The 272,622-nt window shown below is 43.5% G+C and overlaps 1 protein-coding gene across 5 annotated transcripts; it reads right to left on the bottom strand.

Moving 5' to 3' along the window:
- Positions 1-55,053: 55,053 nt before the first annotated feature.
- On the bottom strand, positions 55,054-253,429 carry UNC13B (unc-13 homolog B). 5 transcript variants are annotated; one of them, XM_086629933.1, is made up of 37 exons: positions 253,410-253,429; positions 248,882-248,999; positions 247,566-247,689; positions 239,853-239,923; positions 236,331-236,388; positions 214,071-214,293; positions 198,882-199,205; positions 196,891-196,981; positions 147,616-147,662; positions 140,047-140,125; positions 138,261-138,335; positions 137,542-137,761; positions 128,639-128,866; positions 128,187-128,328; positions 117,974-118,143; positions 116,966-117,081; positions 114,845-115,008; positions 112,538-112,688; positions 111,490-111,558; positions 108,018-108,107; positions 106,416-106,550; positions 105,463-105,596; positions 104,427-104,512; positions 96,030-96,156; positions 90,504-90,600; positions 89,567-89,710; positions 89,352-89,429; positions 88,284-88,361; positions 81,016-81,104; positions 77,653-77,805; positions 75,661-75,784; positions 68,475-68,531; positions 63,765-63,845; positions 63,224-63,371; positions 57,792-57,884; positions 56,536-56,695; positions 55,054-55,339 (listed from the first exon to the last, which is right to left on the bottom strand). In XM_086629933.1, the coding sequence occupies exons 1-37, from the start codon at positions 253,412-253,414 to the stop codon at positions 55,054-55,056; spliced, it is 4,635 nt and encodes a 1,544-aa protein (XP_086486059.1). In that variant the 5' UTR covers positions 253,415-253,429. The 5 variants fall into 5 exon arrangements, with proteins under 5 accessions (XP_086486059.1, XP_086486060.1, XP_086486056.1 ...); XM_086629934.1 differs by having other exon boundaries at positions 105,463-105,584; XM_086629930.1 differs by lacking the exons at positions 196,891-196,981; positions 198,882-199,205; positions 214,071-214,293; ... (3 more) ...; positions 248,882-248,999; positions 253,410-253,429 and adding exons at positions 60,430-60,486; positions 87,663-87,698; positions 154,985-155,007; positions 161,381-163,829 and having other exon boundaries at positions 140,014-140,125.
- Between the last annotated feature and the right edge of the window lie 19,193 nt (positions 253,430-272,622).

Below are 272,622 nucleotides of genomic sequence, written 5' to 3'. Positions count from 1 at the left end.
TTTTCATAGGCAGGGCAGCCCTCGAGAGGATTGCACACAGAAACAGATATCCAAGTGCTGCTGGCAGTAGCTGGACATTCCGCAAACTCCTTTGCTCTTCCCAGGGCTGGCTGGGGAAGTGAGGAGCCATCGTTCTTCCTCAGCCTGCCCAAGGGTCTGCGCAGCCAAGGAAGAGGCACTTGACACGTGCATTTGGATTCCAGGATCGCAAATGCTCCTAGAAAGAAACCATGAGTGTATCTGCTCCAGCAAGGGAAGGAGTCTGGCTTCTCACCATGGTGAGAGATGTGCTCTACAAGAGGAATGGTTTTTATGGGAGACACGCAAATAGCTGCAAACAGCTTAGGGATGGCACAGAAACACGAAGCAGTGGAACACGGAACAGAGCAGTAAATGAAACTCACTCAAGGCATTGCCTTCCTGTGCCTGGTCATATGGTACCTCAGGGCAGGTTTTCTCAGACAACCCTCAGCACTGGAATGCACCCTCAGCAAGTCTGCTGACAACACCAAGCTGGGTGGTATGGTGGACACACTGGAGGGAAGGAAGGCCATCCAGAGGGACCTTGACAGGCTGGAGAGGTGGGCCTGTGAGAACCTCATGAAGTTCAACAAGGCCGAGTGCTAAGATCCTGCACATGGGATGGGGCAATCCCAAGCCCAAGCACAGGCTGGGCAGAGAATGGATTGAGAGCAGCCCTGAGGAAAAGGACTTGGGAGTGCTGGTCAATGAGAAGCTCAACATGAGCCGGCAATGTGCGCTGGCAGCCCAGAAAGCCAACTGTAACCTGGGCTGCATCAAAAGAAGCGTGGCCAGCAGGTTGAGGGAGGGCATTCTGCCCCTCTACTCTGCTCTCGTTAGACCCCACCTGGAATACTGCGTTCAGCTCTGGAGTCTCCAACACAAGGAGGACATGGAGCTGCTGGAGCGAGTCCAGAGAAGGGCCACGAAATGAGAGGGCTGGAGCACCTCTCCTATGAAGACAAGCTGAGAGAGTTGGGGTTGCTCAGCATGAAGAAGGCTCTTGGGAGACCTTCTAGCAGCTTTCCAGTACCTAAAGGGGGCCTACAAGAAAGCTGGAAAGGGACTTTTGACAAAGGCGTGTAGTGATAGGACAAGGGGCAATGGCTTTAAACGGAAAGAGCTAAGGAAGAAACTCTTCACTCTGAGTGTGGTGACGCACTGGAACAGGTTGCCCAGAGATGTTGTGGATGCCCCATCCCTGGAAGTGTTCAAGGCCAGGTTGGATGAGGCTTTGAACCACCTAATATAGTGAAAGATGTCCCTGCCCATGGCAGAGGGATTGGAACTAGATGATCTTGAAGGTTCATTTCAACCCGAACCGTTCTATGATTCTGTGATTCTATGAACCTATTTCTGAAGGCCCCAGATAGCTATGAACCTGGTTCAAAACTGAACAAAAAGTCTCTGGCCTGCTGTAGCCATCCATCCCTCTCAGAGGCTGTATCCTAAAGACCAAAATACGAGGCTAATTTCTAGTGGCAAGATTTTCATTTTCCTTACTGGATAACAGCCAATACCTTTCTTTAAATCAAGAACAATTACAACGAATTGCAAAGAGTGTCTCATCCAACAACCTCATCAAGCAGAACTTTCTGTTCTCTGGCTACACCAAAGGAGAACCACAACTGACCACATGCACAGGGCAATGCTACCTCAGTGGTTTTATTTTTACCAACAGAGGATCATGAATTCCTACTGCTATGCCTCCTAAACCCAACTATCACAGACCAGACAACTCTTACTTGTTTCTGCAACTGTTTGAACAGAAACAAAGCCTCTTGGATGATCGCAATAAACAAAAAGTTAGGGAAAGTCAAGCACTACACCAGCTTCTCCGGGAAATCTTAGCTCAGAGTATTTTGGCTCTAGATCCAAGCACGCATGTCTTATCATGCCCTGTTTATTCTGAAAGCATTGAGAAAAAAGGGAGGGGAAACCTGAAGGGCTATGAGATGAGAAGTTTTTCATTTCTTGAAACTTTTTTATATCTTTAAGCAACTCAAACTTTCTGCTTCTGCAAACTGCAGTCACAAATCACTGGAAAGAAGGAATGGGACTTGTGCTCCAGGTTATCATTTCACTGCCACTGAAAACTATTTTAAATTATTCATCAGTGGAAACTCAGCATACATAAATATGGCTCATTGCCCAGTTCTCGATCTAACCACCGAGACCAAGTCACTGGGAAAGTGGCTGTTTTCTCAGGCGTACAGATTTAGGAGCTAAACCACAGAATAACATCTGTGTGTAATAAAATTAAACCGATGCCAAAAATCAGCTATAAATGCAACTGGCCAGCCCACCAGTCTTCTCAATTTAGGACAGTTGCATGGAAAAGTCCTGCAAAAGGTTAGATTCAAGATCTGGTCAGACAGCCTGGAAATTTGTTTCTGGGTTGTGCTAAGGAGCATGTGCCAAGAACAATGCTTTCAACAGGCCATTGGAAAAAATTTGTAGATACTAAGTCTTGCGGCTCCAATAAATAGGAGGTTAAGGGCTGCTTGGTTTTGCCAAGTCATATACAAACGAAGGCCTGATACCTCATGCATGCAACAAACACAGCCCAATTAGGGGAGTGCCAGAGTAACTAAGCCTGACAATAGAACAGAGACAACATAAACTCTGTAAAAATAATGATCTCTACTCTACCCTTTAAACAAGTGACCTCAAGAGCACAAATGCTCTCCCGGGCCAGCTGCAAAGAGCGGCATCCAGGAGCTGGGCTCCTCTCCCCAGCTTCCCTTGCAGAGTGGCTCTTAGCAAAGCTATTAACCTTACCAATACCAAGTTGCAACCTTACCAATACCAGGTTGTGAAAACTGTAACACAGTTATTCTGCACCCCAGGGCACATATCTGACCTTCCTGAGACTGTAAGTCAAGCCTCTCGCGCCACAGGCTATGAGCAGTCCCAGAAGACCTCCACCCGTGGCAGCACATTTGTTTCAAATCTCATGATGTGTCTCCTTCCATCTCCTTCTGTCCCATCTTGCTTCTGCTTTCGTTGACCCTACTTTTGGGCACCTCACTGTCACTGTGTGACCCAGCTTTTGGTATCACCTCTCAGCAATGGCAGAAGTGCCACCTGGCATCCAGCACCCAGGAGATCACCCATCTCTTCACAGGCAGAGACATCCCAGCCCTAATTTCTGGTCTTTGCTGGACTGTTATTCTGCGTGCACACGTAACTGAAACCCGCCATGAATCGTCAGTACCTCTATCCTCCCCTCAAAAAAGAGAATTAGCGTCCATTGAAAGGCAGCTCCATGGGAGAGGGCAAGTCATTGTATACTGTACTAAGGAACTAAAATCGCTGCTCCTAGGGAGGTTATTATACAAGATAATAGCCAAAAATCTCCTTGCACCTCAAAGCAATAATTGCCTCTTTTTGCAACCATGAGAGATGAAGGGACCATGCAACAAATTTCTCTATTTGCAGGTATTGTAGCTGGGTACAGTCCCTACTGTTGGGCTAAAGAGAACAGGATTATTTTTTTATAGCCACAATATGGCAGGATTTCACATTCATAATACAGCAGTGTCTTGCTGGGATCAGAGCTGCCCTGAGCAAACTCTACCCAAAACCAAAGCCAGGGATCTTAACCCTACTAGCTCAATATTTAACATGGGTGAGAGGACACACAGGTGAAGAGAAGAACCGTACGTCTGAGGCTCACGCTGGTTAAATATCTGCATTTCACAGCCAGTCTGGGACACAGACAAAAGCTGAACCATCATTACCCGAGTGTCAGCCTAACTCTGCAGCCTGCCCAGTGCCGGCGTGCTTGCTGCTCTGCGGCACAAAATCGAAGTCCATCCCTGCCCTGAACCACAGCCAGAGCCTGGCAGGGTGAAGTGAGAATGTCTAGGGCAGGAGGAGCGCTGAGAACTCAGTAGGATGGAAACAGGGAAGCGGAAGGTTACAGCCAAGCCCTGTTCAGAGCAGGAACATGCCCAGCTGCCTGGCAAACAAACATATTTTTTATTATTGACTTAAATGGGAGGCTCTGCAGGGCTCCACGTTACAAAACTGGACATTATCGTTGTGTAGATGCCCCCTCCTCTATAGAGCCTCTCTGGCTGCTGAGGCTGGAAAGGATTTGTGCTGCCAATCACATGCATTTTCATCTCTGAAATGGAGTAGCTTGTACTGCGTGTGAGGGATTTAATTTCAAAAAATCTGCGGCAAGACCATTCAGAAACACCGCCATAAATGGATTTAGCTCTATTGCCTCCTGCCTGTTCCTCCGTTATTAAATAAAGATCTCCTTTATTACGTCTTTTAGCCTCAAAAGAACAAGAATCCTCTCTCCTCCTGAAGAAATGAAATGCAAGAAATACAGTTTTGTGGTTGTGGATTGTGTCTCTGGTGCTTGATACTGAGCTCAGCCTCCTGCTAACATTAAAAAATCACTACGTGGAAACTAGAATTTCCCACACAGGTAAAAATTTCATATATCCCTGACATGAAAGCAAAATGATTTTTTTTCTGGCATCACTAACAGGGTGCCCACTTAGGAGATGTACTGATATATCTCCATTTTCATACAGCAGATGCAAGGTATGAAATAAAAAATCTTGAGGGTGAACTGGAAATACTTCTGCCTCAGGTCCAGTAAATTTTTAATATGAAGATAAAGTTCAATATTAGATCCTGCCCTTTTCTAAAAGCACTCTCACCATATGAGAGAGAAAACAAGAAAAGAGAGTTCCAAAGGGATGCCTCGGATTTGCTCAGCATGTACAACACTTGTGGTCAAACAGCACTCTCGGGACACAGGCCTGGAAGAAGGGCCAGATAACCTTAAAACAGAAAATGTTCCCCTTTAGGTTATTCTGGGAAGGAACAGAGGCTGCCTCACCTGTCCCTTTCCCTGTCTCCTGCAATAATACCAGTTCTGGTTTTCCTTCGCTTCCTCCTCCAGGAGATGTCTCACCCACCTGCCTTGGCTCTGGGCAATGGGTGGGGACTCACCACATCTCAGAAACACCTTTCAACAGATTGTTTCTCAAGAAACATCTACATCTTTTCATGTTTGTTTTCAGTCCACTTCAGAATGGAAGTATGTATTTTTCAGATATACAAGCAGTAGAAATCGTCTCTTCTTCATTTTGGAAAAAATTAATATTTTTTTTTTTTTCAAATTTGGTTTAGAATTTTATATCACTTTGTATCCTGTTTTTTTGTAAAAGTAGTTCACAATATGTTGACCAATATCGGCACGCCAAATAAAGCGGCTGAAATAGTAATTTGTTTTTATTTTAAAAACTAGTCCGATGGTGACTAGTTGGCACATATAATTTCCTTTACTAGAAAACAGTATCTGCTAGACACGCTGGTAATGCCACAGCTTGATGCAATTGCACATGTTGTTAATAACAGCGATACACAGTCAGAGGAAGTGATGTGCAAATCACAAAAATAAATACAGCTCTGAAACTAACTTTGAGAAGTTTTTCAATTCACAGTTATTTCCCTCAGGGGAAATTATGTAAAAATAAATATATTTTTCATACTCAATGTCTGTTGTAGTAAGACATTTCCTACCAGATCTGAATCGGAGTCCCAGAAGGCAGAGGAGCGTTGTGTCTGTACAGCCAGTCTTGGGCTGCCTTCTCCATAGGGAGCTGCCACCCCTGCCAAGCTCTACCCAGAGCCTGGCTGCTCAAAACCCAGCTGCCCCAGACAGCAGGCTGTCCCAAGCAGCGAGAAGAAGAACCCAGTGGAGCTTTCCAAAAGCACTAGCTCAAATTATACCCTTCCTCTGCCTCTCACGGTGCCCCTAGGCTGGGCTTATGGAGACAAAGCTGCAGCAATGGCTACTCTTGCCATCAACTGGAAGCACACACCTTGGGATATGGTTATTTGTGTAGATGAGTTCTGCCTATTGCTGTTTGTTTCGTAGATAGTACTTGGCCACCCCCATCCTCGAGGTACAAAGCTGCAGGGCTGAGTTGAGCTGCCATGGGATCAAGCCAGTCAGCAGATACTCCACATTTACCAGCCACCACCACAGCATGATCTTCATTTTGTCCCACATACTCCGTGAACCAAAAGTGTCCCCATTCCTGTTTTGTCAGTGTTCATTGTAGGTTAAACCTCAGTGTAAAAGATCTCAGGCTCTTTTCCGCAGAAACACCACTGCTGCTTATCTAAAAGACGTACTTCCCCACTTTGGCTTGAAGAACTTCACTAAGGTTTGGACATCTATGAACCAGTTTCTTCCAACAGTCTTTGTGTGTCTGACATGACTCTACACGTCACTGCTCTGTGAAACTGAGTTTTAGTTACATTCCTGGTTCCTTGTATAAAGAATGTAAATCTATAAAAACCTGACTCTTATCTCCAAGACATTTAGAGCATGTAACCTGCCTTGTTAAACTGTATCCGTCCTGAAAAAACGCTCCTAATTTTGCCTGCATCTCAGCTCATGTGGAAACAGCCATGTCTTGCTGGGAAGAAACTGCTTCTCATGGGAGCAATCCTGATCCCAGTTTCAGCAGCTGATGCCTGAGGTGTTCCATTCCCTGCCATGACTGCCATACCAAGATCATGGCTCTTCACTAAGGTTAACTGTCATCCAGCTTTGGTTTTGGAACAGAAATTTGGTCTTTCCATGAGCAGTACTGTCCCTCCAAGATGAGTGCGTGGGATGCTCCCGCCAGAAGAGCCTTGCCTGCTCTCAGGCAGCACAGTCCTACGGACTTCGCCAAATACAGAGGCTTATAAACTGTTGGATTAAAATAGCACTTCAGCTGTGGCATTTACTCCAGTGAAATGTTTTGAAGGAGGCATCACAGCCCTTTCAGCTTCTGGGCTTCAAGGCAGAAGAATTAAAAATAAAAGGGAAGGAAAAAATGTTCTTTTAGCTTCCTGTTAAGGAAGCTCCTCATTCCCTGATCACCCTAGCTTCCCTTATCCTTATTTGAACCTCCTCCAGTTTGAATTCATTGGTTTTGAACTGGTGATCAAAAATGCATAAAATGTGAAATTATATTATTTTTCCCTAAAAAGTGTGGTTTCTATATGTAGGAAGATCTGAATTTTTTTAGACACTTAGTTGAAGAGGTTGGGGCTGAACACTTCTCTGCTAAAACCCAGATACAGGGCCAGGCAAAACACAAAATCTTCCTAATATAGCAACATAATGTTTTTGCTAATCAGAACAGCTATGGCTTTACAAGTAGGGATGCCCCGGGTGGGCGGCAGCTCACAGACAAGTCTGTCCTCTCTCATTTCCAAAGCCAAAATGGAGAAAGAGTCTGGGGGCTGGCAGAAATCCTTCCCGAGGAGCAATCACAACCTCCTCTCCTGGGACTATCAGAGCCGCAAACGGATGTCCTCGTCTTAAAACCTGGGCTCACGGTCTGTCCCATGCCGGGAAGGGGAAACAGCAGCCCAATGGCAAAAATAAACCTTTGGGAAAAAGCTATTCAGTCTTTTTAGCTCAGAGAGATTGGGAAAAAAATAATTTCATGTCAAAACACGAATAGGGCACTAATCTCTGCGTTCATCAAATACAGGGAGGAACACTCTGGAAAGGAAAAACTAGAAACTTTCCCTCTTCACAGAGTCTGCAGACTTAGATCCCTGAGCAGCAATCACACCCTGGGCTGGAGGTGAAGTGATAAAACACGAGACTTGGTTCAAGTGGATCCTGCAGCACTGCAAAGCCTGATGAAGGTGCACCCTAAGAGGCTGTAGGAATCTGGCCCACTTTAAGGATATGCTAGTAGCCATCTGGCTGGACTTCTTCCCAGCACTCATCTCTTCAGGGATTTCTGCTGCAAGGTCTGGTGAGGACGGTGCTGCAGAGGATAACTGCTCCCTGTCTCCACATCCATTTATTTGGGTGTCCTGTGGAGCTCACAGGGCAGGAGCTATGTAGGCTCGGGTTTCTCCTCCAGAGTTAGTGTTCCCCTCAGTAGCTTTTAGGGTGCTCTCAGGGTGCATCTCTGTACTTTGTTCTTCTCCTTGTCTCTCATTGAAGGGAATATCCAGGCCGTTGCCATCAACGCATTCCATCATCAAAGGACTGCATCAGACCTTCAGACTAACTTGCTTCTAGCACATTTTGTAAACTGCTTGAGAGAGGGCACTCTGCATTGCTCCTCCACCCACTCCCCCAAAATATCCTTGCAGAAAAACCACTGAAACTCTACTTCCCCATGCCAGTCATGTGCCATGACAGAGCGCAAACTTCACAGCCTGTTCTGCTGCAGATGTTCCCTGGTTCACTGGCACACCATCTTCAGCACTCCTCCAAGATAGCACGAAATGCAGGAAAAGTAAAGAGAGTCTTCCCTCGCCTGCTCTGCATGTGTAAGACACGTTCTCAAACACGATCTCAAGGGCTCGCACGTGTGCTCTATTTACATTCCTCAGTTTGTCACCCGCGACAGTGGCATTACCAGACCACACTCACCTTTCAATTTCTTCTTTCCAAATGTGAAGCCAAACAGAGACATCCCCAAGCTTTATTTTAGTCCAACTCCATGGAACTTCTGCAAGAGAAAAGAGAAGGTATTTCACAATGGGGGTTTCTAGTCCCACTGCATGACATGATGCAGCACATACATGTAATTCTGTGCCCATAAAATGGGAGAACAAAACTCCTGAGCACCGTGGCCAACAGCTACAGTTTATCGCACAGCGTGTTTTAAAATGCAAAACCATCTCAAGTTTGCAAGTTGCACATCATGAGTGTGGTGGGCAGCCTTACCTTGGACATTTTGATCTGTTCATCTCCTGACACAGCACAAAGAAGGGGCCGGCAGAGGAGAGATTAAAAAAGGACATTCCTACTACTTTGGCCCTATAGGAAAAGGAGAAATACACACGCAGGGCTTGTACTTAAGGCACAGAGGAACTGTGTGACCACCCAGAGCAAGACCAGCCTCCCTGAAGAGGAGGAAGCAGCAGGAAATGCTGGTTTCCTGTACATCTGCCTGGGCTCAACGTGTGCTCGCTCACACTGTTGTCCATCTGCTGGTCACCTTCCATGTCTGGGCTGGACTAGCCTGTATGGCTCTGAGTAAAACTTCTCTCCTCCTGGCTGCAAACTTCCCGGCCCAGAAGCCAAAAGCCAGGCACCAGAAATGCATTAAGGCACTGGATATATCCTGATACGCCGAAGAGTTGAGCATGAAACAGAATCACATCAAAACCTGCCTGTAACGAAACTTTCAGTGTTTCGAGCATTGGACACTTTATTTAAAGGACTTAATGATGATGTTGGTGCTGACAGTCTGTGAAGATCCACGAGCACGGCAAAGGCGGCACTGCCTGGCATACCTGGCTGACCAGGAGCCTGAATTGACAGGAACGTTGCACCAGTTGCTTAACTGGAGCCAAGCTGAGACGTTTGAGGGAATTGTAATCTATTTAGAACAAGCTTTCTAGGTGACAGAATGAAGTTTTTACACTTTATCCTGTGCTATTTATGCAGAACACAGACTGAAGAGACAAGTACAGCAAATATATTGTATTTTGGAAACACATAAATGCAAATACAGTCTATGCCTCTGCCCAAATGCAAGCCTGATACATCATAGAATCATAGAATTCTTTGGGTTGGAAGAGACCTTAAAGATCATCTAGTTCCAACCCCCCTGCCACAGGCAGGGACACCTTCCACTACACCAGGTTGCTCAAAGCTTCATCCAACCTGGCCTTGAACATCTCCAGGGACGGGGCATCCACAATTTCTCTGGGCAACCTGTTCCAGTGCCTCACCACATTCGTTGTAAAACATTTCTTCCTTATATCTAATCTAAATCTCCCCTCTCTCAGTTTAAAGCCATTGCCCCTTGTCCTGTTACTACACGCCCTTGTCAGAAGTCCCTCTCCAGCTTTCCTGTAGGCCCTCTTTAGGTACTGGAAGGCTGCTAGAAGGTGTCCCTGGAACGTTCCCTTCTCCAGGTTGAACAATCTCACCTGTCTCAGCCTGTCTTCAGAGCGGAGGTGCTCCAGCCCTCAGATCACTTTTGTGGCCCTCCTCTGGACCCACTCCACAGCTCCATGTCCTTCTTATCATCACTGGACCATGTCTAGTGCAAGCTTGGGCTTCATGTCTTTTCAGAGAACAAAAGTAAACCTTAAGGAAAACTCTACAATCATTGCATAGGTTGAACATTTCTGTGCAGATGTCTATTCCAGATGACAAAGCAAGGCTATATTTAGCAGCTGCTGTTCAATGAGCCAGAGATAAGGCAAACAGCAGCAAGTTGACGCCAGACAGCCAGCTAAGTGCTGCACACCCTGAGCACGGCGCAAGCCCAGGCACGGTGCTCCCTGCCACTCACTGCCAGGTTCAGGAACCTCTCTGTCCACTGTGCTTGAGTGTGATCCTTTTTCTATTCACTTGTGTAGATCCAATTGTTTCTACTCACGGGAACAAATGCTTGGGCAACACCTCTCCTCAAAATTTCCTCTCTCCATGGAGCTGAACGATTTAAAGTTACAATATCCAATGTCACAACCTAAAGCTTTCTCAACCCTACTGACCAGCCTTACTTTCCATCTCTGACTGACCTCAGTCTATCATTATCAACATAATTTCTTCCACGTTTTAGAATTACTATTATGTCTTACGGAACCCTCCTAACTAGGACGGAGAGCTCCCCATAAACTGGTAGGAGGAGTGAGACACGCTACCCACACACCCAGAGGTAAAAACCTAAGATTTCCTAGAGCACCCAGAGCCACAGGTCTTATAATCACTGTCCACTGGCAGCATAAGGATGCAAAAGGTTGGCTGGCTGTTATCATCATATGGCTATACTGCTGAACTCTGGATTTTGCTATATTTGCCAAATGTTTTAGAAAGACTATCCACAACTACCAAACCTCTCCCAGCTGTGTACTCAATTGACAAGGCATGTAATTTCAGCAGAGGAGAAAAAAGGATGTTTATATTTGTGGGGAAGCAGAGAAAAGAGGGCCGTTCAGCAGTAATAACATGAAACAAACAATAGAGTTAAGATTAGTGTCTTACAAACAAAAACCCGAAACTTCCTTCTGCTCTGACACATGGCTTTTGTTAATTACAGTGATTCTTTAATCACTGTTTTCTGGCATGACTGCAGCATGACAACAAGACCGCAACAATACAGTATTTTGGCATGGAGGGTATCTTTAATTCCTTTGGCTTCTCAGTGCATTCATTTCACTGATTAGGATTGCATTAATTGAATATCTTCTCTCAGAAGCAAATCCAAGATACCATCGTGGCCTTACAGGTCCCCAGAAAACCTTGTCATTTAGGGTAGATGTGGGTGATATAATTTTGCCATATCCATTTGTAGCAATTACCTCTCTGGTACATCATTTCCATCACACAGATTTAGCATAGCTGCTCACTTAGTTAAAGCCCAGGAGTTACAAATCCTTCCCAAGCTGACCTGATTCTTTATGCAAAAGAATCCTGGCTTGCCCAAACCACAACGTCATTTGGGAATGTGTCAGTATTCAATGGACACACACGATGGCATTAAGGGCTTGACACACTCCTATTGCACTAAGATGTACTTTTTATTTTCATAATATTGCAAATATCTTCCTTTGCTGCTTTTTTATTGACTCACACATCTAATTCTCATACTCTTTTACCTAGCAAGCCACTCTCACACTGGCTATAGCTTCCACGTCTGCCTGCCTGCTCACAGCCCAGTTTGTGCCAGTACATCTTCATGCTTACAGGCGTCTGTTTTCAGTCTGAGAGCTCATTGACCATCAGCTGCAAGTGTGAAAACATGAAAACAAGCCTAAGCAAACGATGGTAGAGATGTCCCTTTTGGTGGTGCTCCAGGTACCGCTCCCATTTGCGTTAACTATCACAACTTCCACAGACAGATGTGGTCTCTTGAAGGACCTTAGCTCTGTCTGCCTTTCAGTCCCAGGTCTTTTTCTTGGGGTATTTTGTAATCTCAGTCTTACCTGCAGGATCCAACATATTTGCACCTGTATCTATCAACAATTCCCCTCAGGGTATTTTTTTTCCCATGTTCCACTTGCAATCAAAATTCATGTCCCTTTTGAGTTTTCTTTACGTATCTCTCTATTTTTTAAATCTGAGATTCAGTTTCCCTTCAAAAATTGCAATGATGGGTCTTCAGCCTCATAGCACTCAAATACACTGCTGTGGTTTTAATTTCCCTTTGTGCTTTCTGGAAAAAAATTACTTCTCTCTTGTTTCATTTTCATGTGGCATGAAGTACTTCTCAAATTCTGGTAAGACACTTTCCCAGCCTCCTGTTCTAAGATTAGTTGAAAACCCATAAAACACATGAAAACTTTCTATAGTCAGAAAAAAGGCAATGTCCTGTTGGTCTTTGTTTTCCCTGGCACCAGCGATTTTCAGACGCAAAGTGAAGAACTGCTTAAATCTCCTAGAGTTGCCTCCACAGTCTGTGTCAGTCCTTCTGGACTTTTTTTGCTGTTCCTTTTCCACTCAATTATTTCGTGGTTCGTTTTTGTTTTTTTTTTTTTAATTTCTGTTTACTGCAGGTACCCTGCACTGTTCAGTAATCAGCTGAGGCTCATAGTATTTGAGTAACCATGCAAATTCAACTCCTTGGCTTAACAGGACAGGTGTTACTTCCCCATGTTTCCAGAGCCTATAGCAAAAATTATTTAAAGCTCAAATTTCCAGTTCCTCATTTATGGAGATTTGAGGGTATAAGCTATGAATAAATTATCCCTTCTCACTATAGAAGGCCTTTGTGCCTACAGTGCTCTACAAACCATCTCGCTACGGCTGACACTTCTGCAAAGACAATCCACCTGCTTTATGGCTACTGACAGTTGAATCATGGGCTCTGAGCACTTTCATATTTGATGGGTCTTGAACAGGGAAGGGATGCTTTCTCGGAAACCAAGAGCCTTATTCTCAGCCTATTTAAGAGAGACGAGAGCCAGATTTGGCTTGAGAAAGCTCCTCCTGCATGAGGGGCGGGTTGCAACGAGCTGTGGCACGTGGAATTTGCCAAGGCTACAGCCTAATCCAAACTCGTGGCTCGCTAAGGGCTGTACTGCAAACAGGAGGTGGAGGGAGGCACTTCCCACCACCACAGCAATGAGCAGCAAAATGAGAAAAGACATGGCACAACTTGGATGAACGGAGAGCAGATGTTGCAGATGGAAAACAGGGCTACTTTCCTGGCCCTGTTCCTTTGGGTGTAGCTAGATGATACATCAGGCTCAATGATAAATACAGATTAGAAAATGATGCTTCTGCTCCCACCACCTTGTTCCCAGACTCTGTGAAATGATCCATGTTAAATACAATAATTTTTGGAAGGGTTATTTTAATCCAGATCATGGGGTGTAGTTCAATACACACCAAAATTCCTGCCCAAGCAGTGGTTTTAGCAGATCTGAGGGGGTAGAGAATTGTGTTGTAATACTAGAAACAAGCACACAGACTCCAGGGGAATTAGACAGGAGAACAAGATTTCTCCAGTCATTTTGACACCAAACATAGTGTGATATGTATACATCCTAAAAGCTAAAATATTCCTGTCCAGGTAAAAATTCAGAAAGCATACCATGCCTTCGCTCACCAGCTCTCCACATCAGGTCAGCTTTTGCATGTGAGCAGGATATATATGATAATTTTTTTCAATCTATGTTTCAGCTGATATAACACTCACAAATACCCACAGGTCTCAGAGCTTTTTTTTTTCCATGCTAAAGTACTAAATATCCAACCAATAGCTCAATATATGAGAAAGTAGATCCCAAGCACTGGACATCCTGACAAACAAGGTTCAAAACTTCCTGTGCTGCCTAGTGCTCTTGGTCAAGTAATGCTGTTAAATACCACAAGATGAATGAAATCTAAGTCCCCAGATTTTGAACATGTATTACTTTAAACTGGTTTTGGAGGCAAAATATTAAAGGTTTAAAATACATTAAGTTGCCAAACTCCCTGTTTTCCTCCATGTCTTAGTTGCATGCCTCTAAGGGGGTGTACGATGTCAGGCGTTAAAGCAGGAGAGTCCTGTGGACCCCCAGGTATCGCAGAGACAGATGTCTCAGCTGGGGCAATGTTTACTAATGCCTTGGCAAGAGCAATGTAAAGGCCTGGCACACCTGGTGTGGACTGACCTTGTAATGTGTCACGCAAAGAAAACGTTTGCAAAGGGACCCTTTTAAACTTCTGGTGTATTAACCGTTTCAGCCAAATTGTTCAAATTTTGTTTCCAAAGCATATGATGCATTTGCTTTCCCCGATATAAAGCAAACACAAAAATTTCAGCCATTAGAAATAACTAGTACTAATCATCCTTTAACATTGAAACATATTAACATTTCTCTACATTAGTATTTCTCCACCTGTCCCTACATCCTCTTGTGTTTGAACACCTCAAGAGCAAATCAGTGAGTAGCATGTGTTGTACCACTCCCTGCTTTGCAAGTGGGAAACACAGAAAGCGAGCTGCAGGTCAGACCACTGAAACGTGTGTTTCCAGATCCAGAAAAACACCCTTTCAGGGCTGAAATACGATTTGCCTGAATTCAACCTGGAATAAGTTTAAGAAGCTGTAAGCGGTCACTGTTGGCATCAGGGTTGACAAAAGGAGCGGTGACTCTGGATTAAATCACTAGCTCCGTGCAAAGAGTTTGAAAGTGTCCCTGAAAACTCCCCAGCTTTTTTAATACCTGAAGAGGTATCCTGAATGAGGTGAGCTAGCCCTCCAGCTATTTTTTTGGTGCTGTTCCAAGCTATTCATACAGAAACCCAGGAAACTGTGTGCTCCTACCCCCTACACTCAAATGTGCCAATGCAATTAGCTATAATTGCTGGGAAACAGACTCAGTCTGTTATCTGCCGTGTTTTAAAGTAATGATCCCATATCCTCCATCTGTCTTCATTAAAACACTCTTTAAACTGACACCAGAATGGCAGTCAGAAATTTGCATTCAGCTCCTTCGGGTAAGTTAGTTGCAACGCTCAAGTTACGGATCAGCAGCTGAGGCAGAGCGCTCCCAAACAGAAAGGCAGGCTGCAGTCTGCTCCCTCCGAAACAAGGCAAACAATAGCAGCTTCCCCGGGCGGCTGCTGCTGCCTGAAATCATGCACAGCTCAGCTCACTCCACCCAGAAGTCTATCAGCTCCCTCGCCAAAAAAGCTCTACCCCAAGCGCTTCGATCAAGCTTCGCAAAGCTCTCGGATCTGAAAAAAGGAATAAAATACAAGTTTTCTGCCCTCCAAAAACGGAGAGAGAAAACAAAACAAGCGGAAGGAAAGCACTAAATCTTACCCTTGAAGGCTTGTACAAGTCAGAGTAACAAAGTTGCTGCCCTCCATAGCACTCCGGTACACTCCTCTCTTCTCATTTACACGCAGCTTTATCCCCTCCCAAGACCGACAGCTCTGCTCGGAGTCACGGCACCAGGACCTTCATCTAAGAAAGCAAAGCTCCTTCGCGCTGTGAAATGGGCATCGCGTGCTTCTCTCCGAGCCCCTGAAAATCCACCGCGGACCCGCTCTGACATGCAATGTCCTGGTAACTAAACTTACTCCAAGTTCTCTACTTCTTACTTCAGTGACAGGGCTTGGCTCCTTGCCAAAATCTTCCTTTTTTTTTTTTTTTTTTTTTTTTGTTGTTTTAATTCTGTTTCCTGTAGATAGGGAGAGTGTAATAACTCCCTTAAAAATAAAATGCTTCAACACAACAAGCTGAGAAAGAGTAAAGCAGAAAAGCAGAGCACCTAGGCTTGGGGCACCCCAATTAATTCCAGAGGCAACTGCTGCTCGCCTTACCTACCTCCTGCTGACGTGGAAGCTTTCGAAAGGAAACCAAGCGAGTAAAAGCGTCCAACATATCAAATTGCCTTAAAAAAGGATGAACTTGGTAAGGGATCCATTTCCCAGCAGCAGCCCCTCTCTCTGCATCCGTAATGCTGGAGTCGGTGAGGACTCCTTAAACCCAGAGACACTGTCCTACAAGCTAATCCCGAAGCTCCACCTCACCCACTTTCCAATAGTCATGAGTAGCAAAAACTATGCAGAGAAAAACCTCGTAGAGCACAATTGCATAACTCAACCACAGAGCTTCCTCCAGCCAGCCAGACGATGGCTTCGGCACTGAAATGTCAGAGCTTGCTCATCCCTGAGAGCATGACCTCCCCTTGGCCTCCGGGACACCCTCCTGGCCTCACCACTGTCCGGGGGTTCCTCCTCACCAAAACCCCTCAGTCTTCTCATAAGCCTCCTGACCTTCCCACTTGCTCTCCCACCTCCAATAAACCAAACGTTCTTTTTTTTTTTTTCAGGTTGTGGGACTCAATATTCAGTGCCCTCCTATACAACAGTGTCCTGGCATTTTATCTGCCAGGTACAAGGTAAAAGGTTCAAGGCTAAAACTGTGCCAACTACGACTGTAATCCACTTCCTGCTTCCCTATACCTGTGAATTGCAATTATTCTAAGATAGCCATATGCTTTTCCTAAGTTGTGTTGACAGTAATGCCTGCCAGGAACATGCCAATTTATTGCAGACAGCAAAAGAAAGTTTAACATGAAAGATTTCTATATGTATTTATCTCTGTTTCCCCTTTCATCTTCTGTGTTTTCCCTCTGGATTTATGCGAACACTGTTAGAATTGATTTCAAACCTACCTGCCAACACTTGAACACATTAATCAGTTGATTAATAATAGTAACATGAGAGTCAAGGCTTTGCCAAAGAGTATTTTCTGAAAGGTGAAATTCTCTGAAGTCCTGCCAAGAGTAAATCTATGGAGGACCCTGGATGCTGCAATGGTGGTACTCCAGCAGTCATGAAGGTTGAAGTGCAGAGTGGCAATGGAGAGGACTCTATAGCACCATAAGCAATTTCTGAAGAAAGCACAAGAGTCTATGCCCCTTTGTGATAGCTCCAGGGTTGTTTTGCTAAGCTACACCTATTTGAGACAATGTTCACTGAATTGGCTTCCTAATTCCAACACAAAGTGTCTATACAAATAGCCAACATGGGATGTAGTATGTAGGACTAGTTTCCTCAAGAGCCAGATGATTTTGAACTGAAAAGCATCTAACTCTAGAGAAGGAATTTCCCCTACACTTGCTCTTTCTCCTGTTCTTGCCACCCACACCCCATTTCAACAGCAACAGCCACAATTTTCACGTTTTTTCCTGCAACCAAAAGTACAAGGATCTGGATTAATTTTGGGCTTTCTACATATTTGGACAACCCCTTGTTCTTGTTTCATGCTGGAGTTTTCCTCCCTCTTATAACTTTTTTCTGCTTTTTTCCTCCTCATTTTAATATGTTAGCTGAAGACAATTCATTCCATGCTACTCCCACTTTCTTTGCTGCTGTCTTTATACTTGCTTGTTACCACTTTGACCTCAGCCACAGTCATTTCTTCCTTCCTAGAGTTAGGTTCATCTCCTTCCTTTCACACGAGAGTGGACCCAATTATAAAATCAGCTGGCCTTGGGACTTGTTTAGACTTTAAAATAGCTAAAAATTAGGTAGGCTCTTTTGTTAATGATTTTTCTTGGTACTGAATACATTGGCAATGACTTTTTCCCTCAGCTATGCTTTCTCCATGGACTTCAGTGAACCTGCTCATGTAGGGAAGCTCAGTACATATGGAAGCACTCGGAAAAGCAGAAGTGACCTAATGTTACGAACTCAGCTCTGAGGTCTGTTGTCCTTGCCTTACACTTTGGTCCCTGCGTAGCATCTTCCCAATACAATGTTGGCATCCTCCTTTGCAAATTTCTGAATCCATCAGGAGAGGCTGCAGCCTGCCATGCCAGCTGTCTAAATTTCAGTGCCTGCATAAAGGGTGTACATGTGTGCTGGGTGTCCAAGCTCCCACTGTAGCCATCATTGTTTGGGCAGAGATTCAGCTGACCAGCTGCAGCAAGGCAGCAGTGAGTCTCCTGGGACCCATAGTTGTGGGAAGAAGTAGTTCAATCTATTGCCTTTCCAGTAAATGAGTTGTTTTCTTGGGCAGGCAGCCACCTCCAAACCATGGTGCTTCACCTTCGAATCCTCCACTTCCCAACTGCCCGTTAGTTACTGAGGGCTAGCTTAGAGAGGAATGAATTTAAACTCGTGCCATTAAGACCTTATCCTAGGACTGTATCTGGGAGAAAAACTTCCAGTCATTCAGCCTGTGCTGCATTTCAGCTATGATCAAGACGCAAAATTGAAAACTTGCTGACACTGATGCACTCAGCCCACCCTCTGGACCAGGTGTGTTCTCCCTCTAAATGGCAAAGCTGAGAGATTAGAGGACCCTCTCTGGAGCACACAGGACCCAAACGTGCCTGGTGACCTAGAAAGGCTTTGAATGGCTTAATATGCCCATGAGTAACCAGAGAGGATAACTGGAGGGTAGGAGAGAAACAGGAGAGAAACACACCCTGGAGCATCTCACAGTGTAGACTTATACTAAATACCAGTTCTTGCAAGAAGCTCTCTCTATGTCGATGCTATTTTAAAAATTACTGTCAACCTAGATGCTTTCCCAACTATCCTATATAGTTTGAAGGAAGCACTGATGATCTTTGCTTTCCCTTACTGTCTTGTAACCGCAGTCTGGAACTCCTGAACTGCAAGGTTTGAAGCTTGACCTGATCTACCATGGCTGGTACCTCTCACTGCAGAGAAGTGGCTGTGGCCGATTAAGCAAAGCTGAGTTTCCCCCACCCCACAAACCAGTGCAATGTCCAGAGATCATTTCCACTCAAACACCCTCATCGCCAGCTCCCAAAACAACACAAGCGCATTGCTCCTACTGACTGTGGGAGCCACAGCTCCAGAAAAGCCTTTCTACATGGTGCTGAAAAGTTTCCTCACAAACACCCAAAGGGTCAGCCTTAGATGACTGAAATCCTGCCACAGCCTACGTTTTTCTCATCCCAACTCTTCTCCTCCTTCCTAACTGGTCCTGGCCAGTGAGGAGCTCCTTGTGTAGGGGAAGGATAAAGAGCATACTTCACTAAGGGGACCACTCACACATCTGTTGTTATGAGCACCTGCAATGGCTACAGGGGGTCAGATTGGCATCTTGTCCCACCTGCTCCTGCTATCAGAGACTTTCTGCATCCTTTTGCTGCCAAAAGTCAGTGTAGCATGCATAAGAAATACAGCACTGAAAGGAAAAAATTGGGGCATTGATGCCCACATCTTGAATGTCAGACAGCTGTTTAAAAAATATAGTGTAGGAGAAACATCCAATTTGCAGATTGCCATAGCCCAGAAAACACCAGCACAATCATAAAGTCAATAATGAAAGACCAAAGGTCTCAAAATATATGGTATCACAGATGAGGAAAGAGAAAGTGTACTGGCCGGGTCCTTGATCCCTGCGGAGGATGTGGCAGGTGAAACTATCCAACAAGCAGCAGAAAGCACACCACAATGCTGCAGAGGAAGGAAAAAGAAATCCTACATGTTTCTGTTATCAGAACTAGACTGTGGGAGGAAAATGAAACGGACTCAGGAAGGCCATGTCATGCAGTGATCGGTTGCTCTAGGGCTGTCCTTGCCTGTTGGGAGCCACTCAGCTAAATTCATGTAACTGCTCCTCCAAGGAACTGATAAACTGGTAGAAATCCGAAGTAACTCAATTTGAAGGGATGTTCTGGATTCCTACCCATGTGCATCCATCTCCCTGGGTGTGATGTGAACTAAAGTGTACAGCTTCAGCACTGCGGGTTCATACAGAAATATTCCCATACCTCCAGCAGCTGGCAGCCGGCGCAGCGCTGTAAAGTACATGCCAAATGGAAATGGTCAGAAAATAGTTTCAGGGTGCGTGCAGAATAATGTGATTCATACTGATCAGGATTCAGTGGAGTGCCATTTACCTGCAGTGAGGAAGGAAGGATGCCTGGCTAGCAATTGCCTTTCTCTATCAGAGCCCCTTGCCCAGTACTCCAGGCCCTTTACAAACAATGATCAGCTGGGGAAAATCGTAAGAAATACACATAGGTGCAGCCTCTTGCCTTTAGAAAGAAAGCCACAACTTGCTCTGGTGACTACTGATCTCATCTTCCTGGCACCAACACCTGCAAACGTGATACCTCCTGATGTTTTAAAACAGAAATTACAAGACTCTCTCAATTGTCCGCTTTGCAGCCCATAGGAGACGAGGCAGAGCCGAAAACCTTTTAGTCAAAGAGCTTTCATCTGGGTTCAGCTGCTCAGTTACACTGAAGGGAAGTTAAAGCTGAGCTCAATTCTGCAGGGAACGAGGCCCAGGTTCATCTTGTCTCTGAGGTCCTGTTCCCACCAGATTTGAGATCTTGCGTTTATGAACTCCCTCCTGGCCAAAAATTTCATTGCTCTGGTAGGGAAGGGGCTTGTTGCAAAGGGGGAATGTCTCCCCACTACCTGAAATGTTTGCTGTGATGCTGTGAGAAATTGGATGTTTTGATGGACACAGAAATCAGTGGGAGCTGAGGGAGATCCACCTGTCTCAGGATTACGTTTTTGAACTATAAGCCTGTGTTTCTTCATTTGCCTATGACACTGCATGTGCCCAACTTCATAGGGGAAGCACAGGGATTAATCAGCTGCTGCAGCAAACCCCAGATGTGTCCACGCTGCTTTTAGCACGTATTTCCTAATCATCGCCGCTGAACAGAGTGGAATCTCAGGGGGATGCTTGGGAGGGCTCGTTAAAAACTAATCATGCCTATGTGAACAGAAAAATCAATAGCCGAGGGCAAAGCAACAGCCCAGCTTGTTAGAGCCTGGAACTACAGTGCCTTTTGTAACACGGTATTGCACAAGACCTCCTGCTGTTATTTGCAAGACAGTAGCTGCCACAAACACTTGTGCTGTATCTGGTGACAATTCAAACACTGTCACATGCACGCTCCTTGGATCCACATCAAAAAGCCCAGCTCATACCACTGAGGAATTAGGATACCCCTTAGTGGGACCCTGTGATTGAACACACAGAGGAAATCCAACCCATGCAGAGCCAACAAAAAGCCTCAGCGTTTCACAGCGTCTTCCCATGAGCTGTGCACATGGGAAAAATGAGCTGCACTGATGGGAGAAACGGCACTTTTGGCATTGTGTAACATCATGCAAAGGGTTGTATAATGGCTATATGATGTTTGATCTCCTGTAGCCTCCTAGAGATGCTTTAGTCCTGGTTGTGCTTAGCCCATGTGCTCTCTCTGTAAACTCCATTGCCATGGCAGAACAAGCACCGGAGTCTAACAGATGTGCTAGGAGAGCTCAGCAAGTAAAGGAGGACAGGGCTGCAATGGATCTGTCCTTTAGTTCTCTAGACGGAGATCACGAGGGACACTGAGGAGCAGTGTCCACCATGCTGGACAGGCTGGTTCATACTGTGACAATGCAGCCTCGTTCCCTGTTGCCACTTCCACAATTTTCTGCACTAAGCTTGTGTGGAGAGGATGGGAGATCCTTGGATAGGCAGGGAGCAGATTGCTTCTGCGTTCCCTACAGCATCACCCAAGAGATTTGGGATTGATTTCTTTAAGCCCCTCATGGTTTGCATTATGTATCTGACAGTCAGTTACCCTTCACATGAAAAACTCAATGGCGTTCTGAGAGGATTCCTTTAAATATCATGTCATATCTGACATGGTCATGAACACTTTAAATCCAAATTAAATACACCATATGCACATATATTTGTATTGTCTCTTTTCCAGGTTGCAATCACATCTACCCTGCCAGGAAAAATATGGAGGCAACCTGCTGCCTTCCATGAAATTCTCCCTAGTATCAATGATCTTTTGTACATTTTATAGTAGTATTTTCTGCTTTAGGTCCGTGTTATATTATTAGAGCTTTTGAGGGCTAGATGGTGATAAGATGTGTACCTGACATCAGAGAGGTCAGATAGAGCTCAGGGGTGACAGATTGATGTTTGCTTTAGGGGTGTCCAGCAGCACCAGCGTTCTGTAGGAGCACGGTCCCAAAAGTGGACAGGAGCATGTAGGAGTATATTATTCTAGCACTGATGTCTGGGACTGGGCAATTTCTTGACCTGTCGTAACTCAAGTTCTGAGATCTCTGAAAAGAACAAGGAAAAGTTTGCCTGGTGGCAAAGGAGCATGGTCAGGATGGAGTCAGAAAGAAAAACAGCCATCTTACAAAACAAGGCCCAGGGAGCCCAATGTATCAAGAAGAGAGAATTTGGCTCCCCTCTGAAACATCAAATTTTAGCTAATTGACCAAAGTTCAAAAATATCTACACTTATACAGCCTGGCATAAATAGGCACAAACCCACTTATTTCCCTGGAGATTTCCCCAAGGAAACTGCATGACATTTTTATCAACAGTTTGCACTTCAGTTGCAGCATCACCTTGGCGGTAAATAAGTCGTAAATAACCACGGCCACAGCACAGGCATGCCAGCTCCTGGCACTGTCAGCCTTTGCTTTTATGCAAGTTTATTTTATGTTAGATTGTTCTCTAGGTGTTTAACAGAAATGCACGTTCCTCTGCACTTAGTGGCTGATAACAAAGACCTGTGTAACTCTCATCTCTGCGCACACGGACAGTTGGTGTTTAAGCAGTGAACTCCCATTAACCCCAATGGAAGTTATGCACATAAATCTCTCTGCAGCCATGTGAAAGAAAGCAATAACCTGATGGGTACGCAGGGCCTTCAGGATGTGAAGGTGGAGTTAAGAGGGGCATGCTCTTCCCCCAACAATTTAGGAGAACCTGGAGAAGGGCAAGGCGGTGGCAGCTAAGTCAGTGAGAAATGCACACAGCAGTGCACACAGCCACGAGGATGCTGGGGGTACAGCACTTATTTGGAGTTAATCACTGCCATTTCTCTGGTCGGGGTGTGGTGCAGTATCACAGAGGATCGATTTAAAATCAAGGAGACGTGGTAAGGGAGGCAGGTATTTAAATTAAACACCCTATTTGCAGCGTTACCGTCTGTCATACCATGTCTGGTTTTCACGTGCTGCTTGCATGGCAAAATTAGTTGTGGGCCCCATATGAAGAGATGGCATTTGCTGTTTCTGATAGAGTGATCAAGGTTTTACCGACATATCTCCAGAAGGCAATGACACACAGCCTGAAGCGAGGAATGTGCTAATGAAGGCAAGCAACAGAAAACTTAATCAAAGACTGTGAGAGATAAAAAGAGAATTAAGTGAGGTTTCAGCAGTACTGTGTGGCACCAAATGCCTTGTCAGGAGAAATTAAAAAAAAGTTTCTTCACAAGGAAAAGAAAAGAAAAGAAAAGAAAAGAAAAAAGAAAAGAAAAGAAAAGAAAAAAGAAAGAAAAGAAAAGAAAAGAAAAGAAAAGAAAAGAAAAGAAAAGAAAAGAAAAGAAAGAAAAGAAAAGAAAAGAAAAGAAAAGAAAAGAAAAGAAAAGAAAAGAAAAGAAAAGAAAAGAGAAGAGAAGAGAGAGAAGAGAAGAGAAGAGAAGAGAAGAGAAGAGAAGAGAAGAGAAGAGAAAAGAAAAGAAAAGAAAAGAAAAAAAGAAAAGAAAAGAAAAGAAAAGAAAAGAAAAGAAAGAAAAGAAAAGAAAAGAAAAGAAAAGAAAAGAAAAGAAAAGAAAAGAAAAGAAAAGAAAAGAAAAGAAAAGAAAAGAAAAGAAAAGAAAAGAAAAGAGAAAAGAAAAGAGAAAAGAAAAGAGAAAAAAAGAAAAGAAAAGAAAAAGAAAAACCCCATAGTCCTCTGGCCTGGTGTGGCACAGAAACAAAAATTCAACCTTTTTTTGATGCCTCCTCCCCCAAAGGAGATAGATAATCTTCAGATACTGACAGGACATCCCATCTTAAAATAATAGAAACAGAGGTGGAAGCTACATGAGGCCAGGTACACCTGATGAGAAACTGTACGATTAAGCATAATCTTCAGGGTGTGTTTTGTTATTGTAACTTCTTTTTTGTGCAGTGTTCCATTATTTCCAGATCTGCATTTTAAACTTTCTTACAGCCTTCAACCTTGGCGAGAGACAAAGTGGTCCTCAGCCAAGATGTGGCACATCTCAAAAGCAGAACTCTTCAATGCTCCACCTATTGACCAACTCCAAGTTGGGCTACTGGTATCCAAGTGTACAGCTGCCCATGTCACTGCCTAGGCCAGTTTGACAGTTAATACTTGCAGCACTGGGGTGAGAAAGAAATGTCTTCTAAGGACAGTTAGTATTTGGTCAAGTTTGCTGGAATGAAGCAAAGCACTAGAAAACACATGTTTTCCCTAAAGACCTTTGCGGTGATGGCATAGTCAGAAGAGAATAAATGCCTTGTGTCAGTAAACAAAAGTCATAATTTCTCTTAGAAAAAGCAAGATTTGATTAGCTTTAGGGGAGAGTGTAGCACAAAAATGTAAACATCTCAGACAGAGGTCTGAGTGTTTCTTTGGATGCCATCTGCTGAACAGGTTGTGTCTGTCCAGAAAGGCAAAGACATGAATTTTTTTTTCCTACAGTCAAATTGCTATTTGGCCATGGGAGAAAAAGTAGTATAAAGCACAAAGCAGTTCAGCAAAGGCAGTTTCCCAAGTGAGTTTGTGGAGCAAATTTGGGAAGAGTATATTTACTCCAGGAAAAATGCTGAGAAGACATGTTGTTTGTAAACCAAATAAAGAACAACACAGGTTATCCTGGCCAGCCCACCTGCAGCACAGCTTTCCAGCAAGGGCTGGCCAGAAGAGAAACTGTGGTGACAATCCAAAGAATGATGATTTCTGGCACACAGAGAGAGCTGGAGTGGTGTCTGGTGGCCAGCTGTAGCTGGGAAACCTCTCTGGCACATGGTAAAGTTGTGGGTCACGCATCTATACCTTGAGACTCCCCAAAACGTTCATGACATGAGGCAACCATGCCAGCGAGGCAAGAAATTTAAATAGATGAGAGTGTGTATTTCTTCATTAATCAATGTCTGATGTGGTGGAAAGTTTTGAATGAAAGATTTCTTGGAAGCTGGTTTCAGTCTGCAGCTCATCTTGCAAATATCCTATGATTTTGATCAGCTTTTTGGTTTGCTAAAGAAACAAGACAGGGCCTCCCCATAGGCTCTCGCAGCACTTGATGGAGAAGACTCCAAGGAAGAAGGACGGCACTTAGGAAACTGTGAAGGCCAGGCAGCAGATGCAAAGGATTCACGTGTGCAAAAAAGAAACTTTAGGAGCATACTAGAATGAAGTGAAACAGCCCTACAGTCAGACTTAGACTGAAAGACAAACTCACTGCTTGATGGATATCATGATAACGAAAAGCACTGGACAGTGAGTTTAGTGTGCTTACAGGTAGATGGCTGTGTTTGCTATGAGTGGAGCCTGGGGGATTCCTGGGAAGTGTAACATAGGCAGCTAGAAGCATTGGTTCATCTTGCAGCAGATAGGGCTGCAGAGAATGTTAATCAGAGTAGTCACGGTTTACAGCCCCACAAATAAACATAAATCACCACCAATTTCAGTTTATGCTCACATGACAGTTCCTACCAACTACAGCAACTCAGGAGGAGGTACACATCAGTTAGATGGATTTGTTATGGAGGAGCAGCTTTCAAGAGATGTGCGAAGTAGTTGCCACTCCAGCCATCCCACCCTGGTGCAGAGCCAGAGCCTTTAGAAAGAAACACTCTGAAATAGACACCATTTCCCCAGAACCTACAAGGACACTGCACCAGGGGTGAAGGGGTCTAGAAGGAATAGCAGTGAGCACAATCTTATCTGGGATGCAAGACAGCAGTCTGTTTCCAACCAAGCATAAATTAAGCAAAACCATTGTGCTCACTCCCCTCGCAGCTGTATCAATATCTTTTGTAGTGCTGTAAAGCCAAAGCTGTAGATTTAAGGTGAAAAGTAAACTAAATCTTGTTTGTCCAAGAAGTGAAACGGCAGGTGGGGAAATCATTGGCAACACTCCTGATGACAGTGACAGTATAAATTGCACACAACAGCTCTTACCAAAGGGCAGGGGAAAGAAAGCGAAGATTTTAACATTAAACTAATAGGTAATCCAGAAGGCCACTGGAATTGCAAGCTGCAGTTGCTGCAAAACCCAATAAACTCAGGATCACATGAAGAACAGAGTAGGAAGCAAGAAATGGATGAAAGCATAACACGGAATAATCCAAGGCGGCAGGCAGGGTTGCTGCACAAGCCCCTGGAGTGAGTCAGGAAAGGGAAAAAGAGTCTTGTTTACCTACAGATCATGGTTATCAGCCCTGTCTACAGAGCCTGCAACCAGTTTTGACCTTGGATCCACCATAGTATTGCCCAACCCTCAGTCTAAGTATCTCATACTGCTTTCCATCACTGGAGCATATATGGCGAAAAGTGAAGTCTTTAATGGACTATGATCTACTTGCATTTCCTCCTTTCAGTGCTCCTGCTTGGGGTATGGCTTTGGAAGCACTGCTAAAATCACATAATTCAACTTTTGAGATGGGAAACTCAGTTTTAAACATATATAAATATATTTAAATATATGCAGTAACTACAGACAGTAGAGCAGAACTCACCTGTTTGAGCTTTCTTGCCGTATGAGTCTCCAGGATTCAGGTGCCTTTTCACCATCATCTTTACATCAGTTTATACACATGCAAGAACCTAATCCTACTCCTCCTGGAGCCAATGCTGAGCACATGCAAACATTTACATGTCTTAGATTGGACCCAGGAGTGTAAGGGACTGGACGGCTATCCAGACTAAATATGGAAGGTGGGTCAGCAGCGAGCACAGAGCACTCTCTAATGCAGACAGCCAACTGGCTGGTCTTGCCCTGGGGATTTATCTTGTCCGATGGTCATGAACTATTCCCCATGACACTGGAAGCAGGTTTCCAGGCTGATTTGAAGAGATTCATACTCTCAGCAAAGAGTATGATTTACTTTGATATTGGCAAATTAGCCTTCTTCACTGTTCCCTTCCTTCCAGTTATTTTTTCTTAAGCCTGGAATGGTGACTTCCAGTAATGCTAAACTATGTGTAGGTCATGAGTAAGATAAGAACTAGAATGAAGGCTGAAGTGCAGTAAGTCACACATTTGACTAAAGAGAGATCCACAGAGAGTTTTTATCACTAAGGAAAATAAGCCATTCACTTGAAAGGAAGTAAACTGTTACTTCTGTAACATGAACCGCAAGTTATTTTGCTCTGATGGTTTGCAAGCAAGTAATGCCAAGAGATAAGGAAGGAGCCTCTATCACCAACAGTATGGCCTTAACCTTTCCTTTCAGTACTATTTTTGAACTAATTTATCATTTGCAGAAGTATACATTAAAGTTAGTGCAGCAAGATATCTTTAGCTAAAACAAAAATGTTTCTTCCCCTTGCAGCGTCTCTTGGCAAATCTCCTGCTGGCATCTGTGGGACTTTTGCTTGTGTCAGAATACTTGAATAGTCAGATGCATGGGCAAAGAAAGAAGAGCAACTGTGTGGTGAAAATCCTCCTTCAATACATGCTAGAGTGCCTTAGTCCTGGGTTGAGAGTCAAAACAGTACCGCCTATGGAGGAAAGATGGAAGATTTCCCATATCAGTTACGCAAGGATTTGGGAGGGAAGGAAGTATTTTTCTTTGTAGTACAGAAGATACTTTGGATGCATTTCATCTAACCAGTTCTCCACGTTCATGAAGTCTTTGGGCATCCATGAGTTGGCTTCATGTCTTTGCACAGTGTGGCACATATTAGTTAACCAAAACAAAAATAGCCATGCTAAGTGAAAGCATATCCAGGGGAAATCTAATGACCTGTGATATCTATATAAGGGTCTCAAGCAAGTGCTGAGTGGAAATGCTTCATCCCAGTCTTGCAGTCTCCAGTTTTAAGGGCAGTGAGACCTTTTGTTACTAAGTACACACCAGGCCAGAAGGCAACACTCATTAACTCACTCATTTACCAGTTTGAGCACATCTCCTCTAGAGGCAGCCAGTTACAGTGCAAACCCTTCTATGATGGAGGCAAGGTGTTCCCATGTCTCATGCCTTTATTGTTAAATTAAAATGCAATCAACAGGGAGAGCTCTGAGCACCTTTTAGTTTTAAGCACACAGAGAAGGAGGAACTTCGGTCTCTCTTCAGAAATTTTAAACAAGGAGAGATGAAGGGCCTAGATCCAAAGCCAGTAAAATGGACGTGTGCTTTGGAGAGCTTTGCTAAAGCCTCAGTGCAGCGGTCTCAACCCACGCTACCCGTGTGTGCTGCTGGCACTGCGTAAGGAAAACTGAGACACAAGATCTGTTATCGACAACCAACGTTTACAGATGCAGAATAACCCAGTGTGCGAAAGAAAAAAAATATACAGGAAAAAGTAGCTGAAATCAGGGCTCCTATACAAGTTTTTACACTTTTCTTCTAGAAGAAGAAAATGAAGAAATTGTCCTACCTGGCTCTTCTGTATCTTCTTTTCTACCTGAAGCTGTTTGTTCAGACAAGCAGAAGGGGTTGTTTTCAGCACCATACAAAAAGCTGCAGCTTCTTTTAAAATCCCTAGACAGTTTCTCAGCAGAGCACACCGGGCTTCTCCCCAGCTCTGCCGTGATGCTCGCTAGGGAATACCAGGCTTTCCAGGATCCGGAGGTAAACCTGTGCCGGGACGCGCTGAACACGATCCAGAAGTTACAGGATGTCTTGGTGTGCTTCTTGTACTCGATAAGGACTACAAGAGGAAAGGCAAAGTTCCCGAAGCTGTGGGTGGAACATGGCACTGTGTAGCACTGAGTAAATAAAAAGCAATTGATCGTTGGACTCGGGTATGACATCAGGTATTACAAAGGTTTATATACCATAGGTAGGACTCTGTATTTCATCCAAGAGAAATGCAGCCTTAAGAACCTGCCGGTGCACACCGCCCCAGCTAAAGCAGGAGTGAGAGACGCGAACGAGACGTTGTGCTCAACTTCTGGCAGTCAACAGATTTATTTTATTGGATAGCACTTGGAGGATTACAAACACAAAACATATTCTTTTTCAAAGGTCAAACATTTGTTACCTCTCATAAGGACTTACAAAATGTATTTGACTTTTGTGGGATAATCGATTATTTGGGGGGTTTATGGAGCAAAGTACAAGAGGATCCTGATTCAGTCTTAGAATCATAGAATCATAGAATCGTTAGGGCTGGAAGGGACCTTCAAAGGTCATCTAGTCCAACCCCCCTGCAAGGAACAGGGATATCTCCAACTAGATCAGGTTGCTCAGGGCCTTCATGGGAGCAGCTTCTGAAGATGGGAAAGGAATCATCCAAAGCTGCTGAGGTGACCACCAGACAGGGATTTGTGCAGTGGGACATATCCTTCTCTGCTGGATGCTGCAGATGGGTTTTGCTATGGGCCCTTGGCTTGGACTACCTAATGCTGCAGGTTGGAGACATCACAGAATCATAGAATCATAGAACGGTTTGGGTTGGAAGGGACCTCAAAGATCATCTAGTTCCAAGCCCCCTGCCATGGGTAGGGAAACTCTCCACTACACCAGGTTGCTCAAAGCATCATCCAACCTGGCCTTGAACACTTCCAGCGATGGGGCATCCACAACTTCTCTGGACAGCCTGTTCCAGTGCCTCACCACTCTCAGAGGGAAGAATTTCTTCCTTATATCTAATCTAAATCTTCCCTCTTTCAGTTTAAAGCCGTTGCCGCTTGTCCTATCACTACATGCCCTTGTCAAAAGTCCCTCTCCAGATTTCCTATAGGCCCCCTTTAGGTACTGGAAGGCTGCAATAAGATCACCCTGGAGCCTTCTCTTCTCCAGGCTGAACAGCCCCAACTCTCTCAGCCTGTCTTCATAGCAGAGGTGCTCCAGCCCTCTCATCATCTTTGTAGCCCTTCTCTGGACTCACTCCAGCAGCTCCGCATCCTTCTTGTGCTGGGGACTCCAGAGCTGAATGCAGTATTCCAGGTGGGGTCTCACGAGAGCAGAGTAGAGGGGCAGAATAACCTCCTTCGACCTGCTGGCCTCGTTTCTTTGGATGCAGCCCAGGATACAGTTGGCTTTCTGGGCTGCCAGCGCACGTTGCTGGCTCATGTTGAGCTTCTCATTGACCAACACTCCCAAGTCTTTCTCCTCCATGCTGCTCTCAACCCATTCTCCACTCGCCCAGCCTGTACTTGTGCTTGGGATTGCCCCATCCCATGTGCAGGACCCTGCACTTGGCCTTGTTGAACTTCATGAGGTTCTCACAGGCCCACCTCTCCAGCCTGTCAAGGTCCCTCTGGATGGCATCCCTTCCCTCCAGCGTGTCTGACCACACCACCCAGCTTGGTGTTGTCAGCAAACTTGCTGAAGGTGCACTCGATCCCACTGTCCATGTCACCAGCAAAGATGTTAAACAGCACAGGCCTTAATACCGACCCCTGAGGAACGTCATTTGTCACTGGTCTCCACTTTGACATCGAGCCATTGATCACAACTCTTTGAGTGTGATCATCCAGCCGATTCCTTATTGACGGATTCATTTGTCCATCAAATCTATGTCTCTCCAACTTAGAGACACGGATGTCATGTGGGACAGTGTCAAATGCTTTGGACAAGTCCAGGTAGATGATGTCAGTTGCTCTTCCCTTATCCACCAATGCTGTAACCCTGCTGTAGAAGGCCACCAGTTTTGTTAGGCAGGATTTGCCCTTAGTGAAGCCATGTTGGCTGTCACCAAACATCTCCTTTTTTCCCGTATGTCTTAGCATAATTTCCAAGAGGATCTGCTCCACAATCTTACAAGGCACAGAGGCAAGGCTGACTGGCTGGGTCTTCCTTTTTTCGTTTTTTTTTTTTTTAAATGGGGCTTATGTTTCCCCTTTTGCAGTCATTGGGAACTTCATTGGACTGCCATGACTTCTCAAATATGATGGTTAGTGGATCACCTAACTATGACTGTGATAGAGTGTAATATGAAAGCTTAAGTTTAAAAAAAATTATCTAAATAATGGAATTTATCTAGTCACACTAGCATTGGATATTTTCATACAATTCAAGGATAATGCAAACCTCCAGTGCTAATTCATAAGCTTTGGTTTGCTCTTGTAGGACTTGTTGCCACCTACTTTTAGGGTTGATGACATCTTCTGCCTGAAATACTCAGAATTACTCTCCGGTTCAATTAAATATGGATTTTTTTTCAAAGAAATAAAACTAATTTTTTTACATTCCTTGCAGTATGCTAAATTATCAAAGTGGAAGGCTTTTTAAAAGGTTATTCACATCTCCTTAACCATCTTGTCTGTTGTGGTTTTTTTTTGTGCTGTTTGTTCTCAGCTAATGAAAAGAGATTCGTCAGTACCACTGTTCTCTGCAGCCTTTTTCAAATCAAACCTATTCTTTGGTTTTCGGTGCTGCAGATTGGATTGCAAACACAGCAGCGAAAGCTTACCGTGTTATTTAAAGTTCTCGCTGTAGATAATGGGCCATGGTTATGACTCATAGGGTCATGTGGACACCTAAAGAAGAAAGGACAGCAGAATGAACAACACTGAAATAAGTCTGAAATCCCTCCTCCTATCTGTGACAGACTCTGGGTGAGTCAGTTAATGCTGCTGTACTTCTGTTTTCTTATTCATAAAAGGCAATTATAATTCTTCACTTCCTCAAGAGATCTCAAGAGACTTGGTCAAAACACCAAGTAGGAGGCATGAGGGACTACAAGGTGTTTAGAAACACACCAGTGACATCTCAGTACATGAGAACTGCCAAGTCTCTCACATGTAAGAAAGGAACAGGTTACAGGAAACTCCTGATAAAAACTTTTCTTTTAAAAATGGCAATACTCACCTTTCTGGGGGGTAAAAATGAATAAGTTTTTTTCTGCTCACTTTCCAGTTTTTGTATTAGTTCATCATACTATTATTGAAACAGAAGAGTGTCTTCTTAAGGAAAAAGGTGTAACATAGTGCAGATTTCAGGTTTAATATCAATAGTAATATGACATCCTTTCCTCCTCCTAGTGTTTCACCTCCAAGCACTACAGCTATGAGTCAGCAAGCAGGTAGGAAAACTTTTACACAGTATTTGGGATTGGTCTTGGAGGATATGCACAATTACTATTCTTTCCTGTCTTTGCTGTGTTGGTCCCTAAAGTAAAAATAACTTCAAACTAACAATGGCTAACTAAGACTACAGCTTGAGATTAAAGCTTTTGTACCATCAGAACTGCCTTTGTTTGGAGTTAAAAAGCTACTGTTTAAGAATGATGCAATATTTAAGGGGAAAAGAAAGACATGCTGCTGCCTAATAAAAAATCATTTTGCAAGAACTGCTTACTGCTTGCAATTAGAGACCAGGGCAACAAAGGGAACCTTGCGGTTGATGTCTACCATAGGAGACCTGATCAAGGGGAACCTATTGAGGAAGCTTTCTTACTCCAGCTACAGAAGGCACTGTACTTGCAGGCTCTCATCCTGCTGGTAGATGCAGGTGAGCTGCAGGCAGTCCAGGAGACTCCTTAAATGCATTGAGGATAACTTCTTCAGCCAGGTAATAGACAGTCTTACCAGAGGGGATGTGATACTGGACATGATAGTCACCAGTGCAAGTGATCTAATCCGTGGCATCAAGATTGGAGGCAGCCTGTGCTGCAGTGATCACGCACTGGTGGAGCTCACGGTCCTGAGGAAAATGGGTCAGGCAAAGAGTGAAGTCAGGACCCTGAATTTTAGGAAGCAAAATTCCAGCTGTTCAAGGAATTAGTCAATACGACTCCTTAGGAAACTGCCCTCAGGAACAAGGGAGCAGAACAGAGCTGGCAGATCTTTAAGGATGCTTGCTGTAGAGTGCAAGAGCTCTTGATCTCCAGGTGTAAGAAATCAGGAGAGCAAGGCAGGAGAGTGGCATGGCTGAGTCAAGATCTGCTGGTCTAAGGGACAAGAAGGAAATGCACAGGCGGTGGGAGCAGGGACAGGTAACCTGGGAAGAGTATAGGGACACTGCCCAGCTATGTAGGGATGGGGTCAGGAAGGACAAGTCACAGCTGGAGCTGAACTTGGCAAGGGATGCAAAGAAGCATAAGAAGGGCTTCTACAGGTATGTCAGACAGAAAAGGAAGGTCAAAGTAAGTGTATCCCCCTATGAACTTGACTGGCAAACTGGTAACAATGGACAAGGAGAAGGCTGAGATACTCAACAACTTTTTTGCCTCAATCTTCACTAGCAACCTCTCTTCCCACACCTCTTCAGTGGATGGTCCACAAGGCAGAGAGTGGGGGAGCAAAGTCCCTCCAACTGTAAGAGAAGATCAAGTTTGTGACTACCTGAGGAACCTGAATATACATAACTTTATGGGACCTGATGAGATGCATCCCAGAGTCCTGAGGGAATTGGGTGATGTAGTTGACAAGCCACTCTCCATGATACTTGAAAAGTCATGACAGTTTGGTGAAGTTCTAGTGCTTGGAGAAAAGGAAACATTGCACCCATTTTTAAAAAGGTAAAAAGGAGGACCCTGGGAACTATCAACCCATCAGCCTCACGTATGTGCCTGGATCATGGAACTATTCTATGATTTGCTCTTCCTCTAACATCCCTCAGCTCTTTCTCAGAAGATTTCTTCCAGAGGAGTTCTTTCAAAAGCTGCTGTGTCCTTAAAAAATAAAATGTTTTGAGGAGTGTTTCCCATCTCTCCCATCTTCTACTTGTCTTCAGCTTCTACACTATGGGTGGAACCATTAACCTATTTACCTCGTCCTCTATCAATTCAGAGTCTGTTTGTACAGAGCTACTAAGAGCGTTTCTTTATTCCCAGTTTCTGCTTTAGAAATATCCTGCTATGTTGTGGCTTCCTCCTGTAGCTGAAATGTGCTGGGAAAGAGGCATGTCAATGGACAGATCTCTCATGATTTCTTGTGGAGACTCATCCCACCAGCAATCAGCACACCAGCCATCCTGACATAAGAAAGTTCATCATGACACTGATGGATGAAGCAGAAGATGTTGAGGTTTAGCCCTCCAAAGAGAAGGACAAAACCCCTCTAACTGAAGACTTGGACTAAAGCAGAAATGCATCCATCAGCCAACAATTAGCCCTTCATTTTTTAGGACCTGCCATGCAGGACACAGAGACCATACAGGTTATCAGCCATACACAAGTGAGTGTCTAAGAACATGTACTAGTTGAGTGCAAAGAGAAATAGTCACTCTAAGTCAGCTCAGACCAGTTTGGTACAAATCTTCCTGTAAACAGAGTGGTTACACCGCAAATCATCAGTGCAGTTTGATGAGACATGGGCTTCACAGAAAATCCACTTCCAGAAGCTCCTGTTTGCCCCATCCTCAGACTGGGAGCTGATTCAGGAAAAAAAAAAAAAAAAAGTGTATTTTTTTGCATTTTTATTGGATCAATTCCCTTATCTGACGCTGGCACAAAAGCACATCAGCGCAATACAGTCACAACAAGCTGGTGGGGGTCTGGTTATGTCCACTTGAAGTATTGCCACACAGCCCAGAGCCATAGGCTTTTTGTCTGTTTGTTTGTTTGGTTTTGTTCGTTTGTTTGTTTTTAATAAATCTTTTTAGCAACTGAGTTCAAAACAGGGTCTCACGAAGACTTCATAGAATCATAGAATGGTTAGGGTTGGAAGGGACCTTAAAGATCATCTAGTTCCAAACCCCCTGCCATGGGCTGAGAAATCCTCCACTACACCAGGTTGCCCAAAGCCTCATCCAACCTGGCCTTGAGCACTTCCAGGGATGGGGCATCCACAACTTCTCTGGACTTGTGTTGTCATAACCCATGGACAATGAACTGTGATGCTAGAGTCAGGCAGAGGTTCACTTCGTAAGCCAGTTTTATGGTTAAAACCAGTGTCTCATGGAAGCATGCCTTCATACACGGCAAAAATATCAGCAAAAGAAGTCTCCTAGTGGTGCCGATGATATGGGCCAGAGAGTGGATGTTTCTGATGTGAGGGAAGATGAGAACCCTCACTGGTGAATATTCAGCTTAACTGTTTACAGAGAATCCTATTTTATGAAGCTTATTTGCAACAAGGCAGCTTTAACTTGCCTTCAAAGACACAATTCAAATCTCTGGAGGAAACTCCCATGTATATTCACGACAGCTACCCAAACTCACTTGCAGAATTTAGAATTCTCCTACTGAGAAATGTGCCAGCAGATGCTTCCTGACATTTAATGCTAAACACCGTATAATGATGCTATAAACAGCCTTTCAGTCCAAAACACGTGTAGGAATAGCGCAAGACCCCCAGGGAGAGACAGGTCTGTAGAAATGGGGTTGCTGTTCTTGATTAGGATTCAGACAGCCCACCCTGGGGTTCTTAGACAGCCCACCCTGGGGTTCTTAGTTCTGGTGCGATTTGTCCTAAGGCATGTCAGATGTTCGTTGCACAAACAGACTCTTTGGTGCTTGTACCACGATAGGAAATAAAAAAATGAGATGTCTAAGTAAAGAAAGGGTGTCACAATCACCATCTAAAAGCAGCACATGGTCATTATAGCCCACTGCCGTCATGAGAGCTCCTGACCAAAGCTTCCATTTTAACTTTTGCAATAGTGTAGTTGTCATCTTCCAGTGAATTTCAGGAAGATTCATGCACCTACTTCCCTTTGGCTGCTGTGAAAAGTCTCATTTTCCCAGCAGTTTGTTAGAATACCAGTGACGTAACCTTCAAAGCTACTATTTCTGAGGCTTCTGGTGAAAAGGAGAAGTTTCAGTCGTGGCTGACTACCCAAAAAGAAACCTTTCAGCTCTCTGAACTACCTTATTAGCAGTTAAATGTAGAGAACATTACAGGAAAAGAACATTAAAAGGCAGGAGAGATGTCTTTATAAAATACCAGCTAAAGAACAGTAACAGAATAAAAACTGATCCCAATGAAGGTGAAACTCATCCTCAGGTAGTCACGAATGGCTTGTTCAGAGCTCATGTCATTAGAGGTACATCAAGGCTTGTGCAAGCTTTCTGCTCGGGCTCAGTTCATATTTTTCCTATAATTGAAGTTAACATCATTAACATGATCCACAGTTAACACCCTTACTGTTACAGGACTTTGAACTTAAAACAGGACCATAAATTAGAATTTGACGCCACGCACCCAACTGTGCAAACAAATGAAAGATCACAAAATATGTATTAAACTTACAGTTGTTTGACGCACACAAACTCCCACAACTGGAAATGTTTAAAACATTCTTGCAAGTGATCACTGACCTCTGTCTAGCATCGTCCACCCTGAATTAGTCAACGAGCTCTAAAATGTTACAAAACACTTTTATTGAACATATCACATTAATTACAACAAGGTTCTTTAAGAGCAACGTTGTGCATAAAGGAGTTCAAATTCCCTATAAAAGCAGACTTAGACACACCAGTACCCATTCTAGCAGAGGAGAAATTTTGGGAAAGGATTTCCAGAAACATAATGATTGACATGTTTTTAGTAAAGGATTAACATTAAAATACTCACATTTCATGGCAGGCAAAGCAGAGTACATGAGACTCAGTTTCCTCCTGTTGAAGAAGATATTAAGGGCTATTTTATGGCCCAGCATAAGTCAGAAACGGAGCTACAATACTACATGCTAGCCAAGGGTTGGCCTGGGTTTTTGAATTTTCCAGGCCAGGTGGATCTGGGACACAGGTTATCTTTTGTTCTATCCTTCCAGTTGCAAGCTGCGACACTGGAAGAAGCAGATGCATCCAATCAATTAATATGTGGCTCCACGGCTGGTTTCATTGCCACAATTTCGGCTTTTTCAACAATGGGATGGGCCACATGGCACCAAGCTTACTGGCACCAGATGGGAATTGCCTTTCTCAGAGGGGAATGAGGGTCTTAGCACAACAGCTAGCAGGGCTCATTGACAGGGCTTTAAACTAGATTTGAAGGGGGAGGAGGGTAATACCAAGATTGGTAAAGATGTGCTGGAAGCACCTGAAGAGCAGCAGAAAGGAATTCCAGCCACTCCAGCCAGGAAGTCAGATTAATCTGGGGTCCAACTTAAATACCTCTATGGTAATGCATGCAGCATGGGTAACAAGCAAGAGGAGTTAGAGGTGTGTGCGTGCCTGTTGGAATATGATCTTATTGGCATCACAGAGACATGGTGGGATGAATCCTATGACTGGAGTGTCAGAATGGAAGGATACAGGCTGTTTAGGAAGGACAGGCAGGGGAGAAGAGGAGGAGGTGTTGCCCTCTATGTCAAAGACCAGCTGGAGTGCAAGGAGCTGCATCTGGGGACGGATGAGGAGCCAACTGAGAGCTTATGGGTCGGGTTTCAGGGGAGGGCAGGGACAGGGGACATAGTAGTGGGGGTCTGCTACAGACCGCCTGACCAGGAGGACCGGGTGGATGAGGCCCTCTACAGACAGATAGGAGCGGCCTCACATTCACGAGCCCTGGTCCTCATGGGGGACTTCAACCACCCCAATATCTGTTGGAGGGACAACACAGCAGGGCATAAGCAATCCAGGAGGTTTCTGGAATGCATGGATGATAACTTCCTTCTCCAAGTGGTAGAGGAACCAACGAGGAGAGGTGCTCTGCTGGACCTTGTTCTCACCAACAAGGAGGGGTTGGTGGGGAATGTGATGCTCAAGGGCAGCCTTGTCTATAGTGATCATGAAATGATGGAGTTTAAGATTCTTAGGGCAGCAAGGAGGGTGCTCAGCAAGCTCACTACCCTGGATTTCAGGAGAGCAGACTTGAGCATCTTCAGGGATCTCCTCACTAGAGTACCATGGGATGAAGCCCTAGAGGGAAGAGGGGCACAAGAAAGCTGGTTAATATTCAAGGATCACCTCCTCCAAGCTCAGGAGCGGTGCATCCCAGCAAAGAGGAGGTCAGGTAGGAACACCAGGAGGGCTACTTGGATGAACAAGGAGCTCCTGGACCAACTCGGACACAAAAAGAAGGCCTATAGGGGGTGGAAGCAAGGACAGGTAGCCTGAGAAGAATACAGAGCGATTCTCCGAGCAACTAGAGACCAGGTCAGGAAAGCTAAAGCCCTGATAGAGTTAAATCTGGCCAAGGACATCAAGGGCACCAAGAAAAACTTCTATAGATATGTCAGCAATAAAAAGAGATCTAGGGAAAACATAGGCCCTCTCCGGAAGGAAACGGGGGACCTGGCTACCCGGGATACGGAGGAGGCTGAGGTTCTCAGTGGTTTCCTTGTCTCAGTCTTCACTGGCAAGAGCTCCAGCTGCACAGGCCAAATCACAGAAGGCAAAGGCAGGGACTGGGAGAATGAAGAACTGCCCACTGTAGGAGAAGATCAGGCTCGAGACCATCTAAAGAACCTGAAGATGCACGAGTCCATGGGACCTGATGAGATGCATCCACAGGTCCTGAGGGAACTGGCGGATGAAGTTGCTAAGCCACTATCCATCATATTTCAGAAGTCGTGACAGTCTGGTGAAGTTTCCACTGACTGGAAGAGGGGAAACATAGCCCCCATCTTTAAAAAGGGGAAAAAAAGAAGACCCAGGGAACTACAGGCCAGTCAGTCTCACCTCTGTGCCTGGCAAGATCATGGAGCAGATCCTCCTGGCAACTATGCTAAGGCACATGGAAAATAAGGCGGTGTTTGGTGACAGCCAACATGGCTTCACTAAGGGCAAATCCTGCCTAACAAATCTGGTGGCCTTCTACAACAGGGTTACAGCACTGGTGGATCGGGGAAGAGCAACTGACATCATCTACCTGGACTTGTCCAAAGCATTTGACACTGTCCTACATGACATCCTTGTCTCTAAACTGGAGAGACATGGTTTTGATGGATGGACCACTCAGTGGATAAGGAATTAGGGTAGGGAGGCTCTTCAGAGGGATTTGAACAGACTGGATCACTGGGCTGAGGCCAATGGCATGAGCTTTAATAAGGCCAAGTGCAGAGTCCTTCACTTGGGGTATAAAAACCCCAAGCATCGCTATAGGCTCGGGGAGGAGTGGCTGGAGAGCTGCCTGGCGGAGAAGGACCTGGGGGTGTTGGTTGACTACCGGCTTGATATGAGCCAGCAGTGTGCCCAGGTGGCCAAAAAGGCCAATGGGATACTGGCGTGTATCAAGAATAGTGTGACCAGCAGGAACAGGGAAGTGATCCTGCCCCTGTACTCGGCACTGGTGAGGCCGCACCGGGAATATTGTGTCCAGTTTTGGGCCCCTCGCTTTAAGAGAGATATTGAGCTCCTGGAGCGAGTCCAAAGAAGGGCGACTAAACTGGTCAAGGGGCTGGAAAATAAAACTTATGAGGAGCGGCTGAGGGAGTTGGGGCTGTTTAGCCTGGAGAAGAGGAGGCTGAGGGGAGACCTGATTACGGCCTATAAATACTTGAGAAAAGATGGTGGGGAGGTGGGGGAAGGGCTCTTTACATTAGTGATGGGTGATAGAACAAGAGGAAATGGGCATAAGCTTAGTCAGGGGAGATTCAGGTTGGATGTTAGGAAGTATTTCTTCTCGGAAAGGGTTGTCAGCCACTGGAATAAGCTGCCCAGGGAGGTGGTTGAGTCCCCATCCCTGGATGTGTTTAAGAATAGGGTGGATGAGCTACTTGAGGATATGGTTTAATGGGGATTAGGGATGGTTGGACTCGATGATCTCTAAGGTCTTTTCCAACCTAGAAATCTATGAATCTATGAATCTATGAATTGGCTGGATAGTCGCACTCAAAGAGTTGAGGTCAAGGGTTCAATGTCCAAGTAGAGACCAGTGACGAGCGGTGTTCCTCGGGAGTCAGTACTGGGGCCGGTGATATTTAACATCTTTGTTGGTGACATGGACAGTGGGATCGAGTGCACCCTCAGCAAGTTTGCAGATGACACCAAGCTGGGTGGTGTTGTGGACATGCTGGAGGGAAGGGATGCCATCCAGAGGGACCTTGACAGGCTGGAGAGGTGGGCCTGTGAGAACCTCATGAAGTTCAACAAGGCCAAGTGCAGGGTCCTGCACATGGGATGGGGCAATCCCAAGCACAAGTACAGGCTGGGCGGAGAATGGGTTGAGAGCAGCATGGAGGAGAAAGACTTGGGAGTGTTGGTCAATGAGAAGCTCAACATGAGCCAGCAACGTGCGCTGGCAGCCCAGAAAAGCCAACTGTATCCTGGGCTGCATCCAAAGAAACGAGGCCAGCAGGTCGAAGGAGGTTATTCTGCCCCTCTACTCTGCTCTCGTGAGACCCCACCTGGAATACTGCATTCAGCTCTGGAGTCCCCAGCACAAGAAGGATGCGGAGCTGCTGGAGTGAGTCCAGAGAAGGGCTACAAAGATGATGAGAGGGCTGGAGCACCTCTGCTATGAAGACAGGCTGAGAGAGTTGGGGCTGTTCAGCCTGGAGAAGAGAAGGCTCCAGGGTGATCTTATTGCAGCCTTCCAGTACCTAAAGGGGGCCTATAGGAAATCTGGAGAGGGACTTTTGACAAGGGCATGTAGTGATAGGACAAGCGGCAACGGCTTTAAACTGAAAGAGGGAAGATTTAGATTAGATATAAGGAAGAAATTCTTCCCTCTGAGAGTGGTGAGGCACTGGAACAGGCTGTCCAGAGAAGTTGTGGATGCCCCATCGCTGGAAGTGTTCAAGGCCAGGTTGGATGATGCTTTGAGCAACCTGGTGTAGTGGAGAGTTTCCCTACCCATGGCAGGGGGCTTGGAACTAGACGATCTTTGAGGTCCCTTCCAACCCAAACCGTTCTATGATTCTATGATTCTGTGATGTCTCCAACCTGCAGCATTAGGTAGTCCAAGCCAAGGGCCCATAGCAAAACCCATCTGCAGCATCCAGCAGAGAAGGATATGTCCCATTGCACAAATCCCTGTCTGGTGGTCACCTCAGCAGCTTTGGATGATTCCTTTCCCATCTTCAGAAGCTGCTCCCATGAAGGACCCTGCCATGGCACATCAGCTTCTCACAACATGACTCTCACTGGAGTCAATTTACAAAGGAGCCATTAATTAATTTTCTTATGCCTTAGCGAAGAAGCAGCGGCATGGGCACCCAGGTCACACATGGCCGACTCAAATTCACCTTTTTGCCCTAGGAATGGTGGGACATTATCCAGATTTGCAACACCGCAAATCTTATCCAGATTTTTGTTCATTATTTGAGGTGTCCAAGAGGTGCCAGAAGAGACATCTGACAAATAAGAACAAGAGAAATAATTTCAACAATGACACCCCCAAGTACAGTCTAAATTCACAGGAGAATAAGTTAAACAAGGATGATATCTTGTTAGTGTTGTTTCCCCTTTCCTCAATATTTCGAAGTGCCTGAGTATGTTCCTTGCACGCTGGGGACATCAGATCTTGAAAGATGCAAAATCAAAACTGCTGTGAAGATATCCCCCAGCTACCAAAACAAACTTTTGGTTGAGCTTTGCAAAATCATCAAACTTTCTGCTATTTCCTATCTCCTCTCAAGAAAAGATAAAGACTCACTATAATAGGTGCCCTACTTACCTAAGGCTTTGATCTCTCACAACTCTCTGCTCACAGAAGTTAGAAATTATTTTTGAAGAAGCCCCAACATACTTCAATTTGCAGCCCAGAGAGCCGCTTTGCCTTCCAAGAGGGCTGGCTTCTGCGCCACATCTGCGAGACTTCAAAGGAGGTAGGAAAGGTATTTTCTATTTACTGCTCCAGTTTCCTTCTCTGCTGGCTCTGGACGCTGTCAGCCTAGAAGATGTGATGTTTCTCAAGACAGGCTCTATGCTGAAGTTCTGTGAACCATATCCAAGGATAAATACGCTCGTGAGAGGCTTTGGTTTTCCTTGCAGGAATCAGAGTGTGAAATACAACCCATCAGATATATTTGCCTTTGCTTCAAACACACACACACACATTTATGCACTTCACTTCGAAACAACTACCCGAACCAGTAGGCAAGCCCATGACTAAGCCAGTGCTCACCTGCAACCCCATGGACAGGATACTTTAGACCTTGGGCAGAGCACGGACCATATTTTGAGGGCTTCGATTCCCTCCCACCCACTCAATTGAACTCCAGTGGCCAGTTCACCAAGGTTACACCTAAACTGGTCACCTGGGAGCCTTTCCAAGTCTCCAAGCACTAACTATGGCTGCGAACCAAATCCTACTCTGCTGGTTCTTGTCCTCATATGTAATCTCTCACTGCTGGGTGTCATGTTCTGTGTTATACTGCAAGAAAAATTGAGTAAATAGTGTTTCTCCTTGGGGACATGCCAGGTGGCTGCACGGCACACTTGGGTCAAGTCATTGATCTGGGCAATGAGAGGAAGATGGGGTCTTCCACGCATACCAGTGTCCACACTCAGGAGGGACAGCAGGGACTCTGCTGTGCTGACAGAGCTGCTCTTCCAGTTGTGCCTTCCGTTGGGGTGGTTGATTTAATGCCAAACAGTCAATGCAGTGATACACGCTGCGATTGCACAGCCTGTGCCACCATTGCATGAAAAGGCAGAAAAGTCAGCTCGTCCGAAAGCATGAAAATTAACCAAAGTTTGAGTCATTCTTCAACCTTAATACTATTTTTTCAGTGATCTTGTATATGTAGTAAGGGTCTACAATCCCATTTAAAATATTTTTCCCAGATGACTGATTTCTCATGATTTTTGTCATGTCTCCCGAGCCTTTGCTCCAAGTTCTCTATAATGGACTCATTGTGCTGTATTGGAGCAATATCCCTGCCAGACCTAGCTCCAAAGAAAAACAATATGATTAACCTGGCAGAGAAAACCTCATGCTTGGTTGGAATGGCACTAGGCCAGCAAAAACACAACACTTGCAGGTTCTCATCCCTCTATTTCTGCACAGCACCGGATTGTGCAGTATCACCCTACCAAAGGTAGGATCCTAATGGAAGTAGGACCTTACATGAGTGGTGAAGGATGGGTTACTCCTGGCTAAAGTGCCACATGTGGAGCCGGACTCAAGCACGTTGGTGTAGTGGGTATGTGGGAAATGGGCTTGTGCCACCATGCTGCAGAGAAAAGGAGATTTGCTTTCACACCATTTGACAAGAGAATTATTTTAATCTCACCAAATACCCCATGTCAGTATTCGATGTTCATAGTTCTGCAAAACGGTCCATTACGTAGTTGTAAAACACCCACTTTATGCAAATGGCAAACGTGAGGGGGCTACAGAGCCATAGGGGCCGCTGGAGACCTGTGTAGTCTGGCTAAGAAATCTGTCCAAAACCAATACAAGACTTCCAGCATTGTTTCTGCTGCAGAGATAAACTAACTATGTTCTTTTCTTGATTGTGCTAGAACTAGATGCTACATTTTTTTCATTATTTGCAATGTCTGTCACACAGAAAAAATCTCTGAAGATCCAGAAGGCTTGTTTTTAATAGGGAAAAATATTTCTGCCTAGGATTCATATTCTATAGAGTTATATGGTCAGATTAGATAATCTGTAGGCGTAGAAGAGAAGGTGGTAAGAACTCAAACCACTAACTGACAAAAATATCTCAGTCCTCGGAGGGCTGACCTGCTATTTACTACAAGCAGGTAACAAGATTAATTGGGACGCCTCCAAGAGGCAAGGCCCTTTCATTGAAAAAGCTTTACTTGGGACAGACATGTCAAAGGACCTTGGAAAGTTATTTGAACCTGTGAAGAAGAGCTGGGTTGAAACCCTTTGCAGCACAAGTCAACATTACCTGAAGTAATGCTTCTGCTTCATCCTAAATCTATTAACCATTATGACCTTGAGCTATTGAGCAAGATCTACCAACGAGATATTTAAGAAAAGTGAAGCTTCGTGCTACCCATAACCCATGGAGGAGAGACTAGATCAATCTCTGGTGCTTCATGGGAGAGATGGGAGAAGGAAAGAGATACATTTAGTTTTTGTTTATTTCTAATGCTTTTCTGGTAAACAGGCAGCTAGATAATCTCAGTCAAACCTCTTATCTTCTCTTGCTCTGAACGCCTGACCTCCTGTCATGAGTGTATAAGAGAGTAAGAACCAGTGGCTGGAAGCCTCAAACCAAACAGATGAGTGTTAGGAAGCTAAACACTTCCAAGCCATGAACCAGTAGAGCGAAACACTGACAACTGATCTCCATTTCTTAGTGTTTTGGCAGCAAGATGAAGAGTATCTTTCTGGGAGAGATGAGAGACGCATCCAAAGCCTCTGAGCTCAATGCAGAGTTAACCGAGTGAAGCACTGCAGCCTGGGCAGATGAGGTGAAATGATCTACTGGTCCTTTCCTGGCTCTAATTCTATAGATGTTACACATGCTGCAGCCACTGTTGCTTTGGTGGAATATAGGAAAAGGCCGAGATGGTCTGTAGTGAATTGGGCAGATGGTTGGGTGGTAAGCTATGAGAGAACTGGTGGGCTCTTCTGCTATAGAACTTGATGGCTTTTAATTGCTTGAGAGGATTGCCTTTAGAAATCACGCTAGTGATGCCTTCTGCCAAGTCACGCTTTTCTGTCAATCCTTTAAAACCACATTGCATGACTCATATGAAACCCACAGTATGTACAAAATTGGCTACAGCATTAGCATTTGGTTTACTGATGTTCATGATGTCGCAAGAACGGTGTTCGGCAGAACAGACGTGAGCTATGACTGAGGGTGAGCTATTACTGGTTTGGGGACCGCACCAGACAGACACTGGGGACTAAACAGTGTCAATGTCATGGGGCAAAACGTGTTTCTTTATCTCCCATCTCATCATCACACACCGTGCAGAGGAAATTACAAGTGGGATATCTTTGAGCCACATTCCCTTCTTGTCCCCGTCTTCTATCTCCCTTTGGTGCACATTAGTTAACAATTTTCAGTTTTCAGCAAAATGCCTGGTTGCTGCAGTTATTCCAGGGGGCACATGTGAATCCTGCAGATTTTCCCAGTGACAGAAACAAAAGATTGAACACCGACAGAGGCACGACTCACCTTGACTGTCTGGACAAAAGATGTTATCAAACACAAGAGAAAGTCAGTAAACGACTTGTCAAGACAGAAAGGAAAAAAAATTCCCATGCAAAATATATCAGCCTCCATTTTGTCAGTTGTTATTTTCAGTGGAGAAAGGCATTTGCTGGCATCACTACATCTATGAAGTTTGAAGGTCAGGCATTGCTTACAGAGGGTGTTTTTATTGTAAGAGAGCCCAAAGCAGATTGAGGGGGAGGGGGTGATCACTGATCGTGCCAATTATGGGTAACTCCTGGGAAGCACAGCTTGTACCTGCTGGCTCATGACCACGGAAATCCTTGCTTCTGCTGGCACAGAAATGTAGATACGGGGTTTAATGTGTGAGCTTGTGAGTAGTCCAGTGGAAGAGGTTTGGTCTGTCACCCTCATATTTCTCCTTTTCCAAGAGTGCTCTCAAAGAAAAAAAAAAATCACTGCCCTACAAACCTGTGAAGTGAAACTTCCTCCAGTGGAGGTTTTGCTTTCATTTCCTTCATATCTTGTCACTTTCAGAGAATGTATTTGACAGCATGCAGCACTTGCCAGTGACCGAAGCCTTTGCAACTCTTTCGTTTGGGGTGTAATGGCAGGAGTTTAGCTACTCTGGACTCCAGCTGAAAGAACCAGACGTTCTCCAGTGGTTTTTTTTCGTTCCAATGACTAGACTGGACTACAAGCTCCGCCTGCAGAAAAAAAAAAGCGTGCAAGTATTGCTCATGCAGTGTTGGTCAGATTAAATAAAGGGTGGTTTGGAGAAACCGACTGTAGTACTATAGTTTTACATCCAGTGCTGACCATGGTCTCCAACTTCTGCTGACGGCCGTTTTGCTACTTCCAATGGGGAGAAGAGGAGCAAGGAAGGAAACGCCTCAAAGACTTCACATATGCAGCATGTGGGGGTTGAGGGTATCTGTGAGAGGGTGGGTGGTTTTGTTGAAAACTGTTTCACAACTGAACAATAAACTTCCCTGAAAAACTGAGAGTGTTTGTGTCTTCAGACTCCCCCCCACCCCCCCGCCCCTGGAATAAGCTATTGCTGCTGCCAAGCTTTGAGAGAAAACTTTGGTCGCTATTGTGTGGGTTTACTGCATCCGTGATGGTCATCCTCAGAAACTTCCTCCTTCGATGAAACAGATGACCTGACCTAGGCTTGACTCCTGGCGCACAAAAATAATTCCAAATAAGGATCTGCCTGCTGCGCTCCAGAGAAGAATAAACTGACCATGTTTAGTAGCAACTTGAATTAAAGGACGCTTTTTGACTTAATCACCTCTCACAGCTGCCAAAGTGATACACCTCTCTGCACCTCTAGCTGTGATTAGGAAGGAGGTAAATCACAGTAAATTATATTTTCTGCTTCTAAACGTGCTGACAGACAAGGTTTATGTTCCTCAGTTTGCCAAACACCAGTGGGTAGCAAGAGGGAGTCTTGGGAAAGAGCATTTCAAGGCAGGGGCAGGGGTCGGAAGAAAAGAAAAAAGATGCCCAGCAGGCACTGTGAGTCCTTTCTTTGCAAAATTCACGTAACTCATATGTACCTCCCCCATAGGTTGGTTCACAGGGTTGATATTCTCACATTATCTGAACTATAGCCAATAGATGGAAATCCTTTTGGCTGACAGTTGTCATTACAGGAAACTCGCGTCTGAGCAATTGGTGAATAGCTGCTATTAATAATGGCACTACCAGATGTGACAACTGACAGGTTTTGTCACCACATAGTCACAAAGACGTTAAAATGGGGTGTTATTCCAGGTTTGCTTCCAATAAACAGTGAAATTCTAAGAAGAGCAACTCATAAAAGCACTATTATCCAGTGAATAGTTATTTGTGGTTTAAATGCAAGGATAACTAAAAGGTCTTTTAATTTCTGAAACAACAAAAACCCCACATGTATTGAAAGCCAAGCAAAGATAGGTAAGAACTGGTTAAAGTTCATCTGAGTTAGCCTTGCCAAGGGAACAGAAACAATATAACAGTCCTTTGATTGAGAGCACTACCTACTTTGTCGTGGCAGAACTCGAACCTAATGCCTTGGTGTCCAAGTTACATCATTACGGGGCTGGAAGAAGTCTTTGACACAGTTTGTGGTAAGCACTGCTAGCCTGCTGTCATCCTCAGTGCTGGAGGGTGAGATCAGTATCTCCAATAAAAGCGTCAGTCTCCAAGTATTCTGAATCTTATCTGATATTCCTTGGACTTTCAATATGTTTACATTATCTATCACGCAGTATTGCATTGTACTGAAATAACTAATGCTACACTTCCCAGACTTCTGCTTGTCATCTGTAGGCTGCCAGAAACTATGGCTCTTCTTTCCCAGTGTGTGACTGCTCTAATCTTCAGTGTACTTTGCAATGCACAAAAGGTGCTAAGAAAGCAGCTTGAGCATCTCACAATCTTGCTTTTCGTCAGTGTTAAGCAGGACTGTGGGTATGGAGGTCCCCAGGTCAGACTGACAGATGTCACCGGAGTCTGGGATCAGAGGGACACAGTTCACCTGCCAGCTCTTCTGACCATATTTGACTTGGACATGTTTAGGAGTGAGGAATTTGCTAAGGTGGTTGCAAAGCTGCGGTTCTGGCTTGCTCTCTCCTCGTAGGTCATCACAGTTCCTTGAGATTTTGATGTTGGTGGTATGATGCTGGAGGATTTCCTTGGTGTCCTGGTCCAAAGGGGAGCTAAGCAGATGCTCCTGGGGACTCTTCTGAGTCTAAAGCCTGTTTCGTGGTCACGGGTGACTGAAGAACAGACTTCAAAGGGACCCTGGAGTCCCTTTGTGTCATACATTCTTTTTCAGGAAGAAGGTGGTCAAGGACAGGCAAATGAAAAAAATTCCACAGAGGAAGAACTTGGGCTCAGAGGAACTGCCCATAGAGAAAGAAATGGCCTGAAACAGAAAACGAGAAAACAGAAAATACTGCACTAGGATCACTAAAAGTTCAGAGGGCTCAGACCCCTCTGATCCCCTGGGGAAGGACCACTTCTGCACTACACTTCTGATAACACCAAAAGGTGGAACTGGAAGTTTGGCAGCAAGGGTCAGTTCATCTGCGAAGGTGGAGGTTATGTGACTGGGTATGATGGGTTGGTGTAAAGGGGTTGTGGTGGCAGGAGAGGGGCTTTGCTCCCTGTGACTTCCCTGGTTTCGGAACTGGGTCAGACCCGGTTCTGGCCACCAGAGTGGACTCCCATCCCCCTCGGGGTTGAGCCAATCGGCGCCTCTGCGAATTGCCCTATATAAGTTGGGAAAAGCAACCGGAAAAGGTGCTTTGCCTGGGAGTGAGGAGGGCGCTGCCCTCACTCGTTGGCTCCCAACCAGGCGGCTGCCCGTGTTGGGCCAGTGCCACCCGCTGAGGATGGCAGTGGCAGAGTTGCCAGAGAAACTCAGGGAGCGCCCGAGTAGTACTCGGGGAGTAGATCCGGGAAGAAAGGAAATGCGGGAAGGGGGGAGGTGTTGCTTTTAAGATCTGGCTTTGTTTCTTTTTATCCTCTGAAGTAACTGGTTTTGTTTCTCTTTATCCTCTCAAGTAACTGTTAATAAATTGTTTTGCTTCATTCCCAAACCAAGTCTGTTTTGCCCGGGACCATGGTCGGTGGGTGCTCCCTCTGTTCTTGTCTCGACCCGCAGCCCTTTTATTACATTTTTCTCCTCTCCACTTCACTGGGGAAGGAGTGAGAGAGTGGCTGAGTGGAGTTTAGTTGCCGGATCGGTCTAAACCATGACACTGGGGAATAACGTGCAAAATACATCAAGTATCCAAGCAACTTCCAACTTGCTAGCCTGACCTGAACAGTGTACACGGTTTCAGAAGAAGTCTTGAAGGAAAGAATAATAAAAGGAAGGATGGAAAGTGAGACAAAAGGCAACGTGGGTTTGGCAAAGATAGAAGGTGCAGGACCAACTTGACCATGGCTCTGCTAAATGACTTCCCAGCTCTAACCTGTCAAAGGCGTGCACATTCCCGCAGGCTGGCTCCATTGCTCTGAGATGACTTTGGAGCCGTAGCTGCTTGCAGAGCTAAATGCATGATTGTAAGAGGCATTCGGTGTCATTCAGGAACCAACTGAATCTTACTACAGGCTGCAGCTGGGCAAACCTAATTCCAGGGAGAAATCTGGCAGCTCAAATCTAGGCGGACTCAAAAAACCACGTTGCATACAAGGCCAGATGGGAACTCTTGGTGTAGCTGGAGGAGACCAGGGCTAGTGAAAGGACTATGAGGTGACATAACAGAAATGGGCTGAGACATATGAGAAGCCCACAAAGGCAGGGACTGATAAAGAGCTCTTCTTAAAGCTGCAGAAAAGTGATGCTAAAAGGGCTGCTCGTTAGAGCAGATCCAAAGAAACCATGCACAGATGACTGGAAACGGAGAGCACTTGTTATGAGCAGAAATCTAGCTCTTGTCCAGTTTAGCAGAACAAAGTTTACTGGAGATGGCAATGTTCTCCAAGCATCAGGAGCTACTAAAGAGGCTTCATCATGATAAACAACACTCTGGTGCAAGAACAAGTATTTCTAAATTAGCCATAAATCACAGGTAGCAACTGTATAAAGTATAAGAGAACAGAGGTCCTGATAAAAATCATCTGATGCCCATATTCCTGGCTTAAAAGAGGAGTTTGGAGGATTATCCCACATGCCTCAAGGAGGGCTCAGACCCACAATGTATGTTCCACCAAGCACAAGGGAATATCACCCGATTCATGAGCCGTATTGCCCATGTTCACAGGCCTACATCCAGAGTTTTCTCTAGAAGGGAGGAAACGAGAGTGTTAAGAGCAGAAAAGGAAGATGATGACATATCTGGAGGAAATCCCATGAGCAGCCTGACCTCCTCTGCTGCCACTATGCTGTCTCGTCCCTCCCTGCTGCTGCCCAGAAACAGGGAAACTGAACCCCATGCCTGAACTGCCGGCTGCCTTGTCAGGCTGTCCAAGTCACTCCCCAAACCTTCCTACTCTCCTGCCCACCTTGTCTCCATCCATTTGCTAATCTCTTCCAGGAAGATGGACAAACCTCCCTCTCCACCTCTGCCCTTGGATCTCTGCTGTCTCCCATCTCACACCTCGAAACACAACGTTCTTTCCTGTAAGTCCCTTTTATCCCCACCACGTGCTCCTGAGCACGTATCATCCCTTTGAGTTCTGCTATATCAGTCCCTCAACTCATTTTTCTGACGGCCACAGCCCTGAGTTGGCCACAGCTTTAGAAGGGAATTTCCCAAAGATCACAAAATCTGTTAACTCCAAAAGCCAGGCTTTCTTTCTTTCTTTTTATTCTTAGAAAATTATCTCATCTTTCCAAATAAAGGCTAGAAATAAAAGGATTGTTAACAGCTCTCTACCATCCACCGAATCTCAGCAAGGCGGCTTCATTCTCTCTCGGGCTTGCTCTGAGTAACACTGAGTTCCCAAGCTGCAGCAACCTCTTGAACTTCCCTTTCTGGGTTCCTGAAAAAGGTCTGTCACCTGGGAGGTCTGGCAGCACACCTGCTCCCTGCTCCTCCCAGCATCTTCTGCTGACAGCCTGGAAGCTGTTTTGAACTACTATTGCTCTTAAATTTAATGAAATACAACAAGGGCAAGTGTAGAGTCTTGCATCTGGGTAAGAATAACCCCATGTACCAGTACAAGTTGGGGACTGAACTGTTGGGGAACAGCACAGAGGAAAGGGACCTGGGGGCCCTGGTGGACAGCAGGATGACCATGAGCCAGCAATGTGCCCTTGTGGCCAAGAAGGCCAATGGCATCCTGGGGTGTATTAGAAGGGGTGTGGTTAGTAGGTCGAGGGAGGTTCTCCTCCCCCTCTACTCTGCCCTGGTGAGGCCACATCTGGAATATTGTGTCCAGTTCTGGGCCCCTCAGTTCAAGAAGGAGAAGGAACTGCTTGAGAGAGTCCAGCGCAGGGCCACAAAGATGATTAAGGGAGTGGAGCGTCTCCCTTATGAGGAAAGGCTGAGGGAGCTGGGTTTATCTTGGAGGAGACTGAGGGGAGACCTCATTAATGTTTATAAATATGTAAAGGGTGACTGTCATGAGGATGGAGCCAGGCTCTTCTCCGTGGCATTCAATGAGAGGACAAGGGGAAATGGATATAAGCTGGAACATAGGAGGTTCCACTTAAACATGAGGAAGAACTTCTTCCCAGTAAGGGTAACAGAACACTGGAACAGGCTGCCCAGAGAGGTTGTGGAGTCTCCTTCTCTGGAGATGTTCAAAATCCGCCTGGACGCGTTCTTGTGTGATCTGATCTAGGTGGTCCTGCTCTGGCAGAGGGATTGGACTAGATGATCCTTTGAGGTCCCTTCCAATCCCTAACATTCTGTGATTAAGATTAGGAGCAAAATTCTGTCTTCAGAAGGCTACTGCCAGGAAGCTGGTCCGGGCTTTGAATGCCAGATGCTGTTCTGGTCCTCATAGATCAGAAACAATCCATGGAAAAGGTTCAAAGGATGGCAAAAACTATTTAAGGTTTGGGATAATTGAATGAACTGGGACACTGCAGTCTCAAAAAAGCAATGATTAGGGTGGGATATGATAGAAGACTATAGTATCTCTGTTGCTCAGGTAACGGCAGGTAGGATCAGTACTTTCTGAGGCATCTTTCTGAACAGAAGAGTGGAGGGCACCAGACTAAATTAGTCAGAACCAGGTTCAAAACAAAAAATAGGAGGTCTTCATCCAACAACTTGTAAATCCATGGAACTCCTTTTCAGAGGCTCAAGGGAGGACAGGAGAAGGATAGCTTAGGATTTGCTAAAGGGCAATCATTGAGTCAGGAAGATCACCAAGTTAAAAATTACCAGCACCATGAGGTGCATCAGAAGGAAGCATCATTGCTTTACCTTGCTCTTACTCTTTCCTGGACAGCTGCTTGTAACCACTCTTGGAGGTAGGATTTGTGTGAGATGGACTCTTGGACTGAAACCACTTTGCTGTTCCCACTGACCCAGCAGAAAGCCCCCAAGAAAGAACAGTCAGACCCACCTGCCTCCAGCACCCAGCTCATCTCTCACCTCTCTCCTGTCCCACCTGTGACTCTGCTCTGCAGATGACTCCTGGGTGGGACAGCAGGCAACTTGCCGCTCCCTGCTCCTTGTCATCTTTGCCACTATGTTCTTGGAACAGCCTTTTCCAACTCAGTATAGTTGTTTCCATCCCAGGTACAACAATATCTATGTATTTATAAAATAGGTATTCTATTTATTCATTTAATATATTTATTATTATATATGTATATATACTTGATACACACCGTGTCTATCCCATATCCAGCTGTCATTCTGAGGAGCGTTCACATAGAGTGAAGAGAGCCATGTGCACAACACGGTATTGTTGTTGGCACAGGTACCAGAAAAAGTCTGCGTGATTTTTCAGGCAGGAAAGAAAACTGGAAAGAGTCACAGTGAGTGTAAACCCAAGAAACAAGGAAAGATGGGCAGATGGTTTTAGACAAACACGTTACAAAGCGATGCTCATGGAAACTGCTTCTGTGATTAAAAAGTTCACAAACTTGGTTGGCAGGAGAAGCACTGGACTGGTGCAAAAGCAATACATTCAGGAGCCGTGAGTTCCTGGCCCTGTTAATAACAGCCAAACCTCATGCCCTGTCCAGGCCTCTTCCCCATGGTTACAGACAGCTTTTCCTTGGAATAGCCTGAACTGCAGTGCTCACTGAAGCGATGACAAGCCAACATACTGACGAGTTACAAATCTGTGTATCACCTAACTTGGTACTGAAGTGGGGCTTTAAAGTCATGCTTTAAACAACACATCACATGGGATACACCATCAAACTCAGTAGCTTCCCTGTGATGAAGCCAGAAACAGAAATACTGGTATAAGCCGGACTGTGAGTTAGCTGAGTTACTGGCACTGCTGAGCATGTGTTACCTAAGGAAAAAATGGCATCTCAGATCACAGAAACTCAGAGACCCGCATTATCATGAAATACGAGTCTCTGAGTTATCTGAGCTTGTCTGCCGGCAGCTGGCAGCATTCCCAAAAAATGAGGAGGGGGAGTAGCTTACTTGACATCAAGAAGGTTTATCCTCTCATCTCTTGTCAATACCATCTACAGAGTATTAATGTTCATATCAGACTGAAGGCTATGAATCAAGTTTAGTATATAATTATTTTTCTTCACGTGTTATCTCTAAAGTATCCCATGCTACCTGCCTGAGTCTTTCTGTTCAGCACCTTCAGCAGGCTACCAGAGCACAAAGGAAACTTGACTTAAAGGCCAGACGGGAGAAGAAAAGGAATTAAGTTATTCTTTAGGCTTTTCTGTGATGTCTCAGTGTGTTATCAGAAGCTAAGAACTTCAGGAAAAGATGTCAGAGATGAAGGCATGACGGTGGAAGGGGGAATTGTCTGACTCATACCCTTTCCTAGGCATCTACGGCACCAAAGAAACATCTACATATTAAACGAGGTTAATTTCCAAAGATGCAGCAGTGATTCCGCCCTATGTGATTTAGGAAACCCAAATACAGTTACACTTCAACAGACGACTCCAAATGCTGCTAAAAGAGTTTATTAAAGACCGTACTAACAGTTCTCATAACAATGGCACATACAATGATTCAAAATTGTGACAAAGAGCGTGGAGGTTTGAAGAGCAATATTATAATACACCATGGACAAGAACAAAGCAGAAGTGCCGTCTCAGAACTCTACAAGCAGGCCCATGAAATACAGGAGTTGTATCATACAGCTGTACAAGTGTCAGAGAAAATAGAAAAAAAAAAAGTCACTCAATATGCAGTCCTTGAATTTATTGACAGTATTACAGTACTTTATGGGCAAGGACTGGCTTGTTCCAGCTGTGCTTTCCAGAGCACAAGGGCAGCTGGAAATAGCAAAAAAATCCCCAAAGCAATAGAAGCCCTCCAACAAACATATCTCAGGTGCAATCACTACTCCAGACCTTCCTGCTTAAGAATTTTCAGTCAGAAACTCTGACCTCCCTGCAATCACTTTGCTCAGGACAGGGTTTTGCTTTGCAAGAAAACAAAACCAGGACGCTTCTTTAAGACAGTGCAAAAATATTTTCAATGGTGTCGCTAAATCACAGATTAATGACAATCAGCATGGATCAACTGCAGCATGGCCACTGCTACTTCAAGATCAGAACCGAATGGACCTGCTGCCCCTTGGCCAGGACTCCAGACTGAGCGCTTGCAGAGGGGAGGAGTGTTGCTCTCTCCCAAGCGAGCCATCATTTCTGGGTTCATAGTGAGGAATGGTCTCAGCTACACCAGGGTAACAACACGCTACAGAAAGCCTGCAAGTCTTAAATTATCCAGTCCTAAGACAAGAAACTAACAAGAGAATATTGAAGAGGAAAAAGTATATAGCAGCCACGTCACTTGTCATGGCTCCGACGTTACTCCCTTCCTTACCGTGTCCGTCACGGTAGCCAAAGTGTGACTTGCAGAGTTCAGCAGCTTACAGCTCCCCCACAGCCATGCAGGATTCTCAGCAGCACGTGGGGATTTATATTCTCTGAGACACACCACCTAACTACAATGGCAGGGCAGCTGCAGCCTGCTCCTGATGTCTTGCCTTTGCAGCTTTTGGCTATGAGATCTTAGGGCCTCCTCTGCACTTGTCCCACCGGTCTCACCCATGCTCGCAGCAGCACATCCATGGTCATACATTCATTCATTGTGCACCTTCAGAGCAATTTGCAACTTCTGTTTTAAGCAGACGTTGAGGTGTCTGCATATCACGTTGGGACGCTCATATAATCTGTGCCAGAACATCCCCTGGCAGCTCCACAGTACATGAATTCAACGAGAGATAACTGAGCTTTGCCAAAACCCCAAATCACCTTTCTTATCCCCATTTCCACACAGTTGTGTGTTTGTATCGTAGTGTGATTATGTAGAACCTTTTTAATGGCTGCCAACTTCAGAAGATAAAATCACAGTGCTGCATATCAACAAAACCCAGCATACCCAGCCTCCAATATAAAATAATTTATTATACACTAAGCAGAATTTGCATCTTAAATAAGAAGAGATTGTCTCATTCTCTATGATGTCTTACCCAGCTACTAAAAAATAAATAATTCACATCAGACTGATGGATTTGTTTCCTGTACAGCACACGTGCGCTATTGGAGTTGACAAAGACAACATGAAAAAACCTTTTGTAATTAATAAAAGAGAATTGTTGAACACTTGCACATATTGGCACAAGGCAGAAGAGAAAAGGGAACATTACACAGCTCAGGTGCCCTCCTCCGTGGAGCGGGACTCAGATTTCAACTTCACAAATTCCCTGGCAACTTCATCATTGGTTCTTTGCGAGAGAATCCTCAGGACTGTAAGTCCTGTCTCATCCATGTGAATCCTGCGCCCCAGGGGGCACCAGCAAGCACAGCTTCCTTTGTCTGCTATGTCTCTCAGCTGCATCACTGCTATCCCCAGTACTCGGTCCTCCCGAGCAAAGCAGTAGTCCTTCACACAGACTTGGAGCTCGTAGGCATCAGGGCCATCTTCATTCCCCAGTATGCTGAAAAACACACACAGGTTTACTTACAGTTTCTCAGAATGCAGAAATTCCTCTGAAAAATAAAGGTGTCAGCAGCCAACTAGAGAGCTTAGATGAGCAGAAAACCCCTTTTTACAGAAAACCCTGGGGTATGGACATTTTTTGTTGAATTACAGCTGATACAGACAACCTGCTACTTAATAAGAAAAAACGAACATCCTCTATCAAGGGGTGTGTGTGTGTGTGTGTGAAACTGTGAAAGGAGAGGAGCTGAGAACACTAAACCCATGCTTATAGATTTTCAACTCAGATGACTTTAAAAGTTTATGTTTCTGTTCAGGGTTGCTTCATTTCAGTAATTAATATTTTAATTAGATGAAGTCTTTATGTTAAAGATTCTGAACCCTCCATTAAAGCACATGCTAATAAAAATACAGCCCCAACATTTCTCATGTTTCTAAAATGAAAAGAATTTTTTTTAAAAAAGGGACAAAATCTCTTCACTTTGAGGAAGCCTGCCTTTCCACATGGCAAAGAAAAATGATATGGACCGTCCCTCTTCCCCAGTATGTTTACAGTCTTTTGCTGCTCATCTCTTCTCTCATTCTGACCATACAGCTGGGTGAGCACTAGCCTGCAGCTCCCTTTGTCGAGCCTTCCAAGAAGGATGATGCCTTTGTAATAATAAAAGCCAAATAAGAAGAGGTCAATACTCTGTGTTGAGAAAGACGGCAATTTCAGCAGTGCAACTTCCTACCAGTTCCAAGGGCTGTATCCTTGGAAACAAGTTCAGAAAGCATGTCCCACAGGTCAAATTGGGATAAAAACACACATTAAGATTAAAAGAACTAAAAATGCATAATGAACTTTTAGCCTCAACTCTATCAATAAAAGACACAAAGTTCACTAAAATGATGAAGGCACAGTAAAATATGTTGATAAGACAAAAAACACATTTCAGAAGGTAGCCAAAGGACATTGCTGATATAGAACAGACCTCAGCATCCCACCCACAGCAAAAACTTCCATAAACTAGCTTTTCCTGCCAAGACACTCAACACTTGGCCAAGCTACTGGTTCAAGTACTCCTTTGGGGCCTGAGCAGGCTGTCCGTGGACACTGAAAAACCCTATCTGTCCTCTGCATCTGCACTTGCAAAAATCAGATCTGTTGCACTTGCAACAGTCAGATCCCCAGGCTATTTGTGTCACACTTACAAGTGAAAAGTTTCATTGTATTTGGGAGCCCAGTTGTTGCTCTTTGACTTAGTTGTGAACTTCCTCTTCTTGTCACTCTGATGGGGCCCAATCATGGTGATTTCGACAAACGGACGGAACATGCCGGAGGTTTGCCACTTCAGGTCGTTGGCTGCCACGACTGGAAAAGAGAGAGAGTCAAAACCTGTTTTACAGTAAATACTCATTTGTTCCTGTTGCTCTGGACACCTCTCTGCTCTGCTTTCAATTTCTAGTTTCAGAGGACAAAGTCCAACTCAAAACATGCCAGTGTCCTGACACAAACAGGCAGGACTGGGCTTTTTTGCTCTAGTTGAAGTTCTGTGAAGGGAATTTAACGCTTGGAACAGCACTTAGCTTTTGCCATATGCATAGTCAAGAAATTAGTCCAAAAAACCACCAGGCATTCCTGCAGCTCCGGGCAGGCTGCCCTGCCAGTTCACTGCTTACATCTACATTACATGTGGGATGAGAAAAAAACAAGGGGCGTTTTGGGTGCCAATATTAAGGTCTCTGTTGAAAAGGAAAATGAGACTGCAGGTAAGACAAACAAAGCCCACGAGCTGTGGGTGGTTCCAGAACCCAGAATTATTAGCTCTTTAATTCTCATTCTCTCTCAGGTCACTGTGGGGAACAGACTGAAGCACAGGAAATAGCTCTGAAAATCAGTTTTTGCATTGCAGCGTAGATTTAGCCAGAGAGAGGCCTGAAGAGCTGTTTATATAAATTTTTAGAGGATATTGAAGTCATTAAATATGCTGTATTCAAGCGAAGGAGACGAAGGAGGAAGAGGAAGCCTGGGATGAATCACTGCTTTGGTTATTTTCAGAGCAGCTCTTCAGGGACGACCATGGCCTTCAGGACGGGGGAGAGGAGCCCCTGAACTCTTTCTGGCTCTGCCATATCTCAGTTTACACAGCAGTTTCGCAACATCACCCCGTCATGCTGCCCTGTTCTCCGCAGCACAGCCTGAACTGCGGCGCCTGGTGAAAGCCATCATCTGATTTTTGTTTACTTGGTGTATCGTTGCCAATAAACAACAGGACTGTACACTGCCATGTCACTCGCTGACCCCGACAACTCCATTAGCTGTGTGTCTCCACGTTCCTGATGTGAAACAGAGAAACCAATTTTGGATTCCCACCACATGAGCTAACACAGAAATGTAACGACTGCCAACTGGAGATCTGCCTCGACACAGTCACAGGGCCCGAGCAGTAAGACGTGCTTTGCTGTACCTTTCACCGTGACCTTGTGTTCACCAGTCCCTGGGTGGGTATACAGGTCGATCTGTATGGACACTTCACCCACAGGATCATCCACACCCGAGCCTGTTGGAAAAAAATTGACACCCCTTCAATGTGCACACATGGGTTGCTGTTTATTGGCACCCATCCTTGGTTTTCGGCCTCAGCAAGACAACAGCGTTTCCACAGAACGCCTGCCATAGCCAGATTTTCAGTCAACATCGATAACGTAACATTAATGCAAAATAACATCAGGCTCGCATGCCCAACACACGTAAACACCAACACTTTTTGCACTCCACCATAAAGATCTCTTCCTAGTTGGGAATACTAGTAAAAATTTTAAAGGAATTTTAAGAGACCTGAAGTTTGACAACAGACCCTCCCTCAGAGAGAGCAAGGATTTTTCAGAGTCCTGCCAAGCTGTTGTGTGCACATGCAGGCATTCCAGTGGTGGGCATCAGCATTCCTGTCTGCTCAGGGAAGAAGGGAGGACAAAAACAACCGAACAAAACAAACAAACACACCAGAGAGGAAGTTTAGGGAAAAAAAAAGACAAAGATGTCAGTGATTTGCACTGAGCTGTAGTGCAGTCTCACCCTCCAAGGAGCTTTTTCCATGTTGCACATCCGATAAATTTATCATCCTGACTGCCTATCTGCTTCCCTTCGGAGGATAACGAGAACCCTTTCACTCTTGCGCATCAAAAATGATGAGAGAGAAGCACTCACAACTGCATACTTATTTCCCTTCACCAATTAGCCATGGAGAAAACAACACGTAGCTTCACAGAGGAACAGATAACATGTTGTCACAGAGAGAGAAGATCTCATGAACCTTACAATTCGTGTTCTATGATGTTTTCAACTTTTTAACTTTTAATCGTAACTATCATGCAATATGTGGAAATGACATTTTTCTGGGTAGGAAAGTCAAGATGTCGTGTAGATTACAGAAAAAGACTGCTTTGCAAAATGAAAATGAAGTCTTTGATAAGATAATGAGATTGATTTTACTTTCTCTTTGATAACTGTCTGATCTCAGGTTGACAATTAGCAATGCTGTTGTAATTGGGATACCTACAGGGTAATCGGTTACCTATGAACAGCGGTGTTATTTCGTCAATTGTGAGGCTAACACGTTACTAAGTGAAAGAACTGGTGTGTTTGAAAGTCAAGATAAAGGCCTTGAAGGACATCATTAAACAAACATTTTGATTAGGCAGATCTAACATGTCAACTTTCATAAGAACAGTCTGCAGGCAGCAAAAACACTCATTTAAAAACCAAGAGGTTGAGAGCTAATCTGTGCAATTCTCTGAAGAGAATTACATGGCACAGAACTGTAGGCAGTGAAAGTCACATTCATATACAAGTAGAAGTATCTGAGCAAACATAACAAAGCCTCAAATGATTATCTTAGGGTAGGTTCTCATTCTTGACCTCAGTACAATAAACAACCTCTAGGCTGTAACATTATACATGATCTTGGACATAATGTTTTCTCCCCACTTAGAAGGGCAGTGTTCCTTCTCTTCTGTATAAGCACACAGCTTTAAAATTGGTAGGCTTATTTATTGACCTGACCCATCTGATGGTGTGGGTCTGTCACATCATCGGCATTCTCCATGGGAACAGGTGAGATTGCCAACAGTATATAACAACTTTATCAAGCCACATCTGCAGAAACATCAAACACCAAACACTGAGCTCTTCGTTTTACTACCTTCAGTGTAATTAATAGGTTATAAAGGAGACACTCATGCTTCAGAGGAATGACAGAAGAATCATCTCATTACCTTGGAGGGAGACAAAATTTAGATTTTTTTTTTTCTACCTTCATTCTTGTCTTTTCATACAAAAATCTTGTTCTATTAACTGAAATGTTCAGAGACAAAAAAACACTTTGTAGATGGCCAGGGAAAAAAAAAAAAATCTGATCACACACCACTGTGTATATACACATACTTGCAAACTCAGTGACAAGCAGATTTAAATCTTGACATGAAAGTCTCATTGGTATTGTGATACTGGAAGGTGAAACTGCAGAACTGAGCTCGTGCAATGTGTTACAGATGTATTTCACCTAAGATAACGAAAAGACTTTGGACAGCAGAAAATAAATTGAGAGATGTAACAGAACAAGACTTAATTTTTTAGGGCTCTCCTGATCACCCAGACTTTTAGCTACCCCCCCTTCAAGACAGGTGTTTCAAGCTCGGCCATAACCTGGAGTGCATACCAGACATCACCATGTGTTACAGTAGCCCGTCCCAGCAGACCATACGCATGCAAGTCCAGGACTTGGAACAGCAATACATAGCCCATGGTAAACGGTAAGGGAACAAGTCCGTAGCATCTCTCAAAAACCAGTCAATTTTTGAGACAGCTTTCACACCCCGTGAACAAATCTCAAGCTTGGGGGACAGGCTCTCAGGCAGGGTACGAACTTCTACACCACACAACCCGTGGCTCCGTTTGTGGGATGCAAGCATTCGGTGAAAGTTCACGTCTACAGGGAGCTATGGGGAACGGGTGTCTGGAAAAGTTTCTGAGCATGGGCAAGACGACTTCAAAAGCAAGGCAGCTGGCTAATGTTGTTATGGTAACAACATTAGTCTTGAACATACCCTTATCAGGAAGAACATCCTCATTAGCGGTAAACCTAATACCTTTCCCATCATGCACTGAGACATGAATTCAAAAGGTAAGAAGCAAGCAGGATAAAGAGAGAAGAGTGTGAATTACAATTAGCGGTGTCACTTAAACAAATACAAGACAAATATTCGAGCTCTTAATAGAGAAAACATCCTCTTAGATCTTCTGCACCAACCCAGGCTTTGGAGAGCAATGCTGTCTGCCAAGTACGGGATTGTCTGGGTTAAAACACGAACAGAATTTGTGCTGGTGTAACTAAACTGCAAGCCCTGATCCAACTCTGCAGAGCAAACATGTAACAGCACAGCGCTACGGAAGCCTGCTCAGGAAGAAAATGAGGGCAATAGATACCTCACAAACTGGAAGATGCAACCATTGAGCAGTGAAGTAAGAGAGGCAAACATTTAAATAGTTCTGCATGCAGCCATTTCCTCCCATAGGCTTGTGGGAAGCACGACTTAGGCACAGGGAAACATCAGAGAGCTCTGGTAAGCAGATGTCAGCTGTACATACTAGTGCTGTCCCTTCTGTCCCTCCAACACATGCTCAGATCTCTAAATCAATTTACCAAAGGGGGTTACAGAGAAGTTTATGCAAGTGATATCCTCTTCTAGTCCCAGTCTCAGAAGCAACTCATGCCTTTCTCAGAGAGATTCCATCATTGATCCTACAGATATTACATGGTGTAGCTCCAATCTTTTGTTCCTCAAACAGCATTCAAAACTCTCAAGCCTACTAATATAGAAGATGCAGATTTGGATCAGCTCAGTGGCCTATCACGCCCAGCACCTGTCTCCTACAGTTGCTCTGGTGAGCCACCAAGAAATGTCATCAGTCAGCTACGAGATATGATCTATGACCTCGTAATGAGTGCATCTTATGTCCTAAAACTAGAACTTAATTCTTACTAAGCTTCTTAAAAAAAAAAAATACCCAACACACATACACACACTTCTGTAGCAACTCTGCATATTCCTGCTGCTCTCAGGTTATGCTAAATTCTCTTTGTGTATCTGCTAAACACTCATCCTCTTTGGAGTTTTACAGTCAAATCATGCACCGCATGAAGTTGCTTCCTCAAATCAGCTTTGAGTTTGCCATTTTGCAACTTCAACAGAGCATCTTCTTCCTCTAATTTTAAACACTGCTGACTGTAGCATGGAGCGTAGAAGAGCAGTGCTGCAAGCATCCTTAAATCTTGGCTCATCTCTCGACAACATAATAGTATCCACATAAAAAACTAGCTTCAATTCATGGTCTGGATACATAATGGGAAACATTTGCCATAGAACAGCAAAGATTGAAAACACACTGTGCACACAAGTTCCCAGTTAAAAAGTGTTTATGCAACTCTAAAGGCAACAGCCAGGCTCCCGGAGCCCCTCGGGGATGCAGCCGTCTTTGACCTGTCTGGCCACTGGATGTCATCGTTGCTCTGTGGGGACACAGCTATGGGACCATTCTCTCAAATACGGGTACTGACTCTTTAGTTTAATGCAGTATATTTCAACCTAAGCAAGAATATATCGTGCCACTAAAGGCAGGGATGATTCAGTCCCCCAAAACTACATTCAACTTTTCACTTTAAAACTTAGTAATAAACCTCGCTCTGCTCACGAATTCTCAGGACTTTCTCTACTGGTTGGAGAATGCCATCATCAGTCTCATTTGCACACAAGGAAAAAGGGTGTTGGCTAGCGCATGCTCTTCCCTTGAGATCAGGGCTCGGTGTGATGGTATGCTGATGGAGTCAGTACAGTCTGAGGGGTCGCCAGCTCTTATAGGCTTGGAAGGATTAAAGGAAAAAAGACCCCAAGCAAAAAAGTGGCAGAAAGACACTCCCATGGAGTTGTATGACTTTTGCTGATGAGATGTAGTAGCCCACTGCCAAGGCTTGCATTTAAACAGTCTGAAAACTTAGAACATTAGTTTCAGTTTTGACCTAAATTCTATTAGCATCTGTCCCCTCTTGCTGAGGTCAGTGAGATTCATAGCCAGCCACTGAAGGTCCCTGACTACAGACCAAATTATTCTGTACAACAACCTGGAGATGCTTACATGAAAGCAATGAAAGATAGTGACAATTAACTGTTCACCCCTTCCAAATCAATGCAACAGCACCACTATCGTGCCTTCCCGGAGAGCTACCAAAGAACTCCAGTGACACATCCCAGCAGCTTACTAATGTGTTGTGGTGATTTGTAATCATCTAGCTCACACACATCCTGTACTGGCTGCAGAGAAAACAGTGCTTTTCTTACTCTCCTAAGAGACTTCTCCCTCTAACAGGCAGCAGGTAGCTCTGTGACTCATCACACAGCTGTCCATCAGTCTCAGACAGACCTACACAGGCTGCTGGCAGCTGGCCTGTGACACCGGCACCGACCAGTTTCTGCGTGGTGTCTTGCTGAAATGGTCTCTCTCAGCACTGGGTAACTCTCAGTACAATAACTTCAAATTTCACTTCTTTTAAGACGCCCACCCACTTTAATTCATGAAACATGACTGTTAAATGAAGACTGCAGGAAAAAAGACCACAAGCACCCCAGGACTTATGTTTCACATATTTCTGCTCTCTCAAAATGTAGTTGTTGAGTGGGAAATATGCCCCTTTCCCTCCTTCCCACTTTCAAAAGCTCTGAACTGTCACGTTTCCAGAAACGTTACTGCCAAAAGCACTCTACAAACCAGCAGTACAAGACAGAGCAATTATGAACAGAGCAGACAGCTCCATTCAACTTTGCAAACAACACAAGAGAGTCTTACCCTGAGCTGTCTGAGTCTGGACAAAGGTTTTTATGAGAGTGTCTGTGGTCTGAGTGTAGAGAGAGAGAGCATATCGAAGTGACTGCAGGTCCGGACTCTTCTCTAAGAAGGTTTTTTTCAGACCATTCCCACCAGCATGGAAATATTGCTAGGAGTAAAAAGAAAGAGGAAAAATACTGAGGAAGAATTGCAACCAGCACCCAACTTTTACAGGCTTTTGTGCATGTGAATGGGAAAGAGCAGGAAAAATTCACAAAACAGCTTCTGTACTGGATATCCAGCTCTTAAACCAACTGATACCAACTGCTCACGGTTTTCTTCTTGCAAAGCACTTAAATATAAACATGCTGTCTTCCAGCACACACCAGCCACCTGAGCCTATTCAGGTTTATGCAAACATGGCGATATCACTCACTCAGTGTCTTTATCACTGTAACAGACAGACTCCTGCCATCTCCTGAACAGGGACAGGCTCTATCGTCCCAAATAGTATTTGAGGATAGAGCAAGAGGATGACAGAGACAGAAATGGAATCACTTACTTTGATAGTATCCAGTGCCAGATCCAAAACCGCACACTGCTTTGGAGTGAGACTCCTAGTTTCTTCTCTCACCATATGATCCTGCAAACAATCATTATATTTGACATGAGTATGCTATCAGAGACTAAAGGAAAAGGAGTCCCCAGTATCATCTCTTTCTCTGCGTTCATGCTGTGGCTACATGGACACAGCATTAATTCAGCTGTTTAAGGAACGCTTAATGGAGGCTCTCAGAGTCATTTATAACAGCTTAACTTGAAAATAAACCCACTTTCTCTGTTTCTTGCAGGCACACAGGAGAGGAATAAGGACAGAAACGGGAAAGAAGTTAAATGACAATTTAAAATCACAGTTGGTCTCTCAGAAAACTCAATCAGGAATCTGCTTGCTACCCCTGTCATTCTAGAGTAGTCAGAACAAAACTCTCAAACCACCACGTAAATCAAGGAATTCTAAGAACCAGATATTGGGCAAAGTTATTAGATGCTGGTTGTGGATTTATTCAAACTCTTCCATCTACGAAGGTCACTAATTCATCATTACGTTGGTGTAGAGGAAGAAAAACAAACAAGCAAGCAACATGTTCTACAAAATACTTTTGCTAAAAGAAGTAGTTGTTTCCATTAAGACCCAGCATCTCAAAGAGCAAAGAAGGGATTATTGGGAAGGGATTCCCTTTCCTGCAGTGGGAGCCTATCCCCATTAAGACTCCTGCCTGACTACAAGGATGTGGCATTCTTTAGTATTTCACTCAACTCTTTCTCTCCAACGCTCAGTCTAGGTCTCAGGGAAAACCAGCACATTTTAGGAAGTGAAAGCTTTGCACAAACCCAAATTCTAACTGTCTGAGCTGCTGGAAGGTCAGACCAGCTGGCTGCAGCCTGTGTGCTGAAGAATTCAGGAAACAGATGCAGGCGAATCAGGCAAAGGCTACTTATCCCTACCTTGAACACGTCACAGCCCCTGATAAGAGACCGTTTCCAAGAGACGCATCTACTAAAGTGTCTTTGCGTAAAGCATGCCTAGTGTCTGGCATCACGTGTGCACTTCATGCCGATGAGCCTGCTGGCTATCTTGCAGCCTGGTGATTCTTCACACTGCCTGGTGCTATTCCGATTCATTATCGACCACGATCCATCTCCTGCCTGATGGAGACGGGGCTCACAGCAGCCTAGGTGCAGTGACAGGCACTCACCATGCTTCTCACAGACATCTATCTAGCACCATGGCACAGTCCTGCATTAAACCATACAGAAGATGCCTCTCAAGTCAGCTGTACAAGACAAGCTTGTACCTTGCCTTGTAGAGCTGACCTCTCAGACAAGACCTTGCCTTGTACCTCTCAGACAAGCTTGCACCACGCCTTCTTGAGTACTAGAGACGTGCCTCAACTTGCCTCTTTTCCCCATACAGGCTGCTCCTGGTCTGCATAGGTATATGCAGTGGCACAGCACTCTGTAAGCTGCAAAGTATCCTCTGTTGCAACAAGCTGTCCTTAGAGAGAATAGCTCTCCTTCCTTTTCTTCATGAGCTGGGAGTAATTCAATTGAAGATGATGTGGCTTCACACTTCAGTACACAGAGGGTAAAACACTTTCTCTGTCTGACAGTCGGATTAAGTGCACAATCAGCCAGAGCCCCAAGCCACATTCATGGAAGAGGCCAGTTTAGTCAGGGTAGCTGTGTCCCCAAGGCAGAGTGACATCCATGTCTGTTGATACGACTTTCTAGGTCTGTCTGCCAGAATCCCCACACTGTGACAGAAGCCAGGTGGTCAGCATGTTTCTCTTAAACCTAAAGAGCTCATTCAGCCCCACTCTGAGCGGTCACCCCACCAGTGTTCATGCTGTCACTGCACAGCAACATGTCACTGCTTTCTAAGACAGCTTCCCAGGGCCACTTCCTTCAACACATTATGTAAAAATAACCCAGAGACTGGACTGGTAATGCTCGCACCTACACACAGAGGAGCCCATGACTGTCATTCCCCTGCACACCTGCCCTCTGCAAATCCCACACTGTTCCTATAAAGGACTGCACAGAGTGCTACCCTGCACTTCCCAGATTGCCAAGCCAGGAGCAAGCCACAAATATTTACATCAAGTAATTACGCAACTTAAAGCAGAAGAAGGAAAGAAAAAATTTCCTGGTCTCTCATACTCATCCTTGTTCTCTCCACAGGTGCTCTCAGAAGAACCTTGCTGTCAGAGCTGGCTCAGCTGCTTACCCTGGGGGCAGTGCAAGGGACAGGAGGCTGCTGCTCCCTGCTCCAGCTGTCAGCTATGAAGCAAACCGAGCAGAGTTTGATAACAAATGGGAGGCAGATATGTGGCACCAAGGTGCCAGTGCCGGTTTTATGGTTGGTTTTCTGAGCATTTTAAAACACACTGTGAAATTGATTTGTCATCAGGACGAGAGCCTGTGCTTGTCAGGTCTGTCAGTCTCAGTTTTCAGCTGAGTTATTTGATTCACCAGGGCTCTGTTCCCCCTGTTCTGTTTAAGACAAATAAAGCTTAAAATCCATCCCACAATTTTCCCAGGCTTTTAGTGGAACTGCAAAATGCACAGAGAGGGCCTCTAATGAGCCATTTACTTGTGCCTTCCCTGTTAGCTTGTATGTGCCCGCAAAAACAAAAGGACCCCCCAAAAATTAAAACATCCACGATGCTTACACAGACCCAAATGATTTACACTGTTCTAACACCTCAACTTTTCTGGAAACTTTTGGACACAGTGTTGGTTCACACCACCCGTCTGAACCAAAGGTCATGAGAATTCAGGTAGCAGAGTGCTTTCACACTTGTGTACAGCTCTCTTGCCATCTGTGAAATCTTGTGTGCCTGTGCTGCTGTAGTCCTGTATGTGCATATGCAAATAAAGGCTTGAACACACACTCGGGCTTGCCGGATTTGCATGATTACATGCATTTCTAAAAATGCAGTCCAGAGTTACCAAAGTTAAGCTTTACAGCAACTGAACTGAAGACAGGCTGTTGCTGAGGGATGGCCTTCATCTCATCAGTGCCAATGGAAACCAAGCCAATGGGCAAAGCTTCCAACCCATCCCTGGCAAAAGACACCTTGTATATATTAAGAAATTCCAGTAAAGAGAAAATATGAAGGAAGTAGAAGGTAACAGTGAATGTCACTGACTACGCTTGAAAATGCAAGCGAGCCACAGGAACTCCCAGTCGTTTGTGCACAAACTTGTCCTTGTGATCTGGGAGGAGAAACAGAGCAAATTCAGAGCTCTCCCCCTTTGACACCAGGAGTGCCTGTAGAGGGCAGGGACGGCTTCTCTTCCTCCAGATGCTGGGTACTTGCTGCTGTTTTTGAAAGGGTAAGGATTACTGAGAGGAAAAGGAAGTCACACTTGGAGGCTGTGGTCCAGTTCCCACTCTCCCAGGCTGGCTACAAAGCTCCTCTCTCTCCATTTCTTCCATGGAAGCGACAAGGAGTTTTGTAAGCACAGGAAACAGTGGAGGTAGTGAAATCCTCAGGAGCCATCAGGTCACCAGGGAGAACAGCCTGGCTCTGGGAGTGCACAAGGCTGTTCCTCAGCACAAGTGACAGCTATTTCCCCTGGGGAATCACACTTGAGGGTTCATATTATGTCACTGTTAACTGCTATACAACAGCCTCAAAATGCAGCTGGAGAAAAGCATGTGCATCTAATGACACACCTGCATGTCCAGATCACTTACTAGGACTGCTAATAAGCACTGCCTTAAATGAATTGTGTACTGACCTGGCTCATAAGCTCGTGTATGTTAAATGTGTCTGCTGGGCAAGGGAAATAGACAGTCGTCTAAAGACAGCTGTAATAAGTGTGCAAGACAAAAAAAAAGATATGGGAAAAGATGAATTTTGAAATGGCACTAATCACTTAGGAGAATGCCCTTTGCAGTGGGAATATTTCCCTGATCATGCTTCGAGACAGAGTTCACATTCAGCTCCGTCTTCCCTGCAGCACAACTGGTGCACTGGGACACTTCAGATCCAGGCTCCCTCTTGCACAATACCTGTTTTCTGGCACAAGTCAAACCACAACACAGCACGATCTGCTTGTTGTACGGCATCACTATTTTCATACCATTCCTGTCGTGACCAGTGAATTGATGCTTGATTGGCTTATGATGAGGTGGTGTGCACTTAGTAATGCTCATGTCATGCACTGTCACGTCATGCACTGTCAAAACACATCAACACAGCCTTCACACTAAATGCCAGCTTGCCTGTAAAGAGAGCCCACGCAGAAGAAATTTACAGACGCAGGCTTTCTTCCATAAGCAACAGTTATTTTTGGAACAGTTCATACAATTCATCAAAAGCTAGCGCAATCATCTTTCCTACCCATATCTCGTTATGAGGATCACATAAGGGACTCCCTTTTATACATGGGGATACAGAGGAACCAGTCAGATATTGAGATCTCTATTTTTTCACTGTAAACTGATATACCAAAGTGATCACTGTATCTACAGAAGAGAGAAACTACTTTGATGATTAAATGCAGAATAAAATTTAACAGTTAATGTAAACACAACACTAACGTTACCGGAATGCATTTAAAAGCGCATTTAATGCCTTTAAAAGCATTTCTCTACAATTGCATTCAGCAACAAACCACTGGAAGCACAAGACATGCTATGTGCTACTACACTTTCATGCTTACACACACGGACATTAACACAAGCCATGCAGAACAATACCTTCAACTTTGACAAGTGTCCCAGTTCCTTAGCAGCACTGAAAATCAACTGTGTCCCCTATGATTACAAGAAGTTAGAAAGAAAGGAGGGGAAAAAAAAGATTAAAAACAAGATTTGCAGTTTTTCCTTTGAGCAAGTCAAGTCAGCTCACAGCTAGAACTTTACATAACCACGTCAAGGCCAGCCACAATAACTTGCCTCTGTGTCAGTTTATTACCTAGTATAAAACCTGGCATTTCCGTGGATACCACACCAAGAGCTATTTCAGAGCACAATACTCTGCTAACTGGTTCACTCTTGCTTACAGCAGCTACCCATCTAAACAGGATGTGCCTCCAAATGGACTGCAGAGGCTGGGGTGAAGGCAGTGCACTGGCTTCATTTCCAAGTTCTCCTTTAGCTTTCCAGTCTAAATACACATGAAGACACCATAAGACTGGCCAAGGCACAAGATCATACAACTGACGACAAGCTCTCTATAGAAGTAGAGTTCAAGCAGTGGGGTGGGGGTAAGCATACATCAGATCAGAAACAAAACTGGATCTGAGCAGTTTTTTGGGCGAGAGATCAGCAAACAAAGTGCAGTGAACACTACAGCATCGCCTTTACATGTCAAAAGGTTGGCCAATGGCTCTTCTTCCCCAGCTGTGGCTTACTGATGCTGTGTGACCAATGAAGAAACAAAAAAGGAAGATAAATCCCAACAATGGGAAATCTTGCTTCAAGTCACTTGCAGTCTAGTATAAGGAATTGTTACATACTTTTGTTGCAACAGTTACAACAAAGATATTTTTCCTTTGCCCAACCACAGCATTTCTCTGTTGTGTAATATTCCTTTTGCCTGGGGAGTTAAGTTCAAAACTTAATGAGAAAGCCAAAAGCAACCAAGACAATTCTCCAGTCTCTTCTCCCAGAGATGCTTTACGAGGTGTGCTGGAATTTATTTTCTTCTACTTCACTCCTTTTCATTCATCTAATCTTGCCTTTTTCTTTAAAAAACTCACAATTGCCTATTACTCCATGCAGAATAAAACCTCAGCCTACTGTAATTCTGGCTATGAATTGTTCATCTATCACATCATGAAACTTTGCCCTCCACTTGAGCCCTCTTAAGCTAGTTAGATTTGGGCTTTAGGACCAAGCCAAAGCTATGGGTGACCCCTCTTCCCTAATTAAACCTTCCTTGTATTATCTCTCCCAGGAATGCCTTAGGTATGTCAGAAGGGCTGCCCTCTCAAAGGTGATCTTTGGCTCTCCTCGATTGTAACTGGTCATTAGGGGCTAGCATTAAAAGTAAATGTCACCACAGATATCAGTTGAGAAGTGCCTGCGGGATGTCCCAGTTACATGTCTGAAACAAGATTCCAGGGACAGACACTGGTGGGTGGCACTTTCCAGCCTGATTTTTTTGCTCAGGAGAACACTTGGGAGAAGATGAAGCTCATCTCAGTTGGAGCCTGCTGGCTCCAGGAGGACAACATTTCCCCAGAGGTCTCCAGTACATCCAATTCTCCTTTCCACAACCCTCCTTCCCTCTCCTTTACTACTCTTTCTCATCTCAACAGTCTTTCACCCTCCCACTCAACCACAACTGTCATGACCACTCCCCACCCTGAAGTCCCTCGAACTGTGACACAGCAAGACGCAAAACCAGAACTTTTTATCAAATTGCTTTGCCCCTGCCTGCGCCACTCCGTTTGTTTTCTTTGCTGCCTCCCTTGGTATTTGTTTATTCGTTGCCTTTTAAGCCAGTGCTCTGTGAAGCAAGAACTACCTCATACACGCACTTGCAGAGAAGACTCTGGGAACTGGGTTCTACTGCAAAGATCATTGCTGAAATAATTTTTTCTAGGATTAAAGTTAACATCAGTCTCACGGATGGGTTCCCCTCAGCAAAAAAGTGTCTTTATACCTGTTGCTAGAGGTAGCAGGTACCTTCTTACAGAAGGAAAACAGGAAACAGTTTACAGTTGTAACACTGGAACTGGGACCCGCCCTACGGACACCGGACACCCTCTGTCCATTACAAGAGCAGCCCAGAAGTGAATTTTCAGATGAGACACTTCTTCTCTAGTTTCGCCACCTTCAGAAATTTCTTCAAGCTGAAAGACTCTGTGACCTGGAATCACAGACAACCACTTGATTTGCTCTATCTGTAACCACTACCTAACCCTCGCTGTTCCTTAGCCTTTCATGTTTGTTGAATACAAATCAATACAGGATGAACATTACTGACTTTGTAGCTAAACAGAAGCCCTTGGTAATTGATTAAATTCACAACTCTTGGCTGGGAAAAAGTGCAGGCAAGGACGATGTACCCATAAAGGAAAGCTTCTGAAATAAGATTAGGAGCTTCACTTGCTGCTGTTATCCAATTGGTAGTGTTAGAGTACAACTCTGTAAATTGAAAGAGTATCAAATTCTCTGTCCTTCCAGTGAGCGAGGTTGAACGTGACTGCTCAACAGGAGCAACAAAGAGATTTCACTGCAGGCCACACCAAATAGTTCAAGGGACACAGCTTCAGCAACCCTCTGGTACCCACCAGATGCGCCTCCTGTTCTATACGACTGGTCACAAAGTTTGTTTGATTTACGGGTCTTGAAAATTAAAGTTTTCATGTCTCTTGACCAAGCAGAAAAAACCCTAACATTTTTATAACTTGAACTTTGAAAAAGTTAAGTGAGTAATCTCAAAATGCACTAACATTATCATTTCTTGGTCAACTGTTTTCCAACTTCATTGGACACTTTTTAAAAAATATACATTTGAACAACATTAACTAGCCTAGGCACGTAGTCTCCCTTCTGCAGGCTTCTAAGAAGGGCAGGTCAGTAACGCTGAGTGATACCAAGTGACTCGATATGCTCCAAGGAACAAAGCTGCTCAGATAACTACTCCTCAGTCCTCGCCCACTAAGAAAATCCTCATTAATCAGTGCCAATCTCTGTCAAGGTGTCTGCAAGGAGAAGTTATTTTACTGTTACACTGAGTTTGTCATCAATGGTGGTAAACATCTAATGAAAATCCAGACAGCTCCTTCCTCTGCCAAATGGGATTCTTGTAAACAAGATGCTACACCTCCTGAAACATTTATTCATGGAGAACACATCACAAAGCTCTACATATAGCACTTACTTCAGGTGCACCTCTAGGGAATAAAACCAACCAAACTCAAATATCAGGAAGTTTTGAGAAAATCAAGGATGGAAGATGAGGAAAAATCAAGCCCTTTTTATAAACTGTTTCTGCCTAGCTCTGTGGCAAACATAGCTGGAACGGGGACAGTCCTTAGTGCTGGTTTTCCTGTTTCTTCCCACGAAAGCAGTTTTACCTTCCTAAACTTTTTGAAAACATGAAAGACATCTATAGTTCACAAAACAAAGATTTTAAGTTTCTGTTAACGGTCTGACTCTTTTTTTCCCCTCAGCTGAAAGCGTTCAGAGAAGGATCATAAGCTGACTCAAGTCTCATTGCTAGAAACCAACAGAACTGCACTGATTTATATCCCAAGAGGCTCAAACTCTCACAGCTTAACTGTCCTACTACTCAGATGACAAAGTCAGGAAACAAAAGCCTACTGCTTTTGAATTCCAGTCCTTTTTTGGAAAATGCATTATTACTCAGGCATATTTTTCTGAGATATACCAGTGCAAGGAAGTTTTATCTGGTATTGTACATTCCTTTGCCAGATTTTTTTTTTTTAATTCTTACGTTCAACAACAATGAGATCTGATCATTTATTAGCAGCATTTAAGTTCATTTAAAAACTCTATCATCAGGCAATGTTTGCTACCACCTATTGAAAATTAGACTATTTTTTAGTTGCTATGGTGTATTAAACACTGAGAAAATCAGCTTACAAGTGGGGATGAAAAAGAGAAAATAATTTCCTGGCGGCACAGAAATCTGAGTGCCTGTGCAGTTCCGAGACCATCATTTTATTCAAGGCTAAGAAAGTTTTGTCTCCATCACAGAGGTGGTCTTGGACTTTTTCGCTCCTACCTAGCACAAGGGAGAGGATTCATTTAAACTAACACAAGTTAAGATAGGTTTCAGAAAACCTCTTAAAACCACGTGCTCCTTCACTACAGAATAGCTCTGGAGTGGTGTTGCTTGCAGAGGAGCCTGAAGAACAGCCAGTTTGCAAATCAAGTGTAAAATCTGTCTGCAGCTTAAAGAAAGTTTTTTTTTCTTATTCTGGGCCTTGTTCTCACATAGTGAAAAGAAGTCTGATGAGTAGAAAAAAGCACAGCAGGAGGAAGCACAAATGGTGCCTCACGTGAACGGCTGCATCGCACCGTGTGAAAGAAAGGAGAGGTTCCAAAGGAATCATCTGTGTTTAAATCAAGCAACTCTTCATTGACCTGACTAGTCACTGATGGCATGCTGTAGCTTCATCCTACACAGTGAGGGAGAAAGAAATGTATAACTAATCCACTAATATCCCCAAGCGTTGTGCACTGAACCCCAAAATAAGGATTCTCAGAGAGCTGTGTTTTGCACAGCCACTCATCCAAGATAGAGAGTGTTTAATTAAATGTTGATCTTTACTTAAACCAGTGAGGTGTGAACTGCTCGGTGAGTTACTGGAGATTACGTTGCTACTAATGGCACAACCTACAAGCAGTCTCTACTCAGAGAGACAGAAGCCAGTCACCTGAAAGTCATTAAGGCACCAGCAGCTCAGGTGTCAGAGTGAGAGGCTGTAAAACTGCCCCGTCCCCATGACATCCTTCACCGGCAGGAGCTGACTGCTTTCTCACCTCAGCCCCACCCTAAACAAAATCTTCCAGAAGCAGCAGAGAATTGAAGAGCAGAGCTTAGATTTTCCTCCCTGTGTAATACAGGCTGAGCTAATTTAATTGGAATAGATCAGTCCGGAGAATAACAGGTGTCAAAAGCACTGTGCAGTGACATGGTCACGCAAGCGACAAGTGAGACACATTGCAGTGTGTCGAGAACCTTCTACCTGAGTATGCTTTCCATGACCATCATCAAAAACACTTTTGTACCTCTAGTTTACAGAAAGGAGAGAAAATACTCCATGAAAGGGACTGTTTTCAGCTATGCATAACTCCTACTTCTTAAGAGCTGTAGAGGAGTTTTAGGAGGAAAACCTTCATCCAGCGGTCCTTCAAATGCGCAGAGGCAGCAGTAGAGCTTTTGGTTGCTGAGGACAGTGAGTTGCAGGGCCTGGGGCTATTTCTGAATCTGATGTGCCTTCTTTTAAGAGAAAGCAAAATTAGGTAAGTGGTGCATGGCAGAGAAGCAGAACAGCAAAGAGAAAGTACTGCTTCAGCCCACACTGCCAGCCTGGAGTTTTGCCCTGCCTTGCCCTGCCAGCCTTCACTACTAGGATGATGAAAATCTGGTGGTGATAGAATAAAACACTATGTCCCAGGGGACAGCGGAAGCAGCAATTTGCCCCTGCAGCCCCTCTAGCCTCACCACAGGTTCCCTGCTCAAGGACTGCAGACAAGGTCATTTCAATCATTGCATTGTTCACAACCGCCTTTCTGAAACAGCAACTCTTTTCCAGTTTGGACTAGTTCAGCCTACTCACTACAACACAATTGATTAGACAGCTAAAAATCCAGCTATGAACGTTTTGCATTATCTCTGAAAACTGAGGATGTGCTTCATTACACAAAAAGAGCTTCTCAATTTGAAACCGAAGCGACAGCAACAAGAAATTCTTTGTAAAAAATCCTCAAAGTGGCTTACAGCAACATCCCACAGGTTGGAAGAATTGGCTGATCACAGTTATTGCCTTCTTCATGATACAAGCACTGATTCACTCTCCTACTCCGCCTTTAAAATTCAAAACTAGCAAGTATAAAGCACAAGCAGCTCCTCCCTGGTTCTCTCCAAAGCCCTTGATCTCACTGCTTCCATTCTGAAGGAGTCATGTTAATGCTGTTCTTACATGATGATTTTAGCACCTGTCCCCAAAGACTCCTTTTTAAAGCAATTCAACCAAGATAAAGAAATTTCATCCTCTTAAATTTAGATTTTTTTCTCCTTTATAAATTAAAAAGGCAAGTAGAAATCATTACTCCAAATCCGAGCAAGCAGTCTTTACCAAATTTACACCTCGTGCTAATTTTACGCTTAGTAGGTACGACAGCACATTGCATCTCAGCAGTTTTGTTTAAAGTTGTCATCATTGAGGCCAGAAGCAAAGGCCTTCCCTCTTAGAGCAAGAAACACCTAGTGCAAGATGCAGGTTTGCAGCACTTCTCTAGACACTGCAACTCAAGAAGTCCACTCAAAATATGTAGGCAACTGCTGAATAGTGAAAACCACTATTGTTCTACCCATTACCGGGGAAAAAAAAAATCAGCATAAATTAGCCACAGACCACAAGTGTACTCCAACACGGAGATGAAAAGAAGTTCTGGATTATCTCCAAATAATGAGTTTACAGCCCAAACTTCACACTGCCTCCGACGGAGTGTCATCCCCCAGAGCAGCTGGACATGCGTGACCGACATTTAATCAGTTTCTGTTGTTTCTCAAAACTGGGGAAGAGATTGATCTCCCATTGTTAAAAACATCACTACATTTGTGACACACATTCATCCAGCATGTCCACACAGCTGAACAATTATATAAAAGACTGCCTTTGAAGGCAAACTATCTGGACATGCTTCCAACTCCTCAACTTCAGAGACACGGAAATCATGCCAGCTCATACTGTTGTTAAAGCCTTCTGGAGGGGTAAAACAGGGGGGTGGTGTCATTAAAAAGCAAGCCCAAATCAACCACATCCCTACAGAGAGACATCTGACTAATAGATAACAACAATCAGGCAAAAGTGTTTACAGATGTTGATCTAATGCCATGAAGACAACACTAACCGTCCAATAATCCCCCATACACAGCTCTCTTTAAAGAATTGAGAATCTCTCATCAATGTGATTTGATACACTTGATGATAACTCCTTTCGGATCATGGATTTTGAATTGTTTTTTTTTTTCTAGAGTGTGCTCTGTATCTTGCAACTCTACTATAAATAGAGCTGCTCTCTTACTTTACTAGGTTTCAGGCATATTTTTCCATCCTCGAGCAGGCTACATGCAGGCAAATTTACCTGGACAGATGACTCATTAGGTCAAGAAGATGAGTTACACAAGCAATGGCAACACTTTCTGCTGTGAGTCAGGAAGGAGAAAATGCTTTACCGTATGGTCTGTAAGAGGAGGCAGCACAATCAGCTTCTCCATGGTATTCATTACCACCCTCCAGAGCTCTTTCAGCACCCGTTTCAACACCGTCTTTTCACACACAGTTGCAAACAGTGTCAGGCTGCAGGGAGAGAGCAAGAACTGCATTAAGTTCAAAGAATGCAATTTACAAGGAAAAAAGAGATGTGTACGGGAGAATCAGTGCCCCATCCAAAACAGTTTGTCATAATGATTGCTTTAAGGGTAAAAATTTTCCCTTTTCATAAAGTACAGCCTGTCTTCACTCTTGGAGTTCTAGCACTAAAGACGTTTGGTCAAAATGGATTATGGACATTTCTGATCTCAATCATTTCTGTTTATTGACCTGAGGATTACAGAAGGTATCACTAAGTTATGGTGGTTGGGAAGAGTCCAAACAAAAGCAGGTACCATTGAACCGGTTCCCTTTAAGAAAATACTTCCTGATGTATCGGGTTTACAGAGAGTATAGGAAAAAGTGACGAACAAATACTGAATAATAGGTTTAAAACTTCAGGAGGTTATTATAATGATTTTTGTTGAATACCCAAATTAATACTTCCCAGACTGTTATGCAGAAGTTCTTGCACAGCTTCTGATAGCTGCTGAAGCCTCTAAATCATCTACCTTTATAACCTCCTCAAAGCATTTCTTGGAGTACTCTGCCTTTTGTTGCAATTGCATTCACTACCAATTACCTGCCAAATGATTATTCCCTTTCACATAAAGAAGTTCTGCTTTATCTCCCTATTTATTGCTCCTTTATTATTGTACAGGCTACCAAAACGGATAAGAAATGTTATGATTCTTCTTCAAAACCGTTGCTGGACTTTGGCATTTACTGATCACACAGGGAGAGCTGCAAAACAGGAACTCTGCAGCCAGCAGCAGTGCACAGGCAATAGCTGACTCTTCTACATTGTGTAACGTCATCTCCCACATCCCTCTTCTTCTCATCGCTGGTTAGACAGTAAATGAACGAAACTGAGCAGGGACAAGACTGATGTGGGTAGGATGCAGGAAGCATCGAAACGACTCTCCTTCTGTAAAGGAGGAAAGAAAATAATCGAGGTTTGGGTAATCATAATCAAACCGACTTGCTCCACAGCTGGACGAAAAGCCACGAAGGAAGGTGGCTTCTCAGGATTCATGAAGGCATCCGTGGAAAATACCTAGATTGGTGGGTAGTGATTGCTGAATAGTCAGTTACTACACAATGAGCCAAAAGACAGATGGGACAGTCAATACAAAGGGCAACAGAAGAAATTGTATTTTCAACTTGTAAAGCTTCACATCTCTTGCAGCATCTATTGTGAAAATAGCTGGCCACCCCTTTCAAAATAAAGAACTGCAAGAGTGTCAGCAAGAATTTTAACTTCTACAATGATTAGAAACTATTTCTCCTTGTAGATCAAGGCTTAGCTGACAAGAATTATGTGCAGTTAGCCACAAAAAGTCCCTGTACAGCTGAATCATGCTGCATGGTGTTAATGGCAACAGTTAATTAAAGCAATGGATCAGGCTTATGTACGTCACATAGTTCAGAAGCTTATTTTCTAGTCAGACCAGCACCAGGTATGACTGGGATACTGAGTAGTATATGTATCAAGTATGTAAGTACAGTTTGCAATACATTCGTTAATTGGCTACAGTACAATTTGTATAGGAAAAAAAACCCCATAGCTAGTAGATTTAGAATTTCAGTCTACAGGAGTGTGTTTTGCTAATGGTTATAATTGCCAGAGGGAGAAAGGAGAACCGACAGTATGCTCTGGCACTGAATGAAGGCTGAAGAGGTGATCCACGGCTTCAGAGAGGGGGAGATGTGGGAAGAAAAGCCATTAATTCTTCCTGAGATTTCGGAGGCTGGATATCTCAAGAACAATCCAAGAACATGGAGCTATTTTCCTTCCGCAATCCTGTTCCCAATATGATGCTCTGTATGTGTAACATACTTGAAGACTCGCTTACTTTCCATCCAGGAAATCCATCAATGGCCTCAGGACATTATCTGCATCTTGTGCAACTGTGTTTCTGGCATTAGCAGCAACATTTCCTGTCCCTTTCACTTGACAGAGGATATCAGACATTTGCTTGACACACTCATCAATACGAGTCTGAAAGCTGAACAGATAGGAGAGAGGCAAACCAAGATTATCAGTGGCAGAGATCTCAGCTCTAGTACATAAGAGAAAACATTTTAAGTCAATAAACCATGCACTCAATTCTCCCCAAGATCTGCTGCTCATTTCCTTATTGTCTTTGTTACCAAGGGTCATGCTATCCAGTTCCTTATGCCCACCATCCACAGACAGCCTACCACCCCTGAACACAAGAGACAATCACATTTGAGAAGAGTTTGCTCATTCAGCTTGCAAAAAGAAATGATCCTTTCGTGATTTCAATGAACATTGTTATTCTTAGCTCAAAGCACCCCGCTGTACCTTTGCCTTCTACGCAGGGTACTATATCACAGAGATGGGGATACTGCACGGCGCAATGGCACAATGCATGCACAACTCTGAGCACCCAGCAGTCCACCAGCAGTAATGCGGTTACGACCCACCATAGGCTAAGTCTTTAAAATAATAGAGACAGCCTGAAGGCAGGCAGAGAGCAGTCCACTGCCACAGAGTCCATACCATATCAAAGTGTCAAAATAGGATGTGGGGCTCAGCTGTGAAACGAGCAGTGTCACTGCAACAAAGCGACATGCAAGCCATTAAAGCACAGTTACTGTTCCATCTCTTACTGCTAAGAGGAGGTTCAGAATGAAATAATACAATGGTTTAAAAATAATGAATAGATCAGCAGAGCTGTCAACATATCAATTCAGCGAATAAAGGAAAAGGCTTTGACATTTAAGAGAACAGTACTAACAACAGGCATTACAAGTAACACTTAGCTATCCACTAACAGCACAGAGGTTTAAAACCAGGAAGAGAAGTCAGTGCTAGGAGGCAGGGTAAAGATTTAAGAGCAGAAAAACAGGTTTGGAAGTCAGCTTTGTATCTGCATAAGAGGCCTGAACTTCTGCTGTGTGAGCCACCTAGGACATCTGTGGGTTGGATGCTATCATAAAACTCCTCTGCCCTGTGGCTCTCATCTTTCTTCTCCACCCTGTCACATCTTTCCTCTCCTGCACTGCCACCTCCAGCCTCACGGTCCCTCTTACTCACTTCTAACCTTGCCTCTCACTGGAGCAATTCCAGAAAGCAACTCCAAAGCTCTTTCGCCATGCAGCCTCCACTTCCACCTTCCCCACTTCTAGCAGAGAGGCTTGTGGCAGTCAGTTATGGCTACAACAACAGCTTAACCAGAGACATAAGTCACACCAAATAAAACAGTACCAAGAATTTCCTGTACTGCTGACAGTCCCTATTCTCTTACAGGCTAATTTCACCCCACGGTTCTCCCAAATACTCCATCAATTGCAGGACCCTGCTTCAAGATGCTGTAAACCCCCAGCCAGGGGATGAAAAAGTAACAGGATCCCTTAAAAGGTAAAAAATAATAGGAGGTCACAAAAAAAATTGTCACCAATTAAGAAAAATGATAAATCAGTTACTGTGGCAACAGATTCACCTGAAAGTGAAGCTTGTGTAGATGTATAGTTTGACAGGAGCCCTTGGCAGCAGCAAGTTAAAAGACAACCTCACCTATGCTGTCAGACAGGGCCTTCTGCTCCCTAATTCCCACAGGAATTCCCTCCTTCACTCTTTACAGCCTCCAAGAACAAAACAGCAGCTAGCCTTGCGTGAAGTATAAAACCTTTCAAGGGTCCTTTTCTCTATGATATGCTTTAAAGTAGAAAATACTTCTATGCCCAGACATAATCCTCTCTCAGCGCAAAGGTGGTGACGCTCTCCGGATGCGTGCTGCTTTCCCAGCAGGCGCAATTATCTCATATAGATGAAGAAAAGTTGAGATCTGCAGTGTCAGGTGTGCTCAGTGTTGTAGGAGCAACTGTTTACAGACTCTGCACAGAATATCGTGGATATCTGTCTTACCTCTCACATCTATATCCTTTAGAAGATCCTGCTTATTACGGTAAACGGCAGTTCTGCTTTTCATTCCCTATTACTGTCAAGGAACGTGCAAAGCATCTGAGCTGTCTGACTGGCTAAATCTCTTGCTGGCACATCTCTCTAAAACACTCCCCAGTATGTATGCTGATACTGAATAATCTCTTTATTTGCAAATAATCTCATATTTGCAAATGTCAAGATTGTATCCTAATTGTCTTGTATCAGTGAAACCATGGAGACAGGTCTCAGATAACAAAATTCACCCCTTAATTATTATTTCTCACTCATCCCCCATCTAATTATGAACCTTATCGATTCAATTCAGTCAGTCTGAATCTCTCAATTTCTTGCTACAGCATCCATTACTGGCAATGGGCACTCCTCACTTATCTCCCCACTTAGCTCTGTGTGCTAAAATCCAAATAGTCGCTCACAAATCCCACCATGACTTTTTGGTCATAAGTACTGCAAATCTGTAGACTGCAGGAGGCCAAGCTGGTACAATTTGCCTTATTCCCTTTGCCCATGTTTCAGCTATACTACAGTTCGTGCCTGCATTAACCTTGTTATAAAGCACAACATGAAATGAATGGGGTTTATCACGAGAAATGGTTGTTTTTGAAGACCAGTTGGGAACCCTGTATTTCTAGATTTCGCTTAACTGACACCTTTTATGGTTCACTACAAAATTATTATGAAGTCGAGCACATTTTTCTCCTTTGGTAAATGGTAACATGATTTGCAATAAAACTGAACTGCTATCAATTATTCTGGCAGTATTTTAAAGAGCTTTTCCCTCGAAACATTAGAAAACACCATTCACTGCAATATTAAAACAAGTCAATCTCAAATTCTAAACCTGTTTCCTTCCTATTCCAGTATTCATTCAACAATCAGAAATCTGTCTGCTGTTTCATACATTTAGAGCAGAATGTTTAAACAAGAATGTTGCTTCAAAAACGCTAAGCTGGAAACGGCTTTCCAAGCAACAAAGGAGCAGGCAATTCTGTTACTGACAAGCACTACTTACAGGGAAAACAAAACAAAACAAAAAAAATCACTCTATGTAATTCAAATACATTTCACGGTTGAGAGATCTCCATGTTACATTTTTAAGCAGAGAAATATAGAAAAGAGAGACTTTAAAACCACTTCTCACTTCTTTAGAAGGTCTTAGTATTTGAAAGACCATGAATTTATGACTCAAAGAAAGTTGACACAAGTTTCTTTTCTCTTCTTAACCTGACCAAATGAGATTAGACAAAACAAAGGAATGCTTCAAGGACAGGGACCTCATTATACTCACCTGTTACCAAACACAGCACTCAGCTCATCCAAAACATTGTTCAACTTCACCTGGAGCTCTTTGAGATGGTCACTTGCTTCTGCATCCAACTGTGGATGAAAGAAAAGCACTTAGCTTGAACCCAGAGAGCAGTCTGCTGTCATTCACCGTGCTCCTGTTCACTGCTGAGGCCACTACTAATAAGCAGGTGAACTATCACCAGAGGACTCTGCCAGCTAGGATGCCCTTCTCCACTGCCTGCTGCTGTTACAGAAGCTGTGAAATCATCAACAGGTATCTGCCCAAACAGCAGGAGTGGATTCCCAGGCTCCAATACTCTCGGACACCCTTCCTGATACTTATAGAGCTGAGAAAGAAAGTGAATGTGAACTCCCTGTGGCCAACAGAGGAAGCAGACTGGGAAATCATCAAGCACTGTGCATCACCTTGGGCTCACGGGTCACTTCCTCACTCCAAGTCTAGAAGGAGACAGGGCTTTTCAGACTGGATGTTGTGTGTTTCTCGATGCATGGTCTTGAAAGATGCTATTTCACCTTCCAACCTGCTATCAGTATTCAAACTGAAGCCTGATCCAGCCACTGCTCTCAGAAGACTGGACCTCAGCTATTTTGAAAATCCGGCCACAATCCATAGCAGGAACTGATCACTTTTGGAAACCATAATCTCAGCTATGGGTATTGAGCATAAGTAGCTCTGCTCACATGGAGCCAGATAGCTTTTTGTATACAACTGTTCAGAGGAGACTTCACGAAACAAACTAAAAAAAGCGCGGCAAGCACCACACAGACATTGCTGACACCTTGGCACACACTCTAAGAAAGTGCTTGCTCCATTATTATCAGCCCGAAGGCACCTGTTTTTACATTCAACAGTGCCCTGTATTCCAGCTGCAGTCATCCCTCCAGCTTCAAAAGAGCCACTTCTGAGCAACCTACCTGTGCGTATACATAACAACAGATTGTTGTTGAATGCTTTGGAATCATTTGCTCTGAAAAAGTAACTTGTAAAACAGATTTGCCTTTGTACGCAGGGAGGCAAGCTGCTTGTAAAATAAACACCTTCCAGAAACATTTGCATTTGGCACTCAGAGCTTCAGCCCTTACCTCTAAGGCAGAGTATCTACAAATGTAATGAGCCAGATGCCAGTACAGTGGTTAAAAATCAGAGTACAGTGGTTTCGATTTTTACGGTATATCCACGCATGCAGCTATTTGAATATGACAGGAGTTCCCACTTCTATACACAGTCCTGAAGCCCTCTTCTTATTCCTTAGCATCTGTCAGAGAATGCCAAAACTTAGAAGATTTGGAATCTGATCCGTTTATTTTCCTGTTGTAAGCTGGCATGGAAAACTGACTCTATTAAGCATTTGAGCCTCTGCTAATGAAACTCCTGGATCAGAATTTTAAAAATAATTTAAAACAAAAAAACAATGATTACTTAAGCCTTATAACTTCAGGCATTGCTAGCTCCAATTATTTTTCCTTTATTAGAGTGAATTGTATTCCTATTACCTTTACAATTCCCTCATTACGAAGGCAGAAGGAAGCTAATGTCATGCCAATCAGCAGTCGTCCTAGCCAAACTCGTAGGTAACAAAACAAAACTAGCGTCTGGTGGTGGTGGTGGTTTCTCTTGCCCCTACATTAATCCTTCCCTTCTCCTACTGTGTAAAGGGGCAACAAGTCACAAGCTGTCTGGTTTGCCATCTGCAATTAATGGCACTGAACAGTTCTCTGATTTTGGCCACATCTGGTAGATTTGAGACAGGACCAGTTCCTGATTCAAAAGCCAGAAGAATTTGGCAAAAGACACCTGTTCCTCATTGTTTACTCCTACTTCTTTATAAGCTACCAGATGCATGTGTTACAGATCTAGAAGATGTCTGAGGTCAGGATTGACAACTTATTGCCCTGGTTCGTTCATCATGCAATTAACGCCTTGTTTTACTGTGGGGTGACATGGAGAGCTCAACAACTACCTCTAAGCTTCTCCTTGCTACTGTACTTGTTGACTGCAAACTGATCTTCTCGGGAGCAGAAGAAAGGCTGACTGACAGCCTCGTACTGCAAGAAGGGACAGCTGGGGCAATGCCTTGCCAAGGGGATGAGCTCCATTATCTGTGGCAAGGAACTCTCCTCCAGAACATCAACTCACAGTTCTCTGGGTGCAACTGGTAAGACAGCTGTCCAGGTCTAACTTTGAGGTGCCCAGACTCACACTCTGAAAGCCAAATCATGGTGGTAAGCATTCTGGTTCAGTATCCACCAAGTCCTCTGTTATCCTAGAAAGGCTGTTGTCTTCTGAGCAACTGCTACTAAGGAAGGAGGAGTGCACATAATACATTACTGATTGCTAATGCTTAGGTATTGGCACGCTTTGGCTTGAAAACAAATTTCAAGGAATTACCCGAGTGTGATGTAACTCCGTTAGAGAAGTGCCAGTAGGTGTGTATTACTGTTTCACCCACCCAAATTGCACACCTGTTACAGAACCCCTGTAGCATGGGGTATAAAACTACTCTTTGCCAATATGCCGAAGCACCGATAACTGCGCTCAAATGAAGCAGCATGTGTTTTGCTGTTGCTGCTCAGCCAACGATTCTAAGCTGTCTGATTCCTGACAGCAGGAAATGCTACTTGGACTGCATGACAAATCCGTCTGGTAGAGCAAAGCAGAAAGCAGAGTTAGGCAGTTGGGTCACTGCCATCTGTCACATTCAGACCATTTCTATTGGAAGCTGGAGCTCAGCAGGCTTATGATCTCCATTTTGTGGGTGTATCAGAGATGGTTCAGTGGAAGAAAGCTAATGAAAAGTTCTCTGTGCAAAACACAGGACATTACCCACAGCGAAGTGGCTTCTGATCGCTGAGCAAGCGCTCCAATTCCAGAAGAAATAATGGCTGACATGGCCATAGTTCCATGGTTGAGACCACATGTCTCTGAGACACAGAAAACTGAGGTGCACGCAAAGAGGGAAGAGGTACGCCTATGGTTACATTTCAGGGAAGAAAGTAGGGCCCTTTTAATTTCCTGCAAAGATCTGAGACTTGGCACTTCAGAGAATCCTGGCCTCAAAGTCTCATCCAAGGAACCTCAAGTTCTCTGCTAATCTGAATGGTGGCGTTTACAGCATAGTGCTATAAACTTCAATTTAGGTTGATCTTCTTGTGCTTCTCTCATGGATGAAATGGAACCCATGAGTCTAAGAATTTGCTTTGATGGGCTTTTAAGTTTTCCAAGACAGGTAATTGGTTCTTCTTTGCTTTCTACGCATACTGGTGAAGTGTGAGCAACAGAACTGGAAGGCTCTTCTGTAGCTGGAGAAACAAAGCTCTAGCCTTCTAGCAGGTTGAAGACGTTAATCAATTCACATCTTAAAGCCAGAGAACCTGTGAAATCCTCAGGTCTGATCTGACATACCAGCAGCTAGAGAACTTTGCCCTGGTATTCTATTTTAGCTTTATGGAAGTTATATAGTGCATCTGGCTCCAGCTTGAAGTTGTTGATCTTTTTCTGCCTTCCTCCACTAGCACCTGGGAGCTCTGATCTGCAGAGCTGACTGTCAGGCAGGGAGCTCAACAGATACAACCTCCCTTTAGGAACTCACTTGCACTGAATTTTCATGCATCTCCCCACTTTCCTATAGGATTCAAGAGTAAGGAATCTGGCATGCTGAATCCAAACAGCCATCAGCCTCTAAAATACCAAGGTAGCCTTAGCTATGGTAAGTGGAACGCTAAAGAGGAGCGATGACTAGATATTGAAAATTATTTGAGAACATTCCTATCTTGGCACCTCTATGTTGTCCTGCAATTTATTATTCAGGTGGCTAACTTAGGATTTAAAATGTGGGCTATCCCTGCCTGAGCATTAAGAGGAGAATTTCCTGAAGCATTAATTGCACAGATTAGCTTGAAACCAAAGGCATGAAAATTGTATGATGACAATCTGCTGCTACTCAGCAGCTAATTATTTGGGTTCCCTAGGCAGTGCTCGTCTCTGATACTCACCTCACATGCTAGACTTTGGGAAAAAAAAAGTGCAGAAATGTTTTAAACTAGACTTTCACAGCACATCTAGACTCCAGCAGTGGGCATTGCAGTACAGCACCTTTGATTTCAGTGCCACGAGTTCATAACTCATGAAAAGCTGAGCAAAATAATGGACTGCAGAAAGCCATCTCTCTCAAGTGAAATGAGAAAGGCTTAGACTGGTGTCAGGCTGCTCTGTCAGTGCACAGAGCAGGCTGAAGTCTCCAGGAAAACCACAGGGGTGGGTAGAAAATGCAGGTCACATGAGGTTTTATTAGATAATGTATGAATAACTAAATAAATGGGACCAAGTTCACGCAAACACTAGCAATGAATCTATACAGCCCACTTTAGCACAGAGCTACATTACGATCTCAATTCTGTGGGTGTATTGGAGATGATTCAGAGTAATCAGAGGTTTCAAAAGGTATTTATGCACCCAATTTCTGTCCAGTGCTCACTCCGTAAATTCCACTGTTCATTATGCTTTTAATGCTAAGTGCCACTCCATAAACACTGTCCTTCCAAAACCTTCTTCAGGAATGTCTCAGAATTACTGAGTCGCACTGAAGTTCTTTTGATCCTGTGAGATGAACACATCTCAGATGGGAATAAAAGTATTAATTATAAATCCTGAAAATCATTTAAGATACTTAGAATCATAGAATTGTTTAGGTTGGAAGGGACCTTAAAGATCATCTAGTTCCAACAGCCCTGCCATGGGCAGGGACACCTTCCACTAGATCAGGTTGCTCAAAGCTTCATCCAACCTGGTCTTGAACACCTCCAGGGATGGGGCATCTATAACTTCTCTGGGCAACCTGTTTCAGTGTCTCACCATCCTCAGGGTGAATAATGTCTTCCTTATATCTAATCTAAATCTACCCTCTTTGAGGAAAAAAAATAAAGGAAGGCACTATATAAAGGAGCCCAATCTCAAAAAATAGTACTGGGCAAGTATGTTTGTTCCATGTTATGCCATTACACTGCAGGGTGACTATGGGTGAGCCCTGCTCCTTTGTTTCCCTTGCTGTAAAAGAGAATAAGCGATTTGAACTTCTGTAGGAAAGTGTTGTGGACCCACTGGCAAAGAGCACTAAGTAGCAGCAGTATTTCAAAGCTTTCCAGAGTTGTGCAGTGCTGCAGCTGTGGATGGAAATGGATCTGTGAATCAGAAGCAGATGAAGCCACAAGCACAGAGTAACTGAAACCAATCCCCAAGTTCTGGCTTCACACATGGTACATCTAACACGCCTGCCACAGAAACAACAAAATATTTGCTACCTTGTTCTCAACAACACTTCTGAGAATACTAGAACGTGAACAGTTCCAAATGACCAGGATGTACCACTATGCTACTTTCCCCCATGGAAGCAGTTCCTTTCTGGGTAGAGCAATCATGACAATGTTTACATTCGTGCCAGCTACTGTGTGATGTACAGATGAATATATATCAAATCTGTCACAAAAAGTAAGAACTGCCCTTCTGGAACGAGAGAATAAAACCCAGATGCATTTCCAGCAGCACGTTTGGCTACATGTTCTGTTTTCAAAGCTGTTGTCTCACCAACTGTTACTCACCAGTCAGGTTCAATCTGCATCAGAAAAAGGACTACTCAAACTAGGACAAGACCTCGTTTACTCTAGCGAAAACAGAGGATCTGGCAGGTTTCAAGTCAAGAAGCAAAGTACTACATAGTCACCAAGAGGGAAACCCCTGGAGAGAGCAAATAATGCAGGCACCTAACACAACACGATTTATTTCTGGTGATCAGTGGCAGCCTAATGAAGTGGATAAACAGCACTTTAAAATAAAAGAAAAAAAAAAACAAAACAAAAGCACTTCCAAAAACCAGCTTCATAGCATGTTTGCTAGGTTTCTTCCTGTGTGTTTTATTACTCAGAGCATGGGCTCCTATCCACTTTTTTTTCTTTTGATTCCACAGTGCAGGGGAAATGATGGATTAATTACCTCTGTTTTACCTTACAAACCTCCTAAGGAAGGTTCTAAAGGGCAGAATGTGGAGAAGAGGTCTAGGACAGGAAAAGTGGCCAACAGCCTTAATAAATACTTTTTTTCTCCTCCTATTTAAAACATTATCAGGTGGCATTTTCAATTTGCAAGTGGTGTTTTCTATTTGAAATAAAAAGAAACCCTACTTAATGGCCACTGCTACGGGGAAAAAAAAGTAGCAAATTGATTCCTTAAGGGAAATTAAGTGCACATGGATTAAAATATTATAAACCCCTTCCACTAACATTTCATCACAAGTTTATTTTTTTTTTCTGAAAAATGAGCATTTAGCTACCACTGCTCTTACAACTGGAAGCATATAATTCTAGTTCTTGATGTATGGCAAGGATTGTTTGGTCCACATGTGAAAGAATGATAGCAGTTTTCCTTGCCTCATAGGCTAAATCAGTTTTTTAAGGTCTTTGCCACTTCATAGAAGTCTGCCACCGAGCACAAGACAGATTTGAAACAGCAATACAGGCAAAAACTGAGCTGCTCATCAGCAAAGTTGACTTTCCTCTTGGCACAGAGTCATAGCATAGGTTCTACCACAACACAATCAAAGAGAATACACTTAGGCTTTAAAAATAATTCCTAACATCAGCATCAGCAGCCTTTTCTTCATCTTCCTGAATCTTGAAAAGCAGTGAAAAAAGAAAAGAAAAAAAGATACATATCAGAATGGATAGTGCGATCTGGGGGAGGAAAACCTTATTTCTGTAGAAATGGTCATCTCAGAACAAAGAACAAAAACTAAGATATTTATACTCATGGACACATCTGAGTATTCCAACAAAGCATGGGTGCAGAACTCTTATTTGCATTTCTGCAGTACATTAGACATAGGACATTTTAGTGCCAAAGGTACTGTCCCACATTTGTACGCCACGTAAAATGATTCGATGCCAACAGTTCTCAGACCTATCTGTCTTCACAGCTGTGAAGCCACCAGCCGTGCCCACATCCAGCCCACATAATCACAGTATGCAACCTTTTATTTCCTTCTTCATGCAATTCTGTGCTTCAAAACATTCACTCCTGTAATCTTATGACAAATCTAGTTGAAAAGTCTTCAAGCATGGCTGTCCCCTCACACATATTACAGTGCCAGGTGTCACGGGGCTCTCCTTATGACTGCAGTCTTCAAGGATCAGTATGATGCAAATAACCTAGTAACAGTGCATAGGAATGAGTAATACCCAGTCTCTTAGCGGTCTTACCTCTTTACCACCCATGGCTTCAAACATCTTCTCTAGCTGCACCCTCAGTTGTTGGATGTTATTCATCAGGATGCAGGGCTGAAGGGACAAAAGCAAGTGCCTGTTACCACTCACGATGCCAACACATTTTCATCAGTGGTACATTCTGTGCCTCAGCACCCTTCCACCATATCTGAGAGTCAAATAGGAGGTAGAGCATGCACAGATTTCAGCTCTCAAACATAAAAAAGACAATGCATTTTTTATTCAGCTTGAAAAGGGATGACCAGTTCCAGAAACCCCAGATTAGGAGATCTCTGCTGTTGCATTTTCCTCCTCAGTTTTATCACAGAGAACGAGCTGACAAGACACTACTGTCAAGACAAGGCTCAACTCTCTGCAGCATGTGCCATGCCCTGCAAGAGACCAAGCTGTGTCACCTTCAGCCTCTTACTGCTGCAATGTACTGTGGTGAATGATGTACATCCCAGACCAGAAGGGGAAATGGCAGCCAAAGCTGCATTCAAAGACACATCTGGGTCCTGCCAGGCCAAGTCTGAGAGCAACAGCCAAGGACTGCCTGAGCAACAAACTCTTCCCTCTGCAGTTATATCCTCAATAGGAGATAGCAAAACCAGCATGGGACAGACCCAGGGTTCAAAAATGTAAGATCTTGTTTCATTAAATACACAGAATTGTACCTAATTCGGGATTAAACAGCAAGATAATCAGGTGGAGACGACAGTAAACAAAGAGTGCTGCTGAGTACCAAATCAACAGAGCACCTTGTGCCTATGTTTTAGTTTGGTTTTTTTTAATCACCTTTGTGACACACAACCCAGACAGGCAGAATGGATGTTAATTTCAAGGGGACCTGATAGCCTTCAAGCCCTGCAGACTACCCTTAGGACTCTGTTTTATTTTATGGCCAGGACAGAATTAAATCCACAAAAGCATAGGAATGATGACAAAAAACAATACTGAAAATATTTACACCATCACCACAGTCAGGTGCAATGCAAGACATTTGTTTTTATCAGGACAATTATGTGATTCCTCAGAGCAGAACAGAAACCCAGCATGACTCACCAGTTTCTCCTTGGAACAATAGGACTGGAAGCTCTTGGAGAGGATGTCGGCATACTGCATCAGCACTTTACCAATCGTCTGCGAAGACAAGATGTGAGCACTGTTAGTTGTCGTCTATCACTGCAAGAGAACTCCGGGAAATAAAACTAAAAAAAAACCATACTGTTTTGCATCCCACTAAGGGAAGACAAACAGTTGGATGTTGAGAGTATTACCTTAGCAAACCTCCTATTATAATGAGCAACAATGACAGGGTCTGGGCACTCCAGCTTCTTAATGATCTCAAAGCTCTGATTGAGCTGGGTGAAGACATCCACCACTGAGCAAGAGAACAGAGCATGCTCGGATGTTTGCTGGAACTAAAACAGAAGTACAAAGAGTCATTCTCAAATGGAAAGATCTGAAATACACCCCTTTCACAGGTGTCTCCGTTATCCGCTGTCAGGCAGGACAACTTTACCTAAACGTACACCTTCCTCAGAATTAGTCAAAAGCTCACCAAAAGGCACAGAGGAGCTAAATAGCCAATTCTGTTGGGTTTTAGGCTTACTGTACTTCATCAGCTATGACATGACAAGCACCAAGAAAACGCAGCATGATGCTGAGACCGTTAATGAAACACACAGCTTGCGTGTCAGTAAATGAGGAATAGAGAGTGAAGAACTTTTTTCAGATTTTCTTAAAATTTAGATACTGAAGCGAATGATAATGTTAGTATCACAGGCTACTGCGCCAACAGCCACTGAAAAAATGGGAAGGCTCTTGCTCTCCATCAGGAATACTCAGCAAATTGAGAATAAGATTACTCAGTGGATTAAGGTCACATTCTAACTGCATGACTAAGGACATGCAAAGTGCCTGATATTTCAATTACCTCTACAAACACAGACAGATGAGAGAGCACAAAGCCACTGGTTGACAGATCAACAGCAGCAGAACAGAACAGGCAAACAAATGATGTGCACCTTGCTATTAAATAACTCTGTGACCTGTAGGACAAAAGTCCTACAATAAATGAGTTTCTCAGTTGTTTAGCAAGCAAAAAGGGTTGCATTCTGCATTTGTACGACAGTTGAATCTACAGTGGTGGTGTTTGGTTCTGGGCACTGAAGGATGCAGCACCAAGTCCTCCACTCAGAGCGACCTACATACCCCATCTTTTTTATCTCTCTCCAGAGCACCATGCAGGAATTCTAATGAAACATCTTCATTTTCATCCAGCCACTGCATCACAAACTGCTCAAACCACCTGCAGGAGAGACAGGAAAGATAGCAAGTTACCGCAAGAAACAGAGCACCCCAACGAGACTCAGACAGTGCTGCTGTTGCAGCAAGCCTTGTGAAAGCTTGTCACTGTTAGACTTCTGAATGCTGTTATCCGTGTGTGCAGCTAAAGTTCCCCAAAATGCTCTTACTTTTACATCAAGTAAGCTACCAGTGAGCAGGGCCTGTAGCACCACTCAGGCTGGACCAGCAGAACACAGCCCAGCCCAGCCTCTGCAGACTGTTAGTCTTGCACAGGTTTTGTCCTTCTACCCTGTCTTTCCTCTTCCTTTGTATCCTCTTCTTTTTTTTCCCCCCTTGAGCACCTTTTATAACTTTGCATCATCTCAGAGCACTTTGCCTTTTCTTCCCCTGCCAGATAGGACAAGGGAGACCTCCAAATCCACTATCTCTGCACACTAAGAGAGGTGGCACACGGTCCTGCTGCTCAATTGGGTCTAACATCTTTCATGTGAGCGCTGCAAATGAATATAAAGGGAGGAAAGGAAGTGCCTGTTTTCCAGGGCCCTTCAGCCACTTTCTCTGCAGATATAGACATCTGGAGTGCCAGGAGGGAGAATAAGGGCTAGACATTTTCTCGACTTTAATCCTGCTCTCCCTTTCTCCAAGCCTTCTCCAGAACACCCTCCCATTCCTTTGGACTGCTGACCTCACTGTGAAGATGCTTGAGTAAGATTAACTCCTGGTGACAGCACTGCGCATCTGCTAGGGCTTGCAGGAAGCTAGCCAGCCTTGTAAGCGGTTCTTCACTGTTTTCTTTCAAAGACGCACAAGCTTAGTTCACGTTAAGTGCTGGACCAACACCCCTGGAGCATGGTCAAGTCCCCAGAACAGGCAGATCCTAGAAGCAGGACAGCAAAGCGTGTCTCTCTTCCCTTCCCTCACTTAGGAGGGTAAGCTAAATGGTAGGGCAGAACCCAATAAGATACTGAAACAGCCACTGCTGTATCTCAGGAAGATGCTTTATGTGAGGAGCTACCTCCAGCACTAAACAAAAGGCTTCTACGCAACCCCACCTTGGCCAAATAAGGAAGCTGAAAAGTGGTTTCAGTGATGATCCTACAGCTGGTCATCCCTCTGTTCTCTGCTCTGTGGGGCATATCCACACAGTACAGAAGAGAGAGGGGTTTTTTGTCTGTGTTTAAGCAACAACATAGCACTTAGGCCTTTATTTAAATGTCCGTCTACGATTTATTGCGTGCAAGTGCCAGCATAAAACAGCTGAAACAATCTTAATTTCAAATATAACTAAACAGTATTCACAAATAAGGGAAAAAAGTGCCCACGTGTAATTTCAGTCCATGCAAAAGATTATTGTATGAGCTTCACAGAGTACAGCCTCCTCTAAACCAGCAGCTGTGTTCATAGAGATTGTGCTAATTATGGGCTGAGTTTGCAAAGAACATGAAAGCATGTGCCAGACATGAGAGGGAGATCAAGAAAAAATTCACAGAGAGAGCATACTAGATAGCCTTAAATACTCTCTACACTTTGAAATATGAAGCACATCAATGCTAATATTGGAAATTGTAACTGACACAGTGTTAAATGCCAACAGCAACCTCTCTGTGCAGCCCTATTTAAAATAGACAGCAGCGGTGGAACATTGTCACAGACATATGGACTTCTTGCGTTCTGGAAAAATTCCTTCCGAATGGCACTTCAGGATCCTAAAAGTCAGCATACTTCAGTTTGCTGTAAGCTTGTTGAGCTTTCAACATTTGTTTTAAATTACAATGGCATATTTCAAAGCTGCGGCTCAGTCCTTAGACGATAACTCAGGCATTTTACAAGGAACCAGCTACACATCTTCCACATCTTTCAGAGCTTCCAGGCTGCAAGCTGCTGACTGCTTCACGTGGCATAGGTCAATGTACAGGAAGGATTACTTCTTTGTGCCAGAAGCCACAATTTTTGTTCTGAGAGGGGGAACTACTTTGTGATCATCATTCATCCTTGGTTATTGCACCATCCTCATAAGAAAGAGCCATTCACTATTGAGGACAGTCAATGCCCATTTTTACGGCTACCATATTTTGATTTACAACGTCAAGTTCATATGTATTTTACTGTCTTACCAAATTGTCTAAACAAAGGTAGTAAGGAAAAAGGTAATATTAGGAGGCATGGGGAGGGGAATTACCACCGCTTCCCATGCCCAAACGAAAAAACACACTACCTACAAAAAGAGGTTTACTATGCATGTTTAAGTGAATCACTTAGATTACATCAGGAAATTCTGTAACTATGTTTGCAAAGCCAGCCTTGACTTTGTCCTTTATTTGCTGGCAGGCAAACACAAGAGATCCAAATCATCTATAAATGCTTTCAATCCTTGGGTAGGTTCAAGACTAAAATGTTATTTGACCTGTAACACAAACCTAGAGTTATCTTAGGTCAAATAACCCTTACAGTGTTTTATTATCAGGTCTTGGGCTGCTGAGCAAGCAAGGGAGGACTCTGAGGTCTATGAAGGCAGCATATCCAAAATGATATTCAAAATTATCTGGCATAGAAATTAATAAAAATAATCTCTTTTCTTCATGCAGAAATAGCTTCAAAACGTTGCTATATGGCAAATATCTTCTTCCTCATCTGCTTCAATTATTGATCTAAAAGCAAACACCGTAATGACTCATGTGCCAGCAGCACACAAAGCAGAGGCTCACAGTGCTCCTTCAGAGACATTCTGTGCTTGCCAGGGTCAGCACAGCCTGACTCAAGGCGGCACAGTCAACCTCTCCAGATGAGGTTTGCACAGAATACGCCTCGGTCCTGTCTGCCAGGAAAGGCAGCGGTGCTTTGTGACTAAATGAAAGTTTACCTCTGTTGGTTGCACAACAGTAATGTAGTACAAAAGGCTGCAATTTCAGCTTGGCCATGAGCCTGGCTCCTGTGGCCTCAGACTTTACAGGTGAATTAATCTTGTTCATTTGCTGTGCTGACACATGCGTGCACCCAATGAACATCCTGTGGGCCTTGTCAAGTGCAGCAGCAAGAAGGCAGGCAGGGTTTCAAAGAGTAAAAGAATAAACACTATGTTTGATGAAGTGAGCCAGAAGAATGAGACAGGATTTCAAAGGAAGTAATGCTTTCTCCCCATCGGAGAGGAGGTAATCTCCAGTGCAGCTACAATACTAGTTGCATGCTGACATCAGTATTAAGACAAAACATAGAACACTTCTTTACGCTTCTAAAAAGCCAGGGAAACTGGCACTTCACAGCTTTCAGCTGGTAGCTAAAAAGTGAAGAGAGAAAGCTTTGAGGATCCACTCCCAGCTATGTTGCTACTTCAGTTTCAGAAACTGCTTGCTGCATTCCAGAAAATAAGGGGAACATAAAAACTTCAGCTTCAATACTTTAGAGCCTTCACTTCATTCCATAACATCTCAAGGCTATCAGAAACGTGGTTTCTCATAGTTTCAACACAAAAAGCGAGTTGGGGATAGCCTCTTGTCTGTTGAGTAGACGGACAACTCAGCTGTTCTCCAGACAGCAACAATTTAGTTTCATCTAGAGTTTACTGATGTGCAAACCTGATGCTTCCTTTGTTTCAGGAAGCTTCAAGACTAAAAATACTTGCGATGAAGCAAATCAAAGGACAAGAGCACATTGCTGTAATTGATACCAAGGGGATATTTCGTGACAGGTGAAGGTTATGATTGAAATAAACATCACCTGAGTGTCTGACAATGTGGCTATTGTACTAAAATACAAGAGTGGAGTAACAAAGCCAGTGGCTGCAAATGTACATGAGCACTGAAGCTCTACCACAAAGGCCAGCAGAGCAGAACAGTCTGCAAAAGACTGCAAAATGAAACTGAGCATCATTATCCTGATTACACAGGAGAAAAAGAGAGATTAAGAATATCTGATGGCTTGCCTGAGACTGCACTGACTCAGAGGCACAGCAAAGCGAAGAGGGCTTCTGAGACTGTCATTCCAGCACCCTGTTCACTGAGTTAATGCCTCTCACTGACCTGATTTGTTAAGCAAGGCCCATAGCCCAAGCAGAGCAATTACACCAACTGCCTCAAGTCTTATTAGTATGCAGCTAGCATCAGGCTTGAGGGACTGTGTGCACCGCAGGATGGGAAGGGAATTCAAAACGCCAAACTGGAAACACAGTCCAAGCAAGATGTTTTTTTTCAGGAGGGGCAAGTACAACGTGCTGCATTTAGACAGCAGTGAGCAGTCATACACAGGACGGGAAGAACAGTTAGGACACTCTCTTGAGGGTGCCTGGGGGCTGGTTTGTGGCCCACTGGAAGCACCACTAGTCAACAACACCACTGAAGGTAAAAACCAAACCATGGCTGCTAACATCACAGCCTATGAGAGCAGCAGTACTGCCTGCCTGTAAGGCAATGCAAGGCAAGGTCTAGATGAAACATCAGTATTTAAGTCTGGGTGTTGTATGTCCAGACACAGACCAGCTGAAAAGAGGTGGGCAAACCTCACTTAACAAAGAAAGCTGGGAACAAACAGGAACCAGTGGCAGACTGGGAAGGGACATGAGAAAAGCATTTTGTTCTTATTTTACGATTCGTTCTTCATACCCAGGCTGGTAGGACAGGATGTAACAAGTTCGGATCGAAGCAAGAAAGACTTGTAGGGGGAGAAGGGGAGTGTGTTAAACCCAGTGGAGGGGTAACAGTGAAGCACAGGGGAAAAAAGCTGCTTGAAGGAGATGTGGGGCAATCATCGCTGAAAGCATCTGAAAACCAGTTAAACACTGGTCAGAAACAACACACCTGCTCCGTCTTAAGCCACGTGTGGGACTCCAGCTAGCGTTTTCTCCAGACAACTTTTTAGGCTCATAAACTTTCTTCAGGTCTAAAAACTACTCCTGCTCTTTTAAAGTTAAGTAAAAGTTGCGAACAATTGCTCAGAGCATAAAAGCGACTGCTTATCTAATATTTCCAACTAAACCACCTGGTCTTACTAAAAGAAGAAAACATTATCTTTACTTACAAATCGTGTTGTATGTGTATACACGTGACATTCATACACACATAAACAGACACAGATACAGTAAATACAGATAAAGCTGTATCATGTATGCTTACAAAGAATGTAAGTATATATCTAGAAGTCTTCTGTTCAAGAACTGACCAAAGCCCACACTGCAGGCACAAAGTGGCTTAAAGACTGTCCATACCATTGCTACAGCTTTTGAGATCTTGGGAGATACTGTACAATAAGAGATTGAACTGGGTCCAGGACAGTGGCACAGAACACCAGAGGGGACAAACATACACATAAACGGAGAAAATCACGAATGAAGAAATAGTGAATCACGAAGGCAGTCACAGGAGAACCAAACAACTATTCTCAAGATAACACGAAGAGATGCACAGCGGCAATTTCCTACAGGAGGCATAACACACTCACGTTGGGTATTCAGGCACTCTTTCCTTGAAGGCAGGCAGATCACGAACATATTCATTGTACAGCCACTTCACTTTGAAGTGTAAATTCATATAGTCTGCACTTTTACACAGTCTGTGTTTCTCATGCTCTGTAAGGAAGGAAAAAAAGTAGTTAGGTCTGAATTTACCACTATCATTGCGTCAGGCACAGGAGGGTTTTTATAAAGCTTGTCCACAGCATGCAATGGTTTTGAGGATGAAGCACCTATAGAACCATGAAATCTTCAAGACATAGGATTTTGGCAGCAGGCAGGGGTTCTCGGTGGTTGACTGTTGGAGTTCTGGAGTTTATTTTTGTAGTTCCAAAAATACTTGCATTTGTTAAAGACTTTTTGGTTGTCAAAACAATGAAAATTGTGCAATCTCTTATGGCCTTTCATTTAACATATGACAGTCCAGATTTCATCTTTGCAGGAAACAAACCAAGGAGAACTAATCTGTTTGTTCTGGGATATAAACAAAGGCAATATCAACACATTACACTACATCCTCTAGGTGACAAGAGTAGAAAGAATCAAGTTCTCTAGAGTTTGACAGTGTGAGTCACAAGCAAGGTCAAATGAGCTCCAGCCAGGAGCTGGAGCATTCCCTGATGCCCAGTTTGAAGAAATTCATGACGCTTCTCTTTCAGAAGGCAACGGTTTACTTATTTGTATTGCCTTCCTGAGCACAGTCCACTGAAGCAAGTCATGGATATCTACCTGTAGCTGAGTCTCTTCCTCCTACCAAGCTTCACTGTTTCCACACCCAGGCTGTCAAGACAACGCAGTTCCTCCCTGTGCAACACACATATCTCCAAAATATGACCCTTTCCTCTCACCTATGCTGCTAAAGCACTTGCTACATGCAGACCTACATTTCTGCAGAGATCACCTCCATCAACCACCACTCCTCTTTCTCTCTCACGAGAAATACATGCTCTGTGTCTTCGCTCTCAAGGCCCTTTGCAGCCTACGTCCACACTACCATGTTTCAGCAGTTGACTCCCCACCTCTGATCAGTCCACGATCCCTGTTTTTAAACTACTTGTTAAGTTCTCCCAAAAGGATCTCAATGCTTTCTCCCAAGCCATCCCTCATGCGCTTACACAGGCAGCTCCTTCTACTGCACTGCTTTTCTTCAAAATCCTCCTTGAAAGGCATAAAATTAATTCCTTTTTCATGATGTCAAGAGGACTCAGCAGCCGCCTGCACTGCAATCCTGAATTATCATCTGAGCAATTCTGCACCGACACTCCCTATTGCTGCCCGTCCATATCCATCTCTTTCTTCTGTCAAGCTTCAACAGCATGAACACGCTTTGTGCCAGGCTTCTTTGGTCACTCTAGCACCACAACAAGCTGCTAGCCCATGACTACAGTGTGAGACATGAGACTAAAACACATAATTTTGGCTTAGACTCAGGTTGTTGTTTTTGTTTTTGTTTTTTTTTTTCCAATATTTGACTTTAGACTCCTCTTTCTACTTTTTATGTGATTATCTCATTATTGATGTAACTTTCCAAGGGCATCACTGCTGATGTGTAGACAGGATTCAGGAAAGTGGAAGTCTTTCTCTTAACTTTGAATGGCTTTAACTTAGGACTCTGGTACAAGCATCCAGCAACTCCTGGGTAGATATACGCACACACGAGCAATGAGCAATACACGCTACAGTTATTCATCAGAGAAAATATTCCCTAATGATACAAAATGGCCCCAGATTTCTAATCAGTTACCTCACAGACAAGCTTATCTTACAATATCATCATCTATTTTCATGTAAATGTGAATTCTTCCAACTATTTCAAAACATTAAGAAACTTCCACATCTCTCTTAAAGCTTCAACAACGTGCACAAGAAGAAAGGCCAAATAAATTATGAATTATCCAACTGAAAATACAGAAATCAAAGAACCTCTCATGCATAATTATTCCATAAGCCTTGTTAATTCCCAAGCAGTGGAACACTCCAGTGAGTTGTTTGCAAACCAGTGTAATACAGATTCCTTCTAATTCACATGTAGCAGATCCGCACAGATACAATCTCAAAAAAAAAGAACCCCAACCTTTGGTTTAAAGAAACTAAAATGCCTAATATCTGAGAGACATAGTCCCCTGGGGTGATGGTTTGATGGACAAATTACTTTACATGTGCTACTATTTCATCTGTACTATGATGCATTACTCTTGACAGTGAATTTGCTTGTGTTGGAGCCAAGGAAAGTCCATTCATGTTTTACATTAATAAATCTAGTACCTTTCTTGAGTGCTAAGGAATTTATGAGTATACTCAGTGTCTGAACTGCTGACCTCCCACAAGAACAACTGCAGAAGAAAATGCAAAGTGCTCTCTGCACATCTAAAACTGGAAACAAACATAGTAGTAACCATGCCCACTCAGGTCCCTGTGCGAGTGAGGAAATCAAAGGACAATTATAACTTCAATAACTTTGATACACGCTGCCACCCAGGTGCTGTTCCTGCATAGGAAAGCAGAGGGAAGCTCCGACCTGGAGGTAAAAAAGGACTCAGATTTATTTCCTCAAAATTAAGCAATGCACTAAAACCAAGTAATTCAAGCCTTTTCCTGGTTTTTAGGACATTTAAAACACTATTCAGTTGCAGAAGAGGAATATGCAAAGCAGGCACAGAACTATAAGCTAAAGGACTGCTTCTAGGACTATCTAGCCATCTAAGCAGCAAAGGAGAGGCTCGATACCAAGGGGATAAAAATACAGGAAAGTAAAATAAAGAAGAGGTCTTACCACCATAAAAGAGAACTTTACGTATGCGAAAGAAAGGTGGGGCTTGTGACAGAGAAAAGACAAAAGTGAACCACAACAGCTCAAACACGCTGGAGGACAAAGAAAGCTAACGAAGCCCCAGAACCCCCTCATCCCCAACAGCTTCTACCATCTGCCTCCCCCCTTCAATGGGCCCTGCACAGTTTTGATCAGCTGCTTTCTTTGTAAAGAGAAATGTTTAAGAGCACTTGAAGGTGACATGGAAACACATCGGCCAGAGGTATACTTTGAAAACCCATTTTAGAAAAAGTAAAGTGAAAAGCACGGGAGCCAACAGCCTTAGCACATTTCTGTTCTGCTTTATAACCTGCTGGCTTTTAAAGAGCTTAGCGGCAGCAACAGAGGAAGAGTGCACAGATCTTCTGCAGCAACTGCTGTGTTTTATCCTGAAAAGACTGCAGAGTTCTTTAAATCTCTCACATTTCCTCAGCAGATTTCATCTGCAAACAGCCTCCTCCGGAGAAGAGCTTTTAGGGTCACCGAGGCCATATTATTAAGGCATTAATAGGGAACTGCTTCCTAGCAGCACACTTTGTAGTGTCATGTCCAGTTCTATTTTTCAGGCAGAGAACAGGACTTCCACCACATCCTTAATCCATGGATTTTTTTCTTGATCATCAGCCTACTTTTCCTGCATTAATTTCTGGCAAATAATGCTGAACTTCTGCAAAGAAACTCTAACAGGTAGTGAAGCTGTTGAAGCATTAACAGTTTAGACAGCTGGCATCTGCATGCGCAGCTATCCCCCTCCCCTTACTGGAAGTGAGAATGTGGCACAATGATCTACCTCAATCCTGTCCCCCAGTCTACTCAGTCTCTCTTCCTATTAAAGATGCTTCCAATTTACAACTGTCCTAATGCCAATGTGTCCAAAATGAGATGAACCATTGCTGCCAATTGACATTGATTTTCTGTTATTGTCTCTTAACGTCTTCCTAGTAAAGGAAGAGCAGAAGCCCTCTTTCCTCAGAGAGTTTGTACTTTCTGGATCACAGAGGTTTCACAGAAGACAGCAAGAAAATTAGTAACTCCAGTTACCAATGGGCTGACAAGGAGGTTATCCAGCTGTGGAGCACTGGTCAGCATCCCAGAGGTGGAGCTAACTGTATGACTTGGAAAAATCACTTTCTATGCTCCAGGGTAGCCTGATCTTGCCAGCCAAGTTTGGGACACATGACATGTCTGTCCAATCTGTTTTACTCTTAGTTAAGAGTGAGTATAAAGGAGGGCTATGAAGATGATCCAAGGGCTGGAGCACCTCTCCTATGAAGGCAGGCTGAGAGAGTTGGGGCTGTTCAATCTGGAGAAGAGAAGGCTCCGGGGAGACTTCTTCCAGTACTTAAAGGAGGCCTAAAGAAAGCTGGAGAGGAACTTTTGACAAGGGCATGTAGTGACAGGACAAGGGGTAATGGCTTTAAACTGAAAGAGGGGAGATTTAGATTACATACAAGGAAGAAATTTTTTTACTCTGAGGGTGGTGAGGCACTGGAACAGGTTGCCCAGAGAAACTGTGGCTGCCCCATCCCTGGAAGTGTTCAAGGCCAGGTTGGATGAGGCTTTGAGCAACCTGGTGTAGTGGAAGGTGTCCCTGCCTGTGGCAGAGGGGTTGGAACTAGATGATCTTTAAGGTCCCTTCCAACCCAAACCATCCTATGATAAGGAACAAGGGATGCTTCTCAATGCCTCGTCCTGTACTGCCTTCGCCAGTGAGAAGGGAGGGCCAGGTCTGCTGTTCACGGTGCCCTGAGGGGCAATGCTTTGAGGGAGAGAGAAAATAAAACAAGCAGGGTAGAATCCTGAAGCTTCTGCTGTGTCTCAGCAGCTGAGTCTTCTTAGGAGAGATGAAGGCATAAGATAGGTCTGCAGTGCACTTGCTTTCCAGCAGTCAAACACACTGCTGTCATGACTATTATTGTAGTATAATGTATTTGATCATGAAAACAGGTGTGTCATTTTCATGACTTCATCATGTTCCAACACTGGAACAAGTTGCCCAGAGAAGTTGTGGATGTCCTACCCCTAGAAGTTTTCAAGGCCAGGTTGGATAAGGTTTTGAGCAACCTGATCTAGGGAAAGGTATGCCTCTCCATGACAGAGAGGTTGGAACTAGATGGTCTTTAAGGTCCCTTCCAACCCAAACCATTTGATGATTCTATGATTTTATGTATTAGCAATCTAACTCTTCAGAAGGTGCCCAAAAGGCACAGGCTCGCAAGCCTTCTGGTTCTGAAGCCCCTAAACACTGTCTTCTAGGTATAAATGAGTATTTATACATTGTCCTGCACAGGCTACACAGTGCACATGGGGGTAACATCCACCTGGCAGAGGCACGGTTAGCTGCCACCCATGGGGAAAAAGGAAAACAGACTCATGGCAGCCAGGCACTGCTTTCCAACTCAGAGAAGCCATCTCCCACCAGAGCTTGTCAACTCTCTGCCACACTGCATAATGGAGGGCAATGTGGAAGCATCAGGATGGAAGAAGGGAGGGGGCAGTTTCACACAGCCAGACCTGCACTCTTTCTACACCAAAGCCACTGCATGGCCTTCAGCCTAGAAGATAATCTAGTCCCACTGCAGAGCAAAAGGGCCAGAGACCATTAATTGTCGCCCCACCAGAAGGGAAGAAATAGAGCCACACATCAACTAGAGCTCTGACTTCACCAGTTATTCTCCATCAGACAGTATCTACAGCTTAATGGCTGAGATCTCGCAAAGGGGCTCTCACTCAGAACTGCTCAGTGTATCAGGTACTGCCAAACAACAACTGGAGTGACTGGTCAGAACAGGAATCTCCTAAGCAGCACATACCCTCCGTTTCTGCAGGAGCAGTATGGTCTTCCACATCTTCTTTGCAGATCTCCTCATCACTGGCATAAAACTACAGGGCACTATAACTACTACTAGCGACTACATCCAAAGTGCTGAAACTACAGGTAGCAGATAAAGTCCTTGCCTACTCACAACTATAAACTCAGTATACTAAGGAGCATAAACTTACCGTTTGGTGAGGTGAATGAGCTCATGTTATCCAGAACTTAGGAACAGAACACAAGGGAAAACACCATGAAGACAGTTAGGATCAAGTATTATACTCTAGATTCATGTGCTCGTATCTCCACAAATCAGATGAGCTTTTGTTTCAGAGAGCTCCTGATACATAGAGATCTTGGAGTACACCAGAAACGTACCTAGGGATTACTCCACAAACTGGCAAAGACTGGAACATGAAACTCTTGGTGTAGTCAAACTAGGGGAGAAATTAGCAACTCAAACTGAGAGATGACAGAGCCAAGAGCTGAGGACAGCAAATCTAATCATCACCCTTCATATCACTTAATCTGTTTCCTTTAATCCCTTTTTTCCTCTCATTTAAAAAAAAAAAATGCAACGAGCTAATCTAATCATCTGTGTTTAAAATACATGTAGTAAGGCCTGTAATTGAATTATTTTAAAGCTTGTTATAAAGGTTATCTTCGTAAGTTTCTGGAGAGCAAAGCAGTGAGGAATCACACTTGCCTGAAACAATCTTGCACCCTGGGGATTTCTTGAATACATACTTGGAAGAGACACACACCAACACAGACTCTATCATTGTTTAATGCTTCTGCAGGACTTGTACAGCTAAAGTACAAGTACATGTACCATGCAGCTTTTCTGCTTTCGTTCAAAACATAAGCCTTTCCCAGTCCATCAGCTGCCTTTGTGTCAACTTTCCTCACCAAGAAATACTTTGAAGAGGGATGTTCTTTCAGCAAGTATTTGCTGTGCACTGACGAACTCACAGGTGAAAAAATCATGCCAATCCTTGTCTTAAAATGCTCACAAGTCACCCAAATGATGTCAGGAAAAGCTAAAATAAGCCCAGATTCACCAGGGAGGACAGAGTCAGAAGGGACACGGTATGAGATGTAAACAGAGAAAACCTGGGAGGCTAAGTTAACTTGGACACTGGCCATCAAATAGAGCCATGCAAAAGAATGAAAAAAAAAAAAATATCAAAGTCAAGTCCCCTTTGACAGTCAAATTCCACACACGACCTTTCTGCAGGGAAAGGGAACCTTAGGAGAGTCAGCAACTAGACCTGGAGAGATCCAGTTCTCATGGCTGCCAGGAAAGGAGGAAGATACAGCACTTTCAAACTGTAGAAGAGCAAACTGCATTATAAATTCCTGAGGGTGAAGTGCACAGGGATAAATAAGGACAAACTGGAAAGCGGAGCCAAAATGGTTGCAGGAGAAAAGAGTTTCTAGGAAAAGTGAACACAAAGTTATCACAGTTGCCTTATCTCTGATGCTTGAGCAAGCAGATACAGTCACTATAAAAGTGACTCTTCAACCCAGTTAGGAGGTCATAGTCCTTCTTCCCAGTGTCTGTTCTTACATCAACACGACCTCACAAGACTGTGGTGTACAAGCATATCTAAAAAGTTCCTAACACAGAAGTGAGAACATTTCATCCAGACCTGCAGTCTGCTGAATTCAAGCCTAAAGCTGGCAAAGGGTATCGTCTCACAGCACAGTCTCTACCCCTGTTGTGTTGACAGAAACTAAGAAATAGATAGAGTCAATCTTCTTCACTCACAGAGCAACCCCACAGACTGTTCCTGGAGAACAAAATGCAGGAAACTCTCTTAGTGGCAGCAAGTTTTTTTTTCTAATAGTTTAAAGTAAGAGCCTAATAGGCAGTTGTACCTCTAAGTGAGCTTAGATCAAACTGGTGGCAAACAGATTGAGCATAATTGTGTGAGTGACCTAAAGCTGTAACTTGACTTGATTTTGGAACATGAATTCAACTAGCATGCCACAGGCAGCACTGGCACTTCTGCTTTATCACAATATCACCTTATAGATGATTGTAAAGCCTGACCCTGCAAAACACTGGGGAAAACAACTGCTACTGCAGCTGCAGAGCCAGTGGGAGCTGGATGCTCTCTGAAGCTTGTAAGATGATCATATGGTGCAAATGAATTTATAGAACTAAAACCAAGTTCACAAACTGTAATCAACCATCAGAGGAGTACAAAGTAACAACTTTCTAGGAGTTTGCTGGCCTCTGCATGCCTAACTCATTTTCAGAAACAGCAAAATTTCTCCTTTACTAGGAGTCTGGTGGAGTTATGCAAAGATTAATTCCAAACGAAGATGTCTGCAGCTGGATTTGTTCTAACAGCATGCTTCTGCCAATGGCTTAGACCATCTACGCTGTATCATCCAGGGAACTGCAGCCATGGCACAACCCAGTGTCCACCTACTTCTCCGGCCATTTCTACCACTGCAGAAAGAAGCTGCTGCTGATCAAAGCCATCATATCCTCAGCCCAAAGCGAACTTCTGATTTCAAACTAGCTGGGATGACAACAGTCATTTTGCAACACAGCCTGACACACAGGTGGAGAGCTCATGCAGATCTCAGCCTCAATTCTCACCTGTAAAGCAGCTGCCTGCAAACAAAACAATAGAAATCCCTGCCCCAAATAGTGGTGCTACTAACGTGCATAAGCCTCATTTACACCAAATGGATGAAGAACAAGAGATCAGCAACGAGTCAGCTGGCATCAGTGAGGAATTCCCTTACCTTCCATGGCATATTTCATATCCTGGGCAAAAAGACTCCACATCACCTCCGCACTGATCTTCCCAACAGCAAGCTCCTGAGGAAACCTGAGGGGACATTTGGGAAAGGCTTTGGCACATGTCAGAGCAAAGGGTTCGTCTTTATTCAGCTCTGAGCTAAACTGCAAGCTGAAAAGCTCAACATTACAGATGCTTCCTTCACCCTAGATAAATGACCACGTGGAAACTGGAGATCATGGACTGGACACCGTGGCATAGATTAAATAAACAGAAAACAACACTACTGTTGAGACTGGTTTTAACTCAAAAAGCCAAGGTCTGGATGTCTCTCCTAGAAGAGACGCATTCTATAATTCTGGAAATGTGGTCTCAAAGCCCTTGCACCTTTTCCCCCTTTCTTGTTCTTTTTTTTTTTTTTTCTTTTTTCCTAGGGTTACTAGGCTAACAGGTGAGCACTAATCTGTTGTCCCTGCCATGTTAAATCAATGATTATTAGGGCACAATCCACCTCTTTGTGTATAATACCTTGTCAGACATCTCTCTCTCCTGCCCTGTGGGACTGTTGGAGGAGTATCCCCCAATTAAACAGACCGGTTTCAGTCTCCTTTCCAATGCTGTGCCAACCCCACCCAATGCAATCTCTCAGGTCTGCACTGAACACCACATTCCTAAATCATAGTGTAAGGTGTTGTCACCATGGCACCGCTGTGTGCATTAATGTGCATCCCAGAACTGCTCAACATCAGAAAAAACCAAAAGAACTCTCACCCTGTTTTCAGGTGCCTCCCTGAGTTCAGGATTGTAATAATCAGGGTGTTTGTGCTCGAACGCCATCGTAACTGAACCTTTTGAAACTCTTCCATCCCAATCAAAAAGAGTTATTTATATAGACAGAGACAGATAAGACAGAAAGACAGACAGACAAGATAAGTACTTCTATAAATACACAAGTGACAGAGAGATAGAAAGCAGTTTAACAAATAAAGCAGAGCACACAGAGACTAGCATTAGCCATACAAGACATGGAAGATTCTTACTGATTCAGGACTGGGGTGTAAGAATTCTTGTCCTCTTCTATGATAGAGACTATCAAAGTGATGAGCTTGGGCCAGAAATCCAGGTTCCTGATGCTGGGTCCCTGCTCCTCAGGAGGAAGGTCCTGATTTTTGTTCTGGAAAGGAAGCCATTGGAAAACCAGTGTAAATTTAAAGAGGAAAGAAAAAGCTGACAAATACAGACCACCACACAAACTCCAAATACTAACTACCTGTGGACCTTTTCTTCTGATGAGCTTAAAATTATTAACGGCTGCTGGCAACATGCATGACCTAATGCAAAGCGCAGTAACATGCCGAACCATGTTGCTTACTGGTGGCCTCAAACCCAAATAATCCTTGTTTTGTCATTTACCATGCCAAGAGCAGGTCAGGCTCCAGGAGACCTGCCAAGACATCATTTTCTCTAAGTTTGATCCAAACATTTGCTTTCCAGGCACCTCAGTTGATGACTATATTCACATTGACACATTGTGTGTGTGTTACTGCAGAGTGAGCAGTACATCTCTCACGGATTTGAAAACGGTTTGTGTCTAGAGGTACCACCTAAGCTCAGCACAGGACACTGGGTGCTAGAAAATAAGAGAAAATTTCACTGCTTGAGGTTTATCTCTGCTAAAGACAGTTTTCTTGATCAGTCTTCATTTGCTCCAATTGGCTTTTGCTCTCTCAGAGCTGCATCAAACCTTCCCTTCACAAATGCTCATGAAATAAAACAGCTGAGGTTGGCAAAACAAATTGTAATTAGTTAGTGTAAAACAATCGTCATCCTCCACTTACTAATTAGTGCTTATTAATGATTACAAGTTTTATGCAATCAGAAGATAACAAGTCTCATAATTTTGTTAGTGTGGCTTTTAGTATCAATTATTATTCTCGTTATTATCTTAAGAAAACCAGAAACTTGGATTTCTGCCCACTTATCAGCTACTCACAGGATCTGTCTGGTACTCGCGACTGTACAGTTCATGACAATTGTTGAAAATGTACTCATAGGTGGAGTTGAGGCAAGCTTTTACACAGTCCTTCACTACCTGGCTGGCTCGGGGTGGGCTCTGCAGCTCTTGGACCTGCCGAAGAGACAACAGAGAGAGTCAAACAAAGCACTGTTCACAAATCAAACAGGGAAAGAACAAGTTACCAGTTTGGGAACTACCCAGGACTTGGTGGAGGTGCTTTCAGCGACTTGTGCTATCAGTGACCTGAAACCATGAACAGGTCACTTTCCCCGGGCATAAAACAGCAGTGACAACACTTGTGTCCCCACAGGATCATTTGGAGCATAAAAGAGATTTTGAAGTGCCAAGGAACATTCTTCAGAATTAATAAATCACGTAGCTTGATATGTGTACAATCTGAGACAAGCACACACAATCTTTGCTACATTTCTAGGATTTTGCTATTGAATCAGCAAGCAAACTTTACAAACGTTGGAAGAACATGCAACAGACTAGTGGAGCACATTACATCTAATACGGGAAGTCTTGCTGAAGACCAAATACTCGCATGCGTTTATATACAGTAATTTTCTTTAAGGACATCTTTCTTCACAAGCTTTACTGAATTTTAACGCATACCAGAATCTTTAGGGAGATGCCAATCAATATGCCTCCTCCTCTTGTAGCAACATCTCTTTTCGTTATTTCGTTGCTTTAGAAAAACACTGCAGGGTTACTTTAAACTAAACTGATATGCAGGCATCACACTGTGAATAAAACTACAACCTGAGACCATTTTGGTATCGTCACTACCTCTAAACTTTTCAGAGTGTTTTTATAAAACAAATTTTCAATGCAGACATATTGTCTGAATTAATATTTTCAAAATAAAGTTTTAAAACATAATTTACCCTGGAGGTTAAGAGTATATTAAGCACTTCCTGAAATAGCTCCAATTAAAGACTTGCTTTGTTTTTGATATGATAAGAATTACTATGTGATATGTGCTAACCTAGAGCAGTATTTTTTAAAAAGTCTAGAAATAAAAATCAGGAATTAAAAATAATCTCATTACACATTGCTAGAACAATAAATTTAACTGCAGAACCAGCACGTGATCACTCACAACAACTCTCTCGGATTTCTATTGAGAGATACTATCCAATTTCAGTATCTTATTCTCCAAGAAATAAATTTTAAAGTATTTACTAAATGAAAGATGTTGAAGAGATGGCAGTGACCAATAAAAGCTGTAGAGAGTTATATAGGAAAACCTTCTTAATGCTATTAACAAAAGTAACTTATCTTCCTGAAACCAGGCAATTTTCTTTTTTCATCTTTTTATTTATTTTTTTTAATTACTGTGTGCCACATTTATGACTGAAGAACCCCAGGGAAAAAACAACTTTCATCATCACGATGCAAAATACAGTGACATAAAGATAAAACTTGGATGTTTATTACATGGTAAGCAGATGATCTCCATTTTCCTTAACTGTCTAAAGCATAAGGACATGAAAAAATGGTTTGAAAAAGGTAAACCAACTCCTGCGGCAAAAACTGCAGAGGCCCCACTCCCATCCCCACCCATAACACTACCTTCATCCTGAAAAAAGTGATGCTGGTCAGCAAATCCACTGTGGACTTCAGGTCCTGCAGACGTTCGCGGCTGCTGGCTGGAAAGTTATTCTGTTGACAAAAAAGGAAAATCCTGTTGGAAAGCACAGTTGGATCCATGCAAGGCTTCAAGCATGTGCTAAATAAGGAAAGTGTCTTGGAAACATTTCCTGCTCAAGAAGCTTGTACCAGTCAAAACAATGCTCAATAAATAAGGCCTTTTTGCTGCAGGAGCTTATCTGTTTGCTTAATTAAATAGCATCTCATATGAATGTAAAGTTTGCAGATGCCAGGAAAATGACAACCCTCAGCAGCAGAAGATCTCTCCTTGGCCATGGAAGGAGCAGGCAGGGAGCAACACCCTCACTACTGTCGGTCCTGGCCTCTGGCTTTAGGTTGCTCTCTGCACTCACTGCTTGGTTTTTGGCTTCTCTTCTGAGACAGCAAGAGGTGCGGTACATTAGCAACCCCTCCAGAGAAATAAACTGGGCTGAGAAGGGAAAATGAGCGCTGTTCCCTGTAAGAAGTCACTGTAGCTACTCTGCCCGCTGTAAGATGCAATCTGCCAAGATAACCACGTATCCTTCAGCGCCTCCTTCGCTCTGTCGCAGTTACTTTACATACTCTGCCCACAGCCCCGCTGTCCACAGCCATTGCTGCTCCTTCCACTCTCCGGGTTCCACTGAAATTAGAAGTCTCGTTGTCCCTTCCAGACATGGTACATATGTGTGCATGTGTGTTTGTACGTATATGATTGCATGTAAATGCACATGCTGAATGCAGCAAGCATTGCTTCTTGCAAGAGACTGTTCCCTTTCTGACATCAGGCACTGTGCCCTTTCCTACGTTCCCACTCTTTCCTTCCTGTGTCCTTCAACAACGTTCATGTTCCTTAGTAGGTTCTTATATTCAATCTGATGTCATTGGTTTGGCTGCAAGAAAAATAGCAAAGGCAACCTCCATTTGGATCGTTTCTTCGTATTTGCATGTTCAAAAATTATTAGAGACAAAGTTAAAAAAGGCAGAGGGGAACAAGTTTTCATTTTTTACCGAAGACTTGCAGAAAAATATGCTGTTTCTTGACAGCAATAGGGTTAGTTGCACTTCAGCTAACCACTGCAAGCAATTTAATGCTCTTTACAGTCATTTGTAGATGCTCATTCCTAGACAACTCTTAAACTTGAGTTGTCCACACACAGACTCTCTAGCACTCAGATATTTACCAAAATCAAAGAGTTCCATGGGTCAAGATTTAAACACTTCACTTCTGCCCCTCTACTCTGCTCTCGTGAGTCCCCACCTAGAATACTGTGTTCAGCTCTGGAGTCCCCAACGTAAGAAGGACATGGAGCTGCTGGAGCGAGTCCAGAGGAGGGCCACGAAGATGATCCAAGGGCTGGAGCACCTCTGCTATGAAGACAGGCTGAGAGAGTTGGGGCTGTTCAGCCTGGAGAAGAGAAGGCTCCGGGGTGATCTTATCGCAGCTTTCCAGTACCTAAAGGGGGCCTACAGGAAAGCTGGAGAGGGACCTTTTACAAGGGCGTGTAGTGATAGGACAAGGGGCAATGGATTTAAACTGAAAGAGGACAGATTTAGATTAGATATAAGAAAGAAATTTTTCACGCTGAGGGTGGTGAGGCGCTGGAACAGGTTGCCCAGAGAAGTTGTGGATGCCCTGGAAGTGTTCAAGGCCAGGTTGGATGAGGCTTTGGGCAACCTGGTGTAGTGGAGGATTTCCCTGCCCATGGCAGGGGGGTTGGAACTAGATGATCTTTAAGGTCCCTTCCAACCCTAACGATTCTATGATTCTAGGAATGTTGGGGACTGAGTGCATGTTCTTGATTAGGAATAATAAAAAAGAAGAGATAACATTACCTACTATTGAAATTCAACCTCCTCCATGCTTATGTCAGCCAGCGACCAACCAACAAAAAGAAAAACTGACCTGCATACAGAATAACTGCACTTGCTCATAAAACACTTTTCAAAATAATTATTCAGAGGGTGACTTGGAGTTATTCTTGAGAGGGCTTCACCTCTCCCCTCTTCCCCTGCCCTGGAAGGAACACAGATTGGTTTGACACTTTCTTTTTCACAAATCCACACTACTGGTTACTCTTTAAGTGCTTACAAACAGTTTGATTAAATTAAGGGAAGAGTGAGGCTTAATTTGGGTCATTTAAGTTGTAAATTGCCATCTCCTGTCTTGAAAGCTGGAAACTAACACCTTTTTCTTTCAGAACTTAACCTGCCCTTCAGGGATCTTAAAACAATTACTAGGAGCACTCAAATTGCTTCAGTTACTTCTCTAAATATACTGCCAACTAGATAACATTTGAATTATTTAAACTACACAAAGCTTTCCTGGTCCTTTACATAAGATCTTACTTGTTTGTCCAAGGTTTAGTTGCATAAGCCACTGGAAGGCAACTTTTATTGAAGACAAGCAGACAAGAAAAGGAATCGCCGCTACAAATCCCTATGACCACGTGTTGATAATTTTCCCTCTGTTACTCAGTGCATCAGTGCTCTCTTTAGAACTTCTCTTACTAGTAATGTAGTTTTAGAATAGCTCCTCACACAATATTCCTTTTATCTTCTTTTGCACCTTGCTCCTTGTTCTTTTTGTTTGTCTTCCTAATGCACTTCTTTCAGTCCGCTTGTGTTTCCCTCCTCTATTTGTTTTACTGTGTTTCACATAAATGCACTAACCAGAAGAGGATCTGTTTTTAAATAAATAAATAAAATCAAAGCTCACATTTTGCCACTATTTTTAAATTTTTGAATGAATTAGTCACTAATTAAAATAATATAGCAAGGAATTTAAAAAAAAAAAAAAAAAAAAGAAAAAGCCAAGTCACATGATAAGACTATATTGACTCTGGAGTAGCAAAAAAAGAAACCAGAGGGTTTGAGAAGTCTGATGAACTGCTGCCAACATTTGAAACTCATCTCTTCCCAATATGATGAAGTGGGGGGGATCTCAACCTGAGAGGACATCTTGTAGATCCAGAGTCAGGGACGGTGATTTCAGTTTGCCAAACCTAAAATAAGTGAAAACATGGCTGCAGGTCCTCTAAAAGACTTCTGTCTTACTAGGGGAGAACAAGTCTGTTTTCCCTTTCTAGACAATACTTGAAGTAGCTGACAAGAATAATTTTAATTAATTAATCCATTCTAACTTGCATTTCTGGGACATGATCAGAGATGCGTATAGGTCACAATCCTTAAATTATTTCAGAAGTTTTGAGAAAGCTATAGTGGAAGAAAAAAATCATGATTTAAGTTCTATCCATAAGGAAAACAAAATGGTGTATTCAAGCAACAAGCTTGTCATGACAATTCCATAAGACATAAACCACCCAAAAAGTTAGAAATGCAAGAGAAATCCAAATTATGTGTTTCTCTTCTGCCCACCAGAATGTCTGAAAGGATTCTGTTCATTCCAACTCACCCTGTACATTGAGAGATCAATCCGAAGTGAATTATGAAGCTGGTCCAGAAGCTTCACAAATCGTTCTTTCTGTGGAGCAGAAAACACCAATAAACATCACATATCATCACTGTTCAATCGCAGCTCAGAGTAAGCAGCAGGATATCAGGGAATTAGTGTCAGATCTCAGCAGAGTGGGAGGAAGCAATATGGACGCACGGTATTGTGCAAACTATTTTCTTTCGCTTCTTGGATTTACTCTTATAGTGTAATTATTCCTGAAGTCTGCATAACATTAGAATTGCCAGAAAAATACTCCATTATCACTCTGAAGTACAGGCAGAACAAAACCCTCTGATTTCTAGTCTGCAATTTGCACCAAACTAATATTTAAGAGAAAATATTTATTCAGAGATGAATAAAGAAACAGGCAGAAAAGGGTCTAATTCAGAGCAATGACACAGCTCCAAGATCTTATCTATTAGTTCAGTGGCAAATATTACAGGTTTATCATTACTATCTTCCTAAAGTCAGGTCTATCTTCCAGATTCTGCTTTAGCATTGTGAACACCACCTCATTCAATCTATAAATTTTCAGTTTGACAGGAAGCATGAGCTTTTCCAAATGCTTTTTCAGCACGTTCAACTCCACCACGTTATATGAAATCTATTTTAACCTTTAGTGCGATAGACTTCTTTTTTGTTTTTTTCTTGAAGGAGTTACTGTTTTTAAAAACAAAGTTCTGAAACGATCAGACTGCACGGTGTATTTTATCAACAGCATCACCATGAAGAGTTTAATATTATTTGCTCATTTCCATACCATCTGTGCTCCAGTGTAATTTGAACACGAAGAATAAACATCACAATGCATTACACTGATTAATAACTAAAATGTGTGATGGTGACGACAATAAAACCATGTTCTTTGTCTAGGCTAGAAGAGCTCCACAGCTTCCAAATCCTCACAGCTTTAATGTTCCTTAAACAAGTTATTTATTGAAAGACAGAAGCACCGTAGGCTAACTAGAGAAGTCTGACTGTAACACCACCAAACATGCAAACATACCCCAAAATTGGAGGCTGCAAAGCGGTCCGAAGCAGACACGTTTGTGGAGGCAGTTGTGTGCGCATAATAAGCATTGATATTGGCAAGTAAGGTGCTCATCACAGCTGGCACACCTGGGCACATGTACTTAGAGGAGAGACATGCAAAATGCCTGCAAAAGGACAGTTCTGTAAGTCACTCTGGTCTCTTTTGTGTAGCATAACTTGACTCTGTCCCTTTAATAGTCCCCTTACTATGGCTGGCACCATGAAGAGATGAAAGTTATGTTTCCTCTCTTTCTGTAAATCTCCAGCATCTTAGAGTTTTTTCAGAAAGATGCCATCTAGACAACAGATATGCTCAAAACGAGAAATCTCTTCACTCCACTCCTTTCCAGATCATAAAATAGGTTCTCAATTGTTTGTAGCCAATGGCTTGTGACTTAGGTGATACCCTGGGTCCTGATGCCAATTCCTAAAACCAAGCCTGACACAAGGAAATTTATATAATTTGCTGCCATTTGAGGCAGCCACAGGTTCTGAGGTGACATGAGGCAGCAGCAATTGGAAAGCATTCAGGCAGAGAGAGATTGCACACTAGTATTTCTGTGCCGAACTGAGATGTGATTCCTTAGGGCCAACCCTTCCAGCCTGCAGGAAGCATGCATGCTCATTTGCATTTTCCCATTTAACCACTCTCATTAAAGTGCAAGGAATCCTCCTGCAGGAAATCTCAAAATTATGCCAGAAGCATCTGGGCTTGTGAAATGATTAAACAATCAAAGAAAATCTGTTAGGCATAATGGGAAAAAAATAATCAGAGCTTAAGAGCTCTGATATCACAGGACATGGCAAGCAAAGTTCATTCCAACAGACAGGAGACTTGAGCCATTTTTGAGCAGTTCTTTTTATGCAGGAATCCTCACTGAGCTCCCAGACTAAATTTGGGAACTATTTTCTAAATGTTGCTTCCTCCCTAAGGGACTCATTGCAGGCATTAGCTTCTGTGCTAGTTAACTTACAAATGATTGTAACCAAAAAAGCTCCAGTGAGAGAATTTCACAGGAATTCATCAGTCAGTATTTCAGCTGAACACGATACTGATGCCTGAATGTTAACTTGCTTGCTACATGATATCTGTGTATGTAAATTGGTCATTTAGGCAACAGACAGACACATAAAATGGCTTTGTTTAGCTTGAAGAAGACTAGGCATGAGAACTTTATTGCTTAGCAGATAAGGGAGAAGATTGAGCCAGGCCAAAATCCTTTTAGAGGAAAAACTAAATGATAAGCAGCAATGCAGAGCAGCTACAGCACAGGAAATTCAAAGTAGGATTTTCTAATTTGGATTTCGACCACGAACTTCTTTCCCAGAGTAATATAACCTGAAGGCAAGAGCCCAGAGAGGTGGTCAACCTGGTAAATATTTAACAAACTGAAAGAGGCCCTGAGCAGTCTGGTCCAGGGTCTGAGCAGGGACTAGACCTCCAGAGCTACCTTCCAATTCTTTTCCACTTTGGCTTAATTAATAGGCAGAAAAGGTGTTTGCAAGGTGATGTAAGTACAGATCATAACTCATTCAAGGACCCAAAACTCAAAACTTTCAGCTTCTAATGTGAAAAAGTTCACTTTTGTCTGCTATATTTAATACAATATTTGAAAAAATAAATGAGCTAAACATAGCACTACTAGTCTGTAAGAGGAAGAATGGCTAATCCCAAATCCAAGTAAAAGTACAGCGACAAGGAAAACCTCTTTGAAGATCAAGAACTCCATCAGCCTAGCTCCTGAGAGGACAAATCAGTGGCTCCATTACTCAAACTTCCTATAAATGCCTTCAGCAACATCTGGGAAATTAGTGACTTCAAAAGACTCTATCAACTGACACAACAGATTTGTAGGACAAACACTTTCACAAAACCTCATCCCTTCTCACATCATCAGAAATCTTCAGTGGCACCCTTGGGCAATATGTTTTTAACAGAAGAGTGCTCAAATAGAGATTTTAGAGTCTTAAAACTGGAATGGCTAAGATATCAATAACAAAATGTGGTCACTTAAACTACCAAAGTTGGTGTAATTCCTTAGAATTAGTTTAAAACTGCTTAGATAGATGCTTAATTCCAGCACTTTGTCAGACATTAATCTATAGACTTTGAGGAAACCAATGATTCAGAGACAGACAGTCTCTTCTCGCTCACAATAAGCCATGTAAGGAGCAGCTGTCACTGCCAAGCCCTCCATCAGCAACGTGTTTCATTATTAACAGCCACATCTATTAGCTACACAGATTATCTGCACCAAAGAACACATGAAACGCATCTTACGTCATGGCCTGGTATATTGACTCAATGCCATAACGCATTGCAAATTCATCCACAATCTCTTGAGCTGTCTCATCAAAATACACCTTCCAGGCATCATCTCCTTTGGCATCAGGGATCTTCACCACCCCATTCCCTTGCACGTCTGTGAGATGGTGAAAGAGGTTCTGAAATACAAAACAGGAAACAAATGGTATGCAAGACCTCCAAGTGAGTTTCACGAAGAGCTTGGAACGGCCGAGAACAAGACATCAATACAAATTTCTTTGCTCTCCTCTCTCTTTCTTACCCCCTACCCACTATGTGTTTCTTTGCTTTTACCTTCTTTTCTTCTTGAGTGCTCCTAGCTGAAATTTTTGCATGCATACCTACAATTTTACCCAGCAGACATTGTGAATGATGCAGAGGAGGGCTTCAATGCAGTGAAACCACAGACTAATTAGTTTCCTGAAGCCTACACATTTCTGTTCTCAGAATGAAATGCCTTAACATGGACAAGCTATTTAAACTAGATGACGTAACAGCCCTGTATCAGCTTTGTAATTATTATTATATAGCAGAACAGTTCAAACAAATTTTTTTTTTTTGAAAAGGACATCCTTAAGATCACCCCTAACTACTAGACGCTTGCATTATTATTCAGCATAACCTTCCATTTTATCTAATGCTGCAAAGGCTTTCAGCTATCACTGAAATTGCACATTCAGTTCAGTGGGTTTCTCAGTAATCCTCAAATTCATGTCACTTACAGATTCATCAGCCTTTCAGACAGCTGGCTCCCTGTAGTAAGGGATGCAAAAGTCTAATGATCTCATTACGAGCTAGAGGACTCTGCTTTACACTACTATTTTTCCTGATTAAATTATGCTAGCTGTAAATCATCTTCATCTTATGGTACACAAATGAAAGAAGGTGATACTTAAAAAAAAGACATATCTGCAAAAAAGAAAAGCAGTAAGTGATCATGCATGTTCACAAGTTAAAACATGAAGCAGCTTACTAAACAGAAGCTATGCCTGAATTAAAAAACAATAAATATATATTGAAGGACACAACACAGACTACTAAAAGAAGCCTACTGATGTTTTTCTAAGCTTTGTATCTGTCTGTTCCCTGGTAAGGCCAGAAGACAACACAGGACTCATCTAGCCCAGTGTCTGGATAAATATGTTGTTTCCCACAGCTGAACATTTCTCTCTGTGATGCATTTGTCCTTTTCTAATCTAAATTTAAACCTCACTGGACCAAATGATACTCTTGTATGTCTAGTGAAAGTATGTCCCTGTTCCTTGCAGGGGGGTTGGACTAGATGGCCTTTGAAGGTCCCTTCCAGCCCTAACGATTCTATGATTCTACTCTTCCTTATTCAGGTACTTAGAGACTAACCCTGCCACCTTCCTTCTCTCTGGTACATGACTGGGCACCATGCATCTTTCTGCGACAGGATTTTCCTGATGTGAGAAGGGATTTTTTTTTTTTTTTTAGTCCTTCTTGTAAGCTGTCTCTGGATTTCTCCCAACTTCTGCAGCTCTGCCTGCCCAGCTCAGTCCACCCTGAGACAGGTCAGTATCCCGTAACTGCAGCTTATCTTCTGTTCCTCAACAGTTGTTCATAGCTACACACCAGCACAGCAGCACAGCACAATTTAAACCACTGATATATGCATCATTCAACAGCCAGAGCCAAAGCCCTCCCCAGATCAGAACTTACTCCTAAAGCACTTTAGTATGCTTTCTACATAAGACATAGGTACAGTACATGCTGAAAACGTCACTCAAGGAAATTCAGAGGTTTCTCCACATTAAATTCACAGGGGGCTCTGAGGCAGATCAATGCCTGATCTCTGCCTGACAGCAGCACAGCTGTGGCAGTGGGACAGACTGAGCCAGCCAGCATCCAGCACAGGGGAGACAGCCCAAAGCCGCCTCCTTTGCCTCCCTGACAAACGTGGGTCTAATGATTCAGAGCGTTCCAATGATTCAGAGTGTTCCCAGGCCTGCAGAGCAGGGAAAAGATAGCTCATCTAGGGCAAGGAGGAACATTTCAAGGAAACAAAGGTCGGAAAATTGCTTCTTCAATAGACAGAAGGAACATAGTGATGACTGAGCTGAAACTGCTTCTTACCTCATGAAGGCAAGTGTACTGAATATGATATGGAGCCACCTTCTCCTCGCCTTTGATTTCCACGCTTATTTGCAGGCGAATAGCCCCAGACACTGCAGACTTATCTGTTCTCTTCTCTAGAAGGAAAAATCATCAGCAATTATATGCATTGTTCACGTTCAGAGCAGAGCCATCGTGGGGTGACAACGCTGGAAAAGAAACTGCTGGAAGCTCAGGCTGAGCTTGTGATCAGAGTCACCATGGAGAAAGCTTTCTGACTTTTTTCTTTCAAAACATTGAATACTAAGTAGGTATCAGCAAAACAGCTGCCATGATACACCCTCAATATGACACATCTAGCTAGAACTATCTACATTTCTAGATGTAAGACAGCCTTGATTTGCTATAGGGTCTTAGACTCAGTCAGCTGAACTAGAACCACCAAGGACAGATCTCTTTTTTGAGAACATGGCTGACTGATGTGGAATTTGTTCCTGACTTCACCAAAGTCCCGAGCTCCTGGGAATTGCTGGTTGTCCCTATCAAGAAGATTTTGGATCTCCTAGGATTATTACTATACCTGTCAATCCAGCACCATCTGGTTACTTGCCAGTACTTTCTACAATGTTCTATTTCAGTCACTAGGAAAGGTCTCAACAGATTCCCACTGCACTGTACTTGCAGGTCTTATAGACTGGTAAAATGCTTGTGCTGGCACAAAAAAGGGAACAAGACAGGAAACGTGTCTGCAGCACAGGTGGAATTCAACCATGCTCCAAGCATTTTATCCATTGTACTTTTCAGTGCCTGACAGGGAAAAGCCATCACCCTTCTGACATGTTACACTCCTCTTCATTTCAACTAGGATCAAGGCCTTGCAGCTGCTCCGCAGCACCATCCTATGCCCCTTGAAATCATGCGAGCTTTTTTTTTTTTAACTTTCTTGCAAACTGTCCAGATGCACCCCGGTGCTCTCAAACATTCCCCAACTAACATATGACATACTTTCAATCCCAAAACCCTGCTCACCAAGGTTGTACCACACATCCATTTCTCCACTCAGAGTACGGACTTCAATGATTGTCTGCCCCAGGAAATCATCCGACTCGCGTTTCAGTCTCTGCTTGACACGAGACTTGATGTCATCATCTTCATCCCATACTCGCACCTTGATCCGGTCAGAAGAATTATGGCACTCACTGCAAACAAGACAAATATAAAGTTGAAGAGCACATAATGCAGCCAATATTTATATGCTACATGCTTCACCCTCTTCTTGACCCACTTGTCCAACAGTAGAGGGATGCATAAAGAAAATGTAAACAAATGCCCATTTATTTAGAAGCGGAGTGTCTGACAGGAACTACACAGCTCACACACTCTGTATGCTCCTGTGACATGGTAGATACTGCACTTCAGATGCGTGCCAAAGGAGTGCCCTGCCCTAACCACAACCACCAGCTTCAGACGTGCTAAGTGGCTGTGACTCTCCTGCTCGTCCTCACTCTCAGCAGCAGCTGCCTGAACCTGGGAATTCTCTTCACTGTTGTGGCTTTTGCTGCAAAACTCACAAAAACCTGGCGATAGCTATGCTGGTAAACTCAGCATACACAGCCCAAAAATGCCGATGAGCACCTCACTGGTTTCTGATAGCTCTCCCCATTGATGACCTTCTGTCCAGCTGTAGGTGTTTAAAGGCTACTTGTGCTTATGCATGCGCAGCATCTAGGATGGCACAGTCAAGGCCTATGACAAACATCCTTCATGCTGTTTTCTAATGAAAGATAAATAGTTCAGGTAGAGGTAGCACTCTTACTTCAGGATAGTCACAAAGCAGTAGTGTATTAATGTACAATACATTACAATCAGATCATGTAAACACTGCCTGTGCCTGGGAGGAAAGGGTGGGATACAGTAGTTACAAAGTTGGTATTTAATTACTAGAATGGGTTCTGCCTATTATTCACAGCTTGGAATGATACTTTGTGCTCTGGGCAGATCAGTAAAGACATTTCCAATAAAACCAAACAGTTTACTGTTTGCTGACTCAGCACCCTTCAGCTTAATACACAGGCAGAATTCACAGCCTCCCCTTCTTTTTAGGTGTTCAGATACCTTTTGTACATCCAAACAGGCTTCTGGATGTCAGAAGTGGATAGAAGAAGCTTATTGTAAGAGTTCTGCTCATTTACAGGGCATGCAATACAATAAAGCAATTTGAATGCTCATATGAAACCATGACAAGGGTGATTACTCACCATAACCACTACAAATGTCTGCCCTCAAGGAAATAAAACCTATGAAAACAGGCAACTTCTGTTGAAGGCCTGTTTTCCAGCCTTTTTAACATTAACATGCTGCATCTGTTGCTAAGCAACAGGGAGAAGGAAGAAATGGGTCAGAAGAGATCTGCTAAGTCCGGTCAATAAGACATGGCAGTGACTGGTATTTGCATGCCCTCTACCAAGAAATCATTTGGGCTCTTATTGCCACCATTGTGATTCGGGACTGCTTAAGAGACGTCCTGCAGCTCTTACTGATTTTTCCAGTACAGAGGAATAGCTGGGAATTATACAGAGAAAGCTAGAGGCAATTCCATGCAGTTCTGATCACAGGCAGAGAGCATCTCTGCTCCCTGCTTTTCCTGTGCAATGAAAGCTGTATTTAGAGTTCAGAAGAAAGAAGGTTCAATATTTCTCTCCTGCCTTTACTCTCCCCTTCCTCCTCCTCTACTTCAAGGATGTATTCTTTAAGAAAACCATGCAGCAAGCATTCACAAGCAGAGAACGCTTGAACTGCTGCTCTTTGTAGCTCTTAAATTTATCCAAGGGCATTACCATATCTACCAGCAGCACAGCATAAGCACGTAAAAGAAATCCTCTGTTCTTAGCACGGCACGCTAATGTACATCCTGCCAGCACCGTAGAGGCTCAGTGTTCAGAAGTGCATGGGTGCCTAAAAACACAGGCTGGCACAGTGCCATTTATAAAGCACCAGCAAGTTCGCTCCTGACTTCTTCAGGCTTCACATTCTGGCTCACCAGTTCTTTGTTAGATTTGATTTCATTTCTTTGCTACCAATGGTCAGAAACTTGCTCTATCCTTTCAGAAAACATGCACTGTTTAGACCTGAATCTACCTTAGGCAGTCCTACATGCATCATCCAGTGCTCCTGGAGTGGCAGTTATCATCCTTCACTCAGCTACAGCAGCACAACTCACTGCTGAGTGCTACAGGAAACTTTCCAGTAGCATTTACTGAGCTACAGAAGCTTCTATTTTACCACACCTTTCTCTGTTGTTTTTAAGAGAATGCTGAATTTGAATTCCATATGCTGCTCCTATGCCAGAGAGAGAGCCTTATCACTTGCTCACAGCAGCTGAAAGCCTTGGGCTGGTGGCTTACCCATAAAACATCACCATCTAAGTCTGTAGGAATCACAATCCTTGCTTTCAGTGAAGACAGACAGTTGTGTCAACACTGGTTCGCTTTCCAGAGAGCACCCCAAAACAGAACCATGAATATTGGGGGACTTGGGTTTGCTGACCGACAATACGCTTTCTAACTAACGAGAAATAGTTTCCAATTTGTGACAGCATCACAGCTCCATAAGGCTGTGGCTAACGAGCTCTGCTGCTAGAAACCTTCCCTTTCATTAATACAGGAGCTGGCACATTTCTAAAGATACCTGCCCCACTTCTTGCTACATTTTGTGAAGCTGGATTTCACCACGTGCACACATACATCTGTCCAGTCTCCCACAGCTGAGCTCGCACAGCTTTCCCGAGAGGACGCAGAGAGAAGAAACACTCTGTGACCCTATTGCAAGGAAGAGACTACTGAATGCTTTCAGGTCCATTTCAGAGTGCGAGAGACTGGAAACCAGGTTCCCTTTGTACATGGCTGTGAAATTGTATCTTTCTTCTATGCCCATATTGTCCTGGTGTTTGCAGTGGTATCGTTTATATAAAGAACTTACTTTTACACTTCAAGGTACCAAATAAAGTAACATTTTCAAGAAATAGCACACTAAATATTTAAGAAAAATTAAAATAAAATAAATTGTGGGTTTTTTTCCATTAAATTTTTCTGCCTGAAGCCAGTGGTTGCAGGAGCAGTGGAAGCAGTTGACCTGGTTCTGCTGACTTGCTCTCCACCCTACTATCTACCTCCACCTCTTCTGTCACGTTCCTTTTTGGCCTTACCCAACCCCAAACCACCAGCTTCCCACATACATCCCCTGTGCTGTCAATACTCTGGCATCTTCCCATGCCCAACTAGCAGCTAGGCTGAGGGGAAGCACGCGAGCACATGAAGCGTAGTTAATTCTGATCCGCACACGCAGTGGCATGCCCACACACACACTAATTGGTGTATTGGTGGCTAAACAGAACAGGCAACTGCTGAATTTACATTATAGTGCCTCCCACAATGAAGTTAGTAATTTGTATCCCTCTAATCTAGCTCCAACTTCCACAAAAAAATTGCAGAAAGTGATTCTTAGTTCTGAGATTTCTGCCCATCTATAAAGGTTGTCCCAGATTGGCTCAGATGAAGTCAGGGGTCTGGGACAGAGTATTGCACGTGCCTCACATCTTCTGAAAAGTGGAGAAAAAGTGTCTAAATACGACCAGAACATCGCTTTTGAGCCAGTGATTCATACTTTGAAGCAAAAAAACCAGTAACATTTGTGCTGAATTTGCTAATCATTTGCTGGTTGCGCTAAGAACATTTGCAGGGCTGTTACTTAACCTCCACAGCGCACGAACACTAAAACCAAAGTGATAAGCCTTGTCGAGTTGCAGCAACACTGACACTTTGCTGAAGTTCTGTCGTAAGAGACACAAAGCTACACCTACAAAACCACGTGTCCAGCAGTTCACAAAATTACCTTTACCCACAGTACAGATCATACATTTAAAGTATGAAGAGTGTCAAACTGAAAATCTATAACCTTCTGACACCATTAGCTGATGTTGGTGAACCTACACTCATGAAGACAAACAGTCTGGTAAATGATCATAAGGGTTTTTTAAGGTCCATTTGTGTCACATCTGCATGAATGTTTCTTCCCAATCAATTTCTCATCTCCGGTGTTACCAACATGTTAACCCTCCAGGACACAACAAGTCCTCAGTTTCATTCCACTAACGCTGCAGTGATACCTAGACTGCGCATCTCTAAAATGCACCGTGCAGATTAGAGAGGCGGGATGTCAACAAGATCTTACCACTCCACATAAACATGTTTATTCAAACCATGTTGTCTTCTTCTGTTTTCTGCCAAAAGAACAGGAGAGTCCAGAGGCCTCCAACGCAGCCAGGACTCCAGTGGGCTTGGCAGCTCCCAGAGAGGAAGACAGCCCCTACCTTGCAGAGCTGACAGACTAACGTAGACAAAAGGCAACAAGTAGATGTAGCAACTACAAACAGCAGAAGTGAGGGAGCAGAGGCAGCAACAATATTTTTAAGATTTAAAAGTCAGTCAGTCAAGCCCAGAATTTTTGTTGTGTTTTCATATGAAAAGGATACTTATGCTTCAAAGAGTCTAGTGAATGTCCATATGGCCATATTGTGTGAGCAGTTTCCTCTCCACACCACAGCAGATGTAGCTCTCAAGAACAGCCTGTAAAGTTTTACAGTCGAGTGCAGGGAACATTTCATGCAATGAGAGAGAAAGAAAAAGTGCAGAGCTAATAGCAGAAATAATGGATGAGAGTGCAGGATGTGAGAAAATGCACAGGAGAGAACAGACCAGCAAGACTTTAGGACCTGTGATCCTTTTATGAGGAAAGTTTAGCTTCTGAGGAGCCAAGCCTCAAAAAAAGGCAAAGTGATTTTCTGGAAAATCAGAAAGGAAGAAGCAGTTGTAGCAACTAGTATGAGAAAGTCCAGTAAAGAATTATAACAACATACACAGAAGGAGCAGGAAAAAAAAAAGTTGTCTACGGGAAACGGTCTGGCTGAAAAAGCAGGAAGATTTGGATGTGGTTCAAATGAAGTGTCTTGACATCGCAGGGTTCAACTGGCAGCTCTGTTGTGGCCAACCTCAACAGGAATGGAAGGCAGAAAACTTCACAGGACAGGTTAATTTTTAAACAATGCCAAGTCTCCTCTATTAGGGAGAAAAAAAGGACAGTGGAGAAGACACCAAAGGCAAAATCAGAGTGGTAAGAGAAGGAAACTGAAATCCTTAGCAACTTAGAAGTTAAGCACAACAGCCCAGCAACATGCCCTGAGATCCATCTGTTGCTGTCTAAGAACAAAGAAATTAGTTTTCTGTTCTTACCAGCATGAAGCTCTTTTCTTAGGGGAGGAAGCACAATTATTTTGCTGTTACCCAATGCTACAACACCAACCAACAAATTAATGGTGCCGCTCTCCTAACTACAAAGAGCAGATAAAGTGATTCTGAGCATTACATCCTTAGCTACATTAACTCAGCTTCCCCACGGGCGCTTGCCACAAGACATCAACTCTGCGTTCAAATTTAAGCTTCACATTGGTAACTGAGCAGGGAAACAAACTTTTATTTTATAATAAAACAGGATTTTATCAGAGCGCCAGTTTTATTTTATATATTTTTATCGGAGTGCCAGTTTTTATTTTACATATAAAACGGGATTTTATCAGAGTGCCAGTTTCAGTATCTGCAGTACCTGGAGAATAAAGAAAGCAAAACAAACTGAATGGCCCCTGCCATGCAGTGAAAGGAGGCTGAGGGTGCAGAGTTACAGTGACATTTATGAACGCAGTGGTCTCAGAAGGGGAAGTCTAAAACGCAGCTCTGGAACAGTCACATATAAACCACAGAGATAACTGAAAGATGCTGAGTTTGATAACAGGCTCAGCAGATGAAAGGAAAATTGAGGAACAGAATAGAAGCTTATGAGTGACAACCCAGTGGTTAGCTATGCAATAGTACCATTCCCAAAGGATTAACAGGAATGTGTACCATGCAGGGCTCTGCATGTCCTAGTAAAATATTGATTATCTGCTAGCAGGAGGCAACGCGTTTATTTTAACTCAGTCACTCTTCTGCAGTGAGAGAGAACAAACATGCCTCTTGCAACCTGTTCAGTGACGATGTAATCTGTTCCAGGCAGTGATTTCACACTGACCATTCAAAGTTTCAGACACAGCTGTATTCAGACAATACAACTGAGGGAATATTACTGTAAAATGAACAAGTCATTTTGTGCCTAGGCCAAGGAAAACAGCAAAGTCCTGTTTGAATCCAGGAACTTCTAGTGCTCATGATCATTAAAGACGGAGGCAGTTCCTGAATAAAAGGTACAGACAAGCCTCCAAACAAGCTCAGAGCTCTCCCTTTAAAATAGAAACTCTGTCCTGCAGTCAAGCTTATTCTCATAAACACTGTCTGCTATCGTAACCCATTCAAATGGATATTCCTCTTCAGCCTTTACAAAGAAAGATTCTAAGAAGCTTGTATTTTCTACTGACAGTCTAAAACATGTCTAAATGGGGAATTAATGTCTTGTTCTAATTGCACTAAATAGTGCAAAAATATCTTCCCTCTAATGTTACTGGACCGTTTCCTAAGGAAACGAGAGTTACACAGACTTGTTATGAAAGCTTCTACGTTCCAACGAGTTTTGTGGAAAAATTACAGCTAGAAGAGAAACCCCTACCAGCTGCCATCCCTGGAAAGTCTGCAGCCACCTGGCTCTCATGTACCAACCAATCCAGACAACTCGGAACCAACTGCAGGCAGGACATGTGCTGCCTTCTGTCCAGCCACAGTTAAGGGCAAAGGAAGAGAGCTGAGGGCACAGAGGAGAAACACACATGGTAAATGAAGGAGGCTACCTACAAGCCTGCTTATCATAATTATAGGGAAAGGGATCAGGCATTATTGCAGAAGGGGAATGCGATGTAGAGTCAAGGGAAGAAGGGCTTCCTTAGTGCATGGTCACAGAACAACGTTCCTGTACTGCAGCAATGGCTGGAGTCCTCCATCAAGCTTCGTTCTGCCAAGCATCACACAAGTGTCTGCATCAAGCCTGCAAAACCTTGAACTGAGCAGAAAGATCAACTCCTTATATTTTCATAGGTCTTCAGACTCCAAAGAAAGATACAAAAATCTCTCTATAACAACACATTTCCTAAAGCTAAAGATCTAAATGCACAGAGGTAATTTTCAGAAAGAAAGAGGACTCGCAAATCACTTGCTCAGACAACATGAATATACTCCAAGAACTGATCACTAATCTAAGCAGATGCCTACAGTGACACAGGCTAGTTATGACCTAAATAGTGCTTATAATGAAAACCTGAAGTGTTTTCAACCTTGCTGTGGTGGGTTGACCCTGGCTGGACGCCAGGTGCCCACCAAAGCCGCTCCATCACTCCCCCTCCTCAGCTGGACAGGGGAGAGAAAATACCATGAAAAGCTCACGGGTACCAGATAGTGACAAGGAGAGATCTCTCACCAATTACCATCACAGGCAAAAAAGACTTGACTTGGGGAAAATTAATTTAATTCCTTACCAATCAGAGTAGGGCAATGAGAACTAAAATCAAAACTTAAAAACACCTTCCCTTCACCCTCTCCTTCTTCCCATGCTCAACTTCACTCCCAATTTCTTTACCTCCTGCCCCACCAAAATGCAGAGGAACAGGGAACGGGTGTTGTGGCCTGTTCATCACACATTGTCTTTGCTGCTCCTTCACCATCACGAGAAGGACTCCTCATACTCTCCCTCTGCTCCAGCATGGGGTCTCTTCCCATGGGAGCCAGTTCTCCATGAACTTGTCCCACGTGAGTCCTTCCCACAGGTTGCAGTCCTTCAGGAACTGCTCCAGCATGGGTCCCTCCTGTGGTGTGCAGTCCTTCAGGAACAGACTGCTCCAGTGTGGGTCCCTCACGGGGTCACACATCCTGCCAGAAAACCTGCTACCACCATCACTGATGGGCTCAGCCTTGGCCAGCAGTGGGTCTGTCTTGGAGCAGGATGGCATTGGCTCTGTGGGACATGGGGAAAGCTTCTGGCAGCTTCTCACAGTAGCCACACCTGTAGCCCCCTGCTACCAAAACCTTGCCATGCAAACCAAATACACGTGCCTTTTCTAAAATACAGTTCTAAATCTGGACTTCCAAACTGGGTCAAGCCTACCACAACATTTTTTTCTGGAAATACATGGAATAGGAATAAAGTCATATTTCAGGAGAGGTATTTAAGTTAATATACTTTTCCATCCATCACTGTAAATACACACAGAAAAATTATTCGAAACAGGCTACGGCAGCCTTAAAAATGTTAAAACCTATTTAAGCTGCTTTTAATAAACTTTACTGAGTCTGTAAAAAGAATTATATCACTCAGCTGTACATAGTCTGCCTCAATTCATGCCGTGGATTACAATAACAATGCTATAATTATAATGACTGATGTCATCTGATGACACAGATTTCTGGCTCTTTATCCAGCCTTTGAAAAGACACTGGAACTGCGATTGTACAAAAGATACTGGCCACCTAATGAACACCAGCTACAAACAAGTCTGTCCACCAAGCCAAACAGAAAAGGAACAGCAATTGTTGGCTTGGTATGGAATGGGTATTTTTGGCCTGCATATTTCGATTTAAATTTCCATTTGATTATCGGGTAGAAAATTTCAGAAATTATAAGAGTTGTAAGCTGAAAAAAGATCCATAAATGCAAAAAAGGAAGATGGGCATGTAAAAGACCAGTGCTGCATATACTTCTAAATGACTCTCTCCTCATCCAGCACAAGATGAGCTTTGACATCTAGTAACGAAATGAAGAATTGATTCCAGTACTCAATGCTCTTCTGCCATCGATCTGGACACTGTTCTCATTTTCTTCATCTCCTCCTGCCATTCCAAGGCAATTAAAACAAACACCTAGACGTAGGCAAGATAGAAACTAGCATCAACTCTAATGTCCAACAGCGTATTATCTGCTGAATCACAGACATGGCGATAAAATATAAACAGTGGCACCATTAAAACTGTGACATTTATCGCGTTGTGCTATCTATCTTTAAACACAGTATTTGCTGAAGCTCCTAAAATTAGAAGGGAACACACTGCAAATACCATGGTAACTACTTGGCATGGTAAATCAAGGTCCTTAAGGCTCCCACACAGACTTATTGCTATTGTGACTAGAGTTATCCAAACAGCACCTAAGCATACTTAGTACTTACCAAGCAGGAACGTTACCTTGGATTAAGCTAAGAATAAAACCAAGGGTTTACTTGCTCAAAATAGCACCAAGATTTTTCTGATGTTAATGAGTTGCTCAAAACCACTTTAAAAATAATTTTGTTTGTACTGCACATTGTAAAGACAAAGCTGGGCTGACATAAGTCTGATTTTAAAACACAAACAAATTGCAGTTTGCAGAGAGACCTCCCTCTAAACAGTTTAGGAAAAAGCAGAGAAGATAAAAAAAAGAAAGAGAGAGAAGGTACAAGGGAAGAGCTTACACACTGAAGGAAATAAAGATGTTTGAGGTTGAATGAGATCATCCAGAATCTTTGGAAAATACCTGCTTGCTGGATTTCATGTCTCCGCTTTGTTTTATAGCATGTTCAATGATAAATTGAGGGTACTGTTTACTTATTCAATAAAGGCAGGATGGAATAATACATTCTTCAGCCTTCTGAGAGTAGTTGATATCTAAAGAATTGTGCCTCCAGCCTTTGCTTTCAAGTCAGACATGGATACATTGCTCATCTTGAAAGCAGATAATCCCTCGAGCCGTTGTTACGTTGACTTTCCAGAACCCAAAGGAGACTGGTAGTGTCACAGACAAATGACAGACAATTAACTACCATTAACCTTTGCTGGTCAAACACTAGTAGCAGGTCACAGCAATAGGTCACAGGTAGTTTGCTTCGTCTTTTATACTACAAAGAATTCTGAATGTATGTCTGTTGTCCAGGAACAAAAGTCAGAGAGTTCAAGATTTTCCTTTCTTTTTTAGCTTTCTCTAGAAACATCAATACAAAAGTGTTCACAGAGCAGACAATTTATATCTACACAAGTAAGACATATGAGACGAACAGGTGTGCACTACGTACACTGTTAAAGACATCAACCCACCAGATGCACACACGACGCTGAGTGGAAATAAAACCATCATACAACACAGGTGATGTGGGAACGCATACTGACAGAGAGAACACAGCTGTCGAAGCACAGATTGTACAAACAGGCAAAATGGGGCTGAGAGTCCTTGTCAGAGCACTTACAAGTAAAACTTCTCTTCCCATACAGGATTCAGATTCCCAAAAATCGTTTTTGTCCTCTTCTTCGTTTTACCCACTTGAACGGTTACGTACGGATCGCTGGAGCCAGTCTTGTCTTTGGCCTGCAGACCCTGAGCACACACCACTGGAAGGAAAAGAGAAGGGTTACCACCACTGTTCAATAAGACAATGTGTCCACACACCATGTGAAGCAGCAGCTTAGAACAGCCAGAGAAAAAGGAATATCACTCAAGAGAGCTTTTCTGATGAGTCTCAGCTCGTGGTGCACTATAGGGCCTGGGGTAGGAGTATCTCCGCCTGCTACCTGTACACTGAGCAGAAAGAGACAGAGGTCAGAGAAGCCCTTCTTCTCCCTTCTCTCTAGCTTCGCACCAACTCTCTCTTACCTTGGACTCCCCAGTGAGGCCAAGAGAACCCATGCCTCCCTCACTCACCAGTGATTGTGATCTTTGCTGACCATTTTGAGGTGCCATCAAGCACGCTCTGCTTCACTGTCTTCATCTGCTGAGCATGTGTCAATTTGCTCTCACAGAACACATCTCTTATCAAGTCAAAGATCTCTGGCTTGTTCCGCTCCCGGATTTTCATGCGATCTTTCATTGCCATGATGAAATTCTGGGTTCGGTCTTCAGCTCCATGCTTCGAGCTCTTCTCCGCTGCTCCTGTGCACCAGAAAGTACACAAAGCTTATCAGAAACAGGCAAACACAAAGTCATGTTTCATTGAATTTGGACCGCAGGATCAAAGCCATGACGGCTCTTGCTACTGACTTTTATAGTCAGACTCCCCTCATTTCAACAAAAACACAAGGTAATCTGGATCAGTCAGAGCTAGGAGAGGATAACAGAAGGTGAGTGCCCAGATTTCTCTATAACCTGGGACTAGGTTGCTCCCCTGACAACAGGCCTGAGTTTAATACCCTTGCAGCTGAGGAAGACCCAAAAATGAGGTTCTTTAACAGCAGACATCAGCATGTCCCCTCCTCTCATCACCTTGCTTTGAATAAATAAATCCCTGCTTGGGCACGTACTAAGAAGTGGACATAGGACCTGCATTACAAATAGCATCTATGAGCTTGTCTCAATGATGCACCTCAGCACCACAGAAGAGCGGAAGCTCAGATGGACCAACATAGTCAGCATTTCCTACTGATGTGTGCCACAGGATTCCCCATTCCACACAGAGTCATTGCATAATCCATGTCCTATTCTTCTGTCAGGAACCACTCTGTCTGGATCAGGCCATCAAGCTGAAGGCATCTGAAGTGCCTCTCTAGATCCCACTCTATTTTATTAGCTTATAAGGAGACAACTCAATCTATTCTTAGAACTTCATAGGCATAGTAACTACAAATACCTATAAGGTAGCAAATCCAATAGTTAAAAACTTGGGCCACCAGAAGTATGGGGCACTAGTACAGTATCTAGCAGCTGGAATCACAAGAGCCACGCACAGGGCTTTGTACTACACAGGTATTTAACTGTAACTGGAAAAGGAGAGGCCTCTGGTCACTTGCGTACCTCTTACAAAATTTAAAAGTTCACATAATTACGAGATAAGAATGCTCTCACAACCAGCTACTCCCTATTCAATTTTGACAGTCATGTTTGCTGTCAAAATTCAGCCACTGTTATGTCAGATGTGAGGCACGTGGTCATGAAAGCACTGACATGAGCTAACAGGGCAGACAAACCACGGTGTGAAGTGAAAAGTAGGAACTCAACGCTTCACACAGTCTCTACGTGCAGTCTGCAGTGATTTCAAGTTATGATCTTAAATCAGATTAAGTTAAACCAGTACAAAAGTCCTGTGAATACATTCAATCATGATATTTCTGTTTAATTTAATACACTTTTGCTTGTTTTTCTTTTCTAGGATAGCTTAATTAAAGTAAGCTTTGTCCTAGAAAAATTATCTTCATCCAGGTGTTCACTAAATATCCAATTACCTTAAAAATAAGCATCAAGAAGGTGCAAGCGTGTGCGAAGAGAGCCATCAGTCACAAAGATACATAAAACTGTTTTCTTCTGGAAGAAGTGGGCAAATATGACATCTGGAGCACCTTTAATGTAATGCATGACACCTTTGCATATGAAACAGTTTCAGCAGGCAGTGACCAAATATGAATAAAATTCTATGAACACATACGCATGAAGGACCCCCAGCAGTACAACATAACGGGCAACCTTGTTAGCAGGCTCGACAGGGTGCCCAGTGACTAACACTGCCTGAAGACATCCATTTCTAGGGCCTTCAATCAAACACCTTCCACCGTTACTAAACTCACTTCAATAAAGAAACAAAACTCAATTATAACTTCCACCATCCGAATCAAAAAGAACAAAAACACAGTTTGGAACAGACTGTGACTGCTGAAGTTTCAGAAGTTCATTAAGGACACTGCATACCAAGGCATGCTATTAAAGACCTGAGCATAAAACAAGCCGTAACGCCGCATTACAATTATTTTTTTCATTTTACTTGCTAAAGGCTTGATGTTCGGTATTTCATTTAGTACAATAAAATGTACCTATCCCAGAGTTTCCTATTGTTGGCTTAAGATGAAATGGAATCAAAATACTGGAATTAATTACGCAGTCCCTGCTGTCTCTACTCGCCAGTGATGAAGAACTAGCACCACCCAAAGCGATGTCTTCTATCAGGCAATCAGCCGGCGGTGGGCCCAACGTTTATTAAAGGACCGAAATGATACCAGGGGCTACACTTTGAACTTCAGATAAGAAGTGCTACTCAGCTTTAACAGAACTAAGTCTTCTGGGGACGGAGGTGGACTCTACACAGTATATGCAGAGCTACAGAGAATTACTGGGAAATTGGGAAAGGCCAAGCTGAACAATTTGTCTTTCCTAGCTGGAATTCTGAAATCTGTAGTGATCCAAAGAAACCAATCCTGCCCTGACCTTTCTGACTTTAAGGAAATTAAGAAGCAAATTCAAACATTTAAGAGTTCATGTTGTGCACAAGTGGAGCACTCTATTTCAGAACCATTTGCTAAATAAATTACCAGCCAGGCAACTTGCAAACATAAAACGTTTCACTGTTCATCACTGATATGGGACAAGAGTTATCACAGTTTTGGAGTGGCATGGTCTGCGTCATTGTCTTAATGCAAGTATTCCAGATGCATCAAACAACGCTTTAGAACGCAAACTTGGACAAATGGAAGAATTCCAGTTAAAAACATGTTTAGTATCCTCAGGACCTCCAGAGACTTTGCATAGTGGGGCCATTTAATCCTCTGCAAGGCTAGCAGCAGTCCAGGGTATTCTGGGCTGCAGGCCAAGCAAGCCATGTTACATAGACACCTAGAAAGCCCTCTCTTTTGTCACTTCTGAGGCTTGGCTCTGCTTTCTGACTTTCAGACAAAACCCTCCCACCTTCGTCCATGCTGCTGTCCCACTCTGCCCAGATAATTTAATTTGCCCAAGCAAGAAGGGTCTGTCATTCCTTCCCTGGGAAAGGTCTCTCTTCCTGCAGAGATTGCATTTGAACTGCAGTGCGAAAGCCAGAATCAGACACCTTATTTAACAGTATGGATTAATAAAGACAAGAAAAACCCTCCCTCTCGATAACACACTCTTTCTTAATTTTAACAGCTGCTTGTTGGTACAAAGCCCCCAGAGTTTCCAAAATAACCATCAGGCTACTAATTGCCTATAATGTGTGTGATATAAACCCAAAGCATGTCACTGTACTGGATGGCAGAGGGTGCTTTTCCTGCTGTTGGGCTTGGATCGTATTTATTCAGCTGCAAAAAGAAGGGTTTGGCGAGTGAACCTGCTTTTCAAGTAGTCCTGTAAATGGCAATAGAAAGCCATAGGAATATATAAGTACGGTGCACAGTATCACACAAATGGTACTGGGCTTTTCTTCTCTCTAGGACTGAATTATGAGTCAATTTACGACTGGAAACAGAAAGTAAATATGTCTATATTGGGAACTGTATTGATACAGCTATTAGTAAACTGTCAGTGCTGTTATCCTATGATTTAACAGGAAAAAGTCAAGAAAGCAATACTGGCAGGTTAGAAGACAGCTGTTCAGTAGGTGGTTAATGTTTAGAAATAATGTATTTCTGAAACTTAAAATAGATATTCAAGTTTCAAATAAAGGTATCCTTCCTCCTCCTGCGCAAATATTTTCTTACACAGGATTCTGGGAGCAAACAAGTGTTCATCACCATAGTGTCTTAAACATCATTCAACCCAGAAGCCAAGATGATTATCACAAGAGTGACTTAATTGGTCTCACTAACAGTCCGCTCACGGAGCCGGTCTCTGGACTGCAGACTCTGAATTCAGAGTGCAACAAAAACAAGTTTCTCATTCAAAAAGCAACAAATATACCTCACTTCCAGTCCTGAGTCAAAAAGCAGTGAACAACTCTAGAGATGAACCAAAACCCCAGGAGCCAGAACAGTACCAAAAGCAGTGTATTCAGAAATGCAGCTGTATGATGCTTCCCAAGGTTTGTTGCTCCAGCATATCATAAAGAAGCACTAATAAAGACATACATGGCTCATCACACTTACAACACAGATTTCCTGTTCAACAGTAATTTGAAGCTTGAGATATTATTTCCTCATTTTCAAGATCTCTGGAGGACCAGATTCTGATATGCAATTTCTTTTCTCAGGTTTAACTGTAATCTAGGGAGGACTAGATCAGCATCACTACAAAAAAAAAAAAACCAAAACAGGACACACTTGGAGAAGCCTATCACTACAGCTTTTCAAATGCTAGCCCAGAACTGTACGGGCCCCTTTCACTAGGATCTTGCTAGTATAATGTCCTTCCCTTCCAATTTCTTCATAATTCTACCTACTTCTCTGCATTCGTTCCTTAGCATCCTACACATCCATCCTCAGCTTCACTCTTCTTTTAATACCAACATTGCCTAACCCATTGTATTTTATTTAGTACTACACCAGTGCTCAGGGCAAGAGATAAAAGCTGTCTTTTTCCAAAAACTCTGCATGCTATGGGGATTTTAAAGAACATTCCTCCATCCATTTTCAGCCAAGTAAGAAAGGAAGTGTACCAGTGCAGCAGAGATTTCAAGTACTTCCAAGGATAGCAGAAGGCTAAAAAGAGAGCATCTTCCCTTGAGCAAGTATTTATGAGCTTACGATAAAAAGATAAGCATTCCATCATCAGAATAATGTCTTCTAAGAACCTACAATAAAGAAACATCCTGTCAGAGAAACAACTAGGTTCCAACAGAGCCATAAACCAGATGGCTGCAGTACACATGCCGCAACTGATTCCAGTTTACTGCACTTCAGACATTGCCAATTCATGAAACAGCCCTGCTGAACCAGTCTGCAAATGGATTTTCCTTCAAATTCCAACAAAGTGTTGCTGCATTTGAGTATTTCAGCACTGCAGTCCCACACATTTGTTGACTGTATTAGATACTCAGTTTCTTAAAAATATAGAGTAAGAAAAACACCCTCAGCAGAAATAACCAAACCTAATTCCAACAGACTTGGTGAAAGAGATCCTTCTCTTTCCCACAGACAGGCACTGAAGGATAGAAGATGAATCAACAGCACATTCTGATTCTAAGGAATAAAATCCCAGGTGTCTACCGAAAATTCCAAGGCACAGAAAACGAAACTGTGTTTATGATCAGCCTGAAAATTCATTTTACTCCAATGCAACATTTTCTGGAAGACTTACACAGACTGAAGTAAAGATACATCCTGAGGCATCAAGGTATAATCAATAGAATTGTATTTGTTACCAGCCTAAAAATTCATTTTACTCCAATGTAACATTTTCTGGAAGCCTTAAACAGAACTAAGTGAAGATATGTCCTCAGAATGCTGTGGTGTTGTTGGTTTTTGGGTTTTTTTTACTGACAGCAACAATAAAGCTTCTGTGAGGAAGAAATCCCTCCTGAGTTCAGTATACAGAAAATTCAGTCTTGAATTTATTGAATCTCTAAACTGTTGCTTCTCCCCTGGAAACCCCATTTCTCATTCCTCAAGCACAGCCTACATTCTTCAAACGTTTATAAAAATTAATTTAATTTTCTCATTTTCTTCTGGCCTGGTGGGTTTCAGTTAGAAGGAGTTTTAGCATGAACACCCCAAAGAACAGAACACTGTTGCGTGAAAAAGCCTATAACATTTGTTTTGCCAACCCAGCAGCACATCCAAATATTGGCCCCAGCATCATCTTAATTTCCCAGCACTGTGTTTCCTCTGCCTCCTCTGTCTTTTAATTACACAACTGCTACCTTGGTTTTCCTTTACATCTCTACCCCGGATAATGATACACACCACATTCATACTGGGTACCCCCACAGTCCCCCCTCTCTCAGTCTCTGTATCCTCCCTGTTCTGATGCTGGGCAGCTTTCAAACAACTCTGTAAGAAAAGTTTTTGTTTGGTTGGGTTTTACCTTTCTACATGCTTCACAAGTTTTGAGCCCAGTGTTAATCTCAGCTGTTTCCTCTCTGTTTCTTTAACTCTGGCTGCTGAAGAACCTCGTGTTTATATTTTGAAAGGAAATGTGCAAAGCAAACATCTGCAATCTGGTGAATAAAATAGCAAGTTCTCATCTAATGCTTTGCCATATATGAAAAGTAGAGTTGTTTCCAGTAGTTGCTTCTATTTCATAGAAAAGCGCAGACTATTCCCATCACCACATCCCACAGCCTATTGCATAAGCTCATTTAATTCCAAACAGAGATTAGAAAACCTGCGCCTATGGTTATTCTTCAGAAGCTGTTCCACAGACTGCCTGTTCTCATCACTGATGTTGTCTTCTACTACCACCTTTAATATTCTTACAGCAACTTTATTTCATTTTTTTCTGTGTAAACAGTAAGCTTAACCATACCATCTTCCTCCCTGCTGCTTATCTCCCTTTTCCCCAACATAGTTCAGGCATAAACAGGTTCAGATAAGGATTAAACCAATTCACAGAGTCATCACTGCCAGCTATTAAACATAGCACCTACTGCTCAGAAAGGCTTTAAGTCATGGATAGCTGCAAGAGTAAAACAGAGTCGCAGGAGCTCTACACACATCTTACACCTCTGCTTTGGGCTCCACGACATCCCTTTAGAAACATTCTATTGGGGCATACCTCGTATGGCTATTTTTACTTTTTTGAAACAGCATTGTTCCTTTCCTCCCATCCCACACTGCAAAGCCTCTCTTTTGAAAAATCAACAAACTCATACAGTCCTCTTTCAAGACATTCTCATATTTTCCCCATTACCATTGAAGTGTCTCTAGTATCCAATCTAATCTGAAGTCTCCTTTCTTGAAGATGGATAGCCACAGCTGTCCTCTGCAGGAATGTATTTCCTCTTAGTCACTAGCTATTTCCTAAATTTAGTTTTTATTCTATTGTTTTCAACTTCATGACCTCTGCTCTGTACAACAGCTTTGTACCTGTTTCCTCGCTGCTGCTGGTGCAAACCTAATTTTCTGCTGTTCACCATAGCGTTTTCCCCACAGTGAGATATCACAACACCTTGAACATGCATCTGAATCAAGTCTGGACGTGCATATCAGCAGCTTTTAATCTCAATTACTGAAAATCACCAGTCAGTAAACAGTTCTGGTGAACTGCAGAAACAAAGTTACCCTGAATCTAACCCATCCTGTACATCAGGTTTTGACAGAAAACTGAGTAATGGCTTAACTACATTCTCCTGAACTAATTGCAACACAGCAGCTCTTTCCTTAGCCACAAAATGGTTGCAACAAAGCCAAGCTATCAATGATGCAATTGCTTGAATGCTATAAACTGTAAAGATCACCTCACAACTCTCAAAGACAAATCTAGAAACACTAAGCAACTGAGGAGGAACAGAGGTGTTTCACCAGCATCACCTGTGTCTGATAAATAAGACATTGCAAATAGCCTCAGTCCTAACTATGACTTATTTAAGACTGCACACAACAAAAATACAAGCATAAACAACGTCCATTTGGGGTCTCAAGATAAGCTTAAGACAGACAAATGACCTGTGATTTACTGGTACCCCTTGCTGGATCATCCAGTCTGGCTTTCCCAAACAACTAAAGCCTGTGGCAGGTACAAGATTTGACTCTTTATATTCCTATAATGGCTAACGTGGATTTGCAATAAGTCTGTTTATACTTGACAAACTTTTCTGATTCCTTAGACTTGGTCCATGAAGCTGGAACGCCAAGAAAATGAAGAGTGAACAGAAACAGCCCCACCTTCCTACTCAAGATTTAACACATATGGCAGAAATTTTCATTCCGTTTAGACTAAGATATTTTGCTCTCAAGCAGGAACATAAATTTGAGACCAAATCCAGAAACTGTTTTATAAGCAAATACAAATAACCTGATCAAGCCAGATGCCCAAATTAATACTTTTTCTCTCTTTTTCCTCCCCTTAATCCAATTCTTTTTAAACTTCTCCATTGCTTGTGTAAGGTCTCATTTATCCTGCAAAACCACAGCTCTTTGAAGAGTTCTTCTTTGAAGAGAGGGCTTAGTTTTTGAACGCTGCAGAAAAAAAACCAACAAAATAAACAGAAATGCTAGTAGGAAGACGAAATACTGTCCATACGCTGAAACACCACCTTCCTATCTGACCCATCATCTGTGCTGGCTCAGCCCCAGGTCTCTAAAGCAATTCAGCCATGAGACCCTACTGTTAAAAAGACAAAATGCCTTGCCAATCTGTACTTGGTACAGAGAATCTGAGCTAAGTCCATTGTCTCTGACCGTTAAGCAGGAAACCAGTGCTGCTCTGAAGTGCTTAAAACAGGAAAACTGGCTGATGGCTCAAACAAGTAACTTGACTGGGATACCAGGGCAGGAGGGACAGAAGAGAAGTCAGAATACCCAGCCTAGCACCCTATTTATCCAGCCCAACACCTCTCTTCCATGCAGGATATGTTCGGAAACACATCACCTCAGCTGACACTGAGAAAGATTAAACATTACATGGCTTAAAATCAAACAGACGTGAAAGACTCAAGAATTAAACCTTCTGAAGCACATCAAGCACAACGTTGCAAAAAAGTTCTTCTGCATCAGTGGCGCCCTCTGTGTCCACAGGGTGATGGGGGTAGGCTTAGCCCAATGGCACCTTTTCAGAAAATATGCAGTCATTTTAATAAATCATAGAATCATAGAATGATTTGGGTTGGAAGGGACCTCAAAGATCATCTAGTTCCAACCCCGTTGCCATGGGCAGGGACACCCTCCACTACACCAGGTTGCCCAAAGCCTCAAATCACTGAGGTATCATCTATATGTTTTGGAAAGCTCTGGTAACACTTTTGGAACAGTCACACTCCACCGGCCACTACTCACTCTGTAAGCAGTCAGCGTTGAGCAAATCTTGGCACTTCTCATGGCACTTGACTCCACATTCACCGCAGCGCATTCCCTGCCGTGCAATACCCCACAGCAGTCCCTCACATTCATAGCAGTAGGTAGGAGTTGTGGCTGTCCACACTTCAAAGTTGTGTGGGGTTGTACAAGAGATGGGGTAAATTAAGGCTTGCAAGGTCTTCTTATAGACATGAGATTTCTGAAAGGCAAAAGCACAGATCCAACACCCAGGAAGGACACTGAACCTATTTTGCTGGTTAACACAGGAGTTTTAAGGAAAAAGGCATGAGCAGTGCAATAAATCTGTGCATTTGAGGTAGCCAAATTTATCAAAATTTTACAAGCAGCAGCAGAGGACACCCTTCCAAAAATGTTTCTCCGGGCATTTTAAAAAGTGAGGGAGATGAAAGAAAATAATAAAGGTTTGTGGATAAGGAATATATTGCATAAAGCAAGCTTCACACACTGTCCCCCATGGTAGATAGCACAGAAGGAAATGGTAAGATTACATTTTTCAGGATCATATTGACACATTAAATGTTATTTTTTACATGCTTGGTTTCTTTAAACAAATGATACAAGAAGCTTTGCATCTATATTTTTAGATATCTGTGAAGCTGGCTCTGCATCCCAGAGAGCCAAATTCCCTTAATTTGCTTACTAAAAGTTAACATGAGCCAAGCAACCCTCCCACTTACCAGCTCTTCATCTTTGAGAGATGTTCTAGTGGCCATTGCTGAGGTAATTCCGGCTTTCCGGGACTGAACCAGTGACTAAGAAGGAAGAAAGTTTGTTACTCATCACCAATATTCAGAAATGCACTGGTACTACATGCCCAGACTCTTGTCATCCCAGACATCAAACTAGCAGCCTATTACATTCAAGCTGGTTTCTTAAATGATAGCTCACATCTCGGCAAGTCAAATGCATACTCTGAAAGGTCTCCAACTTGTTTACATCTGCCCACAACCAGTCTCACTCTCAAATTTTTATTTGTTTCTCTCCTAAGAACAGTGAATGAAACCCAAGTCCACATCTACACTTCCATGTTCTGGTAGCAATGGTAACCCTGCCATTGCCTAAGGTCGCTACGTGGGACTCACTCTCCTATATCTAACTTCATTCATATCCAAAAGAAGATTGTTTCACCAGTTTTACAACATACACAACACCCCCAAACGTGACAGTGACAGGGTTACAAATAAACAGAACAAAAAAAAGAACAGAGTGGGCTGGGAGCACAGGTTTGAATGTGCTGGTGTATCACATTCACTGGCCATCACTGAACACAATGAACAGCATTTTCCCCTCAAGATGGCCTCTTTTGCATCACGCCAACACTAAGTTCTGCAGCCTCGGACAGCCCAGGGCAGCATCTTTGCAGCACCTCACACTGGCATACAAACAATTTCTTCAGCAAGCCACTCCAGTTAGATGAAGGCAGGGAAGGAAATTAAAGCTAGGAACATCTGCTTTGAAGTCATCAAATCCTATGAGAAACATCCATTTATGCTTTGCTTTATGCAGTTTGAAGGTAGACTGAAAAAGTTCATTTTATCAGTGATGGAGCAGGACAGAGTGCTGGATACACACGCACTGCAATATCGCAGGTTCAAAATAAAAAACAAAAAAGTGGAGGGAAAATAAGGTGAAATAAGTTTTGTTTCTGGTGAACACTTAGTGGATAGTCTTTAGCTCCACTTACCATGGCCTGCAGGGAGAGAGAATGAAAGCATACAAAGGAAGTAACACAAGTTAACGCCATTATTGCAAAGATTTAAGACACAAGCAGTTAGTAAGACATGTACTAAGCTTCCCATGCATAAGCTGGCAGAGAGAATTGCATGCGTCTTTTCACAGGAATTACAAGATATGGAAACTTAGGTCTTTCAGCTGTTAGAGCATTTCTCCCAACTATGGAATCGCCATGCGTACTGAACACAGCCAACAGAAAACCATTTGTCCTGCAGAGGCCTTATTTCACCATATCACACGAGCATATGAAATTTGTCCTTATTACTCGCTTGGTTCCTGTGTTTCCTCAGTGCAGAAGGCTACTTGCAATATTGCAAATTACTTCAAAAATCCAAGCACATATGCTCGTTTATCTATCCTCTGAAATTCCAATCTCCTGGTAAGTTGCCAAACCTCACATGGATATTGTGGCCTTCCCCAAAGTATATGATTTTTAGGAAAACATTTTAAAATAATGCAGGTCTCAAAATAATCAAATATTATGTGTAGGAAAAAAAAAGAAGAACATGAAAAGTATCTTAATTCTGTCAAATCAATAAAACTGTCTACAAAATCGCAGTTCATTTTCACTGAGATTTTTCCAAGCACAACTCCTAACCCCTTACTGTAAGAATTAATTTAATTAAACAGGAAACCTCCAAATTCTTGAAGTGACAATCAATGTTAACATATGCCAAAAAGTAAAGCCATTTGCACCAATGACTGTGTGGCTGAGGAAAAATATCTTACCAGATCACTGACAAGTGGAATTGGCTTTTTTTTGCGTAAATCCGGCATGCTATCAATGCCATAGAGACCACCTGCAGGCCTGGAAATTCAGGAGAGGAGACAAAAAAAAAAAAAGAAAAATAAGATCAAAAATTTTCAAAAATTTCACCACCAGTGATAGACAGTAAACAGAGAAGCAAAAAGCTTCCTTTAAACATAAGTCTCCTTGCTAATATCATAGTCAACGGGAAAAAGTAGAATCAGTTCATGGCAAATGCAGCTTTATAATAAACTGAAGCTGTTAACACACTAAAAAAAAGGTCATTTTCCTATCCTCACAGCTGAGGGTCTGAGCTAGCTCAGAGTACGCTGGGCATGCACGTGCAGAGTACCCAGTGCTTCACTCACCACTGCCAGCACAGCGAGTGAAGTAAGCCTTATCCCTGCCACTCCTATGGGGCACCATTCCAGCAAAAATACTTACCTAATGCAGAACCAGAGCTCTGTGGCAATAATTTACAGGCAGGTTACTCTGTGGGAACTGAGCCTCTGCTTTCAGAATTAACTTCACTCCTCAGAGGGAGCTCAGTTTATAGTTTACTATTCACATTGAGCATCACAGCAGGAAAGACTTCAGAAACTTGAAAAGATCCTGTCTCCAGACTTTCTCCATCCCATTTCTTTAAATTCAACTAATACAGGATTTGGGTGTGAGGGCAGAATATTCATAGACTGGTTTGGGTTGGAAGGGACCTCACAGATCATCCAGTTCCACATCCCCTGCCATGGGCAAGGACACCTTCCACCAGATCAGGTTGCTAAAAGCATCATTCAGTGTGGCCTTGAACATCTCCAGGGATGGGGCAGCCACAACTTCTCTGGGCAACCTGTTCCAGTGCCTCACCACCCTAAGGAAATGTCTTTCTTATATCCAATCTAAATCTCCCCTCTTTTGGTTTGAAGCCATTGCCCCTTGTCCTATCACTACACACCTTTGTAAAAAGTCGCTCTCCAGCTTTCCTGTAGGCCCCCTTTAAGTACTGGAAGGCTGCTATAAGATGGCCCTGGAGCCTTCTCTTCTCCAGGCTGAACAGCCCTAACTCTCTCAGCCTGTCTTCATAGCAGAGGTGCTCCAGACCTCTGATAATCTTCGTGGCCCTCCTCTGGACCCACTCCAGCAGCTCCATGTCGCTTTTGTGCTGGGGACTCCAGAGCTGAACGCAGTATTCCAGGTGGGTTCTCACAGGAGCTGAGTAGAGGGGCAGAATCACCTCTCTCGACCTGCTGCCCACGCTTCTTTGGATGCAGCCCAGGATACAGTTGGCTTTCTGGGGTGCCAGTGCACATTGCTGGCTCATGTTGAGCTTCTCATCGACCAGCAACCCCAAGCTCTTTTCCTCAGGGCTGCTCTCAATCCATTCTCCGCCCAGCTTGTACTTGTGCTTGGGATTGCCCCGACTCATGTGCAGGACCTTGCACTTGGCCTCGTTGAACTTCATGAGGTTCTCACAGGCCCACCTCTCCAGCCTGTCAAGGTCCCTCTGGATGGCATCCCTTCCCTCCAGCATGTCCACAACACCACACAGTTTGGTGTCATCTGCAAACTTGCTGAGGGTGCACTCGATCCCACTGTCCATGTCACCAACAAAGATATGAAACAGCACTGGCCCCAGTACTGACCCCTGAGGAACACCACTTGTCACTGGTCTCCACTTGGACGTATTTTACTCAAGGAAGTGTCAAGTTCATGTTAAAAATGATTGTTTATCTTCTACACATGCAACAATCCAGACATTCCTGTCTTTTGTTGGTGGTTGAAAGGGAGCACGTCAAAGTGGATCAGTCCAGGAGCAAAACACTGCTACTCATCGTCTGATTCTAGGCTAAAACATACTTAATCCTGGCCCTTGAAGTCCATATAATTACTAGAAGAAAAACCTCAGATCTGAGGAGAACGGAGACGGATTTTTATTTGGTGCTCAGCATTTCAAGCCACAGAGACCTCTACACGCAAGAGCCACTGTTTGCTGGTGGAGGTGGCAATGAAGCAAAAGGGACATTACCCCAGCAACACTCGGAGTCTGCCAAAATTTCGACAGCCTCCTTGCTTCCTGTTGAGACCGGCCTAAATAATCTGTATCGGGATCCTGCCATGAACTAGTAACACCACATGGATGTATGCTTCTGCTTGGTGAAGGGTCTGTTAATTCAGTTTAAGGGATCCCAGTAAGCCAACTGCATACATCCCTAAGTCCTAAAGATAATGCCCTTAGCTAAGGCTGGGAGCTGAGCACACACTTCTCCGCTGCAGTGCCTATCATATTGACCCTGAACTGAAGAACAGACCTGTGACGTGACTCCCCAACCCCACAGTGAACACCCAGCTGCCAACCAAAACACAGCCCTCCTCAGTATCTTACTCAGCTCCCTCATCTCTACGCTGTTCTCATGCCTCGCTAACACTAAGGATATGGTTCCTGAGGCCTTTTTCTTGGCTACGGAGACTGTAAAGTAACCTTCTCCCTCTCTATCCTCAGGCGTTCATTTTCACCGCATACCGTGCTGGTTTACACCTTTTGCAGTTGCTTGATAAACCCACTGGCACTTTTAACCTGCTTATTTTGATCATTTGGTACCCAGCTGAAACGCTTTAAGACACCACAACTACAGGAAAGAGGAGTACAGGCCAAACTGGTTTTACTGCAATAAAAGACAAATGCAGCCACGCTTTAAAACAATTTAGGAAACCAAATTGTCACTACAAATTTGCATGACATGAAAATTGGGAGGCTGGTAAGAGACAAGAGGCAACTTGCACTCCTCAACTAGCAGGAACTACTCAAATCCCCTCTCCATACAATCAAAAGTAAAAAAAACCCAAACATCCTGGAAAGAAAAATCAATGACCAAATGTACATCCAAATGTACATTACAGCAGCCCATGCTCTAGGATGGACAAGGATGTCACGGCACAGCCTAGCACAAGGCTGTGTCAAAGAGGGAAACAGTCTATTATGTACAGCATCATGCCATAGCACTGTAATGGTAAAATTGACTTTTTTGACAAGGCGTAGGAGGGTGACATGTCCGAGCCACAGCTGAGTTGACAGCTGCTGCTGGCTGAACAAGCCTGGTGGGAAGGTGAGCAGTCACGTCTAACTGCGCCGGCTCCGCATGCAGCATGAGTCACGCTTGCACCGCAGCCCCGCGCACGGCTCTCTGTGCTCCTACACCACGAGCACAAACCACCCGCCGCCAGCTGCGACAGCTAGACCTCACAGCTGGGAACAGAAGGCAAACTCAGACAGGAGAAAGGGGGAGATTTACAGCAGTTAATTACAACTATTGCAATCTTTGGCCAAGAATTAGAACAGTTTTCCAACACTAGAAATCCTTACAGCAAGACTACATGGTGTTTTTACTAGAGACCATCCTCATTTCCAACAGAGAATTCCAGAAAAGCTTTTGCCCAAGTTGCACTGCAACAATCTCTTCTGTCTTATTGTAGAAAAATCTGACCTACCTCAAGAAATAAGAAATACCTACATAAAGTGTTAATGTTGTCAGAACTCAGTACGGTCTTGCTGGGATCAAACACAGAATTTCATCTGCTGCCCTAACGTAACAAACTCTTTTCAATACTAGTGATACTGTTTTGGGGTAAAATAGGTGTCACAGAAGACTAATCAGCTGATGCCAAGAATTCTAGCATTATTTAAATCACAATACAGCTTATTGGTAAGTTTTGGGTCAAAGATCTGTGTCAAATCACTAGCAACCTGATCTAGTTGGAGATATCCCTGTTCCTTGCAGGGGGGTTGGACTAGATGGCCTTTGAAGGTCCCTTCCAGCCCTAACGATTCTACGATTCTATGAATTATGAAAGTATATGCAAAATAGAAAGAAAGAGTCTGTAAGCTAAAAGATGCAATGAAACGGTCACAAGTAAAAATCCAGAGTCAATGCTCCTGCTAAAAGTCAGTGGTACAGCTCGGAATTTACACTGCTTTTCCACACCACTTCCAATGACTATTTTTTTGTAATTCAATTGAAAGGGAACTGTGATACTATGACATTTCTCAGGAAAGAAAAACATTAAAACTGCATGTTTTATAAATTCAAGGCAAGCCTAAACAAGTTATTGTGCTTGAGAAACATGTCTAATTACAACCTGGTTTGTTGCAAAATACTTATGATAGACTGATGTTTATGGTAGAATCAGCTGTAAATCAGACTGACAGAGAACAAGACTATTTGGAAGGTGCTTGTATTTGCAACTGAAGAGAGGTATCCTAGTACCTAGATAGTTACACACTCAGATGACCTCTCTTAGCTTGTTAATATTTTTTTTAAAAGAATTTTCAGCAACGATTCTTAATTTTCAAAATTATTCAGCTTTTTGTGCTTTCAGCTACCTCAGTCTCTTTACTCAAGCACAATCTCTACTTCACTTAACAAAATCAGTGTTTGCACAGAGAGAAGTACTGACAGTGCCTCAAATATGTACACTGTAGCTTTATATTTACTAGGGTAACTCTCCTCTGCAACATATATTTATGGCACTATTATGGAGTGCTGTATTGAGGATTGAATAGCGTTTCTGCACGAAAAGACGATTTGCACTAATAAATAAAATATACAGATACAAGATATTACACCCAGAGATGGATCTATAATACCAATTGTACTTTTTTTTGAAGCACTCTCTCCAAAGCCAGTGATTACAGACAAGTAGCTACTTTTAGCATGATGCTAAAAGTGCAAATAGCTTGAGGCATGCATTCATCCTCTTATACAAGTTTTATCGCACAGATGCTTACACTAAATCTTGAAAATTTAGGCAAGCAAAGATGGTTTGCAATGACAGAAGATGATTACTTCCTTCAAAAGACACCACTTCTCTAATCTTCACATGAAAGAAGAACTTCAAACATAAGTGCTTTAATACACGTTGTGGCTAATAAGCCACAATAAGGCTAACAGTGTAATGAAAGATTCACCATCCACAACCACCTCTTCTGGAAATCCCATGCATGTGGGGATACAATGAATAAGCAAAAGTTTTTTCAAAGCTACATTAGCCAGTCTATTTGTTATAGCTCACACAGAAAGGGAAAAAAAAATTACAGACTAGAGCAAACATTGCCTTGAAATGATAAAACACATTTTTAGGTATTTCAGGACTGTAGGTGTATTCATCTTTCAGGCTGGGAAATCATTTTGCTTGCGTGAACCAATAAACTCAGTACATTGTCTCCTTGTTAAAGTAGGAGAAGGTGCTGTTTATAGGTAGAATAAATCACTGTCTTCTGCTTCTGCTAATTGTCACTTCTCCAGCAGCCTGCTCAGCGAAGTCCTGGGCTCCTTAGGAAAGCACGGGGTTGCTAGGCAGCTCCAGGCATCCGCAGGTGTGGAGGACGCTTTGCGGGAATACCAACATCACAGAACAATGACTGCAAAAGCAGAAAGGCCTATAATGAAGCCTCTGATTTAACTTTGCATTTTATTAAGGAAGCTTCCTTCAGTAGTATGGGAATTAACTTACACGCTGTCGTGGCTTAGCCCAGCTGGCAACTAAGCATCACGCAGCTGCTCGCTCACTCCACCCCCACAGTGGGATGGAGAGGAGAAAACATAATATGCCCGAGGGTTGAGACAAGGACAGGGAGGGATCGCTCACCAATTACGGTCACAGGCAAAACAGACTCAGCTTGGGGAAAAAATCGATTTAATTCATTACCAATCACATCAGAGGAGATAATGAGAAACAAAGCCGGATCTTAAAAGCACCTTCCCCCACCTTGCACCTTCTTCCCAAGTTCAACTTCACTCCTGATTTCTCTGCCTCCTCCCCGCAGCAGCACAGAGGGTCAGGGAATGGGGGTTGTGGTCAGTTCATCACATGTCGTCTCTGCTGCTCCTTCCTCCTCAGCGCGAAGACTTCTCACACTCTTCCCCTACTACGGCATGGGGTCCCTTTCCATGGGAGATAGTTCCCCACAAACTTCTCTGATGCGAGTCCTTCCCATGAGCTGCAGCTCTTCATGAATTGCCCCAGTGTGAGTCCGTCTCACGGGACGCAGTCCTTCCCCAACAGACTGCTCTGGCAGGGACTTTCCCACAGAGTCACGGTCTTCTTCAAGTGCAACCACCTGCTCCAGTGTGGGGTCCTCCATGGGCTGTGGATGCATCTCTGCCCCACTGCTAACTTCCATGACTGCAGGGGGTCTGCCTGCCATCTCACCACGGGCTGCAGGGGAATCCCAGCTCCAGCACACCTCCTCCCGCTCCATCTGAAGTGACCTTGGTGTCTGCAGAGCTGTTTCTCTCACATCTCACTCCTCTCTCCATTGCAGCTGCACCAGGCCCGATCAGTGGCCTGATGAACCCTGGCGGACCCGGTGGGATGAGCTCTGCTCAGCAGGTGCCCTGGGAGCAGGGAGCTTCAGATTGCTTCAAGCCACAGCCATTGCCCTTCCACCAGATGAGGGGTGGCAGCGCAGTGCAGAGAGCTGCCCATTCGCCCCTTCCCCTTCTCTCTGCTTCAGGTCCCTCATGGCGCACATTTCTTTGTCCCTTCTTACACGTGTCATTCCCAGAGGCGCTGAGTGACTCGGTCCTGGCCAGAGGCGGGTCCCACTTGGAGCCAGGGAAGCTTCTGGCAGCTTCTCACAGGAGCCATCCCTGTACCCTCCCCCACCACCAAAATCCCACCACATAAACCCCACACGTGTATAGCCAGCTGACCTCATTCCCAGATTTCAGGGCAAATCTGCTGCTACATCAGCTCCTAACGAGTGCACAACCACCAAACCGTATCACCCCAATCACATACAAGGCACACAACCTAGCAGCTTGTAATATGTGCCATTGCCTTTTTTCTCCAGAGAGGATTTTAGGGAAGCTACCACGCTGGTGCCTATTATGCAGAGCATCACGCTGAAACGACACACAGTCAGAATTTGCCTGCTTCATTTGCCACAAGTGCCATGTTGCAGAGAGAATGCACAGCTTCTCTCTCACCTGTGCAAAACAGGCATGATGATCACTGCTTTAAAAATGACAAACTGCAATGATTTCCAGAGTTACTGCAGTTTTGATTATTGCAACGACCATAGAAATCATTGCAAAGACAGAAGACTTCCCTAAAGCTATTTTTTATTTTTTTTTCTAAGAGCAAAAGACACAATAATCTTTCTGAGCTACTCTTTCCCTCCTCTGGTGCCATCAGTGACTGATTCAGGAACAAGGATCTCATCCAGACCATTCTGTGGTGCTTGGCAAGAATTATGTAATACTACTGCCATTAGCACTTGCTGTCATTTCGTTACACACTACACATTGCAACTATAACCTTTCTCTTAACCAAAGATCTCTTGAAGAGCTGCACAGCCCACTTCCAGCTGTTTAGGAGGAGACTCTGAAATACAGTGGCAGCCTGGCCCTAAGTGAGGCATGGCCACTTGATTATTCCTGAAAACAGCCATTAAGAACATCAGAAGTGCTGCATCTACTTAGGATGAACTGCAAACCTCAAAGGACACTGTAATTATAAACACAGGGAAACAAGGATGCAAAATACCCACTTACCCTCCTTTGAGCCAAGGTGGTTTTGATGGATCAGCCTCATCTTGACCCTTGCATGGGAGAAAGGAAAAGAAAACACAAAATTAGTTTCTGAAAACATCAGAAAAGGTATTCAGATTATATTCGGAGAAAAGGATAACAGACCACACTGCATGCAAGCAAATGCATACAGAAACTTATTCGAGCACGTCCAATGACCAACATGTCAAGACAAATCACACGGACACAGATAGGCTATACGATTTCATTGAACACTGAGAGCCAAGACCAGAAGAGCCTGTTCAGTGCACCTCCTCTTTCAAAAGGCAGTCTCGAAGACCAACTCTTTTGTTGTTATTTTTTTCCAACCCAACAAAAGCATGAATTATTGGAGAGCTCCTGTTACTACAGGTCACCACTTACATGTAGATGGTCATAATGAGGCTAAAAATTAAAAGCACCTGTATGAAATGTACAAATGAGTGATCAACATGAAACTTCATACAAACACTTGTGAGCTCTGTTCATGCCTCTATGCAAAGATCCTTTGGCTGCCAGAGCAGGGAGGTCCCATTGCAGCTCCACCCATTCATATGCAAGTATTTAACTTCCAACAGGTGTCAAATCAGGGCCATTGCTTGCCAGACAATTGCAGGTGAACTGGGATCTCACAGTATGATGGAAAACACCAGATTGTAATAAGAGGATTCATATTCATGAATTAAACCCATGTTCTTATGCTCATATTAGGAATGTTTTTATTGAGCAATATTTTGTGTCTCTGAAAATCTTCCGTAGCTTGAAGAGACCTGAGGAGTATTTAAACATTTGCAACGTACCTGGTGGAAACAAAAGTTTTTAGATAAGGGGAAAATAGTTTACCTCGAACTGGAAATCTCTTTATTCCAGCTTACAGCTCATGCAGTCTCCTGCACTCGTTGAAAGAAAAGCCGGTTTCAAACAGAAGCAAGACACAGTGCTAACAGCCAACACTCCAGCCTCAGACAGTCATGTCTGCCAAGAGCATAAAAAGGCTGTAACTTGCACTCAGTGGAAAACAAAGTATTTCCAGCCATGAGACTATGCAACTTGAGAATCATCACAAAGTAAAGGAGTATCTTTCAGGAAACAAGCTCCAGTTTTAAGCAAGATAAAAGAACGCAGCCTCAAAAGAAAGGGGTGTTTTTTGTGTCCTGTGCTTTGGATGAGCTCTGCAACCTCAGGTTGTTCACAAGTCACTGACAAGGTCACCCAAGAAGATCAGAAGAAAGCAGGTTTCTGTTTGAGGTCTCAACTTGTACAGCAGCAAAAGTCCAAACTTTTTATTCATTATTCCAATAACTCCAGGACTAGGCAGATCTGAAGACTACATAATTTTTATTCTTTTATTTTTAAACAAGCATGAAGAACATGACATCATCCATAACTGAATGGACACTCCAGCTTTTCTACATGATTGACCAGGCCTACAGAGCAGGCAGGAGCCCAGACCCACAGTCCAGCACGGGTGCACATTTCCCCTAAAGACGGAGCAGCACACAAGGCTACAGGCTTCTGTAGGAAGGATCGTGCTCTACACATCTCCACTCCAAGCTAGGCTTCCAGAACTCCTCAGCCCATAACCTGCACTTCCTCCAGAGAGATCTGAATCAACTGCTGGTGGGGAGAGATTTCACAAAGCAGATGCAACCAGATCCTTCAGAGCACACAAGGCAGGTCATCCCTACCTTGCCTTTGAACACTTGGAAGAGGTGTGGCTAGAAAACAATCCAAAAATGGAACAACATTTTATACTGGACTGAGCTTGACACCAGGCAGTTCAGCTGCACTGAATGACAGAGAATAACGAACACAGACGTGGCAACATTTACTGGCAAAGGAATTAGTGTAACAGGGTTTTCAAACACCTTATCTGAGAAACTCTAAATATAAGCAACCGATATTTAAGACATTAACAAACCACAAATAGTATAGACAATACTGCAGCCTGGAGATCACAAGAGCATCAACAACTCTGCTCAGAGGAAAAAGATCCAGGGAAGGCTGTTATCCAACTTAGCAATAGCCATTTCCTACAGGCAACCACAAGTCAGAATGGCCAGGAGCGTGGATGCAGGGAAGGGCAGAAAGCGTGATCAGGAGGCAAACCGTCACCATCTCCCAGATTTGGAGACATGCCAAGTAAAGACTGCTGAGAGTCCAGATAAACTGTACTTCTGCTCATTTATTTTATTTACTTTTGCCAAGCCTTTTAGACATGCAAATAAAAATAAAACAGGAGAAGAGACAGACCTTCTCTAGGGTTGAGATTAAAAAATCATCTGGGTACCACTGCACAAAACAAAAGAATGAGTTTTTAGTAAGTGACAATACCAATGCAAGGGCAAGGCAGGTGATGGCTGTGTGGAAACAGGAGTTATCACCCACTGAAAACAAAGTAAAGAGGTAATTTGCTCCAGGCAGCATTCTCCCTCAGAAAATGCCAAGAGAACCAGCACCTGACATCCATCAAAGGAGGGCTGATGCCTTCAGACTGTAGAACAGCCAATGCAGTACCCACAGCTAAGGCGTGTGGGGGAAGGACGGAAATGTGATCTAGATTAGCATAGGCTCATTATGGGCTTCAACAGCTTGAAAGGCTTCAGAGCAAACATGACGCAAAGAATTAACATGGAGGCAACTGAAAAACAGGGAAAAAAAAATAATACAGGGCACGCCAGGTTTGAAAACATATTTTTGTTGTTTGACAAAGCAACCATTTTTCTTTAGACCGTAAAATGAATTATCAAATGAATTTTCATTTCGACAAAAAAAATTTGATGCAATGCCATGTGACATGAATAAGGCTGGATAAGCTGAGAAGGAGTAGGGAGCTTTAAGGTGGGTAAGCAAGTAACTGTGACTGAGCCAGCCACGGACAACGCAATAAGGAAGCTAGTGGGAGTAAGCAGGATCTGCTGAAAAAATCTGCCCATGACAAACACAGGAGAATTATCGATACAGAACTCAGATGCCCAATGGAAAGAACTGATGGCAGTGAAGATTGCAGCAACGGAGGGTTAAACACAGTACAAATGGCAAGGTCAGACCTCCAAAGCCTGTTGTGAACTTGGCTGCATACAAGGCGCTCCTCGGTGGAGGAAAGCACAGGACAATGGACTTAAGTTCTAGTCATCACACTAGCCACGAGCCACTATGATACAACCATGTAAGCAGAAAACATCATCCATAGAGCATGTCCAGTGAAAAGTCTCCATAGAAGTTAAAGCATAAAATCTCTGCACTGTGCTGGCAAGACTCCTTCAGAAAGGCGTGTACAATCTTTTTGTTCTATACCAAAGTAAAAAGAATTCACACAGGAAAACAGCAAAAGCAGCATGATGATGCAAACACAATACTATCAGATGAGAACAGGACAGCTGGCTTACTATAGCAAAAGAACCTTCTTCTGTGCTTGTTCAACAGACAGGAGAACATACTGCATGGAAGAACTGTGACTAAACACAACTGGACGATGAAAATTTAAAGATGTCTAACCATGACAGTTCTGTAGTAGCCTTTCAAAAGGAGAAGCGGACACCAAACCTAACCAGTTTTAAAGAAAGAAATTCGGCAGTTTATATATGAGGTAATGGCACAACATCACACAGTGGCAGAGGGCTGGCAGTCACCAAAAGGTCCTCTGCAGTTCTTTGTTAGACTGATCTATGTAGCCAAAGAACCAGAGGCTGTACTACCTACAAGCATTGGCATGAGGGTTAACAAGGTCCGGACACTTCTGTGGGTGCCAGTTAAACAAAGTAAACCATAGTTTACACCACTGTTGTGGGTAACACCTCACACATTCCTCCTTATTTAAAAAAGGCAAATGGCAACACTGTCCAAAGAAGGACATGGACCTGCTGGAGTGGGTCCAGAGGAGGGCCACAAAGATGATCCGAGGGCTGGAGCACCTCTGCTACGAAGACAGGCTGAGAGAGTTGGGGCTGTTCAGCCTGGAGAAGAGAAGGCTCTGGGGTGACCTTATTGCAGCCTTCCAGTACTTAAAGGGGGCCTACAGGAAGGCTGGAGAGGGACTTTTTACAAGGGTGTGTAGTGATAGGACATGGGGAATGGCTTTAAACTGAAAGAGGGGAGATTTAGATTAGATGTAAGGAATAAATTTTTCACTCTGAGGGTGGTGAGGCACTGGAACAGGTTGCCCAGAGATGTTGTGGATGCCCCATCCCTGGAAGTGTTCAAGGCCAGGTTGGATGATGCTTTGGGCAACCTGGTGTAGTGGAGGGTGTCCCTGCCCATGGCAGGGGGGTTGGAACTAGATGACCTTTGAGGTCCCTTCCAACCCTAACCGCTCTATGATTCCATGATTCTATGATTTGCTGCAGCTGGGGAGCTTCCCACCCTCTGAAGGCAGCACTTGCATCAGGACACAGGAAGGCTCCAGCAGCAGCTCTGAGTCTTGTCACCAGCCATGGATCCGCTCAAGTTCAGCCCATGATGACAGCCTGGCTCGCTTAGAGCCTAGGTAAGCAGAGGAAATGACAGGCAGATGAGAACAGTGGAATAACAGTAAGAGGTTTTATCACTGTCCTTCTCAAAACAAATGGGAGGGCAAAAGGAAAACAGACACATTAACATAGACATTCACATGCTGGATGTCATAAGAAGTGTTTTGCTGGCTTATGCTTCACTTTTGTGCATAGCTCTGTCATTTGATCTCTCCTTGAAAGCAGTTGCACAAGTCTGAATCCAGAATTTTTGTTTATTTTTTTTAATCTCCAGTAAGCACATAAAGCAGTACTGAAAAGATGGAGAAGTAAACATGTAAACAAAACAGCCCATCACATCTCTATTCAGTTTTATTTATTTTTTTATTTCTGATGGATGACAGTTGTACACCTACTATCCAACAAACACCTTCAGCCAGGAAAGTGCTTGTCACCCCTAGTAATGCAGTATATTCACTCACAGTAAAGCATGCTGCAATCAGTTGCTGAAAGGTCCTCTCCAAGTAATTAAAGTTTCTGATCAACCAAGAACCAGTAAGCAAAATAATGCCAGTAACAGAGTAGCATAAATTTAGCACCCTGGATTGAACAAGTCAACAGACGTGACCATTTAAGGCACAGTATTCAGTCATAGGGGAGGCAATGTTTGGTGAAGCCTCAAAAGGAAACTAATAGGAGTTTTGCTTACTCAGGAAAAGCAGCAGCTAGGCTTACAAGTAATTTGAGAAATTATTTAACCAAGCTGCAATTTGTTATTTTGACAATTTGTCTCATACACAAGCAGATGTTTTAATGGATAGAACAGTTACCTGCTTCTGTAGAAAAGAGAGTCCATGGAATGGACAGAGAGAGACTAAAAAAAAATTTGAAAGTCACCAAGTCTGCAGCACAGGAAAAGGAACAACATCCCCAGATCCATATAGCCCTCTCCATCTAAATCCATCTCTCCACATAAAAGGCTTTCTAACAATGTAACTTTCCATCACATTTAAGTACTGTGTTTAGCACATTATCCTCTCAGATAAAAAACAAATGTAAAACATGGAAAGCTGCTTTATTTAAACAGAAAAAAAAATGAATAATGACTTTTTATTTGTTTTGAAAAGCATCTTAACTTGTTGTCAAATACCATGCTTCATTATTAAACCTCAAAGACCTCAATTTAGCTATAAGTTAATCTAAATCAGGCTAAAACAAGGAGCAACTGTTTCACTGTCTAAATTAAACTTCTGGTCATGCCTAATTAGACCATTTCTTCAGGGGTATTAGCAGAATCAGACTGAATTAAATCATCCCAATTAAATTAGTCGGTCTTATGGTCCAATGTCTTCATTGACTCAAGTATGTTACTTTTTACACGGAACCCAAAGCTGCAACAAGACAAGGGATTATTTTAAATTCACTGTATTCTGCAACAGTGTCAATTTAAATAATGACTGAAGAGCTCCAAAGGAAGCTCCTTCCACCTGATGTGTCTCCCAGTATTAGTTTTCCAGTTGCCAGATGGGCATCTTAAAGAAGGCTGCAGTGTTTTCGCACTGAAGCCAGAAGACACAATCTGACACCAATATTTGACACTGGATATTCCTGAAAAAGTGTTAATGGACAGACATTTGCCAGTAAGAATGAAACAAATTTGTTTATACAGTACATATTGTTTGTAGTGATAAGACAAGAGGCAATGACTTTAAACTGAGAGTAGATTTCAACTAGATATAAGGAAGAAATCTTTTACAATGAGAGTGGTGGCACACTGGAACAGGTTGCCCAGAGATGTTGTGGATGCCCCATCCCTGGAAGTGTTCAAGGCCAAGCTGGATGAGGCTTTGAGCAACCTGATCTAGTGGCAGGTGTCCCTGCCCATGGCAGGGGGGATGGAACTAGATGATCTTTGAGGACCCTTCCAACCCAAACCATTCTATGATTCTATGGCATACAGGCTAATAAAGCTTAGAAATACAGATTTATCAAACTCAAGGGATAAGATCTGCATGAAAGCCCAAAAACCATGCAACATTCAGCCTACTCCAGAAAGCTGATTTAGCCTGATTCATACAACTCAGGGAGAGGCAGATGCACAGCAGGCACCTAGTCCATAGAGCATATATTCAAGAAAATAAAAAAGTAAGTTGAGAATCCAACAACCAGAAATTTCTCTATATGAGGTACAATTGCAAACATAAACTAACACGCTACACCGCAGTTGACAAAAATCTCCATGGATCTTCTTCAGAGGGAGGAGTTACCTGTTGCCTACAGGGTGACAAGCAGACTGGCAGCTGGTCCACAAGTGGAAAGGCAATAGCTATAAGCATTAAGGGAAAAGTCCTGTCCTTCCCATGGGGCACACAGTCCTGCTTAAAGCCAAGTGCAGTCTGTAGCTAGCTAAAAAGGCACGGGATCTGCAGCAGACACCTGCCAGCATCCATAGTCTTGCCTAAGTTCAGTATTATAGCCCACAGTGGTACTTTTGACTTTAATTGTTGTAAGTGTACAAACCAGATAGAGATGGAACGAAATAACACAACTGAGGAAAAAACAAAGGAATACTTGGTTTAAACAAGATTTGTAAAGAGGAAGACCTGGAAAGACGAGATAAACAATGTGCACTCTGCTGACGTGGTACCTGTGCACAGTACACACACCCCACAGAGCACAGAAGGGAGGAGATGGCTCCAAGCATCCATGTTTTCCTCTTTGTCTAAGGTAATAGGCACTGAACAGACTCTTAACTCATACACAGTATTAACAATTCCTCTGACAACTGTAACATGCTACACTGAATCTCAGCGCCCCAGTAGGAACAACTGGCTACATGAAGACAAGGCATGCACACACAGGAGTTTCAGAAAGAGATGCTGGTTGCAAGGGACAACATGTACAACCTGGAGCTCTCCTCTACCTCCTTCTGTGAAGAAAAAAGAGAAGAAGGAGAGGAATAAAAGTTAATAGACCAGATTTCTGCCATAAGCTCTGTAAAACGATTTCAGAAAGTGGGGTAAATGTTTGCTGCAAGTTGGTAAAACATTTGTGCAGCCAACAGTTTTCCTGTGTGCTTTCTGGGACGTACATCAGTTAGTCGATCTCTACCAATTAATCTCCAGTTAAACTAATCAAATTTCATCCATAACGGCACATGCATTAGAACATATGCTTTTGAGAGCTGGTTTTTAGAGTTACAGTTCCTGTTTTATTAACTTAAGAATTTCAAGTAATCTTAATACAGAATTGGCGCTGCTATTTACCACACTGGAAAGAGAACCTGTATTTATTAGGAGAGGAACAGATTTCTTCCCCTTTCCCCCAGACCACATCCACTGCCTGCATCTGAAGCATTCCCCCTCCTTCCTTCCTCGCCCCCTGTACGTTTTGCCCGTTATGAGGAAACCAGTAGCTCCCACGGAACACATTTTGCTTTTGCAAATACCATAATGCAGAGAGATATTTTCTGGTTTTATAAATCTAGGCAATTCTCCTATGAGAAAAAAAAGAAATCCAGAAGCCTCCTACACTAAATCTCATGTTTATGGATAGGTAATTTCAAGGCTAGTAAAGTTATATGAGAGTCATACTCAAAACTTCCGGTACAGACATATTTTTTAAGTCTTCCAATCAGATAATTCCGTATCTGCATAGAAGAATCATATTACTCATTTGCGTATGAAAGATGGAGGGGAAGGAATATCTTCATGGCAACAAGGGCCACTCAAATTGGTTTAAAAGCTAAAACAGTTTTCAAAGTTACTGTCTATATGGGTGTAATTACACACATGCAATCACTAAGACAGGAAAATAGAGAAGCTATTTTAACTCAGTCACCAAGGAGAAGTCAAATGACTTTAGCAAATGAAGCGCTGGATTGTGGCTAAAATAAAATCTCTATTTTCCACCTTACGACATGCCCGCATGGATCCTTATCAGGGAGGAAAGCCTCCGGACCATCCTGCAGGTTTCTCCTTCATGAGGTGACGTAGGAGAAAACGCAAACTGCAGGACGTTGCTGTCTTCTGCACAACAGCCGGTGCTGCAGGAGTGCCACGTTTTGACAGCTCTGCACAGAGAGGCCGAGGAAACTCGGGGTCCATCCCAGACTCAGATGGGAACACATTTTTTTGGGCACAAAAACTTCTGACTGTTCCCCTCTAAAATGATTTTCTACACCATCCTCTGGCCTGGACTCTTCTATTAAGCAAAACCTTCTCCCCTAGGCAGATCCAATCCCACTTCGAGTCCTCTGGTTTTGTCCCTCCTTCTGTACAGTCACCCCAGACTCTCCAAACCCAAGCCAAATCTCTCCTGACTTGGTCCCTGGGGCTGTTTCAGTGTGTCCCAAGCTGATCCAGGCTTCCCTCATTCCTGGGTTTTTAACTCCTTTGCATTTGAACCAGATTCGTTCCTCATGGCTCCTGTGAGGTCTCTGAAAGCAGAAGATGCAGAAGACCTGGACTCGTGTGCCCTCTCAGGTCTGCCATGGCTCCCAGTCATGCCAAGCAGGGAAAGCCCTGCTTTAGCCCCCAGCTGGAAAACACCAAGGACAGATGGAGTCTCTGGCAGCACAAAAGCTCAACTCTAGCAAGCTACCAGTGAGCATAAACTATACATTTTTCAAAAGCTTATTCGCTTCGCTCATTTGGGGTTGATTTTCCACAAGAACTCCTTGACACAGACTAGCACTGCCAAATTTTGAGGCCTGAGGGCACTAGAGCTTCTCAAATATAGGTCAAACTTATTTTTATACAAACACAAAGCAATAGATCTTGCATTAGACTCATCTTTAAAAAAAAAAAAGGGATTCTTCTGGCTTAAATTCTATACATATCTTTGATTTCTGAGCCCCTCCAGTTTCATTTCATAGATTTCATAGACTTCTAGGTTGGAAAAGACCTTAGAGATCATCCAGTCCAACCATCCCTAATCCCCATTAAACCATATCCCTAAGTAGTTCATCCACCCTATTCTTAAACACATCCAGGGATGGGGACTCAACCACCTCCCTGGGCAGCCTATTCCAGTGGATGACAACCCCTTCAGAGAAGAAATACTTCCTAACATCCAACCTGAATCTCCCCTGACTAAGCTTATACCCATTTCCTCTTGTTCTATCACCCATCACTAATGTAAAGAGCCCTTCCCCCACCTCCCCACCATCTTTTCTCAAGTATTTGTAGGCTGTAATCAGGTCTCCCCTCAGCCTCCTCTTCTCCACGCTAAACAGCCCCAACTCCCTCAGCTGCTCCTCATAAGTTTTATTTTCCAGCCCCTTGACCAGTTTAGTCGCCCTTCTCTGGACCTGCTCCAGGAGCTCAATATCTCTCTTAAAGCGAGGGGCCCAAAACTGGACACAATATTCCAGGTGCGGCCTCACCAGTGCCGAGTACAGGGGCAGGATCACTTCCCTGTTCCTGCTGGTTACACTATTCTTGATACACGCCAGTATCTCATTGGCCTTTTTGGCCACCTGGGCACACTGCTGGCTCATATCAAGCCGGTAGTCAGCCAACACCCCCAGGTCCTTCTCCGCCAGGCAGCTCTCCAGCTACTCTTCCCCGAGCCTATAGCGATGCTTGGGGTTTTTATACCCCAAGTGAAGGACTCTGCACTTGGCCTTATTAAAGCTCATGCCATTGGCCTCAGCCCAACGATCCAGTCTGTTCAAATCCCTCTGAAGGGCCTCCCTACCCTCGAGCAGATCGACACAGCCTCCCAGCTTGGTGTCGTCTGCAAATTTACTGAGGGTACATTCAATCCCCTCATCCAGCTCATTGATAAAGATGTTAAACAGAACCAGACCCAGCACTGAGCCCTGGGGAACCCCACTGGTGACCGGCCTCCAGCCGGATTTAGCCCCATTTACCACCGCTCTTTGGGCCCGGCCATCCAGCCAGTTTTTAACCCAAAGGAGGGTGTGCCTATCCAGGCCAGCAGTTACCAGCTTCTCAACCAGAACATTATGAGAAACTGTATCAAAGGCTTTACTGAGGTCAAGGAAAACTACATCCACAGCCCTTCCCTCATCAACCAGGCGGGTCACCCTGTCATAGAAGGTGATCAGGTTTGATTGGCAAGACCTGCCTTTCATAAACCCATGTTGACTGGGCCTGATCACCCGGTTAACCTGTATGTGCTCACTAATAGCACTCAAGATAACCTGTTCCATGACTTTGCCCGTCACCGAGGTCAGACTGACAGGCCTGTAGTTCCCCGGATCCTCCTTCTGCCCTTTTTTGTAAATGGGGGTAACATCCGCCAGCCTCCAGTCCAGCGGAACTTCCCCAGTGAGCCAAGAGTTTAAAGCTGTTAGGGATAGTTTCAGGCCAAACAAAGTTTGGCAATGCTCTGAGCAACTGCAGACAAAGACTTAAAATCTTCTGATTATGTCTCATCACAGCAGGTGTGCTCAGAGTTATCATCAACAGTAACTAACTTGTTTAAACCCTTATCACAGAATTCCTCCACTATTCCACTTTTGAGTGGTTAACTTACATCTACAAAAATCACTACCATTTCAGGGTCTTTTTTTAAACATACACAAAGTCAAACCATCTTCATCTTCACGTACACTTTTTTTGTCTTTTTCTCAAATTAAAACTTTAAAAGCTTGCTCAGCTTTTCAGGGCATATTTTATTTTTTCTCTTTTGACTTCAAATTAAACACAACAATTATTTACATGCACCTGCCAAGCTCCAAATTGTTCCGGTAATTTGCATCTGCGTACAACTATAAATAATTTAAACCTTTATGCTAGTGCATCACTCATCTCTGATTCACCAGAACTCACAGATTTACCAACACCTTCAAAGTTACCTTCCATTCCTTTGCTGCAGACTGCTGCCAAACACATTTAATAAAATACCTTGAACTGAACTTTCAGGTAGACATAAGTAATACAGTGGAACTGTAATACAGGAACTTAAAAGCCTATTAAGAACAAATTATATTTTTAAAGTAAAACCTAAACATTCATCTGCTGCTGGGAAAAAAAGAGCAAACCAACAACCTTTCATTGCATTCTGAGCACGATGCTTTTTCCAAAGGAAGAAAATAGGAGCTTGGCTCAAACTTATTTTGAGTACAGTGAAGAACCATATAAAACTGTTGCTTCACTTCCTCGGAAAATGCATGCTAAACAAACCCTATTTCAAACTGAATGAGTACTCGATTAATTTTGCCCTGTCAAAAGCCCTGTTGGCTTTGACAGTCCCCTGGGGGACTGTCATCCCCTTCTCTTGCTCTGGCTACTGTCAAAGGGTTATCCACCCACCGCTTCCTTGGCTGCTTGCTCTGTCCTGCACGCACGCTGCTGTTTTGATTACGTCCCTTGACCTCCTCTCTGGACAGGCCTGTCTTCCCTTCCCAGCTCCTCTGCCTTGCTGTGATGGTCTGGGCTGTTTTGCTTCCTGACATCTCCTTCAGGGTTTTTCCCCTTAAGTTCTCTCCCTTTTCTCATCCCTCATCCAGTGTTTTCCACTACCCTTGACTCCTTCAGACTCCTCCTGTCTCTCAGAGCATTTCCTACATCGTGATTTCATCCTACACTTATTGTCCTAACCTCACTTGTCCTGTCTATCATATAGATACACCTTTACGCAAGTGTTACACCAGCATCAACTCTTTGCCACGTCACTAGATGATGTTCAGGAGAACTGAACCAGGGAGACTCAGGAATGTCAGTCCACACTGGAGCCAGATCTAAGGCACAGAATTCCAGCTGTGATCTTCCTCCTCCTTACTGCTTTGGCTACTTCTCACCTTGTGAACCTGCCTGTACCACTCAAACTCTGCTAACATAAGCAGCCTCCTCTCACATTCAGAAATAGGTTATTTCAATACTTCTGTTGCACTGTGGCAAATGCTAATCCAAAAGACTGTCTGTTCCTTTGGGTCTAAAAATTAGGACATAAAGTCCAGGACTTGAGTGTCACGCAAATACTGTCAAAAAAAGGAAAAAAAAAAAAAAAACAGAAAATAAAAATGGATTTCTGAATTAAAAAAAAATACATTTTCATCTGCACTATCTATACTGTAGTAATCTAAACATTCCCTTGAAACTAAAATACATGTATATCTGGGCCAAACCTGCTAACAAATACTAGTGTTTCACTCATTAAAAACTTATTGTTTGAAATAACTCTATACTAAGGACCTCATACAAAATAAGAAAGCAAAGCGCTGATCACAAGCTTTATGGTCTGCGTAACTGAGGTCACTGGTACAGAAGTCAAATATGGATTGACAGATTGTTTCTTCACGGTGAAAGCATAGTCACTTGAAAAGACACTTGAAGTAAGACAACTCTTTCAATGGGAAGAAGAGCACTTGATTACTCCAACTAGCTTTCATGATCACAAGGAGAAAAGTGAACAAAATATTTCATACAGGGAGGTTTACATAAGGATGCGATGTTTTCAACTTGTAGTTTCAATATCTACCACTTTTTAAACAGTGAAGCCTCTTCCCTTATCTGTGATTTGGACAGACATGACACTGAAAAAGTTTTCTCACTGCCTGGAAGGGGAGCAGGCAGACGGACACACATTCCAAGGTTAGGTTTGGTTTTGCCAAATCAAGGCCCATCAAAACGTGGCCCACCAAAACACGTCAGTCTTTTCTATCTCCCACGTCCTTAGGAATGGGTTAACCAGCACTGCCCCAGCACTGTATCAGGTCACATCTGCTGTGGTCAAACACTTTATTATCTGTGCTGGCAATAAGGGATGTAGCTCCACAGAAAAGGAAAATTTATCGTCTCACAGACAAGTTATGGAAACAATATCAAAAAACAAGTCTCAAGTTTTGGGGTTTTTTTAAAGGTCTCCACTAGGATAACATCTAGCAGTGATTAAACACTGAGAACTCCCACTTTGTGATGTAGCCACTTGAAGTCTGGATCCACTTGACTCCTCAAACTGCAAATCTGGCTACTTATAGCTCAAATGCACACTTTGTTATCACATGTCTTAACTATTATATTTAACAAGAAACCAAGTCACGAATTATGACGAAAAACCCTAACACCTGCTATTTTGAAGACACACTGCAAATCTCCTTCTCTCAAACAAAAAACCAAAAAAAAAAAAAGAGGTGAAGCTTGCTAACTTGCATTCACACAATAAATTTTAGGGTTTTTTGGTCAGTACTGTTGCACAGCATATGTACTTGCCTTTGCAACTATTTTGTTCACAACTTCTAATAAACAGTTCACCCACAGAGTGAGGTGTTGGCTACTGGCTGCACAAATATCAGATTTTGACATCTCCTTAAAAACATTTTGTTGGTTTACCTGAATTTGTCTCCTCAGCAGAAATCCAGTTTCCTTCCTGCGCTAATTCTTTTAAGAGTCTCCTACGCATTTGTCTCTTTTCCCTCAGCACATTTTTGAAATTGTTGATGCACTTGTTCAGGTAGATGGTCTCTGCGCACACCTTGTCAAGGCTCATGGGTCTGCACTCCTTCACTGGCTCAGGCAGAGAGTTCACATCTCCTCCAGGCTCCTCAGGAGGTGAGTGCTGCCCAGTGGGTACTTCACAGTCAGATGATGGCATCAAACTGGAAACAGGAGGCTCACGCAGAACAGACGAAAGACAGGAAGGAACAAACTGTATCTGAGCAGATGCTTCGCTGGTGACAGTTGTGTTTGCCTGGCTCTCAGAGGACTGACTAGGAGGGGTTTCTGCAAAGTTGTCAGAGCTGCCACACATACCTGAACTGGTCATCATGAGCGTACTGTCATCGTCCATCTGTAAGCCACTATCGTTTTCAAGAAGCATTTCAGAATCGCTTGTCTCCAGTTTGTGAAACACCACTTGCAGAGCGGACCTGAAGTGATGAATAGCTTTCCCAAGCTTATTAGTGTAAAACTTCATGTCTACAAGATCAATATTATCCCGAGAATGGTCAAGAAAATACTGGGAGTTTTCTAGGACATCCCTAAAGACTTGATCCGTTGGATCTTGATCATTCAGGTCCATTTGGATCATATCTTTCAAGCTATCGCTACTGTCAGCCATTTCATCCGTTGTATGATCATAGCTAATGGTTGTCACCCCACTGGAAACATCTTCTCTTTGAATATCAACTTTCTCCACATTGGTAAATTTGCATGGGGTATCACAGTCAATTTCTTCTGAAGTTATCCCCTCATCTTTATCTAGAAGGGAAGAACAATTCTCAGTGACACGTTCAGTGTCAAGCCTGTGCTTGTCACCATTGCTTGAAGCACATGTTTGGTTTGCATGGCTCAGAGAGTCAGATGAGCAGCAGTAATTTCCATCACCTGATTTGGCTAAATTGGTCACCTGTGGATTTTGTAGAGGTTCATCAAGGGCCTGGTGAATGCCACTGTCATCTGAAGGCTGCTCACTGCAGCTTATTGTTTGTGCTTCCTTCCCAGTTTCAGGTATCAAGTTGCTTTTCTTAGTCAAGGTTGACTTCTGCATGGAATCAAGCCTCTCTCCTATACACTGCGTTTTCCTGCTCGTGCTTTTATGCTTAACCTGGCACGAGTCCATTCTAAGGTGCCCAACGGCATCAGTTCTCTGACCTGCATCAGGATTCACTGAGTTGCAATGACTTTTCTTGAAGCCAGACTGCGAAGAGACGGAATCTGTTTTGCGGCCCCTCTGGCCATTCTGCCGCTTTTGCTCTTCACTGGTAGCAATCCGGACCCCTGAGCTTTGCAGAAGGATAGACTTCTGTAAAATAAAGTCTCTCTGTTCACAACTGACAAGTTTCACAACTGCTGGTCTTGGCGCTAATGGCTTGCCTGTACCAATATCTGATCTATAAGCATCTTTTATATACTTACTGCACTGGATACCATTGAAACAGTGATACTCAGACAAGAAGCTGCAGATAAGCTCTACCGTATTTTCGCCATCTTTTTCTGGGATGCCATAAAAATATAATACTGGCTCTTCCTTGTGTACCTCTCTACTTGGCACTCGAGCATGTGTACCCTGGGTTTTGCCAGTGGAACCACCTTGCAGGCCTTCTATCTCGCTCAAGACCGTATCCACGCAGCTGGAGACTTCGTCTACAGAGCCTTTTATCAAGGTGAGGTGCTGCCGGAGCTCTGCAATCTCTGTCTGGATGCGACTTATTCCCTGGAGCTCTTTAACAATGTAATCAACCACATCAGCTGAGCGATCTCTTGATTGCCGTCTACAACTTTTGTATGCAGCGGGTTTTTCCTGGGGAAAGCATCCTTTCCTTTCAGCCACCTCCCTCCAGCTCATGGTAATACTCAGGGAAGAAAGGTCCTGCCCCTCAGACACTCCACTCTTTCTTTCAGAAGAGATCTGTGTCATACCATCAGAAGAACTTTCCTGCAAGTCCTTCTTGTTCTGTTGAACTGAGCATGGTATTTTTACATAGCCATCCCAGTTCAGTTCTACCTCACCAACACACACTTCACTCGCTCCCTTGGAATCAGGTCCTTCATCCTGATGAAATTCCCCCCCAGCAGTGGAAAATTCAGTGCTCGCAGAGTTCCTCTTTATTCCACAAACAAACATGTCCGTTTCAATCTCCACCGGGGAGAGCTGGCAGTGATGAGCGTGGTTTGGATTCTCATTCACTTGGCCTTGAAGAAGTCTCTTCATTTTGTCCCGCAGAAACAAATGAAGTTTTTGCTTCCGGAATTGTTTTCTTCCCCACAGTTTTACAACAGGTTTTCTGTGCAGAAGCACAATTTCATTTTCTTTCTTTTTCAATCTACTTCTAGCAAACATCATCAGCAGCTGCACCTGTGTTTCTCATAGTGCTAGAAGCTGCACAAGCACACATCAATCACTTCCCAACGCACAACTCACATCCAGTTTTTATTCTGTCACGAAGCAGCTACCAAAAGAGGGGAGAAAACATTACAGTTTGGTTCAGGTAGAAAAGGCCAAAGTAACTTAAGCAGCAGAATAAAATAAAAAAACCCAAACAGCATTCACATAAAAGCAGACAGAAAGAGGACGTGATATTTAAAGTGTACAGACATCATCTTGGTTTTGGCCACCTCCCCAGATCAGGTCTTTCTTTGTTGAAATAAGTGTTCCTTGCTCCCTCTTCTATCCAAGAAAGTTTTAAAAAAAAAAAGTTTAAAAAAAAAAAAAAAAAAAAGCAATGCTGTGGCCATTCCCTTTTTCAACCAGGTTTGCAAATCACTGTAAGCACAGCTCCTGGCAGTGGTGCACTGTGTGATTTAATTATCCCTCTGAATACAGAATTCTGGTAATTATTATGGATTCTATTCCTGCACATTTCCTTTCAAGTCCACAATCTTCCTCCTTTCTTGCTTCAAACCAAAGCAGAAATCTCAAGTTTAACTTGGCGCAGTACCAGCTACCCCGCAAGACTTGCACAAAATGATGTACAGTGGCAGGAAGACTGGATGACAGATTTTAAGTGTAAAACCTTTTCGCTATTTTAATATTTTTACTTAATATTTTGCTACCAAACACTAAAAAAAAAATCCAAACCCCTCGAAGCTTACAAGCTCCCAAGCTAACCTGAAGTTAAATATGCCACACTCAGCATATGCACGAACAGGCTGAGCTGACAGCATGAAGATTCTGCACGTCACTTCTATTCCAACCCTCAAGATTTTGCAGTGGATCATTTTCCCAATTTAAATCCCCTCTGTAAAAAGCAAAATATAAAAAAAAAAAAATACTATGTTTAACTACTTAAAACTTTCATGTGTCTTCACTGCTGTACTTACTAAGCAACATACAATCAGCTTTTGTTCTCCAGAGAGTAAGGCAGGCAAAGACCCCTACAGAGGTCCTCCTGGAGCCACGGAGCTGGAGAATGTCAATGTCTTTGATGACTCCATTTGGGCTTGCTGCTGTAGCACATATTCTTTCTCAAATTCTTTTTCGATTTAAGACTTATAGTAACTGCCTTTCATTTTTATGATCGCCTAGTTCTAAAGAAATTTTTTTTAATCTCCACAATGCACTAACGTAATCATCACACGCAACTTTCAGCCTAACTTAAATTTTGCCAAGCACGTACAGCTTTGCACAGGCAAGTTTTCTGCCATGTTGAAAGGAACAGAAGCAGGGTTTCCAACCTCGGTTTTGGTTTAGCTTCTGAGGCTAATGTGTTACAGCTCATACCAAGACGTGTTTTCCTGCTCCATTTTCACCTTCTTTGAGGTCTGGTAACCTTAACTTTCCTAACATGGTCTTTGCAACCCTGAAGTCTTCTGCAGGGAAGGTCACACGTTGTCCCACCAGCATCCACTGGAGAATGCTGGACCAGGTGCTGAGCCTAAATATTTCATGCTCTTATGCTAAGCAGAGGACCGAACACCACAATTGGCTTGATTTAAGGCTCAACAAATTCATGCCAAGCATTTTCACTACCCAAGGGCCAGCTCTAGAGCTCACAGAAGCTTTCACGTGGTGCCTCTTTCAGATATCATACAATGGTTCCCATTTTCAAAGCATTAGCTCAAAGTTTCTACACCTGCACTGATCCCAAGCTGCTGCAGTGCAGAAACCCTCCCTAACACATCCTCCAGCTCCACCTGACAGCCATTTACGCTACCACCAGCATTTTTCTGTTAGTGAACATTTTCATCCTGATGAATATCTTGTGTTCATTTTTGTCGTTTCATCTTTGATGGCAGAGGAGGCGGCAGTGGGTTTTGACCTGGAGGAAGCAGCATTTCAGAGGCAATACCTGCCCTTGTGAAGGATAAACAAATTCCCTGTTAGATTGATTGTCAGCTTCTTAAAGAAAACAAATTTTAATTTTATAGACATTTCAGTCCATGGGTCCATAAAGATCAGGTTTTCTTTTTAATGTCTTTCTTATCCAACTACTCCCTCGTGGAACAAGGTTGACATAAGAAATATTTGCTCAGGCTCCCTTCTTCCACCTCTTACACAGTTTACCTTTCACTTGAGTGGCTAACTGGTGTTTAACACCAGAAAAACACTGTTGTATCAATATTAAGAAGCGAACCCTCAGACAGCAAGCACCTGAACTCAACGGCAGAAAAGAAAAGCTCTACAGTTGTGGCTCTCTACATGTGTTGCTTGAGGGTAGCACACCAAGATGCTCATTTCAGGTATCTTCCAGCATGTCAAACCCCAAGCACTAGGAGAAAAGCCTACACATGCTTGTGCAAGGATTCTCTCAGAAAGCTCAATGTTCATCACACTTCCTTCTGCACACAGCTCTCAAGGCATCAGAGGGGCTTAATGATCTCCTTACTTTAAAACAAAAAGAAATCGGTTCAAGCCGGAATTCGCTTCCATTTCCAACACTCAGCGGTGGCAGTTTGTTTCAGAGAATGGTTTTTCCTGCTGAACACTCACTTGCAGGACTTCAGCCGTTCCAAAGCGGGTAGCTCAGTGCAAACATTATCATGCTGCCATTTTTGTTCATATATATAGTTTGTGTGGTAAATATATATGTATGTGTATATATGTATGTATGTATATGCATATATAGATATAAAGAAATATTTATTTCATTAGAGATTTTCAAAAAAACATCTTTGGTTTCAAATACTGGCAATAACTTTCTGGCTTGCCCCAAAAGGGACAGAAACTGTTTCCTCCCAGGCTGGAAACAAGGCCAGAGCAGAATGTGAGGATGGCAGCTCTGGCTCAGAGGGAAGCCTCTCTATTTCTCTCTACAGAGAGTGGAAATGAACAGAATTCTCAGTTTCCAAAGAGCAAAACACTGCCCATTTACAGGAATGCCAAGAAGCAGATAAGAGAACCACCCTCTTTACACCTCTCTCACAGTCTCCCTCCCTCCACTCCCAACCTTCTGCCACCCCAGACCCACGTTCAGACCCAGAGCTCTGGGTATTCACCTACTTCATCATGTAGGCTGGCCCCACAGTGCCTCTGCACCTCTTGCCAGGGTCTGTCACTCCTCCTCCGCACCCAGGTTCTGTTCTTCCCTTCCACTGCTCCAGACTAGGTGCTCTGTAGATACTTGTCCCCTGTAAAGATCCCTTATTCCTGTAATGTTGCCTATGTTAGGGTCATGCTTCTTTGTAGCACAGTCAGTCAAAGTGACGATGAAAGTTAATGTAGGTTCAGCCAGGGAAAAAAAACAATAAAATAATCTAATCTGGATGCAAGTACTTGCTGAATTCTTTTTCTCTTCCACAACCTCTCCAGGAGTGATATTAACACATAACAAGAAATCGAGCTTTTAAATACAGAGTATTTGCATCCTGGTATCCTGTCAGATACTGCAAGCCCCTCACTGACTACACAAGCTTTGTTCTGACTGCTTTTTCAGCAGGCATTTCTCTCCAGGGGAACTCCATGCTCAGCTCAGCTGTCTCTGGGTGTGCAGACTGGAGAGCAGCATGCACAGGTTCCACCTATGTTCCTCAGCTTCCCAAAAGGAAGCCGGGCTCAAGCTGAGCAGGAGGAAGACATCTCTCAGCTTTACCTGGGGATGCTTGGGCTGTTTTGCAACTCCCATGAGGACAAAACTGACACATTAGGATTTTAAACAGGGGAAACGGGTGAACTACCAGAAACACTGCACAGCTTATTACCTTGCCACCAGCCACATTTCTGAAATAACCTCAGAACACGTAGGTAAGTTACTTTTGCTTCTGTCGTACGGATTTGCAATGACAAAAGGAGCGCAAACGTGGCATGCCAGCATCAGTAAGCAAGAAACAAGAACATGAGAAATCCTGTGAAGGAATAAACTGCAATTAGATCTCTGCTCATCAGCTGGCGATCAGTTATGCTTTACACTTACAGCATCCTGGAGAAGGTCAAGCTCTCACAGATTGAAGAGAGTTGGCTGCAACCAACTCTAAGCAGCATCTTCATTTCTGTGAGCCACTGGACAAACATGGTTCAAAACAAAGGCGGCTCTGCGGTGCCTTCAGCTCTGCCCAACACAGCAGCGAGCTGGCCGCAGTCGCGTGGAAGTACAGGTTATGAAAGCACAACCTCTATGTCCTGTAAACCTCTGCTAAAATGAGGCTGGTTTATCTTCTCACCAGCTGTGTGGTTTTCACCACGCTGAGGAAATACTGAAAAACCTTTACCCTCCACCATCATGTTAGAAGGTGCTGGTACTCCAGGGTAGACGTGATGTTCAGAGTCACTGGCAAAGAGGCATAAAAACAATAACTGTGGCCAAAAAACACTTCACAGCAGCCTTTCTGGCTATTGACTCATGTCACCACGGCACTGAATGAAGTCTTTTAGATTTGATTATGTTTACAGTATCTCCCACACAAAGTGGTATTGCATTACCTGTACTAGCAAATACATTAGGAAAAACAATAAAATGACTGATAAATGGTCTTCCTACTTTACAAAGAACCATTTAAACATGATTAATACCAACAACTAAAATCCAGGACATTCCGGGGAAAAAAAAGGTTTTGGCATTAGCAAGAGAAAGAAATCGTGGCTAAGGCTGCCATAGCAACATCGCCCCAGCACTCAGCATGATGAAACACCGACTCTTCCTGGGAATATTACAGCATTTTTAAGCACATTAATTGCTGAAAGAATCCTAACAACAAGGCTTGACAGAGATATGAAGGGTTACCGCCAGCTTTGCTGATATATGACTTCTGGAGGTGAGCATGCCATTTTCTAATTAACATGATTAGATTTAATTTTGGGTTGGATCACACCTAAATGTGGCAGTATTGTTTGCTTCTCAGAATGTCTCTCTTTTCAAACCTTCTCCCAATAATTAACAAAAACTGTAACTTTTAATTCCTGGCATGAATTATCGGAACAAGAAGGTACTGAGCTGAGCAATCCTGGGTGAAGAGCAGCAGGACCGGAGAACAAAATGTTCTCTTGAAAAATGCGTTCACCTCAGGACATTTCTACTAAAAGTAAGGTGCAAAAGAGACATGTGGCACTTTACAGTGGCTTAAAGCGGAAATACATCCATGCTATTGAAAAGACAGTCGTTACAGCAGGATAAAAATTATTTTAAAATTAAAACAATGCAATCAAAGAAACTATTACAGTCCCTCAGCAACCCTTTCACAGTCCCTTTGCAGCCAAGCCTCAACCTAGGTTCTTGCTCAGGAATTACTGCATGAGCTGCGAAATCACGTCCTAGCCCCACTTGTAGAACTTTCTGAAATTTTTAAGCACTCCCAATGATGTTTTCCAGGTTTCACCTGTACCTACAGGTTTGTTTCAATAAAGATGAGCCAAAACTGTGTCAGAACTCTCCAATGCAGACATGAACGAGGGCCAGCCCTGCCACCTGTCACATTTTAGAAAAAACACACTTCAAACCTTTTCAAAGCAGTTTGGTAGATGTGACAAAAAGTCAGGTTTGGCCAGCCAGTTAATCTAATGGTAGAAAACTGATCTGGGAAACATTGCATATTGGCTGAATGAATTACAGGGTTCTGCACCACTCACATCACAGATATTTCTTACCTTTTACACAAAGCCATTCAACTGAGGCAAAACACACCTCTGAATAATGTTTTGTTGTACCAGCAAGTTATCAGTGCAGCTACAAAGTGAACGAACAGTAAAAAATCACTAAGTATGAGGATAAAACACTCACTAAAATGTTGCAAGTGCATTCACCAGCATAAAAAATTCTGTTGCAAAAGAGCATGAAATTAAATTCGTGTAATTAAAGAGTATCGCTGCGTACTACAGCAAGGAGATAGCACACCCTGCCTTAACTCCTTAATACCCCCTGCGAACGTAGAGGACACCACAAAAGCTGCTAAGAGTTCCTCAGCTTTCTGTAAAATGGGGCTGATGTCGGTCATCTATCCGGCATCACTTCCGTGAGCACAGATGGAGAGGAATTGAGATGTTCAGGCCTTTTAAGTCCAGCTGTCTTGAGAGCCCTCAGAGAACACCCCAGCACTAGGCAGCCCTGCCATTCTTCGAGATGTGCTCATTCCCTCTGCAGCCACATCCTTTTATCACAGCTTCTCCTCCAAGCTGAAGGCAGCAGTGGCTGGCACAGCAATGCGCCGGTTGCAGTAACAAATGAGGACTGTCATTACCTGGCAGCCAAGAAAAGGTGGCATCCAGAGACAGAGTCAAAGAAATAGGGGTTGTCCCTGAGTGCCGAGGGAGGCACAGGCTGGAAGCTGCTGACTGCGGAAATGCAAGTCTCATGCCCAGCTGGCCACAAGCTAAGTCTAAGGCGCCTACCGAGTTCTGAGACCATCCTGTGTAGAGAAAAATGCAAAAAGGATAATCGACTGCTAAAAAAAGAAAAGAAATCACAGCTGCTTCTGTCATTCTTATGTAAAGTTACTTCACTCCTTGGCAGCAAATTTGAGCAGCAGCTATCAGCAGCTTAAGAGCAAAATGAGAAGCAACTAAGTTCACCAGTCCCCTATTTCCAGAGCATTGAGGTTTTATACGCAGCTGAATCAATCAGTAAATGGTTTATCCATGACAACCTAAAGCACTAGCTGTTTCTTAAAACAGATTTTTCCCAAATCAGGATCCTAAGGACCAAGTATTACATTGAACAGATGAGCCAGGAGCAATAATCAACTTCTTACTTAAAGGAAACAGCACTAAGTACTGAAGCACAAGCGCTGGAGCACACTGAGAAGTTAGCTGGTCTTGGCATCAGGGCTGTAGAAATGTCTGCTAGGCTTTGAGTAAAGGTTTCAGATTATTCACCTACCTCTAACCAGAGGGTAGACAGACAGCACTGCCAGTACAAACCCAGTACTTCTGCTTTAAACAAGGTTTGCGTGCACCGTTATGGAAGTGCTGAAGGATGCTAAGAGCTCTGCCTTGACTAACAGAAACAGAACATGCTGTACCTTTCCTCTACTTGTCATCCAACTTACAAACCAGTGCTGAAGCCATAGTGTGAACTCTCCAAGTGCTGCCTTTCTGACAAAAACCACCAGGAAACACTCATCCCTAAGAATTTCTTACTCACTGAGGAGGTCTACAGCTGGCTTTTCAGGTAACAGTGCCTCAGCTCCCTGGGACACTGAGGTAGGGGACAGACAGACAGCACTCACCAATCCGGGGTGACAAATCAGGCGATCTAACTTCTGTTGTTAGAGCAGTGCCAGCACAGCTGGGGTACAGACTGGTGCTACATGATCTTGCTCACTATTTCTGACCTGTCCTGCAATGCTTTAGAGCAGACACTCAGCAGCGTTCAGCCAGGCTGGATGAAGGTAACATAGGCAGCTGATGGGATAATTAGGGTTTTCCAGCCCATGCTGCTAAACTGCCGCACTTGGCAACTAAAATCCTCCTGGGCTAAAACTGCAGCTTTACTTCTTTTCATCTTGAGGACAGACCTTAGCATTCTATATTAAGTCTTGATGTTTATCCCCCAAAGGTTCAGTCCATTAGCAAAAGAAAGCTGCCTGTACAAAAGGAATGAAAACTGAAAAGATATCTGAAACAGTCACACCATCTGCTCTGATTCACGAGCTTGTACATCATCCTCATCGCTCCTGCATGCCAGTCATTTTATCTCATCTCACCAGCTCACAAGCTTCTCAGTACAGGAAATCAGGCCAATGACAAATACTCTGGGTGAAAAGCAAGCCTGTTTTAAGTGACATTTAAGAAAGAATCAAACCAGTAATTTACTCTCAAGCTATTTGCTTTTCAAGTGATCAAATTTAAATTATCTCCAAATCCCTTTCCCTTTAACTCTTCTTCACATAGTGATTTTCATGTCAAATTCCAGCTGAGATACAAACCCTCCTATCAGAAGAGTATGAGAAGTAAACAGACATAACCTCAATTATACCAGCAATAAGACATCTACAATTAGTGTCTAACAAGTGAACACAAAACCTAAGATATAGAGCACACAAATGAACATACCAAGAGTAAATTGTTTTTACAAAGCACATGCTTAAATTCAGTCAGCTTCCAACAGAGCTATTGTACTGCTAAAGTAAACACACATACACACACACACCAAGCCCGTTCTAAAGATAAAGAACAATTCTAGATGGTTGCTGCCTACTTGCAGTTTATACCCAGCCACTTGATTTGTTCCAATCATTCACTTACCTTGTTGCTTCAAAATAAAATAAAAGGCTAAATGTAAAGGAAATGTATAGAATGAATAGAAAGCTACAGAATACAATAGCTTGTTCTCATAGAAGAGACAAGTCCTGAAGGATTCCTAATCTTGTTAAAGCTTCACAAAATAACGAACTTTCACTATGGAGATTATCAACATATTGTTGGTGTCCCATCTCAGGTACTGGGGAAAGCAACGTTAAAGGCACCGAGAGTATCCCCTTCCACGGCAGCACTAGGATGAGAAATCACATAAAGTTGAAGGCATGTTTTGAAGGCGGGGGGGGGGGGGAAATGCAAACAGTTATTAAAAATCCAAAAAGCAAAAAACAGCAGAAGCCAATCAATGTAAAAGCCAAAAATGCAGAAATCCAAAAATGTCGGCTTCCAGGAGTATCTCTCAACAGAAATTCTTTAGTTCACTGCCACAGCGCTTCCGTTCCCTTTCTCAGGCAGTACAGCACCAAGTACAGCTAAAACTTCATCCTTCTCTTCAGTTGTGACTCAACAGAAAATATTGTACTTCAGAGGCAGAGAGAAAGCCGTGCAGCTATTGCTACTTTACTCCTCCTCGTCAGCTGCTTACTGCCTAGCTCTTCACAGAGCAGCCTCCCCGCTCCGCTCGCACACCAACACTCCTTGCCTCGAAACGATTCTCCACTTTATTATCCATTCAGAAGGAAACACGAACTGATGGAGCCAATCTGACTAAAGACAAAACGCACTCCTCTGGCATTACGAGAGCAGGCAGTACAGCGCAGCGAGCTGATCTGTGCTGGAAAAGCGCTCTGCCTGACTCCTGGCATCCTGCAGGACTGCGGAGCAGGAGAGCTGGGGAAAAAAGCCCGGGACTCAAAATAATTCACCAGCTCCAAGAAGATTCTTTGCCAAACTCAGATATAGATGTTTATTTTTATACCTCCTGCTCACCCCTAGACTAACTCGCAAAATTCAGTGATGCCCTCACTGAAATTAATCGTATCGAATTTCCGAGGAAGACTAGTACCAGTTCTGCTACTAGTGTGGGGGATGGAACACCCATGGATCTTGCATTTCCCAAAAATAAAAGTCACATTGTTACATAAAAGAATGACTGCAGAAGTGTTGTGCACAGATTCAGATCCACTCATGTTGTACTGACACTTCTCGCCTGGGCGTGAGCAGCAGCAGGCACTTATCCTGCAAGAAGTGCCTGAATTAAAAGCACCATTTATTGGCCCTAAGCTGCCCCAGGAGCATCCCGTGCTCTGCTGCTCAGAAAAATCTTCCTGCCCGGTTGGTCCACATTCACATCCTCCTTTTCACTAATGCTCCCTTCATTCTGTCTCCCTCCTTTATGCACCCAACACGAGCACCCACCTCCTTCCCAAATGCTGTTTCTCTGCCTTTAGCACCAAAGGCACTCTATGGGAGCTGTGCACATTTCCTGGTTTCGCTCAAGGACAACTCACTGCATCTTTCAAAACAAAGTCTTTTCACAGTGTGGGGTGGGATTTTGAAGAGGCCTATATGACTTAGCTGTGGAAATGCCACTATCCTCCCATCTGCTCAAATACCTCCTACCTCCTTGTGAGCCAGCCTTGCTGTGAATGATACTTCCCCTCCAATCTCTTACCTACACCAATATCAACTTTTACTCATCACTTCCTCCACAAGCATCACTGTGCTCCCAGCCCTGCCCTCGCTGCATGGGATATTCTCCTGGCACCTTCTACCCTCTGGTCCCATAGCTCCATCCCAGCACCTCGCTAAAGGATTAGCTGAAAACAGCCAGGCTGGTTGTCCCCATGAGCTCATTTGTTTAATGGACATAAACAGTTTTGCACATAGCTAGATTAATGCCATGGTTCACAACACTTTGTCTTGGCAGCACCACCGGTGAACAGTACCCCTCTGCTCTTTCCACGTGCAGTCACAGGACTGCTCCTTGCAGCCAGGCACTGGAATCGGGCCACTGACCTCCTTTCAGAAACTCTGTAAGGCTGGCATTCCTCTGTGGTCACTCCATCCCACAGAAAACCTGCCCTCTTCTTGCTCCTTCCCTTGCTGCAGGGGCACGGATCATAGGTCAGATTTTCAGAAGTGCTTTAGCTTTAAATGATTCTAAAAGTGTGAGCTCGAGTTTCTCGTTATACGTTTGCACCCCATGAGAACACGGCTTCTACCCAACTGAGGGCACCGAGCTCCACTGCAATAGAAATGACTGCTGCTACACACATCAATTATAGCACTTGAGCTCAGAGCCGAAGCTCCGTATCAAATTCATCCACATAAGGATGAAGACTGCCCAACTAAGAAAATAAAAATGCAATCCAGGATTTGTGCAGCACTTAGTATGTTCAAAGCTCTGCATAGGAATAAGAAAGAAAAGATCTTGCCAGGGGCCTCTTTCACAGTAATAGTTTAAAAAAAAAATATTAAGCATCCATCAGACATTTTCTTATTCACATTAACTCTCTATAGCACCTGAAGCATCCATTAGACAGCTCCCAGGCTTTTACATACCTTACTTTTTCCAGAGATCCTACTACAAGTGAAACCAAAGCAATCTTGCCATCGCTGCCTCTGTCCTTCATACCTCTTCTTTCCTGGGTCTTTGCCCATCCCTGCAGCCATCAACACCAGCCATTAGCACATGCAAGTCCAAAATGCTTTGGGGACAAACACAATCCTGCAGCTCTTGAGACTCAAAGAGCCTGTGAGGATTTCCAAGCACTTCCATGTAAAATTCCAATATGGGATTTTATAAGGACTAGCTGCTTTATAAGAACGGGAATGGAACAACACATGAAAAAAAGTGAGCAAGTCTCATTAGACACAGAAACAGGAGACATCACTGACAGAGGTCATGAGCAATGCAATGCTGGAAAGTGTCATGGCCTTCACCACAGCTTACACGGAGCTAGAAGGGAAAATGTGGCTATGAAAAGACAAAACACAAGTGGCCTCAGAAGTAAGAAAGACTACACCTTCCAAACATTTAAAAACGCTCATCTAATGCACAGGAGATTGAGACAGGCTCTGTTTTTCAGGGATGTTTCATTTACTGAAACAATTAAGACAATTAAGAACTGGGAAAAAAAGGCACAACTTGCATCTAAAAGAAGCCTATGAGAAAAAGGTTGCTTTACCTTAAGTCTCAGAGCAGTGAGTTATTTGCCTTCTGCTAGAGAAATAAACTTCCACTTAAAAATTTAAATACTTCTCACTGCAATTTTTTAATTCACCAACAGCTTTTAATTTTAGGTTGAGCCAGCAGGGAATTATTAAAACTGATAAAGCCAGGCTCAGCTATATAGGCCAAACGCTTTGATGTCTGCGAGGTATACATTACCCTTTCTTCTTTTTTAATCCTCATTATCTATTTCATTCCAACTTCCTGTAAAATACTGAGTTACCGATAAAATTATAAAAGTAAGCAATTACTTCACGAGCACGAGTGGATTAACCAAAGAAAAATGAGCACGCTTCAAGCACCAGTCTTGCTCCTCCCTCTCCCACACTCACACTCCTCCTCCCTGCAGGGAGACCTCTAGTGTCCTGGCCCTTGGGGAAGCACAAAATTGGGTGGCTAAGTAAATTAGAGGATAAGAATGTTACATAGAGAGATCAAAAAGAGACAAGAGGGGGGAAAGCCAAGAGAGAAGAGGGAAAAGTTAATGGAGAGAGTTTCTCTGGAGCAGCAGAGATTAACTCTGTCCAACTCACATTCAGGTTGAAAAAAATCTAAAACGAATTTTTATGTGTTTCAATGGAAGAAAAATAAGAACCATCTGTCCCAAATGAAACTGCCCGAGTTCCTCACTGCACTAGACCATAGAAGTTCAAATACGCAGCGTAAAGTTTATCAACCAATTCAGCAGTGAAAACATGCTATTTATGACCATCTTCAGAGCCACAAGAAGATCAAATCAATCAGCAGTCTAAAGACGAGGTGTTAATGAAAAGGCAGTGACTTCCTGCTGTTTGACAGCTGTCCTCAATGAACGCTTCGAGGAGCTGTGCATCACCACAGCCGAAGTAGTGCTGCTGAGACAGAAGCCTGGAAGAGAGGAGGCTGTACACCCCAAGGCATGTAAAGTTACTCTGCCCATGCCATTTCTGTCGTTACAATAGCTCCAACACGCTTAAGCTGTTGCCTTCAGATGAAAGAACAGGTTTCTTTAAATAAGGTGTCACTCAAAGCACTGATTCCTTCTTTTCCCCTTAGGAAAAGTCAAGGCAAGGTGCAAGGCAATCTGCAAGCTCAGAAGGGAACAAAGGCACATGTACCTCCTACAGCACCCCGAGCACCTTGGAAACTGATAATGGCCAGACATTAGCCTTGAAGCACTTGAAGAAAAGAAAGGAGACAATCTTCGCCAAGCATTCTCCCTTCGGAAAAAGAATTATTTCCCCCATAAAACTTGAATTATTTGGTGTATAGAAAGATAGCACTGGCACACTGAAAAAAAACTGCTAAAGATCAGAGGTATCTGGACCATCCACCTTCCAAAGACAGACAATGTAAGCCCATTTGTTGTGAACAGGTGAGACCAAACCACTGGCTGACTAGTCTTCATATGAAAAATGCTTACACTCCACATGTTAACGTTATTTGACTGCAAAGTCGTCTGCTTAACCCTGGGACATGAACATTTCTGAACCAATAGAAAGACAGACGTTCACATAGCCTGGGAATGAAGGATATTTCCAAGGCTGAGAATGCAGCAAGATTCTTTTATAAGGTTAATGAAAAAAGTGAGTTAACATAGCACTGTTTTTGCAGAGCTATGAATCTTTACACCTCAGAGTTTAGGCCAATCTTTATCAGGCACGGATTGATCCGAGACCTTAAAGTTGCCTGCAGTGAGTTCTCCCATCTCCTTCCCTCTGGGACTGCTGCTGGCACAGCAGTCAAAAACTCCTCCTGGGGCTAGAACAGATCTAGTCTGACATGGGAATTTTTAAGGTGCAAAATCCATAAGGGAATGTTGGTCATAAAGACAGAAAAGCTCAGATTAAAATCATCCTCCATTTGACTTGTTTATAGTCATCACTGCCACTCACAACGACAAAGCCTTTCCTAAGAGATGTGAGGCAATCCTTTAAATGCACAGGCTAAACCTGCTTGCCCCATTCTTGTTTTCGTGTGGATGTCTGCATTCTCGACTTTTGGGATACAAAACCAAATACTATCAGCTCTGCAACCCAGCACGTCACAGATGAGGCTATTTTATTCCTCATACAAGCAAGTTCCAGCTGCTCTGGGGCACAAAGACACCTCACCTCCCAGCCACCACACTCTTTTCAGAAGCTGCTGCCAACACAGTGCCAACTCCACACGTCACAGCCCACACCAGTCTTCAAAATCAGATTTTAAAAGCAAAGCTGTCTCAGGTGACAGACTCTGAGGGAGCATGTAGTCTCCTTGTGCCCTAGCAGTTACAGACACAACATCTTCCTTAAACGTGCTCCTGAAAACAAACAAATGCCCCCAGAGCTCTTGTCCTGGATTTTGGCTGCCCATCAGAAAGTGTGGAAGCTCTTCTCCAGCTGAATTGTCATTCTTCATTTTTAATCAAAAAGTACAAGTAGAAGATGGACTTTTAGCAAATCTATGCTGTCCTCTACAACTCAGCTAACTCAAAAATTTTACCAGCTGGGTGCCTTGATTCCAGAAACAACTATTATTATACTGGCTTTTCAACTAGAGTCAGCCTGACTACCTTAGGTCAACAGGCAGTGAGGAAGCATTTATAGCAGAGAAAACTCTCCCTCTGCTGCTTCCTCCTTCAAATTACATCTCTCCCTACTAATGGCATCCAAAACATAAGGACTTGATATTTCATGAAATTAGAAAATTACAATCAATGTCTTAATTGCACATCTAATTAAATAATCAGCACCACTAAAATGCAAAGGCATCTGAGCACAGGTATGTGCTGTGAAAAAAACCTGAAATTACACTCTCAGATAGAGCTGTAATAACTTTTCAGATCAAAAAAACTGGGAAGGAAAAGTTGCAAATGCTGTGCAATGTAGACCTCAGGTAGACATAACAGCCTTCAAACATGAACTAGGCAAGCACAAGGGAAGTAAACTATCCAACATTTCTATTATAAACACAGATGAAGAAACAACATGCCTAACTTGCATGAGTGGAAAGCTAGCTTAGGCATCTAGAAAAGTTTTTAATCATAAGTGAGCATAGATTGTCTAGGGAAGCTACATAATCTCTATCCCAGAAGGTTTTAACAAAGGGTGTACATGCATTTTTCAGGGATGCTTTTGAGGACGACAGATGGTCTACTGCCCAGGTCTCATTTTTATTGCTCCTTACCTGTATTATTCCAGAATCTGTCTCAAGTAGGAAACTACATGGTAACACACATACCTGCTATCAGGCATGAAGATGCATTACTCCCACTATAAAGCATGTTTTCCTACCTGAGCATGACAGTGGTAACAGCAAAATGGTCTCTGACAAAACTGTCCATTCTGCAAAAGGTAGGTCTAACGCAAGGATTTAGCTACAGGAATTCAGCACTTTGATCCTACAGGGTCGCAGCCAGTATGAACTTAAATATGACTCCTTCTCCAGTTGGAGGTAAGCTTCTTTCTCATCGAGAAGAGAGGGTGTACCACTGCTGACTGAACAAGAAACTATTTACTATTGTTTCCTTCCTGTTTTTCAAAGCATGATCACACGCGTTATTTATTGCATCACAGCCAAGCCCTACCATTGCATGCAGTTACATCATTGTCACGTGCAGTGGGCTAAGGAGTGTTCTTTGCGCTCACCACCATGTTACTCAAGTAACTCGGGCATTAATTGGTGTTTCCACACCAAAACTGTGAAGTGAAAAAGTCCCCATTACAAGTGAAGAATGAGGGCAGAGTCAGGTCAAGACCTTCTTCTCCATTTGGACAACCATCTCAGATAACAAAACCCTGACTTTTCAGAGTATTTTAGTTTGGAGCATATCAAACACTACGAAGTCTGGCTTCCAGCTACTTCACTTACTGCTCTGGTGGCCCATTTCCAGCATCTTAAGCCAAATAACCAGAAATCAATTAATGGATTACAGGGAGAGGCAGTGAGAAAACCCTTTCCAAAAACCACCATGGCTTGTCCAGCATGACATCGCAGCGTGGCAGTGGAATAACAACTAATAACTATCAGGAGCAACACCTAGCCACCTCTGCTGATGGACTGCTTCCTCTGCTGGCACTTCCTTCCAACTTCAAAAAGCAGGGAAAGAATCTTTTTTTACTACCCTACCTTCATTTTTATGACTCCTGGCTTAAATAGTATGCTTTTCTCTGTAGGTAGGAATAATTGTCTACATTTTTATTCCCTGCAGAAGGCAGCAGTTGATTAATGAACCAACATACCCCATAAGTACTTGTTATGAACCACCTATCAGCCTCTGTCAGTCTCTGAGGATGCTGTTATTGTAGGCACTGAACAAGAAAAAAGGGGCACTGCCACACCGTAGCTCTGGCAAGGGTAACTCCAGTAATCACACCCAAATTAATAAGCCCAGACACAGCTTTCACACCTCCAGTGAAGGCATTTGACAGGCCCTGCAAATGGGCCTGAATTAACTGGGTCTAGAAACACAGTCTCGGTCTGCTGCCCTGATCAGGAGGGGCAGGGGAGGAAATTTAAGCCGAAAAATGAAAATGACTGGATTTAGAAAGCCTCTGGCAAGGGACTGAAAATTGCTCTACAAACTAGGCTTTGATTAGATAGCTGACCTAAGTCAAGTGACTGAGAGGCCAATTAGCACTTTTGACACGTCTGTGATGGGACTGACAAACAGTTTGACCAAAACGCACCCAAATGCTGAGCCAGGAGGGCAGGGGAATCATTACAGTAGCTATATCTGCTCCATGTTCTCATGTCACAGACGACACTGTATCTTCATCAAAACTGGAGAGAAGGGGATGTAAAGACAGGATGAGCAAGGGTTGATTCTAGCAGCTGTACACAGTTGTGTATTAACTAGCTATTACTACTGAGATCTAAAAATAGAGCGACTTAATTAGGATGAGTAACATGTATCCATGTCACGCAAATACGACAGAGATTTGTACTTGCTTTAAATTAAGTTCCTTAAATTAGGCATAACAAAATTCAGAGCGAATACACCAGCCAATCTACAGATATTTGTGTAGACAAAACTGGATCCTTCAAGTACCCGTTACATGAAGTATCACAAAAAAACTTGCATGCATTTCAATCTGCTGCACTAACATGATACACTGAATAAAAATAGAAAAATTTAAATAAATTGCAATAAAATTTAGCACTCTCAGTTTCTCAACAACAGTTTCTCAAAACGTGTGTGCTAGCTTAAAATACAAGGTGAATATTGAGTCATTAACAAAAATAAAAACCAGATGGATACATGGTTAAAATAAACTGATATTTTATATAAAGCAATATCTATTTGTATTTCATATATTTTTGTATGTAACAACCTAAAGTATTGACAAAAGAGAGGCTAAATAGATAAATTAGTTCAGGGCTAAATCTAAATTCCGTTCTAGCTGGGTAGCTTTATTATTCCCATTTCAGTACACATTACCAATTTTGTCTTGATATTCTGTTTCTTTTCCAGCTCTCCTAGAAAATAATTTTGCAGAGCTACCTTTTAAAAACTTTTAACGAGTATAGGTTAAATTGTAATTTAAGGTCTAAATAAGCAACTGAAATCCCATGGGGAATTTTTTTAAATCTCATTTAAGAACAAACCTGTTCACAAACTACACCATCTTTTCTGAAACTGTTACCACTCGAACATTTGTCAGAAAACAAAATCGTATCTATGACAAGTTCATTACAAGGCATGAGTCACTAATAACCACCATTCTTCAAGAAACCCATCACGCAGTCTAGCATTATTAATAATCCACTGCACAACTGCATGGAAAAGCTACCATCCAAGAGGGGCTGCGATACAATTTTCACAATTTTACTTCGGTGACAGCATCTAAGACGCAAATACCTCTCCCACACACCTCTGGTTGTGCTCCAAAACCCACAGGGTCCTGCAACACAGCACAGCTTGGCAGCAAAGGTAGGCAGGTGGGCAGTGTGAACGCGGGGAGGTCACGCTACGAAAAATAGTGACAGAGGCTGTGGTTCCACGGACATGTCTCACAGCCTCCTTAGAGGCTTCCTGGATGATCAAGTCCCATTCTTTGCTCCTGCTGGTGACTGTCATACAATAGCTTTCACAAACAGAACCATTTTCAGACTAATTACAAACAGAAAGGGCAAAGAAACCCATTTGGAAGCTGTTCACTAACCATTAGAAAAGCCGCTTTCTGATTTCTAGCCTGGGTTTGTTCACAACCAGCTTACACCCTTCTGTTCTTGTGCTAACATCAACCTTTAGCTTAGACAGCTGTAAACTTGCCAATATTTACTCCCCTGCTGTATTAGTACATGGCAGGAACATCCCCTCCCAGATTCCAGTCTTTTAAGCTCAGCCATACTTGTTTGGTCTCATCTCGTGCATCCTCGGCACCTCCCCTCCCTGGACTGCCCCAGTGTCACCTCTCCCACTTCTGTAACCTACTCATTCCTTTTTGCAATAGTCCTCATCTTCCCCAAACCATGTGCTGGTTTCCTACACGGCATATGAGAAATATCACAGAAGTGCAGGCAGATGAGACCTATTGCCCACCTGGTCTGTCACAGCGTCGCACAAAGCAGCATGCAATGAGTGTTTTTACTAATTTTGCTTTTGCCAGTGTCATGGTTTTAGGCTGATCCAGCAACTAAAACTCACACAGTCTCTCCTTCTCCAGTAAAGTAGAGAGGAGAGGGAAAAAAAACCAAAGGGACTGAGGGTTGAGACAAGAACAGAGGGAGCACCCACCAACCATGGTCCTGGGCAAAACAGACAGGGCTTTTCTCAAAGCAAAACAGTTTATTAATGATTACTTAGAAGGACAAAGGGAAACAAAAACCGATTACTCGAGAGGACAGAAAGAAACAAAACCAGATCTTAAAACCGACACCTTCCCCCCCCCCCCTTCCTTTTCCTCCCGGCTCTACCTCCTCCCCCCAGCAGCACAGGGGGCAGGGACTGGGGGAGTGCAGGTCAGTTCGTTCCGTGCTGTTACTGCTGCTTCTTTCTTAAAGAAGAAGGAGTCCTTACACCCTTTTCCCCTGCTCCAATGGATCCCCTACCCACAAGGAAAAATCTACAAACTTCTCCAGCGTGAGTCCAGCCCACTGGAAACAATCCTCCCCACAGATTGCTCCGGTGTGGGCTTTACCACAGTCTCGGGTACTTAGGGAGCTGTAGCCACTCGCTCCGGCGTGGGTCGTCACGCAGACTCCAGATGCCTTTCTGCCTTGTCGTGCACCCCAACACGACCATCCTCAGGCTCAGGCATCTTCTCCCCACGGGCTGCGAGTGGGTCTCTGCTCCACCGAGGCCGTCCTGGTTGCAGGGGGGCTGCCTGCCATCTCACCATCAGCCGCAGGGGAAACTCGGCTCCGGCACACCTCCTCCCGCTCCATCCTCACTGACCTGCTGTCGATGCGGCTGTTTCTCTCAGATCTCAGTCCTCTCCAGGTGAACTCAGCCCAGTGGGCACCCCGGGAGTGGGGTGCCCCCGAGTCCCCCAGCTGGCTTCGCCGCCGCCATTCTCCGTGGGCGGCGCCAGCCCGATGCAGGCAGCTGCCCGGCCGGGAGCCAGGGAGCGGGGGCAGTGCCCTCCTCCCTTCTCTGCTCGATCCTGGGCAAAGCACCTTTTCCGGTTCCTTTGTCCTGACTTAAATAGGGCAATTCGCAGAGGCGCCCTATTGGCTCAACCCCGAGGGGGATGGCAGTCTGATCTGGTGGCCAGAACTAAGCCTAACCCGGTTCCAAAACCGGGGAGGTCACAGGGACCAAAACCCCTCTCCTGCCACCAGAACCACCCCCCCTCCACATCAAACCATGACAGCCAGACAGTAATGCTTTCTTTCCCAATTATTTCTACAGCCTCACGCACTAGCAAGGGCAGACTAAATGAGCCTGCAGTTAGGCAGAACAGACCTTCCTTCCCTCTTCCTGATCCAAAGCATATGAGTGGCTTAAACAGGATCCTCCTGATTTTAACAGGATACTCCCACAGGCCAGAGAGTAGCATGGCTGCTTACCTGGTACCACACCAAACTGCAAGCCTGAAGGCACAAGCTACCCTGCCCAGCAAGAGGCTTGCTGCCTATGGCACCCCAGGAAACCCCAGTAAACTAGCACTTATCACAGCCCTTCCAGCATCTGGTACCTGCATGCCTGAGCAACAGATGAACATCTCAAGCTACATCTGGGATTTCACCCCAGCTTTGTGCCTAAATTATCTTTAGTTTTACAGCACACAAAGGATGAAGCTGCCAACATGTTCAGGAAATTCTCCCTGCAGAGCGGATAGCAAATATCTTGATATTCTCAAGTGTTTTTCACGCATGTTACAAACCCAGCTCACAAACTAGCAGGAAAGGCTATAGGCATTTCCTTACAAATTCAAAAGCCAAGAAGAGGAAGAACTGGTCCCTCCTTTAACAAGTACAGGCTTCAAATGAAACCTAAGGGGAACCACCAAAAAGCCCTTCTTGAAAGTGTCAGAAATTAACTACCACACCAATGGAAACAAACACACAGCTTGATCCAGATCCCTGATCCAGGCTCGTCTTAATCAGTTCTCCGCAACGTCACAAAATTGTTCAGACTCTAAGCATGAGCAGACAGTAGACAACTTGCTGGTGGCCATGATATGGCTTAAAAATCCTGTTTGGCTGCCAAGAAAGGAGCCTGGATGCGAGGAAAGCTTTTCATATCACCTCGCAAGAACTACCTCCCAAGGGAGGTACCACAAGACCTTCAAGTGGCTTGAATTCAACAAATTATTGACATTAAAATGTGCAGAAAATAAAAAAGCTACTCTGTTTTACATACCACACAGCACCAGCCTGATCTGGAGTCCTGCTGTCTTCAAGCATTACATTAAGCATTATTAACAGTGTTTTGACTTCCAAATGCCACTTTTACAATGGAGGGAAAGAAAGTAATCATCTTAGGTAAACGAAGATACACAGTACTAGAAGATTCCAGTTACAACAACCCTCACACAACTCCAAAAATTAGGTCTGAAGCATTGAGGCAACCTTGCCCTACATCTAAACACGTTGTGTAACCACACAGCTTGAAAAACAAGAAACAAGTGAAAGAAAAACACCATTAAAAGACAAAATTGTCATGTACCAAACCCCTTTTTCTGACCTACTACCTTTTTCTATGAAGTTACAATGCTATTCAAAGCATTTCCTAACATTGCACAAACAGTTAATGCTTCATTTATGATGGTCTCAAGCTGTGCTGGTTAGCTCATCTTTTCCCCAAGCCTTGTGCTTTGTAAGCCAAAGCCCACTGCTTTCCTCCGGTGCAGCATTTCTTGCACAGATTGCTTCAGCAATACACAACACTGGGAAATATCCCCTCCTCCCACACAGAGCCTTAAAAATAAGAGTGTGAAGTCTGGCTCTCCCAACAGCCAATGCTATTTTTAAGGGCAGCGTATGTGGCAGGTAGGAGTCCCCCCACCCACCTCTCCCATTGCACCCCTATTCTGAGCAGGAGGAACGGACTTACTCCAGTGCTAGATGAAGCGCTCTCAATCTCTACTGATGAGCACCATGCACAAGTACCATGCCGAGGTGGTCAGGACACCACAGGTTTCTGTGCCTCACTCTGTATCAGGTAAAAACTTCTATCAAGAGAGCACACTGCTGTAATTCTTTCACCGTTACATCCCCAAAACATGGTGCAAAGGATGGGGGTTTTGCATAAGGTGGCAACGGCTACCTCAACTCCAACATTTTTAGTATTCTTCTTTAGCCTTTGGCATATACTATTTAGAGGACTTGGTCCACTCTCCAAACAGACCTGGGCTCCATTTTTCCTTAAAGTTTCAGACAACAGCTGCAGCAGGTCCTGGGAAAGGACAAGCATTTGCTTGACAAAGTATTTGGAAACATCTTGGTACAAATGCCAATGCAAGCTGGGTAGCACCCAGTCAGCAGAATCATAGAATGGTTAGGGTTGGAAGGGACCTCAAAGATCATCTGCTTCCAACCCCCCTGCCATGGGCAGGGAAACCCTCCGCTACACCAGGTTGCTCAAAGCCTCATCCAACTTGGCCTTGAACACTTCCAGGGATGGGGCATCCACAACTTCTCTGGGCAACCTGTTCCACTGCCTCACCACCCTCTGAGTGAAAAATTTCTTCCTTAGATCTAATCTAAATCTCCCTCTTTCAGTTTAAAGCCATTGCCCCTTGTCGTATCACTACACACCCTTGTAAAAAGTCCCTCTCCAGCTTTCCTGTAGGCCCCCTTTAAGTACTGGAAAGCCGCTATAAGATCACCCCGGAGCCTTCTCTTCTCCAGGCTGAACAGCCCCAACTCTCTCAGCCTGTCTTCATAGCACAGGTGCTCCAGACCTCGGATTATCTTCGTGGCCTCCTCCGGACCCACTCCAGCAGCTCCATGTCCTTCTTGTGCTGGCGACTCCAGAGCTGAACACAGTATTCCAGGTGGGGTCTGATGAAAGCAGAGTAGAGGGGCAGAATCCCCTCCCTCGACCTGCTGGCCACACTTCTTTGGGTTCAGCCCAGGATACAGTTGGCTTTCTGGGCTGCCAGTGAACATTGCTGGCTCATGTTGAGCTTCTCATCCACCAGCACTCCCAAGTCCTTTTCCTCAGGGCTGCTCTCAATCCATTCTCTGCCCAGCCTGGACTTGTGCTTGGGATTGCCCCAACCCACATGCAGGATCTTGCACCTGGCCTTGTGGAACTTCATGAGGTTCTCACAGGCCCATCTCTCCAGCCTGTCAAGGTCCCTCTGGATGGCATCCCTTCCCTCCAGCGTGTCCACAATACCACACAAGAAGAGAGCTCACTGTAGTTCATTCTGGTTCAGAGGTGCTCTGTGCACATGGATAGCTCCTTCAGCCTGCAACACGTAAGTAACTTATGGAGATAACAAACACAGAAATTGCTGTGATTAGAATGCATAAGAGAAATGATGCCAGAGACAAAAAGGCAGCAATTCTGGGTATGTAGTGTAATTGGGAACCTAGAAGCAGTACAAGACATAGGTCATCTATCTACATCACGAGCCCACTGCTGCCACCCACATCTTGCTCTCTGATCAGCAGAGGTACAACTTCCATGGAGAGGAAGGAAGGTGATTGTTGCTCACCAGCCTGGGCTGCGGCTCTAAGGATGTCGTTGCATCTTCCGCAGCCAGGAGGAAATGGCCCGCCTTTTGTAGGCAGGGCCTAAACCTTAATTAGATCATTACCAATACCAATAATTCCCCCTTTTTGTTTTACAGTTTTTTGTTTTCAAGATGGCTTTACAGTGAGCAGAGACCCAAATTCATTCATTCTGACTCCAGCTCGCTTCCCTCTTTTGGGGTAGCGGCTTTACCTTCTTTATCGAAGGACTTCTCGCTCCGACTCTTTTGGCTTGGGTTCTTGGCTCCAGCGAGGGAGTCGGGGTCGAGGTCTTCAGGGTCTCTCGTGAGAATCACGTCGGGGTCACCAGTTGTTGCTCACCAGCCTGGGCTGCAGCTCCAAGGATGTGGTTGCATCTTCCACAGCCAGGAGGAAATGGCCCGCCTTTTGTAGGCAGGGTCTAAACCTTAGTTAATTAGTTAATTACATTCAATTCAAGCCAGCTGGGTAATAATAATTGGATGCCATAATTCTCCCTTTTTGTTTTACAGTTTTTTTGTTTTCAAAGGTTTTCAAGAAGGCTTTACGGTGAGCAGAGACCCAGTCCATTCATTCCAACTCCAGTTTGCTTCCCTCTTCTGGGGTTGCGGCTTTACCTTCTTTACTGAAGGACTCTCGCTCCGGCTCTGGCTCCGGCTCTTTTGGCTCTGGCTCTCGGCTCAGGCTCTGGCTCCAGCGAGGGAGTCGGGGTCGCAGTCTTCAGGGTCTCTCGTGTTCGTATCACATCGGGGTCACCAGTTGTTGCTCACCAGCCTGGGCTGTGGCTCCAAGGATGTGGTTGCATCTTCCACAGCCAGGAGGAAATGGCCCGCCTTTTGTAGGCAGGGCCTAAACCTTAATTAGATCATTACCAATACCAATACAAGCCAGCTGGGTGATATATCCATAGGTGACTAGGACACTTTTTCCTTCCGAAAACACCAACTTGTCAGAATCAAAATCTGGTTTACAGGGCCATGGTGAATTTGAACAGGAATATTTCTCTGATCTGAGATGCCCAAACAGGGGAGGGAACATAGCAAAGAGTCATTCCCTAGAAGAGTGTGACAGTTTAGCAGTCATAGAATCATAGAATGGTTAGGGCTGGAAGGGACCTTCAAAGGTCATCTAGTCCAACCTCCCTGCAAGGAACAGGGATATCTCCAACTAGATCAGGTTGCTCAGGGCCTCATCCAACCTGGCCTTGAACGTCTCTAGGGATGGAGCATCCACCACCTCTCTGGGCAACCTGTTCCAGTGTTCTACCACTCTCATGGTAAAAAATTTTTTCCTAATATCCAATCTGAATCTACCTCCCTCTATTTTAAAACCATTACCCCTTGTCCTATCACAACAGGCCCTCCTGAACAGCCTCTCCCCATCTTTCCTGTAGGCCCCCTTGAGGTACTGGAAGACCGCTATAAGGTCACCCCGGAGCCTCCTCTTCTCCAGGCTGAACAGCCCCAACTCTTTCAGCCTGTCCTCATAGGAAAGGTGCTCCAGCCCTCTTATCATCTTCGTGGCCCTCCTCTGGACCCTCTCCAACTGGTCCATGTCCTTCTTATGTTGGAGGCTCCAGAACTGGACGCAATACTCCAGGTGAGGTCTCACGAGGGCAGAGTAGAGGGGGAGAATCACCTCCCTCGACCTGCTGGCCACGCTCCTCTTGATGCAGCCCAGGACGCGGTTGGCCTTCTGGGCCGCAAGAGCACATTGCCGGCTCATATTGAGCTTCTCATCCACCAGTACTCCCAAGTCCTTCTCCTCAGGGCTGCTCTCGATCCATTCTCCGCCCAGTCTGTATTTGTGCCTGGGATTGCCAAGACCCAGATGTAGGACCTTGCACTTGGCCTGGCTGAACTTAAGTCAATGCAGTTTTCTAAATTGTGGGAAACCTATGTTAAAATCTCAGTATTGCCCAGTTTAGATCAGGAACTAGAGACCTATTCCCCTCTTATTCTAGATATATTCTATCTTAAAGTGCTGGCTCTTCCATAGAGAGGTCCTGCATCAGTCAATCTCGAAGTCAAAACCAGAAAGTCTAACTCCTGACTCATCCCAAAAAAACCCCACACTTTGCAAAAGCAGCAGCCATTTTCCATCCAGCTTCACTCCAGAAGCCAAACACTCACACACAAAGTGTTTCAAGTAAAAATATGAGATGTAACAGCAGACTGTTCACATGTATCCCAGTACTGACAGTATGACCTTACAAGCCAGAGAAGAGAAGCATACAGCTCAGCCAAACTGGATTACTTGAACTTAATGTGCAGTGCCAGCACAAAGTAAAAGATGCACCCGATGGTGGAAGATCCCATGTTTGTAAACAATATCCCAGATGTTGCACACACACAGTCCTTGTCTTTTTAATGAAATCAATGGAATAAACCTTGGAAGAGAAGTAAATTACATTTGGATTCCCATTCAAAGGCTTATAAGAATTTTGCCTTACGGCTGTGTAGTTTACAATACAAAATTGGAGACGCAAAGCTATAGTCCTGAATACTACTATACATCAGCAAAAGAAACAGCATGTCAGGATTCTCTGCCTTCTCAAGCAGGCAAGCCTACAGGAGGCTTGCAGCGAAAAAGTAAAATAGCATGATAGGAAAGTTAGCTATCCACTGTGCAAACTCCTGTTATGAATACGAAAACTCCCCAAGGGTTTTTTTCTAACGAGCAACAGGACGGTACACAGGAACTCTGCCGTCACTGAAGGGGCAGATGTCCTGTGTGCTGGGAGTACAGACCATCAACACTGAAACTGGTTTTGAGCACAGGTGAATAAAAATTGAGTGTCAGTACAGTGGTATGTTCAGAGAAACTTGCAGAAAATCCTGTTAGCAACTGAACAGGGCTCCTAGCTGCTGTGGTCATTATGAAAAGCATTTCTGAACAGCATGTTGCTCCACAAGAAAGCATTTCTCTTAATTTTAGCATAACTGTTCTAAAAAGGGCAAGCCTGCTGATTTTCCCACTGGAAGTAAGCTTATCAAAAAGCTTCTCAAAAATCACAACAGCAGTTAATGAAGGCACAACACTATTTTCTTGTGTGTACATACAAATAATTATCTCTTTGCTGTAACATAACTGTAAACATTTATTGCAAAGCAAGTTAAAAAAATTGTAGCAGGTCTCAGAGAATCTCAGCAAGGATAAGTAAACATGCATTTTATTCCAAGCAGATGTGAATACACAGACAGTTTAAGACACCTGGAGATGAAAGCAGCTTTTCCTCCTGCGAGTACAGCATGTCAGCTGAACCTTGCCTCACAGAGGGGCAACCAAGAGAGACAACAGACACCGGTCGTTCAAGCGCTGAGATATCACCCCGAGCTAACAGCTGCCTTGGGAAGGCCTTTGGGGATGTGCTGGGTTTGTGTGAAGGGGTTGTGGTGGCGGGAGACGGAATTTGCTCACTGTGACTCCCCCGGTTTCGGAGCCGGGTCGGACCCATCTCAGGCCACCAGATCAGACTCCCGTCCCCCTCGGGCTGGGGTTGGGTTGATCGGCGCCTCTGCGAATTGCCCTATTTAGTTGGCAAAATGGAGCCGGAAAAGATGCTTTGCCCAGGAGTGAGGAGAGAAGGGAGGAGGGCACTGTCCCGACTCCCGACTCCCAGCCAGGGGCTGCCCGCGCCAGGCCGGTGTCACCTGCTGAGGATGGCAGTGGCAGAGCCACCGGGGGAACTCGGGGAGCACCCCACTCCCGGGGTGCCCGCTGGGCTGAGTTCACCTGGAGAGGACTGAGATCTGAGAGAAACAGCCACACAGACACTAGGTCAGTGAAGATGGAATGGGACGAGGTGTGCCGGAGCTGAGTTTCCCCTGCAACCAGTGGCGAGACGGCAGCAGCCCCCCTGCAGCCAGGACGGACTCGGTAGGGCAGAGATTTACTCACGGCCCGTGGAGAAGCCACGTCGGAGAAGAGATGCCTGAGCCTGAGGACAGTCATGGAGCATGGGACGCACAACAAGGTAGAGAGGCATCTAGAGTCCGTGGGATGACCTACGCCAGAGCGAGTGGCAACAGCTCCCTAAGAATCCAAGACTGTGGTAAAGCCCGCACTGCAGCAATCTGATGGGGAAGGATTGTTTCCTGTGGGTAGGACTCACTCTGGAGAAGTCTGTGGAATTTTTCCTTGTGAGTAGGGGATCCACTGGAGCAAGGGAAAAGGGTGTAAGGACTCCTACTCCTCCTTTAAGAAAAGGAGCAGAAGTAACAACATGGGATGAACTGACCTGCACTCCCCCATTCCCTGTCCCCCTGCACCACTGGGAGAGGAGGTAGAGCCGGGAAGAAAAGGAAAGGGGGGAAGTGTTGTTTTTAAGATCTGGCTTTGTTTCTTTTTATCCTTTCAAGTAACTGTTAATAAATTGTTTTGCTTTATTCCCAAGCCGAGTCTGTTTTGCCCGGGACCATGGTCGGTGGGTGCTCCCTCTGTTCTTGTCTCAACCCGCAGCCCTTTTATTACATTTTTCTCCACTTCACTGAGGGCAGAAGTGAGTGAGCAGCTGAGTGGAGTTCAGTTGTCGGAGCAGCCTGAACCACGACAGGGGAGTCCCACAAGACTTGTCAGTCTGCAAACTTGGATGCAACACAAGGAAGTAAGATTATGGCAGGGGGAGGCAGAACACCTCCACTACTATTCTATTGTTAATGCTTTCTAAATGATTATTGTTGTGCAATCCCTAAGGGATCCAAAAGCCGCAAATGCATTTTACGGATAAGGTATCCAGAAAGCACTTGAGTGCCATCGCAAGCACAGCCACCTGACAACAGATAGTCTGCACCACAGCCAGCAGTGACCCTCCAATGGTGCCCTACGTACATAGACCTGATCTCCTCTCTGGTGCAGGACCAGCAATTTCACAAGCACAGGGATGTTCTACAGATCCCCACCAACTCTGATCCCTGGGACATTTCATCAGCAATGCTGGTACTTTGGCGCAGGTTAAAGATAATCTTCATAAATACAACAGGTAGAAAATAAGGAAGACATTTAACTGGAGTTGTAGTTTTTCCTGTATGAAGAGAAGTTTCTAGAAACTCTGTTGGAGTCACAGTGCTTCAGTTTGCTTCTTTGCCACTGTGTAGGAGGCTTTGAAAATGCAGAGCTTACTCATCTTCACGGGACTGATAAAAAGACACCTAGGCAAGAAAGCTTAAGGGAAATAAAATGCTAAAAGTAAACTACTGCATGGACTGTACAGTTCATGAGAGGTGGAAAGGGACAGCTTCCAATCTTTTGGTGACTGGCCCAAAGCAGGCATGTCCTCCACTAGCCATCTGGACTGGTGTACACTACGTGCTTTTATTGATCAGAGGGCCTGGATTCACCTGTGAGGAGTAGGGGCAAGCAGGTAACTTACAATCAAACTAGCAACCAAAACTAGCACCAGCTATTGCCTTGCTGGTCTCCTCACTAACAGTGGAAGTCTCTTCAGGGCACCCCACAGCTACACAAGAAGGAAACAGCGGTGGTTTGCACCAACAGCTTGCTTTATCAAAATGAAAATACAGCTTCACACTCCAAAAATCAGCAATACAACACCCTCCCTAGACCAGGGCTTTTAAAAGCGAGACCCTGATGGTTCCTAAATATTTGTGGGTGCTTGATCAGAAGAGCTGACCACGAAGCTACAGGGCATGGCAAATGAAGACTGGGGATATGACTGGGTACCTGTAAGACTGGAGGAGGACAGTCATTTAGTCCCCCTGCTGCAGTCACTTATCATATTTCAGAAGAATAATGACATGAACTACATCTGCCATCTCAGTCTGTGATCTAGTTACATAGCAGTCAAACAGAAGAGCCTACTGACATTTAAGAGGGAAAGACAAAGATTAAAATCAAAATAATTGGTATAAAATGGCATCTAGAAGAAGAAAAACCAAAGAGGAAACTCTGCTCCAATGACTTCAGTTTTGAAATGAAAATAAGTAAATTGATGTATTTAATCTCCTGATATAAAAGAGGAAAATGAGGCATAAGACTTTTTCCCCCATAAACAAACCCACTGTAAGTGGATAAAATAGCAGACCCCACACCGTCTTGTAATACTTAAACATAATTGAGAGAATTGGTAAGAGAGGTGATTTGATGATTTGACTGAGTTTTCGCTCTTCTCCAGTCTGCCAGTTCCTCAGTGTTATACAAAACTCGGATTCACATTTGTGTAATTTTAAAAGTCACACAGCCGTGTCCCTAGCTGAAGGCAATTTCAGTTAAAGAGGGCTGCGAGTGGAAGATGCAATAGCTATGTGTTTGTTCTTCTTCTGGAAAAGAAGCTCCCACAGAGGGACTGCAGCAGACGAGCTATCAATTAATCCTTCTTTGTAGACAAAGTTCTAAGTGTGAAGGTGAGAATTATTGAGTCATTCCTCTCAGGGCTGAAAACCCTAGTTTGATTCTGGCATAATTAAGTTTCCTCTTCACAAACACAGAAAGAGAACAAGCAAAACAGCAGAAGTGAAGAAAAAAACGTGCATGCTACCACAAAGCTTTTTTAACATGCACAGCTACAAATTTCTGTGCCATTTTATAACTGTCAAGTCTTAATTAAAATACTAAATTTCTCTGACTCATGGTGCTGTAGGTTGCATGCATATTATTCATATGAATATTAATCTCTTCCCAGGTAGGAGGCTGAATTGCTCAGGGGATTTATAATCACATCACATATGGAAACTTCTTGGGTGCCTTTCTTTTTTTTCTCTTTTCTCTCTTTCAAATTTCAGCCAGATCATTAACAATTAAGAGTCATAACAACCATTTGACTAGTCTTATGTGAGAGCAATTCAGCAGTTCAGATCCGTGAGCTGGAGCTCCACGCGTATTAATGAAATGATATCACACATTGAGAAAGGGGAACATGCAAAAGAGCTGGAGGCATCACTTTGAACATTAAGGACATAAGCAGCTGCTCTAAGCAGTAGAACAAAAGAGAAGGGTAGTCCTCTTGAAAGCTTCTAGGTAACAACAAAAGATGGGAAGATGCTAATGGTGTGATCAAAGAAATGAGACATGACCTTTTCTAACTACCAATGCAAACACCTGGTTAGACTACCATCACAAGGACCTTTAAAATCCTGATACTTATCCGCATAGTCTGTATTCATATCACTGACTTTCAAACAAGATGTAGGAACGAGCTGATGATGCACAAGGTGCACAAAGCAACTAGCAGAGATGCTCTTCTAGATTTGAGCAGAGCGAGAAATGAGGATGCAAACACATCTGAGAAAACTGCAACAGTCTTCCTGATACCTTGAAAGGAAAGGAATTAGACAAGCTAGAAAAACGCTATGTCATTCAAGAATATAAAATAATAAAAACTTGGGAAACCACTAGCTACAGCTCATGACAAACAGGCTTGAAGGACCAGTCAGTTCAGGAAGCTGTTAAAAGTTAAGGAAACAGCATCAACAGACAAAAAACCCACAATCTATCCCACTGAAGAGGAAGGAAAGGACATACAATGAGAGACCTGTGCCCATCTTCACAGGTCTTGAACCTCGAACTACAGTTACCTTCCTGAGGAAGATTTTAAGGAAAGCATGATTGTACAGGAAAGAAATCAACAGGGTGAAGTACAAAATTAAACGCCCAGCAGTGAACACATATATGACAAAAAATACATGGCTTCTACTCATAGGAAGACAAAACTATCATCAGGTGGCATTAAGAAGGCTGGAACATTTGATGCCTTAATGCTTCAGGTCTTCACTGAGAGGGACAACTGCAGCCAGGCAGCTGACGGAATTATTATTATTTTTTTTTTAAAAGGGAAAAAAGAAGTTTAGCAAGTTATGAAAACAGTAAAGGAAAACAACTTTGAAAGCCAACAGACAAGGTAGTTATTTCTAAGTCAGCTGGTCTTGATAAATCTTGCTCCTCAGGTACCAGATTGCAACACTGACAATCAAAGTGCTAAGAACTTGAAAAACAGGCAATGCACTTAAAGATTTGAAAAGGGCAAAACAGGCATTTTTGCTTAAAAAATAGGAAGATGAGGACTTAGACAATTACGAAAGTGCTACTAACTTGACTTCCCCCTCCCCCATCCTGGGAATTGAAGACTGGAACAAATACTCAAACTATTTGTCATCTTCTAGAACATAAAAAGCAGAGAAATAAGAGCAAGCATAGTTTCATCAAGAGTAGAACTGTGTCAAATGCATTTAACTTCCTTCTATGACAAGGTAAATTAGTCTTAGGGGTAGCAGAAGAACAGTAGAAGTTTTATATCCTAAGGTCTAGACGAAACAGCTAAAATAAATACAAACACACTGGAAAAATTATACTTGGAGTAGCCAAACTCAAAGAATGTATCAAGCAGGGTCCCTCAGGCAGCTCTGGTAGCACACAGCCTGGCAGTTTATGTGCCGCAAAACTTTTTCACATACAACTTGAAGGATTTGTAGGCATAACAGATCAGGAAGAGACAGACAGCAACGTGCTTAAAGAGCGGAAAAAAAAAAAAACACAAAAAACAGTTCTGTAAGAACAAGTGCAAAGCCACATTCATCTGTAATCCAACACAAATATAGCCTAGCGAGCAACTGACAAAGGACTTCTTCAGAAGGAACCTCAGCTCTGGGAAGGATAAGAGGCTAACTATGCATCAGTGTCAGTCTGCGATAAAAAGGCACCATCACAGCAGGATACCTGATATCTTGGGATATCAGGATCACAGTCTGGAGAACAAAGTCTGTGTTGCTCTGTAGTGCACATGAGCAAGCTCTCAGCTGGGTTTCCACATTCAGCTTTGGACACTGCACTTCAGGAAAACAAAGAAAGGAAAAAAAAAAAAAACCAAAACAAAACACAAAGGCTGATTAAACAGTGCCTAAAACAAAACCTCACAAGTAAAGGCTAAAAGAAAAAGAACAGGAGACAAGGGAGCGGGGCTTTGTCCTTTCTTTGCAGCAGCCCTTCACTATTCCAGAGAGAAAGGGAATCAGTTCTGCTCCTTTACTCCTTGTCCCAATCACAAGAAATGGATTTATACAGCACAAGGGAGATCTAGAGCAGAGGTTAGGAAAAGCTTTTGGACAGTAAAGACAGCTAAACCCTGGAGCAGGCTGCTGGAAGGCTCCATCTCAATGTTTTTTCTTCTAAGGGAATTTTGGATCAATAGTTGTTAGGAGTGGTCAAGGCAAAGCAATTAATGACATTTTGCTGTCATAACTAAACCAGTGTTTCTGTAACAGTCATCTCAAAGCATGTCTTCCTTCCAGTTCAGCAGAAACACAAAGATTGATGCTGAACCACCTCATCAACATTCTCAGAGAAAAAAAAAACAACTATATATATACACAGGGAGAGGCATCATTGAATCTCTTATCCCTTCTAGCATGTGCACTTGTTTTCCATAAAGCACAGAACTGCATGCTCTGCTTGCATGCTCTACAAAACCACAACAGAAGTTCCTTTTCTTCTTAGACACTACTGGTGTTCTTAAATGTCACTTTCCATGTCAGACTGACAGTTTTGACCCAAATCCCTTCTGCTCAGAAGTGAAGTAACACAGTAATTGTTAGATGGGAAAGAATTTACAATCCAAATAAGCCAAGGTCAAAACTATTTCTGCTATAGCATTTCACATGTCTCCCCAGACACACACACACAAAAAAGTTTTCCTAAAAATTTGCAACAAATCCAGAACAGAAGGAAAAGTGCTGCTACTGATAGATAGATATTGTGAAATAATTTCTTATAAAAACAAAACAAGAGAACTATAGAAGAAAGTAGTATTTCTAAATAAAATATATTAACTCTGCACTTTTGGTAATAGGCAATAGTTTATCATCTATAGAATATGAACACCATATGTTATCTTTTGTGGGCCTGCAGATGGATGAGAGCAGAACTTTCTTTTTTTCGTCAAAAAAACAACTTTTTGGGTCTTAATCGCTGTTTTATGAAACCAGAGTGTTTATACTGTTGAAGAAAATGTCACAGCCTTTTCCTTTTGACTTCCCAAATCAAGATTATTTATTTTTAAATCTTACTTTCGCAAGATGGAAATACCAAGACTTATTATACTCCTACTTTCAATTAGTATATACAAAAATATTTAACATAAAGTTTACCAAGGAACATTTTCACACGACAAATAATACAGATAACTCCTACTAACCTAACAAGCTATCCTCAAATTGCCTTGAGAAAATGTCTTCATTTCAAACAGTTTAACACAAGCCATTTAGTCCCAGACATTATTATTATTACTATTTACAAATTCAGAGCTAATTTCTTGGCTTCTGCATATTTTCTGATATTCATCTCTAGTTCCACACACCGAGGTTCAAAACGTTTGGTAGAATTAGATAGCTCTAAGACCATCACAACAAGCTGCTGTCCTGTACAATACACTGGATTAAATTTTTATCTGCAAAACATCAAAACCATCAGAGGTGTGTTACAAGGAAGAAGCAACGAAACCTTCAGCCACAGATCTAAAATCCAGGTAGCACAGAGAAGGAGGAAAGCAATACTCCATCCTACCTCTTGGAGCCGAAGTCGAACTTTGCTAATGGCTCTAATCCAATGGGCTCTTGCTGGAGGAAATGGTGGTGGCTCATTGTCACCATGGTAGCTTAAAGGCAAGAAACAGAAAAACACTACATGAAGAACACTTATGTGTAGCATTAGAAGATTAAATGTTACACAGTGCAACCACAGCTTCAGCTCTGGAAGCTGAAGCAACCAACAGGCTCTGGTCAACATAGCCCTGCACATGCTCTTGGAAGTGAGTCCTAAAGCAGAGATTTCCTTATATACAGGAATCATCCTGGAAACTGATGAGCTGAAAGACATAATCTAGGATACAATCCAACCCCAGAATGAAGATGACATTGGTCAGAACATCAGGAAAGCAGTCCAAGATACCTGATCAAGCCAGTTCAACATGTTGGTATCATAACTGCACACACAAAGGCAGATGGAAGATTGTACATCCCCATGCCCGTTGCAGGTCCCTTCTATCCACTGCCTCTCCCTACTCACCCCTACCACTACAAATTTACAGCCCCTCTTCAGTGGAAACACTGGCAACAGCACTCAGCTGTGTTTGCCCCCATTCACTGCACCTTTCTCACGCTACCCTTTCCTACAGCTTTTCAAGAGGGCATGTGCATTTGGCAGCAATGTCCCACCTCAGTGCCTCACAGCACATTTTACACTCCCTAACCTCATGATACATCAGGCTTTCAGTTGCATTCCTTCTTTTGTATGTTGCAGAGCTGTAAATCACCAAAACAAACATCTTTCACTGTCTGCAAAGCACCCCATGCTGCCGACAGTATTAAAAAACCATAACCAAGACCAACTTCCATATATGCTACACATCTAGCTCTGGTGCAACTCTAAGGATCAACTTTCAGAGCTCAGTTCCACGTATATTCCATGGAGACAGGAAAGTATTGCCAGAAGCGGGGAGAGAATGGGAGCCAGTGACGCAGGAGTATCCAGGTTAGATGCCTAAATTAGCCTGAAATAGACTATGTGAATAACCTTCCCTGTGAAAAAAAATACAGGCCAGCCATTCTGGGACAAGACTGCTGCTGCTCTGTAAGGAGAAGAGGAAAGTGAGTCAGTTTAAAAACAGTTTAACACTTTTTCTAGTCTTGTTTTCCGTTCTTCATCTTTACTGTAAGAGTTGCCTGCACGTGAACTGCTGTAGTTAATTCTCTCTTATATATAAGCACAGTGACACCAGCTGTACCCTCCAAAAGGTACAGACAGGCAGATGTCTTTCCATAGATCTAACTGAACCAGATTAAAACAACCCCTGATACTTACGAAAGGATAACCCTATCCGCACTAGGAGTTGTAATGACTTGATTACTTCAAGCAAAAAAGTCACTCCTGGAGTGAAGTAGTGAAATTCGAAATTCCTGTAAAACCTGTACAAAACCCAGCACACTACTCTCCCAAACTTAGCTGAAATGCTTTTTGAAGACTGTTTTCAGTACTGCTGACAGCTTGGAAAGCCCAAGTGCAAGGACAAGAAAAGCTGCCACAGTGAGTCAGAGCAACATGTCTATTCATACTTTAATTCCACAACCTACGACTACATAAACACTAACTCTAATTGCAGTAGCCTACTACACAAGAAAGGAACTAACGCAGCTCTAACCATGACGACACGTAGTTCTTGGTTGCTCACAAGTAAGCTTGATCACACATAAGCAACAGAAGCAGCTATCTCCGGGCCAGACTACAGTCATCAAACCAGAAACAGAAAATACAGCAAATGAGCTCCAAGGCACTAGCCAGCACTCCTCTTCACATGCACAGCAAACACAGTTTAAGCTCAGCCAACGTCTCATAGATAACTGGTCCTGCACATGAAGCTGTTACACAGACCAGCAACATCGAGTTGGTTGTTAGAGAAGGCTGCAAGAACAGCGTACAGAATTCGCCCCAGAAACAGCAAAGAGAGGAATCTTCTTTGAATTAGTTGAAAAGAACTTAGTAAACTTTGTTTCACCTACCTCACTTGGGCTCTTGCATCAACATCCTTGGGCTTCTCAAGTTCCAGAGGTAACTTAGCTGCAGAATGGTCTGCACGTTTCTCCTCTGTCTCACAGACTTTCTCCTCTCCTTTGCTGTGAGGCTCCTCGTGCTCCCTGAGACACGACTGACCATCCTTCTGGTAGCTGCCCAAACTGTGGTAGGAATGATTTGACTCTCTTTCCTGGTGATCATCTTCTTGCTCAGAGCCATGGGCACTTTCATGGGAATGGTCCAGCTCACTTAGGTGAGAGCTTCCCTGGCTGACATTACAAGAGGAGCCGTATCTACTACTGCCAGCAGGACTATGAGAGAATAAGAAAGGATGTCACAAAAAACAGTGGCTTGGAGAAACGCGAAGCGATCTGCACATCTAACAAACTGGGTGGGACACTAAATACTACTGAAAAGCCATGTTACAAAGTATTTAACTATTGTGCTCCCTGAGCTAGATCTAGACTTCGGAACCTCAGAACTTTGGTAGGCAACAGAAACACTTCACACACAGCCCATCAGTTTACAGACCATGTATGCCAACAGTCTTTCTTACACCAGCTGACTACTTCTTCAATTTACATCAGCTAGATGCTGCCAGTGAAGATACTCTAATAACCAGGCAGGAACAAGAATGGAAACACAGCAATTCAGAGTGGAAGTGTTTTCTGCCTTCTGCAGTTTCACTGCAGCTAAGGTCTTCACCATGACTATTTAAGGTGACTATTGTTAAGAAGTACAGTTACCTTGAAGTTAACTTTATTTTTAGATATATTACACGTTTATGATAAAACACATTGCAGTCAAAATCAAGGTTGTCAAGACTGTCAACTTAAAACGTTTTACAGAAGTAGACCAATTGTTCAAAGGGAAGCCACATCTCACTCTACTGAAGCTTTTTCAAGAATTTTATTTAAATTAAAAAAAACAACGCCACCGGGGTGTGCTCTCTGTGATTCAAATTACCACTTCCAGGACTGAATTCCTAGAATCCTCACACAAAATATAGTGGATGGAAATTTCTCATGCAGTCAGGAAAACTAGAGCCAAGAATTAAGCAGCACTAATGTTTCTCTCGCTTGCACCCTGAGGAGAATATGAAGCCAAACTTCCTATTGGAAGTTTTGGGAGTGCAGCTTTGCAACTGTATGATCAGAGGCACAAGTTTCACTTACATCACACAGAGATGTAAGTTCAGTGAGTCTCTGTTTTGATTTTTGAGGGCAATTGTAACTTAAAGCATGCACAGGACTGAATACAGACTTATGAAATACTGATAGCTTCCTTTAGTGGCTTTCCTAACTGCACGGAATGACCTTTGCACAGATTTTAGGAAGAGCAAGCATTAGAATACCTTCACTGATATCTCTGAAAGTGTTTTAGTATCTTCGATAATGTGAAACAAACCTAAGTAGTTCTATAATACATCAGCAGTAAGTTAGATTTCTCTCTAAAATTAGAAGCCTTTACCTTGCATTTTGAAAACAAAACGCTCATTCCTTCCAATACATTCTACCTACTGCTACTTTGATCTTAGCAAACAACATAACCATCACTAAACAAGAAAGCAAAGTGAAATGCATGCAGCAGAATTAACACACAAAGGACATAACTTCTGAAAGGCTAATGAAATTAACACTAAAAGCATATTATTTGGTGAGAGAGTATAAGAACATGGGAAATCCAACTACCTTACAGAAAAAAAAGAGTGAGGAAAGGTGAGAAAACGGTCTAAGGGCTTGTACATAACTCATAACTGCAGTTTGCCACATCCTCTGCGACAGCTGTCAGTAATACTACAAACACTTGACAACAAACAGGGGATGGGACTGAGCTACAAACATCAGACACCAAGGCCAAGATCTACTGCTGCAAGATTGCATTATAAATGGTCAAAAACTTGAAACCATTTATTATGCCTCATTTGTAACTGGCCTTTTCTCATTCGGCTGTTCCGCGCCATTCAGATCTGCGGCCTGTGTGCTAGGACAAAGCATTGCTCCATCGGGAGCAGAACCGAGCTCAGTTTCTTTCACTTCAGGCTGGTCTGGTGCGTGTTCTTCTGCCTGATCTTCTTTCTGCAGTTCACCTGAAATCATGTTCTGCTGATCTTCTGACTCTTTATCAAGCTTCTCTCCCAGCTCTTTGTTGGATGTATCATCAACAGCGCTCGCACCAGATGGTTCTTCAGAAAGTTCATTGTCTACAGTGTCAGGCTGCTTTGAAGACAAGTTTACTTCTATATTTGCATCAGTCAGTTGATCTGGGACTGCAGATTTTGAGTTTTCATCTGAACTGACTGTTCCTAACACCTTGTCATCTGGTTTTGACAAAGCCTGTGGTGGTACGTGTGGTTCCCTTTTGGCAGAGGTCTCCCTGTTGTCTTTTTGCCAGGGAAAGGAGAAATCTAGCTTCTTCCCAAATACTGCTCCTTGGGCGTTCTCTGGCTTACTCACCTTTTCTTCACTACCTCCTTCAAACAGAGTCGAAGAAAGTTTTTTAAAGCTGGACATTAGGCCCTGATCTGCTCCTGCTTTATTAACTGAAGGTGGCTGCTGAGAGAAGAATGACCCAAATGGCTTTCCACTATCAGCAGATGACATAAAGCTGAATTTCGGCAAACTGGGCATGTTTGGGATTTCAAAGACCGTTTTACTACTGTTTGCATCTAGAGGAACGTTACTAGGTTTACTCTGTTTCTTCAAGTCACATTTGGAAGCAATTGCTTCTGCAGGCACCTCATCAATTGCTAAATGTTTCTCCTCCTCAGCAGTTTGCTCTTCTACCTCACTCATCTCCTCTTCATTCAGCTGGAGCAGATGAACACTGGGCTCATCAGCTGGAGCTGTGGGTTCTCTGCTGTTATTACTGATCATGTCCTGCTGATCAGTAACAGCATTGTCCTGATCCTCTGTAACAGCAGGCTCCGATTCAAGTGTAGCACCCCTGTCCAATTGGGAAAGGTTTGTGTCTGCCTCATTTGTTGGGGCTTCTGTTTCCAGTTCAAGCCCATCTGTAGAGCCAGTTTGAAGGATGTCGACAGCTGCCTTGTCTGTAGAAGCAGCTTGTTCCTCTGTTACATGTGAAGACGCCGTATCTAGTTGGTATGTATCTACATCGGTTCGGTCAGTGGCCTCAGCCTGCACTGTGTCAACTGCATTACTGGAATTGGACCGGCACAGCTCAGTATCTACCCTCTCTGAGGGTTGTGCATCATTATCCAACTGCAGAACCTCGGGGGCTTGATTTTCACTAGAGACTGCTGTTTGTGGAGTGATCCTCAAAGCTTCCTCTTTAGATGTTTCCACGTTTCTATTTTCCTCAGTTTCTGTTTTCATAGGAGACTCTTTTGTGGAGTTCTCTTCTGAAGCAGGTAATATATCCTCCTTCAGGGAGCTGGTGACATCCGTTTTAGACTCTCTAGCTGTAGCTGTATTTTCTGTCTCCCTAGAGTCTTTTGCTGGAACAGATCCAGTGACATCTTTCATACTACTGCTTTGAGGTTTAGGGGTAGATTTTGGAGGTGTGGACTTTGGAGGCATCTCTTTTGGAGATTCTTTTGGACCTTTGAAGATGCCAAAGAGGTCATTTGTGAAAGCTGGTGCTGGGCCACTCGGGAGAGATGAGAAACCGAAGAAAGAGGAGCTTTTCTTCTGTGCAGTAGAAGGTGCAGTAGCTTGAGGTTGGGAAAAGAAACCAGATAACGTTTTAGGCGGTTTCATTTTTGTCATGAAACTTGAAAACATTTCAACTGAAGAATCCAGTACCGATTTATCACTCTCAGATTCTTTAGGTTTGCTTTGCAAATTAGATGCCTCTGGCATTTTAGAAGGAGAGTGTAGCTCTTGTGCCTGTAACCTCTCACCAAGAGTTTGTTCAGATAATTTGTTTTCTGGCAACTCATGCTGTACCTGTACTACTTCAGAGACTGCTTCATTTTTTACGTCACTCATAATATTTAAGTCATTTAGACTCTGGGAATCCATTTTATCACCAAAGGCCACGCTATAATCTTCCTTTTCAGAAGCCTGTTCTTTTGAAGAATAAGGCTCTTTATCCATAGGAAAAGCAACACTGTCCATCTTCCCGGTGCTACCCAAAGCATCTTCTGCCCCTGAGATAGTCTGTTGGCCCTGAGAATCCTCCTGCACACTGGGAGTCTGCAGGCAAGGATCAGAAGCAGCCAAGTGGGTTACTAGAGTGTCACTGGTCTGTGGAAGCTTCTGTAAGTCACTCTCTTCAGCTACCTCAGCAACACTTCCTACATTTTCCACTGCCAGCATTTCTGATTTATTTTCTGGGATCGTGAGATTATTAGAAATTTGTTTGCCAGTCACTGCTGCAATAATATCATCGACTTCTTTTTTATTGTCGGCATCTTGCCTGGCAGAACTGCTAACATTGACATCAGACTCAGTGGGAATATTTTGCTTCACACATGGCTTAGAGTTCACCGGTGTAGCTCGTTTTGTATTACTCTCCTGTCCTGGAGCTGTTTGTGGCTTTTCATCCAAAAAGGACGTCAAATTGAAGAAGCTAAAGCTAGTACTTCTTTGAGGTATGCTCTTCTCAGCAGTTGGACCGCTGGAGAATAAGGAGGGCAGACGAAACAGCCCTTCTGATTCTTGCTGCTTCCCACTAGCAGGAGCAGTAGCAGGTGCTGAAGGCTTTGGTTCATCTGATCCAGTGAAGAAGGAGAATATGCTCCTACCAGCTGGCTGTGCTGGCTGTGATTTCGAAGCAGTGATATCAGAAAAGCTGAATGGCAAACTGAAACCAGACTCTTTAGGTGCCTGATCTGGCTTTGGTTTTGCCTGATTAACTGCGCCTCCTGAACGATTTCCTCCTTGCTGCTTGGGTGTAACCGTGGGTATGCTGCTCTGCTGCACAGCTGACTGACTCGATTGGCTTATTTTGGGACCTGCACCCATCGGCTTCTGCGAAGCATTTCCAGGAGGTACTTTTTTACTCTCAGGAGACTCCTCCTCAGCTTTTCTGCTTCGTTGTTCCATTTGCACCCCAGGTCTAGGAGAGACATGCCTGTCCATTTCTTCTGTTCTCATCCCTTCCTTAGCGGTGGAGGACAGGCATGGCATACTGGCACTCTGAAGACCCCCAGGCTTCTCAGTTTGCTGTCTCGACTCAGTTGCAGTTCTGCTATTGGCTTTCGGCAGAGTTGTAGCACCTGGGCTTGGTTGAGAAGACACAGTCTCCACTTTGAAGAGATCTCCAAGGGATCCAAATAATGATGAGATGCTGGAAGTTTCCTTCTGTTCTGGCTGTATCACCTTTTCTTGTTTATCACTTTGACTTTTTTCCAAATCTGGTGATGGCTGTGGTGCTTTGCTTACTTGCGTTTTAAAGAAATCAAAAAATCCAGAAGCTTGGGGTTTGGCAGTTGAGCTTGCAGGAGAATCTTCTCCAAGACTGAACAATTTCAGAGCACTTTTAAACAACGTCTCCTCAGGCTCAGTGGCTGGGTGGCTCTGGTTTGGCTGTGGCTTACTAGGTTCGTTAATACTTGCATGCCCTTCAAGACGCCGGGAAGCTGGTGCTGCTTTAACAGGTCTCTCTTCTTGTACGGGCCTGCCATCTGGAGCAATTTGGCTCAGTTGAGAAGGAGATTTTGTTAATCCTGTTTTTTTAACACAAATGTTTTCATTCTGATTTAATTCTGGCTTTTTATTCCTAGCAGTCTCCAAATTAAGTTCTGATGAAGTACTTCTTCTCGGTTCTGATGTGACAGGAGACTTCTGCCCTGCATCTAATTTTCTATTTGGTGCAAGTGATAAAACATCAGTTTTATTTTGAGATGATTTTGACTCTGTGTCTGTTCTCTTCAAGGCAGAATCTTCTGATGTCTCAGGGTCAGGACTTGAAGACTTTCCAATCAGTCCACCCAAAGCAGAAAATAAAGAGCTAACTTTGTTCACTGGTGTTTTCTTATCTTCCTCAGTCTTTTTTGCTTCTGTTACTCTTTCAGTAGATGCCACGGTTTCTTCAGCTTTAGGGGCAGACTGAAACAGATGGAAACCAAAGAATCCTGATGACCCACTCCCAGTAGTTGTCACAGGGACAGTCTTATCCACTTCCTTGGTGTGGACTTCCTTACTCAGTGATTTATTGAAAGCGGCTCTGGAATGTGTTCTGAGATCAAGGGTTAGAGGAGACTCCTCTGAATAATTCCCGGTTTCCTTCTCAGGTCTGAAATCTACTTTGAGTTTTTGAAGTTTATAACCTGAGAAGTCTAATGGCTGCTCTCTCTGATAATACATAGACTCTTCAAACATTTGTGAAAAAGTCTCCAAATTCATGTTCATTAGCTGATCGCTCCTCTGCAAAGCTACTGACAAATCCAGGGGTTTATTTGTTGTATAATCATCTACAGGCTCTTCTTCAGCAAACCAGAACAGCTCATCTTTGCTGCCAAGAGGGACTTTAAAACCACAAACGGCAATTGTGTTGTCTTCTAGCACGGCTCTTGGAATGGAATCCATCTGAAAATTATAATCCCAGCAGTCTGGGTAGGAATACGTTTCAGGAGCACACACGTAGACATACTGGCCAGTGGGATCAGTGAGCAGCGAATACACATACTGGCTATCACTGTACATGTAGTATCCACAGTCACCGTCTTCTGATGGCCACCATATACCCTGCTCAAGCATCATCAGCCACTCCTGATACTCCTGGCTATAGGATGAGTACATAAAGCTCTCATCCATACTTAAAGTCTCTTGGTCAATTAGAGTCCACATAGTTCCATCACAGCCAGAGGAGTAGCTTAAATCCATGGGCAACTCTTCTAGTGAGTAACTGCCATCTCTTTCAAATGGTGGAAAGTTAGTATAGCTTTCACTGAGAGAATTAGCAGTCCATGCGTCATTTTCTTCTGAACAAACATCTTGAAACGTTAACTGGTCAAATGACTCATATGACATCACACTTAAATCTAAACTCTGTCCATCAAAATTGGCATTAGTCTGCCAGTCCATCACATTTGCATTTCCATCCTTTTTACAGAGATTTACCACAGTGTCATTTTCAGGCCAGTCCCAGAACTGAGGGGGCAGACCAGAGTTCTGGTTCAACACGTAGTAAACTGGTACTGCTATTTCACGAGTGTCAGCCAGTTCCCCTACTTCATATTCCCACTCAAAGCTAGAATGGCTTCTTGTTTCCTGGTACGCCGAGTATTGCTCCGTAAGGTTATAGCTTTTATTAGTCAAATTAAGAAATTCATTTGATCCTTTGTTTAGAAGAGTTGGAAAAACTCTGGATTCCGTATCCTGATAAGGGATATTCTTACTGTTTACAGGCTTTCCAGATAAGTCCTGTATCTTGTCTTGAAGATTCAGAGCATCAGGGAGCACAGGCTGCCGGCAGTGGGGTACATGGGGCTCAGCTGTTTTATTTACTCTTGCACTAGACGGGTGGTCAGTAGTTTTGGGAGATTCTGTTGTTTTCACATTATCCAATTTCTCCTTTGCTTTGGGCAGGAGATTTTTTAAGAAACTGGAAGCTTCCTGCTTTTCTCCAGTGCTGCTCTGAGTGTCAGAAGACATTCCCGAGTTGCTGGGTTTTGCCTCCGAGCTAGAATCCTCACCTCTATCAAAAAGCTTCATGAAGCCTAGAGAGTTTGTTTTCACCTTCTCTTGCTTACATTCAGACAAGTTTTCACTTGAAGCAAATTTAAACAATCCAGAAAATAATCCAGGAGAAGTGCTTTTCTGGCCATCACTCTCACTTTTGGCAGTCAAGTCTTGAATACTGGCTGTGTTTTCACTGGAAGAAACGCGAAGAAGCCCAGAAAGAAAACCCGGTGTGTGCTTTTTCTGTGTATCATCTGCACTTGTGGCTTCTGGCCTTCTGCCTGAAGAGATGGGTTCAACTGAGCTGTCATTTAAGTCTGGTGCGTTTAGTCCTTCTCTTGTCAATCCTCCTTTTACATTTTTAGGTTCCTCCTGAGTAGTCTTAGTTCTGTGCTGCTCTCCTGCAGCCTTAAAGGTAGCAGAGGCACTTTCCTGGTGTTTTTCTCTATTTACTTGGGCACTACATAGGTTTTCTTTATTCATGTTTTTTGATTGTACAAGTTCCTCCTTATGGTCTGACAAATTTGGAACAGAGCTAGATTTTAATGAAATAACATTTTCTGAATTACTGTTTCTGTCTTCAGGCAAAGAAATGCCACTAGAACTCTGAGGACTTCTTTGGTCCTGTGAAGGTCTTAGATTTTCTGCAGAAGAAAATTTAAATAATGAAGGAATAAAGCCTCCTTTCTCATTCGTATGTTCCTGCTTTTCTGAAAAACCCAACCCACTGAAAAAAGGAAGTTTCCTAGTGAAAGGAAACGAGTGGTCTTCGGTTGATGAACTATTTTGTCTTATATCTTCCTGAGACTTATGGCCTTTAAAAAGCCCAGATGTACTTTCTTTCTGCCCTTGTTCGGCAGAAGGAAGCAACAATTGACTGAAAGACTTTTTGAGTGGACTGAAGAAGCTTTCAGATGCTGTACCCTGATCTCGAGGCTTTGAATTAAGTTCCACATTATCTGTGTTTTGCTTGTTTCCCAGTCCGTGACCTGTAGTATGCTGATCCCCTAGGCGATTTGCAGGAGGCTGCTCCCTGGCAGTGGGCACACCCTCTTCCACAGCAGCATCTGGCTGATTTGTATCATGATGCAAATCTGACTGATTCTGTGGCGCATCCTGCTGCTTGGGAGCCAAGAGACCATCAAAACTGGCTTTCAGACTGAAGGAGCTGACTGAATTTGTGAGCCTGCCAAAGATTGAAGACACAGAAGTGCTATTTGCATTTACCTCTGCCTCGCTTCTAGTTTCACTCATCCGTATCTCCGGAATTATGTTGCTCGTCCTGGCTGCCGTCTGTCCAGATGGTATCTCGCTTCTGTTTGCCTCATCAACTTTCACAGCATGGCTGTCCTCCTTGGTGTGCTCCTCTTTTATGACTTCTGGTTTTGGCGCTTCCTTCTCAGAGAAGATCTTTAAAGGATTAAACATGCCTAGAACAGAATTCATAACCGAATGTTGGTTCTGCTGGCTGCCGGTGGTAGTTCCTTGTGACTGCTGGAGATGATGTGGTGCAGAAGCTTTACTGTCCATCTCAGTGGTTTCTGGCTTGTTGGAGTTTATGGTTTGGGCTCTTTTATCACTGCTCACCTGGGATGGTAGCAAAGAGTGAATGGAGAACTTAGTGTCAGGTTTATTGTCTGCCATCACTCCAGAAGATGAACTCTCGCTTTTGGACTTACTAGAAAATACATTTGAGATTCCGCTTTCTGATGAGTTTCTGGTTTCTGTCTTCTCTGGAGTGGAAGAAACAAGCTTTTCAACAGAGGCTGTGAGCTGCTTTGTGCTTGACCCCACCTTTTCAGTGAAAGAGCTGAACAGGGAATTCACCGTATTCTTCATACCTGACAAGTCTGACAGAGATTCAGATTTGCCCTTGGTACTTTCCTCCGCAGCAGGATGTTTGGTCTGTTCAGACTTCCTCCCTTCTGCTGAATTATCAGCACTATCCTGCTTCAGTGACACGCTCTCAAGATTTTTTCTGGTCTCTGGCAACGTACCAAATTTGCTGATTTCTTCCTCCTTTTCAGCCAAGTACTCTGAAACTGATTCTACCAGACACTGAAGCTCATCCATCGTGTCTATGTACTCCTCGCTAGGTTCTTCAACAGGAGACAGTGTTAAGTCTTGCACGGGATGACCATGCTTGCTCCCTTTAGTCTTGTGGGTTTTGTCACAGCTGGCCTTTACCTGGGAGCCCAAATTTGCAGGGTGATTGACAGTGAAGTTTCTTAAATGGCTGATGTCAGAATCACACCATGTTTGTGAAAGCGTAGCCAGTTCTTCCGCTTCATCGTCTGAAACAGGCGAATACTGGAACTCATCAGAAGCACTGCTGTCAAATTCCTCAAGGATATCCACAGGCACAAAGGCATTATCTGGCATCCCTATGAGTTTCATGTCTTCACTGTTACTGAGGTGAAGCGAGCCCTCATGGTTCACTCTCTGCTTGTTGGGCAACTTGCCACTTTTAACCATTAAGCCGTTTTTGTATGGACGCAGGATGGGATAAGCAGGCAACCGTTCCTTACTTTCAGAGCTACTGGTATATTTTCCAGTTCTCTCATATACTGGGAAATCACGATTAGGTTCAGAACTAGTTGCCACACCATTTAAATAAACCGTTTTCTCTCCAGGAAAGTGCAGGCTTTCATTACTTTGCAGGCTTATTCGTTCACCCTCTTCAAAATTGTATCGCAGCTTCTTTTTCCTTCTCCTATCTATTGTATCATATTCCTGAGGATACCTAGGGACATCTACAGACCCTGACTCCACACACACATTTTGGCAGCACCTGGGTCTTTCACAGTGATTGAAATTTTCCTTTTTTGAGAGAGTTTGCATCTTTTTAATGTTTTTTTCCTGCCAACTTCTATTTTTATGACTCTTTTCTAAGAATTCCTCTATTAGCAGTTTTCCTAGCTCTTCATAGTTACTCTCCTGTCGTTCTTCATCTTCAAAGTTAAATGGAATGATCCTGACTTTTTCTTTTCTAGCTAGAGATCCTTGTCTAAGACGAGAAACAGAGGAGGTGGGAGGGAAAGGAAGAGAGGCAGAAAAAAAAAATAGGAAGGGGAAAACAACAGTTTTTAAAAAAGCTCTAGAAAGGACAGAAAAAATAGTAATGAGAAAACATGCATTAAATAAAGAAAAACTAAAATCAGAAAGATCCAGAGATAACAAAACTGAAACCCTGCCAATCTACCACCATTACATTTCAATCAAATAGTCAAAAAAAGCAGCATGGGGTATGAAATTCCACCGGTTACAGTTGCACAAAATTTAGAAATGCCTGTTTGAAGGAGAACAGCTTTTTGTGATCAAGTGAGGGCACACAGCCTTGGCTGTACCAGTTCTCTGCTGTTACTTTTTTAGGCATGCTGAAAAAAGTCACTTATTACAGTAACAGGACTACTTTGAGATACAATGCCCACGCACACCATTCCACTATGCTGTGCACGAATTTCGGTCACTCCAGGCTGCAGACTTTGTTTTAGCAGTACTCATAAAGCACACAGGCACTTCGTTTCTCCTGATGGTGGCTACAAAGCAGAGACTGCATGAGAAGACTCAGAAGTCACTGGACTCCAGGGAAGTGGTGACAGGAGGACAAAATGCAAACTGTGCACACCAGCAACAAGAGCAGTTTCAGCTCCTCCACCACTCCTCTTTTCTGGGAGGGCTCTCACTGCAGCTAATGCCCTCAGAGGGCTCCTACCAACACAAAATGAAGATCCTCGGAGCTGTTACTGGAGGCAAAAAAAACAATGGTGATGGATATTGGCCCATCGTAAGCCTCAGCTGCTTTTCAGGATCTGTACTTCCCATTTATAAAGCATCTAAACAGATCCAGCAATCTATCCTTGTCCATTGTGGGAAAATGGATTAAAACAGCTAGTATTTTGCTACCAAACAATCTGAATCTCCCTAGAAACCCAAGTAAATGACCCTTGGGATTTTGAGATTAATTCTTAGCCCTTGGTCAGAAGGATTATCTCAACTGGTCAAGAACCCGAAGGCGTGCAGCAAGAAAGCTTTCTCTTTATCTAAATCTCACAAGAAGAGTTCCTGCCAGCCTACATAAAAATAAATAGGTGAAAAGCAGATGTAAAAAAATGAAAATGCTCATCTGAAAGATGCACTGCAGCTTTGTCTCACATCACTCATTGTTGAGAACTAAGAAGCATGAGGGCATGTGTGCCCTGACCCCGTAAGAGCAGGGCAAGAGAAGGGAAAGGGCACATGGGCATTGTATGGATACTGTTAATACAAGAGTCTTCATCTTGAAAGTTGCCTGGGGAACCCCAATATAGGATACCCACAGGATAGCCCTGAAAAAGAAACAGGTCATTGCATTTTCATTACTGCTGGTTTACTGCTTCATTTTCATCAGTATTAGCTAACTTACACTAATTGGAAAGACACTCATTACTTTAAATGAGCCCTGCTGTACACAGTTTAGAACACTTACTATGCTTCTTGCTTGCAATTTTAAGTGGGTAACTGAAACAATTTTCTTTAAAAAGCTAATGAAATTTAAAAGACTCCCAGGGCCACCATAGTTACTGGATCAAGCCCTTCCAAATCTCAGCTGAAAGCAACGAGAGCTACACGAATCCCTGAAAAGCCATTAGCTGTAAGTGCTGAACCAACAATCAACTAATTTAGGCATAAAGGAAATGACTTTTCTTTCTAATTGAGCTCCTTCCCCCCCCGTGTTTCCCCCACTATTCTACAAAGCATTCCCTTTACTACAAGTAAAAGCAACGACAAGTCCAACACCTGAGAGGAGAAAAAGATGACAACATCAGCCCAGCATCAAGCTACCACAGATCTGAAACAGAGCCAAGGCAAACAGCGAGTATCGGCAGAAACAGATCACGAGACCACTCCACAGCAGCAACAGCAAGGAGACAGGCACGCAGGCTGCAAAGAGGTTAACCCACCTATCCGACAGATCTGGAGAGCGCCTGCTCTCTAGTGAGCACTGGCGGCTTGTCATTTGACTAGATTCAGATGTGGACTCTAGGTCAGTTTGGCCACTCACAGTGGAATCTATGCTATCATATCGCCTTGGAAGTAAACAGAGCAAGAGCAGGGAGACATGGAGGACACATGGTTACACAAAATGAACATTGCAAAGAAAACTTAGTGCTTAAAAAAAAAAAAAAAATAAATTTGAGGAGAAGATGTCCGCTATTCTGAAGCCAGACTGGCTGCTGGCAGCAAAACACACACTCCAAGGGCAATAACACTTGCTGTCCTTAGGACAGGGGGGAATAAAATACATGTACTTCCGTCAAAGGAACACAGTCATGTGAAACAGCTGATAAAGGGCATCAGAACTTTTCCAGCCAAACCTAAACATTATTAGGAATAAAACAACCACCCAAGTGTTAGTACAGCCAGTTTCATTTGAAGCATTTTGGCACAGACAACTCTTTGTCCAATTCAAGACAGGTTCTAGCAGAACCTTGTCTGGTTCCTCCAGGTCTACCCAGGGCAGCCTCCTACAAGCTGTCATTTCCTCAGCAATCACTGACTGCAGTCTGCCAGGAACATTGATTTCATCAGGTGGCTGCCTGGTCCACAGCACTTAGAGCTGCTAGGACCAAAAGTCGAACACAATTCAGTTTTGCAATACTCGGCTACGACAGTGTTTTGAAAATATTTAAGAGCTACCCATGTGCTTCTTTTCAGCCAGCTCTTGTTAGAAATTTAGAATTTTAGAATTTAGAAAATTCTTGTTAGAATTTTCTTACCTTTCTGGTAAGAAAGAGAATCCTACATAGCTTCTTTAGAAAGTTTATATGCATTTTCGAAGTTTTAAGGTTAAATATGTAGTAAGAAACCCTGCTGGGCATGTGGAAAATGCACATGTGGAAAATGCACAGAGGAATAGGAGTCCTCAGAGGGAATCAATCATCATCTAGGACTTGCCTTCCAGGAGTGAAAGCAATTTTAAACCAGAGCAGACTACAAAGCTCTTAGTTTCTAAGTAAAATTTATCAATTCAGATCCTTTCATATCAATACCTTCAGGAAACTAGAAAAAATATCACATATTCCATTGTGATATTCTTTAACAACTCAAACCAGAAGTGCTTTTTAGAAGGTCTTATAAACGCATTTATCCATCAGACATAGTTAAAAGTTCACACATCCCCTGCCTCCAAGCAAGGTGAGCCATGAGAGATTGTTTGTATTGTGAACACCACCCCAAGAAGTCACGGAACTGCAAAAACACTCAGCCACCACTGATTTCTGCAGCCTGGGGGCCCAATATCACTGTTCAACTTGGCTCTTACGTAAAGAAAAAGCTTCAGGTCGTCTTCCCAGACTCTCAATGAGATCTTCAGCAATTTTACCACTGCAAACCAACTGTACAGAACAGCATGGGAAAGGGAATAACTTGTTTATACAAGACTTTCAATGAGCTAGGGAAAGGGCGCTGAGAATGACGTCATGCTGCAGTAACTGCATTTTGTGGGCATCTTGCCTCTGCTGCTTGAAATCTCAATAACAGTAACAATGTCAAATGTTACTGTTAACCTTCAGCTTTTACCATTAACGACCATAAGGCAAAAAGAGTGAAATTTAGCATGCCATACACCCTTGAGGACAACTAAATTCAGGTTCAGGCTTTAGAAGGCGAGAACGTTCTTATCCAGGGGGACAGGGTAGAACAATTCAGTTGTAACAGATAAAAATCCCTGCACCTCTTAACTGTGACAGTGTTCAAATAACTGCCTCTTCCTTCCACACCGAAGGCAGAAGCAGCAGCATGGCCTCTTCTACACACTCACTTCTACCAAGCTGACCAGCACTGTCCCAGTTCTTCTGCTTTCCCCTTGCACTTAACTCATCCTTTATGTGGATGAGTTAAAAAAAGTTTTGTAAAGTTTCTACAGTTCCCAGAACAACCAGTTGTAGTTCACAGCCATTGATCCTGGTATGTTAATGCCATAATGCTTAATAGTTAAAGATGATAAAAGCTGATTTATGGTCAAAAAGCTAATTTAGAGCAAGTAAACTAGCTTTCATGCAGCTCAGAGAAAACCAAAAGATAAAACACACTATTCAACAGCGCTACATGGTAACAGAATAAAAAAACCCACCTAATTGGTTACGGCCTTTCTTCTTGAGTACGCTGTTTTGGCAGAGCTAACAGAACAGGGGCTAACCTGAAACAGAAAATGATCTGCCCCAAGAAAGAAACTCCTAATAGCAAAACTCTGCTAGCTAGTGTTTCACCTGCTTGGGAGGCACATCCATGCAACGGTACCAGAACAATCAATTACTCAGCACTCTGGCCTTCAAAAGGTAAGGTGAAAGTACAACCAAGAATAAGTGACCTCAGAGTTGGGCCACCTTTAAAAGGTGATTCACTAAACTGCTGGATCTGGTGTAACATATCGCCTTATGGGGTTTTCCTGGTTCACAGCAGAGTCCCAGCTTTAACAAAACACCTTTCCATCAGGAGCCTTTCAGATCCCTTAAGCTGCCCTCCTTTACTAGCACCACACCTTCAGGGTCTGCGATGGAAAATCAATGGGAAAAGAAGAGCTGCCCAGAAGACAGCACCCACCTGATGGCCACATGCTCCTGATAATCCAGGTCATAATTCTGTAGGGAGTCAGCACAGGATTCCCGCAAGACTCCTTGCTGCTGCAGGCGTGAGGGTACAGTGAACTGGTGCACGGAGGCATTGGGCTGCGCAGTCGTGTGGTACGGAGGAGGAATGCTGTTGCTTGTCTCGCTGCGGTAGTCACTATCTCGATCGTCCACAGCACTGTCAGCATCTTCAAAGGCTAAGAGACAAAACCAGTTAAGGGGCACAGCTCTCTCAAGTTGTCTTACTGGGACAGTGAAGCCCATGTAGTTTTTAAAGAATGACAAAAAAAAAAGCTATTTCTGCTATAGATGTATCTCCATCTGGTAGCTGGTTATAACCTTTAGTTCCCTCAAGTATGTACCAAGGAATTCCAGTGATCACCTCCATACCTCCTTTCCCACTTCCTATCACAGGAGTTTATTTCTCTTTAGTCATTCCTAGTAACCAGATTAAAACATTTTTATTTAAAACAAACAAAAAACCCACCCCAACACCCAAAATTTCAGGTTCTTTGCTGCAGCCAAAGTGAAAGTTTAATTAGGAAAAACAACCAAAACACAAAAACAACACATTCTTTTATGGAAAGGAGCTCTTCCCTGGAATCTTTTCAACCTTTAAACTGTAATACTATCTCCTCTTCTCACCATCTTTAACCAGTACTCTACGGTTGCAGATTATTTTTTTTAGTGTCTTTTTTTTTTTTTTAGGTATTAATTTAAGTGAAACTAATGAAAAGCACTCAGTAGGAAAAGCAGTAGAACTGAGAGAACAGTTCTGCTTATAAAACAGTAATACTACTTCTTATAGGGTAAAAACTGCTACATTTAACACATACAGGTACATTAGTTTAAGTTTAGTAGTCAAGACTAACATTAGCCTTCATTAAGGAAAGCTCCTTCCCAGTAAGTCCCTCTCCCTGCCCAAACACATCTGCTTGCTAACCCTTCAGAAAAAGAGAGTGTGGAGTTATAGTGAGGAACAGTATCAAAAATACAATATTGGTGTGTGGCTGTGTTTGGCTGTGCAGGACGCAAGGTCATCTTCGCAAGCTTAAAGTGAAATACACACACTCTAAGGCAGTAAAGTGCACCATTAACATGCTTGAAACAAAGGAAAATAAGGTCAGCCACTATTCACTCTCTCCACCACCAAAAGCCTGCCTAAAAAGGACAATCAAATTAAAGCCCTCTCTGGTAAGGTATTCAGTGGCATGTTGTCCTACACGGCCATTCACCATGAGGCTGAACAATAAAGTGAAAGTGCTGTTTTCACACCAGATCCTTAAAAAACCCCTCAATTTAATTGGTGATATTCCAAGCAGATGCAATGCAACATTAGGAACACCTTTTTTCTTCCACTGGTGCTTCCCGCACCTCAAATTCAATTTCCATGTTTTTAACCTAAGGTAAAATATGCTCCTAGCGATCTTTTCAGCTCGTTCCCAACTGAGTAAGATTATATCACTGTCCTAAAGCAGACGGAAGAGCAGAAAACAACCCCAGCAGAAAACATGTCTGCAAAATACAGACTACTTGAAAAAGCCCAGCTCTACTCTCTCAAGTACAATCAATTCGATTGTCCGCACCGAAAATGGAGTTAAGCCTCCTGCTTTTTTACATTATAAACGCTGCAGAGTTCTTGTCAGTCTCTAGTCAATTGAATAGAAATGATTGGCAATCATATACTGCTTTATTCAGCTTTATTAAAAGCACAATGCCCATCAATTTTTATAGTTCAATGCAAAGGAGAAACACTCAACATGCTATACAAAAAAATCATTTGATATGCCAAAGTGCCAAACCACTCTCAGGAGCACCAAAGTTCCAGTGCGTGGAGCAAGGGCTGATCTATTTGTAGATCACAAGGCACACACCATCTTCAGAAGGACACCAAGCTATTACTCAGCTGAGCAATGTCATTGACAAACACTTGAGCCATACCATCTAATTAAGGTGCAATAATTACTTTTATTGGGACAGAAACACTGTTTTAAAGAGCTTCCTAATGCCTCATTTTGCTGCTGCACCAACTTCTTCTCATCAGATGTAACTCTCATTTAAGGAAAAGCCTACATAACTCTGATACCATGTAAAGTTTTTCCAGCTGTGGCCGCATAATCATTATAAGCACTTGTAGGGGCTTAAGGCATCCCAACCGAGTTACAGGTTCAGGATCTGGTAAAAGGCACCAGACCAACAGCTTTAGGGATAAACAATTTATCTCACCACGACAGTACAATAACAAATACAAATCAATAGTACAATTATCTGGGTCAAAAAAATAGTGAATCCAGTAACTCACTAATACTGGACTAAACTTAATATCAGGGCCATGCAAAAGCTGACACAATTATGGTCATCAGGAAGCTGGACACAGCTTCTCCAGGACGGCGACTCTGCCTAGCCCGTGGCTCAGAGATTTCCGAATGCCCTAATCAAACTGTTGCACAAGCACCATTCGGATTTGTTAACCAGTCATTGCATCTTGCCTCTGCACTGTCAAATGAAGATTTCCCATATGAACCACAGTATCTCTAAGCAACATCCAAAAATAGCTGATTAGCTTAAATGTTAATCAAACATTTACAGAATATGTGTCTATAGAAGGTGGCACCAGAATTTCTCCCGGTTCTTACTGATGTTCAGCATCAGGAAGTCTCTCAGAGGTCAGGATACAAAACGCCTTCCCGACGACACGTTTAAAGGACAGAAGGCTCCAGCTACCACAAATGTCAATGAGGCAGGAACGCACTGTTTCTCTGATGTATGCACCACGCATCTACAGCATCCATAGATGGCAATACCAGGCAGAAGTCCTCAATTGACTCATCAATAAGGACCAACTCCAGAAACTCTTATTCATGCTGAAGTGCACCTACCCTATGAGCGATCTCACTTTATTTAACAGAAGTGTTCACAAATGAAGACATTGCTCAGCCCGATTAAAAGCACCAAAACCTGGCCCACATGTGGCTTATAGCACACATTACCTTTGCAAGAAAGTATACTGTGAAACACCTGCACATGGTGATGATCCCATTCATTAACATGCATGACACTCAAATTTTATTTAAGCAAGTGACTGACAAGAACTTGCAGAGGCAGCTTTGGGAATGCAGCACCCCTTCAAAAGGAGGGGACAGGCATTACAGCCCATGTTTCGGCAAAATATCCCTCACAACACACATGGTGTGGTAAATTCAAGCACTATCTTCTTCAAACAGATGATGCACCAAGTCTTCCACAAGGAAAGTTGCAGCTTGGTCTCTGAAGACCAGTTAATTAATAACAAGACACATAACAATAAATATAAAGTCAGTTTGAGAAATTTCACGTATACCAAAGAGCTCTCAAGGGATTAAAACTTTCTTTGTCACTGGACCCGCTGCATAGAGAGTGGGGGGTAAGGCTGAAGGGGCAGGGCAGAAGCATGCTGTTCAATGTTTAAGGAATATTCATGCATATAGGCAGCATAAGAAGAAACCCATTAGGCAGTCACATCACACAGTAGGATTTTACAAAGAGTGGGAAAAACCAAGGAGACAGCTTCTCTGAAACAAACTGCCTCCTGGAAACCCTGTTATTCCTCCTCACTCCTGCCTCCAGAAGTTATTACAACATTGCTGCAGGACAGAACACATACAGCTCTTAATATACTGACCTCAAAACCACTTGACACAGTCCTGTCATGCCAGCTCTTCTAGTCACATCTAACCTCTGGCAACTTTCTTTACATCAAGCTTCCGGACAGGAAGGAAAGCTAACAGCAAAATTATTACAGGTGGATGGATGAATGCACTTCAGAAGTGTTTCTGTTGTTTTAAGGTCCCAGTGCACAGCGGGAGCTCTTCTCAAAAGGGTGCATTCAGCTGAAATGGCCTGCTGCTTTTCTAGCAGTGATGTGTCACCAGCCACTGGTGACACAAACTTGAGCAAAAACTCAGACAAAAGCAGTAAGTGCAGCACGCTGAGGCACTGGAGAAGAAGGAGGTACATGTAAGGTTCTGTATCTCCAAACTCCCACTACTTCTCCAAAATAAACCATGGAGCTTTCCACAGCTTTTGTTTATTTTTGTAATGGTAGAAGAGAAGCTCGTGTACTAACTGAAGGAATGACTTCCAGTCAAAGTCCAGAAGAGATCTCTGCCAGCTCCACACCAGGGCCTTTGCAACTCACCTTCCTGACCCTTCATTCACTTAAACTGCTTTTCACAATAGCTGCCAACAACTTATCTCCTTAAGTTTCAGACCCCAACACTACATTATCTACCAAACCATCAGTCACCTCTGACAATCGTGTACACTTCCTGAAGTCTTGTAATCAAAATGTGCACCAGTTTAAAGAGGACTATTGAAATAACAAGGAGGAAAAAAAAAAAAAAAAAAAATCGCAAAAGGACACGAGGGCATTTTTTGGAGGCTCTTCTATACCTCTCCATGCTAAAAGCTCATAGGTTTTGAGAAATTATTTAAGAGAACCCCGCAGGTCATTAATCCATCCTATTGCCCTCACCACTTAAAAATACATCAGAAATTTGCATCATTTTAAGACAGCAAGTTAGCAATATTCAGTCTTTTGTTTAAGAGCTTTCGTAACATTGTTTTTCCCACTTGAAAATACTTTCTGCTGCTGAAACACAGTCAAGAACTGGACTGACAGTCTAATATGCAAAGACTGCCTTGAACATCTCCTACTCTACTTCTTTAAGTCTTTCCCTTTCCTAAAATGAAGGCTGGTGAGCAGCACAAGATGTCCATTTTCTTAAGTGCCCTCTGCCCAGCTAGCAAGGCCCTGGGCTACGGTGCTCCATTTGCAAGAAGTCCTCACCAGGACAGTCTTTCAGCTGCCAACATGCTGTTTCTGCTGCTTCCTTCTCAGCTGCTGTTGTAAGTTTACAATTAGAAATATATTTTTCATTACACAGTCAAGCTAATAGAGTACACTTGGAAATATCATCAACACTGGCCCAAGCCTGCCTATAAGGATGTTAACATGACTTCTAAGAGGACAGCACAGAAGGATGAAGTAGAGGGAGGGGGGAGGGGAGGGAGGGAGCTCCATGAATACAAGTACCTTTTTAAAACGAAAACACCACACACCAACACTCCACGTAAGTAGGAAAAATACCCTCTGCACAACCCTCCTAAATCTCTGACTTTATCAATGCCTAAGCACCCAACTTCTCTCCCAAACACACAAAACTGAGGAATAAAAGAAAGCTATTTAGGGCACTAATCTTTGTTTCAGTAGTATACAAAAGTTTAGTTAATTCTCAGTTATCCTATCACCTCTGAGAACAACCCCCAAACAATTGAGACATCCAACACTGACAGTGTGAGGAAGTTGGTCAACACTGTTGATGCCCAAAGAACTTATGGTTTGATCGAAGACAAGACAAAAAGGAAGACAAAACATATGGTGGGAGCAGAAACTAGGAAGTCACTGGTGGAAGACTTCTAATGTGCAAAGCAGGACCATGTGTGAAATGCACTCTAACGTTAGCTGTACTTTAGACTTAACTTACTTGGCTGCAATGAGGGTCCTCTCCAAACTCCGCTACGACAAAAATGAAAAAGCATCAGGCAGACTCTCCTTTCTGCTGGCAGCAGTCACAGTGATATTTCTTTGCAGGCTCCCCTAGCAACACCCTTGTTCTCAGTTTCAACACAGTGAACAGATACCTTCATTTTAAAGCTGATGGATCAATCTTTGCCGGTCTTATGGGCATTAGAAGCTAGGCACTGTGTCTTGTGCAGAAGCCTTGCCTGCTGGAACCTGCAGGACCTTCTGAAAGTGGAGATGCTTCATGCACATTTTTTTGAAAAATTAGCAAAAACCTTGTGGCCTCTGCAAAAGTTACCACACAAGTCTTCAGGTGCAGGCATTACCTCTGCAGATCAGACACTCACAGTCTCCGAGAGTTGTCTTTCCAAGGCTGGTAAGCACTAGTTGAAGCAAAGCCCTACAACTTTGGCCACCGTACTGTCTCACTGAGCTTGAATATGCTACCTACCCACAGCCCTTCTATCACACTGCTATGCACTAGCCATTTCTGCTTTCAGATTTGCTCACATTTGTAGTTCGTGGAGTATCTGTGATCACTTCGCCGATGACACTAAGCTGAATAGTGCCGTCGACACGCTGGAAGGGAGGGATGCCATCCAGAGGGACCTCGACAGGCTGGAGAGGTGGGCCCATGCCAACCTCATGAAGTTCAACAAGGCCAAATGCAAGGTCCTACATCTGGGTCGTGGCAATCCCAGGCACAAATACAGACTGGACGGAGAATGGATCGAGAGCAGCCCTGAGGAGAAGGACTTGGGAGTACTGGTGGATGAGAAGCTCAATATGAGCCGGCAATGTGCTCTTGCGGCCCAGAAGGCCAACCGCGTCCTGGGCTGCATCAAGAGGAGCGTGGCCAGCAGGTCGAGGGAGGTGATTCTCCCCCTCTACTCTGCCCTCGTGAGACCTCACCTGGAGTATTGCGTCCAGTTCTGGAGTCTCCAACATAAGAAGGACATGGACCAGTTGGAGAGGGTCCAGAGGAGGGCCACGAAGATGATAAGAGGGCTGGAGCACCTTTCCTATGAGGACAGGCTGAAAGAGTTGGGGCTGTTCAGCCTGGAGAAGAGGAGGCTCCAGGGTGACCTTATAGTGATCTTCCAGTACCTCAAGGGGGCCTACAGGAAAGATGGGGAGAGGCTGTTCAGGAGGGCCAGTTGTGATAGGACAAGGGGTAATGGTTTTAAAATAGAGGGAGGTAGATTCAGGTTGGATATTAGCAAAAAAATTTTTTACCATGAGAGTTGTAGAACACTGGAACAGGTTGCCCAGAGAGGTGGTGGATGCTCCATCCCTGGAGACGTTCAAGGCCAGGTTGGACGAGGCCCTGAGCAACCTGATCTAGTTGAAGATATCCCTGTTCCTTGCAGGGAGGTTGGACTAGATGACCTTTGAAGGTCCCTTCCAGCCCTAACCATTCTACGATATCTTTGCATCTAGTAAAACAATCACTACAGATTCCCTTGTGTTTTTCAGTTACTCCAAACACTGATTTGGGTTTATGCAGCATGAAAAGCAACACAAAAGATGTATACAAGCAGAAAACCAGAATCACCGTTACAGGAAAAGAATAATAGTCCAATTCCGCCATCTTATCCTCAAATTTCAGTAGAAGGCACAAGCAACTCATTTAAAACATGGCCAAAAGAAAGCTAAACAGTGAAAAAAATTAACAGCCAGCCATCCACATAAATATGAAGATTCAGTGAAAGTAAAAGAAAACACAATGGAACAGATTTTCTATATGCATGAATATTTCCAGTTTCCTCACACTGGAGCATGCTGTATCACTACAGGATCAGAAAACTTGCAAGAAATCAAACTGTTACGTACTCAGCTGCTCTCCCCATCCGAAATAACTCCAGTTGCCTGCATGTAACACAAATGGCAGCAAAGAATAGGAATGGAAAAGAAAGCTTAGAAAAACAAACCACAAGCATACTTTTCATGTATTTAAAATGCCTTATAGATTGTGAGCTTGAAAATGTAAGAATTTTTTCTTTATAAATACAACATTAAATTTCTTTTGGGGCTTACTCTTCACTCACCAGTTTGTTTATAAGACATTCTGAAGATTAAGGTCACTACAAACTCTAGGAATTATTAAGCAATCATGCATTTATTAACACAAGTAGAGACAACAGTTATCAACACGCTACTTAGCAAGAGCAGAAAAACACCGTTATTACCTCACACACGCGTTATGAGGATTACAAACAGAATGTCACAGAAACCAGAGTCCAGTTAAGACCAGCATCTGATTCCAGGCTAAACAGTGCAAGTCAAGTGGCAAAAGTTGCTTCACGTTTCCACTTCTGCCCCCTTTCCAGAATAAAGCCAACCCAGTGGTGAAAGCACCATACCAGTAATAACAGCGTGGAAAACTATCTTTGTGCATGTAAACTAGTGTTAAGTGAGGAGTACTTTGTTAGCTAGATATACACACCGGTAAAAAACTTAAGAGCTCTCACAGCATGCTAAGGATGCAAATAGTCTACAACAAAGTTAACTCTACAACAGTAACCAAGTCTCTCCACATTGAAATTGAAGTTTACAACAAGTTCATGCTAAAGATAAACTGCTAGTTGGTAAGACAGTTGAATTATTACTTATCAATATCTATGTTGTCACCCCAAGGTCATACTCAGTACAATGGAAGCAACAATCTACTACATACAACCCTCAAAGCACCTTGGAAACATGCACACAACTTGCAACTCCAAGAAAAGCTTCAGTATTTCTAAAAGATGCTGTGTAAAAAAAAATACTTTAAAAAGTGAAGTTTACAGGAGTGTTGATGTGTTAAGTGCAGCAGGCAACGAACAAATCTTCCACATGCAGTCAGAAAGCAAGGGAGAGCTTTCTGTCCTGGCTGCCAGCCTCACCTCCAGCCACACATTTCCAGGAAGGAGATAGCTCAGAGGATTCAACAAATCCCTCCCCCCGCCCTCATTAACAAGACTCAAAGTTAGAATGGGCTAATTGTTGCTTTTAGCTAAATTGAAAAAAAAGAAAAAACAGTTCAGAAAAAAAAATCATTTTTGTCCTAAAAAATCACCACCAGACTAGTACTTAAATAAGCAATTACTGGTTTTGGTGATTAACTTGGCTTCCCAAAGGTTTAGTCCCTATGCACATGTACTACAGAGGAGCTCTGTTACCATTTCACTTCCAGAGAGGAAGAAAAGATGGGCAGGAAAAAGAACAATAGGCACAGATGTTGACTACCCCATGGCGAAAAAAATCAAATCAGAGTTTAACCCTTTCTCCCTGTCTGGGAAATAATGGTGCACCAGAGCTACAACCAGGTTGCTCCTTTGTTCCCAGACATAAAAGGTTTACAAAGCAACGCGGTTCCTCAGATACACCTCAGTACTTCAGGGTTCCTGGACTCTAGGCTCTCGTACACACGCGTGGTGCTTTGCACAGGCACAGCCATAGCTGAAGTTTAAGTGGCACATTATCTAGTAGAGCTTCAAAGGTAGGTCATTCCCTTTCGACTCCTACAGAAGTAGGTAGAGCAAAAAAACCTAACACGTATATGTCATTTTATCATATTATGTCATATTGCTTTGGTCATTAAACGAAGCAGCCCTGACCAAGCATGTGCATGCAACAAATTCAATGATATTTTTTTTATGGGGTTGATTTAGAAAGAACCACATATTAAACAGGTATAATGCTGAATACATGCAGTTTCCATGGAGTATAAAAGGGTTATTCCTCTCCTGTCTACAGGAATAACAAATAAAAACTTTTTTATTGTTTACAGAACTTAACAAGTGAGAAAAAATGAAGTCCATAGAGGCAAGCACCAGCAGACCACAGTCGGAGAGATGACAAATGCTGCTTTCTCTGATCCACAGCAGCAAGTATGACAAGCCACCACTTGGACAATGCATCTCAGCCAGCCATGCTGGCAAGATGAGGACATACACAGATGCATCAGACGCCTGTCAGGATTCACCAGACAGTGTTTACATGACCCTGACCACAAGGCTGTCATCTCAGGCTTGTTTTTTATGACAACAAAAATCCACAGATTGCCTAATGATCAGCTTTGACGGAGGCCTGAGTGTTTTTGAGGGGAAAAAGAGAGGAGAAAGAGGAACATACAACCAAGCTGGCAAAGAAAATAGAACTAAAACACATGCAGCAGAGATGAAAAGGGAAGACAATGAGAAGAAAGAGGCAGGGAGAGCAGGAGCATCAGCGCAGGACATGGGGTGAGGGCTGAGGAAAAAGAGCAAGAAGTTCACAGAACTCTGCACTGAGCTTTAAATTGCTGTAATAAATAGTTCATGTTAAAGAGAAGACAATTTCCTACTAATGTCTAAGTCAAAAAATAGCTTATGTATATCTCGTTCCTGAAAATCCCATATCACCAACACATAGGATAGCAATCTCAGCACCTCCTTCCATCAAAAGGTTCCCATCTCAGGTAAACAGCTAGAGGCAAAGGAAGCCAACATTCATGAATCTGCAGCCTGGATTACTATTAAAGATCCAGAAAAACTCTGCAGTGGCACAACATTATTACACTCAGATTACCTGCTAGTTAAACCCATGTCATTACTCACAAATGAATGTACAAGTAATATCCCAAAGCAACTGGGGAAGAAACACCAGAAGATACTATAAATTTCCCAAAACAGTATACCGATCAGAAAAAACACAGAGGAAATGGAGTTTACCCGTCCTGCACCTTTTCTCAAAGACAAAACTCCCAGACTGACAGCCTCTGCACAAACCTCAACACAAACCACTGTAACCTGCATGGAGGGAATGAGCAGCTTTTAAGGGAAAACAGAAAGCCTGACCTCTGAAATCAGCTCCCACTGTTCCTAGCCCTTGTTTCCTTCACAGCAAATGGCCCAATGGTTGGCACAACACTATCCACAGTTTCAAACCACAACAAGGAGAAAACCACCAAGTGCTAGGAAGGATGCAAGGTCTCTCCTTGGAGAAGAAATGTTACCACCTCCCATAGACGACAGTCCTCAAACTGATAGGGATAACTCCGAGCCAGCTACTTACCTGTGTACCTTACTGCTACTGAGTTCCTCAGGAACAGCAGGTAAACCCCACAAACTTTCAAAAGCAGATTACAGACTGCTATTTCCATGACTAAGACAAATAACAGTCAATGCCCAGCAGGGCAGGGTGGAGAAAGGTGGAGCTGCCTTTAGGCACAAGCTCCTTCTCCTGCAAGTTTTCTCACAGTGAGAAGTTGGGTCTTGGCTACTAGAGACTAACTGCTGGCAATGCTGCAGGAGCAAATAGAAAAAGATGCAATAACAGAGAGTAAGGGATTTTCAGCCAGAATCTCAGAACTCCGCTTGTGTTTGTTTTTACTAACACCCACTTCACATCAGTGTCTAACATTTTGGATAAAAGATGAATTTATTAAAGATTCAACACATATGCTGCTTCGTTTAAGATTCAGGAGTTAACAGTATATATCTCGGTCCTTCAGCATAATCACAGAAGACCTAGGCTGACAGTCTTGATATTCTGAAGGTTAATGAAAACAGAGTTTCTTTTTAGCCTTTTCATGTTGTTTTTCTGTTTCATAAAAATAACCATGCATAACCTCGACTTGTTAGAAAAAAATCCCTTCCAGATCACCTTTGGGAACAAACTTAAGCCTGTACAAACTTGAATTGAAAACCCCAAGAAGTCCACACAGACGGGAAATTTAAAGTTGTAATTCTAAATCAAACAACATCCACATATATTAACATCGGAATGGATGATGCAGACAAATCAGACTCGGTATTCTGTGTGCTCTTAAACACCAACAGTGTGTGTCTCAGTTATCACATTATTTTGTATTCATAAGTTTCACTACTCAAAAAATGAGGTTTCATATAAACCTCCAATTAAGGACTAAGAGATGCCAGCAGCCTGGTGTCTTGGAAGCTACAACATTCTTGTCGTTAACACATTTTATAAATCACATCTAAGCTCCCACAGTTAGCTCAACATAACATATGCTCGTTCTGTGTCTCAATTATGCAACTATTCAAGGAGGAACTCCTCCTCCCCAATTCACACTACCAAGCCTGGATCAGCGGAGGCACTGTAGAAAAGCAGAATATTCCAAGTTTTGAATGCTGTCTGATTTGATTGCCTGCGTGCCATTTTGTTTCATTTCTGTTTACAAGTCTCTGGGAGCGGCTGGGACACACTATCCCCGTCAGAACTTTATCATTTACTGCTGTCCACTGCTTACAGTCATGCTGGTAAATTATTTAATCGTCCTGTTATATCCCATGCTGAGAGAAGGTAGAGAGCATCTAAACAAGTTTATAAAAGTAAACTGAGCTCAGGAAATTACTCTATGTTTGGTGCTAATGAAGTACTGTTTATAGAATACAAACAGAGCTGGCAAGGTCCCGGTCAGTTCTTTCTTCTTGGTTTAATAGATCCACTTTTTGCCTGGCTAAGCCCCTCAACACAGTGCACACAGACCTCAGACTCCATAAAAATACACATTCTTCCAGTATTCAATGTGCTTCCTGAAAAATTAAACATGGTATTTTAGTGGAGTAAGCTTCTAAAATACAAAACAAACTTTGAATAGCTTTTTAAAACGAAATCAATTTTTCAGTAAGTAGGATGACCAAGAAAGTTTCATATCAAGTACCACCACTTCCAGTTCAGTTTTGGAACATCACAAATGAGGGCTAACACCTCTGCACAAAAGGAGATGAGAAAGCAGAGGAGGGAAATGAGCTAGAAGGAGCTGACAGGGACAAGGGCAGGCACTAGAGTATGACGCTAGAGTACTCCTCTTGCTCACTGCTCCCTCGTTTTCACCACATTTTACTCTAATTTAGCATTCAGTTTATGCTGAAATTTTTGAGTATTTTCTTTCATTAAATGAAATGGCCCTTCTGGCCACCTCTACCATGGCTAAACACAATCAGACTGAGAGCTGAGAATTTAAGCTGGGTTCAGATCACCATCAAGTCACTGAGTATCCACTAAGTTACTACAAGCTTGTACAACTCATTAATAACTACAGTAAAGAGAATCAGGCAGAGTGCCACATAATTTTACCTACAATGGAAAAACCGTAACATTTCCATCATTGCACTCATACCTAACACAGCTGTCTTGTCTTAAAAATTTCTGGGCTACTGAGTCACACAGACTACTTGGCTAAGAGAAGTAAACAGAGGAACCAACAGGAGTTTTATATACTCCTCATGAGATACAATTCTGGACTACAGTGAAGCACCTAACGTTACCTATATGCATAATAGCACTGAGCAATATAATGTTGTACAGCAGCTGAGATAAAAGATTTAGTGCCTTTTTTCCTTCTGCTTTTCATTCTTGGGCCTTCAGTAAAAGTCTCATTGCTCAAGGACACATATTTATGACTCGTGTATAAAGTTGAACAATATTTTTTCTATCAGTTTAAAATCTTTGATCTAACTTTTAAAACAGTTATATTCCACTGTGGTAACAAAATTCAAATTAATTTTCTATCATTGTTATGACATTAAAGGATGACTGAAGTTTCAGAGGCCTTAAAAAAAACTCCAGCAGAAAAAAAAAAAAAAGAAGCATTCATGAAGAGCACTAAACAAATTATGAAACCTAGAGTGATTAACTGAGCATTTTTTTTTTTTTATCACTGCTTATAGAGAAACACGTCAGTATTGGCCATGTTCAGCATTTCAGAAAGAGCTTTAGGTTTGGGGCTCATTTAAAAGCCAAAGCTTCATTTCCTTGCCAACACCTTTCAGAATACAGCACATAATCTAGGAATACAAATACTAACAAAGTACATTTAGAAGATCAGCAGCAAAGCCACTGATCTGCTCTCCTCTAGAGTTCAGCAGTAAGTCAAACTTTGTTACTGTATAATCTTCTAATATAGCCAGTATTCTTATTTTTAACTTCCATTTGCTGAGTACTTTTCCTTAGACATATCCAGTCCTGAGCAGGAGCTTTATCCTAAAAATGCAGGCAGTCATTTTAGAGCAAGACCTTGAATTTGTGTTCCTTTGAGCAGACCTATTGTGCCTTCAGCCAGCCCAGGCAGCAAGCACCACAAAGCCACAAGAAAACAAGTCTCGCAGACAGGATTTATCCTAAACAAAGAGGAACAGGAGCTGTCAGTCAGTCACAGGCAGAGAGGCCAGGAAATTTGCTTTCCCAGCCCATCAGTGAACTACCACAGAACAGCTCATACAATGGTTTCACTTGTACAGACAAAAGTAGTTTTTCTTCTGCCTAGCTTAATTTAAAAAGAGGGAAAACAAAAGTCATTCGTGTGGCCTGTTTTGAATTACACTTAATATTTTTTGAGGACTGTTGTAAGGCTTGCTGTTTGCACTGCGGCCAGCAGTTTTGCTCTTACTAGAGCACAGCTTTTCAACAACTGCAGCAGGATCTTTAGTGTCACCTACCCTTGAGAAGGGTAAAATAATCACTGACCTCTTACCTTACTCTTCCCAAACTGCTCTGGTCTAGTGATGCCATAGGTAGCTGCTGACCTCTGTTGTTTCTAAGCACAGAAGCAGGCTGGTAACCAGAAAAGAACCAGCAAGAACCCAGACGTACAGCACACATCTCTAAAACACAGAGGGCAGCATCACTTCAGCCGACTGTGCTGCCCATCACTGCACTATTAGAGATCATACAACTCTATGAACAATTAAGATGGTCAAGTTGTGGCCTGCTTAAAAGCATTTTGATGCTGCCTAGCCTTGAGACCCTGGTATAGCACATCATTTTTTTATATATACTGTTACTTAAGAGAAAAAAAAAATCTCTTAATAGGATGTCATTTCAGCACATTTGCTGCCATAGAGTCAGTTCACCCACCTGAACACTGGTGGATGGCAGTCAACATCTTTGACTAGAATAAACCACAGGATCCAACAACAGTGCAAGATGGCATGTTCAAACCAGTGCACATGTAACCTTGGATGTCTACGATTTTATTCCATGAAAAAAGGCTGCAATGCACATCCTGCTAACCAAGCTTTTGAAGCAAGAATGTTACCCATCTGCCTTGAACCCACAGCCTGCCCAGATCCATGCACTCAATGCCACTGCCTCCTCTAGAACTGTACCACCCAGGTTGTGGAAATCCTGGCAGCAGCATCTGACAGCCCCAACCCAATGGCATATTACTGGCAGCATAAAGATGCCAGCATCCACAGTGCAGCACCCTAACCACAAAATCAGTGTGGATGTTATCAGGGCTTGCTGGGGAGTCAGGGGCAGGGAAGGCAGTTGTCTGGCTTTTCAGCAGACAAAGCTCCTCATCAGTGCAACAGAAAGCACCGTAATCTCAGCATCAGAGTCAGTCTATGCAGAGAAACGTACAAGCCTCCCTGATGCATCAGTGGAATTTGAGACGGATTTTGCAGAGCAAAAGACATGCAAGATAGAACTATGATGGTGCACTGTGGTCTATCAAGGTCCTACTGTGAAAAGAGCAACCCCACTGACTCAATGAAGTGGAAGAAAAACACATGCAGAGAAGGGAGGATAAAGGACTCTCAGATTATCAGTCAAAGATAAGAGGACAGACATAACTGGTTGATTCAGTGTCACTTGAGTTATCTTTTCTGAGAATCGTACTGAACAAACCTGCTCCCTTCCAGATTTGTAAACTCCCTGGCAAAATGTATAGGACAGTATTTACAGTAGCTGGTATTAACTAAGACTGACAAATCTTTTCCACAAAGATACAGACTGATTTTCTCATTCCCGTTTGCAGGGTGTCTGCTCCAAGTCAGAGCTGCATTTAAAATACTGAGAGAGTGACTCACTTATGGATTATAATGGACTTTTATGTTGCCAGAAATGATCTTGAGCGTACCAGGAAAATAAATCTATACCTACCACAATAAATAACTTAGAGCTTATTGACTCAACGAATGCCAAAGTAATCAAATAACATTTTTTCAATCTGCTTCATTTAAAGTGAGTTTCCAGACAATAAAAGCTTGTTTTCTTTTTAATTTACATCCCATTTCAGGTTGTGGGTAAAAGACAATATGAGGATGATGTTATCCAACAATGAGGCATCAAGAAATTAAGAATTACAATTACATTTAATAGAAACGTAAACAAAACTGGTTCCATGGGTACTAGACTGCTCTGTTTATTGCTTAGTATCACTGAAAGTTAAATCAATTGGAAGCATGAGGTCTTTCTAGGGCAGGAGAAATATATAGGGAAGCACAGAAGTTGAGAGGTAAAAATGAAATGGCTAAATACGATGAAGGAAAAGGCAGGAAGTGCCAAAATCAGTAGGGCTTAGAAAAGACTGCATGTACAAGAACAGACCCACCTGCTTCATTTAAGAATAGGATGGAAGCCCAAATGTTGCATTACCTCAGAAGTCATGAGTCAGACTCTTCTAAGAACAAAGCAGTATCTGAGACTGTGAAAGTGGGCCTGAAAGCTCCATAATCTCTGGAAAAACAAGAGCACCTAGCCTGGGCTGAGATTTTCCACGGCACCATGCCAAGGCAGCAGCCCACGCATGACCAGAGACGAACACCCACCCTCACAGGTCAGATGCTGGCTTTCAGACACAGCCCAGCTTTCTTCTCTCACACCCTGCTCCATCCTTCTCCCCCTCTCTACTCAGGGGAGATAACAGAACAATTTGCACTCATGCAGGACGTGGGGAAATAACCATGAGGAAAGGTGGTTTAAGAAGGGGATAAGATGTGTATAGAAAAAATGGAAGCAGAACAGGGCAGATATAAAATCTAATTTTAACATGTAAGGACATGTATTTCCCCATTTAATGAACGTGACTCTGCCTGCTGGGGTGGGATTTTATCTAGCTAGGACAAAGAATCCAGAAGAGTCTTCTGAGAGCTGCAAGTGGGCTGAGCAGGACATTAGTGGCATGTGCAGTTATACTGCTGTTTCTTGAAATGCAAGCAATGAATATGGAGTGTTTTGCTGCACTTTTGCTTTATAGTGCATGAGGTTTCAAGATAACCTCATATTTATTAAGGATTTGAGAAGATATTCTTCTGGGGCAAAAACTACTCACACTTGGGAGGTTTTTTGCTCCTTCTAGATACTTAGTCTGTTCTCCAGCTGATTGTGTCCTGCTCCCAGTAGTGATCACATCTCATCTAGCACATCGTGATGGAAAACTGCATGAGTGATCTGATCTAGGTGGTCCCGCTCAGGCAGGGGTATTGGACTAGATGATCCTTTGAGGTCCCTTCCAATCCCTAACATTCTGTGATTCTGTGTGATTGTGTGATGAGTCTTAGAAATGTTCTTGAGGATATTTTTATTATATCTAAAAATATATCTATCAATTATTTACCTATATGGTAAGAACACTCCGTACTCAACGTGTGTTAGGTTAGGGAGGGACACCCACCTGTTCCTGAGTAAAACTGGCTACAAAAGTGGTGTGAGGAAAACAACCTAGGCTTCTTTAACCACGGGCTGACCTTAATGCCAGATCTTCTATCTAGGGATGGGGCGGGTTTGTCTCCACGGGGGAAAAGGCTGCTCGCTACAGAACTAGCTGGGATCATCAACAGGGCTTTAAACTAGATGTGAAGGGGGTGGGGGGTATTGTCAGACTTAGAGGATTAACAGCCGATGACGGCCCTCCATTGTCTGATGAAAGGAGTGTAGGCAGGTGCCTTCGGCCTGCTGCCTCAGTGATACTAGGGGGTGATATGTGTAGTCAAGAGCAACACACAAGTTGCCTAGAGGTTAAAGAGAATCCCAAAAATAACAGCTCAGGTAATAAAACTTCCCCCCCTAGGGGTGCTGTGGGGTCGAAAGCCCAACTTACGTGCTTCTATACAAACGCACGCAGTATGGGCAATAAACAAGAGGAACTGGAAGCTCTTGCTATCCGGGGAAACTATGACATAGTCGCCATCACTGAAACATGGTGGGATGACTCGTATAACTGGAGTGCTACCATGGATGGCTACAAGCTCTTCAGGAGGGATAGGAGAGGTAGAAGGGGTGGTGGGGTTGCCCTGTATGTAAGGGAAGATCTAAACTGTTTAGAGTTAAATGTTGGGGATGACCTAGTAGAATGTCTGTGGGTGAAAATCAAAGAGGGGCCTATGAAGGCGGATATTGTAGTGGGTATCTGCTACAGGCCACCCTATCAGGACAGTGAGACTGATGAGCTATTCTTTAAACAACTGGGGGAAGTCTCGCGCTCACTAGCCCTTGTCCTTATGGGTGACTTTAACCTGCCTGATGTCTGTTGGAAGTATAACATGGCAGTCAGGAAACAGTCTAGGCGGTTCCTGCAGAGTGTGGAGGACAACTTCCTATCACAACTGGTCAGTGAACCGACTAGAGAAGGTGCTCCCCTAGACCTGCTGTTTGTGAACAGAGAAGGTCTTGTGGGAGATGTGAAGGTTGGAGGACACCTGGGGCTTAGTGACCACGAGATAATAGAATTCTCAATTCTAGGGGAATTTAGGAGGGGGAACATTAAAACGGCCAAGCTGGACTTTGGGAGAGCTGACTTTGGGCTGTTTAGAAGTCTGGTTAACAAAGTCCAATGGGAGACAGCTCTCAAGGGTAAGGGGGCGCAGGAGGGATGGTTACTATTCAAAAAGGAAATTCTGGAGGCACAGGAGCGAGCTGTCCCTGTGTGCCGGAAGTCGAGCTGCCGGGGTAGAAAACCAGCTTGGATAACAAAGGAGATTTGGGAACATCTCAAAAGAAAAAGGGATGTCTACAAGTCTTGGAAGAATGGGCAGGCATCCAGGAATCAATACAGGGAGGAAGTTAGGGCATGTAGGGAGATAATCAGGGAGGCAAAAGCCCAATTGGAACTTAGACTAGCCTGCTCCGTAAGGGACAACAAAAAGTCTTTCTATAAATATATTAATAACAAAAGGAGGGCTAAAGATCACCTCCAGCCCCTACTGGACTCAGGGGGTACGTTAGTCACTAGGGATGAAGACAAGGCTGAGGTCCTTAATGCCTTCTTTGCCTCAGTCTTTAATAATAAGGTCAGCAGTTCCCAGGTGAGCTGGCCTTCGGTGTCTGAGTGCAGGGAGGGAGAGCAGATCGAAGCTCCTGTGATCCAAGAGGAACGGGTCAAGGATCTGCTCCTTCGGCTGGATGCCCACAAGTCTATGGGGCCTGATGGTATCCACCCGAGAGTCCTGAGAGAGCTGGCGGATGTCATTGCCAAACCCCTGTCCATTATCTTTGGGCAGTCTTGGCTCACTGGGGAAGTTCCGCTGGACTGGAGGCTGGCGGATGTTACCCCCATTTACAAAAAAGGGCGGAAGGAGGATCCGGGGAACTACAGGCCTGTCAGTCTGACCTCGGTGACGGGCAAAGTCATGGAACAGGTTATCTTGAGTGCTATTAGTGAGCACATACAGGTTAACCGGGTGATCAGGCCCAGTCAACATGCGTTTATGAAAGGCAGGTCTTGCCAATCAAACCTGATCACCTTCTATGACAGGGTGACCCGCCTGGTTGACGAGGGAAGGGCTGTGGATGTAGTTTTCCTGGACCTCAGTAAAGCCTTTGATACAGTTTCTCATAGTGTTCTGGTGGAGAAACTGGTAACTGCTGGCCTGGATAGGCACACCCTCCTTTGGGTTAAAAACTGGCTGGATGGCCGGGCCCAAAGAGTGGTGGTAAATGGGGCTAAATCCGGCTGGAGGCCGGTCACCAGTGGGGTTCCCCAGGGCTCAGTGCTGGGCCCAGTTCTGTTTAACATCTTTATCAATGAGCTGGATGAGGGGATTGAATGTACCCTCAGTAAATTTGCGGACGACACCAAGCTGGGAGGCTGTGTCAATCTGCTCGAGGGTAGGGAGGCCCTTCCGAGGGATTTGAACAGACTGGATCGTTGGGCTGAGGCCAATGGCAGGAGCTTTAAGAAGGCCAAGTACAGAGTCCTTCACTTGGGGTATAAAAACCCCAAGCATCGCTATAGGCTCGGGGAGGAGTGGCTGGAGAGCTGCCTGGCGGAGAAGGACCTGGGGGTGTTGGTTGACTACCGGCTTGATATGAGCCAGCAGTGTGCCCAGGTGGCCAAAAAGGCCAATGGGATACTGGCGTGTATCAAGAATAGTGTGACCAGCAGGAATAGGGAAGTGATCCTGCCCCTGTACTCGGCACTGGTGAGGCCGCACCTGGAATATTGTGTCCAGTTTTGGGCCCCTCGCTTTAAGAGAGATATTGAGCTCCTGGGGCGAGTCCAAAGAAGGGCGACTAAACTGGTCAAGGGGCTGGAAAATAAAACTTATGAAGAGAGGCTGAGGGAGTTGGGGCTGTTTAGCCTGGAGAAGAGGAGGCTGAGGGGAGACCTGATTACGGCCTATAAATACTTGAGAAAAGATGGTGGGGAGGCAGGGGAAGGGCTCTTTACATTAGTGATGGGTGACAGAACAAGAGGAAATGGGCATAAGCTTAGTCAGGGGAGATTCAGGTTGGATGTTAGGAAGTATTTCTTCTCTGAAAGGGTTGTCAGCCACTGGAATAAGCTGCCCAGGGAGGTGGTTGAGTCCCCATCCCTGGATGTGTTTAAGAATAGGGTGGATGAGCTACTTGAGGATATGGTTTAATGGGGATTAGGGATGGTTGGACTCGATGATCTCTAAGGTCTTTTCCAACCTAGAAATCTATGAAATCTATGAAAAGGGGGTTGAGCTCCTGCATCACATGCAAGGGTCAGGTCAACTTTCAACACAGACACAATCAATGCATCTTCCGGGTCGAAATCTGGAGTTTCAAAGTTCTATGCTACATTCAGGCAAGCTTACAATTTTTATGCACAGGTTGATGCAAGCAGAGTTCATTTTTCAAAAATACTTGCACATTAGAAGTCTATTTTATATCTGTCCATGTAAGTAATTAGATATTCATAGATGTTGGATACTTGCAGGCAGTACATAAGCAAAAGTACATGCAGTGCCACAAGCTTTATTGAATTACTAGAAAATTCTTGAATACATTAACCACATAGTGCTACTAAATATTTAACATCAATTCTAATGACTGTTTTAATCTCATGAATGATTAAATTAATTCTTATGCGATAGTAATTGCTCTAACCAGAGGCCTTCAATTAATTATCGTAAAAGGTCACTTTCTGGCAAGATGCAGGCTGTTAACAGGCAACACAAAAAGGGCAGCTGCAATTCTACTCTTTTATTTGCAAGAGCTGAGTTGGTCCTCCGGGAAGAAACTGGCTACCAGAGCTTGAGGACGTAAAAGCACCATGTTGTGGGAACAGGTGCAGCTATTTTCCTTTACAGAAGCATTCCTCCTAATTTACCCATACATCCCACTACCTAGAAGAGTTGATCAAACCAGCCTCTCTCTAACAAAAGCAAAGTCTAGGGCATATAGCCAAGAAAGGCATTTCAGCAAATAACTCATTCATTTCTTGCACACTTCATATTGGACTGTCTTGCTTTGATCTTTTGACATTAGGGGTTCTGCATACTGCACTAGGAGGATTTGGTCAAATACTAGTTTCTACAACAACATTTCTCATTTGTAGGCTTTACAAACCAATCGTACCCTTCTGACTATTTAAGAAACAGGAAAAAAAAAGAGCTTTAATCTTTACATATACTCGTTTTAAAAAGAGGGAGGACACATTTGGTGTCACCTAGGGTATCACTGCCGGAATACTTTCATATAGCTTTGCACGTTCCAGCTACACAACATATTCCTATTTCCTAGGCAATTGGTTAATGTCCATGTTCTGTTGAAGATAGTTTTAAGATAACATAACAGCAGGATACAGATAAATTAATTCTACCCCAAAAAGGTAAACAGTAGTTAACATTTCCTAACGTTAACAGTTTTCTAGAGATCCTATAATCAGCCTAATGGATAAGCAGTCTGCAAACTAATATGTACGTCTTATAGGATTTGAACTAGAAGATAAAAGATTCCTTTAAATCATGAGATTTGAATTTTATTAATGTTGCTGCCAAAAGTAGATAAGACATTCATAAGAGACATCATTGAGCTTTCATCTATTGCAGGTTAAAAGCAGTGTTTCACAAATCTAATTTTGCAGACCATCAGATACATTATGTCCTAGGTTATTTTTCCATCCATGTTTTCAGAAGCATAAAAAAATGCAAGATGAGATAAGCAGAAATTAGTAAAAATATTTTTCATCCATCAACACAGCATTTGAAAGTCATATCAAAGAAATTAGGCATCAAGTACACAAACCTCTGGTGCATTTCAAAAGGCTACCAGCAGTACCTGTCTCCATCTATTCTTCTTCTTTCCAAATTTCATTAAAAAGTCATAAAAATAAATTCAACACGATGTTTAAAGAGAACATACTCTGTTATATGAAAATTATATTGGTATTTTCTTACTTGTGCCAATATTACAAGGGTCTGACAATCTAGGCAACCTCAAACACATTTTGTGCTCCTGTCACACATGAGGGGACAAACAAGTTAAACACTCAGTACCTGATTTCACTTTCTAGCACTAAAAGCTTTAGACCAACATTTTGAGGGGCACAGTTTTTCATAACTGACAACAGTTACTGGTTTCACAGAGGTTTAAGTACTTGTTACAAGAAAATATTGTTCAGATGTAGCATTGTTTGATAACTAACCAGAAAAGAGAATAAAGTACACTGAAAGAGAAAAAAATATCAAGAAGAAATGAAATCAAACTTACAACACTGGGAGGCAGCACTGGGCAACGGTTTCTTCTGGACTTCCTCCTGAAAGGAATACTAAAGAGGAAAAAAAAATAAGTAATACAGACCAGTATGAAAGTGAATGGTAACTTTATGAAACAGCTTTCAGAGTATAGCATGCCACACAGAAGAGAAAACATCGCTGGTAGCATCAAAGCATTAAATATTCTCCTTAATATCCATATTCAAGCACGCTCCCAGAAGCATCCTCTTTTTTCATGCCAAAACCAGGTGTTAAAAAGTGCACATCTTTAAAAAGTGCACATAAAGTAGCTTAAGGTGAAGTCTGCTCTAGTACCAGCACAGGCTCTGTTCTCAATTGTGAGACCTGAAGTTAAACATCTGAAAGATTGGATTCTCCACACCACAACACCACTGTGACATGGAGCTCAGAACTGAGTATAAGCCTGTTTACATTTAGGCACTCAAGCACAGCTTCAACAGTTCAAAACTCAAAAGTGCGGGATCGCAGCAACATTGCACTAGGAGACTGAAGCAGTCAGATGATTAGTGTGCCTAGCAGGGCAGTAACACAGTGTTTGCCCAGCCAACGCTTACGAACTCTTCTGTGAGCCACTGTACATCCAAAATGAAGACTTTTTTTTCATCTCATTTAATACTAAATTAGAGAACACAGAGATATTTCAATTAACTAGCTTTTACTTTTCACAAAGCTGTTTGTTACAGCATCAAAGTGTTCCTTAGGGGAATGCCAGTGGGTTTATTTCGCTATTCTCCTCTGTCTCATATTACACAGAGATAAAAGAAAATTAGGACAATTCAATGAATAATGACAACACTCTTTGCTAGGAAAAAAAGGTCTGAGGACAAAAGAAGTGGCAAGCTTAGCAACCTGGTGCTGCAATCTCTGCAAAACGGGGCCACCAGACAGCCTCTCTTTGGATTTGGTAAAGATTAATGAGCAGTTTACTACACGGAATGTGACAACCTGGAGGCTTCCGCTGTGGCTATCTTCCAATCTGTTCTGTTTAAAATGCACAAGTGATCCTGAAAGGTGGTTAGTCTTCTCATCAGCAAACTGCCAACTCACTGAGTTAATCAGAATTGCGAAAACAAGAACTGCTGGATCTCACAGCACTGACTGGTTAATGAAGTGGTGAAAGGAAGTCTGCAGATGAGCAATTTCAGCAGCACAGGACAGCAATGGGTTCAGAATCATTACACTCAGGGATCCTAAAATGGTAGTAGTTTGTTCTTTTTAAGGCATCAGCCCAAAGGCTATCAGCAGTCCCAAAAAGAAAATTGAATATTAAGTCTTTGTAGGAATAGAGACTAGAAAGCATTTTTATGACATCATATAAACTCCAAATGAACCTGCTTCTTGAATGCTGCTGCTGTGCAACTTTAGCTTGTTCATCCATTGTCTTAAATGGAGATGGCTGAACTTAACGCACAGAAAACAAGATAAAGTTGTCCTGCATTAAATATCACTACACAGACCAGGACTTTACAGCCCAAAAGCCACACGAGAAGGTGAGCCCTGTAAAGCTGAGTGCCACAGAGTGGATGAATGAGGATCAGTCATTCAATCTCTCCCAATAAACCTGCCTCCAACTGGTTTCACAACACAGGGCTTGTTTGCTCAGAGCAAATAAGCTATTTCTTCAGGCAACGCACAATTAAGGTGCTGAATTCCTTTGCTACAACATAACTGACCTGGGTGCGTTCAAAAGGCAACTGACATTCACAGAGGAAAAATCCATCAAGTGCTGTTAAACACAAAGACACTGCCTGCGGCTCTGGAAGTTCCTGAGCTACAAGTCACTGCAAGTTAAGGGAATATGTAAGGAAGATATCATGCCCGCTCTGGGTCACTGTCGGACACGGGACAAGATGAACCTCAGGTGAGGTCCTGCACAGATGTTCTCACATTTTTTCATCTTCTCAATGGTGACAGGAAACATCTATGATAAATTTGAGATAAATTTTAACAAGGGCATGTAGTGATAGGACAAGGGGCAATGGCTTTAAACTGAAAGAGGGCAGATTTAGATTAGATCAAAGGAAGTCTGTCTTCCCTCTGAGCGTGGTGAGGCACTGGAACAGGTTGTTCAGAGAAGCTGTGGATGTCCCATCCCTGGAAGTGCTCAAGACCAGGTTGGATGAGGCTTTGAGCAGCCTGATCTAGTGGAAGGTGTCCCTGCCCATGGCAGAAGGGCTGGAACTAGATGATCTTTAAGATCCCTTCCAACCCAAACCATTCTATGATTCTATGATCATTAGGTCACAAATACAGAGATAGGTTTTTGTTACTAGCATATGATAAAAGCCTGCACTTCGCATGCAGGTGCATGGGCCTCCAGAAAAGCAGAGTATTCCAAAGCTCAGGATATGTTTCAGCAAGTACCAGTTCAGTGAAGCACTAGAGGGCACCTATGCTTCACTGAAGTACCTGGCTCGGACTGCTACTACAGTCCACAGGAGCAGGGAGGCACCACAGCAGTATCACTGATAGGCCAAATTACAGATTGAGCTCGTCATCAACTCCAAGAGCTGCTCAAACTTCTAGGAAGGCAGCACAGGTGCCCTCAAGCAGTTATGTTTTTACCCACCCAAATACTGGTCTATCCTCAGTCAAAAAAACCCCACACACTATTTTTCTTCATCTGTACAGTAAACTGAATGACTCACATAAAGAGCAGAAAAGAATGGATGAAGGATCCCAGAACAAAAACCTGCTAAAGCCACTGGCAGAACGTTTTGCAAGTCATCTTGCTACAGAAAGAGATCTATCAAGAGTTTAAGCAAGCACCATGTTCCTAATCAATGATGTTGGCATTGACATGTAAGTGGTTGTTCGGGTTTTTTTTTTTTTAGAATGCTAAACTTCTGGTACAGGCATTAATATGTCAAATCTTATTCTGCAAACAGTATGAACTGTAAAGAAAAGTTTTAATCACATAACAGTCTCTCTTAAAAAAATTTGTAACTTTTAGTTTATAGCTGTTTAATCAAGTACAAGCTAGAAAGACAGGAAACCAAAGCCATAGGTAGCAGGTATTATAATGCAAGATTCATACAAACTGAGCCATAAACAACCCAAAAAGGACAAAAGCTAATAGCTCCAACAGTCCTCAGATCCAAGAAAGATTCGGTATCTTGCTTTGCCTTCTTTGCAAAAACAGCTAGCAGCAAAAATATCCTTCTTGACTTGATTTCACAAATGAAAAGAACCTACCACAGCTTGTCAAAAATGGTTTTGATCTCTTCTAAGGTAACACATGGTATCACCTTTCCTTTGAGTGCATGCGCAACTACAAAACAGTTCCCACTATTCAAGCACTTCCAGCACGTGGAAGAATGTTCCTCTCCTTAACATTAACAGTATACTTGAGAAAACAGTTCTGTGAGCAGTCCATGGAAGACTTGTAAACGGTGAACATTTAGTACCTACCCTAATCACAAGAATCCAATACAAAGAATAAAAGCAAGTTATAAGGCATTCAAGGATACAGCCATCTTTCAGTTTAGATATTTACCTCATCATCTCCCAGTGAATTTATTTGTTCTAATTTTCTGGTCCAGTATCTGGCCTCTTCTTCAGGGATATCTATAGCAAAAGAATAAGTCACACCACCTTATTAATCAGGCAAATTTGCAGTTATCACCAGTAGCACTGAAATAGGGAGGGTATTCCAAGATCACACCATGAAAAGCTCACACATAACTTGGAAGTAATAGGACTGTCTCACGTTGGCAGTCATTTGGAAAACAAACATTGTGAACAGTAACACAGTTCAAGGGCTTACATTGCTTTTTTGCTTAAAGCTGATTAACCTAACACACACTGCACAAACGTAAGAAAGAGTAAGACAGGCTGGTTCAGGTTTAATTCAAGCATGAGTTCTATGAAGAGCCATTTCACAATGATACTAACACACTTGCTATATGCTTGACGAAGCCTCTTCTGGACGCTTTTATAACCTCAGTAGAACAAGGGCTCCTTTCGAATAGCACATCCTACTTACATACCTGGTGCAACACAAATTAAGTACCCAAAAAGAAATGGTCTCTTGTTTTCCTTTGCAGGCAATAAGCCAAATCTTTTGAGGTAATGAAGAGCGTGTTATAGGCAGTCGTTTTCACATGAAACCACGTTCCTATTTTTACACCACACGGCAACTTCATTGTGAAATGAATCACAACAACCCTTTTACCTTCTAGAAGATTTACCAAGTTGATGACCGATAGCAAGTAGCAAGCATCATCACCTTTATTTTGGTAACTATTTTCTGTTTCACACTTTGAAGTAATATAGTGTCCTAATGGTTTGAAGGGAACACAGACTTCTGCCACTCAAAATTTCACCTCTCGAAGTGCACGCTCGGAGGTGCGGATGAACTGCTGTGCTTAAGGAATAGAGCAAGAGGTGCACAGTACCAAGGGTAACAACCCACTGAAAGAAAAAGCACCAGTCAGGCTCTCAGAACAGGAGAACTAGGTAAATTATTTATGGATGGAGGGGTGTAAAATCATTGAAAAGAGGGGAAAAAAATGTTTGGGGTTTTTTTTTTTTTAGCCACTCAACATTCCTCTAACTAATGACTTCTGAAATTTGGCTATTCACAGCCTGAAACAGCACCAACGCAGAAATTTCAGAGTTCACACAGGAAGGAAGTGGAGGGACTGCTCCAGCTAGACACCACTAACCCTGCAAGCTGACAAATGAGGATGCGTATAATACCAGTTCAGCTAGTTTCCCCATCTCTTTTAACTCTTTACACTCTCAGTTGTCTCATTAGGAGCCAAGAAGTTTACATGTAACAAGTTTGTTTTCCTGCAATGAACTGTACCCCTTGAATACAGCCACAGTGACACGCTAAGCTATGCGTTGGCGAGACCCGGAGAAGTAGGCTGGTACAGTCTCCTGATGAAAAAATGGTTCTGAAAGTCACTCTCACTCCTGAGAGAAACAAGAACAAGATTTATCGGTGGGTGAGCATTACATTGGGACCTGCAATGCTTTCAGAAAGGACCATGTATTGCTTTCTTCTTATACTTGAAGGAGATATCTGTCCTCCATGTATCCTCTCTCAGCCACACAAACCATCATCTTATGAAGCCAGTGACTCGAGAACTTCTAGAGGTAATAGTGGCCAGTGTACTAGAACACCAATTGCTTTCAAAAAGAACAAGGAACATGCTGGATTTAGTGGAATTCGAAGTTTTAGAAGGAGGTGTTTCCTTGGACTACGAATTAGTGTCAACACCATCGTAACAGAAACACCACTGTATTTTTATGCAACTAGTCCCACCCAGACAAGCAGGGTAACACAGGCCTCACTTTCCTAGAAAGTTTTAGGAAACTGGAAACTGGCTCTAGAAAACCTGCATTAAGTAGAAAAAAGACAACCTATTTCTCCTTGCTTGAAGGGAGACCAAAGTAATTTATTTTTTCCATAATACACAGAGCTAGTTGCTCTTTCTGATGTACAGTACATTGCTTTGTTGTTATATGCTATTAGAAAACAAGGTAAGAGAAACATGAGAGAGTTTTCCACAATTACACAAGTTTTAGAAAAACATTCATGTTTTTGATCATCAGGGCTGCAGATCACAGCTGCACAGATTTATTAGATGAGCTCCGCACAAATTAGGGATGGCATTCAAAGGAAATTTGCACAGAATTGATCTAGAAAGAAGGCCTCAATTAACAGCAGGGCTATCAGGATGCAAACTGATGAGATGTAGGAGGACAAACTCCAGCAAGCATCTGAAGTAATCCAAACATTAAAGCAAAGCCTACAGAATTTTGTCTTTGAAAGCCATCACTTCTCTAAAAGATGAAGAAAAACTCATGAATTGAGGACTAAAGGTCAGAATCAAAACAACTCGACTCTGGAGCCTGAAATCAAAACCAACAAGACCTAGGAGGGATGATGCAATGGATTACCATCAACATTGCAGGAACTGCAGATGTCTCAGGGTACGCTTCAATGCTTTCCCATAGACCATGGCTTAGCAGCATGCATAGGCATCAAGGAGCATCATATGTCTCACAGATTTCTTGTTCCTATCTTGTATCCAAAGTGCCCATTTCATAAATGGAGCTATCAGATTTTTAGTGCAGCACTGCTGCTATTCTGTTGAAACAGCTTCTTAGGCAAGTTGAATATAAAAATCTGCTACTTTTTACATGCTGGCTGCTTTAAGGACATCTTAGAGAAACGTCTTGTCATCAATACCAACGGCAGTACAGTTACTGCACTGCAAACCTTAAACATGAAGCAGCTGGCCTATCAACTTGAGTCAAGTTACCTGCTCAGAAGAAGAAATGCCCAATGAGGCAGAATTCTCCGTTTTTTGAGGAAGCAGTTTGTAACTATTTTTCAATTTCACTGTCCATTTGTGTCTTGCCTCAGTCAGCTGTTTTTCTTTGGAATGCAGAGAACAGAAATCCCTAGTGCAGAGATGACAGGCTGACTGCTTGCAAGGCCACATCTACTGGCCAGCTCCTACATCACTGCTCAGCTTTAATTACAAGTGCAACATTAACTTTTGCTTACAAGATAAAAAGCCGAACTAGTCCAAACAAAGGTCATCTGATGCCAGTTCAGGACTCCACTGACACCATGCTTGGTAAACAAGAGCAGCAAGGCCATATGTCAGTGAAGCAAAACTGCTGAATGAGAACAGTGAGGAGAGGGGCAGATATGTTCACTAGCTTTTGTAGCTTCTTAATTTGGTACCAACACGGAAATCTTGCAAGCTTTACCGTCCTTGCTCCTATCACTGTCTTCAGCTGGAAGTTGAACCCCTTGTCCTCTCTGGGCTCCTGGTGTCAGGGAGCAGTGAGATCTGGTTGCTCCCTAAGGAAGATCCCATGGCTGGCAGGGCAAGGGACTTGCCAGCCAGGCCCCATCCTACAGCATCTGAGCTAGGCAGGCCAGAGATCATGGCCAAATTCAACAGGAGCCCAGATCGGCAAGCAAGTCCCATGGTGACAAAGCAAGACTGAGGTCAAGCCAGGAAGTCAGTCCACATCTCGGCCTGGATCTGTGGGGTCCATAAGCAGGTACAGACAGGGCCATGGCTGAGGTGGGGGACCAGTAACCTACACAGCATCGACTGTTGATGAGCAATCAGCTGAAGTGGAACTCCTGGGCCCATAAGCAGGCCATGTAGGTGGAGGTCCCAGGTGAGGATGCTCAGAGCAATTGAGACTTATCAGTGCACCCAGAGCCCTGACACTTGGATACACCGCACCATCACAGAAATGAGGACACAGAAGTACAGAGACTTATCAGACTGAGGAAGAAATTAGAGAAGAATTTGCTGCATCTATACAGACCACTTCACTCACAGTCAGACCTCCTCAGGTACCTAAACATGAAAGTATTCCCACTCAGAGATCTCTATCTTGGCAATAACCAGGAGTTTCAGACCTAAACCTTTTCTTCACTGCAGGCTTAGTGGTCCTTGCTCTACTCCTTGTACATCATCTTGTGCCCCTTGAGTTTTACCCAGGTATCAAGTCCTAGGCTGGGGCATGCCCCTGGTCAGCATGAGTGAGAACAAGTGCTGGAAGAAGCAGCGATACCCCCTTTCTCCTTCCTTTCCTACAAGCCTTCACCTGGCTTCCTCTCTCCTGAGCCTCAACTTCTTCCCTTTCCAAAGGTATGGGAATCTTCACAAGTTCTCACTGAAATAACTTTGCAGATCTGAGTATTTCTCTTTCTGTACAGTTCCCAAGGTAACAAAACAACGAAGTACATTGACTCCACCGGATGGCTGGATGCAGATCAGGATGCTCCCAGCCTGGGAGCATTGAGAATGCTGAAAGCATTTTCAGTCCAATTATCTACTAGAAACAGCCTGGCATAGACCCAAACTTCTATAGTTTGAAAGCGAAAAGCATTTTTGAGTACTCTGTCCTGTAAGGGACTTTCACATAGCCATTGCACTTCTAAAATAAGGGGCACAGAGTAAAATTGCTTTTAAACAGCACAATTTTACTCTTGAAAAGCAGCATCTTGGAAAGCCTGCACCAGCACACATTCACTACATCAAGAAAATAACAGCAAGACTGTCTTCTCCCTAGCAGCAAATTTTCTAAACCAACCAAGAAGAAAAGCTGTCTCCCTTCCTTGATACGTCTGTCCCATTCCTTCGAAGAAACAGATACGATCAGTGAAGAAAGCTGCTCCAGCCTGTCTTTGCTGGAACCACTTCCTCCCATCAAGAAGGCAGTTTATTGCCATTTTAAAAAGACTATCAAGCATAAAAATGCTTTGCACCCTAGAGGTTAATATCAACTCTCACTAACACTTCACATTTCAAATGCTCACGCTTTGCTGCACTTTTATAGAAGATTTTCAGTCATTTTGTTTCTGCAAGATCGAACATTTAAGAACACAGGGCTGGCAGAGAACATGAGATGACAGCCTGGTCCCCAGCACCGCAGTCCATCACACACAGATACTGCAGAAGGGTATCCAGATGCTCTAACACATAACGGTTTACAGTGAGTCTGTTTTCCTTGAAAAATTTCCTTATACTTAAAAAAAAAAAAAAAAAAAATGTAATGCAGTCCATAACATAAATTGCAGGAGAAAGCAAATTTTCTTTTGGATATTCTCAGAGTACACAGGCAGAGATCAGAACTTCATTTTCTTTTAAAGCCGAGACAGCTGACAGGCAACAATGGCCGCACTCAGAGAGTAGTGGTCAACGGCTCGATGTCCAAGTGGAGACCGGTCACGAGTGGTGTCCCTCAGGGGTCCGTGTTGGGCCCAGCCCTCTTCAACATCTTTGTCAGTGACGTGGACAGTGGCATGGAGTGCACCCTCAGCAAGTTCGCTGATGACACCAAGCTGTGTGGTGCTGTCGACACGCTGGAAGGGAGGGATGCCATCCAGAGGGACCTCGACAGGCTGGAGAGGTGGGCCTGTGTCAACCTCATGAAGTTCAACAAGGCCAAATGCAAGGTCCTACATCTGGGTCGTGGCAATCCCAGGCACAAATACAGACTGGACAGAGAATGGATCGAGAGCAGCCCTGAGGAGAAGGACTTGGGAGTACTGGTGGACGAGAAGCTCAATATGAGCCGGCAATGTGCTCTTGCGGCCCAGAAGGCCAACCGTGTCCTGGGCTGCATCAAGAGGAGCGTGGCCAGCAGGTCGAAGGAGGTGATTCTCCCCCTCTACTCTGCCCTCGTGAGACCTCACCTGGAGTATTGCGTCCAGTTCTGGAGCCCCCAACATAAGAAGGACATGGACCAGTTGGAGAGGGTCCAGAGGAGGGCCACGAAGATGATAAGAGGGCTGGAGCACCTTTCCTATGAGGACAGGCTGAAAGAGTTGGGGCTCTTTAGCCTGGAGAAGAGGAGGCTCCGGGGTGACCTTATAGCGGTCTTCCAGTACCTCAAGGGGGCCTACAGGAAAGATGGGGAGAGGCTGTTCAGGAGGGCCTGTTGTGATAGGACAAGGGGTAATGGTTTTAAAATAGAGGGAGGTAGATTCAGGTTGGATATTAGCAAAAAATTTTTTACCATGAGAGTTGTAGAACACTGGAATAGGTTGCCCAGAGAGGTGGTGGATGCTCCATCCCTGGAGACGTTCAAGGCCAGGTTGGATGAGGCTCTGAGCAACCTGATCTAGTTGGAGATATTCCTGTTCCTTGCAGGGGGGTTGGACTAGATGACCTTTGAAGGTCCCTTCCAGCCCTAACCATTCTATGATTCTATAATATCAGAATGAATTTAGACGAGAAGGCAGCGGCTACGAGCCTTGTCTTCAGCTACACATGCTGTTCTCTCTCTCCCAGAAGCCTAAACGCTTGCCCAAAAAAACAAAGTTTCACCTCACAAAGAAACCAAGTGAGTTATTCCTCTTCTTACATAACAAGCAATTTCAGTAATAAACTTCCCACTGATGGGGTGATGACAGCAGTGAGCCACCAGGACATTTTCACGAGGAAGAGGGATGGCTCCAGAGCAACGTTAGACAGCTTAGTTGTCAAGACGGCTGAGATGTTAAGACACCTTTTCTCCTTCACACACAGGACCATAGTTAAGAGCAGTGCCCATTACATCTATAAAACACTGCACTCGCCCTGAATTGCACCATCCCGCCAACTGTGCACTCAAAACTGTACACCCAGCTTAGCTCTCAGAGCACAAGATACAATTTATATCAATTTTAGTGCTGCAAGGACAAAGCCTGCATCCTCCCTTGCACCAGGAAGAGGGGTAGGAGACTAATGGATGACCTAACTTTTTCCCATAACAGATGGCCAATCCTGTCAGTTGCTGGCCAAATGCCAGCGGGCACACAAATGCTCCACCAGTGCTTAAAGCATTATACAAATTGCTCACACTGCCAGGGGCTTGGCAGCAAAAAAGAAGCCATAGGCAGAGAGGGAGAGATGAGCCTTGCAATGAAAGACAAATTGGAAACACTTTTCAATACTCACTGCAGAAAAAAAAAAAAACCACCACGAGTCAAAAAAACATCATCTTTGCTCTTGGTCCCAAGAGTCAGCTAAGAGCTGGAAAGAGAAGCTATGTAAGCCTTGGATGCATTCTGCTTAAGCCCTTCCTTTGGAGTTTGTCTGTTTGTTTGAGGGGTTTTTGTTTTGATTTGAGTGAAATAAATTTTTTAAAAAATACACACAAAAAAAACCCCACACATCCAACTTTACTTGAGACAGGTTTGCTCCTAGTATCTACTTTTCCACATTCTGTACTTTTCAACCACAAGTAATTGCCAGAAAGGCAGTTGCTCTCATAAACCGAGTTATTTATATACTCTGTAATGTTCAGGAGCACTGAGCATTAATGTTTCGCTAACTGAACTGCACGCTTCTAACGAGCTTTAAGTGCACCTACCACAGAACAGCTCCAACAACACACTTGACCTCTTTTAGAGCCAAATTTGTGTGGATACAAAGAAGTGAACGTTCCTTGCTCAGGAACAAAATGTCTGACGGCACAATCCTGAAATAGTATTAATAGTTTCTTAAACTGCTACAAGTCTAAACATTCCAGCACTCTGAGATCATCAAATCTTCCTTATTTATTCTGATCTTGTTAGAAAGAAGCCAAACAAGAAATGAACACCAGCGGTGTAATTTGCTCTGAACTATTTTGGCTGATCTGTGAACGAGCACAACTTGATTATAAAACTCAAGTTGCTCCCAACACTTTCTCTCCACTGTCAGCACCCCTGAGTAAGTTATTGAAACGCACTCACCAAAAGGTAACTCAAATCTTGTGTCCAGCAAAATTTTATGAGGAGTCGGGTTTTTGGTTCCACAGATTTCATCATGTTTCATTACAACTTCTGCCTCCAGCGTAGACCACTCTCCAGGACCTTCCTGTGAATCACAAGCCACAGGTGAAGTTTCAAGCCTGACAGGTCCTTATGCAGCATCTCTCACACGCTTGCTAAGATAAAAGACTCCAGGAATAGCCTTACAGTATCATAAAGACCCAGTAACATCAAATAACATCCATTCAGAACACGCTGGAAGCTTTTCTTCTAAATCTCAAAGGTCTTTACCAAGACAAGCAGCGAACACCTCCTAGCAGAACTACTGCCTTCTCAGTGGAACTGCAAACATAAGTCCTGAAAGGCAGACAGCGAGGAGTGCCTGGACAGCCAGAGGAACTGAGCACCAGCTAGACCTTACAGCCATACTGCTGGGCATCCCCACTCTCTTCCTTCTATGGAAAATACAAATGCACTCTCCCTCTCTGCTCAAATTCAATTATCTTTTAAATAAATGCCCTGAAATTTGAGATATAAAACCAAACATGTTCACCTTAGCTGCAAGAACCATCAAATTCAGTAGTTAAGGCAGTTTCAGACATTGCCTATTTTTTTCAGTTCACATCAGCACCACTAGACGCCCTCTAGCACCCAGAAGCTTTAAGATGATGTAGACATGCTCTGGGCTTGCCTCAAAGGCCAGCTTGTGCATTATCGAGGCACCCTCTGTCTTTTGCAGGAACTCATAGAAATTTGAGCATCACAATAAGCAGTCGGTCAAAGAATCATAGAATGGTTTGGGTTGGAAGGGACCTCAAAGATCATCTAGTTCCAATCCCCCTGCTGTGGGTAGAGATACCTTCCACTAGATTAGGTTGCTCAAAGCCTCATCCAACCTGGCCTTGAGCACTTCCAGGGATGGGACATCCACAACTTCTCTGGGCAACCTGTTCCAGTGTCTCACTACCTCAGACACTTGTCAATTATATGTGCTCCTTAACAGATTAAACCCTGTTTCTTGAGCCTTCATGAGTGAAATGAGACCAAAGACCGCTACTTAAGCTCAGTTTTGGTCTCTCTATTGAAAGCCTCCCTCAGAAAAAAAAAAAAAAACAACACACAACAAACAACTCACAAAAATGTGATGCCAACAGCCCTCTCCCCTCAGCTGGCCTTCCTGACTTTGCAAGTGGAAGCTCTGCTGAGGAGCACCGTCCTGGGCTGTGCCAGGCCAGATTTATAACATGTTAACTACCAACACTGGAGCTGTCAAAATAAAGTTTCTGTGTCAGCTTAACCTCATCAGACTGGTGAATGGCCTTCAGAGCAATCCACACGGTGCCAACCAGGGTGTCCCAGATCAGTCCTTTGTTCCATACTTCAACAATTAGGCCCAGGTCCAGCCGACTGATCTCACTGCAAGAAAAGAAAAGGCAGCACAAGTGAGAAAAAAGCAGAATACAATCTAATTCTGCTTTAGGTTCTTGTGTTACCACCATGATTATACCAGTGAACTCTTTCCATACAGCTGTGTCAAGCTACAGAAAGCTTCTGGAAGCGCGTGGTCAAGGTAGTTCATGCTCACAGGGAACACCAGTTTCGAATGACTGATTTCTCACAGTTTAAAAATAACTCCTCAAAGACTGCAAACCAAAACCCTGAAACACATCGTCCATGGACTGCCTGTTGGGAACTTGTCTCTGCAGCTACGTACACAGGAGGAGGAAGTATATCTTGGGCCAAAACCTAGAGGTGAGCTGCTCTGTGTCATTAGGCACCTCATTTCTAACAAAGCAGCTGTCTCCTTTCCCTTGGCGGTACAGCAACAGAAGCCTACTCTGGCAGGTCCAAACGTGACAGTGCTGATCAGTGAGTGGAGCTGCTGCAGACCAGAAGTAACAGTCCCAAACCCAGCACAGCTGAATCAGCAGCACTACCTACTGCTCAGGGCTGCGTTGCGCTGCTTCTGCTCCAGCACCAGCTTCTTCCTCTGCACAACACTGCACGGCTTGGAGCCACATCAATCTCTGGCAGCAAGCGGCAACACAGCCACTTGACCACCACGTGCCAGGTTCTTGGAGACATACTTAGCGGAAGGTTTTCATGAACATCATCTCTCTCAGTAAGGGAAGGATGCATCTCAAGTGTGCTTCTTCCCAAGGCTTCACAGTAGTTATGCCTCCCTCTTCCATGCTGGTTTACAATATGCCTACTTAAAAACGGCATAACACATCAGCAGCCTGAATGCTGGTAAAAACAATGAAGTAGAGAAGAATCCTGAGCTCTCTGTTGATGTGCAACCATCTCACACTTATCATGAAGCAAGGCTATTGTTCCCACTTCTTTGAGCTCGGGACTTCCTCCTAGTGCAACCGCTAATCCTTAAAAGTAGGTATAGGTCAGCTGCTGCCCGCTGTCATCCTGTTCAAATGTATCCACACTAAGTTTATCAAGAGAATTTAAAAGCATGCTAGTTGCAAGTTTCTAAAGGGTGCCATCATGGCCAAAAAAAGGAACGGCTGCAAAAACTAGTATATATTTGAGCTTTGCTCCAGAAACTTCTTACCACTTTAAGGGAGAATATTGTATCTACAAGGTTACAGACAAACCCTATAGCTACAGCAAAGCACATTAATATCTATTTTAAACCCAAGTGCTTCTGTTCTTGCTTAAGACACAGGAACTGAGGTCAGGAGTGTCCAGTACTTGGGTGACTCAGTCTACATAGTTCAAAATCAAGCTATTACGCAGGCTAATTATGAGTTTACTGCTAGAATCTTGAACTGGATTCTTCTGCTCGCTCTGTTTGGATATGGCTACTCAATACAGACAAGCTAACAACCAGTCACCTGCACCATCACTGCTCTACCCTCTCACGGCTTGCTGCTTAGAAGATGATATCTGATTGCACAAACTTGCAATAACAACAGAAAAGACTGATTTTCTGCTGGCTGGACTAGCGCAAGGCCAGGAAGGGAAGGGAAAGAAGAAATACTGCATTTTCAGGTACACTGTAAAACCGTGTTCTTTGCCTCAACACGTATCGACAGAGCAAGACATTGATCATAAGACACTCAGTGGGCTTCTCTACAGAACTCCACAAGACAGAACACCAGATAAGAACAAAAAGTAAATGTATTTTCAACAGGGGCTTTGATTGCCTTTGTGTCTCCCTTTCTCCACCTTCTGGTTAGATGCGGAATAGCGTCAAAGAACAAAAGAGATGAGACTGGCATTTGGTGTCCCTCCCTTTCCATAGGCACATAGAATTTAAACGAAAGACATCTCTAACAACTTCAAAACCGATTTAATTACCGTGTTCTAAACATCAGTTTTCACTTTCACTCAAGAGGTGCCTGCTGCAAACATCAGCCCTTTTAAAGCCACTTCGAAATTGAAAGATGTCCCCAAAGAATACATTAAAGTGCTTCACTGGTCTGGTAAGTAAGTAAATCTCAAGCAACCTCAGAGCCTCAAATTCTGAAGTGTTATGCCTCACAAGGAGTTTGGAAGCAAAAACAACAAGCACAGGTAGAAGGCATTTTCTTGGTTGTAGTCTATTCTTCTACTATCCCTCATAAAAAAGGCAAACACAAATGGAGACAGCAAAAGCGTCCTTCCCTCAGGAAGGAACCACTGTGTTCAAAAGCTTTTTCCAACTACAGAAAGAAAAAGAGCAAACCAGCAAATAACAGTATTGGAATATCAGAGTTATTTCTCCCGGGACAACTTGATGTGCACACAACCAGGCAAAACACGTTCCCTGCCACACGCAATATTTGTTACAAAGAAACATCTGAACAACTGTGCTGTTGCCTGGCTAAAGCTGGGACGATAACCGCAAGGTAGTTCAGCTAATATTCTGCTTTCATATCCCCTAGCAACTAATTACGGAGTGGCACAGTGACCTTACAGCACGCTAGCTAAGCTCCCAGCTGATATCAGAGAGCAGTTCCAGGAGCAGCTTGAGAGGAAGGAGGAGGAGCAACCATGAGAGTCGTCATCCCACACAAACGAGTGCCATTCTTCAATCACTGGTGCGCAGCCTCCTCTGTAGCTGGTCATGTCTAAAGCCAGTTCCTGTCCGCAGGATGAGCACAAACCATGGGAAGAATGAGTTAGCAGTCTGGGTATGGGTACGTGATTTGTCAGGCCGGTACAACTCCCTGCCCTGACCTTACCCCAATCCTGCATGGTTTACATCAGTGATAGCCACAGCCTCTGTCTGACCAGGAACTGCAGAGCTGAGAGGACAGTGGCGTTCAGGAGCAGGCGTGTTTCGCCAGTTGCCAAAGAATAGGCTCCAGACTCTCCATGCAGAAGCACACACCTCGTGCTGCTCCAAAAGCAGAGTACCACCAAACGAGGGAGGTGGGAGCACAGCTATGATGGCAACACTGTACTGACCCAGGTGAACTCCTCAACCAGAGGCAGAAGCTTCCCACTTTCAGTAGAGGAGAACCTGCTGGATTGGAAAACATACTCACAAAATCCCATGTGGGTCTCTGGCTACAGATACTACGTGAACACCTAGACCTGCTCAAAACCAGTAGCACTAGCTTTGACTCCACAAGATGAACACGTCATTCCTCCCAAACAGCAGTGTCCAAGCCAAGTTCAGAAAAAAGCACTTTGAGTCAGGATTTACTAAATTTAGTTCACTTTGTCTTACCAAGCTACAGAAACAGAAGCAGATACAAGATACGAAGGAGCCATTCATCCACCAGCAAAAAATAAAAAACAACATTCTAAAAGATACTGGGAAATCCCTGGCTACCTGTCAGGACTACGAGGACCAAAGCAAATCGTTAAGTGTCAACTGCAGCCCTGGGACAGCTGGAACTGGTTCTGCTGTTCATGGCAGCAACTGGCAGCCCCTCAAGCTGCAGCAGGGGAGCTGGAAAACACATTCATGGGCAACAGGCCAATAACAGAAAACACCAAGAGCAGCTCCCACACTAAGGTGACCAGGATCACCATGTCAAAGCCCTGGGTGCACGAACAACAGCCTTTAATTGCCCTGACCAGCCTCACCAGTGGCATTCATCCACACTCTCTTGCTATGGCCCAGGAGCTACATTTAAGATCAGCTATGGGCCTTCAGCCCTTGTCTAAGCTATGTTGTAAGTGCACTTGCCTCCAGCTTAGCTGCAGCTGTGCCTACGTCTGGCCACGGACCCCCCCCATCAATCCAATCCAGCCAACAAATTGCCTTCCCAGCTCAACCGCAGTCTTACCTCATCACTGTGGACCTGACTGGCAATTGCTGGACTATGTCTGCGCCTGATTATCGTTACCAGACACAACATGGAGCCTGGTATGCTAAGCTGCACTCCCAGCTTGACCTCAGACTTGCCTCATTCCTACGAACTTGTCTGATGATCTGATCTGTTGGCAGATCCTTAGGCCTGCCCAACTTGCGTTGCTCAGGTACTGCAGGACCGGGCCTCAGCTGCTAAGGACCTTGCTCCACCAGCCGTTCCACCACACTCTGCTTCTGGCTCCCTGTCCCTGCGGAAGCAGCCAGTCCTTGCTGCACCCTGACAGACAGGTCTAAGAACAGGAATCCAGGCAACCTGTGACTACGCTGGCTAGTCCAGTCAGTCCACGCCATCAGCAGAGCCAATCTTCCAACATGTATCTCCTTCAGCACAGGTCAGTGTGTACAAGAGAAAAAAACAAATGATTTAGGTTGTTACCAGGCTTACATATTCTACCTACTTAAGTACTCCAACTTACACAACACAACAGCAGCTCCATGCAAACATCAATGCTGTGGAAGGACTCAACCGCAAGCACCTCGTCACGGCGCAACACTATACTCACAACATGAAGTCCTGTTCCCAGCAGGGTTGGTCACCTCGCACGGCTACCGTCGTGCTCTTCACATTTTGCACTTTCAGGGTCACATACGTATTGAATTTATCTGCGGAACAAGAGGCAAAAAGTTATCTCCTTCAATATATGCTTTCATCACATAAGCACATTTCAAAGTTTTCAGACCACACAGCAACACAGGGGAACCCAAATCCAAAAGCCCATATGGGAAGACATCACTGGATTAAGGAGCCAAATGTTCAAGATGTTTTTCACCTGCCATCAAATTTTCAACCACAGGTGTTAGAAATTCATGTACAAACAAAAACAGGCAACTAAGCACTTGCAGTAGGTCAGAGACAAGGAGTGTAAAATCCTGAAGAATACAGACATTCTGTGTGCAAGACACTGCTTACTGAAATGTAGATGAGAGGAAGAAAGAGATAGTCCGAAGGAGAGTGCCAATCATGCAAACCACATAGAGCAAAAAACAAACTTGAAAACATACAAGCAAGAAGCAGTTGGGCTGATCACATCACCTCTTCCCTTCTGACCCAACTGCTCTCCTAGTTCCAACCTCGTTTTCTACCCATGAGTCCGCAAAGAACTTTACAGACCAGTCAGGGGCAGAAGGAAAATACAGTGAATTACGCTGAATGTGCTAAAATTGACCTGTATTGCTTAAAGCAGCTGACCTAGAAGAACCACATTATACTCACATTTTTGCAAGACAGTCTTTGTTCAGAAGTTTTGTTTGGGTTTTTTTTTTAAATCTGAAGAAAAAGCCTGGACCAAATTTTTTTCCTAGTTGCACCTACCTCTTTGCTAATAACACCAAAAGCAGTCAAGCACAGACACATATAAAGTTTGAATATCACCATCTGAGAACGAACAAACTCCCTTTTAAGGGGAGTTACCACTTCAGACTATCAGTTTCATCAAGCCTGGAACAAGACATACGCTAAGTAGCTAGAAACCAAGTGTACAAATTTTAATACTTCAATATTCTGCTGCATCTAATCCTAGCATAAGTTAGACCACAGTCCATTTCGATACTGCCAAAACTTACATGCATCATTGCTGTGGGCTACTAGAGCATGTCCCAGCACGTAGCTTCAAATATCCTAACAGAAAGGGAGGAAAGGGTAACGACACCATCCAGAAGCTCAGGAAGAAGCGGGAGTCACTGAAAGTCAGATTCACTCGTATCTAGCTACACCACTTGCATCCTTCTGGGACACTGGGTTTGTCAGTGAAACCACATACTTCAGTTGAGTTAAACCTAGACTACGGGACAAATATGTTGCAGTCGCGAGCAGGCTTCTCAATGAGAGAAAGGACAAAGTACACACTATCTCCCTTCCATCCAGTCTGGGCACCCAGCTTTCCTTCCTTGGAAATTCAAGGTTGGTGCACACACAGATCTTGACTGACATGAAGTATGGACAAGGAGACCTGGGAAGCTTTCTGCTATAACCTGAAGACAGCTACATCAAGAAAATAAAGCTGAACAAGCAAGTCATGAATACAGGTGTGCAATTGCTTGAGAACTAAACACCTCAATAGGTGCTATTTCAGAAGCAAACTGCTTATTCTTTTGTAAACAGTACATCAAATTTCATTCAATAAACTTTTTACCCGCTAAGGGGTTCCTTGCTAGCTACCAAACCACAGTGAAATAGTTGCCTAGACTGTAAATTCTGAGTGTCACTAACTTTTTTGTTTTATTTTATTATGCAGACACAAAACACAGTGGATGGGATTTCAATCCCAACTACAGCCATTATGGACTGCCACGTAACAGAATTAATTACTTCTGCAGTACCACCAGCAACCTCAATCAGAATCATGGAGGCACCGAATCCAGACAGGCAAGAGGAGGTAGATGAAAACTGGAGGGAGAAGCATGAGCAGAAGTGACAGAGCAGGTGTCACCATTGCTGCGAACAAGCAGTAGAGCATGGCTTACCTGGTGGTCCTTGGAGTTTAGCTTTTTTCACTGTAAAGAGAAAAGAGGAAAAAAGAAAAAAAAAAAAGCAGCTGTCAGTGATTTTGTCCTGCTACAGTTTCATTTGAATCAGAGTGCCACCAGGCATCGCGTTAATTGGACAACACCTCCAGTAAAGGCCTGGTAGCTGGAAATCTGCACTCATTTTAACAGTTTAACAGATCCAGCGACAAAGCCTCTTCTGTACTCCATGTCACCTCTCTAAATAGATGCCTTTAAAAAATAATCACAGGATTCATGTTTGAAAAGCAATGTGACATGGCGAACGCAAAGCAATTCCAAAACCACTCCTTTGCAACCAGAAGTTACTACTGCTTAATAAGACATCATTTCATACCACCTCACTTTCAAGTTACAGATGCTCTAGAAGAAATAATCATTTCTTTATAAACAAAGACTCTCTCCTAACAGTGCAGAGTAGACTTGCAACAGCAATTTGAAAATAATCAAGCCTGAATAGTAGCTCTATAGTATGACATCTGTAAATCAATTTAACCCACTATGCCAAACAGCCATCTAAACAGCAGTTTAAACTCATCTCTCTTCCGAACTCTCCTCTGTTGATTTAATTCCAGGACAGCATTTATCAAAAACAATGGTTAAAACATAAAACAGCACTGGCTTTTATCTTGCCAGATGGAGAAGGTCCACGTCTACCTAAGTTAAGATTTCATTTACAATTCTCTTTTGCAAGCTCAAAAAGCTTTGCAAGCTCATATCCTCACTGGTATTGCTAAGTGTAAGCACTAAGAGAAGACATCTCTAGGCTCCAGCTAGTTTTCCCAGCAGAAAACTAACACTAAGAAGAAAACACATTTAACAAGCTAGGAAGCAACATACACCAGAAAGCAAAAAGACTTCAAAACTGGTGAAGTTTCTTCAGAAAACAGAGCCCCTAACACTTAACAAAGGCTCACAGAGTCTAACTTCCAATATAAATGTTCTAGAAAGGAACATTAAAAAATAAAAATAAAATAATGATCTTACAGTTACATGCACAGAGCTGCAAAGGAACCTGATGCTAGAGAACACCTTTACTATTTGAGAAATTCTCTTTTGCAAGCATTTACAGCCCAGGTAGATGTTTGCATGAAGGAAATGCTATACCAGGTAAAGTATGAGCCAGAGGCACCTCAGAACTTAGCAGAGGTGCCGCTTTTACCTAGACTGGAGCCTTTAGGTCCAAAATAAATAAGTCCATTTTCTCCCAGTTTCAGGCCCTGAAGCATTCCTGACGCTAAACCTAATGGTGCAATGGTGCACACAAAGCATACAATGATGGGGGCCAGTGTTCCTGCTGACTGAAGATGCAGATTCCTTTTTAATCTCCAAATCAATCGGTCTGTTTAACCATTGAGAAACAGGCAGGGCAATCTACCCATGTTCTAGGTGCCTTTGGATACCACACAAAAGCAGGTATTTCATGAAATACTGCCCTGGAGTGGGCAGAAATCAGTTTATCTCTAATCTTCCCCTCTCCCACCCTTTGCAAGAGGCAGGAGACAAAGAAACAAGTGTATGTGCTTGAAGGAAGATGCACAGAGTATGTGCAGTAAGCTTCAGCTGGTGTCTCTCCCTACTTCTAACAAGCTCCACTGATTAGCAGAGAAGCAAAGGAAACCTCAGCGTGGGAACATGCTATTATTTGTCAAAAAAGCAGCTAGAGCGGGCCAACAGCTCCCAGACACAGAGATGAGACATGGTCTCTGCAGCAAGCGCTACACAAACTGAGAGACACATGCTGTCTGTACATTGTGGTCTCAACCTCTAAACATTAAAATATTAAAAGGTTCATTTGATGAAAGGCAGCAAACTCTGTACTGCCTTGGCATGCTGAAAAGAGCGCTCGTGCAGGGCTTCCACGAGAGCTGTTCCCAGTTGTCCCAGTTTTAGCTGGGACAGAGTTGGTTTTTTTTTTTAACAGCCAGAAGAGCTCCGTGTTTTGGTTTTACTCAGAGGCTCACTCTGAGAAGAATGTTGATAGCAAGCTGATGTTTGTGGTTGGAAGTGAAACTCCAAGGACTTTTCAGTGTGCGGAGTACAGAAACACGGCGGGATAAGGGGGGAGCATAGCTGGGACAAGGGGGACACGATTCCCCTTGTCATTTGTGGTGGAACTTAAGATTGAGGGCCAAACTGGCCAATCAGTATTCCATATCATGCAGCGTCATGCCCAGTATAAAAGTGCAGAGCAGCCAGGAAGAAGGGCTTTTGCGCTTTGGCTTTTGCGCTTGCTGCGCTTTCGCTCTGTTGCTTTTCCTTCCTTCTCTCTCTCTCTGCCCCTCTCTATTTCGGGGCCTCGCGTTCATCCGGGATTGCAGCTTCGGGACGAGACGGGCTTCCCATACGAGGGGGTGGTGAGCACCTACACTGTATTAAATCATCTGTATTAAATCATTGTTATCTCAACCCACGGGTTTCCCGTTTCTTCTTTAATTCTCTCCCTCATTCCTGGGGGTGGGGGAGGGGGAGTGACCAGCTGTGTGTGTGGGGTGGTTTACAACCTAACCCACAACACCAGTGCTCCCAGCAACAGGGATATTCTGGGGCAGCGGTGAGACCAAACGAAGATCACAAGACTGCTATGGACCCACATAACAAAACTGGAGTCTTGTATCTTTAGTACCCACCATAACGAATCTGACACCCCTAGACCAGAAGCACGTAAAAAATTACACCTTTAGCTGCAGAAGCAGGGCTAATAAAATAAGAGCTGGATCACAAGCCTGGGCGCCTCACCTCACTAGTAACTCTTCTGCTCCATCCGCAAGTTTACACAGCATGTCCAAAAAGCTCCTATGAAAAGTGACTTGGACATGTTCTTATCTCACTAGTCCACTAGAAAGCAAGTCCTAGGGGTGTGTAATAATCATTGCAAGGGTGCAGCTCCCACAGCACCTCAGGGTCAGGACCAGCCATGAGACCACAGGGCCTCCCATACAACGGGGTGAGTGTCTGGGAGTTTGGAGCTGGAAAAAGCTGTTAGAGACTGCCAAGATCCAGCCTGTTCGTCAGCCCAGGGAATTCAAGGGTCGGGTGCAATGCGCAGAACGGCATGCACCATGCCACTGCCGAAAGACTACAGCTACAGAAAGGCACAATAAGGTTAGCTTCCCTAGGGAAACTTTTGTACTCACACCTGCTCCTTGTGTCTGGTTCGGGCTCCTGTATGCCAACTGCTCAAGAAAGGACACAAAGGAGTAAGGAAGTCGTGAAGAAGTCTGATGCATTTAACAGTTAATTACTCACAGTGTTGTTACAAAGGCTGAAAACTCATTGCTACTGGGGGCAGAAGGATGGGAGGCTGAAATAAAGCCATGTGGAACAGTACGTTTTATAAAATAAAATCTGTAACACAAAAAGGAACCATGCCCTAGAGCACTCTGCAACACCAAGTTTGAGACAGTTGCTTCTGTATCTCCACAAAGTAAAAACCTGAAGACAAGTAAGTCAAAAGGTCTGAATGAGAGATTTCCTGACTCACTCCCACTTATCCCACAGGCACTCATGGGCCCTGGGGAAGCCACAGTTTTTAAACTATCTGGAAATGTTAAAATTCCATTCAGTTTCAAATGCCTTCTCTCGGTAAACTGGGTAGAACAGAGAGCCCAGCCATTGAGAGGCAAACATTGGACTATGCTGAACTGTAATCCTCCCACACCACTGCAACACTGTATGGAAAGGACAGCAGGGAGGGCATGGAAAGGATGCCAAACCAGAAAGGAAAGCAAGACCTAGAGCTTTGCACTGCCATGTGTGAATGCTGCAAGGTACAGGTGCGGAGAGGTGCAAGCAAAGATTTATTTAATTACTAAAAAAGTCTTGGGTATATCAGAGAAACAGCTATTGCATCTCAGTTCAAGGAACTATTAGAAAGCAGATGAGCTGCACTGAAATAATCAGATGCAAATTAGACAGACAAATACAAATGCAATGAAAACTGATGTAAACATTCAATTCATGCAGAGATTTTTTTTCCCTGGGAATCTCTCACCATTTGGTGTTATTCTAAATAAAGAGACAAAAAAAAAATAAGTTGAAGTCTTGCCTGCAACCTAAAAAAAAAAAAAAAAGAAAAAAGCCTCAACAGGATTCCAGATGCTCTACAGCTGTTAGTTACAAAAGGCTGGAGAGTCAGAGAGACTCCTAAAGACTAGGAAATAAAAATACAGGCCAGAGATTGCAAAAAAAAAAAAATATCCAGAATCATTGTGGGAGGGTGGAAAAATAACAGCAGAACATATGTCAGAGTATTCTTATACTCAGTTCTACAGAGAAATTCTTGCTATCCACTTATTTTTCAGTCAATCAGAAGGATATTTTTTTCCTGACTAGGTGCCCCACACATCAGCCAGAGGATTAAATTCGAGCATGCCAAATCACTGCAAGGTTCAGGCATTGCTCAAACCTCCTAAGCTGGAACACGCTCACGTTAGGTCAGAGGGAAGATGGGTGTTCTGCACATCTGCAGATTTGAGATCACCTTTAACATTTGCTTGCAAATCAGAGGGATGCAGACACAGGGACTGCCTGAGCAGATGGCCAAAAGATTACATCCTAACTAAATCCAGCACACGACTTGCCACACTACATCAAAATCTACATCCTCATACAGACGCCAATAAAGTGCCACAGAGGGGCTGTGGGAGAAATGACAAGAATGAAAGGATACAGTTTAATTAGTGCTCTTAAAAAGAAATGCAACGCTGAAAGCAGAGCATTCAAAGTGTACTTTCATGATCAGCAATTTGACAAATAGCTTCCTCTTCCCTGTGAAACACAAATGCGGTGTTAATGTGTTTTTGAGAGCACTCTAACTTCCACAGTAACTATTCCCAGCTGAACAGCAGAATCGATACACATTTCCATTTCACTCTACGCTTTTCTCACCTCTTCCTGGTGCTCAGGCTCCAGTGCACAGTGATACACAGCACTAGGTGCAAAGGTTGCTTAAGCAACAGAAATAAGAGATCACAGCAAAACGCTCATACTACCCAAGACCAAGTCAACACACCAAATTCATGCTCTGCGCACCCTGCAGCACGCAGGGAGCGGGGAGGGAATTCCTTCTGCGAGGGAAGCGCCAGTGAGGCAGTGCTCTAGCCCTTCAGGTCTGTTACAATTTCTATAACTGAGCCTTTGGTAATAATTATGCTGTCTGAACCCTGCACCAACAGCTACAGCACGTGTCGTCATTGCAGAGCCAGAAACTCAACACCTCCTACTCACTTCTTGAAAGCTATTTATAAAATCCACAAGCGGCTGGCAAGTGGCACAAGACTGGCGCATCTAACAAGGACCGATATGTCCCAGGGGATCCCACCCTTACACACAGATTTCTTTCCCTCCCCTGGAAATTGAAACATTTTACACGCACGGCCTGTGCACATCCTAACTTCCCACCTGAGGGTGAGAAACCCTTGCCTTTCCCAGGACCTGAACCCAAAAGGTGCTCCAGGCTGGAGGAAGTAGAGGCCATGCAGTGACCACATCTCTGATTTTAACTCAGTCAGTGTTTCGTTTCACATGATCCCTACAAAAGCCCAGCAGCATCAGAGGTATGCCTCTAAATGCAATTGCACATCCCATGGCAGAACAGCACTACTGACTGTGCCACAAAACTCTTCTCATCCCTTTGTAACTCTTAGAAAGAGCTGGATAAAACAGCAGCTTAATGGTTTTCTGAGCCGGTTACCAGGATTCAACATGTCACAGTCGCCTTGGTATTCCGAGCCTGAGATAGGTTTAAAATGAAAGTCTCCACTGCGTTCTCACACAATCATACCTGTATTATGTTCAGAAGGAAAAGATTTTCCTGAACTGCTCAGAGGAAGGATAATTGCACAGGAGGCCCCAGGGACCTGCTGGCACTCGGCAGCACCTCCACAGCCTCTGCTGTAACCGCAGAGGGCCCAGAGCAAGGTCCGCCTGGGCTGTCTCCTCGCAGCAGAGCCCTGCTGAGCTGGAGCGGTTATTGCAGCCGATTCTTTCAGCCTCAGGGGGTATTGAGAGACATGAGACTTATGTCACGTTTATGCTTTGTCTGTCTTCCAGGGAAAACCAGTCACTGGCTTACATATAAACACTGTTCCACTCAAGCTGGGAAGAGAGCACTTTATGCACCAGCATATTCACTTTGAGAACGGCATGACAGAAACACAGTGGGTACCTTCACGTACCAAAAGACGTAAAAGCTGAGACTGCATTCACAGAAAATGGAGGACAACACCTTGTTATTGCTTGATGTGAATGGAGGGTTGGGCTGACCTGAGAACTGCTCTGTTGCCAGAAGGAAGAAGAGTCACCGTGAAATGCCACTTTCCTTGGTAACTGGCGGAGAGCAGGAACGTAGTGCAGGTTTTCATCCGTACTCAAAGATTAAAACTTGCATCTATCTAGGGTCTGAATTTTTCTGACTTAATACCTGAAATAGTCGTTCAAAAAAATCCATTATCTGTTTGACTGAGACAACTGTAGAGGAATCCATATAGTCTCAAAAGCAAGTGCCACTAAATTAACCTCAACTGAACAGATTGATTGACCTGCTTTAATGAGTAGTCCAGAATAAATGGAATGGCGTTTATTAATTTTTAATAGCTCATGAAAAGGAAAAAAAAAAACACACCCACTTTTATATTGTAGTTTCTGATCACATAGCAAAGAGCTTTCTTCAATTTGATCACTCTGAATGCCCATAGGACAACTTGACTCTTCTTTCTCATGGCCTTGGGAACCATGTCAAAGGTTATATATACTCACTTTAGCAACCAACCACACCTAAAAAGCAACTACTATGACTCTTGGATTTTTCTCAGTAAGGAGAAGGGGGGGGGGGAAAGAGATTCTATTCTGTTGCCTGTGGTAGCAAATTGATCTATGCAAGGGATTTCCATTTTACCAGATGTCTTGAGAATGAATTAGAATCCCTCCTAATTCACATGAATTAGCATCTTCCTGCTCAGATGACCTGCAATTTCATTACCCTGTTCAGAGACACACAAAGCTACTAAGTTGATTTGATTTACAATACAACTTCCAACAAACGGCTTTCTAACAGTCACTCCACCCTTTCTGCCCACTAGACAGTGACTGATAGCAACTGAGACGTGTGACTGCTTGGAAGGGTTTTCCAGATTCCTGTGCAAAGAGGAGATACACCAACTACAATCCCATTTAATGATTAATGTTTAATAACTTTAGCACTGTTTCATATAGGAAATCCAGGAAAGCACTACAAAAAGTACACATCCTCATCACCCTTCACACTGCTAAGCCTCACTAGATGCTCCCCTGCTCATCTGTAAATCCTCTGGCCAGTTAAGATCCAGGGCTTGCACACACACAAGTGTCACAACCCACAAGTAGACAGCGCCGCTCTTGTTTCCCTCCACAGCACAGACATCCCATACCTTGGGGCTGACGGACATTTCCAGTCCCGATGGGACACTGCAGCTGCTGCCAGGTACTGCTTACTAAGCTTCACCCCAACATTTGTTTCTTGACAGAATTTTCACAGCCCCAGGCTCAGAGTCCCACCACCTGCATGGGCCTGACTTTGGTGAGCGAAGTACTGAAATCTATCCAGAAAAAGCCTAGCTTTATATATAAAAGCTATAGATCATTGTCTTGTCTATTACTGCTATAGCCTATGGGCATCAGAGTGACAGCAGGATATCTGGAGTGCTCCCCACCGTTTCACTCACATGAGCTTGGGAGAGCCAGCAGGAGAACACAACAGCAAATCTACACAGAATGGAGCAAATCCACAGCTACCATGCTGAATCCGTTATCACATGAACGATATATCTGACTATTTTATTCGATCACCCAGCCTGATCACCTTAGTGAACGACATTCACTACCTCCTGCAGATACTGTCACTTTTCAGCTCAGCTTTTGCATAAAACTCGGTTAAGTGCATACAGCACAGCTCAGATTGCACCAGAGCTTCACAGGGCTCTGCTTCTTCCACCCTTACCAAAGTTACCAGATAATTTAAACAGAACAAATTAAAAAAAACTTGGTAGGAAAACCTTTCTGGCAGTTGCAAACACTCCAATGAAAACCACATTCTCAAGGTATACCTGGAGCAGAGGGCCAGTTTTGCAGAACCTTTGGCAAGGGTTGTTTAATTGTTTGGTGTTTTTTTTTTTTTAAAAGAAAACTCAGCCCTCATCAGCAAAAGAGGCCTTCTCTTAAAAGGCCCTACTTCTGCAAAAGGTGTTTCATGCGACAGAAGGGGTGACAATTCCATTTACCTTCTATGACGGTTTAATGTAGCAGGCAGTTAATGTAAGTAGGCTTCTGAACACTTTCAATGACAAAATAGATTCAGACAGTTGGAGAGGCATCTGGGTCTCGTTTACAGGTTAATCTGCTACGAGATTTGATCTGACACACTGACTTAACACCACACAGGTTTCAACCTCTTGAACCAAAGAGTTTCATACGCGTTCTTGTTTGCTGCCGAGCTCAAGAACTCACCTACCTGAAACATTCCTTGAACTATTTCAGCAACAAAAATTTAAAGGCAAAATAATTAAGTTTTATTAAAGAGTGCTGCAGAAGATATACGATAGGGATTGCAGTTGTGAACAGAGTTTTGGATAGAAAAATCGAACCTGTGTCTCAAAGAAATACGAACTGAAAACAAAGCATCTTACTAGGAGAATACAGGACAGGAAAAATGGAACTAAAACTATGTGTGCAACTTGTAGAAAGCAACTGTGACAAAATGCAAGAGGGAAACTAAAGAGGTCTGCAACTGGTTCCTTCCTTGAAGTTCAAATGGACATCAGATTGCTCTTCCAAGATCCTTAACACCAGCACTTTTCCAGAAAACTGTATTAGGCAGCAAGATCACACCATAATTTGTTGGACTGAAAACAAAATTTGAAGTAGAGCAACAAGGACAGAACAAGTTCATGGAGAGGAAGGGAAGGAGGAGACTCACAAAAAAGCAGGCCCCAAAACCCAGAACTCCCCTCATCTCTGAACTTGTAAGTGGATATGGTGATTTTACTAAAAAGCTAGCTCAGAACAGGATCTACACTGGCAAAATAGGGGTCAGTACTGGGGCCAGTGCTATTTAACATCTTTGTTGGCGACATTGACAGTGGGATCGAGTGCACCCTCAGCAAGTTTGCAGATGACACCAAGTTGTGTGGTGTTGTGGACATGCTGGAGGGAAGGAATGCCATCCAGAGGGACCTTGAGAGGCTGGAGAGGGGCCTGTGAGAACCTCATGAAGTTCAACAAGGCCAAGTGCAAGATCCTGCATGTGGGTCGGGGCAATCACAAGCACAAGTACAGGCTGGGCGGAGAATGGATTGAGAGCAACCCTGAAGAAAAGGACTCGGGAGTGCTGGTGGACGAGAAGCTCAACATGAGCCGGCAATGTGCACTGGCAGCGCAGAAAGCCAACCGTATCCTGGGCTGTATCAAAAGCAGCATAGCCAGCAGGTCGAGGGAAGTGATTCTGCCCCTCTACTCTGCTCTCTTGAGACCCCACCTGGAATACTGTGTTCAGCTCTGGAGTCCCCAACACAAGAAGGACATGGAGCTACTGGAACGAGTCCAGAGGAGGGCCACGAAGATGATCCGAGGGCTGAAGCACCTCTGCTATGAAGACAGGCTGAGAGTTGGGGCTGTTCAGCCTGGAGAAGAGAAGGCTCCAGGGTGATCTTATTGCAGCCTTCCAGTACTTAAAGGGGCCTACAGGAAAGATGGAGAGGGACTTCTGACAAGGGCGTGTAGTGATAGGACAAGGGGCAATGGCTTTAAACTGAAAGAGGGGAGATTTAGATTAGATAGATATAAGGAAGAAATTTTTCACTGTGAGGGTGGTGAGGCACTGGCACAGGTTGTCCAGAGAAGTTGCAGGTGCCCCATCCCTGGAAACGTTCAAGGCCAGGCTGGATGAGGCTTTGGGCAACCTGGTGTAGCGGAGGGTTTCCCTGCCCATGCAGGGGGGTTGGAACTAGGTGATCTTTGAGGTCCCTTCCAACCCTAACCATTCTATGATTCTATGAAAATACAATCAACGTAACTATGACCATTAGGCACAGCAAAAGGATTCCAGCATTTTAAAACACGTAGATCATTTTATCCAAAAAGCCTCAGGAGATCTTACCAATAAAATGTTTGAAACATTGACAAGTTATTTTGTAAACCACAGCTCAAATCATTATTACATTAAGCATTAGCATTTAGTGAAACTTCCGCTTTGCAGTAAGGAAGCTGCAAGAAGTTTACTTGCAGCTAATCCCAGAAAAAGCTTCCTGAAAAGCAGTAGGAAGCATTCAATTGATTTCAGATAAGCAGCAGCAGAAATAAGCTTGGCAATATTGTTTTCTTCTGTCGGGGGGGGGGGGGGAGCGCGGTGAGAAGTGTATCCATGAACCATATAGCCAAAAAAGCTGGAAACAGATGCTGGGAAGCAGTACAGAAAGTAGGAACATGCAAGCCTTCAACTTTATAACCTTCTGAAGCAGATTAGCACTGCCAATGAATCCAGAGTGCCAACAGCCCATAAAATATTTTCCAGTTTTCAGATGAAACATACTTGGAAACAGAAGTGCAGAAGCTTCTACTCCAGGCAGCTTGTGTGGCTAAACACTGTGCAGGAGAGAGAAGCAGGTGGCAGTTTGAGGAGAGGAGTGGAACACGTCACGCTGGAATTCGTGCCGCCGGGTGAGACATCACTGCAGACACTCTTCCAGGCTACGGGGCTATCTATCCCTGTTTCTCCTGCCTGTGTGGTCCCACAGTTCAGCTGGCAGGCAGTCTCAGGACGCTTCTCCAGCCAACACAAGGCACATCAACCCTCTGAGCTAAAGCGACCTTTCAGGTAAGTAGAACAAGTTGAGACATGCTGAGAGAGTTGGGGCTGTTCAGCCTGGAGAAGAGAAGGCTCCGGGGTGACCTTATTGCAGCCTTCCAGTACTTAAAGGGGGCCTACAGGAAAGCTGGAGAGGGACTTTTTACAAGGGCGTGTAGTGATAGGACAAGGGGCAATGGCTTTAAATTGAAAGAGGGGAGATTTAGATTAGATATAAGGAAGAAATTTTTCACTCAGAGGGTGGTGAGGCACTGGAACAGGTTGCCGAGAGAAGCTGTAGATGCCCCATCCCTGGAAGTGTTCAAGGCCAGGTTGGATGATGCTTTGGGCAACCTGGTGTAGTGGAGGGTGTCCCTTCCCATGGCAGGGAGGTTGGAACTAGATGATCTTTGAGGTCCCTTCCAACCCTAACCATTCTATGATTCTAGAAGTTGAGAACCATAAGCCATCTTCTGCCTGCTTTGGGATGCGCTGGAATGACATCCTCTTAGTACTCAGACAAAAACCTTTCCTCTAGCAACACATCTTGTAATCATCCTTAAAAGTTGTGCAGAAAGTATTAGCTCCGACTCTCAAGAGCCCCATAGCCTGTGCTGGAATACACAAGCCCTCAAAGATAGTCCAAGCCTGCATGCTGCTCTCCAGAAAGCCCTTTCACTCGTTACTCGCCTTTTTGACTTACCTGGCAATAATCACCATCTCAGTGCAAACTCACAAGTTAACTCTAGCGAGCCCAGAGCCAGTACACTTAGATGCTTATTTAGAACTGTGCTTTGCTTCTTCATAACCTTCCCACCAACATGTTAACATCTACCTGAAATTTAACTTCACTCCTGTCTATCACCTGAACATCCATGTGCTATGCAAAACCAAAGGCCCGGGCTCTGAGATACAGTTAGTGGACCACTCAAGCTATCTTCAGACAGTTTTCTTCACCAAGGAAGGACTCTGAAGCATCAGTTCTCCTGCCCTGTCTCTCCACCGGTAATTGCAACCAAGTCGCACAAGAGTATTCACAAGTGACACTCTACGGAGACCTTTTTGACATCTCACAGATGTTTGTCTTGTGGTTACTGACTCTCCGCCCACCAGCATCATGACAAAGGCAGTCAGGTTTGTAATTTACTGTTCGCAAAACATCAGTTGTTCGAATAATTCTGACAGTGCCACTGCTCAAACTGGATGCTGGAATCCCTTAAGAGACACTTTGGCATCAATGACATCTCACACTTGGGTCCCAAACCAGATGTCTCCTGCCCTGCAGACCAAAGGGCTCTTTGCACACCTTCAGCAGGAGTTTGCACCAAGAGAAGTCATATCATGGTAGGAAGGGTTGCAGAACAAGATCGTTTATCCTGGCATCTTGTCCATACAAACATCTAAAAGATTTCTAGGGAACAGCATGACATGATGATACAGCAGTACCTACTCTATACATTAACATGCCCCGAGCATTTAGGCGTAGGTCTCAGAGGTGAGATTTTGGGAAGTAGAGTTTCATACAGTCTGTTCTACCACCAAATCTCCTTCATCTCCAATATAATCAAGATTTAAGGGTGCCAACGGGTAATTTCAGGTGAATTCCACTTCGGTATTTCTTCAATAGCAAGAGGAACACACATGCCTCAGTGATTTAGTCCCTCTGATCTTTTCTGTCTCTTGACAGCAGTATCAGATATTTTCAAGTAGACAGACAACACGAGCAAACCCATACCACTCTCCAGTGAGAATAAAGGGATTATTATCCATAGACAAGCAAGACCCTTTGCTACCTGTTTGACACAGCAAATAACAGTCTGGTGGGTTCTTTTAAATAAAATAACTAGCCTTTCCACAACCACAACACACAAAAGGTAACCCTTCTTCAAATTTTGTGGGGCTGTAAGCAGAGGTAAGTCTCTTATTACTATCATCACCCTTCCTCAAGGGTAGACACTACTTGTGCAACGGAGCTCCTTTTAAAGGAAAAGGAAATTGAGGGTGTAGCCAACTTCCCTGATTCTATCGAACAGTTCCACCTATACACACTTACCATCCAAACACTAAAAACACTTGCTAAAAAGCACAACTAGGAGAAATCCTCTAACGTCTATTTCTTCCTTTTCTGGCTGACCAACACTGACACACTGCTGAAGAGTCACTGAAGTTTCTGCTCAGCAGCTGCTCTGAACTGAGCAGTGAGGACAGGAACAAAATCTCTTATTCAAATCACAGAGATTATGAGAGGTTAATCCTCCTGACGCTGGCAACAGACAACTCTGCCAGGCGACCTGGTTCCCCAACCAAGAGGTGAACGGAACAGTAATCCAAGCTGCCTCTCCTCTCCAACAATCTGCTGCACTGTTGCAGTCTTTATTTCATTTTATTGGTAAAAAAGCAGCTTGGGTGCCACGTGGAGTTACTGTGTTTGCGGCTCTCTCTCAGAAGACACATTCTGTTAGACTGTGCTTCAATCATTCTGCTTTAAGGAGTTCCCTGCAGGTTACAGATTTCTCCTGAACTTTTCACTTGTTTTATGATAATCGACAGGATCCCTACTCCTGAATCTGTGCCTCATTAGCAAAAAATAAAATTTCTATCAAATCTGTCAGAATTTTAAGATACAGAAGATAAATACTACTGGGCAGAAAACAAAGGAGGCTTCCAATTTTCAGTGGCATAAATTACCCTTCCTCCAAGCTCTGTAAGGTTCAGAAATACATTATTTTAAATTAGTGGAAATGCCTTCATTGAATAAGGGAACAAAACCCACACTACTTAATTTTACACAAAACAGACTTCAACTCATATATGCCCCCAGCTGTCAAAGACTAAGGAAACATGCATAATGAAAGCCATATCCTTGCAGCACAAGGCAGGAAAAGAGACAGACTGATAAGATATTAAGTCTGCTAGGAGCCAGTCTGAGCTGGTGAACTGACTTTGCTGACCAACAGTTCAACTAATTTATACGAAAAGCTTCAGTGCAAAAGAAAAAAGCTAGAGAGGAATTTTATTTAAAAAAAAACCACACACACAAAAAACCAAACCCCAAAAACGTTGAAACTAATTGAGAAACCAGGAGAAGTTGAGAGGTTTTTTTTATTTTGCAAATAAGATACACATCTTTACAGAATAATTTCTCCCAAAACACGTACAGCTGCTGCTCAGACACTGTATGTACAGGTAGGGGTTACTTAAATGAGTTATTATGTCAAATCACAAAGCCTGGTCACAGTGAGGTAACAGCTGCTAGAAGACACAAGTACTCTGGCACTAAACAAAGCAGGAAAAAGCAGGAATTACAGACAGAATAAAACAACTTCTGTGCTTTTGCTTTGGCTGGCACATGCTTCCCTCCTCAGCCAACAAGAGCACTGAAGTCACCTGTACAGTCTCCCCAGTGACTCAGGTTTCTACCCTGCCTGTTCGGATTTACTTTAAAGGAGATGCACCCTGAAACTAGACCTGCTGACTAACCACACCAGAAGTGATTGCCACCTAATCACGGCCTTGGTACATTTTCTGGTAGTTTCGATTTAAGTTACAGGATTGCAAGCAATCAGCCAGCTGGAACACGGCTACTTGTCAAGCAAGACCGAGCACAAGCTCACCTGAAAAGGCATCGGGCTAAAAACGGATACTAACAAATATCATTGTTCAACTCCAGAAGTTGAGCATGCTGAGCAAAAGAGAAACTCAAAAATAAAGCAACAGCACGTTTGTGGTGGATTCTGTAACCTTTTCTTTTTTTTAAAAAAAAGCAAAAATGTCCCACCATACTACTTCGAATGATAAGCTCCCTGGAAAAACAGCACCTGTGTTTTCCTGCACTAAATAACGAAGTAGGATTGCTTGAAAAATAGTTTTAATGAAAATATTAACGTTGTGTTACTTGAAACATTTACTTGCTTGAGTTCACAAACCAGATAAAAGATTAATGTCTAGGAAACAGAAATAAGCTGCCTGTGAGCATTAAGAAAGAGTAAAAGAACCGTTTAGGATTCGAGTTATGGTGTAACTGAATGAGATTCCCAGACAGGAACGGGAAATCTAACAGAACGCTGTTTGCAGATGAATTCTTTGGCAGCCTGACTTTACCCTTAGCATTTACAAACTGCTCGGACAACACTGGAAGACACACACAAATGCCAGAAATAGGACAGTTAGATTGGCACCGACGTTTTTGCATTGGTTATTTTGAGGATTTGTTTGGTCTTTTTTCATTAAGGTCTTGGGACAGGGGTCACTTACAATATTTCCCCAGAAAGAAGCTGAACAGGATGTTTTGGGTTTTTTAAGTTTGTAAAGACAGAATGTGTTCTACAAAATTCAGCCTAGAGACTGATACCCGAGCAGGCACATGATTTTAACTCCATGCACGAGAAGCAGTCCAACGGCTGCTCCCCATGGCAAGTTTGCAGTATCTGAAGGAGCTGCGTCTCCCGAGCACATTAGCATCCACCTGCCAATACTTTTGTTTTGACACAGCATGTACACAAAGAACTGAACCACAACCAGGTGTTACTAATGACGAAGATTATGCCCAAGACTGCCCTCCCGAAGCACATACTGCTTCCTTGGGCCTATTCGGGCCTCCATAAGAATTCAAGTGAAATTCCATCAGGCTAAATGCCATTAGAATCAAAGTAATTAAAATAAAGAGCCTTAGGTAGCAACTGAGTATGAGAAAGTTTCTCACATATAGTTTGTTTTTTTATTATTAAATTGTATAACTAAGCAAGATGCTACATCAAAACTTTACCTTAATATACAATTTGTCTACAGCAACTAGTTGTCAGAGCAGAAATTCACATCACGATGAAGTTAATGGGGATGAGGATCATAAGACTGGAAGGGCCCTTTGGGGTCACCAACTCTAGTGCTGGTTTTCCCAGCACCCGTATCACTCAAGCCATTCAAAATGATTCCTGACTTACAGCTTACACTTTAATTAATGGCACACTTATGCCTTCTATATCTTATGTCAACACTATACTCCACCTTACATGTTTTTTCTCATCCCATGTTTAATTTCCTGTTTTTAATGGACAGAAGTCATAGATCACTTCAGTTTCTGTCCATCAGGTAGAAGAAGCCACAGCCTCCTAGTCTCACCATAGAGACTGAAAGGAAGAGAGCATCTGTCAAGGTTTTCTTTCATTCTTTCCATTTAGTCCTACCTAAGTTCATCCTTCTGGAACAAGGTCGGCCAGTGCAGGCCACAGCATGCAAGCACAAATTACCCATGCCTTTGTCCTCCCTCTCTACCAGGAGTACTCTGTACAGCAAATACTGGTGTCACCTCCTCTTCCCACAGATATTCTGTAACGGTTGACACCATGGTCCTGAGTCACAAGGTCTGCCCAACATCTCCCTCTTCCCCAAGCTTTGCATTTTTCAGAACTTCTTGTCATTTGCCTTTAAATGCACAGCTGTTTGACCTAATAGCAACTCATTTTCATTACCGCTGTCCTCAGCATCATTGAATCCTTCATGCATTACATTTATCTACTTACAAATGGATTATGCCATTAAGATTTGACTTAAAAACAACTTTGACACACGTTCCCACTTTTCTTGCCATGCCACATGCATAAGACATCTGTCTGCTTGTCCCACCAGCCTTTGCAGTGTTACTAGCTTCTGTTACACCCAGTTCCTTAAACACTTTACATTTCTTCTGCCACTTTCAATTTTCTTCAAAAAGAAACGTCTGCTATGGTGATCTGTGAGATACAGATAGATGCTTTCATCTAAAAACAAGAAGTCAGCCCAGCACAATCCTCCTCTTGCAAACCCACACAACATTTTATACCCAATGACCTTCCACACTGCTTCCACCTGTCTATAAATTTTTTTATTATCCTCTTTAAAATTTATTTTAAACCTGGCATATTACCACAGTCTTGCCTGCTTTTGAAGTCAAGACCCATACTTACCTACATTTACCACCCATCTCCTTATCTTCCTGCCAACCCACAGAAACCATCTTTCTTCTTCTCCAGTTAGGTGATGCCACTGCTTGCTTACAGCAGTACTTAAACTTCTGCTAACAAAGAACAGATTTCAAGTGTTGCATGTTTTAGCACTCTGGGCTACTGATTACCAGACTGAAATTCAAGGTGCTGAAAGTTTTGCTCCCACCCCATACACCTGTGCATCATTTTCAGTGTCATTCTTCTAAGAAGGAACTCCTACAGCTCAGGGATGATGCCCAGATCATCCTTATTCAACTTGCTGTCCCTATCCACAGCAGTCCGATTCCTTTCTTGGTGAGGTTGGCTGTTTCTCCTTTTCATGTGACCAAAGCACCTTATGTTATCTGGTTTAATACAAGATGTCACCTTGCCCGCCGAGGTGGAAGACCCTGCCTTAGCCCTGGCCTTCCTGAT

Source organism: Tauraco erythrolophus, chromosome Z (genome assembly GCF_009769465.1).
Source record: "Tauraco erythrolophus isolate bTauEry1 chromosome Z, bTauEry1.pri, whole genome shotgun sequence".
NCBI classification, from domain to species: domain Eukaryota; kingdom Metazoa; phylum Chordata; class Aves; order Musophagiformes; family Musophagidae; genus Tauraco; species Tauraco erythrolophus.
This window is presented reverse-complemented; position numbering and strand designations above follow the sequence as displayed.

Bases quoted from the DNA above. Each gene is read 5' to 3' on its own strand.
- UNC13B (XM_086629930.1), bottom strand. From the start codon at position 163,829: ATGTTTGCTAGAAGTAGATTGAAAAAGAAAGAAAATGAAATTGTGCTT. The intron at 117,082-117,973 runs GTGAGCAGGGTT...TTTTCCTTCTAG, and splicing joins GGATGTGTGGTACAACCTTG to AGAAGAGAACAGATAAGTCT. The intron at 111,559-112,537 runs GTATGTTTGCAT...TCTGCTCCACAG, and splicing joins TTGCAGCCTCCAATTTTGGG to AAAGAACGATTTGTGAAGCT.